The following is a 220,175-nucleotide window of genomic DNA, read 5'->3' on the forward strand; positions in this document are numbered from 1 at the left end:
TATGAGTAGAAAGACAGAGAGAGAGAGCATGTAGATATGTAGAATAATCGGCCGATATCCCTATACACGGTATTAGTTAGTGTGGCCCAGGCAGTGGAGACAATAGAGGGGAGCGTGTGTGCGTTCGTCGCACCGGTAGGTATTGTCGTCGATCGGCGGACTTGGACCCACGGGACAAAGTCGCTATCGCACGCACACGGAAACATTATCTATGTATATATAATATTATAGCCTAGTTTATATTGATGGTCAACTGGTCACTCATCTTTTGATCGTCACATCGGAACAGTTTATGTTTTAATAATTGAATTGCATTATGTTCGGATTACCCGACGAGACCAAGTACCTGGTTCTCGTGAAAAAGTACATAGTGCAGAAGAATGAAGTGTGAAATACGATAAACGTACAAATAATAACCTAAAAGTAATGTGAGCAAAAAATATTTTAGTGCGAAATAGTGTCACGAAAATGTAATTTCAGTTTTAGTATTAGAAAATCAAATTTCGTCAACAAAAAATCGACAGAATACATATTGTTTTTATCAACGACTTATTTCATATGTCAGAACGGTCATTCCGGATGACTGCTATAGAATTACTGCGAAAAATTATGTTTGCATTACTTAGTATGTTACATTTACTAGTTTTCGAATTTTTAAAATGTGTAATATAGACGCTCAGTGCAATAATTTATCGTACTCCAATATTTAAGTATTCGAGTAAATTGCAGATAAAAGTAATAATTAAAGAGACATTTCAACTTGTTTTATTATAGGCACTTACAAATACTCACGAAATATTTTACTCAACAACTCAACTCAGTAAGTATTTTTATATGCATATTGTATAAAATATTAAAACCTGGCTTAAGTAAAATATCAGTATACATTCTCGTGAAATATTTAACGATAAAATTATGTATGAGTTTCGAAATTATTTATTTTAGCACTATGTTATAATTTAACTTGTGTATAAGTCGAATTGTATTCAATTATTTATAACATACTGAAAGAACTTATCGAATTATATTTTTCATAAATAAATGTATAATTTATACGGTCATATATGGGAGAATGTGGTAGAACGGGAAATATTATATTAAAACCCAATTGTACAGCATCTTATTTAGATAGGATACTCAAATTTTTGAAAAGTTCAAATCTGTCGTATCGACTTCTTATTACTGCAGGTATATCTACGATTTTTGAGAAATATTAACAAGTTACATAAATTGTTGTGAACTTACATTAACATTTACAAATCAAATAAAAATTTGAGTTACTCTAGTTTATAATTGTATTCAAACGATTGAAAGTTTTCTGTTTAGTTCTTAGTAGTTTTGTAATTTGTTACAAATTTGAATTATACGATTCAACAACTAAACATGTGTGGATGGATAGGTACTAATTAGATACTTGGTATGCATTATATTATATGCGATACTATAATTATATATTTTGTAAAATGTCGTGTTTAATTATATTGAATTTATATAGTAGATATTATTTCATTTGACATTTATATTAAGCTTTTAAGGTATAATGTTGTCACTAATTTTGAAATTTAGTGACTCAGTGACTTATTAAATTTAGAAAAGTTTCTATACGTCGATACTCGATACTACACTGTGTCACTGCATAGTATTAATTATAATAAGTAATGAAAAAACTAGACGGATAAAGTAAACTCTTTGTATGCAGCATAACCGTTGTTGTTCGCCAATAAGAAATGTTTAATTTCCATCCAAAAAAAAAAAATTGTAATCTCTAATGTATATTCCGTCCACATTGTCAGTTGTCATTAAATTTATTAAATAAAGTTATTGCGTCCCGGGTAAGGCATCGCGAGTTTCGGCGTATTTGGCACTCGCTCGACCGGCGACACACGACGCTTCGAAAACCACAAATAAGAAAATACTCGAGGGGTATCGTGGAGAGGGGTGCTCCTCTCTTGGCTTGCAAACAGCCACGCCGGTGTAAAGGTCATTTATTTTATTTACTTTTCAATGACTGAAGTGTGCGTATACACTATACATACTGTATAGTTATTGCAAGAGGAGTTTCGTGCTCACGTATTACCATTGATTTTAAATTTACTAATTTTCAGCAGTTGAGCAGTACTTAACGATCTATCGAAGTAAATAAAAAGCAATTATGAATTCTCAAATTAAAATCGAAATTAGTAGCTATAGTTGAAAACCATATAGTATGTTATATGTGTACACTGTGTACAGACAAAAAAACTGACGAATGTAATACATTTTTCTGCAGGTAATCAATAAAAAAAATAATTTTTTTTATAATTTATAAACACTTGCCTTATATTTATAAGATACCTTTTTTTTTAATTTCTGTTTCTTGAAACTGAAAATTAAAATTTGGCTAAAATTTTGTTGGAAAATTCAGAGTCCTCCATTTTGTAAATCTGATTATAAGAACAATTTGATGGTAAAAAAATGTATCTTAGCCAAGCAGCTTATTTTTTAGAATATTTAAAATATCATAGTTAAAATAGGTATATAGCTTTTTGGAATAAATTCATTTAAAACGTAATAACTTTTTCTAAATATTATTGTTGAGGATTTCCTGGCATGAGTATATACTTTTTTAAATTATTTATTATACAAATAATTTTCACAATTTTTGTCACAAGTTTGACTATCAATTTATTTTTGTCAGATATTTTTTAGACCCTGTATATTTGATACGTCAAATTTGTATATTATATAATACTTATGGTAAATTTATGGAATTTTATACTTTTTTTAAAAAATCATTTTTATTTTTACAGAATAAATATTTATAATTATAATTGCTTAATATATTCATTTTTTTTCTTTTACATTACTCATTTGAACTAAAATAATTTAAGTTATTTATTCAATAATTAATTATATAATGAATTTAAAAAAAAAACGTTATTATCATCACACCTACATCACCTACTTCGAAAATTGCATACTACTATTATAATAGATATAATGACGATATATTAATGTACGCTTAAGGTCCTATACCTATTATTGATCATTTTATTAATGCTCATCACACATCACGACAGGGATAGGATTTTGGTTACACTTTTCACTTTCCTCATCTTCTAACAGGATAGTGGTGTGTTGCAGTTTAATAATTGAAATTAATACACTCATATAGAAACAATATTGAGAAAATTGAATAGTTACTTATTCAATGAACAATAACAAATTTCAATTTGTAATATTTAAGGGTGCTAAATGAAACACTTTTAGCTACAATAATCCAAATTCTCGAAAAATTGTTTACGGTATGTTATATATAGGGCATAGGCAGTAATTTGAAAACAATAACTCATCATTGCAAAATTAATTTATACTTTGGTAAACTCATAATCCAAAAAAATAGAAATTATTATTCCTTAAATTTATTTTGCTATTCTTATAACCCAAATACTCCGAACAATATGCTTATTATTTTTATACTTAATAATATTGTAGCTGTCGTTTAGTGGTGATTTAAATTCATAAAATCATGCAACTTTTTAATTAAATAATTATGCCTGAGTTTAACTTGAAGAAAAAAATACTTAAAAATAGTTTATAAAAAGAATTTCCGACCAAAACTTTCAAACACATTTCAAAAAAAAAGTTTATACCGAGGATACATAGCTTGTCTTGTTGTTAAAAATGGTAATACTTGTATATATTTTTAAACGAAAGGCATAGTGGATTCACTAGCCGGATGTGATGAAGTAAGAAGTTTTGGTATTTGCCTCAAGACTAGTACGTGACGAGTATAAAGCTGCACTACAACCACCAAGCGCGTACCGTTCCTATCTACAGAATATATTTTAAGCAATGTGAAACTATCGATTATGAACCTTTTTCTCCGAAACGGCAAGAATGAACAATTTTTTTCCCATGAATTTCTTACAAAATGTAAAATTTATTTTATATTAATAAATTATTATATACAAATACACTAAATATGTTAAATTGTATAATGCAATTGTTCTAGTATGATCGAAGTGAAAATTGAAGGCGATACAATATTAAGAAGTACAAAGTTTCATTTCATTATAATATATTAGATTGTAAATAGTGTACGTTTCGTCATTCTATAAAAATTACATACTGTTTTTAACAGAACTGACAAACATAATATGATCATTAGGTACTATATCTTTCGTTCAATATTACTCAATATTTCTAACATAATATTATCAGGTACCTAGATACATTGTATATTAACATGTATTTAAAAAAACAATTTACTAACAATTTTAGAATAAATGTGGTAAGCTGATGATTTTTTGAGCATAGTTTTTTACACTGTGACTAGAAAATGGTCCTTCGTTAGATATACTTATATTTACCTAATAATAAAAAAAAGATAATTTATCCTTTATTTAACATACTATTGGTTAACCGTCAATGACAACATACTGTAAGTTTTGGATAACATACTATAAGTTTTGGTAAAAAAAAAAAATGATAAATTACTAGTTTTCATTTCTACCAACATAGCAGGGTATATTATGGTAATTATTATTTACATCATTTATATTTGTTTCAAAAATAATTTTTTTAAATAACAACTACATGCATAATACTAATTGTTAAATTTTACTTTTAGCTATGTTTTTCAATATTAAAGTTTATAAATTATACAATTATGAAATATATTATTCCAAATTTAACAAAAATAAATCAGTGTACTTTCTTTTTAATAATATTAAATCAAGTTGTAATTGCTTCATTATAATGTGTTAATATTTATTTAATTTTTGATAAAAAATATTGGTATATTAGTATAATATTAGTCTAATAAATCATCAAAATGTTTTTGGGTATTAATTATCTTTTAACGCCTAATTATTAAATATTTTGAACGTATCTTACATCTCATTTTTCAATAGCCTAATTATTTCTTAACAAAAACTATACGATTTTTCAAATTACAAGTTTTATTATGTTTGTTTATTTTAATTATAATTTAGACGTGACCAATAATTAAATATTTAAGATATTATCTTACATCTCGTTTTTCAATAGCTCATTCTTTAATAATAGCTCTAAAACTTTTCGGATTACAACTTTTTCAAATACCTACTCACAGAAAAATAATATACAAGCTGTATCAAAATCTTTCACAAGACACTAGGGTATTATTGATTTTTTAGCATAGTCGCTCTTTAAATAATTACTAACGAAATCAAAAATATTTGTTTTATACGATTTTAAATGTTATGTAGTTGATAGACGATATAATATCTCTAAAAAAGTCTTTTCTCGTTTAGATATTTTTAAAGTTTTAGTTGTTCTATATTAATAATGATTTAGTCTATGGCTGTAGCATTTGATGTTTTTTTTCATAATATACACAAAATAATAATTATTGTTGGTGATAATTATGCTCACTAAAAGTATTTAAAAAAAATCATAATTATTCGCAATTGTCAAATGTAAACTTTTTTAAAACTATTTAAATTATTTAATTAATACTTGCGTGGCTGGATTTTATGGCGATTAAACTATTTTTATAGCCACGTTGTACTTGTTAAATGTTATTAGATTTGCAAGAATCCCTTGTACTTGGAAGCATAAGTTTAAATCTTTTTTCCCGGTTAGTCACAGCGATTATGTTAGTTTAACATTACTGCTAAACTCCTTAACATATACGTTTTAAATGCTAAAAAGAACTCGTTAAAAGTATATGAAATGAACACTCCTAAGTTGTAGCTCTACATAACACATAACATATATTAATTTAAAATTATCGTACTCCTAACAAGAAATAAAAATAATACAATATGTTTGACTGCACATATTTTTTTTTTATACTTCCAATATTACAATAATTGTTTTTCTGATAAATTGTCGCATTTCTGTTAGGTACCAGTTAAATATTTGTTTCTCTATTTCGTTTTAAATAAATACTATTAAATATTTTGACCAAAATACAAAGAATTTAATTTGAAACTTTTTTAAGCGTTTATTTTTATACAGTACCTATACAATTTATTTTCTTTATCACGCAATTACATTTTAATAACTTTAGAAAATTGCAAATTCTCAAAATGTATGTAAATACGTTTTTAATATTATTTTCACACTTCCAAGATATGTGTATATTTTTATACTTACGGAAAAAAGTAAAAAATGCATTGGTTTTTACACATCAAGTTTTTTTATAGACTTTTTCAGAGAAAAAATTTCAAAAGTTTCATGAAGTCAACTCAGCAGATTGGAAATCGTGTGTAGAGTTTTATATTTATATAAGTGGTAATTTGTCGATTATCTTACTGCAGTCTTCCAGTTTTCCTGAAATCGCAATCCACCATCACAAGAAAAATAATATTTTAAAACAGTATGTTTTCAATGGAGTAGCATAGAAATATGTTGCTATGAGTAATAAATTCTAAATATAATCCTGTTAGTTACAACTTTTCTTCATTTTATTTTACCGTACAACTCCAATTTTAAGTTGGGACAAATTGAAACTGTTCATTGTTCTTAATTGTATCACAATTTACTGCCAGCAACAATACCTGGTCCACATGATTGTTTTCAATTTTAAAATTCCACTTATTATTTATCATTTAAATGGTAATCTAACGTAAAGTAAAAAATCCTATAATCTTGGATTAATGTTGAGCCTTTTTATATAATACGATTATAGGTGCCTAAAAAGAGTGGCAAACGGTTCACTGCTCTCGGTATTTGTATCGATTAGTTTCTTACTCCGATTTATATAAGTAGGTACGCGTTTGTTCGGAAAACGAAAATCTCTCCAATAACCTTATAATAATTACAACATTGTTTTTGTTTTACTGTATTGATAGAATTGTAATATATTACAAAATCGTTCATAGGTACATGCCACAGCATGATTGTAAAATATTATAATGATTCGACATTTACGTATACGAGCTATAATAAGTGATATAAATCATCGCACATAATATACGAGTAAAATTTGTTGTTTTTGTTCTTCTTCACGGGGCACGGTTAAAAATTCAAATTCAAACTTTGTGCTCCGTGTGAGTTATTGTGATTCAACTCGAGTGCAACAGTATGCTAGTGATGTATTACATTGCGAAAGCACATCAGTGGTCCCGGAAATATTGCTCTTTAGCAGTAGATCCGGTGAATTGTATGCATTGTTNAAAAAAAAAAATTGTAATCTCTAATGTATATTCCGTCCACATTGTCAGTTGTCATTAAATTTATTAAATAAAGTTATTGCGTCCCGGGTAAGGCATCGCGAGTTTCGGCGTATTTGGCACTCGCTCGACCGGCGACACACGACGCTTCGAAAACCACAAATAAGAAAATACTCGAGGGGTATCGTGGAGAGGGGTGCTCCTCTCTTGGCTTGCAAACAGCCACGCCGGTGTAAAGGTCATTTATTTTATTTAATTTTCAATGACTGAAGTGTGCGTATACACTATACATACTGTATAGTTATTGCAAGAGGAGTTTCGTGCTCACGTATTACCATTGATTTTAAATTTACTAATTTTCAGCAGTTGAGCAGTACTTAACGATCTATCGAAGTAAATAAAAAGCAATTATGAATTCTCAAATTAAAATCGAAATTAGTAGCTATAGTTGAAAACCATATAGTATGTTATATGTGTACACTGTGTACAGACAAAAAAACTGACGAATGAAATACATTTTTCTGCAGGTAATCAATAAAAAAAATAATTTTTTTTATAATTTATAAACACTTGCCTTATATTTATAAGATACCTTTTTTTTTAATTTCTGTTTCTTGAAACTGAAAATTAAAATTTGGCTAAAATTTTGTTGGAAAATTCAGAGTCCTCCATTTTGTAAATCTGATTATAAGAACAATTTGATGGTAAAAAAATGTATCTTAGCCAAGCAGCTTATTTTTTAGAATATTTAAAATATCATAGTTAAAATAGGTATATAGCTTTTTGGAATAAATTCATTTAAAACGTAATAACTTTTTCTAAATATTATTGTTGAGGATTTCCTGGCATGAGTATATACTTTTTTAAATTATTTATTATACAAATAATTTTCACAATTTTTGTCACAAGTTTGACTATCAATTTATTTTTGTCAGATATTTTTTAGACCCTGTATATTTGATACGTCAAATTTGTATATTATATAATACTTATGGTAAATTTATGGAATTTTATACTTTTTTTAAAAAATCATTTTTATTTTTACAGAATAAATATTTATAATTATAATTGCTTAATATATTCATTTTTTTTCTTTTACATTACTCATTTGAACTAAAATAATTTAAGTTATTTATTCAATAATTAATTATATAATGAATTTAAAAAAAAAACGTTATTATCATCACACCTACATCACCTACTTCGAAAATTGCATAATACTATTATAATAGATATAATGACGATATATTAATGTACGCTTAAGGTCCTATACCTATTGTGAATCAACTCGAGTGCAACAGTATGCTAGTGATGTATTACATTGCGAAAGCACATCAGTGGTCCCGGAAATATTGCTCTTTAGCAGTAGATCCGGTGAATTGTATGCATTGTTATCTAGAAAATAATGCATCGGTTTCGGGTCATATATTACAATGTAGTGTAATGTGATTTCGATATCAAATGGAATTAATCTTGCCGAAATTTCGTGCACGTGTTACGTGCGGTCACGAGCGTTTTCGTATTGACCATATATATAATATTATAATAATATAGGTAATATGCAGTATTGCCCATATAGTAATAAACATCACATGGAATAAAAAATTATAGTTATTATTCATAGCCTATAATAGGTAAGTACATCATAAATAATTACACTATGTTTAAACAATCGCCGTCAATCACACAAATGTGAAGAAAAATTATATATTTTTAGAGTAACGAAATCAAACTATATTATATATACGGAGTGACTCAACAGTCACGAACAGGCCACACTATATTATATACTGTACTATGCTGTCGCGTCTACATTTCAAAATTACCCATCTACGTTTAAAGCAAAAACATCGATGTTAAAATCATTTTATTTCGTGATGAGGTAAACCAAAAAGTAAGTAGGGACCTCTACTATAAATCATGTTATAATGTTGTATCATTGTAATGCAGTAAACTGTATTTACTAAAACTGTTTTAGTATAATAGTATAATAGTAAATTTAAGTTTATTTAAAAAATGTAATGACCAATTAATAATCGGCAACAATACAATGTTTAAATTATATTTATATGTGCTATCTTCATATTATTATAATAAAGTTGTGTCCTTCTAATACTGTTTTGGTAAAATAGTTTTCAGATAGCAAAATAATTGACGGCTACAAAGACGGCGAGACATTATTATATCGCTGCTCCAGGTCGGTCGATGAGAATTTTGATTAAACCGAATTCCGAAATCAATGTCGTGTCGCTGCGGCAACGGTGACGTGCCGTTCGTATTTTTTTTTCCCCGTCAGCCGTCCTTAGGTAGGTACTCAATACTCCCACGAAACGGACAATACTGTCGGTCGACGTGGGTGTGAGGGGGGTGGTGGGTTGGTTGGGAGTGATACGAGCTCGCGGGAACTCTGAACCTTGACGGCTATTGTTGTCGCACTACCACCGACTATAAATATTATAATATTATTATTACAATAATACTATGGAAACACACGGCGGCCAAATGTCCGAAAATTAGAACGGATTTGAAGTCAAAAGGACATCGTGACGGACAATATTATTTGACATACGCCGTTATCATCGCCGTTCGCCGTGATCAGTACGCTAATATTCAGCATAATACACATTACAGACGTTCCATATTTTATACGATGTGCAATCAGTTCACTATATTATGTCCCTTAAAAAATATATACACAATATATTGTGCTACGTCGGGGGTGATACTTCCGGTTAGGTTGAAAAATCGTGCAGAATCCGCTAATAATGTGAACAATAATCGAATCTCGAGACGATGAGAAAATAATGGCTAAGTGCGAACAGTACGTAACCGATTTGGAGGACACGATGTGTATCAACAACAATATATTTTTTCGAAGGTTAATAAATTGTCGACAACGTGTACACAATATTACCAATATCTAAAATATCATATGCACCCTGCTTATTGCTTAACCGTTTTCATAAATTGTTGTTTTGTTTTAGATATGTTAAATTATCAACTATGTACCGAATGCTCGTAGGTAGTGTCCTATACACATAAAGATAATGTAACTTTTGTACGATGAAAGGAGGAGGTCAATAGAAAAATACCTAACCTACGAACAATAAATAGAAATATCAAATTAATTATATAATATTATAGTATTTATATGCAGTCAGAAATAAAAATTAGATGCAAATAATTTTAAATGAATCCGACGCCGATGCTGAAATTCAAAGGTCTGGATACGTCTGTTTATTCAGATTAACGTTATATTATAATACTACGATGATATTAGTTGTCACGTTTACTACTACCATATTTAAAATTATAATATCATCGCGTGGACCCGGATTAACAATTAATTCTGAGAAATGAGATTGGTGATTCAATCTGTTGTCTATATCTATATGGTGTATCTTGACAATCTTGTGACTTGTGTTGTATACTATACTGTTTAATTATATCATAGTTGTACTATATATCGAATTCGTATATCGTCACTACATCTTCGTATGTGTTATAAGTAGAATAATCACATACAGTTCTTTGAATGCAAACAACAATATTGTATTTGAAGCTTTTTAAAAAAAATTGAGGTTTAAAAAAATATTTTTAAAAAAAACCACTGTAGAATAGACATCCCACATTTACTCGTCTCGTTTAAGCCTGAGTAATAAGTGAAACTAGAAAACGAGAACGAATTGCGACGGGCGAGAATCAATTTTCAAACACCTTTAAACAATAATAATTATTCAGTCGTGCTGACAAGTTACGGTGGGCAATACAATTAATAACAATATATATACACGCCCTCACGCTGCTTCCATTCGAAAGAAACAGCGCAAAAGTTTTCCAATTTCAGTGGCCAATGACGGAGTGGCAAGGGTATCGTTTCGCTCTATTTTACACACAAAGAAAATATAACGTAGGAATTCCCGAAAACTTTTTACATTCTGTAAGCGCGGATCAGTGTGGACTGCACAATGGCTATAATGACGCTGTGTGTTTTTGTCTTACGAACTGCATGGTTTGGTCAATGTGTACACAATTTGTTTACTAACCAAACGACAGAAAAACAAGATATAGGTACCATACGATGGTATTATAATATACCAGTAAGACTTCGTGTGCTTTATCATTTCGATCGACTTTCTGCTGCAAGGTATGACCATATAACAACAAATAATATTGATTTTTGGAGCATTGGGAACTAAATGCCCCTATTACCGTGGTTTGGGCGGTTGGTTTTGAGCAACATGTTTGAACGTATGTGGGACGAGAATTCGTCGCTAAAAACTCAGGTGGTCACCCATCCGGGAGTGAACAACGCCAGACGATGATTGACCAAAACACACATGAGTACATTAGCGAACATCGACTGACCACCACTTCACACCAGGCCCCAGTATTATATACAGGGTGATATTTTAAGCATGATGGTCACACTATTTTTATGATTACATTTCATATGTACTACAATTCTGGTTTTTGAAATTTTTAAATACACTTGAATAGAATATTTTTGAATCCGTGAGGTTTTTTGTACCACTTAAGGATAATCCTCTGACAATACAAACTAGTAACTACTTTATTTCAAATAGGACCCTACCCTTCTTAGATTTTAATTTTTAGGTACACCTAATAAGCAGTTTTTTTGAGAATTTGTATGTATCTAAATTAAACATTGAGGGAGTAGTTTTTGCGTTATATAACTTTGTGTAATAAGTATTATATGTCTACTTCAAAGGATTGATAGTAGATATGGGACTTGACAACTTGACATTATGACAATTTGAAAAAATATTCTGTGATTACTATTGATCTATCAATAAAAATAATTTGTAAAAACGATACAAGTATAATAAATACATGGTATATAATGTAATATTTCATACAGTTTATATTTTATAAAGCCATTTTTAAGGATTATTATCCTTAGTATAACAATTTTAATAACCCAAAATCTACTCATTAGAATTTTGATTTAGACATCATCCCAAAGTTCACTCCTTAAGTAGAACAAAAAAACATCAGAAATTTGAAAATATGGTATTTATGTATAAGTACTTAACAATTCTAAAATCAAAGTCTGAATAAAATGTAAGGGAAAAATGGGAGTGACCATTATTCCTTAAAAATCAACCTGTATATAACAATAAATACTCTATACTTACGTATGTTATTCGAATATTATTATGGTTTAACAGACATTTTACACAAAGCTCTACTGTATTATAATAATAGGTTCACATATTTGGCGAAATTCCATTTGTTGAGTGTATATTATGATACAAAATTATAACATAGGTTATAGCATTAAAAGTTCTTACGCCTGTATACTTATTATTCTTACGATATCAATCCAGGTCACTTCGGTCTTCAACTAAATACGTAAGTACGACGAAAAATATAGCGTCATTTTACTATTAATGTTTTTTTGCAGTGTAATGACGTAGGTATGAACGTTGAAAACCATTATTTATTAACACTAATTTTCTGGTCACCGTGCTTTGACCTTTTTTTTTGTCGGTTGTTTAAATACGATCGTATTTATTCGTTCTCCCACACATTGAATCATGTATAATTCGATATGCATTACTGAACTGTCGGTGTTAATTAAATACCAATGATTTTAATAACAACACATTAAATCATAATATCGTTTAATATTGCATTGCCATAGTCCATTGCATACTTATACATATTATGTATAATGATCCAATATATTATTATTTTACGTAATTTGTTATTATTGTAATATATTATAATAATTAATAATATTATATAGACTTGTTTTTTTTTTTTTTTTGAATACACAAATATGAATATAATAATATACCTACTGTTTGACATTTATAGATAGGTACGAATATTTTGAACATCAAAGAAATTAAAATACAGAAGCATTACCGAAAATTACAGTGTTGAAGTGGAGGAAAATAATAAAATATTATTATTAATATTGAATTGCATATGATTTTATTGATAAATATTATTTGAGGAATAAATAATTTAAAAAACAAAAATTATGAGTTGCAATAATAATACATATGACGTGATATGTAACAAATCAGTTGTTTAAACAACGTAGTCGTGGTTTATCGGCAACACTGTGACAGACATTAATATTTCTACGTAATTATAATTTGTATATTATGCATGTCTATATTATATAATGTAAGGTAGGTGTGTGTAGGTCTGTGTACTGAATAGAAGTTTCGTGTTTAAGACCTTAAGTGCACAGAAAACAAGACGAATGCTGAATTGATAAAATCTTTAGTCTGTCACGTGCACTGTGGGAGGCATGAATATAAAATATGTCTGACCGAGGTGCCAAAACTGTTTACTCATATTATATATATATATATATGTATCTAAATAATTACTATACTTCCGTAAGTTGTATTTTCGGTAAAATCGATTATTCACCAACAATTTATACTTGGGTATTAATAAATTAATGTACGAACCGCTTCAGCAGTCCTATAATATAAAACTTTTAATTTCGATAAATATAAGACGAATACAGTGTGCAACTATGCACCCTCCATACCATACAATCTTGTCGTATCATAACGAATAAATCACTTCATAAAATATAAACAATTATTATTGTTATATTACTTGAAATTAACTACACAATCTACTCGTAGATCTCAGCAGGACTGGGTCACGTCATATCGAATCTTTAACTTAGCAGAAGGTCGCAAAAGCGTCTAATGCCAAGTAATCTCATTTGTTGGTCTCCATTTTGGGTCCAATAATCACACTTAATTACAAATCCGGTTATATTAAAAATGGAAAAAACATATTATCAGCTGTATAACTAAATTGGGTTTTCTTTCTATTGACAAACAGTTATAATATATTGTTGTTAATTACTGGATGTCAGACATGGACATTTATCAATATCTGTATTCGTATACACTTTTGTTCATTTATTCTAAATAAAGGCTTCAACAACTGCAAAGTCATTAGCTTACGTTTACAACAATTAAAAACATGACTAGTTAATTATGGTAGTGTTACAGTTTATTGGTATACATTAATTTTCTATAGTTAATTACGTAATATATCTTAATATTATAGATGCATTGGTATCAATATCGATAGTTTTTAAATAGTTTATGATATTTTAAACGGTATTCATATCTGAAAAAATTACACATTTTTTTTTAATTCTGAGCAAAGAGGATAATGTATTGGTTTTAAAGGGTAAAAGTGATGCTATTTCTAGTAGAAAATTGGATACACACAATTAGTTACCTTTAGATTGTAAAACGTAGACAATTTCAATTAAAATCAAAAGTAAAAATGTAGTTTTCCTCACTACTTATGTGAGTAAATTAATAATAATTAATAATTATAATATCGAATAGTTATGTAGCATAATATCATTAATATAAATAAATTAAAGGTTTAATGTTATTTTTATCCATTTTCTGTATTAAGTAGGTACTATAATATAAGCGCATACACAGTTATTTTAAATAAATATAAATATCCTGATATATGATACTATCATAAATTACAGAGTAAATCTCACAATTCCATTAAATGCATTTTTTTTTTATAAAAGAATGATTTTTAAATTTAAATTTAATTTAAACGATAAATTACATTAAGCTAAAATATTTTTTATTATTATAATTATTGAATTATTATGTGATGCGCTTAATAATATAAAAATATATTATATTTTAAGACAACAGAAACAATTAATTTTAACATTATCCTCAATAAGACAATATACATACCTATACGTGAGAAAAGCGCCAAAAGGGTTTGATAATGGCATAGTGCTGCTGAATAAGTAACTATTTAATCTTATATTCTAAATTAATAATAGAATATGTAATCTTTTGTTATCAATAAGTAATTAAGTTTATTATTTATAATAATAAGTCTACCCCTGCCATGGTGTTAAATAGTATATTCTTTATTATTATCATTAACACCCTGTTATAAATTAAAGAAATCTCCACAAGCGTGGATCACTGTATCCTGTCTAGATTTTAATTTTGTAATTTGTATTGGATACAATTAACATAGCTTATTCATAGTTAGTTAACTATATTCGTATTTATTAATGGAATATTATGCTTACAATATTATTTCATAATCTATATAAATACAAATGTTGTCATTTCATTTGTTAATGTTCAATAATTTATAAAAATGGTTATTCCTTCATTGCAGAGTAATTTTTGGAATAATATAGTATCTACGTATTATTAATACCTATACAGTATGTATTCAAATCCCATTCTCTTCTCATTGTCAATCAAATTGACTAAATTTGGTTAATATGTAATTCATCTTTAGCTGTGTTCTGCAGGTTGGTCGTGTACTCGCAGGTCATGTACTCACGTAAGATGGTAAGAGGCTTACTTATTATTATCATCGAGCAATCGTGGTGTTAAAAACTTATTTTCGTGAGGCTAATTCTTAAACTATTTCATATATTTTAAGGTAAATAGTAATTTTAATTGCACTAAGTTGTTGATGAAATATTATACAAATATAGAAAATGTTTATGAAAAATTAAGCGAGCTGGGAAATATTAGATTATTTGGTGAAGTAATAGATTGTAACATTAACATCTTGTTATAAACAAACACGTATTGAACAGAATGCGATTGGAGTGTTTGTAAAGTCGTTAATACCTATGACCTAATAGGCCGAATGCCACCGTAAGTTGATGTCTGAATAGAGCAGAATCAAAGACCACGAAGTAATTTTATCTAATAACATGCTGGCAGGCCAGGATACAGCGTTGGGCAGTAATACGAATACCATCATTGGTTGACCGAGCGTTTCATATAACTGCAGTAAGTTATTGGAGGTCGTTATACAGCATGTTAGAAATGTCCAAAGGTGTATACAAGATATTATGGTAGTAGTGGTATTAAACGTGATCTGTATTCGATTTAACGTAGGTACCTACAGTTATTCCTTATTCATCATAATATAAAAACGTAAGAAGTTGATCCAATGGATTTAGTAATTAGTGTTAAAGGAGTATAATAATTGTTTGTAGGCAATGCTGAGAGTTTAATGCAATTAAAATGTTATTATGATAAGAAAAAATATTATAACACAACATTCAGCAGCACTTAATGACGAAAAGAAAGGTTGTAATTTAACCGTGAAAAAATATCATGTTTTATAATATATTAAAGGCAACAAACAAAAGGTGGATTTGTGGGTACATCTCTGCTATACTATACATTAGGTGTCTAGAGAGTAGAAAATCATTGGAGAGGATGCGTTAAATTTGTATTCAATAACCATTGTATACAAAAAAACGATTTTGAGCGAAGACGGTCCATCAGCCTATTATATTACTAAGTAAATGACGTTATGAAATTGTTGTGACTGAAGTAATTTATTTTACTAATACCTCATAATGTATATGATATTATAATAATGTACCTACTCGAAAAGCCTCAAGTATCAACAATCAATATTTTTAAATTACACAAAAACAACTAAAGTGTACTGTTATACTAGGTTTTAATAAATAATTTCGTCATAATTTGAACTTAAATTTGTGTAAAAAATAACTTACTGTGTTTAGATACATTTTAGATTTTTTGGTTGTATGGTGCAAACAATTTATGAGAATTCTAGTTTTAAATTTTAAATTCTTAGCTAGAATTAAACATTTTATAATTCCTTAACTACTAAATAATTTGAAAGTTATCGAGATTCAATAAAATATGGATCTTTCATATTTATTTACTACTAATAAAATAACTTACAAAGAACCTTATATTAAATTTTGAAGGTTTCTGACCCAATGAATAAAATTTTGTCAAAATTTACAAAATACAAAACTAAAAGATTTTAAAATTTAAAATATCTTTAAATAACTTAATACAAATCAAAATATTTTGGAAATTTTATCATGTATAGAAAATGATGAAATAATCACTTGATGCAAATTTCAAGTAGGTACCCACTGAGAATAGTTTTCTAAAAATCCAAGATAACAAGGAAATCGTTGTATGCAAATTTGTTAATTAACAGGTTAATATCAAATGTCCTCTGACTTCAAATGCTCGTAAAAAAATAATTTTTACATTCCAGTAAATGTTTTTTTTCTTAATACACATAGAAAACATATAAGGAATTTTGTAAAGAAATCTCAAACATTTTTTTTTCTAATTGATGGACAAATGTTTATGAATTTCGAACTCATAATAATTAATTAAAAAAATTGTATGGTGCATAAAAATTGCATGTCATACGGTCATTTTTTTAGAGTGGCACAAAAATACAAAATACATTTTTTCGAAAACCAGTTTTGATTGAAAATCTCAGTTTTTTCTTTGTTTTTCCTGATACTTTTCCAAACAATAGAGATTCTTAACACGAAAGTTTTTGAAGAAAATAGAAACATTTTCACTGTCCAAAAAGGTGATGACAGACATAACAAAAACACACATCATTGTAAAATCAATACATTTATCGTTCTCCTCAGAATCTAAAAGTAACTATATATTATATTTTTCATTAAATGCTATCTGGCATCATTGTTTTGTAGTTATTGTAAACACACCAAAACTAACAAATAACAAAGATTCGTTATTTATAAACATTATTTTCAATAATAGTTCGATATTAAATTATTGTAGTTATTTTTATTGTCTTCAAAAACTGTCCCACCTATAATTTAAAAATATATTCCAGTATACTAAACATTTAAAATATTTATTTGTACGCTTTTTTTATTACCTATTTAAATAGCCTGACACTCTAAATCAGATTTCAAATAAGTCAAAATAAATTTTTACAAAACATTAGGAATTAAATTACGGACATTTTTTTTGTCGACATTATTGACATTTAAATGATGCTTTTTATATTTTATAATTTTTACACGACCTATTTATGAAAATTTTAAATCCTAGTAGAACATTATTTCATTTTATTCAAATAATTATTTGTATTTATGTAAATGTAACTTTAGATTTAATATAAATTAATAAGTGAACACATTTTTAATTTTATATTTAAACTTTTTATTTACAACTGTGTGTTCGTCATTTTGTCGTATTTATGAAAAAAATAAAATTATTGAAGAGCAAAATTGTCTTGCTGATGGTATTATTGCTGCAATATCAAGACTACAATGGCTGTATAAGGCCAATACCAAAACTTAACCCACACTACAGGAGTTTTGTAACCTTGCAAATTTGATTGTATTTTTTTTTTTTAAACATTTTCTCGGAAAAACACATTTATGGTATGTTAAATGAAATTATTTATTAGGAATCTAATAAATATGTTAATGTTAAAATATGTAATTTTGAAAAAATAACGAATTATTGAGAGCAAGATAAGCAATAATTGGATATATTTACTTTAAAGTGGTTTTGTAACAAATAGCAATTACAGAAACGTAATGGAAATATTTTAAGCTGCAGAATATGACACAAATTTTAATGTGTGAGCTCAAAAACATTATATTATAATAATAACATCAGTCACCGATACGGGCGGTACGGTATATTAATAAACCGAAATATTTATTTAGGGCCGTAAATACATCTCTCGATTGAATATAATACTATAGTAACATAGTTTAATTATAGTTGGTACTTGGGGTATTATTATATTGTACGTATTTATTTCGTGTGTTATTCACGTAATTGTGTATTGTGTACACTAATATCGATTGACATATTATTTGAAACGGTGACGTTTAAACGTAGAAACTTACAAAATCAATTTATAAAAAGTTTATTCATATTATTATATTAATAATTGAAAAAAAAATGCAGGGTTAAATAATTGCTTATGTTTGAATCATATTCATAAATTCTCTATCCCTCTACATGACGTATGTACCTAGTATAGTTTTATCTTAGATAGAGATAATATACGATTTTCTGAGGGTCGCTAGAAATGTATCAGCAGCACAGACCCTTGATCATGTACATTTCAAACTAAAATATGACTTAAAAAAACTATTGGGTATACCCCCTTAACTATTGTGCCTAGGAAATGCCTAATGTGATTAATTAATGTATCAATAAACATAGACTGTTTTAAATATTACAGAAACCTATAATATTTAAAAGCACTGGATCAACTAATTAAATAAAACAATTCATAAATTCCAAAAATTACATCAAATATCATTATTTAATGTTTAAACTATCTGACTGTTCGTATTTTACCAATAAGCGTATAGTAAAGTATCGTGTATTTTATAATTATGCTTAGGTATACGTTTTGTAAAAACCTCACCACTTATAAGTTCTTTTATCAACAAAAACCGGTTTCTTAGATATGCAATATTAAACACCACTATACAAGTACAATATTAAAGTATTCTAATGTTCTAATGTTGGTAATTAAAATAACTGAGGTAGGTAGAGAGAGGTATAGTTTTAGACCATGGGGTATATATTTTTAATAATATTTATTAAACATTTATATTTAACACTATGCTAAAAAAGAAAATGTAGAGTATAATTTATTAATTTATTTATTGAAAATAAATTTAAATAACGATGTTACATTTTTAGAATATTATAATGTTAATTATGTATCTATGTACTTTTATACTATTTGAGTCTGAAATAATATAAGCATATGGTGGGATCTAGAGATGGAGAATGTTCTATAAGACAGTGTGTTTATATGACACATGAATGATTTCTCTGAAATTCCTGCCCCATCCATATCTCAATATCGGGCCCTTTTTATAAACTTTAAAGCATATTTTTGTTTTAGCTCACCCATTTTTTCAATTAAGTATCCACCTCAGAATACAGCCAATCCAATTATTAAATGTTATTATTTTTATCACTCTTCCGTTAATTGGGTTAGACAAATATGTTACCTAAGTACACAATAGACACTGAATTCCTCGAAAGTGGTCGTCAAATTCAAGTATGTAAATTTAATATTTTTCTATGCATAATCTAAGAGCGATTTGCATTAACTGTGATTAAAAATAAATTTGTGATTAACATGATCAAATATTAAAATGATGAAATACCAATATTTTTATTTTGTCAATACGACCTATATTTTGCAAAAAAAATCTTGATTAATACATCTACATTAAACTAAAATTATTAAAATAATCATGTTTCCACGATTGAATGAATGATATTTTCGTCCCATCGTAGTATCCCCCACCGGTAACATCACTCTCAGTGAAAAGCAATATCCTAACTACGATAGGAAATAATATGATTTATTAAGTAATGACGCAATTATATTGTGATCACATTCTGATGAAACAATTTTAAGTTGAAACTTTGCCATGTAAAACCGTTGTTAAAAGAAATGCAACTATTGATTTCATTTTTAAGATCGTCAAAATGATTAATTTTTGAACCCCGTGTACATTTTAATACAACATTTTAGTATATTACAAAAAAGTACTTTTTAAGTAGGTACCTATTTGTATTTGTTATACTTTTGAAATACAGTATTTGAATCTGTATTTCAAATAAAAATGATACAAAGTATTTAAATACGTATTCTGAATACATTTTTAAATTATTCTCAACAACACTGCCTGTTTAATTAAACCTAACTGAGAGAAACATAATGACGTGTCATTAACTGGTAAATTGTTACAATTTAATATTGTACCTATGGTATTTAAACAGAAATTTACTATAATTGTTAATCGTTATATTTGGGTCACCACAAAACATCCTGGTCAAAACTATCTTGGGTAGTAATAACTAATAGCGTTTGGAAGTATTAACAGAAAAAAAACCAATAATCCAATTTCTTTCGCAATCACCTATAATATTTTTTGTATTTTTAGTTTGACATTTATGATTTATAAAGTTAATAAAGCTCTTTATACATTTAGAGTCTAAAATAATACTGTCACTATCAATTGTATCATGGCACGGTTTTTGACTGAATTTTGCTGTTCTTTGACATAGTATTAAGATGGCAGTTAAGATTGGTTTTTTTAATAATAGCGTATTTGGAAAAATGTATTGCTATTTTCTCTTAAACAGATATCGTATGAATTCCAAAGAAAAGGATTTTGTTCCAAGATAAAATTCGAAGATTTCTACTACTAAATTTATATTTTAATTGAAATTCTATATGTTAATTAAGTTCATATTTTTATTATTTACATAAAATAATTATTTTTATTAAATTTCAGGTTGCTTATTCAAATTATACGTTGTACGTATATAGTATAATATAATATATCAGTACAATATATCATAATATCCAGACTTGGTAAAAATAAAACTAGTTGTACAGTTATGCATGTCTTATGCAATAGTTACCACCTATTGTCTAAAAAACATTATTTTCAAACATGCATATTATATTAGGCTATTAGCTTATTTTTAGTTAAAAATAATCACTTTGTTTGCGTACCTAATATATCTTCGCAGCCCATATTTCAACAAAAGGCCGTCTTTCTAAAAGAATATTATTTATTTCAAGCTATTTGTGTACAACGAAGAGATAGTCCACACGCATTCTACTTACATATATTTGTTCTATATTTATATTTTTTGTTAGGTCGATTCGTTATTTTAATGATAAACTTAAAATGCCAATTTCCTATTTGCAGTCTACGAATCGCATTGTAAGAATCACTTCCTTCCTTAAAATATCAATATTGCTTGACCTCTTGGTTTTGGTTATTTATATATTTTTTTGGTATAACGACGTTAATATTTATTTCCATTTAATTTAATTTTAGTTTTAATATATTATCTAGGAAAAAAACGATTAAAACCTACTTTTGTCGGTAATAACTAATATTAGTATTAAAAAATCAACATCAAATATTTCATTACACTTTTGCTGCTTAAAAGTTACCAGCTATATTATTATAGACATAAGACTATAGATATGGTATCCATATTTTAATAATATTATTATAAGCAAGTACCTAGGACAAGTGTATAATATTTGTTGTCTATTTTATTTACTTACACTATTATGTGCTTACATTTGTATTTGTCTTGAAGTAACCGTTGGAGTTTTTACTAAACGATATTCACAAATATTATGAAGTACAAACTGTGCAGTATTTACTACAAGTAAAGTTATCTATAAACTATAACGAAACTCTGATTTAGCCTTTAGCGCATACAATACCATTTGTAACTCTGTGGCCTATGGGTATTGGGTGCACAGTTTTATCAACAATGCTGATAAAATAACGCAAACTCACCAAATTTAATATTAATTTCAACTTAAATTTGTTTTTTGTTTTTCTTGGAGACAAATACATAATACTAAGTTATTACAAGAATAACAATTATTTTCAGTACTTCATTGACACAACAGATTAGAAGTCAGTAGCTAGGTATGATTATTACCTTATTTACACAATTCTGGGGAATTCGGTATTACGCACCAGACTGCAATATGTACTTATCTACTACTATTCTTTTAAATTTTAGAGACATTGCATCCAACAAGGTTGTAATATATTTTCTTGGGTAGAAAGTACAAGATTGTAGTAGAATAATCATTTATTATAAATCTACTCTCTTATTTTAATAGACTTTCGGTATATAATGGTCTATGGATAATATAAACATAATTATAGTAATTAAAATACTTTATATAGGTATTATGTTTATCTAAAAATGTTGAAAACCAAAAGTATGACACTTGCATTAATTAATTATTTAGAACAATGTACATTATTTATATCATTATAAATACAACAATTTTTAATACATTTACAAAAATAAAAATTACAATATATAAGACACTATTAAATATATTTTCCACGTGAAAATAAATTTAATTCATATACAAAAATCTACTTTTTGTGTTTAAGTTTAATGATTACACTATTTCATCTCAAACTGAATTCCTTATTTTAGAACAATTTCAATAATACATTATCATTAATGTTTATGTTACTGGATTGAAAGCTAACCGAAATAAGTGCAATCAGACAAGAGCCATCTCTAATAAGTAATTTTGGGCGCTGTGATTGTAGTTTAAAACAAATAGCAGTAGTTGACTCAGCGGTTTGAGTTTAATTGGTCTGTCATGGAATCAAATAGTATAATTACTTTTATTAAACAGCCCTTACGCTGTATTATAACGCTTGGAGAAATGTAAATGAACGTTTTGACGATCGATTTCAATCATCAGGATAATATTTCCCTCCATAAGGTTCAACAAGAATAAGTCTTATGCTATAATTGTATACTATATCAAACAATGCAAACATATACACACATACAAAGTTATGTTTGGAAATCGTTTGTTTGGAGAGGTACCTACTAAACAAAGTGAAGTACAATTTATAGATGATTTATTATTCATCGGCAGTCCTTTATTAGAAGAGTATAAATATGTCATCCAAATGCATTGTGAAATGTGTTGAAAATTAGTTATGTGTATAATAAATTGTGGTATCAGATTAAAAATAAACGAGTTTTTAAATTGGAATAAGACTTCTCCAATACTTTGGTTACTCTTATGATTATAAAAATATGTTTTTTTACTTCCAACGTTATAATTTATCCGAAGAATTCAATTAAAGACTTTGTTTATTTTTTGTATTAAAATAGGTATGTTTGATTAATTAATTTTTGTATATAAAATATTATGCTTGGAGTAATTAATTTAAAAAACTCGTTTGATCATACACATTTAAACTCAAATCATAGCTGTGAGGAATGTTCAATTGGTTCAACTAGAAGAATGACCTCTAGTTTGTTCAGCTTTGTTATTCTAGTAAAAATATGACAATGTATGAATCATCATGACACTAAGAATAGGTACAAAATAGAAATATTATAATCACTATAAATATTTTTACTTAGAGGACTTATGGTTTTTATACTATTGCATTCACAGTGAGACTATTTTTATGAAAACATGTTGAACATTCAGACAAAAACCTATTTCCGTTGAAAAGATACGACTTATTACCGAAAAAGTTTAATTAAAAATTGTATAATAATAGTGACCACGATGTAACCATAGATTATATTCAATTTGCCAAATATTTCTCCAGAGCTACAATATATATTGTTGTATACATTTATTTGCATGAAATGTATTATTTAGAGAAATTAGTATTCTGGAATTCAGTATTTTGCATTTTGCCAGTTTCCACACATTCTGGACAATCCATGCAACTATGCATATTGAATCAAATCATCGTAATATAATTTCAATGTATGAGTAATTTTACTATACTACTATAATTATTGTTATTGGTGTTTATAGAGTCAATTTTATTTGAATACAAATATGTATCACGAATAATATACATTTTAAAAGCATGAAATCTTAAGCCAAATATAATATATAGAACATAATCCGGAACAAAATTGTCACAGCTCAAAATTCATCAATTATAAACAAAGATATAGTATGGGACATTTCTTAAATACATGGTATCTAAAAATTAAGAATTAGTGGAGTTGGTTCTTAGAAGTTAGGACTATATAAGTATTCCAAAAATCAAAATTTGAATAAATGTGTTATAAAAAAACATGGGAAAGTACATGTTTGATGAATCACAGTGTATAAAAACAGTAACATAACATAATTATATTATAAAATATATTAATGATTTTATTTCAAAAGTATAATCTATATCGTACCCGCGTGTGTTGTCTCTATCTTACACTCGTACGACATGATACATTTTCGTTCACCGGTTTCAATAGTGTGCTGTTTGTTTTGTAGTAGAATGAATTGATCTATTGTAAAATATAAAGGTAAGTTTATTATCTTTGTTATTGATATAATTCTTTTTCAACAAGTTATGATCATTTAAAAATGCACAGTTTCAAAAAAGTCTTACTAAATAACTTATTTGAAAATAATAATATCAATAAAAACCTTACGCGGGGCCTAACTATACTATCATTCTATGGCTGTAAATTTAAGCCAATAATAGTGTAGTTTTAAGGTCACTTGTGTGCAGTTTCTTCGTATGTGGAAGAGTTTCATACTCGGGTGTACCAAGAAGAAGCGAAAATTAGACTAATGACTACATTGAAGCAAAAACAACTACGATATTATAACCACTGACCGGATTAAAATATTATCTACACCACAGACAATAAGGATCTTTATTCAAAAATCGAATTTATATTTGATATGTAGTGTACTAAATTAATAGCTTAAAATTAGATATATATCGTTTATTATAATAACTATTTCTAATATATTATGCTCAATGAATGATACCTGCAATTTCTTCAACATCAATAATTTTCTGGGTCATAAAAAATTTAAATCAGCTCGTTAGTTTAATATTTCAGAAGCTACAGATCTTAGACAACGACGAGGCATCGAAATCATCACTAATTTATCTATTACAAAATTGGTTGAAAATACAATTTTTTGAATACGGTTCCTAAAGAATTTTTCATAATGTATATGACGTCCACTGTTTAATTATGTCGACCATTTTTATGAATCAACTATGAGTCTAGATTAATGATTGTTGTGTATGCAGTATTATGTGAATTATTGCTTGATGGCAATCGAAATATCTCATAAAATAAATACAATATCAAAGTTTCTATAATTTGACAAAACTTAATTTATATTTTGACTGATTCTCTGTGTCTTGTAATATTTAATTTACATTGGTGTTATGTCGTGCCTTTAATAAAAGGTTATAAAATACTGTTGTTTAAATAATATTTTTATTAAAATTTGTATTGACGCGATAACTAAACACACTAGAAGCATAATACAAGGAAAAAAACGTACTAATATATTAAATGATTATTTATTGTGTCTGAAAATCTCCTTTATATTGTAATAATATGTTTCCCCGAGTACACAAAAACGAGAAATAATAATACATGCTGGTATTATATACTGATAGCTGACACAATATAGTGGTTTTACTTTCCAAAGTACGACACAAAATGTAACTGAAATCTCACACATTTTAGGTTTTAAAAAAAAAATACCGTACCTTAATCGAGGGCACCGAATTTCTTAAGAAAAATAATAATAATAATAATAAAATATTGTTCAAGGAAAACTGCATCGTATAAAATCAAATATTTTCGTATCTACATGACTACATCTTTGTAATATGCAAAATATCGATCCAAGGTCGTGTGAATTCGCTAAAAACCGTCTAGCGAAAAACATTCCGTATCCGGAAAACTCGCAGCCGTCTACCGACCACAAGTCTCTGTAGTATTTCTGTTTGTTTATTGGTCTGTATAATAAATACGGCAACAATAACAATTATGATTGTGTGTTTAAGAAAAAAAAAACTTATAAAGAATATTATCTTTCAGTAGAAGGGCAAAAAAAATTACAATGATATATTATAAATATTATTATAATATTAAAATAAGAGGAAAAATCCTAGTTATCCGATCCATGAAGTTCTCCCTAGCAGAATAAAACGTCGAAGCTGTACGGAAGAAATCAAAAAACTTTATGATATTGTACTTTATTCGACCACGCAGTGACGAAACTTTGCAAAACATTCGCTTTGACCAAAAAATAAAAAAATAATAAAATAAAATAAAACGATTTCCGCCTACATTAATAATATTATTGTTATACGACGACGTAGCGGCATCAGTCGTACAGATTTTTCGTCGAACAGAATAAGCTCGTTTATTTTTTTATTTCCTTGCTTAAGTATTGGAAATCGCTCGTGCGTGGACGTGGCGGTATATGCACGCTGATATTTTTATGTCGTGCCCGTCGTAACATGGTCTTGTTTCGATCGTCTGAAGACGTAGTCGTTCGACAATCGGTATTCGGCAAACGCACTTATAGACCCGGCGAGGACGGACGAAAAACTCGTGTGGACTCACGTGCGTAATGGACGCACGTCGTACCCGTAAAAACCATCGGACGTGTAATATTATGTTAGAAATAAAAATAACAACAACAGCGTTTGTAAAAAAACGAATACCTATACAGCAGTACACAAACGGTACAGTCGTTGCGATACGGCTCGATGTCTCATTGTGCAGTTATGTGTATGAAAAGCGCGTATGGTGACGGCCGCGGAGACGATGACGACGACAGCGTGTTACAGACGAGAAATATATATATATATGTATGTATGAACAATAATGGGGTGTATAATGGATGTTGCTGAGTGTAGCGATTTGTCGACAAAAGTGTGACGATAATATTCTATTCCAAGACGGTGGAACATACAGGGTGTAACAGGAAGACAGGACAAAAAAAAACTGATGCTTATAACTATAGTTAAGCTCGTGTGTCGAAAATTGCAAACAATTATATTGATAGTAAATAATTTACGAAATATACTCATGTCAGGAAATTCTCAAAAATAATATTTTGAATACGGTTTTAAATCAATTTACTACAAAAAATAATATTGACATTAAAAAAAAACTCTACAAATCAAACTACTTGACTTAGATAAATGTTTTTCTCAAATTTTTCTTAAAATCACATTTACAGATAAGCTTTTTGGAATTTTAAATAATAATTTGAATCAATTTTTATTTTAAATTTCAAGAAAATGGAATGAAAAAATGTGTACATAAATGTATGCATTAAGCCGTGCAAGTGTTATTCATAAATGATATGAAAAAATAATTTTTAATATTGATTATAAGAAAAGTTATAACGTTAGTCAGTTCTTTCTGTTACACTCTGTATTATATATTGAAACGAAAAAGAGAGAGTGAGAGGGGAGGGGGATAAATTGAACTAAGGCATAACTATGACACTACTCTTTTTTCTTCTTTTTTTTTTTTAAACATAGAGACGGGAAGAAACTGTGTGTCACAATACTGCCACCCGGATCCATATAGTTTATTCACCGATTATATTTATATACATCAATATCGACAGAGAAAGAAATACATGCAAAGAGGCTTCTAAGCATCCTGTAAAATGGAATATATAATACCTATATAATAATATATCGTGTACTTATCTATTTGTAGGTGCACGTTTACTTGTTATTGACGAAAATATTTTTTTTAAATGGAGTTTTCTGTCTTGTTGCTGTTGGCAATATAATTTAGCAAGCATGTAATATTAATTTATTTTGGTTATTGACTATTTACTAATTACTATGTAACTTCTGTGTACAACTATCGTCGACGATAAACATATCAGTTCACTACTTCAGTTGCATAATATTTTTGCTATGTTTCATACAATTATTAATGGTTAGGTTATAATTCCCTGTATACTTTATATTGTATACCTACTATACTATTACATGGTATACATTTTAATAAATCGCCTTTGTTGTTCACAATGTTGTTACGAGTTTTTAAATTTAAATTATGTTTTTTCCATGAAAAATTGTACCTGCAAAATATTGTTTTATTCTCATTTACCTAAAAATGCATCCTGTCGTTAAATAAAATTTACTATTATCATTATATAATTACATAATTAATATAGGTACTATAATATTCTATGATTCGTCTCGAATCTTACTCATTTATATTGCGCACATCGAATGATATTTGTATAAAATATCATTTTTTTAACACACTTCAAAAATGAACGCTAGTGTAGCTAAATTGCCTATTTGAAGAGCCGTGCAACTATAATTTTTACTATTCAAATTAATAAATTCAAAAAATGTCATAATAATAACAATTATTATTATATTTGAGACAAGACATAAGGTTGGCAAATTGGAAAAGTCGTGTTAATAACTCGAATTGAATAAACCTAAGTAAATTATAAAGTACCTAAGCGTTTTGTTACATTTGAACTTCAAGATCATATAATAAGTACTATGTATTATTAAATTTGTACACTAATCATATTATAAAGAGAGTGGTTGTATAAAATATGTACGACTCAATTAAAAAACATACATGTACATGAAATGTATTTAACTTGTTGAAAGAGTGAATGTATCAAATAACCTAAGTTGAAATACTCTTACGCAATATTGTATGTAACAATGCGTTTAATTTATAACAATTTGTCCGTTCATGTACCTACATACTATTATATATATATATATATGATTATTTAATTTTGAATAAAAGATAAAGTTGATTTAAACAATCTTTTTGAGTATTAATTATGTTTTTTTTTTCTTAAATTAAGATAATATAATAATGTAAAGCTAATTAAAAATTAAATTCCCGAACATCTAGTTCGTGAATGCTTTAATAGAACAAAGAACAATAATTGTTCTATCCACAGATGGTAAACATTTTAATTAAAAAAAAAAATTGGTTGTTCATTAATGGAGTATAAAATGAATCCTGAAAATATTTTAATTTTCAAAAGTCAACTGACCCCCTCCATAGTTTTTTGTTTCAAAGAATTATTCATAGTGGGACTGACTAGATTATTATTATTTTTTTTTTTTTCCATAATTGTACGCTTAAACGTAATAATGAATATTGCTGACTTTTTTTTTTACTCTATAACAGGATACGCCCCATTTATTACACTACAAGATTATATACCTATCCGTTTACAGAGTTTTCAACATCTAAGGGACTAGAAATTATATTATTGGATTTCAATTCCCAATAATGTGGTTTTAAAATGTATTTCAGTGGGTATAATATATATAGGTACAAATACGATACATTGTGTCCTAGCATTATATGCAATTTCAGAATATGAAAATTATAATAACGTCGAAAATTAATAAAATGATATATTTAGTATTTTTTTGTGCGCATTTATTATTTGAAGAAAAAAAATTAGATACCTTCGTATTTTTATTCATCTCCTAATAATGCTATAGTATTATATCATATATATATATTTTATAAAATCCAAATGAATAATATTACTTTTCATTTCAGGAATATGGAAGGTCACTAACCTATGCGTATACATGTTGGATACAACATTTATATGTACGAATGAAACGAAAACTCTTAACTGATATAATACAATGAATATAAAAAACTTTTGCAACACTTCTAACTCCCTGAAATGTATATACATAATATATAAAACACACATGACATTATCGTAAAAAAAATTGTTTTCTTTCCCCATACAGAAAACAAAGATCGTTTTTACCCGGTTCTTTTAATATTAAGGTTAAAGCAATAACAGTTATAATTAATCAGCAAATTTATAACATCATAAAGAGCTGAAAAAAATGTATTGTCTAAAATAAATGTTCTAATAACCTATATAGGGGAGACCAAATATGGTTGATTGTTATCACACTGGGCGGTAAGTCACAATGTTAATAACTCTGAAACTAGATTTGCGGTTTATTGTTTAAATACAAACTGTACATATTTTTACAATGAAAATAATCATTTCTTTGAGATGATTGTAGTCTCATATGAAGAATTATAATAATAATAATTTATATGAGAAAAGTGAACTTTAAATCTCAGAGTGATTTGTTTCTGTAAATACATTTAATATTTGCTATTTTATATACATTCTTTAACGTTGTAATAGTAAACTTGACACATAACTAGTGCATTAACGTTTATTTTGGTCTGTAATTTCCGTCTGTATTGATAAGTAATAAAACTGATAAAGTTAATTTGTTATCAAATAATAGATTGGGGTTTATTGTCACGTGGTATTAAAAGGTTCATACTTAATATGTTTAAGCATTAATTTGTTAAATTGTATTAACTTGTTGTTCTTAGATTCTGAGCAGAACGATGGATAACCAGTTGATTTTACAATAATGGGAGTTTATTTTTTTTTTGTCTGCCATCACCTTTTTCAACAGTAAAATAGCTTCGATGTTCTACTTTAGCTTTTTTTCTGGCACGAGAGTCAATCTAGTTGATATTTGGGAATGATCAAAAATTAAAATTCCCAGTAGCTTACAAAAGTTTATTTCGTGTTTCAAGAAATAAAACGACCCAGTGTTCGACAAAATTACAATTAGTAATTCAAAAACTATAATAACCACGGAAACTTTAAATTTTGACCAGAGATTTGTACGACCATTTTCCATATACGATAAAATGTATTTATTATTAATTCTCATTAAGGTATTTATAGGCTTGGCCTATGAGACATTTTCGAAAATGTTTGTTTTAAATTATTGCCTTATGGCATTGAATCAAATATTATAAAAATAATAATTAATTATGATACAAGTATATTCGTTTTTGATAGTAAATAATATAATACTATAATAAATGCAATGTTTTCTTTAGAAATTAAATCAACCTACCACAATACTAATTGTAAAATAAATTATTTTAATAGCAATATCCAAAAACAAATCACGAATTACTATACTTGAAATAGGATGAAAACCGAAAGACGAGAATCGTTTTTCGTATACAATGATATTTCATTGAGTTCAAATTTTACGCATTTCAGTGAACCACTCGACAGCTACTGTTTGACACCCTTTTTATTTATGGATTTAATTTGTTTTAATTTAATTAATTCTAAATTGAAAATAAAAAATTTCAATTTGATGTGATTTCTCATTTGAGTTACCTGGGACAAATAACCCCGTGCTGATGAGACAGCCAACCCAGAACGGTTGCAAATTTTTCTTTCTTTTTTTAATTTTAAAAATGTATTATGACTTAATATCAGTTTTTGATTAAAATAGTACTTTGAATAGTAACAGTACTTTAAAAAAATAAATATTTTTAAAAAAAAAATTTAAGATATTAAAAACTGTCAAAACGGTCTACAACACTAAGACGAATACAAAATGATTATTTATGTAGGTACCTACATAACATTATTACATTGCTCAAATATGTTATGTACTATTTTAATCGATAAATTCATAGGGGTTATAATATGAGCAGATAGAATATATAAAGGTACTTTATACATATCTAACTTTAATAATTTAAATTATTCAATATAATAACTTTTGTATATTAATACAACATTCTGTTGCATTTAGAATTGCATACAAATAACATACGTTTATATAAATATTATTTATCAGACTAATAAATCAATTAAAAAAAAAAAAAAATGTTTGAACAATCAATTATATTAAACCAAGAACACAATTTTGAATGTCAGAAACTTTGCGATTCGAGTATCTTGAATCTGACCTTTAGCTGCTTAACTTATTGTATTCAACTAATGTTATACAACAGACCAAAAACTTAGAGTTACAATAGTTCTTCATTATTAAATATATTCCATTGTTTATTTATTTTAAATTTCAAAACTCTGTGTTTGATACCTGCTATATTTAACATAAATATAATTAGATCTCAATTTAATTGTATGAATTCTAAATGTATTTCTTTGAACATGCCTATTTATAATAATACAAAAGTAGACATAGTTATTAACTATGCAAATATACAGGCAATGAAATAATGTTAAATAATATAATCATACATAAACAAAATAAACAAACCTTTTGAGTATTTTCTAGGTCATAAAGGTATGAGTACTACTCAACTGATATGTACTCAAATTTATTTATAAATATCATATTTAGTGGTTTTAATTTTATTTCGATGTGTTTTTTCGTTATTGGGTTGATTTTTCCATTTCGTTGTTTATTTTTAATTTTTAGTATGACGTAGGTATATATAATTCATCAAATACTTATTCAAAAAAATATAAAAGTTAATTAGGTCTGCAAAATATTTTCAAAAAATTTTACGCCACGGTCAAGTAAAATTATTATTTATCATATTATTAAATGATTGCTTAAAAAGTTAATGAAATATTTGTACCTACTTCCATATGTCAAATGGTTTACCGGGTACAAAAGTAAGGTGTATTTATTAACTTAGGTAAATTATCTATAATATTTGTAGTTCTATTTGGATTTCATAATGTTACCATGTACATTTCTCTCGGTAAAACGATTTTAAGAAATATTTATCAAAGAATGTAAAGCCTATGCAGGAGTATCAAAAACTTAAAATATAAGTAAATGGCTGAGGTTTGATGTTGTATATTCCCATTCAAATAATATCTATAGATTGTGTATGTGTTAAATTTAATTCAAACTCGAAAATACGAACTTAATGTAAAAAGTTGGTATTTTCTAAAAAATATTTTAGTACTCGCCCGTGTAATTAACACAACTCTGAAAACCACTTTGAAAAAAAAATAGTTAAACTTTTACATTATATTATGATGATACGCTTGTGACTAAACAAAAAATGTATCCAATTCAAGTCACTAAATATTAACATTAGAAAAACTAAAAAAAAAAAAAATGTATTACACTGTTAAGCTGATTAAATTAATTTTTTTTACTTGTAAACATGGTATAAAATCATAAGTTTCGCAAAAAAAAAAAATGTAAATCTTCGTAGGAATTAATTAAATATTTTTTCAAGAATACATTTATTATTTTGAATATTCAAAATGAAGGGAAATCGGCAATTCATTATAATAATAACGTCATTGAGTATAAAATTGTACAATGTGAATTCCTTGGTTATATCTTGTATATATTTTGTAACTTATAATGCTTTTTAATTAACGAAAACCTTAAATAAAGATGCAAGATAAAAGCAATTTAGAACCATCGTAATTCTCTAGAATTATAAGGGACGCGACTTCATGTAGTTGAAAACATATCAATGCAATTCGATCTTTAGATTTTCATTTAAGTCATTTTACTATAATTCTTTTACGGAATAAATATATTACATAACATGAACCATTATTTATATAAACTATACAATAGTAAGCATTAAACATTTATGTTTTAAAGGTTTATAGTACATACATATTTTAATTTAGATCCAAATGTAAATATTCTTATATACCTATCCTACGACCAATATAAATATTTTATTTTAAGATATTATATTTAAAATGAAATTATATAAATTGGTAGATAAAGCTATAAATGTACATTTTTCAATTAATAATAAAGTAAATTTCATTGAATAAATAGGTAGTTAAAAAGATATACAGCTCAACTATTTTATATCAAATAAGTTTTCATGTAAAAAATCCATCGCCTTTCAGATAAATAATTAATAAATAACAACTCTTCTGCTAATAGCTTAAAATGTATACGAAAAATAAATATAATAATAAAAATAAATATTATAAAATTAATATTTTATAGGTACCTAGTATTTACATAAAATTAATTTAGCGATGTATTAAAATTGAATAATTGACGCTTGATTAGTTTTTATTTTATGTTTAAAGAACAAAACACATAATACAATAAATATAAAAAAATAATATGTATAATAAATAATATAATTGTATAGTAAATACAATAAGACTTAACCAGTTGTGAAGTCTAGATGAATTGTCCAAAAATTAAAATATAAACATCTATATTATTTTCATACATTTTATGAAATAATATTACACAAAATAGTATTACGTGTAAAATATAAATCATACAATTTTTAATACTGGCAATTCATTATAATACTATATAGAATGGCTATGAATCGTAAATTAATCAACGTTGTTGTGAGAAAGCCATAATCAATTAAAATTTTCAAAACATCATAATGCTCCTTTAAATTGGACCTTAAGCCTATTGATTCGTTAGAGAAAACTCCTAAACAGAGAATGATTTTTTCAAGTAGGGACTTCTAAAATGTATATATATTATGCATATTATGTAGGTCATTTTTACTAGGATGTGTGGGGAAAATATTGAAAGTTTTGCAATTTAATAAAATAATGAATTGAAATAAATATATTTTTGAAAGGATTTGACATATTTTACCATAATATATTGACAAATTAGACAGTGATATATAATAAAAAATAATAATAAATAATATACTTTTTTAAATTGTATGTATAATTAAAGGAGTACAGTAATACTTCTATAAGACGGTAACGACGGTAACACGGGAAATTTCTTCGGGCCCGATTCAAATATATTATGGCAGAGCTTATAATAACTATTTAAGAGTATAACGTGAAACCATCCAAAAAAACGATTGAAATTGATAAACGATCGATAACGAATAACAAAACAGAAACCATAAAAGTATGAATGGAGATGTAGAATATTAAAGAATATTGTAAAATGATACTAGTGTGTGATTTCTTCATGCGACTGGTCTAAGGTATCTGCTGAATAAACCTTTTTTAACCAGTCGACCAGTTCGTATGCTGGGACGAGCACACGTAGCAGTCAGTCTTTGAGTAGTGCAACAGTCCCTTACAGACTCTTCCTGTATAAAAACACATTTATAATTAAATTAAGAGTACAATTTTGACGAAAGTAATTTCGTCTCGTTAATATTTTATTTGCTCATAGTTGCTAAGTGCGCATCCATAACAATTATCAAGGGAAACATGTTTAGTTAAAAACTGATGATCGAGATAAACTATTTGAAAACTGCAACTACGAAAAACCCCTACTGTCCTTTCTGTAGGAAGCCGGATGAATTGCCCATGAATTCAACCCATCAGTAAACAAGTCACACGAATCAGGAAACTTGGACGAATTAAATGAATATAAAGATTATGAACTGTCTAGGAAGAGAGATTGCGAAGAGCAGTGACCAAGATAAATAAAGAGTTATAACTTTAGGGTTAACCATCACATATCCATGTTGCTTAAAGTGTGGTGAGAACCCAAATCTCTTAATTAACATACTTAGATGTTCTTTCATCACTTTTCCAATTTTTTTTTCCGTTACACATTTTTAATTTACTTTAAAAACATTTTAAAAGAATAAAAATTTAATTTAATTAAAAATTTAATACAAAATAGTATCTAACTTTTATATATAAATGTTGTGCATATGAAATATAACTACATCGTAAAGTTTTTCTTAGGTTTAATAGTAATAATCAACGTGTTAAAAACGTGTTTAATCGCTTCAATAATATTTCTGATAAATTGTATTAAAAACTAAGAATATTAGTTTGTGTCAAAAGCGACATAATAGTATCATAATCTTCAATAAAACAGGAGCTCAGAAATAATTAATAATTCAATTTAATTAAATAAAATAAAATGGTATCTACAACTATATAAACTAATCTTGTTTATATTACAAATTGAATACTTTGATTTAATTATAATTTTAGTAATAAAGGCAATAAAGTATTTTGTTTTATGTATCAAAGATGTGTAAACAAATAAATACGAATAAAACGTAGTTGACATTTTTGTATTAAAATGCTATTTCAAACTCATTGTTTTCTATTTCCAATTATAGACTATACTATGCTCTTATTACGACTATATACAAGAAAGAAATTAGTTTTTGGAAAGCATAACAGCATATAGGGCGCTTTTTGGTTACTCGATTACTAGTACGAACGGTAGTATGGGGTAGCAGGGTACGATACATAGATTATTGTATTTTTTCTTAAATATAGCCTACATTACCGCTCGCAATAGGTGCACAAGTGCTGATATAGTAGTATAAGGCCTATGTAACAAATACACATATTTAGTTTTTGTAAAATGAGATTTAAGCAAAACGAATTTATAAATATTTTATTATTCTTGTTATATAGAATACAATTCAAACATACTATTATGTAGGTAATAAAATAAGTAAACTTTATGAAGGAAAAAAATGACATGGGGTTCACGTGATCAGAGAAAATCCATTGATGTAACTCTATAAATATAAATACATTGTAATAATAACATCGTAGAAAGTTATTTAGGTATCCGAGTGCAAAAGTATTGCTTTTTAATAAAATAGAGTATGAATATAATAAGGTTAAAAGGTCTTTGGATCAATTTCTTTTCAGTTGGCGGTTTGTGTTGGCTAGGTCTAGAGAGGAAAATTTGATTTGAGAGGATTTGAACTATACTGTAGTTTTTTATGAAATCGTTTGTAGATTTTAGATGCTTGATCAAGGATGGTCATTATGGAGGGTTTGGTTACCAATGTACAATGGAGTATTGGTTACTCTTCTGACTTTCTGAGAGGTTATATCTAATTTTTAATTTATGATGAATTACTAAAAATGTGAAAATTAAATATTGTTTAATATATAAAATATAAATACATGATATATATGATTGGCAAATTGTAGCAGATAAACTTAATATAGATCAAGAGTTTACATTTCAATCATTTGCCACAATCGATGATAATGTTGTTGTCAGTGGAATGTTAACTGATAACGAAATCGTGGGTATAAATATATCAAATAGTGATTCCAAAAATAATGAAAATGATGAGCCTGAAACAACTTTAAATATGATTACGGCGAACCAAGCAATGTCATCATTACAAACTGTTAGACAATTTGTTGAATCTGTTGAAGGCGTGGATACTTCTATTTTCGAAGCCATAGGCAAATAAGAAGATTTTGTCAATAAACAGCCAAAAAACCAAAAATTAATAACAAATTATTTGTCTACTGTATCTCATAAATAATACATATTATGCACATACTTATAATTTCATTGTATATATTTTTTTAATTTTATTTAATTTTTGTATAGCATTTATGTATATTGTATAAACATAAAATGTATTATATTTGTCATGACGTTTTTATCGTACAATTTTAAAATTATATATCATTACGTAGGTAACTCGAAGTTTTGATTTTTATTTTGATAAATTCCAGTTAGGTATCTCGAATAATACATATCTCGAGGTGAATTTTTATCCCCCTTCAACTTCGAGTTATCGCGACTCGACTGTTGAATGAATAGTTTTTTTTTTAAATAAAATTATGAAAACATTAAAATATTCTGGATTTAAATAAGAACAAAAATGATTCATATGAGTATTTGCGATTAATGATTTCGATTAGGTATAACGTTTGACAGTTATCATTGTAATATTTTTTGATAATTATACTTGGAATTTTTTGATGCTGATTAGTAATTACGAATGAAAGTAACAAATTGACATTTTATAACACAATACTGGTCACCAATAAAAATCAATGATGATGGATATTCATAATTTTTTACTCATTCAAAATAATTTGATCAAATGCAGTGAAACATTCATATTATTACAAAGTCTCGCAGGCAACAAATTCTTACTTTAGAGAAACTCGTTAAATAAAACTAAATACATTTCGTTCTTTTTTGGTTTGGTTCAAAAAAAAAAAATCGCTTAACAGAAAATTTTTCACTGTAGTAACCTAACCTAACGATTATAATAGGCATTTGCTGAAATCCAAGTTAAAATGATTTTCAAATTCATCACACGTGGCTGTTTTGGCTGAATCATTCAATTGTGTCGGTGATTAAAACAATATTATAAACTATGGCCGGTGCATTAGGAGTTTCCATTAACGCAGTTGTATAGTCTATAAAAGTCAAAGTCGATTTTCTCAACATGCATTATTGATCGACTACGACCCATATATTATTATAGATTACCTTTTAGTTACTGTTTATAGTAGTACACAACTTGCCTAAAGTGTTGTACCTAGGTTGTATACTTGTATCTATATAGTACCAGCGTCGACATTCAGTTCCGCATTAAAATATGAAAAATGTACCACAGAAATAATAACACACTATTTTGATTTGACAATAGTGAATCAATTGTAGATCAATGGTGACCATCAATTGGCACAAACTAATTTTTATTGTTATGAATTATTATTAAAAAGTAGTGTTTGACACATGTAGTTACTATATTTGTAAGCACTGATCATGATTAGATTGACTTTATTGTTGATTTGACAAAACTCGGATGAATACCAATGGGAAATTTGAATAAATTAAAGCCGAACATTTGAATTCTATGATTTAAATTATAGTGTAAATAATTAAATAAAATAATTATAGTGTACCTAACCTAACCTAACTAACATATTATAACTCTTAAGACTCAAACATAGTTAAAGGACAAAAATACAAATATACTAAAAAATTACCGATTTACATGGTAAACAAACGTTGCTACTGCTAACCAAAATCGTATTTTATCATAATTATTATAATATTATTTTAATATTATTTGAATACTATAACAATAATTGTTGCTCAGCGTTGGTTGTGATTTAAATCCATGCTCAAAAGTTACCACTTATATTTTATATTTTATATATTAATACTAGTATTGTTAAAACTATAACACCAAAATGTTGTACCCCTCACTATGTCGTTTAATATGTTATTAAGTTTATTCGTGTCAATGAAACGAAGCGTTCTCCGATTTCGGTATATTCACCGGTATTACCCACTTGTTAACTCGACAACTAGCACTAATATATTCTATAATGACAAATAATTGGGTAAGAGAATGTTTCTTGTTAAGCATAAAAGTGACTAATTACTGGCTCCTATTAAATTCTACGAGGCACTATTAACGTTTCAAAGCAAAGTGTTTCGTAAAATATTATGTTAGTACGCTTACTACCCTTTACAAATAAATCCGAATATCTAGGTTATCGCCTACACTCAATCATTTCACTTAGGGACGTAGGTACCTACGCCACCTCATTTAACTAACAGGATTATTATTTTCCTTTAGTTGATTTTCAAAACGCCTATTGTGTTAGTCTCTCCTTGATTAAATTTCGAAAATAATTCATTTTCCCCATTTGTATAGTCTCTACAACCACACACACCGTTTCATGAAAATGAATAGTCCACATAATAGTCAAAAGTAATAACCATAAAATATGATCAATTTTTTTTTATTCATTTATTATGTTTTTACCTTACAAAGTTACAACAATACATAACCCGTCCGAGTTTCTCGTGAATTCTCGTCACGATTTCCCTAAAACTAATTACTGTGGGCCATGTGAACTTAGATATAAATAATGCCACAATGCTTGCATTGTATTTTAATCTCAGTCGTAGATGATCTGTTTGAGTAGTTCTCAAAATGTGGTACGCGTACCACTGGCGGTCTGTAGGAAGCTGCATGTTGGTATGTGGAAGACGGTATGGTGGTAGTGTATGGTCAACTAATAAATTAATTATTAATGTTTTACTAATTTTTTTAACGGATCAAATCTTACTTTATATTTTGTGTACTAAATATTGTAATTGTTAAAAACTTAGTCATTTTGAAAAGTTCTATTTTTAGTAATAAGTGGTATACAAGACCGATCCATAACACACATACGTGGTACGTGAGAAAAAAAGTTTGAAAATCTCTGAGATATTGTAAAATGAATAGTTTTTAATATGTATAGTGGTATACAACTTATTATGTAGAATACTTTTTTTAGTTTCTTATCATAATATAACAGCAATATAATATGAATTCCGTAGATAATTCGATTAGAGTATTTTATAGTGTTAATGTATTTCAGACAAAGTATGTAATAATGATGAAAATAAATAGTTTATTGAACAAGGCACAGTAACAAACAATTCTGTAATTTGTAGTCGGAAATACAATTGACTTTTTTTTAAGTTATATCAAAGTACATACCTTAATATTATATGACATTTATTTTTAGCAAACATTTTCAGTGCAGAACCAAAATATAAACGAATGATAGGTATGTATTTTGACATATTGAATTTAAAACCAATGCCTCAAGTAATGTGGTGAAGTGATCACTACGGGAATATATATACCTATATATATATAGGTATATAAGGTATATAATATTATATAATTGGTATATTTTCAAGAAAAAAAATAAACCTGACAACTTAGTGAAATAAAAACCACTTAATGTCACTTTATTATAAGATTCCATTACTGTTTTGGAGGGTGAGGCAAAAAAATACAGTGACACCAGTTGAAACTTCGACTTGCAAGTTGAGACTGACAAGTTCGTGGAACGAAACCATCAAACTCCACCGGCCATACAAAATACATTTGATAAAAAATAATACGTTACAAAACTATTTTCTTCTGTGATGTATTCCTCAGATCTAAAATGTCATTGTATACGGTGTATATATATATTATACTATTCATATTTCATATACATAAATATAATGATTTAAAATAAATAATAATTATTAATAAAAAAATTAATAATTATATTATAATACTTTGTAATACGTATGTAATTATTAATTATTTATTATTATAAAAGCAATATGTATATTTTATTAATCCATATATAATTGGATACATAGCTAATATTTAATGCGTCATAACTTATAATATATAAAACCAACCAAAAGAAGACATACAAATTAGAAAAAAATCAATATATTTTATATATTTTCTAATATGTACCTACCTAATTATTTATTATGTGAAAGGTAAGGTTTTTTCACTAAAAAACGTTAACAAAATAATAACTGAAGTTTTGTTTAATAATACATTTGAATAACCATAATTGGTGAGAAAAATATTGTTGGAATTAAGTAAAATAAAGTATAGTGAGACTCAAATGTGCCTCATTAAAATATGTTTGTCAATATAGAATACAATAATATTTTAGGTAAATCATTGAATATGAAACGATTTTGAGTGGGGGCGGTGTGTCTGTCTTTATTTCAAAGATTTCTAAGAATATTTTATGGATTATTTAAAAACTATTATTTTTAAACTCGTATAGTATATCACTATTGGTAATTTATTTTTATTTTAGTAATTTGGTTAGTAAAATAAGAACTTCGAATATCTATAAAAAAAATTGTCAATATGTATTTACTTTAATATATAATACCTACCTATAAACGTGTGCTATGAGGATGTCAGCACACTATTTGCTTTCTCTTTTTTACTTAAGATCAACATAGAAAATTCGCTTCCAGTAGAACAAATCTTAAATTGTTAGATTTAAAATCAAAAAGAATTTACCAAATAATATAGGTAGGTCACATTCAATTTAAGAGTATTTTTTTTTTATTGATCTTAAAATACATCGGCTACAAAGGCCATTAGTTACAGTTTTTTTATTTTTATTTTACATATTGTGTACATTTAGATAAATACAGATAAACTTAAGAATAATGCATTGTTTATGGTTGTACCGTGTGGAGGTGTGTTGTGATACCGTTTTCCTCTAGAGTTGGTTGAGCAGGTCTGTAATTCTTAAGAATTTAAGAGTATTATCTACGTTTGAACGTTGGTTATTTAAAATATTCCAATTTTTCTGCAATATATGAGCATTTATGAACTGTTATATTTTACATGGTATGATATCAAAATTTAAATGTCGTACAAGAGACAAAATCCTTAACTTTTTAATATTTACAAACCTTACTCATAATAATACAATATATAAATACGATGGATAATGAACAGTAGTCAATATTCTTAACATGTCTTCAAGAGAGAGGAAAACTTATCAGTAGAGTATCTGAGAATAAAATTTTTTTTTTGAGAAGTTTTATTATATTATACTTGGTAAAACGTTGCCCAAGTTATTTTTAGTCTTTTACAGTGTTTTTTACAATATAGTGTGCTAATTTTGGGGTTAAGATGATTTTTGTGATTAGTTTAAGCTGATTTTGAAATCTATTATAATATTGGTATTTGGTGGACTATATTTTTGAGCTGGTGGATGATATATACGTTGTTGTGTAAATGTAGGTTAGTGATATTATATGGGAACCCAATTATTAATCGTTATTAACTTACTAATCGCCTGAAAATAGTTTTAGTGGGCGAATGTTGGATAGTTTAGCTTTGTTGAAAGACGTGTTCGAGATTTTGACTAAATAAGAACTATATTAGTTTCACAGATAAACATTTTGTTTTTGCGTTTAAGTTTGGACTCAAGGGTTGTGGAGAGAAAGTGAAGACGTGAATACACTGTTTTCTTTTAATTTTTGTATGATCTTTCCAGGTGATTCTTTTGTTTTATATTGTTATTTCAAGGTATTGCATTAAGTTTGAGTTTGACAAGGGGTCCTTAACTTTAAATTTGATAACAGTATATTAAATTGAATATGAAGGTAATACCACAAGATTGGTAGTTCTATTGAACGAAAATTAAATATGTTGCAGATGAGGAAAAATAGAAAAAGAAAACAAATGTTGAGCTGATATCCTCTTCAATTTTCAAGCGTAATTTCTGAAAATGTTATAAATTTTCAATTTCAAAATTATTTGCAATATACATATATACATCAGGAATCACGATTTTGACGTACTTCGTTCACATTACAGATACACTTAAGTATTTATTATAAGAATAATTATAATATAATATAAATTATAATAATGGAACAAACATATCATTATAAAATAAATTATATACTCAAATTCTAAAAATCCAAAATGTTAAAATATTTTTACTTCTGAATTTATCATAACCCAACTAAGCTCCGTACAAAATACATTTCTTTACTTTATAACAAAATGTTGGTTTGTATTGCGCCTTTTATACACATTTCCTGATTTTCAACAAAATAAAAATAAACACAGTATTGAACAATTCCTAATTTCTAACACTTAAAACACTAATCATACATACATGCTATAATATATTATAATCGAAAACTGCATGGAATTTTAATTTTAAATGTTTGGACCATAACTTGAAACTATCAATTTAAATATAAAATCAACATTTTCCAAACAAACATATTTCCAAAATGTCATAAAAGGATAATTTCTACAATAGTTAAGTTTTATAATATTATTAAAACAAAATTTAAGTTTGTTAATACACTTGCATTCTCCATTATTTTGAACTTTATTTATCAATTACAAAATTATCACGTTTTTATTTATTATTTATTTTAAAAACTTATTTTACATCCGTTTAATAATTAAAAGTTATGAAAATAAGTAGGACGGGGAAATAGCATAACTATATAAGTACCTACTATATTTAGATATTGCCGTATGGGTATAAACAAGGCTGTATTGTACTAATAATACTATTCTAAGAATTTAAAATGAATTCTATGCTTTATTTTAGATAATTGTAAATATATTATTATGTTTTATAAATGGAATGAAGGAAATTATTAAAGTTTTATACATTTTAATAAATTATGCTTAATTTAAACAAACCAAAAACACAGTGATAGTATAAATACAAAAACATAAAATTATTTGAAAGTTGTGACATTGTTGTAGAATTGTTTACAAATAAAATGGAATTAAAATCAAAGAAATATTTATGGAAAAAAACATTCAGTTTAAAACTAGTATGGCAATGAATTATGAGGCAGGGCATTTATTTAATTAATAAATAATAATTAACTAAAGATGTTGTAATGTATTTTATTAGTAAAATTGAAAATAGGAAAAACTGAAAAGTATCATTTTTAAAAAACCAAAATTATAAAAAAAAAACTGACGCCCATCTACTAGACACTTAGTAAGTTAATGGTATTTATAAATTTAATAGTTCAATTAAGACGCTGAAATTTTTTTAAAAAATATACATGACCAGAAAATAAAGTAAACTCCATTACATTTAAAATAAATAATCAATAATCCAGAGTGAAACTTTAAAAATTTTCATTACGTTTTACTATGTTTGTTTTACACTTAACATGAACTACGAATTGATGCGTTGAGTACAAGATGTATGCATAACAATAACAAAACAGCACACTACGATTTTCAAGTGATCACACTGTATAATATAAATGCTGTGACTGTGTATATATGTGAAAATGCCAAAATAGATTATGACATGACGACCCAAACTAGCATAAAATGAATTACTATTGATTTTCTGAGCGTGATAATGCGCAGATAATATATTATACTGTCGTCGCACTTTCAACTTCTGGCACCTAATGAACTAGTTAAAAACATTCAAGCACCAGTATGAATCTTCCTCGAACTGAAATCGAGAAAAGCTAACTCACAAAGAAAATAACAAAAGAAGCCATCTGAACAGATAATATAAGCACTTCAGTGGCCATTTCGGAATTACGCCGCTCACGAAATAGAAAATTATAAATTGTTTAGAATGAAAAGGTTCTACAATATCAGACCTTTTCATATTAAAATAGAAAAAAAAATTTAATTAGAACTTTTTCATTCTTATTTATTATTTTTATTATTGTTAAATGAATTCTTTTCAGAATAATGATTTTCCATTGCTACCAACCTTCTAACACCAAACAATGCACCTAATAATTATGAATCATCGAAATCTGTATCTCAATAGTAAAATATCATTATTGTATATCAGATATCACCACGCAGTTTAGTTATAACACAGAACAATAGTGATAACGTTGATAACATATTTATTTTACTGTCGTTACCGATCGTCGGTCGCTCCGTGTTGTACCCGGGATATGTCAAGTAAAACAGACTATAATTTAATCATTTATTGTGTACCATAATATTACCGTACAATAGTTATTACTTTACAATTGGTAGTGATTAATTTAATTAGAATCGTTTCATACTAACATGTTGTTAATAATTTGGTTCCATTAACCGAGCGTTTTCAATTTAACTTAATTGTGTTTATAATTTAATTATTGGAGATTTAGAACCTTTTATTTTTAAAAAAATCATCATAATGATAGTATAATCTTGAATATTAGCTTAAAATATGCGAATTTGCATTCTAGAACCATTTATGTTAAAAAGTGATGTTTGAAAAAAATACGATTCATGAAGTTTGGTCCAGTATCCAGTTTCGGAGGCCTTAGCAATACAAAAAATACATTAAACTGAGGGATAGAAAGGTCTTTGTTCCTCCCAACTAAGCCTAAAAGATAAATAAAGTTTCACAAAAATATAAAATATATTTAACAATAAATCTAATGTTGACTTTTCAAATCAAAAATAAGTCTTGGTATAGTACAACAAAGTTAAATAACTCAAAAACAAGAAATTTTTTAATTAAGAATTATATACGTAAACATATTCAGAAGGATTAAAGGCTAAATAATTTAACAGTAAAAAATGGACTTCTTACTTGAAAAAATATAAGTTTGTATCTCCACAGGATACGCTGGATAAGAATTTCATAAGTACATTGTCGAAGAAAAAAGGGAATGAGCATGATGTCTAGTAAATCACCCTGTAACTGTTTATTTAAATTAATTTATTGTTCAAGAATTATAAACTTAACATTTTGAATTTTTAAATAACATTTTCTAGTTATGCTATTAGTAAATAGCATCATTTTTGCTGAAGTATCGTACTATTATTATTTATCATTTGGATTATTTATGACCAATCCTTTGATTTTGGACAAAATCGAACGGATGATAAGGAATCATGTATTTCATTTTGATGCAATTGAAAATAATACCGTGAAAATATTGAAATCTTATGCATCTTCTCTGCAGTTCTTGGCATTAGCAAATACAAAAACAATAAAAGCCATCATATAGTTTATATAATTTCATATTTTTAATAAATATATTGTGTAGAATATAATACTTGCAATTTCCAATAAGCTAACAAAATAATAATAATATTATCTAAAAAATGTTTTTTTAGTAATAAATATAGATACTATTGATATACGATGCACAATTTTAACAGGAAATAAATTATAAAGTTAAAATTGTTTTTATATTTATATTGACTGAGTGGTATTAGTTATATCATTTCAAACAAGAATAACAATTATCTACAATGCCAGGTCTACTTATGTACAGATGGGTAATTTTATTGTTTTTCGGCTAACATCGAAATACCTAAGTCATTGTCATTAGTTATATAAAATAATTAATAATATCTCAGTATCTCATACATTTTAATGTAACCCCATTAATGGTATTTAATTGACCAATTTCATAATACACTTTAAAAAAAAAGATAGTGTTTATTGCGAAGAATTGTCTTTAATATGTATGCATTGTGCATACATATGTTTTATTATAGACTATGGAGCGGTTATAAAATGAAATGTACAAATATATTAATTACTAAATTGTAATGCTAACCTTAGTATTAATTTGAGTTGGTGGTTTTTTATTTTATAAGCAAAAACACAATATTATAGTTACGTAGGTATATAATATAAGTATATTATCACACGGAATAGTAAGATCTCTCATTATGACATGAATTGATGATTTCTAGTTTTGGAATAAAAATAAATAACAATATAAATATATTTACACTATTCATTTTGAATTAATATTCTTCAAAAAATAATTTGCATAAGTATTTTAAGAAAGAAATTATTCATTTTTTTTTACAAACCTTTTTCACTGTTAATGACATATTTGCATTTTATAAAATATATAGGTACTTATATCAGTCATTAAAATTGCATTGTTTATAAGGTTTTATGCTTTTAAAAAATTATTTTATAATGATAAATCATATTATAACGAGAAGTCAAAATCGTTTACGCGCTTATTGTTCCAAAATATTTTGTATCAAAATAAATAAAAACGTACTCCTTCAATGATTTTAAGTCATTGTGAAATGTATTAGGTGCCCACGTATAATAAGCCGAAAGCGAAACGTTTTGTTTAGCAAATATGTATAGGTAGGTTTCATTCACTTTGAGGACATTTAAATTAAAAATTAACACGCAGATAGCTATACAGATAGCTATATAGTAGGGAACCAGAAATATTATATTTATAATAATGATAACAATTATTTTACCAGTGTACAAACATTTAAATTCTGCTCAGCTGCGGCATGAATGGCTATTTTACAGCGTTCTGCTACCCCGTTTAGTACCCAGGCGCGGGCACAGGGTTGTCGTGAATAGGAGTTGTGTAGGGAGTGGGACAAACAAATGTGACCTTGCGCCGTAGGAAAAACCGACGGAACTCTCAAAGCCCGCGACCAGTCGCGACACGTGCTGAACCCAGTGAGAACGATCGAGTTCTCGAACACGCTTATCATCCCCGACGACGAAACACTAACTTTATGGATACGTTTCCGTATGCGTTTTCCGGTTTTTTGTTGTTTGTTTTATTTTAAAGGTAAGACGAATTGATATTATAAGAGAGTAATATCCATCCAACATCATTTTAAGAGACATCCAAAATATATTTTAAAGTACCTAGGTAGGTGGTAATCAATAACTACATAAAATACATAATTGTTTAATATTTAACCATCATATTATACATGGGTTAGTGTAACAAAATATATTATAACCGCTTTCTTAGTTTATCTAGTGTTTTAATTTTAGGTATTTTTGAGTTTTTAAACCCTTTAGATTAATCATAGAAAAAAATTCGTAGGAACTGAGTTCAATGTTTAGGCTCATTTAACTGGTAGTTCAACGGCACTAATAGTGTGAACATTTTGCCATGAATCTGATAATTTAAAATAATTTTCCATTAATAGGATATAAATATAAATACTATTATATTATATTCATAAAAAGATATTAAGTTATTAATAAACATGGTATTTTGTTTTATACAATACAGTATTATACCCTCATTATATCGTACAGTACCCTGCAGTACCTAAATAATCGGAAATTGTAGACAGGTTATAACATTGTATATCATGACCAATTTTAAAATGGCTTAATAATTTCAGAAAACATTTTAAAAACAACATTTTTGTTGATAATTAATATTTAAGAGTAAATCAATATTTAAAGTTATGCTACGAATTCTTAGATACCTATAGTGACTCGAAATTATTTTTATTTAAATTAATCTGGATCCAATTCATAGAAATTATATTCTTAAATATCAAATTAATTTTCTAATAATATGAGATAATTTTTTTACAATTTTTTTTACAATCAGTATAAAATAATTGTACATTATGTGTATAATAACATTTTATACCACTGTATAATGAAGTTTCTCATCTCTATTTATAATTATAACACATAGTGTACCATCGAGTTAAATTCATGGTTAATATATAAAATTAAAATTCAATAGATCTAGGTCATTTAATAAATATAAATATGTATAAACATATAATGCATTAGTTGTATTTTCGAAATGTTTAATGAATGCAAATATATACTTAATAATAAACTAAAATTCCTATAATTTTAAATAAAATTTAACTAATTTAAAAAAAAAAGATTAAAATTTGTATTAAGTATAATTTTTATATAGATTTAGTCGTAAGTCTACTTGTTTAAATACTTAGTTTGCTTTAAAAATACATGATAATCATTTATTTATAATTTCTTCTGAAGCACATTACATAGGTTATTAAAAATTATAAAAAGCAAAGTAAAGGAATGCAAGTAGATATAAAATACAAATAATAACTATATTTAAAAAGTGATTCTAAGCAAAATTTGATTCACTCAAAAGATGACGGGAACTTTGTTTTAAGATATTATGTTTATATTTTCTAAAAGTTAACTTTGTATTAAATACATATTGTTTATTAAATTATCAATCCACAGAGCATGGGACTCAGCTACTTTACATTAAAAATAGTTATATATATGTTATACTCATAATTTTATTACTGCCAGCTCGCTTTATTATCCATTTAACTAAATATTTTGAACAGAAATTTATTTGAAAATAATAATCATAATGACATAATGATAGCATTCGTAAATTATTTCAAAATGCATAATAATGTTAATTCAAATAATAATTGTTTTAATAATGTTTCATAAATAATGACGTTCATATTTTATTTGGATCATAAATTTAATTTTGAATGATCCATTAGGTATTGAAATCAAAATTTATGATGGCTATTATTGTCTAATTCATATAGAAGACGATTAAAAAAAAATGTATGAATACAATAATATGAATTAATCTTTTGCAATTTGTTGAATAAAAGGAGACACATCAACATATCGTTTATGTTTTTAATAATGTTTACATGATCAGTATCAGTATGAATATATAATAATAAAAAATGATGTATAAATTATAATATTTAAAAAAATAAATAAAAATCTAGAATAATTAAATCATAAAGCATAATTGGGTAGTTGGTTTTTTAGTTTAAGTAAAATCACTTACCTAAAAAAATTTTTTGCACAATGATTATTCTAAAACTTGTAGCATTGTAAATAGGTACATATTTTTTAATATATTATACAAAATTGTATATCACACAATTATTAGATATTTTTAGAAGATATTTTTGCTCGTCTTAGTACTGTATTTCAAATACTTTAAATCCTGCTCGTTTGAAATCATTTTTGTATTTTTAGTGTCTACTTATATTGATATATTTTAGGTTATCTGTTCAGTCCATAAGGCTACTTAAATCCTGTACTTATAAGGATAATCATTCATAAAACGAAGACAGTAATAATGTAAGGCTTACATTTGCTATTCAAACTACTTTATTACGATTCAAATTCTTAAGATTATTATTTCAGTCATTCCATTTGATTGATAGGTTATTTATATTATTGTAAAACAATGAAATTTAAAAAAAACTGATTTCCCTATCAGATTGTGTCTGTTATAATCGGGGTTTTCGGCTCTTAACACTTAATAGTGTACCCATAAATATGCGTCAGGTTTGTTTTATTAAAAAATATAAGTATCGTAAAATATATTGATACTTAAAATAACAAAGTGTCTACATGAAGCATTAAACTGACGAATAGAGAGAGTAATGTGACGAGTGACAAAGTTGGATGGTCTGCAATAATACTGAGAATTTCTTGAAAAAGAACAGTAGGTGCCTACCTGTTATAAGTTATTTGTTGACAAGGGAAAAAAAAGTGTTAAAGAATAAAGTAAATAAGAAATAACCTCTCTAAAAAAATTGATATAATTTTGTTGTTATTACTTATTATTTAAAAAGAATAATACAAACTTTTTTCTAGTAACACTTGATTGCTAAAGTGGAAAATAAAATTATTTATTTATTGTTAAAAGACAAAATACAAAATACAAAGTAGTTAGTTCAAAACTATCTGCACAAATATTTTAATAAAAAACTATGCGAAATTATGTGAAATAAAAAATATATATCCCTTATTCATAGTATGAACCCATCTTTAGCTTATTTTGCTATACTTCTTGGCACTTTATAAAAATATAGAAGTGGTATTAAAAATCGATTTCTTGCTTGGACGTCATATAACACCAATTACCATAATATTTGCATCAAGTTCTGGTGTCAAAATATTGATGAATGCTTGTATCCTTCTATTAGGTAACAATTATTGTCATACCAAGTTTAGAACCTTATTCAACCTATAATTAATCGTTAATTCGTAACTCAACATGAATTTACAATTCAACAGTTGTAACGCTACAATCAGACGAATTTAGATTATAATTTATAAAGGTTAATTAATAATTAATAGTAATTAACTAATATTAACAAATTAACAAGCCATTTGGAAAATGTAGGTACATGAATTATTCAAAGTTAGATAAACGGTTTTAAATTTAAATTTTCGATTTTTCAGATTAACTGATCATTATTTTATAGATTTACATAACATAAACCCACTAATTAACTGATACAATTTGAATGATTTTTTCATTGAAATTATGTCTTTGATGAAGTTGAAGAAAAAAGACATTTTCTAGAAATTGATCAATTATTTTCTAATCAAAATTATATTTCTTCATCAAATAAAACATATACAAGTCTTCTCTACTCTCCACTCTGAAAATCTGTACCAAAAATATAATATTTTTTTCTCTATAAGATTTTTATGGTTGAATTATCTTTTACTCTTATATACATTTTTGGTTAAAAAAAAACCATAACAGCGATATTCAGTTTCACAAGGAATTATTGTTTTGTACTCAAATTTTAATTTTTCTGATTGTAATAACAAAAAAACAATATGTATGTATTTTTGATTAAACCATTAAATTAATTTTTAAAAAATCTACAATTCTTAGAATTTCTACGCTTTTATATTTATATTTCTTTAATATTAGTTTTAAAAATATTCTTTTCATCCTGACTATAAAAACGTTGATAAATCGCAACCAACATTTGACAGTCAACGTAATAATAATAATATTAATTTGGCGTTCGGGGCATAACGCATCTAAAATCATCGAAGTAAGTGCTTAAAATAATTCAAAAACTTTATCGTAAGTAGGTACTTTAAAACATTAAATAAGCAAAAAAATCAATCTAAAAAATTGTACGCCCTCAAACTAAAAAAATATAAAATAGACTCTCACCTCAAAATCAAATGTTATTTTACATTATAAAATTTCTCAACTCATCGACAAATTGAACAAAATAATTCTGATAAGTACCTTTTTAAAATTATTGTATTAGTGGATAACGCTTAAAATTTCTCGTTATATACTTGTAAATTAAATTCAGTAACAAACTTCGTTGAAACAATACAACGAACAATCGAGAAATTGAGAATCGACTAATCATACTTTATCGTGTCGATCACACTGATAGTATTGTTCGAAGTCATCGGTATATCGGGAATAAGTTATTTATGTAGTTTGTTTCCCCTGAAACATTATTATCAGAACGTTGGAATATTTATTTTATATTGCTATGGTCATGGGCCACCTACAGCCGATGCAATGGACACTTGAAATGAACAAAGATGTGTTGGTTATAACTACTAGGAATTTGGTAATAAAAGGAACAAATATAGAAAAATTAGGTTTTTGTCAGTGGCTACCATCTGACTCATCACTTTAGTAGAAATTAAAGTAAAAAAAAATTAGAAAATAGCATAAAAAAATAACCACTGAAATACAAAAAAGGCAATTTCAAACTGCATATTAATTGATATTTTAGAAAAGATATAAAATTTAAAATTGTAAAATACCAAAAAAAATGTACGTACATTTGTAAATTATGATATTTTTGTTATGTAACCATAGGTACACCCCCAGGGTCTCTCTACCTTTTTTTCATTACGTTATAATTATGGTAACGCTTTTTTTTTTATTATTTACTGGATAGTATGGTATTCATAATATTAAAAATGTATAACTATGTAAGTGCCTAATAGTGTATTATTGACTTTTGCATGTTATATTTTAAATTATTATTTTCTATGAATATAATTACCGAACATTTACCTATACAATAAATTGTAAATTAATCAAATAAAATTTATTAAACACCTATGTGACAACAACAAGAATCTGTGATACTATCATAGACCATTGTTATAGTTCATTGACCGATGAAATAAAACCTATTAAGAGCGGTGGTAATTAAAAGTGATAATAATAAATTGATAGTATGGTTATGGTATTGAATATTGATAGTTATGGGCGTGTTGAGCGTTTGGTATCAAATATTCGATTCTATTGATATTTTATGAATATTCACCTCGTTAAGACGTTTATTTCGAGTCATTCATATTATTTTTTTCTGTAAAAATATTTCTCTGTAAAAAAATTATTAATAAAATGTTGAATTAAAAATTTACCGAGCTCACATTTATATATTTTAGTAACGTGATTTAAATTTCTAAAGCGTTAGGCTTCATTTTAAGTAAAGCAAAAAAAAACCAAATACCGAAACCAGGATATTATCATTAAAACCCGTATAATTACTAACCACGTACAGTCGAGGTAACATCTCAATTATAATTATTACAATTATAAAATAATACAATATATTATTAAAGCTTTACCACCAATTTGAAATATAAGTTTGTTAGACTGCGTGGACTACGAGTACAATAATAATTATTACCTTAGTAGTCTTATGATATCGATGTGAGTATTGTATTACTTAAATCTAACTTATTCATTAAAATATACCGTTATACACTATTTTATAATGTTGTAAAATGCGCATGGTATTTTCGTTCTTCATTAAAAACTACGAGATAGAAGTCAGTGAGTTCTTACCACAGTGAGTAGAATCGGAAACCTATTTTGTTTTTTTTTTCCGAATGCAGGAATTTTAATGGTGCTTGAGTACATTACGGTAAACTTTAAATAATCAAGTGTCAAGTCCTTAAGTTATTAATCTAATGAAAAATAGACTATCTTAAGAACCTCAGAGAGTTACGTCTGTCATCAGAAAATTTCGAAAATAATTTGAAGCATCAAATTAATCAGTGTACAGGGGGACGAAAATTCTCCATGATGTATTAATTATTATGTATTAACAATTTATTACACGATGATGTCGCATTGTCTAAAAACATTTCTCATACACAAAACGCAAAATACGTTTTCGATTCCAGTCTCCACCATGATATCGTTCAAAACGTTTGCGTTCAACACCCGGAAACACTCTGTATAGTGTGTGTGTGTATACATTATGTAGAGACTAGAGAGTGGAAATATCAGTGGGTACGTCCAAATAATAATACTATTATGTATTGCCTGAGACATAATATACGTATGATAACAAACGTTTAATACTGTTATTTAAAATTTTCCGCATTCTGTGACGGTATTCGTTTTACCGTTGATACAATTTCATTATGCAGTAATGAAGCTCACATTAAGTTCGTTGGCTATTATTTATCACGTCCTAGTGTAAACCAATCTCTGCACGGTTTGTAATATGTTTCAGCAATTTAATTATAAGTACGTTTCGAGCCTCCCTGATTAAAAGTAATGATATTTTATACTGTTTACCCACATGTGCATATTAATATTACATGCATACACATTTCAGTTATCTACTTTTCAATGACATTTACATAATATTCTATATACAAAATAACTGTAGGACTTATACTATTGATTGTGAATTTACTGGCTGTCAGTATAACAAAGTAATATCCAATCATTAATTAATATATAATTTATAAAATATTCCTGCAATTTTCTAGCTACTCCTCTAATAATGATTTTGTTCTTGTGTGGTTTTTCTTAACATTTTAGATGATTAAATTAAGATATAAAATTAACCGCACATAACTTATAAATAACAAACAGCATTTTTAGCACCATAAAACATTAAAAAAAAAAAAAATAATTTTGTTCGCACAAACGATTTATTTTCTTAAGAGCATTTAAAAAAAACATAATGTTATAAATTTGTATAAAAATAGTAAATACTTTAACTAATTCAGCAAAAAGTTAGATATGGTTATAAAAGTTTAAGCGAAATGATTTTTTTTATTCTTTATACTTGTTCTTATTTAAATAGCACATATTTTAACTCTCAGGTTATGAGAAACGAAAAATGTGTCACTATATAATATTATTAACAATTGCTAATAATTTTACCAAATGCAAAGAAAGCAAAAATAAGGTTCATTGTATATAAATAGTTAGTGCCCGTTCACAATATTATTAAATGTAATCGATAAAATAAACATATTGTCATATTGTCCATTGGCACTTATTATGATAACATACAAATCACACAAATACTTATCCCTTAATAATATCTTTTAACAGTTTCAACTAACTAAGATCACGTATAACTTCATTTTACTCTTCGTAAATTTCAATATATAAAAAATTTTTCAAACAACAGTGAACACATAAAACATAAAATAATTTGTTAGGATTTCAGCATTTTAGTTATTACTTGTTAGCTTCTTAACTTATATTTTTTTGTTTTTAATATTTATTTATGTTATTTGTAGTTTTGTGTAATTTACAACATTTTAATTTTTACTATTAACAGATAGTAACCCAGACGACTGACGTAAACCTCCCCAAAGATCTATGATCTTTATTAATTTTATTATTTGGCTGGAACTTATATTTTCTTATTTAGTCAGTGATCATTAGATTGCATAAAATATGTAAAGATTTCGTGAAAAATATTACTGAATACATATTAGTTGATTCGTCTTTTAATTACCACATTTTTCAATAATTATTTTATCATGTATTCTTTTATTTATTTATTATTAAGTCAAAATGTCAGATTATCTGCTGGTCTATAAATGTTTTTATTTTATTAATCCCAGTTTTAATATTTTTTTCACTGTATAGTTTAGGAACTTATCATTTTTCAAACCATATTTAAATTAAATGTGGCATTTATCACATTATCCTTGTTGGATTTTCACATATTTTATACGGAAAACGAATTTCTTTTTTTGTAACTCTCTATTTGGATATTTTTTCGCGGACATCAGAATTCATACCTCAGTCATCTCATGGCATCTCTAATATTATATAGCATTGTACCTAACCTATCCACAATAGGAGTTTCTTAATTTAATTTGTATCTTTTACTATAAATATTAAATAGAAAATTCATATTTTTTGTTAAACATTTACATTAAGGGTTGTCCTGTAATATTCAAAATAAACTATAATATATAAATGCTATACAATATAAAAAAAGTATGGATACATTTAATAATTTGATTAGTATAAATATTAAAATATAAATATATTTAGTTACACACAAACATGTATAGACTTTATTATTAGACCTGTCGTGAAACTATTTACAAGTGGAAATAAAAAATACAATTTAATATTGCTTTTGTTATTATAGAAAAAGTTTTAGTGTCCCTGTTCGTTTAATTAAAATAATATGTATTGTAAATAGGCAGGTAACCTTTGCAACTCATGTATACAATTAATAATACTGACATATTAAATCATTTTAGTAATTATAATAGATCTATGTATTGAAATTGTAACTTATTTTTGTGACTTTAAAAATGTCAGCCCACCATAATTGGGAATTTGAACCCATTAGGTATTCCAAATCCACACACTATTATTTGAGACCTCGGTATCGCTAAAATTATTCCACGTTTGAAAACTAAAATGAAATAAGTACAAACCTTTTGTTCAAAAATACGTATGCCATGCATAAAATAATCTAACCTAAACTAACCTAACCTATTATACCCCAAATGGGAATTATATATAAAACTCGTACTAAAATAGGTAACCTGTTATTAACCTATTTTTTTTTTTTTTAATTTTTAAGATTTCCTGACTTAGTCATCTTAATTTATCAATACTCTTAATAATATAAAACAAATACAAATATTTCAAGTATACTGTAATAATAGTCCTTTATTTTCTGTATCATTTCCAAAATGTTTGAGTAAATTATTTTCTGACTATTTTACTGTACCACAATAAACCTATCATAAATAATAATGGGCATGCAATAATTTAAGAGTATGGATATTTAAAAGATTCATCTATTTGTCATCTATTGCAATATGAGAGCTTTTTTTCAAATGAAACTTGTATCTATTACTATAAATTATTCAGCGGATACAATATTAATCCATCAACATTAATAATTTGTTAAAATGATCTAAGTACAATATAAACACTAGACTGCATATTTTTTATATTATTGTATATCTATTTTTAAGGACAATTTTCCTTAGTATAAACATTAAAATTTTCAAAAATATATCGACTATATAATTTACAGTAAAATAACGGAGATTCTTATATGAAAATAGAAACTTCAAGTTTGTATAGCTACAGCTGATACTTAAGCTACTTAAGTAGTACAATTTCAAAATATGATCTTAAAGTATATTACAGAATTTTAAAATCAATTATATCGATCATTATTAAATGAAAAAATAAAGGTGTAACATCCTGTATAAGAATTGATTTTAATGTTTAAAAACAATAAACTAAACGCATATTATATATATATAATGATAATTATTAAAAACTCAAAAATTGAACTTAATTAAGTTATTATAGAAAAAAAACCCTTTACCAATCAGTAAAATGGATTTTTGTTTTGTATTTAACCGACAACAATGTCCTTAATTAAAAAGTTAAACGTTTTCAATATGTTTTCAATATGAAATATTGAACGCTTTAAGATATTTTTTGAATGAATTGAAAAGAAGTATTACGTTTCAGTTTCTATTCAAATATTGGAAAAATAATGTTCTTAAACCACTCGATGATGACTTGTATTTGAACCAGAACATCGATAATAATGGTGGGGGAGGGGGAGTCAGGTAGTAAATTGTCAAGTATTTTTATTAGTTGTGAATTTATATACTAAGAACCAGCGATACAATTAATGATATATTATTTCCCATTATAACGCACAAATCAAATAGTGTCCAGTCAACTCCACGTTAGTCATCTGTTAATAAACTAGCCATTGTATATATTTAGCTATATGATAGAATTATTTGATGTGGAAAATTTAAATGGTTATCGTTCGTTATTTCTTCATAACAGACCTAATATTTATTTTCATTTTTAACCTAAACATAATTTGCTACTCTCGTCCCTAGAAAGTTAAAAAGGTAACATTCCAGGGACCTACTAATAGTATACTAATATTAACTTAAATTTGTCAGGTGCCACCGCTGGAAGGCGGCGGTCATTCTATTCTATTCTTAAATGTCATCGTCTAATTTGTCATTAGACTTACTTATTATTCCTACCATTCTTTTACAGATTGTTACTTTATTGTTTTGACAATAAAAAAAAGATCTAAACATAAAATATTCACTTTATTTTAATTCAATACAAATCCACAATATTGTATTAAACGTCTATGAGATATATTATATTTAGATTTAATTATTTTTTATTTCTTCCAAGCAATAATTAGCTTAATAGTCTTATTAAGACTAGACACCAAAAGTAGGTACAGAGTGTAACAAAAGGATCTGACAAGAAAAAAATTGATACTAGTTAAATGTATGACAAAAATTGTGAAAATGATATATATAATAAATAATTTAAGAAATATACACATGTTAGGAAATTCAAAAAAATAATATTTTGAAAAAAATGTATTACGTTTTAAATGAATTTACTTACAAACAATTGACTTACAAAAAAATATTGATATTTTAAAAAATTCTAAAAAATAAACAACTTGACTATTAGATAAATGTTTTTACCATCAAAATTGTTCTTATAATCAGATTCACAAATTGGCTATATGACATTTTACTTTTAAATTCAAGAAAAAATAAAATGATTACTATAATAGAGTGCTAGTTTTATAAATTTTATACATAAAAAAATAATTTAGAAATATTGATTATAACAAAAGTCAGTTATTTCTGTTACATCCTGTATTATAAACCCAAGCATTGTAATCATTCTCGACTTATGTTTTAAATTTAAACCTCTGTACGATTTTCTCAAAATATTTTTTTTAAGTTCATTAATCATTTCTTACAATTATTTATATCGTTAGTAAAATAGTTTTTTTGTCAGGACTTCCTAATTTAAAATGTATTTCATTATGATTCATTGAAAATGCACATTATATTTCGTAAGACATTCATAATAACTAACTAATATTCACCATAATATAAAACGAGTGCAACTCAGTTTCAGGATATTAAATAAACAATCAATATTAATAATTAATCTATGATCTCAATCTGAGGAAATCTTCTGTCATATCTCATTTATTGAACCATAAATATGAGTGGTTTATGCTCATAATAATAATATAATAGATTCCTTTCTGAAATTAATATTTTTATAATGTAATGATTTATATGTAATGATTCTCATACATGTGCATACATATGCATATAAGCCTCTGTGTGTTTCAAAAGCCACAATGGAAATTGCTATCTTCTACTTATCTGTCTGTATTCAAACCATAATTATGTATTTATATTTAATTTATTATACCTACCTGTCCAACCTAAATAAATAACTATTCAAATGAAACCCTTAGAGAACTGCCTATTCAACAAAAATTTGAATATAGTTAGTATTCAATGTTTAATTACATAAGGACAAAAAAGTTATATTTATATATAATACTAAAAAGCAGTTAATTTACAATTTTGTGTTAACTTTGTACGAATGATTCACGGTCACAAAACTTGGACTGGGTCGTATGAACTTAGCCAACCGACTTAACGTGTTTACTCTTGCGGGCAGCTGCCAGTGACCATTTATCTTAATCGGATTTCGTATTTACAACTTTTTGGAGAGAAAAAACTTAAAACCTTATACATATATAGGTATAACTATTTAAAGAAATATAATATTATAATATATAAGACACATTTTTTAATATTTTAAATGAAAGAATATAATTTCGCATGTATTTTTTTCTGAGATGAGTGATAAATGTGTACGATTTTATAATGATTTGGGTGTTGTTTTTTTTTAACTGTAATTATTTGTGCATGAAAATATTAGAAAAAATGCTCCAATTTTCAACTTTGGTATCTGATAGAAATTTGGATATAGTTGATACTTTTAAACAGGTCAAAATTAAAAATTTCCAGTACCTACTTTTTTTAATAATAATTGGGAAAAACAAAAAAAATGAAGTAAAAAAGGGAATTTATACCTCATAACCAGTTTTTGACAAAATTGATTTTGTTTTTTTGGTGTTACTCAAAAATAATAAAGAATCGAAGAAACTTGAAATATTCACCAAATATTTATAATTATAATTTTTTGTCCACACACGTATTTCTTATAGCAATGAATTAAAAATTTAAATAAAAACAAAGAAAAATCAAAATATATTATCACTTAAATTATATGTATGTAATCTTAATATTTTGAAGAAATTTGTCAAAATCTGCAAACTATTTTGTAGCTAATTATTCATTTAATTCGTATACATAAGGTTTAAGAATTCAGTTCAAAGTTTCTCATAAGTTTTAATCCCAATGATTTAAAAAAAAAAGTTTAGTCTAAAGCCACATTAATGATTTATGAAAGTTTGAAATTCAAATTTCGACGAAATTCATCAAAATTGCAAATATTTTTATATTCTGCGATATTGATTAACAAAGTTACAACAGCTTGTTATATGATATGAAATAATATTATTGAAATTATTATATAATATTTGTGATTAGTTTTTGGAAAAATTAGTGAAACGTCCTTATAACAGTTATAACTAATAAAAAAAAAATCAACTGTTTATAGCTATTTAAATATTCAACAAAATATCCTTAGAAATATAAGCTAATGCATATCACGTCATAATATACAACGGTTTATTTGATTCAAATTTGCAGTGAACCACTCAACGATGAGTTACACATGACAACACTATGATACAGTACATTGACTTTCCCAGGTCTTTTTTTTTTAATGAGTCTACAAATTTTAAATTAATAAACGTAAAAGATGAACACTTATGTATGTAGGTAGTACACGTATGTAGAACATAGGTACAAACAATCAAATAAATTAAGATTAACTTTATACTATTATTGCTTATAAGTTATAAGTATTATGAGTTCTTGTTATCACAGCAATTGAAAACATAATGATACCCAAACATATTTTATTTTAATGTTCAATACAAACAAAAAAAAGTTTACGAATTTTAAATCTATATAATAATATAATATAAAGAAAAAAAAACCTAACAATTACTAAATCAATGTAAAGTGTAGCCGCTGGGTTGCTTCTTTTATCTCGCGATTCATATCATACTTAATTCTAGCTCATATTCTTATTGTAAAAAATTAATTTACAGATTGTATATATACTAATTAAAATATATATATATATAATATAATATAAGACAAACCATTTATGTAATATTATTATTATTATACCTATTTGATTGAAGAAGTCAAAAATAATATATCTTCTTTCTAGTATACATTTTAAATAACAGAATTTAAGTACAATATTAAATCTATATTAATTATGCAATGTGGTGAGATATTTATAACATTTTACATATCAACTGAAAAACATTATAAAATATAAGTTTTATTACTCAATATCATAAAAATTATAACCAACATAATATAAAATAATAATCAGTAGGACCTTACTAATAGGTTCCCAGTACAATAAATTATTTTCATCAAAATTCATTGCTCAAATGAAAATTAAATGCCAAGTTTAATATTTGTAAGTACTGAACTCTCTCTTTTTATTCATTTCTTCCGGTCTTGTCTATCCACTCTCGATTATTTCTATCGTTCTCGATATAAAATTAACCCTTAGCCATCGTTCCATTATTATACCTTAATTTACACAATATATGTCTTTACTATCAACGTTTTCATCACTTCAAATGGTATAAGGTTAATACAAAAAGGTTTATGTATAATATACAATATACATATTTATACATGTAGATGTATTATATGGTTTTAAAATATATTATAATCTATACAAGCCTGTTATATTATAGGTAATTGCTTGCTCTTGTAGAATTTTCATTAGAATATAAAATCTTAAAGCACTAATAATTATTATTTTGAAAATAATTCAATTCTAGAACTGTGTATATCACAGTAGATCGAGGATGTGTTACCTATTATTTTGTATTGATGCATTCAATTTGAAATTTTAGTGTTTGACAAACGATTCTGAGTGGTTTTATTTGAATATACGATTACTAAAGAAATCGTAAGAGTTAGATTTACCAATTAAAATAGATTCACATTAAAGAACTACTTGAATATTTCGTAAAACTGCTTTTTAATAAATTTCATAGAAAATATTTAAAAAAAAAATAACAGTTAGGAATAAAAAAATAACATTGTTTTTTTGATCCGGACTTTAAACAATGCTTATAAAATAATATGAAAAGTATGATAGACATTTATATTAATTAATACAAAAAACATGTAATTATAATTGAACCAAGTTATAACATATTATTACGTTTAGTGAACTAATCATTTTGTGTGTTATAGAAGAGCAAAACACAAAAAAATATTAATTTTGACTGTATGGAATTCAAGAAATATCTTTATAGTTTTAATGCTTTTGGTTATGGAAATATTATGGGTGTTAACAGAATTTGGAATGGTATCAACCACATTTGTGAGGCATTGACGCATAATGAAAATAATTTACTATACAAATAACTTAATCTTGATATTATGTGTTTCTCCTTTGGCAAAGCGCCGTTGTTGTGAACATTAAAATCTTAGATAATATTAGAAAACTTATTATTTTATATTTTTTTTTGTTGCACAGTTGTTTGTTATCACTATAATAAGTAACAAAGCTGTCATTAAAAATTAAATTGTAATCCAAAAAAGATTTGAATTACCGTTTAAATAGGTAAAAATATAATAACCCTTATTATTGCTAAATAACCTAAACTACGAGAATTCGAATATTTTAAAACTATGGTAAAATGCATAAACAATAAAATATACTATAATATATTATATAATAAATAATAATATAATTAACTGTTTAGATGTAATGGTTATAAACTATAATCACATGATAATAATATATTGTATTATAGTACCTATATTAATAATTATAATTAATTTGTATGTAACGTTTAAAAATTACACAGCAATTAAAATTCCTGTGACCTAAGCAATAAACAACACTGAATAACTTATAATATCTAATATAATGGCTTTACTTACTTAGAGCACGTTCGAATTTCATGAATCCATGTATCTAGTATAATAATATCTAAATGAATAGAAATACAATTTAGTTAAATCATCGTCGAAATTAGTTTTATATTACCTGGTTAATTTTATGGAACTGTAAATGTATTGTTGCTTTTAGGTATCACTTATACTCACATCCTCACTGGTTTTACTTAAAAGTAATTTTTACCTATTAGTCTGATCAATACGGCTAAGTTCAACAACTTTTGAAACTGTACTTTGTTTGTTTATTAATGTGATGTAAACTATATTTAGTTAGTTACAAAAGATTGTGAAGACAATGATACGTTACAATATTGATGAACGTTATACAATTTTATCCAATTACGTTGTAAGTTTAAATTTGTTGAAAACAATACAGCTAACGCACCATAAATAAAATATAAAAAAATATGTACAAGATACAGGAAATGGGGTGCTTTAAAGCTTGTTTTGATTATTCATTTGGGTGCAACGATTTTTAGTATATTTTTTAAAGCAAACATAAAATATAGCATAAACGGATTTTGAACAAACCTAAATTTACAATATGTCTATTTATCATTTTATGATATTCTTATAAGTGATAATGATTTTATGTTTATAAGGATTATCTAAATTTATATTTATCGCTGTGATAAATATAACACGACTTGATACAACTACGTGTTAAAAATGTATGTCTCGTTAGCTAAAACTAATGTTAAGCTATTTTAAATTATAATTATCACTTATCAATAATGATTTAAAGGTAATAAACGTCTTTTTATCAAATCGTATACATTATTTAGAGATCGTATGAAATTATTTTTAACTTTACTATAGTTAAGTAGTACTACACTTAACTATTTACTATGGATTATTTACATTCAACTATACAAATAATTTTCTTTGGATTATAAATTATTAATAACTTATACATTGAATTCATTTAAATTCAATATCATGAATATTTCACATATATGTGTATATTTGGTCTGAATGGTGTTGTAAAACAATAATATCGAACATTAATGTTATGCTGTATTTATCACTTGACATTTTTGTATCTCAGAGGAATAATACTTTATAATACTAAAAGTCAACATCAGCCTACATAAAATGATTTATACGTCTCATGTATTATTTTTACCTGACATTTTTGTTTACTCTCTTTTTCATTGAAAATTTACAACAAAAAATTTAATATTTTTCATTGTCATGTCAAAATTTGTACATCTATATGATGTTTAGTACAGGCTTAGTTTCTGAAAAAAATATATCAAATAATACAAAAAAAAAAAATAATGTGTAATATTTTATAACTCAAATCTACCATACAGATAACGAGTTTACGGGTAGTATAAGCTGTATTAAATATAATAATATAATACACACAAATATATAAATGGAATATATTATATTAGGTACCTATAGGTATATACCTTATTTCCAAGATGTTTATACTTTATTCAATTACGCATCAGTAAACGCAACTAGTAAGATACTAAGTAAGGATGTCATTTAAATGCAGGTATTAAAAACGGAGTTTATAATACTTGTCATGAGTACGACAGATTTTTTGCCACGATTATGCTACATTTCCCTGGAAATTGTCTTAAAATAATATATTTTACCTGGATCCTATTATTATTCTTTAAGCATTTTTTCTCTTCACACAATTATGTACTCGTTGAAGTTGTTTAATGTATACTGTTTTTGATTACCAAAATAATCGAATTCTAGCTAGAGACAAATCGACGAATCCAAATAGTATGTAAGAATTAAATTATGTTAAGTTTTTTGATTTCAAATATAATATGATATAATTCTTATAATAATAACTGTATGATAAAAAATATTTTTGATGTTACTTCTACTTTGATTTTACCAAACAAATTTAAGTTTATATTATATACGTTCGGCAGCTCACCCACTCGAAAAAAAAGTTTTTACCTACATTCCTGGGCGATGAACATAAGTATTGAAAGATACGGGACGCAACGGCATCGAAAAAAAAGTTTTTACCAAATCGACCGCGAAATGAATTTCTTTAATAATGCGATGTTTTCACAATGTTTTCGGTAAAGGATTATATATGACCAAATATGCACGGAAAAACGTGCATATTATTAATTTTGATAGGTACTTTACATTGATTTATAATAGTCTTAGATCATTAATCATCCAACTAAATTGAATTATCTTGTACTTCGTAAACAAAATATTTAGGTATGTAAATGTTAGTTGGTAATATTATATAAAAGCAGTAAATTAGACTGGTGTGTAATATTTAACAATTTTATTATTTCTTGTATTCTTCTCCACTTTTAATTTTTATGAGATACTTTTACTTGATAAATATTAAATAGGCATATATTAAAACAAATTGTCAGAATAGTTTTAATTATAGATGCATCATAAGTATTTACTTATAAATTATAATACATCTATACATTAAATACAGTAGACCATTGTTTTTGTTTATAAATAATCTTATATCCACCTTCACTGGTCCTTCAATATTTTGTTTATAAAAAACTTACTAAATGTGTTTCGACTTTTGTTTATGTTGGTTTAAAAGGTTTATATAACATATGTATTTAATTAAATATATCATTAATAAATACTACGATCGTGAAAAATAAAATTGTCGACATTTAATTTATGTGTAAATGTTTTAATATAAAAATACAAATAAATAAGCTCAAATTTAGACTTGTTCTTTCAATAATGAATGAATATTTATCAAACAAAAGTAAATGAAATTATTATTTCTCAAATTAAAAGATACATGGGTAATATCGTTCAAAATATTAAAACTAAACTCAAAAAATAACAAATGGTTATTGTATGAATTATTAATAATTTGGCTAAACGTTTTCTAGTTATAATCACGGACTACGATATATCTTTTTTTTTTTTTTTTTTATTATTTCAACGCCTAACGGCAGTTAACATAGACAAATACATAAATATTGATAGGTATTAGATAACAAATTGGTAGTGATAAAAAAACATTATAAGTATAATATAGCTTAAGTACTAATAGAACATAAAAATAAAGATATAGTTAATAGGTATACATATTATTATTATTAAGTAAAAACTTAACGTTGTGTGGTCCGTGCCAAGATTTATTTTACTCTTTATTTTTGACTAAAATTCCAAAAGTCTTGGGTCTGAGTTAATTTTACTCATTATTCTCTGGATAGGGTCATTGCAAAGATAATTAGTTTTACGAGTGCTGATTTCAAACATTATTTTACTACGGGACCCATTTCTAGGTATGTGAAATTTAAACCTTTCGAGTAAACGGCTAGCATCGGTTTTCCCCAAAACTAAATTATTTAAAAATCTTATATCTAACATATTTCTTCTACTTTCAAGGTTAGATAAATTTAAAAATGTTGATATTGATGAGTAGTCATGAGGAAGGTGAGTAATTTTTAAAACATACCCAGCGAACGCAAAAAATCGGTTTTGAACCCTTTCAATCCTTTGGATGTCTTTCTGAGTGTAGGGGGACCATGAAACAGAGCCGTATTCTAAAATTGACCGCACCAATGATGTATATCTTAGTAGAAAGATATTATATTATATCTAATCCATATAGTTATAATAATAGTATACACATTTGAGCACTACTAATTGAATAATATTAATTTTATCGAATTGATTGTAATAATAATAAATAATAATAATATAGAATATAATATCCTAAGGCTGAAACTTCAATTTATTAAAGTCATCTCCTCCTAAGCTAAAGATCCGATGTCAATAAAACTTGAAATATATTACAATCACGATAGTCTAAAGAGTGCACGGATTCATTTTGCCCCCGACTCGATGTTGTTGTTAATTAATTACAAGAAATTATTTATTTAAGCCCTTGACATGCATGCATATTGTCCAATAGACAACTGTAAGTTGAGGTGACATCTGTGTCAGTAACAGACATTTGACATGCTACCATCTTGAAAATCCAACGGGTGGAATTAGAGCGTTCCAAAACTAAACTTTTACAGCATACACCCACTTCTTTGTTTTTCCGTTTGAGCTTAATATTACGTAATATGTGAGTAAACATACGGATGCATTTCTTCAAATTTGATCGGTTTTCATTAAACTGTGTCCACACTGCTCAAAACGGATGGATACGTAAAGTATAATAAAGTTATTTACACACATGTATTAGAGTTGTTATTTTTAAAATAATATAAATTATTATCAGGAATTATCGAGAAAAAACGTATATTTATAGGTACTCATTCTTATTATTCATAATAACATAATATTATTATAAGACGCTACCATATATTATTATATTACAAGCAAACTTATTCGATTAATGTTGTTGTCATATTAACGTCGTCATTAAATAAATACCGAAATTCTTCTACTCAAAAATTAGTTCCAATAAACGCTTGCATATGCAGTTGGCATTATCATCGGCCATAAGAAATAACTTTACGAATACCTAATTATTTGTGATGCTGAGTTCCAAATTGGGTTAACATACTTACGTGACTTTTTCACGTATAAATACGTTAGCCAAGTTTTTGCAGAAGCCGTCATTTAATTTTGATCGACTGTTACAAATTAACAGTAGAGTGCTACGCACGAACTGCAACGCTTGTGAATTCGTATAAAGGAAATTAACATAGAATATTTTTGTAAACTGAAACAACCAAACATATTACTAACAATTCAATATTTATGCATAATTGATAATATAGAAATGTATTAATACCTGTTATGATCATTGATCACGTAATATTGAAATAAAGTTGTGATGATAATTAATAATTATCAAAAATATATCTGAGATATTTAGTTATATTTCAATGATATATTGATTTCCAGAAAGTTAAAAATAGTTAAAATGTATCGCGTGCAGAATATTGTATTAATAACGTATACTATTACAACTTACATGTTACAGGCTAAAAATTGTATTTGCTCTATAATTATATTCATTAAAGTGAATAGTAATACATAGTAGTATACAGATTGATTGTTTCCTAGAATTTCATGTATGTACTCATGTGAACAGCAATTTTAAAAACGACGGCACGTTAGTTTATAATGAAAATTTAGATCGTTCATCAATGACAACCTATTTCACCACCATGTTCAACGTTAAACGCATAATTATACATATAAATTACAATATGTTATAATTTTAAAATGTATGTATTTAATATAATTCAACATTTAAATATTATCACGACTTTGTTTACTATACGTTATTCCGCTGGTGAGTGTCAATCTAAATGAAAGAGGTAGTTCTACGATAACTTATATATGTATACATTTTTAAAAATATAATATCCTAAATTTTATTTATAATTGTAAAAAAAAACTGTTAAACTTTTTTTAAATTTCTGCATTCTATAAGGTAACTTAAAATACATACTGCATACTACGTAGATGTACATAGTACATACATTATCGTATTATATAATATCAAACAAATAAAACTTAATAATTGTATTTTAAAAGAAAAGTAGATTTCAAAAGCTCACAGTTAATATTATTCCGATGTCGCTATGAGACTTTAAAGACACTCGTATTTTATTGGTTCTACCATTAAGAGTTTTAATAAAATGTTAAAGATTTTTCAATGGATCAGCAATAATAATGAAATTTCTCGATAGAAACTAGGGACGACACGTTTTATTGCAGGATAAGATGACAAATAACCTTGATAACATTGAAGATTATAGCAGATTTGCACTCCTTCGGAGTTAAAAACATTCTTTATACATCCTGAATTTTCTTCCTAGAAAAAATGTATACATTGGCTGGAACAAAATGCCTTTGTTAAGTAACAATAGAAATTGTTATCCGATAAATATATTATTATATTATTAATTGTACAGTTATTATAGAAATTACTTAATTAATACTGTTATTGATGAAAGACAAAAATGATTTTATCGTCAAAATGATCAGTATAATAATTATACAACGCATTCTGCATCGTATATAGTATGGAATTATTAAAAAAAAAACTGGGAATTAATTACAATGGTTTTAATAATTTAAAAAAGTGTACCTATCAGTTTCATTTCAAAGTTTTCTTTGTGAATAGTACATTATGAAGGTATTGGCTGATGGCTAATAAATTCGTAGTATGATAATAATATATATTATACGTAAATCATAATAAAGTACCTTATACCTATTGTTTTTTTCTTAAGTTATTAAAATTAATTACTATTCTATAAATATATTTATTTATGTAATAAGCTCTTACAAAATAATATCAAATCATATGCAATAAATATCACCAATATCGTTCATAAAAAAAAAAAAATAATTTCCTTAGCACAACTTGATTAACCAAACATTGTCCACCTTCTCCTTCATTATTACATCATTATTGCATTTAATAATACATTCGTTCAAATTCTGATATAATGACCTTATTTTCAAATACTTAAATTCAGTATACCGCCTAATGTCGAAAAATGCGAGTGTCTTGTAGCTACAATAACTTCTTTTTTTCTTTTGTAATTTCGTTAGTATAATATATAATATGTGTGAACATTAGTTGAAAATATATTACTTATATAATCAAAACTATAGTATGAAAAGGTATACCATCAAAATTCTACAACATCTTAATTCATAAGATGAGGAAATGAGTGATATAGGTTGTAGTCTTGTAGATATTATATTATGTGAAAATCAAAATCATAAGTGTGTACTTACCGATGTTAAGCCACATGTAACAAAAAAAAAATAATATTTGTGTAAATAATTATCTAGAAATAATAAAATAAAGGTGAACATTTAAATTTTTTTCTAGATAGAGATAAATTACTTTAAACACAGACAATATGATAGATATTTGTATGTTTTTTTTGTTTATAAATACATAATAAAATAAAATAAATATTTCATAGTTACTTATTGTGTTTTTTTTTTATTATTTTATTAGATAACTTATGAAACATACGGTTTTAATGAATATTACTATCATTACTCGATAAAAAAAAATATTAATTTTAACCACAACTTAAAATTTTGTCTGGTACGTAATAATAATATTGTCAATACAGATAACAATAACATAATCATAATTATTAGTTCTGTGATTATCTAAGACTAACTTATTTTAATAAAAATCATCTGCAATATCTAGTTAAATATTTAAAAATATATATTTTGTTATTAATTTATCTAGATAAGATAAAGATAAATTAATAAATGTTTACCTAAATACTACTTATTATTGGTAACTAAATATAGCAGTACAAGTTTTAAGAGCCCTAAAAATATTACGTCAAAATTTGCGAACTTCAAACTACGTATCCTGATATTGATATCTGTCAGTGACTAGTAAGTCAGTCTAGAGTCATATGCTATACTCGACAAGTCTTAATTCATTGACGGAGTCTTATAAGCTATAGCCAACTAAAATATGTGGATTATTTTGCTATTTAGCTTGAGGTTTAATATTGGAAAATTTGCATTAACTGTCACATAAATTATTAAAACGAGCCAGTAGTATTATCGAGCAGTTTGAATATTATGTACCTACGTGTAATGAATATTGAAATCAGTAATAAAAACAAATTAATCTGTAATTTCGAGACCACTAAGTACAACATTACGAACCTGCTTGCGTGCATCCCATACAGATGTACCTTACCTAACCTATACAATTAATTTATAATATCATAAATAGTAGACCAATCGCATGCGGGTGATGTAAAACTATAAGTTTACAATATAAATACCAAGTTGCACACTATGTTTGAGTAACAAATAGCAATGCAACATAACTAATCTATGTCCATACGTTATACACATAAATTGTGTACACTAACACATTGCGAATTTGGTTAACATAGCTTGACTACTACTACCATAAAAACTACTGACGTCAGAATAAATTAATATATTTCAGTGGAGAATGGTACAAAAGTAATAACACAGAACCACCTCTCTGGTAAAGTATTAGTTTGTAGAACACAGTGACACTACAGTTTTAATTTTAAACGCCCTGTTTTATTCATTTCAGGAAATGTAAAGATATGGACAAACATAATATGGTTTTTTAACATTTTCGTTTAACATATTCATATAGCTTTTTAAGCTATATAAATAAAATAATTGATTATTTGTTTATTTGTATTGTGGAACAATGTTGTGTTAATGTTCCAACTGTTTGATAAAAATAAAAATATTTCATAAAAATAAGATTTAAAGTGAATTTTTGGGTGTTCTGATCCCAATTTTATTATATAAACATTAAAAAATTATATAGTGACAATTCGTATTTGCCCTACATAAAAACCCCCCCAAATTTTCAAACTGTATTAATTACAGTAAAAGTGTTAGCGAACACCTTTCTTCACTGATAAACTAGTAAGGTTGCGGAAAAAGATAGGCATGACCAGAAAATTTTCTATAACTCACACCTGTCTATAACGGGCACTTTTGATGGTCCCGTGAGTGTCCCTTTTATGTAAGCATGTTTAACTGTAATATAATAATACAATATTAACTTTCATAACATGATAGTAAATAAATATTGTAAAATTACATAATGACTAAATCGTTAAATCAAAATAAAACCAAGAAACTCGTTTCTTCTATAAGTAAGTTTTGAGTGTAATTAGTCATCGTAAGACATGTTTACAATATATATTGCAGTATCTACTATCTTTGTTCGTAATGTAAAAAACTTTAAAACATCGTGTTTTGACATTTTGGTATAATAAATTCAAAAGAATCTCAAAATAAAAATGGTTTAAACTATAAATTACCTATCAAATTCCTATATTAATTTATTATAGAGTTGAACTCTTTAGAAGTTATACCTTGATGATTATAAAAAAACATGGTTTAAAATTAAAACACTACACTATAACTAATTATTATATTATATAAGTTATTAAATACATCATCATTTGCATATAAAATTTGTATTGATTTGTATCACTAGTTATTATACACGCCGGATTATGAGTGGGCGCTCAACAAATGAATTTCAGCAAATTTGATTTACTTTACATTTAATGATCGACATATATTTCAATGTTCAATAAAATATGCTTTTTTATTCTTATCGATCATATATATATAATATACATATCTATTTAAATCCAATAATACGAAGTTGAAATTTTTGAACTATCAAACAGCCAAACTAATCTTGATCTTGAACATAGGGTTAAATGCTAAGGTTTTAAACTATCGGCTGAAATATGTATATAAATTCAAAACAAATCAATTGCTCGAGTAATATAGAGGATAAAAGTAAACTTGAAGAAAGTTTAAAATTGTATGTAAAAAAAAAAAAACGTATTACTAATAAAAGATTCCGATAATGTGATCTGTACGAAGTCACGTATGGTTAGAAGTATCATTTGAAATGGGTCACGTTTAGTTTGAAAATAAATTATGCATTTAAGATTTCTTTTTATATACTTTCCGGTCCATACATTACTTTTGGTACCACACTTTTGGAAATAAATGTGAAAACGACAACTAAATGCACTTTTTCGAGCACTCCACTAATATAAGCACGACCGGTTTATGTAATTTATGGCTAACGTTAAGGTCTGTCCTAAATTAAATAAGACAAAGGATTACTTAACGTATCGTTTACAACGGTCAGCTGACACAATACACCTACCTATGTTGATTAAATAAAGTATTAAAAGATGATGAATAAGCATGTGTGACTTTGAAAATATCTAAAAAAAAAGTTTAATACAAAATTATTTAATAGTGTACGAGTAACATTGTAACATTTATTTTATTTTATAATTATTAATCAATAGATATCTACTAAAAAAAAATGATCAAATTCTAATTTTTTTGATGTTTTATAATGATTGGATAAGGTTTGTAGTTTTGCACACAACTTTTCCAGTTGTACGAGTAAACATATAGATGAGTTGAAATATGCTTCTGATAAGAAATGTCCAATAATTAATACAACCAATTATACTTTTTAAATTGACTAAGCTAAGGAATACTTATCAATTACCATAATTACACATCAGACGTTTCGATAAAAATTCACACACTAATCACAATATCATCTGAATATAAACTAGAAACCATAAAATAAAGAATGTTATAACTAGATATTAATTTTTTTTGTGATTAAAAAAGATAATAATTATTTATTGTTGAATTTAATAACAAACAATTACATTTCACAGATGTTTAAAAGTTTTTGCACAGCTTGAACAGCTCAATAAAGAAACTAACTTTTTTTAAATTGGAACCTCATGTTTTGTGTTAAATTGTTATCCAACTCACTTGGCTGTCAAAAGTCAGACAATTTAAGGGTATGCGAATCAAAATATATAAGAAAATATTTTCACGCTTTCAATTATATTGTATGGGTATTTGTCCGAAAGTATAACGCAATTAAAATTCATCAAAACAAAGTTAACATTCAAAATCTTTAAATATTTTAGCCTTTAGGTATTATTATTGAATTATAAAAAGTCTAAAAAAAATTGTTGCCAAAAAAAGATTTTAAATAATTATTTTATAAATCCTGCACATAGGTAGCTAATTAAAACTAGCTTGTTAAAATGTAGATTTGGGATGCTGATTGTTGGTGCACTAAAATGTTAAAAAAAATACTAAATAATTCACTGTCATTTGAAAAATAAATGCCAAAACATGAACTTAGTTACTATTATTTAATTTGATACTGAATATGTAAATAATCTATGAGTATGATAGTTACGATATGTATTAATTTCATTAATTGCCATTACTTGTCTAATGTAAATTAATAATTATTATTTTGCTTTCAACCGTCATAGTTAAGTCCACTCACTTTTATCTGTAAAAACATTTCTTTCACTCGATATTATTTCAAAACTGGAAAAGTCTATATTTTATAAACAAACAAGACTCACCCATGCATTTAAATTCTATTTATAACATTTAGTTGTCTTAATTTATAAGAATCAAGATAATATGCAAGGTGGTAAGAATTTATACACTTAAAAGGGTATACCTACATCGTTAATTAATTTTTCCCACTGTATTAAAATATGTAATAATTTAAGATAGAAAAATAATGATTATTAATTTATTTCACACAAAATGCACAATTATATGCAATTAATAAGTATATCGTTAATTTTCTTCAATTTAACATATTATTGTAAAATTATATTTTATCATTACAATATTGTAACTTAATCATGAAGTTTTATACTGTTAATGCATAGTAATATTTTATAAAAATAATGATAATAATTACTTAAGTAGAATTATATTTATAGCAAGTGTAAATGCGTATAATATGTTGTATTATTGCGGACAGGTACCTATGTATTATGGAAACATTTTATTTTTATTTAGCTTATTGTATTAAAATGCAGCTACATTTTAAAATAATTTAAATACTTAAAAATTACATAGATTTATGAAGATATCAAGTTAAATAAAAAAATAAAAATGTAGGTTATTCACACTGATAATATTTGAATTTACATTTTGAATTTGCTCTCTAGTTATTATGTATAAACTTATATCTTACTAACAATGTTGAGTTTTTTCTTCAGGTTTGTGAGTTATAGCTAATCTAAAAATCTGAATATAATTATACAGATTATATATATTTAATTAATTAATTAATTAAAAGTTTGAATGGGTTCTACGATTAGAAACTGCAGCTTAGCGGGATATTCACATAGGTACATAAGGTGATTCATTCAACGTAAGACACTCACTATTTCAAAAACTACTTACAGTAATGTTTTTGAAAGTATATTTTTACTATTTTTAATGACAACATGCATTTTTAATTCCTCAATTCAACGCAGATTTTTTTTGTACTTCAATTTATAAAAAAACGATTTTCGAAAGTTTATGAGTTAAATAAGTATTTAAAGTTTTGATGATAGGAATAATAGTGATACATGAACGGCTACCCTTGGAAAATAACGGTCTTCTAGGTTAGGTTAGGCAACTACTTTCTAATTTATAATTATTTTTAATTCGATCGGACATAGAAGAAGGAGCGTGTAACTTCATGCATATTTTGTGATTACTTAAAATTCTGTAAGAGTATATTTTCAAAAATGTGAATGTTTCCTAAAATAATGATTGTATTACGTTAATAGGCTCACCCCGTACATTAAAGTGATATAGTGATGATTATTATACTATTGAACTATTTTGAATTTAATTATCCATATATATGCGCACCTCGAGTATATTATTATAAATAAGTACAAAGGGATGCAAAGGTTGACATTAATACATTATGTATATGTTTTATCATAAATTATTACTTTAATCTAATCTGAATATACCGTAACATTTGTGTTCGATTTGAGTCTACCAAAGTACGTTGGGCAACAGATGAACATGATATGGAGTTGTATTATTTGAATCTAAACATTGATACAAACACATTTTACTTTCATCATTTGTATAGAAATAATTATAATAATAACATAATATACAGTTTGACTTTAATTCAATGCTTATGCTTTATTCAACATAATTCAATATCCTAAATAAAATATTAAAATTGCACTTATTTTTATTTATTAGTAGGTACTTACATTTTCTAAATGTTCGATACTACAGTAATGTTATTAGACTTACCATAAATTACAAAATAATAAATAAGTGACAAAAACAAAAATGCTAATTATATGTCTGAATTCTATTTTTATTGGTTAAATAACTGTATATAAAATGGGTTGTGAAATTAGTTTTCCATAAGTCTTATGTAATAAAACAGTAAGCAGTTGCGACTAAAACAGTAAATAATAGAGCCCGACATTAAACATTTTTTTTACTTCTAAGGTACATAAAAACTTTACCAATGAATAAAATCGCATTTCAAATATAAATTTATTGGTTTTAAACAATAGTTTAAAGTTTTTTAGATTTGGAATTGATTGTAACCAAGCTATTGGTTTTTACAATAATATGTTTTTTTGTGGAAGACTGGATGGATAATTGTTTGGAGTAGTTAGAACAATCCAAAAGTTTTATTTACATACAATATGCATTCCTGAAAATTGGACATACATTATACAACAGTAAATCAACAATATTAAATGGTATTTATTTCGCAAGGGAATCGTCGAAAATCTTCGTTTCAAATATGATGTGAATATGATTTCCTATAGACATTAATATGTAAAAAATTTAAAAAAAAAAACACTAACGCAACATAATTTAAGTAGGTACATAATATATAGTAATTCAAATATCCTTAAAGTTTAAAGTCAGTTTTGTTCACAAAAAAAAGTTATGGATTTTCTAATATGGATACAGTATACGTAAACACTGTTAACATAAAATGCCAATTCATTTTAAATTTGCATGCTTAAAATAAATAAATATATTTTATATTGGCAATGTAAAGTCTAAAAAGTTTTAAATCCTAATTTGAAGCGGAGTTCACATAAAGTACCTTTTAAATAATATTATGCACCAATAAAGATACACTGTATGTTTATGAATTTGTACATTGCATAAAATATGACATCATTGTCAAAATAAATAATTATTGAACATCATAATAGTGAATAATTATTACATAGAATATACATTATTTTGTTAAAGTTGATTTACCGTAGAAGGATAATTTACAAGCATTATAATATTATTCAGCTCATCTCATTTCATATAGGAGTTACGTTCAATTTATAAAATAATATCATACGTCTTGGTATAAACTATTATTCCTGAGGTCAGAGACTCAATATTTCAATATACATATACACACGTATTTTGTACGTGTTTTTTCTGTCGTAGTTCCCCAGATGTAAGCAAAAACTTGAATTGGTGATAAAACTCGCAGAGAACTGCACATAATATAATATAATAATATGCCCTAAAGAAGTTCTGAACTTATACGAATTATTCAGAAAATAAATGTAAACATTAATATTATATACGTTTATGCAATTTATATAGCATAATTATTAAAATACTGCAGTCGCGGCGCATATGTACATTCTGCTTTAGATGTCATGATATCATTGTGTGATGTCATTCAAAAAATTTAAAAACTTTTAAAATATGATGACGAGATATAAATAGAGGAGAAGAATCAATATGTATAATTTAATAGTTATTGTACTTGTAAAAGGACTTAGTTGTAAATAGAAAATATAATTTTTATTTCTGAACTTTTTACTTTAATGTACATTCATTAATTCATTGTACCTCAACCTTTCCATTACTCATGAGACGATTCTCCATATACGCCACTGGTTGACTACATAATTAATGCACCACTTGGAGCATAGCTAAATGTTATAATAACTCAACATACCACGAGCGTGGGTATGGTTATAGCGCCCTGCAAGAAAGCTCATTTCTCGTGTCAAAGTAGAGAGTGCGTGATCTACCATTGTTATCTACCTTCGTCCTGAACATTAATAATTACCTACTTTTTCATAAAAAGCAACATTTTTTCATTTTTTTGAAATACCATGGTTAGTCTACTTAGTATTATCAAGCCTACCTACTGAAAGTTAATATCTTCTTGTTCATTACAAATACACCTTAATATTACAGAGTTTATTGACTAGAATTATATAATTTTAGAATAATACTCTTGACGTGAAGCATAAAAATTATTCTTATTTCTACATTATAGATTTTCTGAAAATGAATGTATAAACAATAAATTATTATTTAATTATATATTTATTTGCAAATTGTATGTTCCAGGATTCATCTCAAAAATTCCAAAAGATAAATCTACGTAACAATTAAATAGCATTATATTTAGCAATATTCATCTTTGACGAAAACCTCAGTTGGTAATTATTTATTTTTATTAGCATATTACTATATTTTTTTAATGGATTATTATAGTCAATAGATAACCAATGAAATTAAGCAAACTAGCAATTTATTTATAACTCATCTATGGAATATGGATGTATGTTTCATAAAATATAATTATTAGTAATCAATATCACAACAATTACCTATATTGTTGAGTACACGATTGACTTAATTTTATATTATTAGATATAATAAACTTGATAATGCTCGAAATATTGTGTGTTATATTATCGCTGTAAAGGTTTGTGTGTGTGTGTGTATGTTGTGTTAACTGTACTCGTATACTGATTAGTGATTATACATTATATGTTATTCATCTTAAGTATATAAAAATCTTCCCTATTGACGTTTATAAGTTTAGTCTGTTAGGTACCTTTTTATTTCTTGACGATCGCTTTCATTTTTTCACTATTTCTTCCTCTGTCTCTGCTGTACTTTCATTCTCTTGCTCTTTAATTATGGTTCAGCTAAATAATAGGCTCTTATTGATGCTAAAAATATTGAGCTTCTTCTCCAATATTTGAATTATTTTCTTTTATCGCTAACTCTGTTTAAACTTTTACTTCTATTTTAAAATGGTATACATCCGTTTTTCTTTAACTGCTAGAAAACCTATTTTTTCTTTCCATGAGTACAAGATTTTTTTAGCACTCAAACTCTTTTGTCAAGCTTCCGTCACTCGTTGTTGTCTGTATCGTTTTTTAAGGATTATTCTTAATAAGAATTATCCGTGTATTTATAAGCTTATTTTTAGTAAGATTTATGGCAGACTACAACGTAGGCGTGTTCATTATTTTATGATTTGGCATTAAAAAATACTACAGTTAAGTGTATAGATAACCTTGTTCGAAGCTTCTATTTTACCGTCTGAACACATCTTTCTGCTCGATTGTTAGTAGTTGGATGCGTTGAGGTTGAAAATGTACCTTTCAATCATTCTATAAAATGTTTATTTTTTGTTGTAATTCCGGTATATAATATCTTAGTATATCAAATTATAATTACTATATTGTTTGGTGTAATATGTTTTATCTTTCAGAACATTAAAGCCTACACAAGAATTTAGTTCATATTCATGATATTCGTGTGAAATTTTTCTTAACTAAATTGTCTAAAAACCATATTTTTTTTTACTTGATTAACGTATAAATAAGTATTTTATTGATTCGTTAACAGCAGAACAAATTATAATTAATCCTCTAATCTAGTACCCAAGTATACATCTGAAACGACTGAAACTCTCTTGGCAATAGTCCGTTTATAATCTTAATGGATGCCAAATCAAAGAAGTAAAATTATACAGCTTAATTGAATTAATCCATACTCGGGGTACGATAATAATAAAATCTGTTGATCTGTCTTAGTTAAACAAATGCTATTTCAAAATATACTCATATAAATATCATGTTATTTGTATTTAGTAATAGCAAATGTATGGGTTTAAGTTCAAATTACGAATATTGTACAAAAGTAAAATTATGTATATTAATTAAGATCCATAAAGTAAATGTATTTTCATTATTATACTAAATTAATAAATTGTTGATCAAATGCCAGGTTTAAAATAATTTACAATTTCTTATAATCATTAATTTTATACGTAGATAAATAGGTACTATAATTAAAAAATAATAAGCATCATTAAAAAATACCTATGTTAAAAACAATAATCCCAAATGTAAAATAACATGCAGTAGTATTAACAACAACAACGAAAAAGGGTGGGCAAGTAGGTACCACTTTTCTGTATAGTAGCTAGGTGTCGAGAGCCACTAACGAAAGTGTTAAATTTGAACTGAATGATATATAATTGTAGAAGAAAAACAATTCTGAGCGATGACGGTCTTTCAACCTAAATCAAGTATATTTCATTACCTATTTCATAAAATCTTTTTTATGTTGCTATTAAATTAATTTATTATACTCGTACTTGCTATTATTCAATTTTTAGTGAAACGTATTTAACTATTATATAAGTGTACATTTATATCATAATAATATAATATAAAATATTATTGTTATCCACTTTTGAGTCAATAGAGTCAATATACCACCTTACCATAGAAAGATCTGAATAAGATTATGTTATAAATGAAGAATAATTGAAGGTATTTTGTTTTTTGTAAATTAATTGTATGATTAACGAAACTACCCTCAGAAATAATTTTGTCGCTCAGAGTCTAAAGCCATTTTACCGTCACAATATAATAATGAGTTTGTATTTGCTTATCAAATTGTCGAAAGTTAAATCATTGACAATCAAATCGTATAAAATAATTATCTATATTCAATAAACATAAAGTAATATATATATGAATTAGTTAGATATAAACCAAATTAAATTAACATACATTTTGATAATTGCGCTATGAGTTAGCGCATAAAGAACACCTGTCATTATATTTACATAAGCCACATAAGAAAACTGGTACCTACCTAATAATATTTGTATGATATGAATATATAATATCATCCATATTGATCTTCAGGTCCACGTTCTAAATGTTCGAATATTTTCCAATAGAATTTAACCACACTACACTAGAGATGCATCTAACTCTTATATACGATATACAAGTATGGAAAAAAATTCCTCTACAGGTGTGTTGTGACAAAAACAACAGAGTACGAAACCGTAATGCATCTAATATTGCTATTGCAGCCAAAAAAGCAGAAATGATATACACAGAAAAACGATATAGTTATTACTTATTATATACAATACAAGTGTGTGTATGGTTAAAATTAATTTAAAAATTTTTATTTACACAGTCATGATTAGTTATTTAGATAAGAAGCAATTTCTTAGGTTACAGCATACCCCGGAAGCACCTATCTTACGGAAACAGTATTTAATATTTTACCAGTTGTTAATTTGTTATATCAAGGGCTCATACAATTACTACAAATATTCCTCTGAAATTCGTAATAGAAATAACCCATTGATTGGCATCAAGTTGGTAAATGGTAATTCGAACATGTTGACAACGATAAATCTCGAAACAATTATTTTTAATCCTTTACTGTACTCTATATAACCATACATCATAATATATTACAAGATATGCACATGTCTTGTAACGTTGAGAACATTTTATATCAATTACTTTCGGATGATGAAAAATTATAATAATGTCTCATTGAAGAAATAAATGTTTTTATTTTTAAAATGCATTATAATTATAATTTATTGAAGCAAAAATTTGTACTACAACAATTTTGGATATTTGTTATTCAAATAATTAAAACATATTTGATAGTAAGAATAACGCCCGAACCACAACATTCTTAAGGTATATTATTTTCTTATAATGTCTGACTGAAATTAAACAGGTGTAATAATCAAAATAAAATAGTTTATAAAAATAATATTTCACGCTTGGTAAAGTAATGAGAAGTAATAAACAAAGTTTTTGATTTTTATGACATGATGAAGAAAAAACAATATCCATAATCCTTTATCACAGAAAATATTTTGCCCTTCTGAATTGAGTTTTTATTCTGAATAACAGACTTATTAAACCCTCAGTTCTTACAAAGTACAGCTTATTTGTAGTAAAGGAGAGGACATACGGTTCCAGATGTTTGCCGTTTACGATTTAGCATCGTTAGTTATGGTTTAACTTTAGTGTAAAACATTTCATTAGGAAATTAAACCAGCTAAGTTGACTTGATAAGACTTCCTAGCTGTGGAATACCATTATTGATGGATTAATGTACCTGCCATCATCAATATACATATTAAACATATAATTTTGATTGTCAGGAACGTTGGTAGTTTGAAATTAAATTATAAAACAATTTTTTTTTTAACAAAGAAGCTATAAAACTATAAATATTGTAGAGGATTGAAGGACATTTTTACGTTTAAGAAAATTTAAAATGCTCTTATATCTTTTCTATTAAGTACACTTGTACATCATGAAATTACCAATGGGCAACGTTGATTTATTTTGTTATATTTTACTACATAACGTATAGGTAAATATAAGACACAAGTAAATTATACTGTTTAGCTAGGATTGCAGCTCATCATCATAATTCATATTAGATATACCGTGTGTCCGTGTAAACAAGGCATACTATACAATTAAATTACCCATATTACTCTCAGTGTACCCTATATTTTTGAATTCTGTTTGCAGGACATGAAATTAGATTATTAGATCATCAATCTCCCGTAGACAGAATTCTAAAATATATATGCAGTACACGTGATATATTATATACATAGTACAATTGTGGTACATAGACAGGTATTTGGTACTTTTACTTGTTAAATAACAAAATATCTATTATATAATTAATAATTACCAATATAATAAAAAACATAGATTTCACTAATTATATTTAGAAATTAACCAAAATTTTGTTTTTATTTTTGTTATTTGCTGTCAATTATACGAACTCAAACACGAAAAACGTACATACACTATGTATACTATTTGTTTATTATTAATATACCAGTAGGTAATGTTTGTTTACCATTGCTACAATTTTATTGTTCTGTACAAGATTTACAGTAAAACACGATTGCACATCCTGCACATTAAAACTCCCGCATTTAAAATATTACAACGATGTCTTGAAAGCAATAAAGTGGTCGTATTAATATTAATAAGAATACGGTTTTAAATTAAAACTATAGTAAAATTTATTTACTTCATGGCATATTTTTAGTTTTAAATAAATAATTGTATAAACCAAAATCAAAAAATATCATTAATAAAAACATTAAAACAATAATTGTTCGAACTGTAGGTAATTATAACACCAAATTTTAAAAACAAACGTTCATATTTTTTACTCGATCGATCTAAAAAACAAAAAAAAACATAACATTATAGTAGTTCACTTAGTAAAAGTTTTAGAATATATCAATATATTTTGTAATTTAAATGAAAAGAATCTTATGTAAGTACTAATGTTGAGTTGCTGTCAAATAAATTTTAGTTTTTTAAGTATATAAAAATTGTTTAATATAGTATATTTATTATTACGTTTAAATAAATTTTATGACGATTGTTTTGATTCATACTAACATTTACAAATATTATTCGTATTCTAAGGAGATTTATGATACTTTTTATTCTTCAGCATTATTAAATAATTCTGTGACGTGTTTGGGGAGAATGATTTAGAGGAAAAAAATTTGGACTATGATGTTTGCACCTGGTGTTCATAGGGTATGAGAACAAACAAAAAAATGTGATGATTAAGTATGGTTCAAATAATGTAATATGTACTGGAAACAAGATAAATATAATATATATTTTCTCTAACAAAAAAAAATCCTAACATTGTTATTAGAAAGATCTGAAAAAAATTCAATTCTAAAAAATATTAGTACGAAAGTTTTCTTTTACGATCTAATTAAAGTTACCATCTCCATCTTATTTTTGTATCACAGTGCATTTCTGACATATTCATATATTTATTATTTATATATTATAATATAATCTACTTAGTGTTCTAATTCAGTAGGCAAGTTGTATTTTTTAAGTATATTATATTATACACTAACACTACAGACAATTATTATCATTAGGTTGTACCTACTGTTACAGTATATAATATATTAATATTATTCGAAGCCCAACGAAGGAGTGAAATCAAAGTATTAAATTGTTTAAAAATGACAGAAATATACAACTTAATTTAATTTAGTAAAATACCAAAAAAATATTGTTTGAAAAAAAAAATGTAGGTAATTAAATAACTGTACGCTAATAATCATTGTTGAAGCGTTTTGTTCAATAAAAAAAAAAAAACATATTAATGTACTTTATTAAAAACAATCTAACCACCTATTTGTTAGAACACTGAGATTATAAACATTATAAACATTTATATTAAATTTAAATCCATTCTATTAATTATTCTTTTTTTATAATTTAATTACTTGTTTGTATCATAATACATAAAATACTACATATATAGGTATATATTGTTGTGACACATGTGGCAGAAATAAGGTGCATGTAAATTTGTAATCAGATTAGGTACCTATAATTTAATTCCGAGAAAAAATAGATTAAATAATAAACTGAGACCCCTAGATCGTGTACACTGGTTTTTCGAAGAATAAAATTAGAATATATTATATTCTATTGTTTTTAGATCCCGAGCAGAAGTTTTGGGTTATTAGTTATTACTTATTAGTGATAATATTACGAGTTTTAGTCTAGATTCTGATTTATAAATTATACAACAGTATGATTATCTGAGCACAGAAAACTAAAATGTGCCAAAATAGCACATATTAATTACTTAAAAACTATGTAGATTTATACCTTATTTTTAAGTTATAATATGATATTCTATAGAATATTGTTTCAACTCATAAAATATAACCGATACACCAAAGCACTGAATGCATGGATGAAAATATGAGAATAAATATATAAATATACAACTGATGACGAGAAATGTTTAAAAAATATTACATTTTTACAGTGAAATTATTCCTTTCAATAGTATTGAAAAAATTATTTAGGTTATATGGATTTCGAATTTGATTTTTAAGCAGTTGTATGGGTGTTACGGGTTACGGTTAATTTGAAGTTTGTATATGTTTGTTTCAATCTATCTTATAATATTAATGTCGAGGATACTTAATATTTAGTCAGAATTTAACTTATCTTGTTATAACAAAATGATTAATTTTGATGTGAATGCTTTATTAGATTCTTTATATGACAGTTTGATTTCATTAATTCTTCAACATTTGTGTGTATGCAAATAGTTCAATATGTTTATAAGTTTCAGAATTGAATAATTTGGCTTTAAAATAAGTTTGTGTTCACAAACGAGAGGGACTTAATAGATTTCTCAAATATAATCACTATTATTAATAATTATTATTATGTTTGATTAAATTACACTGGTATATTTAGTAGTACAATAATCTCTATTCTGATTTATGAAAATGAAAAGATAACAAAACATATTCAACAATATTAATTTTATATTCAAAAATAAATTATTACATTAAAGAAGAGTTTGTAAAAATAATAATATGCAAGTAATTTAATGAGTGATACAATTGGTATTTATATGAACATTTTTAATCTCTATAAATGTGTAAATATAATATTAATGTTTTTTTTTTTATAAAAAATATATTTATCATGAATAAATAAAAATACTAATTTATGAAAAACTAAAATGATGTGAAGAAAATGTCGAAAGCTATAAAAACATTTAAATATATGAAATATTTAATGATATAAAATCAATTTCAATACTATTATAATGATATCAACTGTTATATAAATTGATAAAAATAATACTTTAAATAAATGTTTATATACCTACTATAATAGTATAGTGCATTACATAAATATAATATATAAATATTATCTATGTTTTGACAATTTACAGTGAAAGAAGAGGTGGTTAGGAGTTATATATACAAAAAAAGTTTTGTAAATATTAAGTATTTTTAAAATATTAGAATATGCATTTATAATTTGACTAAATACCATAAATTACCTATATATTTAGTGTGGTTTGAATGCAGGTAGATCCAATTTAAGGATTTTATGATTTAGTTAGGGGGTGCATTACAAAATTGTCGTTACAATTATTTTAGATACAGAGCGGAGAATTAATTTATTGATGTTAAACTGACATGTACTTTTTTTGTGTCTATCATCAACTTTCGAAGAAGTTAAAATTCACCAATTTTCAACTTAAATACTTTTTCTGATAAGAAATGGAGACTAGTTGGTACTTCTGGGTGTTAAAAGTAAATAATTCCCGGAAATTTTCTTAATAATAGGGACCAAAAAAAAAAGCAAAATAGATTTTGTTATTCTTTTGTAATTTAAAAACTAATAACCTTAATACTAGGTATTGTATATTATTATTATGGTTGTAGACAAGTATTTCGTTATTTACAATAAGAGCAAAGTAAGTTATTAATATATCACAGGTTACAGTGAAACGATTGTGTTGAGACCACGTTATTACCATTGAGAATTAAAATAAAACACAGTCAAGGCAGGAATGTCTATTGACTAGCATTGCGCCACGGGGTTTTGGTGTGAGCATTTTTAAAGTTTATTTTCAATCTTGTGTTTGTGTGTGTGTGTGTGTATGTGTTTTCACTCCTTCTCCTGAAGAAGTAAAATAGAAATAAACCTGTTTAGCCATCTACACGGTTTTTACCAAGACTTTTTGAATTCTTTTTTAACTTCTCACTTAGCCGTGTTAAAAGTAGTTTGACACACAAGTTCATTTTTTTATCATAAATACGTTTTTGGGCTGGCTACACATTTTTTTTGTTTTTGGCTAAGTTTTCGTTAGGTTTTCGTTTTTATGGTTACTTAATAACAAACATATATTTATGATTCATAAAGAGTTGGGTGTTATAGTTTTTTTTTTCAATGCAGAAATGCACAATATTTATTATTTGACATTAAAATATAATATAATATGTTATTAGATTAAACTTTATATATAGTTTACACAATTTAACGTGTTGCAGATTAATAGCACTTGGGTAATTTTAGATAACATTCTTGCAAAATTTGCTGACATTTATAGAAATTCTAATACGTAAACATAAATAAATAAATATAATATATATTCTTGAAATATTTCTATTATAAAAACACTTTTCAAGTCACTCAATACACCAGCATATTAAAATTTAACAATTCACATAAATAATAATATGTAGTTAAATTTTATTATTTTCAATCACACCTATACTGGGAAAAATGTAATAAGTGGAGCTAAAAACTATATTCAAAAATTATGCTCTTTCATCAATGTGTGTATAACCGTATAATGTACCTACATAGATCTACTTGTATAGTGTGAATATTCAAAATTGAGTTAGAAGATATGCATTTTAACCTTAGCACTAAGGTTTTCCTGTGCAAACGGAATTTTAAATTAAATTATTTATCTACTCGCACATAACAATATTTTTTTACCTCGTATGAATCAACTGGCATATTTATATAATCATTCAAATTTATTTTTAGCGTAAATCGCATTTTTGGCCTTTTATATTTTAAATTAAATTATTTAAACGTCGACGTATGGTAGATATATGAGTCATTTATTCATGAACTTCACAAAATGGGAAACTGTCAATTTAACATGATCTAGAGGTTTTCTTTAAAAAAACTCGTCGTCATCATTCGTAGAACATGCAAAACATGTCTAACCTTTACTGACACTTCTTCAGGTAATATCATTCAAAATTCAGTCATTTCCGAATAAATTCAAAAAATACAATAACATTTTTATCAGAATATTTTGTTTACGTTTGTTTATAGATTATATATTATAAAATCTGCAATGGGTATGTACACTACGGATATGTGTAATTAAAATATGTGACATGTCATATGTGAATAAAATCAGTCAACCGCAGTCGACATTTATATCAATATTTAGTTTAATTTGTCATGTGATATAACATTAACAATAACAAAACAAAAACCAATTTAAAATAATACAATTCAATAATAATTTAAAAGCACAACTGAGGTAATTTATCTAAAACTAATAATTTAATGACTGTATCTAAAGCATGATTGTGTGGGTTTTTATTGCTATCTATCATTATTGGAATTATAGTTCCTACAATGATATTTAACTCAGGTTTACGAAATCGTAATATTTCATAATAAAACAATGGCAAACCAAACTTTTATAAACAAAACAAAATAAAATAATACCTACTAATATGCCAAAAGTGTATGTCAAAATGTATTTATCATTAATGTTCAATGTATACAAGTTAAATAATTGCAAATAAAAATATGAACGTGTATTTTCAATGTTCATTAAATGGCTGAATTTATTGTGTGGACATATTTTGTTTCTTAAAGTGAATTAAAATTATTAGAGAATTAATAAATAATAAATAACATAAAGTTATATCTATTATCTGAATTTAATTTTGTTTTTAAATGTTTACAATAATTTACTTAAGAAAGTATCAAGTTATTTGGAGTCCCAACTTTATACAAATACATTTGTCACCGTCGTTTTCTTCATAAAATATATAAATCATTTATAACCATTAAAAGTAATCTAACATTTAACATCAAAATACTTTAAAATATAAGACACAATATTTTTAGCTCAACGAGGTACTTAAAACATGATATTTCATATAAGATCAACATTCTTATTATTAGTTACATAAAATAAAAATGTTGGTCAGGAAATTCTTCATATTACTCTTACACCTAGTCAATTTCATCTTACATTTTTGACGAATGACAGCTTAGAATAATTAAATACTTGGTACTATAGTATAATACATTATATTACATTATAAAATTGAGCTTATACTCATGAATAGTATTACTTTTGAAGGCACGATTAGATAAATAGTTACATAGCCATAAGTATATTAGACATAGATTCATTCAATTTTTTATGAAATAGATTGATACAAGATTCCAGGAAGTATGTTTGACAAATAACAATTTCGATAATATTATTAGAAGTTAAGTACCCACCCAGTTATGAACAAGCAATACAATGGTTTAATATTTTTTGTGATATTATTGTATCAATAGTAAAAATAAAATTATCTTGGTACTCATTTTAGATTACCGGTGATTTGATAACAAAACAAAAATATATTGAACCAACCTCTTCAATTGCATTACTCTTAAATATAGTTCACTACATAGTATATCTATATATAGATTAAACCATTATTGTTTCATAGCATCTTATAGTAATTTGAAATTATTATTATTACTATTAGATTACAACAAAAATCAAAGAACAAACAGTTTTTAAAAAAATTTAATGTCTCCAGAGTCTAAAAATAAAATCTTATTGGTTCTTGAAAAATATCACATTAAAGATATACCAAAATATTGTTTTCTATCGGATTGAATTAAAACACAATTATAATACTTTAATTTGTAGCTACGAATTCCTAAAATATTCCAACACCGACAAATAGGCAACTGTGGTATAGCAAATTTTTTGGACTTAGAACTCTGAATCACGTAGTGACAAGATTATCGATCAAGAAATGGATACACAACTTTTGTACATAAAACCAAAATCCAACCAATAAGAACAATCAACATTTTCTTAATTTATTACTAATAAGATATTTATACATCTAGTCATTTACCCTTTATTTGTATTCAATATACTGTTGATTAGCTGACTACTGAGATTTCCAACATAGTTTTAATGACCTTTACATGATTTGAATTTAAGTTTTCAGATAAAAATGAATTTATACGGTCTTTTTGGGTAGAAGTATTAATCAAAATATTTGAAATTGACCCCAGGTGGTATAATATATAACAAAGCTAATTTTCAGAATTCCATATGGATATAAGACCATAAATTCAGTACATGGATATGTATTCAAAACCCTAATATATAAATTCATTTTAGTAGTACTTGAAATTTTAAAGACATATTATGCTATAAACACTATAGTAAACTGAGCTCCACTCAGTGTTATTTTTCAAATAGGATATTCTTTTATCGTTCATTTAATATCTATATACCTATAGTATTAATAATATTTTACAACCTTCTGCTAGATTGGTGAACGAAAATAAGTGAGTACCTAACAACTGCCCAGCAACCAGTTCAGATTATTGTTATTGCAACTCAGCTAACACAGCCTTATACTTAGGTATATGTCATTAAAATATATAAATACTTTAATATTCAACAATTTAATGACAATAAAAAACAAATACTTTATTTACATTCATACATTTTTGAACGGGTTTGTTTTATTATTTAATTATGACAAATATGTATCTTATAATTATAATATTTTTCTATCATAATTTTTTTTATGTATGCCATTTTCCGTGTTTCATATATTTAATTGAAAAATTAATTATATAATCACAGATACCTATAATAAATAAATATTTTTCACTTCTACTTCTAAACTCATGACCCAACTGCATCTAAATACACGTTCCCAATAAGAATGAATATTGTTTTCAAATAACTTTTAATTGTAGGTATACATGTATACCTATTTTGTTTGAAATAAAAACAGAAAGAAAACATACACTGTAAATCATAAATACTTTTACTTCAAATTTATTGAAATTACATGTAGATTCGATTTATATAATTTTTTGTAAAATAAGTAGTCTGATTAAAAACAAATTAATATGAATCATAATATGGATAGGTAACCGAATTTCAAAACAATAAGTGTTGATAAAAGAAAAAAAAATGTTAAGGATAAAATGAAACAAAATATTATTGTTTAACGGAGATGAACCGTTTGTTTTTGGCCCATTATAGCTTCTGTGAATAAGTCAAAACCGTTTACTAATGTGTATTAAAACAGATTTTTATGTATCACGAATAAAAAAAAAACCAGTGTTTTTTATCAATACAACATATCAGTAGTTTATTCTGCTGAAACTACAATAAAGAAAATACATTTTACTTAAAATGTGTAAAAAATATATAAATTATATCAAATAAACTGAATATTATTTACGGTAATAGCCACGAGGTATAATAAAAAGCCACTCCAAATAACCTAAATTAAAGTTACAACAATCGCTTTTGTATTTTTTTTTTTAAGTATTTATATTCTATCATCTTAGTATAATACTAGTATATATTATTTAACCTATACGATACCTATTCAAATTAAAACTATTAAGAGTTGTATCCAGTTAAGTATTTAATTAATAATTGAGTGCATGATCGCCACGAGTGGCACATTTTTATATTATTACATAGATAGATTAGCTTTCATGACTATTATTATATGGGTAATGTAATATTGTAATATGATATAATAGCCCAAACTTATTTTCTAATCATAAATTAAGAGAATTAATTTTTGACGGACACGGTCACTTTTTTCCTAGGCTTTTATATATTTATACTACGAAACAATCATTCATAATTTATTGATAACGAGTCATTATTAATGTATAATTTTATATTCTGTTTGAATTAATTTTATTCGCATATTTTTTAATAATCATTATTCAAACTCTTTTACAAACAGAAGATCGTCTATCCAAATATCTTGCGACTCTTAAGTCATACCTCAACTGAACAGTGTTAGTTTGTCAGATGCAAGTAGGCTGGTATTTGCATGTACATTTAAGTGAAGTACAATTCATGAATCTTGTGATAATGTGACGAACATAGTATCCGGAAGGCACAACATGTGGCTCCTAACACACTTTTAAATTTGCATACAAATCGAAAATACCAGTTAAAATAGCTGGACAAATTCGTGTTTATGTATAATATTATAATACCTATTCTTATCAATAAATAGTCGTAACCAGGCTCTTATACTGTAAAATTAGTAAATTTCAAATATCAAGAATAAGCCTGATTGACAAATTCCGAATATACTATTGATTCTAACATAAAAATACTTAAGTCCCGAAAAATACAGTCAAAAATTTAATTTGTTTGATATTATAAAAAAGTACCACTACATTTTTATATTTGATTAATGAATATTTTATATTTAAAATACTCTAAAACACACTTATAATATAACAAACCAATTAGTAGCCATTCAGCAAACGCGCATGCTCGAAAAAACCCACTGCATCTCCTGTACCTATAAACGTTGTATAAGTCTAAGGTCTAACTATACAATATAGAGAGACAGCAAACTCGGGACATATCGTGGTTCTATCGGTCAAACAGTTTTGAGTGATAGTTACTAAAATGGGAAATTGTATTTATGTATGTATTCATCCTAACTAAAATATATCTAAGTAGGTATAAAATAACACAGAAGAAAATAATTGGATTTATATAGTTGTTGTAACCAATGTAAAGGTATTTCTTCCATGAAATAGTATTCATGGATAAGTCAATGTCAGAAGTATTGTGACGCTAGCAGCGTTTCAAAAATTGTTCGCTTCTACCCTTTGTAAAAAAGTTTCACTTCAATAATATCATGATTGCTGAAGCGCATGAATAACTGTGCACCTCTACAGACTACAATAGACCCTACATAGTATGAATAATATAATATGTGACATCTTACCTTGACGCTCTAGCCTCGCGCAATGGGTTGAGATCGTGTTATCGGAAACTATGACGTTAGCAATTTGAATAGGTAGGTACCATATTATTTATTTTAAATACTATATTTATCGATGCGATAATACATAAAAATCACGTTCACTGGAATTTCGTCGCACTATAAACCACTATTAATAATAGGCACTCACAAGTTACAACTGCCGGACAACGGTCAACGATGCGAAACCGATTTGATCGACAATCATTGAAAATAAGACGACATAATAGACGTGGTGGAAGAAATAGATTGGCTTCCAATATTTTTAAATAAGACTAACCAATCAATGAAAATATTGTGGTTCTTGTATTTTAACCGTGGTTAAGGTGACAGACTCAATACCGCGGTCGATACAACAAACTTTCTACCACAACCGGCACCTCCTATATAGTAAAGTTGACATTATTCGTGAACAAAATAAGACGGTGTTGTTTTACGCTGGTCAGTGGTCAGTCTGCATGGAAAATGGTGGGCATAATCTGTGCCTGCCACGCCGTGTCATCCAATTTTCAACGCAAATCGTTTTCTTTTCATCGTTCCGGAGTTCTTAGAATATTGTGTAGCGCAATGGCTTTCCAGCGAAATGACTAATTAGTCTAGTCTATTACACGACTGTACTTATTTATTTGCGAGCCTTTATCACTTGATCACTTTATCCGTTGGCCGTATATCAAAGTATTAAGGTAAGTGACACCTTCGTGGTAGTATAGGTATTAAGAATATTAAGAAGGGGGAGGACGAAAAAACATTCTTTTCTTTCATTTTAACATTATTTTTATTCAGATCAGTCTTATCTTATAGTTAATACCATTTTAGGAGTTATTAATTTTATTGTGTGTTATATATTACTATTGGAGAAATAATATTTAAGTTTATACATGGTCTGAAAAATCAAATAGTTAGCGGATATACTTTACTCTTAAGAATTGATATAATAAAACCCATTGTTTTGGTGGGTTATATGGGTTAGACAAGTTGTGATATTAAATTTTGGACTAACTGTTGTCGCATTCAAGGACTTTCCCTTAAATCATCCATTATTTGGTTTTAATAACCTAAAATGTATTATATAGCACTTATATCATCTATATGGAATGTGTGGTTTGTAAGTGAACTAATTACAAGTTGTAAACCACAAAACATGTCAGACAATACATTTATAATTTATCGTTTGGTTTTTAATATGTGATATACCACATTTATTTGTTCATAATCAATGTTATTCATAAAACGTCATACTAATATTATGAACAATACTTAATAAAAAACAGTTATCTACATAAACTATTTGTCACTATAAGTTCTACAAGTAAGTTTCAAAATATATTGGTGGTTCTTGTGCTATTTATACTTATTATATAGAAGGTATGGACATTTCTATTTCATTAGTTATTTTTTTGATCTATAAATGATGACATTTTTGTTTAAGCTTAAAATATAATATAAGATTTCCTCTAAGTTTATGGTTCGGCACGTCATGATTCCGAGTTTCACGGTATCGTCGTTACGACACACACCGCAAGGCCGTTCCGTCATCCCCGGAGAGGGAACCGTTATCGGTGTGTCGCCGACGGCCTTTTTCCTCGCCGGAAGCTTGTCCGTTGTTGTTGTTGTTGTTGTTTTCGACGTCGCTCGCACATACCGTTCTCGCAATGTTTGCACACGCCGCTCTTGTTCGGTGGGATTCACCATTGGTGTTTTGTTCCGCACCGCGATTCCGAACCAAAGTCGGCCACGCCGTACGTATGGCTTCGCACCAACCGCCCGATCGCCGTTCGTAGGTCGCCGCTCAATGTTTATCAATGCCGGTTACGGCAACTCTCGCCGTTAACGCACGCCGACGTCGATGTCGTTTTTTTTGTATCGTCGTCGTCAATGACGCCATTTTGGCTTCCGTGTCGTGCACTCGTGCCCTTTGTTGCACACACAAAACCGTGTTACGTCTGTGACCGCCCGTGCCAGAACCACGGTTAAACAGTTCGGTGATCGTCCGCCCGTAGTGTGCGCAGCGCGATTCACCATATTCGACACGTGTTCTCGTGCTTCGCCGTATTTCGGCTGTTATTCGCTCTGATTGTTGTTGTGGGAATCGTCGCAACCCGGTCAACCTCCACCAGGTGCCGAACATCGTCGGGCCGGGACAACGGTATCACCAGCTATCAACTAGTCTCGCCTTTATCAGGTCGTACGCCGCCGTATCTTGTTTTGTATTTTTGAATTATTTATTTATTGTTTCTTGGCCGATCGGTTTGTGATCGAGCTCTATTAAAATTACTAACATTAGTTTTAAGTCATTTATTGCAGAACACGAAATTTATACTGTTCTGTACATTTCTGTTACCACGAAACATTTGTAATCGCATCTATTTTTTCCTATTATCTTTTCCGCCATACAGTCCACTACCACAGAACAAACAGAACGGAATCTTATTTCATTTAACATGGGCTCTTATGGGAGATGATAAAACTACGTCCGACATTTCTAGATTTTAAACGTGCTGCCACGTACCGGGAATTTCCCTTTTTTTCTTTATATCGCACAACACTGTTCGTTCAAATTTTTAATATATTATTATTTTCAAATAATCAAACCACGATTATAGATAGTACTATCTATAATCGTGAATAAAACCGATTTATAATCTATGTTATCTATGATTGGCCATGTGTTGTTGTTGTTAGGAGTGGAATTGCCGACTAACAGTGTAGCCACAAACCACAGAAAACTTTAAAAAAAGAGAATTTCTCGGTATATGGCAGCACGTTTAAAATTCAGAAATGTCGGACGGTTTTTCGATGAGCCTTAAGATTCCCTTCTGTTTGTTCTGTGCCACTACTATCGCATACGAGTACCCCTACGCCAGCATAATTTCGAGCTCGGGCAATATATGACGGCAACATCGACGCCGTCGAATTGTACGGTTGCCATAATCAGGTTCCCTCTTCAACACATTCATCTCACAGCAATTAAAAATATGAAAATACATACTAAAAATAAAAAGTTTTACGTTAAGCCAACGTTAATACATTTTTTGTAAGCGTTTGAAGTTCAATATTTTTTTTTATGAAATTTCAATATACCTAGCATTTTCATTGGGCGTATTAAAAACATTTAAAAATTGAATATTCTGTTCCATTATTAGAATAAAAGTATAATGCAAATATGAAATATAATTTTAACTAGTACACAAATGTAAAAATCTACTGATTACTGAGTACTGGTCAACTTCTTTTATATACCTACCAGCTACCATAATCGAATGGTAATTGAATATTGCAACAGAGCATCATCAACCACAATTCAGTGTATAAGAAAAATACATATGCTTTCAGTGATTAGCATATTATTTTCAGAATATAATAAACAATATACCTAGTCACATTGTATATCAATAAAAAATGTATGTTAGTTACGTAAACATAATATGATATTAGTTTTACGGTGAGGTAGTAACTATAGTAGTCAATATAGAATATAGATGTATAGTAAAATGTAAGGTAATGACAGAATACAGTTGTTTTTTTCAATAATATTATTTGTATAATTGTATATTTAAACAATGGATGATATATATAGAATGGAAATCTAACCTGCTATTGTTTGGATATACCCAAACGACAATAAAACTGTTACTCCATTGTATATTGTACATTGTTATCTATTAACTTGTTCAATGCTTACTGTTTGAATCATGGAATTTATACGATAAGCCTATAATAATACTAATGCCGTGTGATTCTCATCAAGAATATAGTATATAATGATAATGATCAAAATGATCATTGATTATAATATACATATTTACATATATATATATATAATATGTATATGTAATGAGTTATATTTAATTCATTGTAGGTTTTTCCCAATATATTAAAGTAGCGATTGGACGTTAGAACATGTTTTCTTAACCAACGTCGACAATTTAATTTTTATTTATTTTAGTTTTTTCGTTAAAAAAAAAAAATATATGATTAGATTTATGTATTTTATAAATAACAAAGAATGTACCTATGTAAAGTGATGGACACATCACAATTTCAATATCGTAGTATAATACCGTTTTGAGGCATTTTTGGGAGCTGTTTTTATAATATTACTTTTATTTGAACGGAAATTGTTTTTACATTGTTCCTATATATTATATATTCGAGTTGTTTCATTTTTTTCAGTTTGAAAAATAATAAATTGGTTTTACAATGTTTTTAGATTCTGAACTGAGCGATGAATGTTGGTTTTACAGTGATGTGTGTGTGTGTGTGTGTGTTGTTTTTTCGTCTTCAGACACTTTTTATTGTAGAACTTTAACTTTGAGGGTGGTTACTCGTAGAAAATTGGAACTAGTTAGTAATTTTGGGGAGGGGGGGACAAAAGCAGTAAAAATAAATTTCACGTATTTTTTAATATTCATTTGTTTAGTTTCTATTGATTCGGAAACGTAATATTTAAAATGTAAACAACTTTAAAAATAACAAGATAATATAGATTTTTATTACGAGCATGTAGTGTGCCTGAATAAATAACAAATAATTACTACTATCGGAGCATATTTTACAGATTATTTTTAATACTCTAATCGAAAAGATATAGATTTATTATCGGTCAAAATTTAAAATTAATATTTATAGGTATGAATTTCTTTTCAATATTTGTGTACTTTAAATTTGAATGCAAAAATAATACTAAATATTTTAAGTCCTAAAGTTCAGTTCTAATTGATGTAGGAAGTAATTATTAACACTTGTCAAGTATTGAATTATGAATAACAATTTACAAACTATCTTATATTATTTTAAAATAAACTAGTACTTTAATGAACATAAATGAATAAATTAAAAATATCTTGATGAATAGTCAATTAACATAAACAATGTCTATATATTATATTAGGTACCTATGTGATTTTAAATTATTGGACAATAATAACTTATTTGATGAGGCACATTTTAAATCATTTTTCTGATATCAGAATCAAGAACTTTTTTATTATTTTTAAAGTTAAATACATTTACTGTTTTATTCAAAAACTTAAAAAATAAACATTGAGTATTCTTTATTGGAACATCGGGATTTTATTTTATTATAAAACTAATTAGGTAGTTTTTTAAATTTATTTTATGTTGATAAATAATTGCCCAAGGTCCTTAAATACAATGAACCTAAGTAAAGTCAAAGAATAAGTAAATTTTTTACCTATGTTAATATTTATCATTTTAATTAAAATATGGTATTGTATAAATATAATTATATTTTTCAATTATTCACTTAATAAGTATAGGGGCTACACCTAACAATCTTAAATTTTACAAATTTCTGAGTTGCAAATATCGCATAGATTATTTAACAAATACGTTTGGTAAACTTACCGAGTTTATAATGGTGTCTGCAAGAATTTTATCCTTGAGAGTATATGATGATGACCTTGTAGTTGATTCAACCGGAATTCTTTCGCAACTGGCCATTTCACCAAGCACGTAATGCAACGAAAGTAATAATATTATATTATAAAGTTTACCGAACCCGTGGACACAGGTTCAAGGTTGGTCACATTGTCCTTCTCCACTTTCAGTATGTAAATAGTTCCTTGCAACAAAAGGATACACCAATCTTGTTATGCTTTAGTGCAAGATTAACATTATCTATTATAACATTATGAGTAGTATAACTAGAATAAGCTATAAAGTTATATACGAATATAAGTCGTATTAAAACAACTGCAGAGTCTCGATGATACGATTGAGTAGGTATGCAATAAAATACAATAGTACTGAACTGTTCAAATGATATTAAAAAATGTATAAATAATTTTGTTTGGTATAATGAAAATACATTTTGGTATAATGTATTATATTACAAAAATAAATTTCTTTGTAAATAAATTAACACCCAGCACGTTTTTGTGTATATTTTATTCATTAATATACTTCCGAGTATATTTCAAATGTATTTTAAGTGAATTAATTAACTACAAATGATGTTGACACTTTTCTACTTCACTATTGTTGTCTACATTGTAGATAACCACTAAGTTTTGATTACGTAAATAACAGTACAGTAATATAATAAAATACATTTAATATTATAGCAAGTATGTTACAAATCTTCGATATTTGATATTTAGTATTTGTTACTTATTAGTTATTACTATTTGATAACTATCTAAACTTATAATAATACGTTAACAAAAATGTAGAAGTATTATTTTAGTTATTGTTTATTATTTTCAATATTAGTAACTACTATAACAGGAAAAATTTAAAAATACTCAATACTGCTATTAAATTATAAAAATTACAAACATTAACACCATGACTAAGCTCATATAACAAAATATAGAAAATAATAGAGACCCTGTTGGTAAGTGATGTATCACTGATAAAGTTATAACTATTTACAACACAGGTACATAGAATAAACTAGATTGCTAACTGTGATAATACGTGAAGCTACCATCCGCCATTTAGAAAGAGGCCAATGGGGTCTTATCACACCTATTTAATGTTGATAATAAACATAGATAATTTTTACAAATACAAAATATTTAATGTTATCGTATAATCAAACATTGGCCTCTATTAAAATGGCAGCCAGTAAATTTCAACCAATTACACAGGTGTTGTATCGCAGTTAGAGATCTAGTTTATTCTATATGTCTGTGATTTACAATGGCAATCTTCAATTCTTGAACTACGGCTATCAACGCATATTGATCATTCATTATCAGTGTTTACTATAAGTAATCACTAATCAATACTTATCAATTTTATCAGTAAATATCTATATAATTATTATAATAAATAACATTTTGATAACTACATTGCAATATTTCAAGAAGAGTATAATTCTAATTTTGAAATATTTAAAATTCAGAATCACAGAATTTACTAATCATACACTTTGACTTACTACTAGTACTATATAATGTAATTAATTTCTTTTAATAATATAGTACTTTTAGTTTTTACAAACATAATACATTATTATTATTTCGACAATAAAATACGAAATATATCCACCTACACAAGAATGTACCAATTTTGACTATACTTTACGCCGTATTTAACAAGTTAAAACTTTAGAATTTAAAATACAAGACTTTGATAAACTATTTCATAACTTAGAACTCAATCATTAAAAAAGTTAGTTGTTGTAACTGTTCAATCGTTAAAATAACATGTTATTATTATTTTATGAATAATAGTTTTGAATTTTAATAAATTAATTAATTAAAATTCATAAATATAATATCAACAAACTCCTCATATTATAATCTCATACATTCAATTTCCGTTTATAAGAATATTTCTCCAATTATATTTGTAAAATTTAATGCAAACCTAAAAAAACAGAAAGTCCCTCTCTTGTATGTAGGTGTTGAGTATACTTTGCGGTTGAACAGGTTGCTGTAATAGATGTATTAAATATTTTTAATTCAACGAAAAATCATTACATAAAAAAACACAGTTCAGCTGCGGTCTGGCATCATATTATATAAATAAATGCATTTTATTATAGTATACTAGATGTATTTCGTCCTGGAAAAAAATAGAAACAAACATAAGAAAATATGGTGTTCTTCGGTTTTAGTGTAAGTATATACCTACCTCGGTTCATGGAAAAATCGGCATTGATATACCTCGCTTTGCGAACTAATTCATCTGAGGTGGGGCTTTCCTGCGGCGGATTGGTTATAGTTCTTGGTAAAATTTTTGAACATGGTTCAAATACTACTATCCAAACTATTCTGATATCTATAAGAACAATCTCTAAAACTTTCGTCAAAATTAGTGAATTAGTTTTCGAGTCTATAAACTTCAAACAAAAGGACACTGCTTCATGCAGTGCATTTGAACAACAAACTATCAATTAAATATTATTTTATTTTATTTAAAGAAAATCTCTAATGAGTCTGAGAGTCCATCCTAATTTATCAAACATTTTTTTTGTAGTATATCTTATGACAGCCCTAAATATTTACAAAATAATTATTCAATTTTCATGAACCAAAAAGAAATAAATGTATGGCTCTTCGTATAGCAACTTATAGGATTTGAAAAACAAAGCAAAAAACACTCCTAAAGTCTTAATGGAATATGTGTGCCAATTGGTTTAGTAGTTTCAAAGTTTATATAATCCCTATACAAACCTGCATTAATTTCTATGTATATATATACCTACAAGATTTATATAGCCATAGTAAATTATGTTCGTTATACGGTTCGTTAATCTAATTTTGGAATGTGAAAGGTTGCATATATTTTCTAGTATCTATTTTGACAATAATAATTATTATAATATTAAAATATTAATAATTATTTTATTATGACATATTTACAATATTACAAGCTGTTATGTTTTCTCCTTCTTTTCTTCTTTTTTTTCTTTCCTTTTTCCAGCTTTTATAGTCCATTTAGGACCTTCGCTGCCTCAACCATTCCTCTCCACCTATCTCTGTCTTCGCTGTCTTTAAGTCTTGCTTCTACTGAGATTTCTGTGAGATCCGTCTTCATCCTATCCATCCACCTTTGTCTCGGTCGCCATCTGGACCTTTTTTTGTTCAGTCTTCCAGTTAACAACTTTTTTCCATACCTTCCGACCTCCAAATATGATCCGCCCATTCTAACCTATTGCTTTTTATATATGTACTACTTATATGCTGTTATCAATAATTATAAATTATAAATCGATGCCAATGAACTGGCCGTAAAATGATGAGAATAAATTTGAGGTACAGATAGCTTAAAATTATGAATAATCTAAATATTTTGAAAATATTTTCTAAATGTAAATAAATTATTTTATAATTATACAAGACATATATTTTTGATTTACATACGTTTATTTAACCACAATCGTATTTGTCGTTTAAATATTAAGTTTGGCAAAATTTTAAATTCAAACTCTTATAAAAAAAAACTATAGGTACTCATGTATTTTCGATATTTTAAAATTATACCATGATAAACTTATAAAATATCTTGTATTTCATTTTCAAGCATTTTGATTGAGCATAGTACATTTTATCGACATTTACGTAAAAAAAAAAAAATAAACCTAAAAATTTGAACTCAATAAGTATCAACATTCTTAAAATAGGACTAAATATTTTGAAATTTTAATTTAAAAGTAGATTTAATCAAATTTATAATAATACATTTTTTTAGTCTATAACAAAATAACAACAATTTACTGTCTGAGAATAAATTATTATTCTATACTTTAAAATATCATACCTAGTCGTCAAAATTTTATCTCCCGAAAAATTTAGTTATATGTCTTACGTTTTTTTTAAATTCCAGTTTAAAAATTTTTGAAAATCTTGTGATTAATTTTCAAATGTAATTTGACGACGCTACAAAATATACACTTTTTATAATTTCGTGATTTTGAAAAATTACATTGTACCTAAATTGCTGTCAAGAATAATGTTTTTCTAATATCTTTCGAAGTTAACATTATTATTATTTACATATCTTACATCTTTTTAAAAACTATCCTTGTAATTTAAAAACAAACACAATCAAAAATGAATTAAAAATATTTTTATAAAGTCAACAATCAACAGAAGCCATGCAACTAAATTAAAATTCAGACTTAGTATTAGTTATTTATGAGAAAACACTATACATTAGGTAGGTATGCAATACTACGATATTTTTTTCATTTATTTAAAATACCTGATTCTCAACATTAGTGGATATCGGGAATTGGGATGGACTTACGATTTACATTTGTTACTAATAATACTAAAAAGCATTTAGATATTTTTATTTTATCGTATTTCCTATCTAGTTTACTATTTAAGTTATTATTTCTTAAAATATTAAGCTAATAAAAATATAAATAAAATTCAGACGTTTCAGACGGCTTAATTGGACTTTATTGTTCTGTTTAGTATTTAAATTTGAATATATTGGATAATAATTATTTTGAAAATGTACACTCAACCATGTTTTTATAACAATAAATATAAAATAATAAAACTTTTAAGATTCTATGAATTATGTTAGCATTTATTTTAATGGTCTTCTTAATGAGCCATTTTTAAGGATATTATATAATGTAAATATGTAATGCATGTGTAGGTACTAAATAATATATTCAAAGAAGTTTCACCAAAAAGATGTTTTTTTGTGATAAATATAATAGTATACTAATAGGGTAATACTATTGAATTTTATTCAAGATAAACAAGAACTTTCTCTGTGTAATACAATAATAATTTTGTGGAATCTTTTACTGTAATAATACATAACTTATATTTGGAAACAAACATTTGTGTCTTATTTTTTTATTACTTTGAGGTTTTGCCATGAGACCTCTTGTAAAATAATATTATGGCCGTTTCTTGGATGGTTTTTATTTGGAGGATGTCGTGGAGAAGTTTGTTTCTTTTCAAACTTACAAATCAAGAAGCTTAAAAGCCACCATGTTATCGGTGGGTAGTATTAAAGTTGTAGTGTGACTGAAAGTAATACCTACATAAGTACTTAAATTCGTTGACTTTGATTCTCCATTTTTTGAACTAAAATATGATAATGTTCAGATTTTTTTGTTAAGTTTAATCATAGGAGTGGCGTTCACTTTGACTTACGTCATGACGTAAATGTGATGTACATTTATAAATACTTGGCTCCTTTTATTCTAATTTTGGACTTTTTAGTTTTTTCCTATTTATGTACTCGTGATTCCTGGTCAAAATTGTTTTTGTGTGCAATTATTTATCATAAAAATTAAATTTGACGTATCCATACGGATACAATACTGTATGTGACCTACAACCTACTATATGACGATAAACATTCTAAACAACAAAACCTACCATATCTACGACTTCACCGATTGTTTTTAATTTAAATAGCTTTCAAATAGCTCTAATATCTTATCATTAATACTAATTAACAAATTTAGTACGTATATATTATGAATACGTTCAAAATTGATAAAAGATGTTTTTTTTACAAATTGTATATACAAACATTGTAAAGTATAATATGGTATATTTAATATATTTAACTCGAAACTTTTTATATTATTGTGGTATTGCTATTCACTTTCATAATTTATGGTGTGAAACTTTCACATGATAAATTAATAAATACTCATTCGTTCTGTTTAAATTTATGTTTTCCGGAATTTCCAGTTTTCTGAAAATGTACACCCCCTGGTTTATTTTACTAAGAAACAAAACCATAGAAAATCGTACCAGAATATTTTCTAAGGATTTCGTATTATATAAATATGGAAAATACACGTATAATAAATACCACTATATGCTGGAATCTTATTTCCGTCTGTATCTTGAATATTCGACATTATGTTAGTCTGTGCTATAAATGTCAAGGTACTCATGTGTAAGACCAACGCAGACCGATTCTTAGTAAGTTTATTATTGTTCCTGTTTTTCAAGATGTCTTAAATCGTTGTCAGGGATAGAGAGATAGTAGTCCCCAGTACTTATAATAATAGATAAAAATAAACTTTTTATTGTTAACTAATAATGTTTTCTTTTTACCAAATACAGGGAAACATTAGTAATTAATATATGATTTATTATAATTTATAATTAATGTACTTAGGATACCTATTATACGGCATACCTATTATATAGTTTAAATTACAAATTTTTATTTATGCTTATTAAATATATGTGTGCTTTATTGTATAAAAAATAAAGTTATACAATCGCTTTAATCTACTGGTATATTTATTTAAATGTACCTATCAAAAATTATCATTTTATAGCATTCTGACACTTGAGTTGTTTTCTTTACACATATTGGTAATTTATTGGTATCTGTATTTTTTCTAGAATTTGTGTTAACGTGAATAACAGATGAGTTTTTCTATTTAGATATTTTCTATTTAATATTCCTATATATTTCAAATGTCTTTCAAGATAAAGACATCATAATGTATCATTATAAAAATGAAATATCGAATAATAAATATTACGAAGGGTCTTACTTTTTTAAGTAAATACAAACACACGTGTATACGAAATTTATGAGCATGTGAATTTATCTAAATAAAACAAGTATTATCGTAAACAAGTGAATTAATAAATGCTAAAACACATAAACACTTGTCAGAATCATAACAAATTCACGTGAACAATTTTAATTGGTATCAACTGAAAATGTATCTCATTTATATTAAAAATAGCACGATGTCGAAAGTCGAAGACTATCGAGGCTATGTAGTATACCTACATAGTTATTTATTTTATTTTTTTATTAGAAATAAACCTCAACAGCGATGGCCATTGGCTGAAAATTGACATTTTTTTTACATACTATTAATTTTTACAATGATAATTTGTTTTTTACATACCTTTTAACTTTCTATATTAAATTTTCTATTTCTATTTATTTTATGAAGCTTAGCGTGTGTTTGATTGTTGACACGTTCGGTCTAGAGATTGATACAGAAACTCAGGAATTTTGTGTTTAGTTCTGGCAGCCTCCGTCTATCTGCATTCGACGAATATATGTTTGATTGTCAGCTCAACTCCACATGTTACGCATTTGATTTGCTCTTCATTGCTCATCATATAACCGTGTATGTAGCGAGTATGTCCTATCCTTAGACGTGTTATTAATACATATTTTCTGTTAAGATTTGCTATGTTTTTCCAGAACATAGTTATTAATTTTACAAGGATAAAATAATTGTCAACTAATAATATTCCTATATAGATACAATGGTCAGATATTGCATCAGAAAAACCTGTTTTAAGTATACTATTTTTATTCTGTCATATTTTATATTTTTGATATGAGCAAAATCATCTTTAACCTACGAATAAAAAAAAGAGAACTAAATAAGTGAAAAGTGAATACACAAATTCACTGGTACATGTGAATTTAATAATTCACGGGTATACGTGTGTATAATAATTTACGAATACATGTGAATAATATTTTTAATATACAGACACTTAGAAGTGTTAAGCAATGGGTTTTATAAATCGAACCTTAATTCCACGTGAATCAACATGAAAGCGTGTAGAAGTGAAATTAGATCATCAGATAATTTTCATATTGAAAAGCATTTATGAAGCTACACTTTCTTTCATATATGATATTATTAATACTTAAATACTACTGAAATTAACATAAGAATATTAAACTATTTTAGGTATCTATAAAATACAGTATAATAGTTCAATAGGTACCTACCATATGACTTATACTTTATACAGTTTGATTTTTCAATGTAAATAACAAAATGTAGGTAACTGCCACTGTAATTTTTAAAACTGTGAGGAACATGTCATAAATAAAACACCTTCTATTTTCTTGGTTATTTTAGTAAGGATGGAAGGAAGTTAGTCAAGTTTAACGATCTTTACAATATTACACTATTTTGTACCCTCGTTCTATACTCACATGCAGTTCGACAATCATAGTGTTCAATGTTTTTTTGTTTTATTATTTAATAAAATGATGCGTGTGTTCGAAGGATAATGCATCATATTTATATTTGATTTTTTTTTTCAAATAACATACAAATATTGAAGTATGTATATTTTATGTATTTTGAGTTGATAAATATTCTCTAATTTAATAATATAATATATATATTTTTTTTTTGTGATCGGTGTAAGTATAGTAAGTACTTTATATCGTCAGTCGTCAATAAACTGCTACTTTTTGAGATGTTGCATCTTGTTAATGAATTATCAAACTTGTAAAAAGTAATTAAATTAAATTTTATTTTTTTAAAAATTAAAAAAAAATACATTCAATTTGGATAATATTATTGTTTCATTATGAAATTTCAAATTACCTTTTATCAAATCAAATAATAATAAATAAACGACAATTCCAGATTACAGCGTAGTGATCCTATACGTAGTCCACAAAACTAAAATATCCAAATTAAAATCTTAAATGTATGATAGAATTCAACTTTATTGATTGACTTAAATCAAAATATGCATCTAAAAAGAATACATATTTTTATTTATATTATAAGATAACAGCTTAGACACAGACGATAGGTAACAGCATCAGTTAAATGGTTAAGTTATGCCTGTCGGTCGAATATACGTTCCAAACATGCATATTCGAAATTATACCCAAATTGCAAAGTTTTCATGTACGTTTTTCAAACCAACAGTGACAATAATAATTAAGATATTTTCGGCTACTAATTTAATATGTCCTTATTTTGTGTGCCGAGGGTGCTGTTTATACAACAAAATTCGTGCTCATCACGTGTCAGGAGCAACGGTCGCACAAAGACTTACACGTGCCACATTAGAAATGATTAATTTGACTAGGCTTCTGCAGGTCTATCCAATGTCCCAACACCATAAGTTGTATACGAACACAAGAACTTGCTTGTAATTGAACTCTGTGTAATGACCAACATATGCATGACTGTTGATTCGTAAATTGTATTATTATTATTATTATTATTAGTATTATATTACATATTTATTGGATGAAAAATTACAATTTATCATTATAGTAACGTATTATAATTAAAGATGTATGTAATTTATTTGTTTTCTGATGGTACACCAATATAATTCCTTATATTCCTTCAATGAAAAAAATTACTTACTAATTTCTTGAAAGTTGGATCGTTGCTAAATAAAATAAAAAATACAACTCATGCTAGGGTAGTTGTATCTCTTTCTTGAAATAATGTTATAAAATATTTGATCATAACATCAAGGGTAGGATCATAAAATAGGATGAGGAATTCTAAAATTATTCAAACGTTTTTATTTTGTTTATGTGTAATGTATTTAATTTGGAAATAATAAACAAGTTTATTAGGGTAGTACCTAGTATCTACCTACTTGTTTGATCTCAACAATAAACAATAAAATAAATTCATTATAGTTCATGGCACTATGTTTTGGTTTTGGTTATGGTTTGTGATATAATACAAATAATTTAAAATTAAAAAATTAATTAAAAGCCGAAGAACGAAAAATGTTTGATAACTGAACTAGCAGAATTCCCCTACAACTATAATAGTTATCCATTCCTCGAGTGTTGAACATATTAAACAAATTAATTTTATTAGGCAACTCTCCGATTGCCGGTCGTACGATAAATATTATGGGTTTAAACTCAACACATCGGATACCTATTCTCAACGGTATAATCTATAATATATGACAAAGCGCCATTTGGGATAAATATAATATATATATATATAATAACAACTACCACGGTAGCTGGCAGATTCATTCTGTTCGCTCTATATAACAATATGTATTTACTGCTAACAGCTTAACAGTGCAGTGGTATGATAATTACCATATAGACTGGTTATTTATCGTTGTTAACATTATAAGGACGAACATATCGCCACATGAGCCTGTACACAAGTATAATATAGTAAACATTTTGTGAAAAATTGTGTACATTGCGAGGTGTCAATCGAATATGTCTATTCAGTGAGTGGCTACTATAACATAAACTATTACTTATTAGTGACAAGGCACGGTAGTGTGATAATTAGAGATCGGATTTATATTCTCTTAAAATCCTTAAAATATGATGTTTTTATGTCACATAAAATAGGCAATATATTTTCTTAATATTCCTTTGAAATACCAGATATATGATGTTTTACGTCCTTAAATATACAAAATATTCTGTTTTAAGTATATTTAATTGAATTAATTTTACAATAACAATTAATAACTATATATTGTTCTATGGATAGTCGTGCCAGCTAACGAAATAACCGATGTGCTGTCGCAATCGATAAAGAATACCTGGAGATTAATTTTTATTTAAACGAGAAATATGTTCATTATATGCAAGATATTACAAAAATATTCTCAAACATTCTCTAACGTGTTAAATATTCTCTAACCACTAAAATATGCTTTTTTATGTAAAATACATTTTTTCCTGTGAATTCTGTGTTTCACGATTTGTAAAGATTTCTCACTCCCACTTAACTGCATGGATTAGAAACAAATATGTAAAATCATAAAAATCCGACCTCTAGTGATAATAATCCGTAATAATATGAGTAGTAAACTAAGAATCGTTCATAAGCCTAAACTACGATAATATTCTTAGCACAATATTTTGACAATTTATGATGTATGCAAAACCTGTGTTTCTACTAGTTATTTTAAACAGTAGGTATCTATAATGAATGATATAATGATAATATTTTTATCGTAACAATAATCTAATGAAGTATGAAATTAATTGAGTTTTCGGCCGAAATTTCCATTTTTACTTTCCAACGATTTAGTCAATTTATTTTTAAAATACATGTTTAACCATAAGATACCTATACAAAATTAAGATATGAATAGATAGATGCGTTTTATAGAATAATAAGCATACGCCTACGTTATTACAGTATATGATGTAAAAAAATATTCTTTCATAGATGTAATGTATGAGATGAATGTATGATGTGCTTAAATTTATGGCCCTGTACAAAAACACATAAATAAATTTGATGCCTAAATTGACAACTTGCTGTCAAAGTTTTAATGGTGTTACACTTTTTTGTTTTTATTATTCGCTATTCTTCGCCATTTACATGATAAATTCTTTTCCCAGAGTAGCGAGAGTACACTTATTATATTATACAATATACTAGCTGAATTACCCGGCTTCACCCGTGTGTAGTTTTGTTGTTTTCATATTTACAATATATCCCTATAACTTCTTGGAACAATTATTCTTATCTACACGACGGACAAAAAGGATAGGTTGCAGGTAGCTGGAGTGGTTTTTGAGTTACAGCGATCAGTGACTAAGTGGTATTTGGATTTTATATGTATAGATCGTGAAGAGGTAGGTGAAACAATTACCACGGACATCATTCTTCAGGGTTGTGCAATTTATTGGACGATGCTTCAATAAATATATGTTAATTAATTTATGCACCATCACAACAAGTACCTTTTTGTGTAAGAAACATCAGGTAACATACAATTTAGAGTTCTTATTAAATAGTTGTGGTACAACTTGATATTTATTATTATTGCAAAATACAGAAACTAAATTTAGTAGAATTTTGTAATGATCCTATTAAAATACTATGTATTAATTATTAGATAATCTGGTTTTTTTTTTTTTTATTAATTTAAACCGCAACAACTAGGGTTATTGGCATGTTGTACAATGTAAAGATAAACTTATGTGCTAGAGGGAATTATACATATTAAATACAATGATAGTTATTTACATAGGTTAAACGTTGAAGTATGTGGATGTAACATATAAAATACAAATATTAGATGAGGTTATACAGTCTAGTAATTTTAAAAAACTTTATGACTTTGATATTACTTTCGTGATCGGGTCCAAGTGCTTCATATAGATGCTCAGGAATACCTAAGGCTGTTCTTGTGTCTGCGTAGTTTCGACAGTATAGGAGGATATGTTTAACCGTTAGAGCTTCCCCACAGGTTGTATATGGGTCTGGATCTTCACGTCTCACGAGGTGACGATGTGTAGGCCATAATCTGGTTTATTTTACATAATATGATAAAATGTATTACTCATTTTCCAATTACAGAAACCAATATCGCTAAAATGAGTAGGTATACCCACCATTAAAAAAAGGAACAAACACACCGACTATCTTTATTATGTCAAATAATAGTTTAATTTGGCAAGCATTTTAGAACTCACATGATCACAACCTGATGTTAAATGTGTTTATTTCTATCTCATCTCGTCACCGAAGACAAAAAAAGAAACATGCCACCGAACTGCTGAAGAAAGAATAATTTAGTCCTCGAAATCTCGAATTCCCTTGATAACGCTGCCTGGTACCCATTTTCAGTGAAACAATGTAATCACATTCTTTTTCCAGTGTGAATGGACCTACTTAGATTGTGAGTAGTCGTGTCGAAGAACACTACAGAGAGCGAACTCCTGTGTAGCACTAGTGTACTAGCGCATGTGCACTTTCCTGGCTTCCGAGTTGTCCAGTCTTTTGTGCAGTGAACGGATTTAGAATTATACTTAGAATCATCTATTGTATTTAAATTATACTTTTATACACATCGAATATTTTTGTTCTGCATTTATCTTATCACACCAAGGCATCCCTATAAACCTAGTTATGCGTCGATCACTTATAGAACAACAAAGACGACATTTGTACAGACATTCTATAGTATACGGTGTTCTTGGTCAGTTTCAGAACACGTGCCTTCCGAACATCTAAAGCAAAGTTTAAACGTTAACTTCAATCATAAATTAATATTCATTGAAAGTGGACTTTAGTTCGTAATATTTACTTTATTGCAATAGTACAACCATAATTGTTGATACTTAAGAAAAAAACTTAAATTCGCTTGCTATAAAAATGGTTAAATTATATAATTACACATATACGTATAAACGGAAATAAACATAAATAAAATATAATTATGACTTATGAGCTAATTATTTTCTTATCTGGAAAGGTGTATAATTACGTAGGTAACAATATTAAATCAAATTAAAAAATTATTAAAACGCTACAGCGTTATGAATATTATTCACTATTATTTGTTAATTTATACTCCGGGAAACAATGTATATACTTGTTATTTTTATCCTAGTTATGAACGAAATTACAGTAAATTAAATACAATCTAACATTACAGTATTCTTGAACAATTTATGAAATATGATGTATATGCTTATTATAAATTGTTATTAAGTTACAATGAACATAACAATTTTACCTATATTGGATTATATCATTATAGAGTATTAAGTATGCATTTAAATTTGTTACAGAAGCATTCCAAAATGGAAGACCATATTGATGATAATATTTTGCGCAATTGTACAGCAATGGTGTTATCTTTAGAATTCGATCAGTCTCCAAAAGAACTAGAACATTACAATTCCACCACGCTTTTGGCAGTATTGGGAAATATGTTAAAAGCAGTTGATTTGACAATGTCCAAACGCACAATCGCCAAAGACCGATTACATGATTGTGTTTATCCTCTACCAGAGCCATCACATAACATTTCCATGTGGCACAAATTGATCTGGTCCACTGTTTTTATTGCTATGTTAATCGTCGCCATCGTCGGAAACTCGATTGTCATATGGATAGTGGCAGGTATGTGTGGTAAAATATGAGATCTAAGTTAGTAAGTTAGGTATTTTTTTAAAGAATAATAATATAATGACCTTTACGCAAACAGGATGTGCTGATTTATATTTATATGCTATATTTTTATGGTAAATATAATGCATACTGGTATAGGTATAATCAAATAAATAATATAAATATTATTTAGTGAGAAAAAAAAATGTTATGGTAAAAATGTAATACTTCTTGCAGTTATACTTGCAGTAATGTATTGGTTATTTTTATTAATTCTAATATCTATAATAGTTATCACATATTATTTTGATTCATAGATATTTGGTAAGTAAATCGATTAAAATTTATATAAATTAAATCACAAAAACGTTTTGAATGCTATTTTTATAATTCATTCGTATTATAAATATGTATAAAACAGTTATTTTAAATAAATATAAATACTCAAATATATGATATTATCATAATAAACCGTAAAGTAAACCGTACAACTCCATTTTATACAGTTATTATTCAAGTAAAATGAATCAAATCGAAATTAAATGATACATTCAAATAAGAAATGTTTTTTTTTATAATCATAAATTATATTAAATAGATATTTTGTGTTGTGTATAAAATGAATTTTTTGATATAACTGAAAAAATTCAATTTTATATTATTCTCAATATAACAATATAGGTACCTACTTAATGTGAGAAAAGCAGCAAAAGTTTTTGACAGTGCTACTGAATAAACAATTATTTAATCTTATATTCAAAAGTAATAATAGAATAAGAAGTGATCTTTTGAACATTTAATACTGTAGTTTTCAACGAAAATTTAATTACAATTATTATATTTTATAACCTTAGAGTACCTTTTAGAGCACTCAGAAAAAATATAGTTTTAATTTCTATGATTGCAATCCTTTGATTTACCTATTTTTATTGTATTGATTCCTTAAATCTAATGACCAATTTATTTAGTTCAAAGATAACAAATTAAATTTAAAATATTTTCTTTGATTTAACAATAAAAAGCTGGTAAGTAGGTGATGATCTGCTGAACAGTAGGTTTCAAAATAAGTCACTACAATGAATGGTGTTAAATTTGAATTAAATTATATAATACGAAAAAGCTTCAGAAGGTCTGTCAGTCTAGGATATTTTATATTATATTTATTTTGTTATTATAACTACTAGTAAGTTGAATTAATATTATTTGCATATTATCATATTTGTATATTATAATATATTTTTAAAGTTTCAAGTAACCACGAACACATTTTTAAATTACATCAATATAACTAAAACCGTTATTCTTGGCTATATGATATATAATTTTGTCCAAATTTGAACTTGAAATGATTTAACAAAAAACTGTGTTTATATATTATCTTTAAGTTTTTTCGTTACAGTATAATCTCTTTACATGGAATCTTGTTTTAAATTGTAAATCCTTGGCTATAAAAGTTGAATTCTTCATAACTTTTTAGCTACAAAATAATTTGTAAGTCCTAATTTTAATAAATATTGTCATTATTTGACCATCGAAATTATAAAAATGAATTGTGGCATTGTATTTATAATATTTTCAACTGCTATTATAACAATATATCAGGAACCTTGTGTTCAAATTTAAAGTTTTTTGACCCAGAAAATAAGATTTTATACACATTAACAGAAGAAGAACTAAAAAATTGAAAACTGAACACGTCAGTTAAACAGCTCAAGACAAGTCAATTTTCTTTTTAGTATTACTTTTTAGTAGATAATTGTTTTTTTGAAAAGGTAGATTTACATATGAAAAATCTTGTAATAAATTTTCAAGTTCATTGATTGAAAACATTTTTTTTATCAACATAAATTTTAAAAAAACTAATATTAATAAAACATTTCATATGTCTCTTAATAGCTCAATGAGTCAAAATATTTTGAAAATAATATGATGTTTACCAAATGCTAATATATACATTCAGTGAAGAAAGTTTATTGTATCTGCAGTAATTTGTTTTAGAGTTACACCAAAAACCAAAATCGATTATGTCGAAAACCGTTGATAATCAAAACATTTTTTTGACTACTTATTGTGTATAAAGACTCAAATTAAAAAAAAAAACATACACCATTATAAAATGAATTCATCCTCCCCCCCGCTCAGAACATAAAATGTATCATGAATTTTAAACAAATCCATTGAATCCTAAACCAAAGAAAAATAATAATTAAGTTTCTGTCCAATTATTTCATAGTTTTTAAGGCAATTGCCTTAAAAACTATAAAAAATATCTTATTTTGTGCGCATTATATTCTAACCTTAAGTTCATGAAAATTAGTATTTAAATTGTCAACAAAATATCTATGACCAACACCATATTACATTACACATTGCAACCAATTTTTAAATCAATGATACTTTTCCTTTAATCATGTGTTAATGGAAAAAAGCTAAAATAGCATACATTTGAGGAAAACGTTTTAGTAGTTAATGTTAACGAAATATTATACAAGGTGATCTAACAATTATGCTCACCCCTTTTTTCTTTAATAATGAAGTTTTTCAAAATCTGATTTTTTAATCTTTAAATATACTCAAAGACCATGATTTCTTATTCTTGATATTTTTTGTACCACTTAACGAGTGTCATGTGACAATACAAACTTTTGTTTTTCAAATGGTAACCCCACTTTTTACTGTAAATTATCAAGCAGATAATTTTTTTGAGAATTTTGATATATTGAAATCAAAATTCGAACGAGTAGTTTTTTAGTAATTACATATTTTGTGCTAAGGATAATATAGTTTATAATAGGGAGGAGGATATGCTTACACAGTATACGTTTTTATCTATAGTTTGTACACACAATATAAAATAATGCGTCATTTTATATTTATTTAGTCAAACACTTAGGTAAATAGCAAGTAAAAACCTTCTTGATTTATTTAGTTATTTTTCTTATTCCGTGTGTAAAACTGTATAAGTATATCCCTATTATGAACTATTATCCTCAGTACAAATTGTCCAATAACTAGGAAACCACTCGTTCGAATTTTGATTTCGATACATCAAAATTATCAAAAAATTTATCCACTAAATAATTTAAAGGAAAAAAGTGGGGTTCTCATTTGAAAAACAAAGGTTCGTATTGCCACAAGACACTTCTTTGGTGGCACTAAAAATCTCAAGAATATGAAAATATGATCTTAGAGTATATTATTTAAAGATTCAAAAAATCAGATTTTGAAAAACTTTATTATCACAAAGAAAAAAAGGGGGTGAGCATACTTGTTAGATCACCCTGTATATTAGGTTTCATAATTTCTCATTTAAACAACTGTAAAATAGTATTAAATTAATAGCAGATGTGATTCTGTGGTCGAAAATGTATTTTAGAGTCTAAGTGGTATTTTCAATGGAATTTTCGATTACTTTTTATTAAAATATTAGTAAAAGGTACATCTACTACTACTATTAAAATGTTTTTAATGCTGTATCCTCTTGCATAGAGTTTCCATCAAATATTATTTTCAATTTTTAGATTAGACAATTATATGACATCGGTAGAAACCAGAATTCAAATTTAATTCATATTCTCTACAAGTCGGTAAGAATGTAAGAGTTCGATACATAAAAAGATATACTTTAAGCCTAAGAAATAAATGCTATCTAATAAAAAGCTTATTTTGACTATTTTATTATTATTATACCTATACCTATAATATAGCATAATCTACCCTAAATGTTTGTTATGCTGGTTGTAAGAATAATGTATTAGGTATCTATGTAGTTTAATTGATGTATTTATCCCTCCACTAATAAAATCTTTATATAATAGTGTTGGTCAAAATCTGAAAAGTATGAGGTGAACGTAAATATAATGTTTTAAAAAACAACAAATAAATATTATAGTACCTACGTATTTATATTCAACTAAAAATGAATTTTAATTTATTTTATATGGCGAATAATTTGAAATTATATGTTTTCAACGATTGAATAGAAAGCAATTTATCTTCAATGTTCTTAATATTTAGACGCTGTGTAATATTAATATAATATTACCATTGACATTTTTTCAATAAACAATATTTAATATTGTATTATAGAACATATAATAAACCTACTTGTATTTCAAGGAAAATTGTACGTAAATACAATTATAACTTATAACAATTCAAATAAATAAACAGTGTAATGCAATAAAACAGGAAAAAAACAAATTTAACAATTGAAAATGAAGATGAAATTAAAATTATAGTTTTTTTAAAATTACTTATTGATACTTACTTTATATTAAGCAATTTAAAGTATCATTGCAATACTATAACCAAAAAAGGTTTAATATTTTATTATTATAAAAAAGAAAAAGAGTATAAATTGAACTTTTAAAATTGAACAGTGTTTTTTCTTACGAAATTATATTATTAAGTTACAACAAAAGTGCATTAATTACACTTAGGTATAGCCAATCATTTTTTAACGTTTATTACCAGAAGCATATTTCATTTGAGTAATTAAAAAGTATTTTTTCTCACAGCCTCCTCCTTTAAATTACAACAATTCTTTTTTCCGTAAACAGTTTAATATTTAAATTGATATGACACAGGCATAACAAACTATAATATAAAATATACATAGACGAATGAATAGACAAATATTACGTTGCATAATGTATCTATATAAAGTAGATTGAAAACCACTACATATAAGTAAATGGAAAAAAAACACCCTAGACAATATTTACTATTCAGCTGAAAATACCTACGTCGTCATATATCAAAGCCAACAGATATCTTCTGTCAGTCATGTCGACGAGTTTCACTATAACCTATTTTTTTTTTCATCAAGACTTTAAACATTGATCCTTACACAATTGTTACTCGATCAAGGGCCAAAAGTATAAAAATGTTTTAAAATGAAAACATTTTCTCGGTTTCACCATTAAATAAACATTATACACGTGGACAATAAATAACTACAAAACAATCCTTGAGCATATATTTCAATGTATTCCTATTATTAACATGTATACGTAAATACTAATTTTAGTGGTATTAGATTATTAATTAATGACACATATCTACTTGTATTGACAAGCTTACAAAAATTAAGATGTTGACTCATGATGAAAAAATTAAACAATGACGTTCAAATAACATTAAAAAAAAATACTTAATATTTTGATTGATGGCATGCACATTAAAAAATAAAATCAAATGTTATAGCGTCACCTTCCTTTTAAATTGTATTTTATTAATTAATTTGTATATTAAAACAGTTTCGGTACCTATTGACTTTTAGTGCCCGCCATTATATATAGATACGTTAAAGAAAACATTTAAAGTATAGGAACTTATTAATCATATTTTATTCAAATGTGTAAATATTATCAATGTTTTTTTGAGTTCAGTCATCGGACAAATAATGAATAAAACACATTGTTCAAAAATTCAGATTATTTCTAAAAAATTGACTTTTCACGATCTTAAAATATATACCGAGCCATGTGTAAACATAATAAAAGAACAATTATGTGACTATAATTTTTAATTTTCAAACGTAATAAACTACAGTTTCATCCTCATTATTATTATATATATTCAACCTCTAATTACAAACAGTCTTAATAAGTTATAGAATAAGTCATATACTTTTAAGTAAAACACTTAATTTAATGAAAGACTTCACCGTCTTCGTAAGAAAAAAGGTTGATCTTCCTTGATATTAACCAAAATTAAGATAAAATAGTATACAAGTTAAGGTCAGACAAAATCTATTATAATATTGGCTAAATAACTGAACTGTAAATATAGAGTGCGAGACTAGTAAATTATATCTGTATTATTAGAGCGATTACTGATTATTGATTCCTACATCAAAATAAAGTTGAATTAGAAACACAAAAAAATCATTGTAGTAAACAAGATTATTATTATGATAATAACATAATTTGTATAGGTTTGATACATTTAGAAGGCTAGATTATTGTTCTTAATAATATCTAGCTGATAAATATTACATTTTTATATAAAATAAAAGTTATAAAAATAAATCAATTTTATTATTGTTATAAGTTTTTAAATTGTATTTTATCAAGTTTGTATGATTGCTAATTACAATAATAAAGTAAACTATTATTATTAGATCACTATTACAACTCAATCACTTAAATATAAAATGTCTATACGTCAATATAACATGAGAAAATTATATTAACTTACTTCGTAAAAAATATTGAAGTTTATTCAAGCTTTGAAACAATGAAAAAATACATTCATAAAATTTCAAAATATTATGATTTTTTTTATTTACATAAATAAAATTGTTAAAAGTTGTTAGTCATTTGTAACATTTAAATTGATTTCTTATTTGTAACACAAGTCATTGGGTGACAATGGTTGTCAAAAATATTATAAAGTTTTAAAACAGTTCATCACTTGGGTTTAAGTGCTTAGTATAATATTTTAACAGAAATCAAAATTCAAAATCAGAAAATTAACGAGAAGTACAAGAAATATTTTAAAAAAATGTAGAACGATAACAATTTGAAACATTCGAAAACTATACGATTTAAAAGTATCAATAATCCCAATGGCCTATGCTGTTAAGGGTTAATAGTAATAATAGAACAATTATATATTGTATTGAAAAAATACAATAGATAAAAACAAATAATCACTTTATTTATAAATAAGTATGACTATTAACAATTTAAATTTAAACATTTTGAAATTAATCAGAATAATCGTTTATAATCAACGGGCTATCAGATAACAATTGATTCATATTCTAACTAGATTTTAAATGTCTCGTAGTTAAACATCATCACTATATGTGGACCACTCTAAGTAGTTGCATTTTAAATGCATTTTATCCGCAATAAAGATTTATTGTTTTCAATACTGCAAGGCGTAGACTAGTTATTAATTTAAAGGACAATTTATTGTAACCATTATTTATTTCGATTTATACAGGACAACTCTTGCAAATAACTGATTCTATGTATTATTATAAAATGTATTTTGTTTTAATTATTTATGTAGGTACATATTTCATACTAAATATGTGATACTAAATACCATCAAATCTTATTTAAACTTTCAAAGTAATTATTACAGATATTTAATCAAATTGTAAATCTATAAACTTCACATACACAATATACGTAATAATAAACTGTATGTAGTCCATCATTATTTGCATAAGTTTCTCATTGACTACACCTTGTAACTATTAACTATTTAGTGTAATCCATGGTGATGATCGTTGTTTTGATCATCAATTCAAGACTAATAGATGTCTTGAACAAAATGTATGATCTTATTCATAGTTTCTGGAGTCATAAAAATATGATTGTTTCTTAGATATGAATATTATATTAATTAAGCCTTTTGCACTATTATGTTATACATCTGATTATAAGGATTATTATACACACTGTAAGCCAAACCAACCCATATTATTATTTTACTATTATCTTAAACTTATTACATAAGTATCTATTATAATTTTGTCAAGACTCAAGGCACCTCCGCTTAATTTTTAATTGTTTTGTTGAAATGCTTAGAATTATTACATTTTATTGTCAATAAAGTTGACTTCAAACATTGAGTTATTTAATATACATCACTTCACTTCATATTGCTGCTGATACAAATATATAAATTATTCAAATGATTAATACAATTATTTTAAATACAAACATATTTACCACATTAATAATTAACTTTTTTATTTTATTTTACTGTTAACATCAAACAGTAATTTGTATAGAATAGGACAAGTGTGATATAAAGCAGGTACCTGCATGCATTTAATTTTTAATTTTTAGAAGAAAATATACAATCTATATTATAGACATAATGAGTATAATATGTGTGTTGAGAAACAAAGAATAGAACTTAAATTACATAATTTGGGGAAAGAAGATATCCACTGGTGACACTTTTAGTTTGATTTAGGTTTTGTGTATTATTTATTTATTTTATGAGTTTTTTTTTATTTCAATGTAATAAATCTTTGTATCATTTACTTTTAAACCCTTATGAATAAAATTAAAACACGTAACAAGGTGTAATATATAGATATAACCATAAAAGTATTTTTAACTAATAAAATCATTTTGGTCACTATTTAATAGTAATATATATATATATATATATATATAAAGTAATAATTGTATACTTAAAAATCAAGAGTAGGAACCATATAATATAAGCTCCCTATTTTCATAATAAGCATATTGTTTTTTGTTGTTTTCTTTATTTGTCATATCTTAATTTAATACAATTCTAAGGTTTAGTTATTAATAAATATCGTAGATACACCAATATTTTGTTATAAAATATTTAAGGATTGAATCATCTTCAAAAAACTCATGCAAATTATGAAAAAGAATATTTTCTCGTAAATTGGTGAAAACAGATGGGTGCGTTTACAACTCTTAATTAAAGCCTTATCTTTCAGTAACCCGATCGAGAGAACACCTCCTTTCGATGTAAAAATATAATAATAATTTTAACCTAACTCCTTTTTTTGATTATAATAAACTAGATGTTTAACGTTATTTTCAGTATCTTGAATATGAAACCGAAAAATTCGTTTGAGCTTTCTAATCTACTTTCGTTGTTTTTCACTGATATTTTACTCTCCCACCAAAGGTAATCTTTAAGACTTCGCTAACCTATTCATTTAAACAATAGTTTCTTACTTTCTTGTTCAGAAATAGGTACGGCTAATTAAGATGCTTGCACATAAACAAAGCGATCATAACAACGTAATGATGTGTGGAAATGGTTTCAGCCGACCAGGAAAACGGTAAATCATACCTAGGACATAGGAACCGTTAAATTTGCTGTTTATTGTCATTCCGTTCTCGTTTTAATATCTGGATTGGAATGTTGTATTTTATATCATACAGAAATCCGAAGTATAAAGTGCATAGAATATCGCTCGAATTGTGGTATAATAATTGTAATTTGTAAATAGTAAATACTGACAATGTTGTTTTCCAATCGTAAAAGAAAATACATTTTTCCAGTAATTCATACTCGAATATTTATTGTTTTTAAAATGACACATGGGTATTAATAGGGTATTAATGTTTAGGTAACAAATCATTAATTTTATAATTAAAAGCAATACATTTAAAACTGACAATATTGTTAAAATTATTGTATATTAATTACCTACTGAAATATCATATGATTTTTTTCTCTTCTAATGTGTTTATTCTTTATTTTTTCTAACGCAATTTTCATGAAACTGCTTCGGTAAATTATTATTACATGATCACTTAAGACTTATTTTATTAATTTTCTATTCGTTAACACAATTTAAATGTATTCTGGATTTAAGCCTATTGCATATTACCTGCTGTGATTAGAAGGTGTTTATTTTAAATGTAAGAAAGTTTAAGCTCATTAATAAAACTTTATAGGTACTAACTATATTATTTATAAAGTAAAACTTGACGATAAGACTGAAAATTATTTAATTTTTCCAAGCTTTTATGAAATGTGTGTTAATATAATTATATGTTAAGCTTATGTTGTCCTTCACATTTTAATATCTTAAATTATTTGATTTCAAAAAAAAACTTTTAATTCTAAATAAAAGTATTGTTAAAACTATCAATTGAACCGATACCACAACAATTTAATTTAAAACAATTCTAACATATGTATTCCAATCCAAAATTGAACACTTTAGTTCTACTTGAAATAAATATCAAAAATAGAAATTCAATTATTCACAAGGTTATTACCGCGAATATAATATTACATTGAAGTCAGTTATAAGACTTTCTTGGATACAGAAATATACATAGTTGAATTGAAAATTTTTAACTTACCATTAATACCATTATAATTATTATTTTTTTAAGACCGGAGAAGTAGCCCATATATATATATAATGTGTTGAATGTATCTATTGTCATTGTGTTAGTCATGTTATTGGTAAGTAAGTGTAAAATTTGAATTTCATAAGAGAGAAAGATTCTGAGCCAAGGCAACATGTCACCTTACATTTCTAAGAATATTTTATTATATTTATTTCTATTAGTGATATTTTATTTGGACTAGTTTCTCAAAAAAACAAACCTCAAAAGTACCTATTATAATATGTGTAATAATATTTCATACAATATTACTATTTATTGGATGTTAATAAGTATATTAACTTATAAATTAATACCTATGCACTGTAGAATGGTATAAAAAAGTTTGTTGTATAAACTATAAACGGCATAATTAAATTAAATATTTATGAAAATTGTATTTTGTATAAAAAATAAAAATAATCATCATAAACAAAATGGCAAAAAGTTTCTAGTTCCTATAAAAAATACTTTTTAATTAAAACGATAAATATCTAAAATCGTAATGTTTGGTTTAAATTCCAATTTCGTCAAAACTTAAAATGTTTAAAAAAAAAATTACAAAAGTATTAAGATCATTCTTAAACTGTTGTAAGTATATCTTATGAGTAATCTTGTACTACACTTCAATTCTTAAAAATATTAAATTTCATAATTATTTAGATACTAAAAATTAACCTACACATTTTCAAGATTTTGATGAATTTCGACGTTATATTTAAACTTTTTGCCTAGGTACTTATTTTTTATATTTTCAAAAAATACACAAAGTTGAACTTTTTAGAACCTTGTTTCAATTTTTAAACTTTTTGATAGAGCATAATTAATTTAATATGTATTTATAAAAAAAAATACTAAAACAGATTTAAAATTTTGGAGGTATATATGATGAACAAAATATAATTTGAGAAAACTAAAATTTAAGTTGTAATGGAATGTTTTAAGTTTCTTTTTTTGATATTTTCAAAATATAACCTAGCTAAAAAAAATCATTTGAGGATAAATCGATTTTATACGTTTGAATATCGTCTAAATTTTAACATAAATTGCTCATGAGAAATAATTATGGATTACGTTTTTTTTTTAGTTCCAGTAAAAAAAAAAAAATCATAAATACATTCTTTTACTATTTTACTCACAAATAATAATTTTATTATGTTCGAATAGACATACAGTTGAAGTACAGATAAACTACTTGGGTCAGACATGCTTACAGTAAAACAAATGTTTAACGATTAAATAAGCAAAATATTATTATGTCTATTTTTTAGTATTTTTTTTACTTTATTATTTTGATTTACTTATTTGTATAAACTAAATAAAAAGTCACTTAAAATATGGTAATAAATTTAAATAACTAGATAAGTTCAACTATTCAAGATAAAAACTTTAAAAAATATAAATCATACCTCTTAAGTATCTATTTTAATTGAATAAGATGTTTTTGCATTACTTAATTAAATTATATTGTAAGTCTATAAAAGTACATACTTCTTACAAATATAACATCTACTAATAAAATTATGTATAAAATGCTTATACTCGATACAAATTGAAACCTATTCAACGATGACTTTTTTATGTAATTAAAAATCGAGCACAAGTTAGTATCTATTCAGTAAATTCTATTACTTTAAAGTTATAAGTGAAAATAAAATGTATAAATATTAAAAATCATTTGAAATAGAGCATTTAATATTTTCATGTAATCTTTCAGCTACCAACTACCATCGCAAGTGTATTTACTTATAAAAGTACTAACATGATCAACTGGATTGTGTGTTGTTTTACAACTTCAATCTGATAAATATTGTATATTTAAAACTAAGTAAAGTATATTTAATATTTCTCAAGGTTTACACATCAAATAGTTTTTGTAGCACAAACATAAATTAATTTATCTCAAATAAATTAATCTAATGGAAATAAATTGAATAATTTTAGGTTTAATATTAAATGCGTTCATATTTTGTATTCTATTATTTGCATTAAATATACAATAATAGTTACTACAATCGAAACCTCTCGATGTCACTACAACGAAGTGTGACGTCAGCTTACCGTAAACCTAAGTATTAATTCAACTATAACCCTCACTGTTAGTTCAATGGCGAGTTGTCAAAATCTACCGTACATAGTACGTGACTTAAACATTAATATTTTCTTACAAAATGGGTGGTCCAAATGGATTATTTTTTCCACTACGAAATAAGTATTTTATTGGACCCAATATAGAAAAAATTGCGAGTGTTATTTTTAACTTTCGTTATTTTTATCAAAATGTTAACTTTAGAATTGAAATATATTCTGATAAAAAAATACGGTATGTACTATTCGTGGTACACGCCAATAAATAATTAAATATATTTTTAATTGTCGATGAAAACTTTGTATTTTATTTTATAATAGATTCAGTAAACATATATTCAAGGTATTTGTGGATGAAATCAAGAAATTAAATTTAAGTTTTTAATTTGTAATATATTTTGTTTTTATTTAATATATATTTCTAAGTAAGATAGTTGAAGCGTTTAAAAATCTAACATTAAGTAGTCTTATAATACACTTTATGTTTAACAAACATTTTAAATATATTAATTATACTTGAAAATAAATAAAAAAATTTATGCATTTTGAAGAGTTATTATGACCATCAATCTTGCTTAAAAATACATTTTAATTGTCTTTTTAATTATCTGTAAAATGTATAACAGTTAATAATAACTTGGCGTGGTTGCTAAAATCAGTCATGCAACCGTCCACTGCCACTAGTTCCAGGGTGGGTGACCACCGGTTTCTTAGTGAAAAGAACTTGGTACACATATAAGAGTTTCCAACAATCGTACCAACCCTAACGTAACTCCTTAAAATAGCTAATAGCACCCAGTGGCCTATGTTAGCAAAGGATAATTAATAAAATAAATATATTTTTTTAAACTGAAAAAATAATATACTGTGTTTTTATAATAATTTAAGTGTCTGCGTTTTTTAGGCGTGTTATAAATGTATTGCATCTTTTTTTTCATAAAAAACCACGAGCAAACAATGAAAACATTTCGTTAAATCAATAAGCTTAATCGGTTGTAGACTCTGATTTTTCATCGATTAAATTATTAATTCCACTCTTAAAGTCTTAACTCAAGAAATCAAGAATCAATATTTTCTACAACTTATATTCGTTTTGCATGCGTATTTTTACTATAAAAGCCGTAATAGTATAGACAAGTAAAAACAAATTGAAGGAGAGTTTTTAAAAATGAGAAAGTAATATTTAATTATTATTGCAAATGATCATGTTTAAAATAGGCTCTTATACTTAAAGTTTTTATCACTATGCTTATATGTGGATAAATTGGTTTATAGTTGTCATTAATTATTTTTAGAATTACTACTAGGTTTCACTCTAATGTAAAACGATTTGGCTTTTACTGGTTTTGTGTATATGTATAGAACATTGAAGTATTATATGGTTGAAAAATATTTATCTGACAGAAAAGGTCTATTCATCTTTACAATAAATAAACGATTGTTTATGCATGTATGAACTATGTATTTGCATTCAATAAAAATATGATAGGCTCGAAGAATAGACGTGTCGTTAAATTGTAAAATGATTTAATACTGTTGTGGTGCTGATAATAATTTCTCGCTCTACCTCATACATAATATGTATGTTTATCATAAAATATATAAATATTAATATTAGTTCCTACCGAGACCAATTTCAGATGAGTTATAACAATACTATCACAATAATTCAAGACTTAAAATGTTAAAATATTATAATATAGGAATAATATTATATTATCATGATTTAATTTATACAATGATGTGTAGGCACAAGAATGGACCGGTGTGCAATTGAACTGTATGTATTAGTATATTACTAACTGCGTTACCCGACTTTGCCCTGGAAAAATAAACAATTATAAAATACGGCAGTTGGTGTATTTTGGTTACCTAAATTAACGGAAATGTGAAACGTTGGTATTAGTGTACCTAGCTTTGTGTATAAATCCGAGCGAGGGGGGGGCAATCAGCTTGCGGTGGATTGGATACAACTCTACAATCATAGTAATCATACAATATTTGGTGTATTTCGGTTTAAGTATATAATAACTTCATGAGCTAATCGGTTTAGGTGTACCTTCACCAGTGAAAATGAAAAATTTAGAAGCACGGAAGTTGTTAATATGCCACTTTATCTGATACGTATAGTTAACAAAAATATTTAAAAAAGTCTGTTCATCGCTACCTGTCCTATCGCACGTTGTTCATACTACTCTATAAATTTCGGCGGTATCTCTAAAAAAAATCTCGAAATGTTTGTTAAAGTCGGTCGAGTAGTTTTTAAGTAATGAACCACACACATTACCTTTTATACCAGTATAATACACAAGATTTGAGTTTGTTTAAAAAGATTTAACTAGGTTTTAGAGTTTTTGGTTTTTTTCTTCATTGCAATAATTTATTATTGATAATAAAATTATGTAATATTAATTATTTTAACAGTCAATGACGCCTACATCACAAAATAAGTTAGCGAAGCTCTTTCTGAAAGCTTGCTGAATTCCCGGTTTCCAAATCTATTTTAATATACACAACAAATTATAATTTCTAATACAATTACTATTGGTTGCTCCGATATTTTGGTACTAAAACAAATTTGGGTGTATATTTTTGTTAGTATAAATCTATATTAAAAACGTATACAATAAGTTATTATTTTAACATCAACAATCGTAATCAAATATTGTTTTAATATAACGGTTATCTACTGAAACACCGAGTAAATACATTGAAGGCGATGAAGTTATGGAAGATTTATTTAAGCCCCTAGGTTGCTTGGAAAATATAATTGAGAACAATAATGTATTAAATAAACAAAATCAATGAACCTTCCATCAATTCTTTATACATTATAAGATGCACTAAATAGGCGAATAATTGAAAATTTGGATTTTTTAATTTTGATAACTTTACATTTTTAGTAGGTTGAATTTTTCCCCTTGAATTTCGGGTTCCCGAGAGTCGACTGTATAAATGTGTATGTATAAATTATTGTGCAATAAACAGAATATCCATTCAATTATGCTGAAAAATATCCAACGTGTTCTAACTTTTTTTTTAAAATAAATTTAGAAATGCTATACTGCAAATATAAATAATTATAGTCATTAGATAATACATTATTCACTATTATTTAAGGTGGATTTTATAAGTGTTATATAAAAAATATTAGGGTAGGCAGCAATTTATTTTTAATATTTAAGAATAATTACCTATACTGATGTATACCAATACAATATTCGTTAAACATGATAAAAAAAATTGAAGCTCAGGATCTAAAATGTCGTATGTTATTAACATTTAATATTAACAATTCGAATAATTAAGCTGGATGTAAAACGAGTAAAAACAATTCTATCGTCTAGAATAAGTTTTCGTTGTGTAATTTGGCCATTTAGGTACCGGCAGATATTATATTTTACATACTTTGGTTTCATAATGTACTTATTAATATACCTATATCTCCTATACCTCCATACTGTATACAATATTGAATAATACTCATAAATTAATAATTATTAATATTTGTACACAGAACAAAAATGATTTTAATTTGTAATAGTATCACTTTATTGATATTATACATCCCACTAATATGGTTATCATAATACAACTACAATATTCATCGCTCATCTAAAAATCAAAAACTATGTATGTGCCTATATAAATGCTTAAATATATATGTTGTATATACGTTTAATAGAAATACCAAATAACAATCCAAAGATGAAGTCCACCCAAAAACCTTATCTTTCTTTTTTTTGTTTTATCACTTATTGCAATATTCAGTTTGTATAAATTATTGTTTTTGCTGTACAAACAGAGAGATATTTGGTATCGCATCGTTAATTTGTTATCAGTTATAAGTTATAAGTTATAACAATGCATAATATCTTTATCGTTTTAAGTTCAGAATTGATTTATACTACTTTCAGTTGTATTTACTAATATTTTACTATTTTATGTGTATATTATACATACAATGTACATACTCCAACATTTGTGTAGGTACGTATTATATTATTATATAATTCATAAGCATATGAGTAAAATAATTTACTTATTTTTGAATGCCAAAACTCATAAGTAAACGTAGTCCTATTTTTAATGATTATTTTAAATTAGGTATTTTTAATATACTAAATACTAATATGGTAATGAGATATTATACCATATTAAAAAGACATCTTTTTAATTATTTGTTATTTCTACAAACATAGATACGATACGTGAGATATGTACATTTCAATGAGATAATTAACTTTAATATAATGTTATTTAACCTATAAAATACATTTAAAACCTTCTTAAAATATTGAATTCATAAATTGTATGATAATAAAATAATAGTTACATTTATAGAACTCCCAAACATAAATGAAATAAAATAAAATAGATTCTCGAATTAATCAATTTTGTTGGTATACGACTTTTTATTAATAAAAAAAGGTTATACAACTATACAAGTCCTTTTTGAGATAATGTAGTCAATAGGTAGGTGTATAATAAAGCATACGATCAACTGATGCAACTTTCTGGTCTTATAAATAAAAATGAAGACACAAACACTAACATATCAAATGTCTATGTTCAACGAAAAACAGTTAACATTTATTGAATACTGGCTGGTCGTTTAAGGGGTTTTCCGTGACAAATCAAATTATGCCAGTAGATTTGCCTTGTCTTAAACTCAGTTAAATGTAAGCTAAACATAGTTTTTATCATAGTTATTTGGGTCATTTTTTCCGGATATAAATTGCAGGTCTAAAATCATATTCGATAATTAAAATAAGTATTTATTTTAGGTAACCAACAAACAACCGTATGGCCTATACAAACAAAAAAATATTAGTTTTTCATGAGCAGACAAATCCCTGTGTAAGCATCCCTTTAAAATACAAGATAAAAAAAGTGAAAAACGACTTCGGGGTGCACATCCTCGGGTATAAGATTACCTAAATACCAAATTGCAAAACTATGAGAGTGATATACTCGGCTGTAGATCGCTCACACACACACGCTCATTACGCCAGAAATTATAACATTATTATAAAAGCAGTTGAACTACATATTGTTGTTAATAAATGTTACAAATTTTTAAAAAGCACCCTAGATTTGAGAGATTTTAAAATACAATATTGATATTGTGCATGTTTGATAAATTATGCTTGTCATATTGTTGTTTACCTACAACAGTAGCTCAGTGTGAAGAATTTCCTCTTTAAACATTTTTATTGGGTATGTCACTATAATATCTCTACTCATATTCCCTTATAATCTGGTAGTTATAGTAGCAGCTCAGCATTTTGTACATATCAAAATAGTTTATTAGACCAAAACCATGATATGCTATCTAATTTTAATTTATATACAGTGAATTCACCATAATTTAATTATTTAAATTATAAAGGGATGAAAATAAAATTCTAATTATTTAGTATACCTATTTTCGATTTACAGAGCGTTAAAGTAGTATGGAATTTCTAGGGGAATTTGTTTTCATTAGAATTGTCGAGAATTTCAGATCATTTACGTTTGACTTACCAAGAATCTGAAAAGGGGCCGATCCGAAACTGTTACATAACACACATTGACGAACGATATCCATCATACTGTTTCATCCTTAGACTACTTTAAGTCATCACAATATTTGGACGACTCAACATTTATTGGTGACTTCTTAATCAACGGTGACTGTCGACGTATACAATACGGATTACGGACTATATAAATAAAACTTCAAATTTCCTTAATCGCTAATAATTCTCTAAAATGATTAAAAAAGATTTTTCTATTCGTATATTGTATCAATTTTGGTCTCCAATTCATTGACACGGCTCGCTTCGCCAACTACTCCTAGGAGTCGTACCGCACAGTTTGAATACCTCTATAGGTAGGTACTCTATAAAATTAACGTATGTAACACACAGAAAACAAATCTATTGATTTATAAGGCAAAAAATGTCTTTATAAAAAGTTTGAAAGTATCTATAAAAACATTTTTAAAGTATTTGTGATTGTACTCAAATACTTTTTTTACTGAGTTTATATAAATACTTATATTAAATATATTTCAAAGCAAGTATCTGTGTCCCTGACCTAGCTAACTTGGATACTTTTAAAAAGTATCTTTTACAAGAGTGGGTCATTCTATAAGTACTGTCTATAGGAAAGAAAGGTTGACTTTAATGCATAGGTACACTGTTTACAAGAACAGGTGATAACGGAGAATTCTTATAAATGCCTTTTAAGGACGTTCCATTGAGACTCTTTTGATATAATTCAAAATAGTTATTCCCGATATACATTAAATACTTGAAAAATAATAACATCTTAAAATAAGTTTGAAAACTCCGGTACAAAAAAATCGAAATTAAACAAGTCCTTAATTGCTTCTAACTATGTACAACTTTTCTGACCTAATTAATAAAAATTGAAAACTCTTTGAACAGACCTTTTTATTATTTTTATTATGTCTACAATGTATTAATTAGGTAATATCGGTATTTAATATTTTAATTTGAGTATTATTAAAAAAAATATATGTGTAAATTAATTTGAAAAAAAATAGAGTATAATTAATATTTTATTACCACTCTACTAGTCTACTATAAAGTAGGTATGTCGAGAAGGTCACAGTAATTTAAATTTGACTTCAATAATAAATCATTGTATATACGATAAAGAATGATTCTGAGCAAAGTCCACCCAACTTACTTTTTGGTAACCGAATAGTTTTTTAATAATGTTACTATAGTTTTAACAATTTTCTTTTTTTTTATTGTTCTAAAAAGTACTGATAATTTTCAATTTTGATCTCCCGAAAGTACGAACTAGATCCAATTCGCTTCAAAAAACCTTCTTCTAAATTGATGATCACAACCTGTTTTGTACTAAAAAAGTTGAAAAATTTAAGTTCTATGTACATGTTCAAATGTTTCACCTAAACCTTTAAAATTATTAAACTGGACAAAATAAAAATACAATTGAAATACATTTTTTAAGCTCCCCCTCCCATTTGCCCATTAAAAAATCCTTAGTACTTCACTGTGCCCCATAGATTAAGATTTTTAAAAGCATAATAATCCATTCATGAACTTTGCATTGATATCTACATGCATATTGCATACACATTGTATTATTATTACAAGACTCGTGTAACGTAAATACACAAGTCAACAAACTATTTCGAGAAGGTATAGCTATAAAAAAATGCTCATGAAGAAATTTAAAATATGAAATATTCAGTAAAACCATGTACATATTAGTATATCTCTATGATGAAATTCCAAAAACCTTTAAAAAAAAAAAAACACTTGCTTTTATTTCATTTACTAAATTAAGTACATTGCATGCGTAGGAACATGCGTTCGTATTTTAATTCTTTAGACTCGAGTGTTTAGTCCTTTATGAAATGGAAATGTATCCCTCTAAAATAATATATTTCAAGTTTGGTCCAAGTATTTAATTTAAAATTGTTTTGCTCGAGAGCTTACTGTTCATAAATATTTAGATTAACTAGAGAACCAGAAAATGTTGGTACTCTTTAAATGTGATTAATATTTTTATAGTTTCATCTCATGTGTGGTATTTTATTGCTTAAATACTATATAATTCAAAGGCACTTAAGTCTAAAAATGTTAATATTAATGATTATTTTACCCGCGGAAAAAACATTTAAAAGAAGAATAATAGAAATTTAAATAGTTGTAAGAACTAGTGGGTTCTAATGGAAGCATGCCTTCACGAGATTTACAGGTCTGAAAATGTAGATAGCTTAAAGGAGATGTTAAAGATGCCACTGTGCTACAATAGTACTAGTAAATTATAAATTGAAAACACTCGCAGCACATGGTGCGACAAACGGTTACGGAACAACATTTTAGATATTATGGTCTGTGAACATTAAATTATATACCTATCAGTAAACTGAATGGATAGTTAAATTTTAGTTTATATAATATTTACTTTGATACATTTTTACCTAACTATATCATATATAATATTATTAAGAAGTTAAAGAAGCACTTGTCTCATAAATTAGTTTTCTTAAAATGCTACTCACTGCCTATGAAAACAATGTAATTTTGAATTCATCTTCAAAAACTGTTTGATGGTTATTTTTTAATTAATCATACATATGCAATACAAATATTTAAATATATCAATATAAACTATATAAATTAGATACTTATTCAAAGTCTTAAGTATTGTAAAATATATTATATTGTAAATGGATAATTATTAAAAAGTAATATAATTATATGAATGTGTCAACCATCAAAAGCATTTAATAAATCAATAATATTGACAACAGTTACAAACACCTTCTAACTAATAACTTTATATAATTAAGACTGATAATAAATTATAGCTTAAAATAACGAAATAATATTATGTGTTAACTGTTAACTGTTTAGCAACTTATACTTTAACTTAAATTATCATATTAAATACCTACAAAAAAAAAAAAATAAAAAAAAAATGAAAATGAGTAGTTTAAGTTTCACAAAGAAATTTGTAAAAATAAATGTGCAATAAAATAATTTAATAGTATATAATGTACAAAAGAATTATAATTTACTAAATGGTATACTGAAAAATGAATGTGTAATTTCTCAAAGTTTGGTAAAATAATCTAATCATAAATGTATACACACACAATTATTTATCTATGGCATTAACTAACTTTATAAGTTTATAATCCTAAATAAATAATAAGACTTCAACCAGTGAATATAATATCTGACTCAGCTTAAAATGATTTATACCAAATCCGTTACTTGTTTTGTTCTGTGCCCTTTATATAATATTTATTAAGCAAAATCGTTGACAAACCCTTTTGAATGACATATTTCTAATATTTTAATATTACATCAGGAGTGCAATTTCAATGAAAACACTGGGGGTTCAGAAACCTTCTAATTTTTTAGTTTATATAGATTATACAATGAGCAGCTTCATCTGATTTCACCCCCCCCCCCCCCCCCNAACATAAATATATATATATGAGATATATATAATGGTTTTGAACTGTACATTTTAATTTATAAATATAAAATAAGAATTATAATTATTAACGATTAATGGAATAAATTATGATGATTAAGGGTCCTGATTTCAAATCGTGGCATGATAAGCTCACAAAAGCCCATTTCCCACCCCCTCACCAATTTCACCAATTGCACCAATACATAACATAATATTAATGTGATGTATATTTTTAAGAACTTGAGTTATTTAATAATTGTTTCTTTGATTTAAGTAATTTTAATTATTAATGGCACTATTTTTTTGTCACTCGGAAGTCATCAGATATTTAAGAAATATAAAGTCTTAAATAATTTATCATTGTGACGCCGTTATTGAAGTTTTAGAACCAAGACGAATAATAATACTCCCTCAGTAAATTTATTGTTTTATATTATAACTATATTATCCAATCAATAAATTATATATTTAATAACTACTAGTACACTTATATAAAAATTCAAATTTTAATAATTATGTAAAATAAAAATATGTTTTATTTAAAAGACAATTGAATACATTTATTTTATCAAATTCTGTTTTATTATACTTTTACAAAATCTAAAATTAAAAATAAGTAATTCAATATATGTCTATCGACTATTTTTTCAAATCAATAAAAAATATTGGTTTTATTGGTGATTTTATTTTTTAGTGCGCAGATAAAATCAATTTTTACTATAATTTATTTCCTTATTTTACTGATGAATATTCTAGTATTTACTATGAAAGTACATACAAAGTTCAATATAGTATATTAGTAAAATCGTTAAAAAAAACTATAGGATACCCTATAAATCTTTCAGAGGATTTGCATCCATCACAAAAAAAAAATCCATTGTAAAAAGGTTTCAAACGAAACAAACAAATATTAATGTAATGGTTTTGTTTTTGTTAAATTAAGGGAAAAAAGTAAAAACAATTCCGGCATGCCATAAATACTCTTTTAACCATACAAGTTCTCTAAAGTTATTGAGATAAAGTTTATGTACACCAAATCAAAATTATAATAGTAGGTATGTATGACCTAAATTGTGTGACCATTTTATTACAATCAAATATTATACAGTTGCTGATTTTCAGCATTTTCAATAATGGTTGTGTGTACATCAATGTTGTTTTTTTTTTTTTAAATTTGATACTTAAACTTGATATTTGGAAAAAATATGTGAGCCGTGCAGTATAATGAATATTCTTTTAAGTTTAAATAACGTGTGAAACTGAGAAACAGCTTTGTAGTTAAACACTCGACACAAATAAATTAGTTTTTTTTGTCCAATACAACTTATAAATTCATATTTATATATTTTTCTAGGTTATTCTAACTTTATCTCTGTTAATTATGTGTATATATAATATATATTTATAACACGATTCTATTAAATAAGACACGTTGAGCTTTAATCTAATACATTTTAATAATAATGTAACTATAACACTCGAAAATAACATTACTGCATTTAACATATTTTGTATCAAATTCAATAAATTGAATAAACTTTCATTTTAACCAGAAACAAAAAGTGCGTACAGTAATCCAAGAACTTTATACAATACCCCATAGTGTCGGTAAAAACGAGACAAAGTTATCTCGTTAAACCAAGTTTATATTCTCTCATTTCATATGCTTTCGGCAATAATTTTACATATTTACCTACTGACACCATTTGTAGACACATATTTTCCATTTATTTTTACTCCAATCATATGACTATTCTTTAGATCAATAAATTAACGAATGATTTTCTTTTGTTATTTATTTTTTTTGTTTTATAACTAGATATAGATAACGAAATCTGATCTTATTGATCAGTGCTCAAAATACTGCTTTCTATATTATGCGTTAATGTGTTGTAAATGTACTATGTTGACAGTCGACAGATATGAACTGAATTTGTAGCTTGTCACATTTTATTTAATATTTTGTTACTTTAACGAGTATGGTACTAAAATAATAAGTCGTAAGAGTTTTCTGAAACATCATTTCAGATTAAGGTTAAGATAACAAATACATTTAACCAATTCCTTCTTTGTAATTGTTTTTACTTTTTTATTTCACATTTAAGCCAAATAATAAGTAATCTAATACTATCTAACCAAATACTAAACATTGTGTTATCGCCAACTAGACAATAGTACAACTACAATTATTCGTGAACCAAAAACATATTTTAAACTATCAGTTCTGGAACCTCTCCAATAAAACACTCTCAAGTATTAGGAAATTTATTTTTTTTAAATATTTTATGAAGACCATTTTTTATTTCTTTAGTTGTATTTTACTGATTTTGCCGATGTATATTAAACTTTTCATTTTGCCTCATAAGGCATACAAATAAGTTAAACTGATTTTAAGTATATAAAATAATCATTTATAAATTATAAGTACCTACCCATCTACTCATTGATAGACAAAATTTAGAATGCTAAAATTGAAAAACTGGTAGAATTTAATATGAAAATAACAAAAATGTTTAAGCATTGAGTTATAAAATGTACAGAGCATATTCATTATGCGCAATCCATTTGAGGTATTTAATGTTTTAAATTAAAACAATATTTACAGTTGATACAATTCCGTGAACTGTTATTTTTAAATGTGCAATTCTATAATTCTAATTGTAATAATATCTTGATAGAACTATTAGAAAATGGTACATAAATACCTAATCTATTTTTATTTATTTTTTACTTTGGATGCTTAAGGTCTAAAAATTAAAATTAGTTGGTTCATACCTTCTTTAGATGGGTACAGGGCTGGTATCAAATTGGTTCTCAACCCCAAATGTCGAATTTGTTCCCGTTTAATTACGCACATTTTCTTTCTCAATTTTACAGACTTAAGACTATCATTACTAGACTATTGGTAAAAAATGTGAGATTATGTGTGTTAAAAAATAAAATAAACTAATATTTAAAATTTAAAATCATTGACTTGGAAGTCCACCAGCCATCGCTTTGGTAAACAAATTAAAAATAATAAAATATAATGTATACAATTTAAAATTGTTGATTTGCAAATTTGAAGCAAACTTTCTTCAAATATTCAATTCCTGTAAGTTTTTCGTCAATGTACTTAGTCATACAGTTTTCCACGAATTGGTTATCTCATTCCTGTTTGATGGTAAGTTTCCTTACATTTTCACTTCAAAATTTAATATAACACCAATATAACAATTCATTACCATTTTATTATATATACTATAGAGTGTATAGGTACATTTATACTTTATACTATCTAATATGGACATAGTCATATGCGTAGGCACATTTTTTTTTTTGAGGAGGAGGAAGAGTGTGGTTTGGAAAGGTGACGATAAGGATACCCATTTTTTAAATTAGCCCCCTCATCATTTATGCCATCTGTGAATAAACTGAAAAAATATAAGAGGTTTCTGCACCACCAGTTTTTTTTATTAAAATTGCGCCACTGTCCACTGGTACATGTTATTTTCAAATATTACACTTCTTGCCAACTTCGATTTTACACAAATACAACAAATGTTATGAAATATTAAAACATATTATAATGTATTTTTACTTTTATTTAGAGTAGAATATATTCACTGTCAAGTGGCAATACATTAATTTAAATCTGGGGTATAGATCATAATGAATGATAAATATTTATTAACAAATTGAAAAATAAATAAATAATAATGTAACTTTAAACAAATTACTATGGGAATTTATTTTAATAGTACTGAATTTATTATAAAAATATGTTAGAAATATATTAATATTCAAATATTAATTTTTAAGATATGATTCTTTACTATAGTACCTATAGGTACACTATACAGCTATTATATTTTATAGTTTCTAACTGCCATTCAATTTATAGTAGTAGTTTTTAGCTATAATTTATTTAGTTTCCACAATGAATACAAACATTTAAACATCTACACATATCTATACTAAAATTTAATTCTTGATTAAAATTATTAATTAATAAATACATACATTATGTTTTTGAGCTCATCTATCACACATCATAAGAATACATTATTATGTTAATTTTCCTCAGATTAATTAATTGTAATCTAAGTTACCTATTGGTTATTAAATTATAGATTTAAGCGTTCTTTATAATCTCTTTACAGATCTTCATTATTTTACAAAATTGTATTTTGAGTCGTTCGTTATTTCATTACAGAAATTATACATCTATATACATCTTGTGTTCGTGCCCAAAATAAATCTTTTTTCTACAATACCACATGACCCTTTTCCACCAAGTTTTTGGATATTATACATTGTCTTTTAGTTTTCGGGACTTGTAATAACTTTGGTGTTCAATAACATACATTTAAGATACATCTGGCCAATTTTAGATTCACAAAATGAAAGTACATCTAAACTTTGAATACAATAACATTTTATTTCATAGTAATATAATTGTAGCACTAATTTATACAATCAGACGTTTATTATATCACCTACTACATATTTCTATAATAAGCCCACTTCCTCATCCACTAGTTAGGGGGGGGGGGTCGCATTATTGAGTTTGAGTAAGTACTCTAAAAATCGGAGTTTTCATTATTTTATTGATAATTTATTTTTTATGCAAGATGCATTACTATTTTTAAAATACTAATCATGAGATATAATTAAATATTAATGGTGCAATAGTGCAGTTAATATACTTAAGAATTATATAATTACGGTTCTGCCCTACCTTTTCCTACCTTGATCATTTATTATATTGATTATTATTCCATTAATTATTCAATCAAGTAAACACAGTGGTTTCAAAAACTTTATAATTGAAAAATAAATATTTTAACTTAGTGCAGTTAGGTTCATCCTCTTAATTAAGTATTGTTAAAATGTAAATAATTTATACAGTTTTATAATGTTAACTTGTAATTACATAGTTTCACACTATTAATATATTATTAGATACTTATTATAGTCTTAATATAGGTGTAAAATTAATTAGGATAATGACTGTTAATAATTTGGTAAGAATTATATAATATCTATAGTCGGTAATCTGGTATCCCAGCCATGCCAGACATGGTATATATCTATGTGGATATAATCTTTGCACGGCGACGATGATATATCGTTGATTTTCATCAGAGTTGTGACAATTATTACTAGTAGGCATATTTTAATATAACTCATATTCATACTCCCTGTTACAGGGCCCTGGTTATAACTTATTTCATAACCGCTTCATTTGTTATTAACAAAGCCAATATCTTTGGCGTTTAACGCTCACCAAAAATACCCACAAATCATGAAAATACCAACACTAAGCCCGAATATAATAATAGAATAGGTTAGTACCAAGATATACGTAATATTGAAATCTGTATAATAATATGAATAATATGATAGCCTTTGTCTATCTGACCTCTTTGAATAACATAGAATACTAGATTAAATTTAAAAAATATCCAAAAATTTAGTGAAGGAAAATAGTTTTTTTTTTTTTACTCCTACGTCATTGTATGATATAATTTATTATTATCAAATTCGTTTTTTGTTTCAACAATTAATGTATACAGTAAATGCATTAATTATACATAAGAAAAAACTAGAATAATCGTATTTACTGATAACTGAATAATTATCATTATATAAAATACTTTTCCAAGTCATTTAACTGTAGTAATAACAACTGAAAAAATGGAAAGTGAAGACTTCAATTTTAATGTGATTTTGTATAAAATCCACAACAAACAATTAAACAATAAACATAATAATTCGAATAAATTATTGTCGTTATTATTTTATGTATATCATTTCTTACAGTGAACATTGAACGTTCAGCTGTAAAGTATCCGATTTGTTGATATTTGGGAGAATATATTATCCGGTCGTTACATATATAACCCAATACCAAATTGTAAAGTTCTGTTGGAAATTATCCAAATGAAATGTTTCTCCACCAACATACATACCTATTACAACTATTCAATATATTATTACTTTTACCATATAGTACATGTACTAAGGGGATTTGTATCAACTAGCCAATAAATTGTTACCTAGCTGTAATCAACCACATTAATATCTCATTGTTATAATATGACTATTTCACTCTCTTACAAAATATTAATTATCGTACTCATAAGCACCTAAGGTCGGACTACATTGTAAAGGCCTTAAGTCTAAAATGGTACATTTTCCCGAGTAGAAAAAAAACTTTTCAAACATTTCGTCTAACCTAGTTCCCTGGGTTAATCAGTGCGTCATAATTCCCTAATTCAAACAGGTCGTATCTCCATCATTTATTACAATGATAGTATGGACATACAACATTGTCTACGTCTTAAAATCATTACATCGGAGATACGAAGATTTCTAACCATATATTTTATGAAGCATAAAATTATTAAATTGGGGTTGTGACTTTATCATAGGATGCGTTTTTATTTTCATTTTAATCTCAAATAAACCAAAAATCTGCAAAAGTGGATTCTATGACTTGAGGCCGATACTATAAGTTATATAATTTCGTATTTTTAAGCTACACTCTTGTCCATACTGTTAAATATAATACATGCTTTTCATACGTATTACCGTGGAATTTAATTTTGTTAACATATTATCACGGGCTTGTCAATTTCTACTGCAACATCATAAATCTATAACTCACTTAATATAATACGATGAAAGCCAACCACAGTGGGTACCATTATAGTACGTTGATAATTATATTATGGTGTCAAGTTAAAAAAAAATGTGTACATATATATATATATGTATCGATAAGTATGAATCTATGTTGGAAACCGGGTTTAAGACAATAATTCACTGTCACCGGTGAAGATTTGACCCGTATGGTAACTTTTAGACATTTCTAGAGACCATGGATGTATATTATATACGTATATATTCTTCAAGTACGTTTTAGAAACTAAAATAATGTTTTTTGCTTTATACTGGTTCTCACACAAAGAAATTAAAATGAAATAATAGATCAATATAGTTCCTCGTAATTTGTGGTATTCTATGTAGAATGGTTGTATATGTATAACTATGTAACAAAAGATATTTTTCTGGGAGGGCTAAAATTATTGTGTCAATAGCAAAGACCCTGATAATTGATATTTTAAACTAATTTATGATACATAACTAGGGGGCTAAGGATAAAACTGGGAGGGATAAGCCCCCCAACCCTCTCCTCGAAATTTTGCATACGAGTTCATTATATATATTTTTTTTTTTAATCAGCAGTTCTTTAGTACGAAAACCTAACTTCGTACATTTCAGTAATGTTGTCTCAAAATTAAATTCATAGATTTTCTCAAATTGTTATACTCAAATAAATTTAATTGAACTTAATTACCACCACAGGCATATAAATATGACTTAATATTATTTATAACTATTATTATTGAATTAATCAAATCATTACATTTTTTTTAAGACTTGTATCATTGTATGTACAGGTTAAATTTATTCTTAGTATATTTTGGTATTTTTTTACAAAAAGTATAATTTATTTTTTCAGCTCACAGGCGAATGCGAACTGTAACCAACTGTTACATGGTCAGTCTAAGTATCTCCGATTTGTTTATGGCTTCCCTCAATTGTCTACCAAACTTTATTTATATGCTCAACTCTGATTGGGCTTTCGGTCTGGAACTTTGCATGGCATCTAATTTCATTGCTTACTGGACAGTTGCATCATCAGTCTTTACATTGGTCGCAATCACCCTTAATAGGTAAGTTTGTGTATTGTATAGTTTAATTTATAAACCGAATGTAAATACACCGTGAATGAAGATTCATGGTCAAGCGATCATAAACTTAAATAAATATCAATATGTTCTATGCTATAAACACGGTACATGATTATTATTATTTATTAATACCATTAAAACTAAGAAGTTACTCTAATTTTCACCTATTATTATTCTATTCAAATTTCAAAGAATTTTTCCGGATGAATACCGAAGTTATACTACTGTAGGCTCATGACTACTATAAAAGCTATACAGTTACAAAAAACCATCGCATCGTATTTTTCATTGAAACGTCACTCTACCGTCAACATTATACAGGCCGATGCGGTTGACGGGCGATACATTATGGTAGCGTGACAACAATCTCAGTGTCGACAAATCAACAAAAAGTCGTTGTCATATTATAAATTGTACTCCAACCAGAAACCAGAACACAAAGCGAAAAAATCGCCACAGACAGAAATGTTGATGATCGTTGGAAACGTATTTTTGTTTCGTTATTTATAATAGTCCACTATACTGCAGTATACCATATATCCCTCTGAGCGCTGTAAATTGCTCCGGAACGCCGAAACCCCACAATAAATTATAAAATCAAGCAGCGTTGTTCGTCCTTGCCGTTCGAATAATAGGAAAAGGAATTTTTTTCCCATATTACATGTATATGTCGGCGTTGTTTTGCTTTTACTTGGTGAAAATAAAAGGCGATTTATCGTATAGGTGCGCAAGCCAATAGTGCAAGGGTTGTCCGTACCAATGATATGTCAAAACACCGTAAATTGCAGTAGAAACCGTCATAATTTATAAACGACAGTGAACCGTCATAGATCATAATATGACCCATAACCTAATATAGCCTAACCTGTTAGATAATTTTATACCTGCGAGACGTGCACGTCTGGGTGTATGTAATTCGCGCCCAAAACAACCCCCCCCCCCCAAAAAAAAAATAAAAAAAAAATTATATAGATGTGTGAAATTTGAGGCCAAATCTAAAAATTAATTGTGGCAGTTTGTAACACTTTTCGAGGTTGTTGTTTGCACCACATAAAACTAAATAAAAGGGAATTATGTATTCTGCACTATATTGTACCCTGTAATTTGTGCCACTTTAAAATAACTAAACAATTTTTTAGATCAACTTAATATTATTATTATGTATTTTAATCATAGATTGATTAAATTCATTTTCATAGTTATTATTAAAAATGTACATTAAGGAAAATAAATAAATGTATGTTCTATATAAAATACGTACTTTATATATATTCATATATATATTATATAAATAAAAATTCAATTTTACAATTTTATACATGTCATTGTTGAAGTACAACAATTGTATAGTTAAAATCTCAATAAATTTTTAAAAAAACTAATTTTGGTTATTATTAAAACATATAAAAATCAGTTATATTATGATTCAAAATAATTGTGAACTCCAAATTTAATTGAAGTTAAAAGTGTGACGTAAATTACATATTCCATTTCGTTTTTCGTCGTGGTACAAATTACCATCTTTCAATCCTCACTATTATACGCCTGAGTTTAAAGTCAAATATCAAACACATTAATTAATTAAAACAAATAAAATATTACAATATTATAGCTCATCATTGGATAATATTTTACTGATTCCAGTGTTTTTTCTTTTACAAAAAAATATAACTGAAAATATCATAGTTTTGAGAATTCGTTGTTTTCGCTTACAAGTAAATTATTTTTTTTTTCAATTTTGTAGTTTAGCTTAAAATACATTAATACATCACAAACCCTATTATCATAAAATACTATGTTCTATAAAATTCAGTTCATATATAATTTACTTTAAAAGTGAAAAATATATTATCAGCATTATTTATATTGTAACTGACAATAAGCTGATAAGTCGGAATGATAAATGTATTTATACGTAAAAATAAAACTACACGAAGTGAAATTATTATGCAACGAATATTTTTACAAAATATCCTACTTACTTTTAAATTATCAAACTAGAACCGAAAAAATACCCATACGGCATACATGACGTGTATATTACCTAATATTTTAAAAGAGATAAAAGAACACTAAAGACCTGATACATTAGCGATCAAACGTACATGACTTGACTTTTATTTTTCAAAATATTTATTAATGAATAAAGCATAATAATGTTATACACCTAACATTATCTTTGTCTGGCTAAAATACGTAATTACCGCGTAAAATGTTAATGCGCATGCATTAAAAAAAAATACACGTTACTTGTTGGCTTATTAAAAAAATATATTTAATCACACGTCTAAAAGAAACACAAAAACGAGTTATATCGATTAAAAACTTTAACAAACATTCAGACAATTTATATTCACAATATAGCATTAATTTAGCCAATGTCTTATCCAGGCCATGGAGGGGATACAAATATACAATTTTATGAAAGAGAAAACAATTATGTACACCGGTAAATTTAAAAACAAACTGGTATAAGTTATATAGGTATATTTAGGTTATATATAGGTACAGACCTATAACAATAATTTCTTTTATTTTAAAAATAAAAATACAATCTGTAGGTACTTACCCAGGGCACAATAAATTAATAAAAATATGAGCAGTGAATTTCAGCTTGATGGAAGAAACTATTGGCACTTTCTTTTGTGTTTATTTATTGTTGTTTTTATAATATGTTTTAACAGTTTTTCTGGTACTGAATGTACTTCCTTTTATTTAAATGCCAATTGAAGTATTTACTCAAAAGTCAAATTTATCAATTCAAAAATTATAAATTGCTGAATCAATAAAAAATAATATCGTTGAATATTTACTATAATATAATAATTTGTATAATCAATGTTAATATGTAGACATACCTACAGGCCTACAAATGATCTAAATTCGCTCAAAAATTAATATCGTTGATATTATTACACATGGTTTCAACACTTGTCACTCTAACAGCACATACCATAATACCTCTATACCTAATATTATATATAAAAGACATTTAATTATTGAAAAAATATTGGCTAACCGGGTCACAAGATAACGTGAATTTTTAAAGAACAAGGAATTTTTGGTTTCGTGACACATTGAAGTGTATTGAATACGCACATGTATAATTTATTGTTGTTGAAATTCACTTGGACATTCGTGAAATACGAATTTTATTAAACAAATGGGTATTTTTTGTTTGAGATATATTTACAGTATAATATAAAATGGAAAACAATACCATTCGTCAATCGAAAGTATACCTAGGCCTCGGTGGAAGCATGCGAAGGAATTTGAGAGGAAATATAAATTCATTCTCATTATAGATCGGTAAGATGTGTAATAATTCGTGTTCAGATCGATTCTGCCAAAATTAAAAGATCAACGACTCTTGATAATGAGTCTCGGAGACTTTTAACCTGCACTAGGATTCTTACAGACAAATCAATGAATTTTCAAAATAACATTTTCACAAATACATGAATATAATAAAATGCATATAGATATAAAATTATAATATAATAAATTAAATAACAGTTATTTTTAAAACGTTTGGTTAATGCTTTTAAGCATTAGCTACAATTTCTTGGAAAAACAAATTAGTTTTTAAATACGAGCAATTTATTTAGTTAGTCATTAGTAATTTCCAAAAAAATTTCATTTGAAAATGTCACTTTTTCTATACAATATAATAATACATTTCATAACTTTCAAGTACCAGTGAATTATATTTTTAAGTTATAAAAAAATAAAAATCGTTATTCTTCGTTTAAAGTATCTATGAATATTCGTTTTTAAATTACAACGAAGTAAGAACAGTCCAATGAGAATTCGTTCATTTACAGGTTAATACCTATATCGAATGTCAAAAAAATTTGAACTTCAAACGCTCATAAAAAATGTATTTGATTTTCCGATATACTTATTTTTAATTATTAAATGGAGTTTTTGTTTAACTCGTAAAGAATCGTGTATTACGTTTTAATATCTTTTATACATTTTTAATACAAAATAATTTGCAAAATTCTAACTCCGGACGTTCATTAATATTTATTATGGATTTACTCTCTATTTTTTTTTTAAATTTACACTAATAACAACTTATGTAGAACCTAGCTATTGTATTAATTTTTTAAGTTTTATGACAGAGCAAGCTTTTTTTTTAAAAATATTAATATAAACATTCGATGAAAATTTTAAGTCATATTATTTTTGTTTAGTTACACCAAAAATCAAAACCAATTTTGTCAAAAACTTTTTGTAAAAAAATTCCAATTTTTTCTTTCACTTTGTGTTTTATGTTACAAGACACTTTTACAAGCTATTAGCATTTTTAATTTCAACCCCTTAAATACACTAACTAGATCAGGCACGTCGTCGAGGGGAGGTCTTAGGAGGCCTGGCCCCCTAAGAAAAGTCAGTGGCCCCGAACTGGCCCACTTGATTTTTCTTTTTAAATATTATGGTATAATTGTCCCAAACTGGCTAAATCCTGAATGTATATTATATGGCACCACATATAGTTAACGATCGTTTTACAAAAATTAAATTCCGAGATCCTATTTTATAAATATTCGTCACTTCACAATTTGAGATAAGACGATAATACGTCTGTTAATAGATTGAAAACTATGAATTCCAAAAATGGGTAAAATTATTAGATTTAGATGAATTTACCGAAAGATTTGCAGGCTTGCAGTGAACCATAAAAAAAGACGATTTGTCCTTAATCCTTATACAGTTGTTTAAGATGTATATTTTATACCTATATTAATATTTAATAAAAATATAATGCTTAACCAATACAGACAATACATTGTGAAATTTAGTATTATTTTTTATAGATATTGTTTGATAATTAGAGGAGTGGTATTGGGTGCAAAAAACCGAAAAGGGCCAAAAAATGTTGGCCCCTTATAGAAAAATATCTAGTTACGTGCCTCAACTAGATTCACTTTTCACCAGTGAAGATACTGACGTTGAAAATTGATGCATTATTTTGACTACTTACCATGAACACACCCACAAGAAAAAATAAAACACATTCACAACATTTTAAGATCAATAGAATCATAGCTCATCTCAGAATTTAAAAAAAAGTTGGATAATCTTAGTCCTTAAATATTAATAGAAGAATAAATATTTATTCACCTCACAAAAAAAAAAAAACATAACAAGCATCATTAGGATTAATTGTTTCTTTCACTGCACCGTATTGTTGACACATAATATAATGCAATTAATAAACTTGTTTCCTATTATTTTTATTTTTAATAAAATATGATACCTACACAAAACAAACACAATCTCACAAACTCATATACTAAAATATATATAATAATATACCCAAAATATGCAAATAATTTATAGTTAACAATTTCAAAAAAAGACTCACCTACCAAAAAGACTGCCTGCACATGAGAGCCAAAATTAAAATTAGAAACGTTTTAGCTTTAGATTTATTTATTTATCTATATAACAGTGGCTTACACAATTAGTTTGATTGACATAAGCGAAAAATATCTTCAAGGCGTGTCATGAATGAATCCACTCAGTTTTGGCAAAATAGATTATGACACGTCCACATGATAAATACAATACAGTATTATTTATTAAATATTATATAGATTGAACTCTAAAATATGTCGTTTGTATTTAAGTTTTTGATACGTAAGTTTGAAATACATTCTGTTAAAATAAATTAATAATAACAGTTATATTAATGGGTAAGTACCTAGCTTAAAAGATCATCAAAATTATGGATAACAATTTGAATTCATATTTATAATTATTCTAACTATGGCTATAAACTTTGGTCACCATATTTCATTTCAATCAAATTGAATCTTCCACTCCACTAATTCATTATTTGAATTTATGCTCTATGATGGACTATTCTTTTAATTAATATTTATTATGTGTAACACATTTTGAGAATGTTATTCGTTTATACTGTTATTGAAAACCCATTATTATTAAATGTCCACTAATGTTCACGAATAACAGAATGAAAAACCCTACTCAATATTGTTATTTAAAGCCGAACAACCGATGTTTCATTAATTTCAAATATTATTTCAGTTATTTTAAAACTGATGCAACTTTAGCAGATCTTCTCTGGTAGTGAATCGACATTATTTATAGGCTTACCCGTATCAGTGCAAGCCAGAGGCATCACTTTACACTGGCACTATTGGAATGTAACATTTTTTTTTTTTGAGAAAGGAAAAAGAGAGAAAACTAATTAATGATACTTGATGTTTTGAATTGTTTACTTTGAATTAATAAAATTCCAGACATGAAAAAAATGTAAATTCTAACAAGTCTGAAGGCAGCCATTAAAATTGTGTTTGGAAATTTTTAGTTCCCATATACTTCCCTGTTATACAATAAATATACAATATGACTACTAATATGAATTTTTATTTAAATTTTGAACTAAAATTAGAGTATAGAAATATTTCGACTCTTTTTGAGCTATTTGTAATTTATATACATATTGTTTTTAGTTTATTTTCTATAAATATCGATAAAAACAATTTAACTGCGTCAAAAAGTTATTTATATAAGCATTTAAAGTTCAAACTCTGACAACATTTTTCAAAATTTCGTCAGCGCTCAGAATAAATATGTTTTTGTTTGTGATATTATGTATTTATTAATTATTGTATACCCGTCTAAAGAACTTAGTTTTTGAAGTTGTACTTAAAATGAATTCTACAAATATAGAAATCGAACATCAAAAGCGTCTAATTTATATACGGGTATATTATAATAAGATTATAAAATTTAAATTTTGAAAATTCTTTTTTTTCGTCATTACGAATACTAGTAACTTTAGGAAAAATAATTTCAAAGATTTGTCCAGGGGTAATTCGAGGAATGTATAAGCCATTACAAGAAGAATTAAATACATTATTGACTCGTTACAAAAAAAAAAAAAACGCAACAATTCGCTACTAATGACGGTATATTATTGCTCAGTAGATTGCGGTCTAACTACTTGACAAATATCTAATATCAAAGTACCAACCATGCATAAAATGTACTGTATATTACCATAAGCAATTACGCAGAGTTAAAGAACCTTGAAAAGGTATCTTTAAATAGAACTATACTGTATTTTATACTTTGATTACTACAAAAACAATATTAATATAGATATAATAACAAATTTAAATTATTATTCAATTTCTTGTTACATTCATTATATAAAGGTTTTAATAATGATTGATAATTTTAGCTTCTAGCTTGTTACCGTATTAATACTAACTGATCCTTGATCCTTGCACGAGGTCGCCAGTGACAAATTAATGTGCACTTCTTAAGCTCCATCAATGTGAGTTGCACATACTTTTAAGTAATTCGGGTTATTTTTAATCAAATATAAAATTGCTGGTATAAAATTATATCCAACCATAATAGCTATTTTGTTTAAGAGGTAATAAAATAACTACGAAAACCCCGCCTGGTTTTGAAGCCTTTCCCAGACAAAGACAAATAATCAAATTTTTAATTTTGCAAAAAAGTAGATTTTCCAAAGCTGTGGGGTAACCCTTGAATAACGACGTAAAATCCCCCTTTAGACAATCGAGGTTTGTCCATATAACTCCCCCAAACTTCATAATTTAAGCATATATTGTCACATGAAACCGGCTGGTTACTTCTTCAAGGGCCATATTGTACATACAACATAATATGTATTTATTTATATTGATATTTTAGTTATGCGAGAAAAATGTATTTTAATTGTTTAATTGTATAAACTATTTAATGCGTTTGTACTCCAAATTGTGGACCCATAGCCGCACAAACAAACGTTAAGTACTTCAGTGAAACCCATTATTTTCTTGAAGAATAAATTTAAAAAAGTATAGTGGCCATTTGAGATGCATATTGAGATCAATACAATTTCTAAACTCTATTTATAGTTTAATATTATCAAACAATGTAAGATAAAATGAAATGTCTATTCAAATTTAAAATATTTTATGAACATAAAATAGTAATAAAATTCAAAACGAAGAGCAACGAAAAATTGCGAAACAAATTGTTTTCATTGTATTTTATTTTACGCAACTTTTCAGAGGAATAGAGAATACAATAATAAACATTTTAAAACTGTCATGGATACCCATGATGTTAATAAAACTAATATATTTTTTTTTTTTTTTTATACAAATTTAATGTTTAAAAAACTCTTTGTACCAAACTTAACATTATTACATCAGAAAATTATAAAGCTCGTAATTTGAAAACAATAACATCTAGTTGTAAAAATTAAATTCAAATAAACGCACATATTTTGTTTAGCTTAATATAAGAACCATGGCCTATGAAACTAATGCTTCATAAAATATATTTACATTTGTTCCATTTGAGTTTATTAAATGTAATGATTTCAAACTATTTTTGAAAATATGAGTACAATAAATAGGTATTCAATTTGAATAAATAATATATATTATCAAATGTGGATAAAAAAAACTAAACATTAGATTTCAAATTTTTTTACAAATTATCCATTGAACAATTAATTTTTTTATTATTCCATTATTGCGTATGAGTGCAATACCAGTAGGTATCGTAAGAAATAATTTGAGTCCTGGTGTGGCTCAGTGGTTGGCCTCGGTCACTTAAGTGTTCTGGGGTCAAGCATTGGCTGGCATTGTTAATTCCCGGATGGGTGACCACTCGGGGTTTTAGTAACTAATCCTTGCCCCACATACACTTGTTCCTCAACCAACCATAATACCCTAACAAAAAATGCTAATGGCGATAGTAGCCGATGATTCTTGAGATCAATAAAATATTTATATAATTCAATTATGTATAGGTACCTAAATAAATAAATAAATCTGAACAACTATTATAACAAAAAATGAGCCAAAAAACTCTTAAAACCTATTCATTGGTATGATGCTTTAAATTGACACAGATTCAAGCCGTCAATTATACGACAAATTATATTTTATTAAACAAACATATATGGTGGTATAACATTTAAAAGAAAAACACGTTTGACAGTTTGACATTTTGATTTGGACATAGGTATTACGACTATTACCCTCCATATACTAAACAAAGGAAGAATAAAATAAATGATGTTTTATTTTATTTTTAGAGCAGCATCAATGATATCAGAATAAAATAGCGTTACACGTATTAAAATGTCTTTAAAACAGAAAAAAATACCTAATAAATAAGTATTTTATTTTGTGTATGAATGGATGAACAACTCTCTAAAAATATATTTTTTAAATTTAGCTTGATAAATAACATTTTCGCGCAGTTACCATTTATTATTAGGTCCCGCACCAATAATAAATGATAATTTCCCAAAAATGTTATTTGTCCAGCTTTATTTTAACAATATATTTTATAAAGTCATCCAGTGATGTACAAACTAATTTATTATGTTATTTTTTGGTACATGACTTTTTTGGATATGACTTTAAATAAATACATTTACTTATTTATGTAGCGTATGGTCAGTAAATAAATTAAAATGTCTTAAAATTGATATAGATATACAATAATATTAACTTATTGGTACTTTTTATTACGTAGTTTCAATATTATTTTAAAACTATTAATGTTCTGCAATGTAAAATCTACATCATAATTACGGTACCATAGACATTTATATTATATTTTTAATTTATTTTTGATGATCAAAAATTACAAAAGTAATACTTACTATAACATTATATGTTTGTATATTTATTATAATTTACAGTTCAGTATGATTTTGAACTGATATCGTTATTGTGTATATTCTATTCTTGCACGTTAATTATATTATTTTCTCAATGCCCTACTAATAAATAAAAATACTTAACATTGTTCAAATAATCCGTGGCGTAAGTACAATCACTAATCTGCAGCGTATTCATGTTATACATTGTACCATATTTTCTTTTCGTGATCAATATGACGTATCTAAAAAACCACACACAATTCCCATTTTACATTTCCATATTTCATCCGATTTACGTTTGACACGATGTGTCCTTATAAGTCAAGTCATGACTAAACAGTCTTCATCTGAATCATGTTATAGTTATTCTGTTATAGTATAATTTTTTTTTTGACGAAGTCCCTAATACTCTTGAGTACATCAAATGGTCCCTGTAAGTATACCACTACATCTTTACTTGGCTAATAACATGTTTTGAAATTTGAACGTACATTTTATTATTATTATTGTTAAAAAAATAGGTACTAGCTAGTGTACATATTACATTTTATAGTAATGCGGTGTAAGTGTAAAGAGAATTTGTTCGAAAATAAGATTTTCGTGCTGTAAATGTCTCCAACAAACCTTAGAATATGTAATTCAATGGCTTTTTTTATTTTTACAGTGTGGATATAATATAATGTTATTGTGAACAAAGTTATTTTAGGATTAAAGTTACAGCTGAACATTTTAACAATATGCCATTACCTTGATTCACTATTGTTACTCTACTGTATATATTATAACTATTGTTCACAATGCTCATGCTATACTGTATACATGGCGATTAGCACATAAGATTGAAATTCTATATTATATAAATCTATTTAAATAGCTAATAAAAATGTCAAATTTGCACATAAAATAAAATAAATAAAATATCCATTGGTTCTAAAATAAGTATTACGTTTTTTTATGTTCAAATATTATTGTTGCTCAGCTTGATATTTGTCAACATAATATCGTTGAAGGTACCTATCTGGACGTGTTCACGAGGAAGGTTGCCTTTACCCCAACCCCCCTCCTCTTTGGCCTATTTTCATATTTAAATATATGATAAAGCAATAAATGTATAATATATAACGTGTTCTTAGAACAGTCAAAAATTCATATCCCCCCTTTCTAAAAATCTAAGCACGACACTGCTGTATTATAATGCTATGTGTTTGTCTATATTATTTTCATATTTAATTACATTATCTTACTTAAACTAAATATCGAAATTCATTGTGGTAAATAATCACTAAAGAATATTTTGGTATCCTTGAAACTACTTTTAATAACTTATCAGTCATCTTAAGTATTTCGATGTATAATTTCATAACAACATTTTCATAAATCTCAAGAGAAGTTCCATAAAATATACTAGTATTAATATTTGAATGAAGATTTTACTTACGGTTCTATGAACATGCAATCCCCCAGTAATATTTTAGACTGAATAGTAGTCAGCGTTGTTGTCACAAGTACTTTTCCAATATAATTATAAGTTCCAACTCAATGCATTCCTTTAAACAGTTAGTGGATTAAAAATGATTAAGTTTATACAAGTGTTTGATAAAATAGTTATTATGTATTTATTTTATATTAATGGAATACCAACAAATTATATTTATTTATTTAATTATGATATAAGTTAGGATTTGTGAATTATTAAGTGTCTTTAAGCATTTAAGAAAATGTAATTATGTGAATGTTCTTATACTTATGATTAAAACCAATCTTAGTCACTCGCTGTTATGAAACAATGAAGTAAAAAGTCTAAAGTTAACTATAGAAATTAATATGGTTTCAACCAATCAACCAAAACCACATCAAATTCGTTTCGCACATAGTACCAATAATAATAATATATCGAATCAAATTCGTTGTTCAGTTGAATAAGTACACATTTAAAAAGAAGTTACCTATACAATTATTTGTACATAGTTGATCATAATGCATTTTATATACAATTTAGGAATATGTACTTGCATATTATGTTCATTCAGTGTTTTGGTTTGAACACAGTAAAATATTATAATATTATAATTTAAAAATATAAATATTATAATCAAAATGGGTATTTATACACAATGAAATATTCAGATTTCGCTTAATATATTCAAACATGATAAAGTTAAAAAAAAAGTAATAACAATAATAATAAAATATTCCGATCGTATAATAATAAAATAAAAAAATCCCACTTGATATTTTATATTATACAGTATCGTAACATCAGTTATCAAAAAAAAAAAAAAAAAATGTATTCATCAAAAAATATTCTTTGATGTAAGATATAACTACACTTTAAAGTTGTAGGTGGATTATAAAATCGTTTACTGAATTATATTAAGCAAAACTTATACAGTTTATAATAATATATTATTTATCTGATCTTCATAAGAAAACACAATATAGTAATTATTATAATTCTATACAGCATAGTTAAATAATGGGAACACTGTTGAAAGCGAAATCACAATGTCAATTCATGCAAAATAGGTATGTTCATTGTCAACTGATAAATTAAAAAATACTAGTTTTGAAATATAATCCGTTGATATTGAATACACAACAAATTATAAAAACCAAATGTTTAAAGCCTATTGATTTGTGCAGAAAAACAATTTCTAAGTACTAAAAAATTAAAAATCAAATGATCTAAAAATAACATAAGTTATTGATGGATGGAAGTACAAACGTTGGTACTTTGGTCGCATATTCGACTAAAATAAGACTAATTTTGGATCGCATGAGACTTTTAAATAATAAAGTACCAAATTAAAAATAATAAAACTAATATTAAAATAAAAATAAATGATTAACAGTATTCTAAAAATTATGCTCGTAATAGGTAGAATACGTAAATAATTTCATGCAACACATAAATGTACAACTTTTGCCTAAACACTACGCCGTGTGAGACAATTATTATAGAAAAAAACATATCAATCTTTTGTCTATCATACTTATCGACCTAGTAATACGAAAATAATTTTCAGACCTGATATGAATTTCTTATTATGTCTACTTGAGATCGGTCAGTCTGCTTTTCCCAATTTCACCCCCGACGACAATAAATTTAGTTTGAATACTTTGAATTTTTGAAATTTTCAAAAAGTTGTTTATTCGGAATTTAATTTAAAAATCTTAAAATATGGACTGACCAATCTCAAGTAAACATTATAATGAATGCAGATCAGTCTGCTAAAATATTAGGGCATTATTAGGTCGATCAGTAAGGATTGTGGTAATGATCATAAATTGTTTACCGTTCACTAGTGCAACGCCAAGTAGATGACTTTGTTCATGCGCGTGCGGGAATGCTAGGCTGCTATTTCTTTTATACACAGTCACACACACTAATCATCACGTCTTAATACTCACACCTTTACAAGACCCACATATAAGAAATTTGAAAATTGCCTGTTTCGGACTCCTTCAAAATGGTCCACCACCGATCCCCTTAACTCAGTATAATATATTTAATGATATAAAAATTTGAAAATCGGGTAAATGACAAACTTAACACATTAATATTTTCATTTATGTATCTCTTTTTTTTTTTTATTCCAAAATGTTTATTTTTTTTCTCGAATAGACATTATTATAAAATGATCCTATTAACAAAAAAAAAAAATCTCGTTATAAATAATTTGCACTTGTTAACTAAATTTGTTCTCAGAGATTTCAATATTCTTTTTGATAACTAAAATAAAAATAAATGTCCTCGTGTCTTTGTATATTATTATTATTTTCATTGAAAAAATTTTAGATCTCAGACGTTAAGATTTAATTACAGACACAAGTTTTCACCAAATATGTATTAATGAGTTATAAAAAATCACTTTATAAATGATCAAATGAAAATAAATAATTTAATAATAAGTTTTAATAATGAAAATTACTATCTAAAATTAAAAAAGTGACATAACACATTAGCAGAAAAAATAGCTATAAAAGTAGTTTAGTTAAATTGCTCTCATTCATATTGAATACACTATAAAATAGTTTCTAAATTAATAGTTAGAATTTATTTTAAGTTGATCTACAGCTATAATTTGAACTACCAAATCAATAAAAATGTATTGATTAAAACTGCTGAAAAAAAACTATTTTGAATTTCAATTAGTTAATATAAAACTGCCAATTTACTTTCATTGTTATCTTCACCATCTCAAAGTTTCGAATAGGAAAGTTTTTCTGGATCTTATTATCATTAAAATATTCTACTTGGTAGCCAAAAATGTTCTAAATAACTTTCCAACCAATCCAAAATCTTCTTGTTCGGTAAGCAAATGAAATGTTCTCACAGGAACAATTTCCTTTGGGGACGTTGTATTTTATAAAGTTGAAAAATAATATTAATTAGCTTAATATATCCTTATATTAATATTATTTAATAGTATTAATATTAATTTTATGGTTATTGCTTGATGGTGTAAACTTTTTAATCTACAGTTTATTTATTTTTTTTATCCACCATACAATACACAAGGGTAATCATTTAAGAAAATGTATTTCGTGATACTATAATTATAGTTTTAGTGGTAATCTATTAATATGTTTTTTGTATTCTCAGTGGTGTTAGTATTTTTATGCCACAGAGTAGTATTCAAAATAATATATGATTCAGAATTTAAAATGGATAAAAATACCTTTTGATAAAAAAAATACCAAATGTAACATGCTACTAAATATTTTTCTAGAAAATTTTTCAATTAAAAATATGATTTTGGGTTTAGTGCAGTGGAAAAATATTTAGTGAAGTGCGCCATTTGTTAGGAATTGATTGAAATATTAATTTTAGATGGATTTTTAAATATATATATTTATTTATTTATATTAAAAATCTAGATTGCTTTTCTGTGGAGATAGAATAAGTGTTAAACAAAAAAGTCGGTTTGAAAAAATAAAATCTATCCAACACATATTATTATCCATGTCAAAAGCAATCAAAAAACTTTTCATTTGTTCCTAACTGAAATATAATATCTACCCCTGTTTGATAAAAATTTAAAAATTGTGTGTGTTATAATTATACCAATCATAAAATAAATAAAATGTTTCATGAAAACCCATTGTTTAAATGAATTCTATAAGGCGAGTAACTGATGATGGAAACGGCATGTATGATGTGAAATTTAAAACACGATTAAATAAAAAAAATAATTGGTAACATCGATCATTATGAACACACTCATAACTTATTAAGTCTATTTTTCGATTACTATTTCGTAATCAATAATAATACTTATTACCGTTTACATACTTTAAAACAATAAGTATTTGTTTATAATATGTAGTAAACTAGTAGTAAGTTATTAACTCATTTATTAATTATTTCGTTCAAATATAATGGTATGTATTTACTATATGTATATTTAGACTAAAAGTAATGATAAAAAATTCTAATTTCACACTATGATATAGTAGGAAAGTAATTTCGGTCTAGTATTGTTCGTTATGAATAAGAATAAAAAGATTTCAGAAACTGCATATCAAGTATAATATTGAAGTAGCTAGTGATTTCGGATACTGGTAACCCCTATAGTCTTACTATAGTAAAATGTATTTGACTTCAAAAAACGTTTTCTTACAGTTATATTTTGTATTTGTTAAAATGTATAAATACGTCTTCTCTTAAATATTTGTACAAAATAATAAAATCCTAAAACTTACAAACAAAAAAAAACCTTTGTTAAAACCAACACATTCTAAAAAACTGTTAATGTCATATAATAATAGTTAGAATATTTGTCCAGACTACTAATTCCTAAACTCCATACGAATGTCACCAAATATAACACTTTGTTAAGAAGTATTAAGAGACTAACATTTGGGAGAAGTCTGACAAACAATTCAGACAGAGGACAACTGTTTAGTATAATTGTATAAATAACTGTACTATAAACTTATATAGAAGACTGTACTTCTTGTTAAGAAGCTTGATATAAGGAAACAAAGAAAATCGAAGATCGAAAACGTGAAAATCTCACATAAAGAGACCGTTCAAATGATTATAAAACCCTTTAATAGATTCTTAGCTTATCTTCGATCTATTGATTTAAATTTTGCTACTTGAATGCGTATTGTGTGAACGGTTCGCTATCTTATCCTTCTAACGAACTTTGACTTTTAAGTAAGTGTGTGACAGCTGTGTGTGGCGTTTTATTGGTTTTCTGTTATGACAGTATTATCTGCCTCGTCTCATTCACAACTTATTGGATATTATATATTTATATATTACATCGTATAATGACTATATTTAATTAATGTTTTAAAAATAACATCTATTTTATCGAATGTATTTTCGTATAAAAATAATTCTTAATATTATTATTAAAGCACCAAATAGGCATTCTATAGTTATTACCCTGTATTGCAGTATCTTATAAATTATAACTTAAATAAATAGTATCGATGCACAATATCTATAATTAAGCGGTGTATAAGTATTTTGATGTATCATCAAATCTCCGACGAACGAATATTACAAATCGATTTCATAAATAATATGTAAAAAAGTTACAATATATTATGATTTCGTAAGCAGACTAAAATATTTCTGCTGTCTTATAAACCACTAAATCGAATCGTCTTATAGTGTTTTATGATAATCACCCAACTGATTATTAAATTAATAAATATTAAAATGTCATAGGTACCTACTAGGTACATAAATATGGCAAAAATAGAACCCAACATATATCGGTTACACTTGAGTCAGTACTTAAGTTAAGTTATTGGTATAAAATAATGTAAATTGTTCTGAATATATTACAATTGTGTAAATAATTGTAGAAAACATATTCACGTACCTGTTAAGGACCAAGTCATAACTTATAACCTATCGGCTAACAACGACCAAAATCCGCGTTGTAGGTGATATTGCGGTTATGATATTTTATATGCGTGAGCCATATTTATTTCACCTCTGAGAATCTTATTACCATTTTATGATACTCCATAACTTTAAACTTTATGATTATGCTTATTCGACAACGCACGCTAGATCATCAATTGAACAAGTGACGTCAGGCTATTGAACTCTGTATTTGCCACCGAACTATATACCTTCCCGAGTGGAAAAATCCTTTCACACAATGTTTTTCATCGGAACTCTATTGAATTTTCTACCCGATTTGCTTTTTGGAAATAAATTAATAATAATAATAAATTTGAACCAATCATTTATCCACAAGGTTTCAAGAGTGTTTGTAAACAACAGTAAATATTCGGGAATAAATGGTAATGGTGGTTGGCTTCAATAGAAACCAGTGCTCAGAATTCGACAAATATTTACCTTTTAACCACCAATATGAGATAAATAATAAATTATTGTTTCCGGCTTTACTTACTGTGTTTAGAAAACACAAATAATATTGTGTTGATGTTGGGTAGGAAAATAGTTTATGACGATCGATACATCATGAATATCCAATATAATATCAATCATAGGATTTTCCATAATCGTTTGCTTTTTTGATAGAGTTATCGAATTTCTACAATAATTAATTGGACAAGCCACGTAGTATAATTATAGCTGTTATTTCGATTCACGTACGCAATAATGACAGGTACTCAAAAACATATACATGTATAGGTATAACCGAACTTCGCTTATTTCAAAACTGTGAATCGCCCATAGTACAGACATATTGAAAAAAATACTAATAAAATGTAACTATAAGTTATAACATTAATTGTGAAGCACAATAATTTTATAGATACATTGTTTTAAGTCCGTATTTAGGTCGTTGCATATTATTTCAATATATGCCGTTATTAATGTTAATAATTTGTGCAGAATATTATCTACTTACTGCTTTTAATTTTATAGAAGGTGAATATTTTTAAGCAGTGATTTTATCTTCAAAATATTCGAATTGATCAAATTTCAAACTTTCAACAATTGTTTTTCATTTATTATTGTTTGTTAAACAATACATTTCTGCAGTGATTAAACACGTAAAAACGTTAAGTGTATTAAACAAAATAAAGAGTTTGTTAAATTTTGTAAAGTTCAGTTAATGAACAAATGCTAGCGAATTTCGACTTCAATTTACAACCTGTCATAAAAGCCACTAATTACTCAAGTGTTTTACCGTCATAAGACGTTGCTTCTCGCAGTAATGTTTGGACAGTATTTTAAAATATTGGATTTAAAAAGTTTTAAAATTAAGACATTTTGGATGAATAGAAATTATTAAAAGAAACTTTATTGGCTATGGTAATCCTTGCTACATTATTTTGTGAAAAATAATGAATTGAATATTTTTGATTAGGTATGTTACACTCATGGAATATACTCATTTATCTGTCAAAATATTTTTTTATAAATCATCCATGCATATTATTAGTATTTTATAACTAAGATTTAGGGCCATTAAGTAATAAAATTGATGTAATGTTTTTATTGTTATAGTTGCGCTCTTATCATTTTACACAATGATAATGATTTTTTTTTTAATAATAAACAACTAATTTATTTTCACGTAATTTGTTTTTTTGATACTAAAATTAAAATAAACTTTTATCAGGTACATGGCCATCGTGCATCCACTTCGACATAGGAGGTCAAAGACGAGAACTCAAACTGTGCTTGTTCTCATTTGGCTAATCAGTGTGTTTCTGGCGATGCCGTGCATTTTATATTCTGACCTTAAAACAAAAAGGTTTGAATTTAGTTTTAATATATTTAACATATTCAAAACTTATTTTATGTATCCATATATTTTTAGTTTGTATAATATGCTTGTCATAATATAATATACCGATAGTTAAAAATTGTTCTTAAAAGTGTATGATGTATTGATGTACCTCTATGATAACTATTTTTGAATCTAGAAACTTAACCAAAGTGTACTTACTGCTTATATATCTTGAGTATCAACACGTATTTAATATTGTTCAGTGCATATTCAAATTTATAAGCACTTAATGTATATATAAATATATATACAAACCATACACTCAGAGTGTAAATACTGAGGTTCCAGTAAATAACAATTATTATTTTATTTTTGGAACTGTCTTTGGCTTAATAATATTAGTATATTACCGACATTTTTATCATAATTATAGTTGTTCATATACAGCATACAAACAATTACTAATATCATATCAATATTAATTATTGTTTAATATTTTATTGCATTTCAGAAAATACTCCTATTTTGATTATTATATCATGTATTTCACAAGAAATATCCCACGCGTCCGTATTATATTTTAAAATGAACATTTTTCATTTAATGTTTTTTTATAATACCTGTGTTTTTGTGACCTGTTTTAGGTACATGAATGGAGAACTAAGAAGGGCGTGTTACATGCTCTGGCCAGATGGAAGGTACCCGAATTCTAAAACCGAATACATGTTAGTACATTCAAATAAATCACATTATATATATATATATATATAGGTATATAGGTATATAATACACATTCATCTGTCCTATCGATAAAATTCGGATTCATTTAAAATGATTTACTGCGATTGCTAAATATCGATACAATTCAGGAAATTGCAACGCTATAATCAGCAATTCCGTTCATTTCAAAATAAATCTTTTTTTTAAATTATACCCGCAGTAACAAAACAGAATGTTGTTAATTAATATTTAAACATCAACACCCGTCATAAACAACAAAATATCATTAATGTATTGTATCAGATATTTTAAATCAAAACAAACACAGCAATATTATTATCATTCATTTTTTTTTTAAATCGAACATTGATAATTAAAAATGTCTTCAATTTATGTTAAATAAATAAACTATAAATAAATAATTATTAATATTTAAATCTCCGAATAAAGTTGAAAAATTATCAATGCGTACAAAGGAAAAGTAAATATTTTTATAAATAATTTATACATGTTGCATAATTTATACATTTATTGTGTAGTACTTACACGAACACATTTTTAAGTTTAATGTTCAAATTATTGTAACTTTGGGCCTATTTCTAAATAACATAGAAAACTATAATAATTATTGATAATTAAAAGAATTTTTACCAATAATTATATTTCGGTGGTTTGAAAAATTATTCATTTTTCAAGGGCTGCAAACAGACCACTCAACAGCAGAAGCTATTTTTTTCAATACTAGGTAAATGTATTTCTCTGAAACTTCAGTTATATTTTGTGTATATTGCTTTGTTGTTTTAATTAATTTTTGAAACGTGAGAAATTTTGCCCAAAATACAAACAATGCGGTATAACACGGTTAAAGTACTAAAAAAAAAAATCCTCTGTCAGTAGGTAGGTACCTACAATGCGTCAGCGAACCATTAAAATAAAATATCGTAGTGACCATTAATATATATAGGTATACATATTGTATATTATGTAAACGGCTGTGGTGCACGTCAGTCCGTCGTGAAACCATAAAAAAGCATATTTATTTCGAGTGCCAATTGAATCACCTATGACAAAGTGAAGAGGGTGAAGGGAACAAATGTTTCGGGGGGGGGGGGGGGAGCGGTGATGGGTGTTGACGACATAGACAAACGACCACCGACTGGTCGGAGGACGGCGGCATCTTTTTAATACGTCTCTCGTCGTAGTGTTTTTGAGTAAATAACCACCCAAACACCTTGTTCTAAGTTACCGGTGGATTCGCGTGATATTAATGAGATTTTAACGAATGCGTGGGCAAAAGAGACTTGACACGAACGACGAGAACGGTCGTCGTCGTTTATCAGGTACGGGGGAACGGGTAAAAGAACACGCTAGAGAAGAAAACATTATCCGGCCGGAATTAAATGGAAAAGAATGGGTATAGTTTAGAAAAAAAAAATACTACTACGCCGTTTCTCCGGCAAAACTGACTTTTGGGCATTCGATTTATTATCACAACGTTTCCGGGGTTTTTTTTTTAAACAAAAACGACAATGTCGTGGTTTCGAATGCGATTTTGAGCTATTTGTGCGACCTCTGCAGCCATTACTACAACAGTGTCCTAGCACGATCTGTTCTATGTAGCTTAGATAAAGTGTGCATAGAATTCATTATGATATTCAGTGATTTTTTTAGTGGACATGTTCTATGACATTGGTTTTGTCATAAATTAGAAAATTATATCAAAAAACTGAAATCAAGATTATTGCAAGAGAGCGGGTACCTATTAAGTACTATTGAAGTAAGTTTAGTAAAATCCAAGTCGAGGTGATGAGGGAAATCTAAAACCATTTGGCGTGAGTAAAAATTCATAATAACTGCTTGTTGTTGAGTGCAGAAAAACATTCGAATCAAACAAAATACGGGTAAGAATGTTTGTAAAGTCACTATTATGACTTTCGACCTAGTCGTAATAATGGTGGAGAGAACACAGTAAGCTGACGGCTTAGTAGTGCCATATCACAAAACCAAAGGCTGAAAAGTAATTTGTAGGTAATACTATGGTCGTTTGCCAGGACGCAAAGTTCGGCAGTAACGCGAATACCATTATTGGTTGGCCAAGCGTTTCATTTGAGTAGATGACTGCAGTATAAGTAACAGGAGATTGTAGTAGTATAATAAAGGATTTTAGAAATGTAAAACTGTAAAAGGGTAATAAATCATAATATCATAGGTGTGATATATGTGGTCCGTATTCGATTAACTGCAATAATTGTTTACTCATAGAAACACTTACGATGTTTATCCAATGGATTAAATATTTAATACCTACGTAATACTTAAGGACACGCGGGGCTATGACAGGGGTTAGTCTGTTGGAGTGATTGTTTTGAGGCGACGTCGAGAGTTTGATGCAATTAAAATGTTTTGACGATAAAAAAAAAATTCTGTACAACATTAGATGTTATACCACAACATTTAGAAGGTAAATGGTGACAAGAAATGTGTAAATTAGTTATCAGTGAAAAAAAAAACAAGTTTGATAATACAAGTGAACAAGTCATAAACGATGCGAAGCACTTAAATGTCCGATTTTCAAAGTTCAATAATAAAATAAAAAAACAAATTAAAATAAATTATTAATACATTTTTGGAATAAAGTACATTATATTCAATTTATTGATTTAAAATTATTTCCTCAAGTGACCTTCACATATCGTTAAATGTTCCAAGTGTATTTTCAAATTATGGTGTCACTTTAAAAGGTGTTTTTAACTATATTTTCTTTTCGAATTTTCTTTTTTAGTTATTTTATCGCAAAAACACGTTGTTCACCAACCCATTATTCCATATTGACAAAACTATGCTGTATTGTTTTGAAACTAATTAATATTTAGTGAGCAATCTTATTTTAAAGTATTATCGAAAAACCGTATTTTTAAAATCGACCGTTCACTGCTCTAATAATAATGTTATGAAAGGCAAAAAAAATTTTTTTCAATAAGTATGTGTTTTCGAGTATTAATTATTATTGTTTATGAGCTATTGTAAGCACATCAGAATAAACACATAACATCAACTTAGTTAATTATAACTTTCAAATTATTTATTTATAACTTTATAAGTAATTATTACATTATCACAGTCTTTGTGTTGTAACTACACAAACTGTCTTTACAATTTAAAAACTTTTACCAAGTTTAATACCTAGACATTTAAAATATTTTTTGTTAACTTTTTTACAACTTCAATTACAACTCCAAATCAGATTTCAAAATCAGTTACAATAAATATTACAAAATTAGAAATCGATATAAGTTCACAAATGTTTTCATACATTTTACAGATACGATTTTATATATTATATGTTACATACTTACACAGAGTATATGGCATATACTATAATATGATATTTTCACTTATTTTTATTTTCTGTATAATATAAATATAGGTATTATACATATTGTAATATAATAAACTATTCTTGTTGTATATTTTTAAAAGGATAAAACCTATATTCGACAGGACCAATATATGGGTGACTTTGATTTTTGAATATATTGACACAAACAAATGTTCGTTTCGAGGACTGGACAATACTGAAAAGGGATGACACGTTAATTTGGAAATTCTATCTTTTCAAATGTCCAAAAGCAAATTATGTTTTAAGATTCAAAACCAAATTGGTCGATGTACAAAAACAACTGTGACCCTTTTTTTTCTAAGCAGAACAACAGTAAGCGACTTTGATAAATGGATTATTCAACGCAGTTTTCTTATTGTAATGAAACACATGACTTACAATACAAATGTTCATAGAATACATTCAAATAGAACCAAATATGTATATTACTTATAGTTTAAATGTCTTAGATTGAAGGTTAGGTGCCGCCATTTTTTGTTGCTTTAAATGTGATGTATTTTTCAGCTACAGTGCGGACAATTTTACTAACTAACATCTAAAAATTAAACATATTTATAAATGTAAACAAATATTAGTTTGAAATACTTAATGTGGAATTCCGTTGTAAAAGTATACCGTCTGCAAAATATGTTTTTAAAATAATTTTAAAAAATTACTATTTTGTCTAGCACCTCTTCCTTTACGAGTATACATAACAAGTTGAACATTTTAGTCTTAAATCAGTCCTACTAATACTAAAATCATATTTAGAACATCATTTTATTTTATTTGAAGCGTTTAATTTTAACTGTCATTTTTTTTTATGTATTGATGTATATTTACTATGAATTAATGAATGAACACATACGTATCAATTCAATTTGGACAAAGGTACATTTTATGTTGGAAGTCCTCTGAAATGTACGAAAAACAAAACTGAAAAGTAAAACGTTTTCGATGCCTTTTTTCTCATTAATTGTTTTGTTTAAAAATTAGTCAGACTACAAATAGTATCTACTTATAATATTAATATGATTCATTATTTTTTTTTATTACTTATAATCTATTTAAACATTACAAAGAGCTGAAATAGTTCTAGACACTGAATTAAGTGGTCTAAAATTTAAAAAAAAAAACCGGGGTTTTACATAATAATTAAATAGGTACAACTTAGGTATGGAAAAATTATAATAATATATTCCAAATGGGTTTAATAACCATTTCTTCCTTCAGCACAGTGCTCAGTTCAGACTCGTGTTTAAGATCCTCAGTTTTATAAATTCTGCACACACATTAAATATTATAATGTAATATTTTAAATTTTTTTAAAAGTTAACAACTTTTCTAAAACTATTCGTGTTATAAAACTTACACATAGTAGGGATCCGTTCATAAAGTATTTATCCTTACGTTTTGAGAAATCTTAAAACCTTATTAAGCTCTTAGGCCAACCAAAAACATTTACTAAATGTACATATGACACAATGGGTAGGTATATTTAATTCAGTATAACAAATATTCAACTTACATTCTATAGAATGTACAATTAATATACACATGCTTTACATTGGTGCATTAATATCAATTAACAGAGAAAATTACTTTTAAGACCACAATATAACATTATAATACGTCATATACACTACTGTACAAAAGCACAATATTATAGTACTAAAGTCAATACGACATAAAGCAGACTATATTTCAGTGTACTTTATAAAAACAAAACATGTATAACTTAATAATTTAAATCAATCAAAAGATGTATTTTTAAATTAATTTTCAAATAAATATTCTAATACATTTTTTAAAGATATAATTGTATAATACATACATACACAATTATTGTTAGTTATGAATAACTAGTAACTCGATGATAATATGTAAATCAATCGGTGATATCACATATATGACATAATAAGACATGAATATTTTAGTTAATTTAAAGTTATTTTTGAAAACAAACTATTATAAGTACTGTTTTAAAATCAAGCATGGTTAATTTGGAACATTTAAAAATATTTATCAGAAATGTATTGGTTAAAGTCAATTATGGTTGGTGGTCTTTATTGCTATGTCGATTTTTCATATAAAATAGTATAATACTTTTAAGCCTTTACTGGAATTTTAATAAAATCATTCTATTGAAAAAACACTTTTTTCATAATATTTTATCTACTATCCATTTAAACGCTGATAAAGCATCTTTTGAATAAAAATAATATTGTACTTACAGGCTTATAGGAATAAAATTGTTTTCTTCTGTAATATTCGATATTCTTGACTTAATTTTTATTCTATAAAATGTTATTATTTTATTACTTCAAACTTAACAAAATAAAAACTTGCTAAATATTATGATAATAACTTTATTATTTGAATTTTATATCTTAACTCTCTATCGTCCAAACAAACTTGCTTAAAGGAGATAGGTAAATTTTTTGAAATTTAAATAAGTTCTTTAAATAGTATCAATAAATTGTCTAAACGTGTAAATTTTAAAACCTTCTATAAAAGGATACTGAACATATAAATATAGTAAACTCTTTGTTATAATAAAATAAGTTTATTGATTATAACAAAATTATTTAAGCTATGACACTTAAACTGCCAGTTGACATCGGAAGAATATGATAACATGATAGAATGATAGTGTGCCTACTCAAAATTAGTTATACTTCCATTTTTAATGTAGAAATTTAAGTATCATATATTCTACATATCATCAAGTCTGTACCTACTTCAGTGTTGCTTATATATTATATCTAATCAAAAAAACCAATATATTTTTAATGTTTATACTTTATAGTACATGCTGAGACCTTTGTGTTTACACAAAGCCTAATGGTGTATTCCACATGAATAAAACAATGAAATACCTAACTATATTGATTCGCTATTACTTACAATAGATTAAATGTTTGAATAATTCATAGATGTTTTTTATTATTTCTATTTTATACAATATACAAGCTCAACTATTGTGTTTCCTAAAAATAATTTGATATTTAAAACAGAATAAAGCTCATAAAGTTCAATCGATTAACATTTGCATTGACCGTTTATTAATTTGATTAGAGAAATAGGTTAGGTTAGTACCTAGTAGATTAAAGATACCCAAAATAATATATTATAAATCTATATTATAGTCACATACTCAGGTTGTATAATTTAAATCATATAAGCACGCAATGCATAGGTACATAAGCAACTTTATTAAATAAAATATCATGAAGCTGACTGCCCTCGGCGTGAGTAGTTGCCTATTATGGGATACAATTTACTATTTAGTACAATGTATTAAGTTATTTTCAGGAGAATATAATGACATTAAATGTTAACAAATAAAAATAAAATAAGAATAAAATATTAGAGATAAATACACTCTATGTACATTAAAGGGGTGAACTTACATGTTATAGACTTATTAATAACACAGTACAAAATTAAGAGCATACATGATAAGAATATTATATGGAATATTTTAAGATTAAGAAGTAATGTTTGTCTCACTTTTTCTATTAAATGTATAAAATATTATATTTTAATATATTCCATATAACTCGAATTTATCACTGCCTAATGATACCGCATATTTTCACATTACAGATATAACATATTGTTTCTATGCGTCACTTATATAATACCATTGGCCGTAATGGCTGTATGTTATTCAATTATGGGTAGAGAACTATGGGGAAGTAAAACTATCGGACAGATGACCCAGAGACATGTGGAGTCAATCAAATCGAAGAGAAAAGTGAGTACCCACAACCTTTTTAATGATGCATCGTAATATTGCTTTGAAAACACGTTCTATTTTAACCAATTTATACGTGTCATAGCTAAGTGATAAAAAATATATTGTAAATATAGTCACAATCAACATATTTTATTGGATTCGTGAGAGGAAACAAATTATTTAGGAATTCGCATAATGGCGACGGAAACAAAACAACTAGGTCAAACCTTGTAAATGAGCAGTTTCTTTATCACTTCTGTGTTATATTATGTAAATCGATTCTATGTTAAGACAGTTTCAAACATTTTTTTATACATTTAGTTTTAATGACATAATGGTCCGCAGTTATCAGGAAACATTAACACTTTTTTCTCAAAGAAAAAATCCTAAATTAAAAATATTTAATGTATAAGGTCGATTTACATTTTTATTGCATAATCTCGTTATTTGCAAACATATGTTTACAACCATTTTATATCCATTTTCGCCGTTTTTTTTTTTTAAGTGGTGAAAATGTAAAATTTTAAAAACTATTTACCAAGTAGATTCTTTGTAAGATCCATGTTGAGTAAATACAATTTTAAATCGTAAATGGAGCAATGACCCCAAACATAAAACAATTTTAAGCTTTTCCTCTACATGTTTTTGAGACCCTATACAAAACTTCAATCATAAAATTATACCCATTACAAGCGAATAGGTCCCGAACACCATTGTTTCTAGGTAATCAATTTTTAACCCACAGCTTAGAACCACTGTTTTCCTAAAAAGCGTACTTTATACAATATTGGTAATTGAACAGTTTTAAAATGTGCCCTAATGAGATAGACATTTTTTATATAAAAATACGCCTCAACTTGCTACCAGGGTTATTGGTGTTTCTGAAGAAACACATTACATTATGTAATTTCTAAAAAACATTGCTACTAAAGTTGTATACAAAATATCTGAAAATGATATACTAAGGTTTAAGTTATTGAAATTACGTGTGATTAATTAATTTTGTGACTTTTTGTTTTCAAAACTTGATGTTTCAATATTCAAATACTCAAAAAATGTATTTTTTATTATATTATCTTGTTAATTTCAAAAGGCTTACCCATTTTCTTTGTGACTCATTTAAACAAAAAAAGTAAAAACTGCACATTTCATAAACACTATAATATAACTTTTATTCCATAACAAAAATATTTATATTAATTTGACAGAAGTTTCTTTCAAATTCCGTATGTTAAATGTCAATTCACCCAGTGCTATATCCAACACGTATGACGGGCGTACCGTATAGATAAAAGTGGTAACTACACGAAATATGACGTGTTGGTGGACATAACTTACATACTCAATTTTTTCTTTTTGTAATTTCAAGAAAATTACTCGTCGTTTTGAAAACTATATTTACTGTACCAAACGTCAGTTATATAAAAATAGTAGAAACAAAGATGAACATAATCATCAACCAAATAAATAATATCAAATATGCCATTTTTACAATATAGTATTCTAAAGATTAAAAAAAAAGTCACGAAATTCGAAATATTTTTAAATTTTACGAATTTACTACTTATAAAAAAGGACTATATTAAACTCGACAAATTTTCTTCCGTTATCATTCTGCATTATTATGAAAAAATATGGACAATTATAATAATAATATAGTACTTTTATTATAGACTATATTATTTGACCATGTTTTATGTTATTACGTTTTGAAAATATTTATATTAGATATATTATATTATGCAAGAATTTTAAACCGTTATAATATTACCCTTTTAGTTTGTTTGTTAGTCCTTAAATAATAATGAATTTATAATTTATCGTTCCAATAAAATGTACATAATATAAATTTGTATGGTAACAACCAGACCATTATTGAATTTTTTTCCCTAATTTCCATCGATTTGTGTGAATAAAGAAATTCTTTCTTCTACCTTGGCTCAAGTTTTTACAGTCATCGTAAAAGTGTAGTCCTCATTCAACTACCAATTATTCTAAACCCAAAAACATAAATCACCCCTTTGCCATAATGTTAGTGTAAATCTGTATAGTGATGTAAATGTAACACTCTAAACTCTAAAGAATAAATAAAACTTTTATTTTGGCGTCTACAACTCTAATACGTATGTTATTTTAAAGCTTAAAATATTTTAACGATTCCAAATAAATATAAAGCTTCAAAAACTCATACTAAAAGGATCCGTTCATGAAAACATATGAGAAGAAATATATGTACAACTGTTTTAAGAAAATTAGAATTAGAATTATTTAAAGCAGAAAGTCATAATACTGACAAATTATTTTAAATAATTAAATATAAGAGATTTACTAATCCAAGTCATGTTGAGGTTAAAATCAAACGTTATTGAATTACTTAGCAACTTACTTATTAAATTAATTTTTACAAGAATAATACATTGTATTATTATAATATTTTAAATCTGGAAAACAGTTTTTGTATAAATACTTTATGCTGTAAAGTATAATAGTTTATAGTGCTTTTCATTGATAACAATTTCTTCGCCTCCATACTCCAGTTACTACTTACTTTTATTTATTATCCTAAAATTTGGATAAAGGATGCCTTCACACAATTACGTTGTTTTTGTAAGGATCAACATTTCAGATTCAGCTACTAAATCACTTTTTTGTTTTTGGTATTCTGCCATGTTTTTATTACAAATCCATTAATATCTGTTAAGATACTTTCACGTTAATACAAATATACTTACATTACTTAACACTCCACTTTTATATTTCTGGTATTACTATTATTTTGTATTATTATCATTTTAATTTTTGGGGATAGAAAAACAAAAAAAATTGTTAATAATTTACAAATATTAGATATTTTTGCAGGAAATTTAACCTGTAAAACTATTTTAATTTCGCGATTGATATAAACTCACGAAATCTCTTGGATAATCACAACAATAAATGTACTAAATAATTCATATTGGAATATTTTTTACCATAAATATTTTTCACCACTTTTTCTACTTTAAATTTTGCGTTAACTGTGATTAAAAGTACTCCGACAATGTTTGTTATAGTATGATATGTTTTTAATGTGGAAACATACGACCCGACTCTCGAAAATCCTGTACTTGGACCACCCTACTATATTGAACTAAGACGTTGAATTTGAATCGGCTCATGTTACTAATATACGGTTGAAGGTGGCTTATATTCTATAGTTCATATCGTCAATTCTATAAAAACAACCTAGTATACCCTGGTAACTTCACTCCCGGTGCAATACGTTAACCACGGTCGTAAATATGATTTAAAAATCAATGACGCAAGTATATATTATGACGCACTTGATTCCGGTCGAAGGCACTGGGGCGTTTTCAGGACGAACGGTTCAGTTGTTTTATGATATGGTCGAAATGTAATCCATGCTTTTCTGTGGTCAATAATTTCTGTATTCTGGAATAAAAAAAACTTTATGAGCTCAACAGGATCCCCACTCGCTGACGAATCCACATATGTGCATTGTACCTAATATAGTTAAAATAATAGAAGTAATAACTTTGCAATGTAAAACCGTTGTTAAAAAAACAATACTAATGATTCAGATTTTTTGTACTTAAAAATTTTTCGAAATTGGTTTATCCGTCATCCCATAAGCTAAGTTATGAAAATAAATTTAATTTAAATTCGATCCACGAAGTTATAGACCAGGTATAAATATTAAAATATGTGTTATTATAACATAATTACATTAGTAATAACGCTTGTTAATTTCAATTTAAGGAAAAAATGTCACCTAAATACAATAATACAACCAATGTTTTATTTGATTTTCTAGGTCGTCAGAATGTTTGCTGTAGTGGTGGCAATTTTTTTGATTTGTTGGTTGCCTTATCACTCTTATTTCGTATACGCGTACCACAACAAAGGCATCGTAGTCAAAACGTATGTGCAAGATCTGTTCCTGAGTTTCTACTGGTTAGCAATGTCAAATTCGATGGTGAATCCGATAATTTATTATTGGATGAATCCTAGGTATGTGGTAATTATCTAATCGTCGCCATATTGTTGAATAACTGATACATTTTTAAAAACAGATTCAGAGCATATTTCAAGTTAATCATATGCTATTGTGGAGGCTTAAGAAACCATGACAAAGCTTCTATTGATCTTAACGTAATTCGAATGAACGGTGAATCTCACTATTACTTGACCCGGTCAAAATCAGGTAACATTTTTAAAATACGTGCAAAAATAATAGAAAAGATTAGTATACTGTAGAATTCAGCCATTACTCATTAAATATGAAAGCATAAAAATAAGTAGTGTGGCAGGTAGAAAAAAAATTGTAATATAATAAAAAAAACCTCTAGGTTGCATGGTGATTTGATGTTAAATGATTATTTTACAACAGAATATAAAATATTAATCAGTTTGGGAATGCATGGGGATACACCTACAATTTCATGAATATAAAATAAAAGAAAGAAAGGGAAAAAGTTTGACTGTAGGCACTAATTTAACAGTTTTTAAAAATAAACAACATTATTATTATTTTCAAAAACAACGAAAACAAATAAGTTATTCACTATAAAATATAAATTAATGATGTATTATAATTAGAACCTATATTGATTAATTTTATTTAAGATTATCATTATTAAAAACATATTCATTGCAGAACACAATAACCTTATTTGCATACATTTTTAACTTACCTAGGTATTTATATGTCATTAATCAAAGAAATTTGTGATTTATTTAATTTACGTAAATGTATTTTTAATTACTCTTCGTTTTTTGCCATTGGCGTCCTACATCATAGACACGACCATTTTGTAGTTAAGTAGCTTTTGAAATTCTATAGTGGAACGATTAACCAGGTCCAGTATCGTTGGGAGTCCAACACTTACGGCGCCCACCAGAAACCCAAGTATTATGTCTACCCAGAGGCTTCAGCGAAGTAGTACGACACCCACCAAACACACGAAATAATCAAGAAACAAGTGTCATTCAAAGGTAAAACACAAAGTCATATTATTACCAATTAATTCCAAAACATAATAACAATGTATTATTATAATTATATTTAATGCCAGACGGATCACAATAAAAATAAATTTATATAATTTAAATAACAAATGTTTTCTTGGTTCTAACTATCTCTTTGTAATAATATGCTAGACATTGTATAACACTGGCCATATCATTTCTGATTAATGATCAATTAATATTTTATTATTTTTGATGATACCAACTATTTAGGTTAAGACAACATTATATTCAATAAAAGTGAATAGGTATACAACATTAACTAACGAATTAACTTGTATATTCATTAAGTGTACATAGCATAATCATTAAATTATGTACACAAATGCAAGCCCGAACACTTTATGTGTGGTATAAAAAGTGTAAAATTAAGCCAATTTATTGTAACCATTTTTTATACTTTTAATTAAATTCAGTTTGCAAAATATTACACCAATATTTTCAAAATACTTGTGTTCGTGAATTTTATTTTATTAACACGCTACATACATGCTATATTACAAATCAACTAAAAATTGATCATTGGAATTGATGTTTGAACTGCAACAACTTTGAAACGAATGAAACGAAATAGTATCCTCATCCTGTTTTATCTTTTATAAATAATATATTATTATTTATTACATTATAAAAAACTAGTTTTTCCAGATATTTTAGAACATATTATGCATAAGTGCATTTACTGTAGAAATATTTTAAAAAAATGATACAAAGTGCCTCAAAACTAATGTATTCTGCAATATATATTTTTAGTTATATATATATATATATATACCCAAAAACGTATATAAATATTACATAGAATATTTTTATTAATTGAGCAACTAAGTTGAATATACTTGAATATTTTGTAAGCTAATCTAATTTTTTTAAAAAAACTAAAAACTAAAACTTTATACCTTGATATCAAATTAGGTTGTAAGGCTTAAGGGGCCTGGTATCGATTTTTCAAATTTTCCACAATTTCATACAATTTGAAAATTATATTTTATATTTTAGTTGAAACCTTCATTATAATATTTGTCCATTAATCTACTGCCCGATACAATATTTAGATGAGAGGAGGGGGGAGTTAATACTGTGTATTATATCGAAAAAATTGACTTCACAGGCCTTGTTGATTCGTCGAATTTTGGACTATTGAAATTCGATGTTTTATTTTATTTCAGATGAAGATATAATATAATTTGTAAAAAAAGCTTAAAATTCTATTATTTTTGGAGAAAAAAGCGAAATATTACCCTTTATTAGTTTAAAAAACATTAATCAAATTTGGCTTATTCAACAGAACAGGATCATTATCCTCGCAGAGAATAGTTTTATGAACAAAAAACATTGGCACCGGGCGCCTTAAGTTGTAGTTAACTTTACACTTAGTGCTTATGTCATTCCCAACATTTTACGAACACAAGTTTTTTGTCACCGACCATATACCTCATAATACAGGTATTACATTTCTTACCATATTTTTAAATAATTATGATGTTATCAATAATTAAGATAACTCGGGGCCAGTACCATTCAAATAAATAGTTATCATTCATTAATACCAAATGATTTGTTTTTCTAATATATAGAACTACTTATTCCATACGCATTTTAGTGTGTATTTAATTATGTTTCAAATATTCATAAATTATTAATAACAAGATTTTTTTTACTATTTTTATTTCAATTCAAATATAAATAAATTAATACATATTTTGCTATTAGTTCTAGGCTTCAAAAACTACAGAAGACTAGAAAACTTTCTACACAGAAGCTTATCTATAATCAATGACGTTGATGATGAATATCGTACGAAGATCCAATATTTGAAAATTCAAGACCTATTGTAAATAAAACGACGACAGCCATTTCTGGAAAATGTCCATGTCACTGGGTCCCGTGTAAATACCTATAAAATATTTATAAATAACTGTTAAATAATAATGTTATGTTGTTAAAAAAAAATTGTTTTTATTTATTTATTGTACGCTTAACAATACTTTCATGAAGATATCTTGAAAGATATTTCTAACCAGATGATCGTATATTGAAATAGGTAACGGTAACCGTATTATTAACTGCCTATATAATATGTGTATATTAACTGAAATCGTATGATTATAAACACAAGTTTCAATTGACCCCTGGTAAGCTCCATCATCGGGACATTTTAAAAATATTATTTTTTATTTGTACTAGTAGCTCGATCTGTTATTCCAAATACCCAATTATTTTGTAAGCGGCATAATGTCTAATTTTTTATTTTTTTCAGAAAAAATCCATTGTAAGTACTCGCTTATATTTCAGATTTTGTGTGGACCGATGAATTTACTGATTTTATAGTGATGTGTTTTTATTGTGTATCTATCATCATCTTTCGGAGCAGTAAAACTGCTAGATTTTCTACTTAAATATCTTTTCTGGTAATAAAGTAAACCTAGTTAGTTGGTACATAATGGGGGATCAAAAGTAAAAGTTCCTTGTACTTTTCTTAATCATTGAGAAAAAGAAATTCAGAGAAAATAAAAATTTTAAATCAAAATGTCCAACGAAATGTATATTATCATTTTCTATACATAATATAATTTTTGTTCAGTCAAAAAGCTTGAAAAATAAATTGAATGTTTCTACTAAAGCTATTTAAGTATATTTAAAATGCATGCAAACGATTTTTTTATAAGCGATCTACGTACAAATTTCTTTAAAATTTATCAAAAACACAACAATTTGCAAATTTTTTTTAGTTAAAAAATGTTTAAAGCTAAGATTCGTGTTTATTCCGTAACAAAAAATCTATATAATCACAATTTCTTAAAAGCTTAAAATATGACGAAATTAAATATTTTAATAAGGAATAACAATTTTAATTATTTTGTTGTAATTCGAATATATTAGTAGGGACTTGAAGCTTTTACGTATAATATTACTATATTTTATTTACACAATGACATTTATAATACATTTATAATATTTATAAGCAATTGCCTATTTATAAGTTAAAACAAGAACCTTTTTACGCTGTTCTGCGGTAAGGTGGTATTAACCCATACGTTTTTTGGCAAAATTTAAATAAATCTAAAGTGATGCCATTGGTAAAATAAATTACTTTAATATAATTAATATCAAAAATCATAATATTATGAAATACACTTTTTATTATAAGCTGATTGCGGCCAGAATGTCTTCGATCAGAGTCGTTTTTCATTTACAATTTATTATTTACCATTGAATTCAAATTTAACAAATAAATTAAAGAGACTTACTCAATGCCTAGGTGCACTTGACGCCTATTGTACAGCAGAGTGGTTACATATTTCCCCCATTTTATCTTATAGTTTAAACCTATACTTACCATAAGCAGTAGAAGTCGAATCGTCTCTTTTCCCACTCGATTTTACAGGTATATATGATCCTTTTTGAACTCTACTACCCGCATCTGAAATTGATATTTATGTTTAATATTAATACAATTTAACCAATAATTGTAAAGACGTTTACCTTTGGAAGTGTCCTTGCCCAGCATGAAATCTACAATAACATAAATAATTAAAGCAATATAATTGATCAACATATGTTGTCAATATATAACCTAGCGAAAACACTCACTTTTAAATTGATTTCCTCTTTTTGCGATAATATTGGTGGCTGCTCTTGCTCTAGCCTTTGCAGACTGAGGTACTGTATCACAAGATATAATACATTTTTTTAAAATTTTTGACTCTCGAAATGTTTATATCGTAATTTAGGGTAATTGTAAAGGCTAGGAGTAATAAACTCATTAAAAATCAAAATTAAAGAAGAAAACTATTGTTTAAAAGACGTATTATAATTCAAAATAAAGACTTAAGGTATAAAATTTAACACTATTGATTAATGTCTAAATAATCTTACTGTCTGCAGATAATGTAATTTTACAGGTTCGTTCGACAACACCGTCATCGATGATAAGAGAAGGTCGACAGTTGTAGTAAACTGTAAAAATATATAAATTGATTTTTTATCATCGTTTTTTTTAAATGATATCGGTAAGTAATGATTAAATACACTCACGTGGTAAGTCTTTCAGAAACGGGTCGCCGTATTGTTGAACGTTTTTTTCTTGGACGGATTCTTGGAAAATAAAAATAAAATCATAGCATATAATATATTAGGTAATAATATGTTTTTAAAAGGTTGAACTTTTTATATAATCTAATATACTTAATATTTTACATGCTATGCTTACCTGTTACAATTATAACAGTCAAATAGCAAATGAACAGAAAACACACTCCAAAAGGCTTCATTTTTCAAATGAACGATTTTAGTAGGACCCTTTGCAATTTATAGGAATACTACAAAGAAGGAAAACATAAATATATACGCATAACTCTCAAACACAGGCATAAAGTCTATTATACCCTAGAGAGTTACGTGATCCAAGTTTTTATCTCTTATTGTTTTTTTTTCATATTTACTCATTATTTCTGCTTCGATTGGATTGTCTTTTACATTCGAATGACGTAAGTATAGCTATTATGCCTATATCAATCCCAAAACCCTATCCGTAAAATTAAAAAGTTGAATTCTGTATGACATACAAAATGTGGGTACAATAAAATGTTCACTCAAGTTATTCAAATCGTAACTTTTAATGAATCTCTAAGTAGTAAGCTTCAATTGTATTATTGTAGGACATTATTAATTATATTATTATGTCCATTGTTGATTAATAAAATTGACATCAAACTGTAAACAAGAAGTACCAGCAGTGAGGCAGAGATGTTTAAAATAACAATATAAATTATATGTTTATTTGTATGACAGACCTATATCGGGTATATGTGATATAGGTAGCCTTATCATTAAACTGTTATGTATGACTGAATACCTTTAAAACTTTTAAGTTTTTACTAGCTTAACTTGCACACCACTAAATATATTATATTATTATTATACCAGATACAAAAACATAATAAATATACCAATAGCATACATTTTTGTGAAACAAAGAGAGCTTGTAATAATTGCATACAACAAATTAAAATATGCTATACTTAAAATTATAATTTAATTATTCTTGATGCAAGTAGTTATATACTTTTCAAACCATAAAACAGGATCATTTTCGTAGTTAATTGGAAATTATATTCATAATTATTTAACCTTGCAAACATTAAGCGCATTCAGCAAATTACTACAGCATTAGCATTATAGGTAGGTACCTATCATTTTCTAAAATCACACTTAAATTACTTAGTTATCTTAATTTATCAGAAAAAATAATTAATTTAATTTTCTCTTCAATAAACTCATTAACACATGTATTGACATATAAATATATACCATGTATATTACAAATCGTGTTGACATATTTTTTATTGTAAAATAATATCGGATATTTTATGTCCTTAAACCCTGCTACAATTTGTTTACTTGCAAAATGGAAGTATTCTTATATTATGAGTATATAAGTATAACACTACATTATCATTATTATTATTATTATTATTAAGGCAAACAAACTATTTCGGAATTTAGGTAAAAACCTTTGTGTACGTGCTCCAAAGCAGAAACATTTTACAAATGATATGATCAATGTTTGTTTGTTTACTCTAGCTAACCAGAATAATTCAGCATTCAGTTATATCCTTTTTACAATGCACACATTTAAATATTTTTAGTACATTTTTTATCAAGTATTAGATTGAGAATACATTTACAAATATAAATTAATAGACATTTTATACCTTTATGCCATAATTGTACTATTTATATTAAATAATACAATTAATACAATCTCAATAAATATTATTTTTGTATGAATATACTCTCAGCAACTAATAATATAACTCCTTGTATTAATCCAAACTAATTAATACTAAGAGGATACCAGCTTTTTATTTGTTTTTTCTCTGACAGTCATAAATAAGATGGACAAAAACATGTGCTTGGGTCAGAGACAGAAAAATATAGAGCACTGATATCTTATTTAGTAATATTAAAATAATAGAACATATATTATACGATATCATTGAAATTTTATAATAATTCTACAGATTTGTTTTTGACTCGTTTGTCTGAACTAGAATATATACATTTCATGCATTTATTTTTCAAGTGGCTATCTATACAGTCAATAATGATTGATTATATAATTAGTAAATTAATCGATATTTACTCACTGAATATTGAGTGCTCGTCATAATAAATTATAATGACTCAATATTTAAAAAGAGTGGTGAATAAATGAGTAACATCATATTATTTTAGCACAATAGTTTTAAAACCAAAAAATGTGTGATTACCTAAGAAATAAACATTAACATACAAATCGTCATAACTCATAACTCTTTAAAATAATATAATTAGAGAAGAACTTCAATCACTTTTTAAAAACAATTTATATTTAAATAAGATTCTGTTGGAAAGCATTCATTTATATTAAATTGTATTTTATATTGATGCTATTAGTGTACTGAATTATTTGAATTCTAAATATAATAGACAATATTCTTCGTATAAAAACAACATTCACATTTTAAATTCTGTTAATTCTGCTCGTGACAGGAGTTGGTAGGTAATGAAAAAAATAATAAGAAAATGTTTACGTAACAAGTTTCATGAATTTGAACATTTTACTAAACCTCCTGAATAAACTAGCCGTCAATCAAAACATAAAAATATGAAGTCAGTTTTATCTGACATTAAATAACTAAAATATGTTTTGCCTGAAATTCAACCTTAAATTGATCTACCGGCTACCACCCACCCACCCACCAACAATTTATAATAAACACAAGTACTATTAGCATTACTTTTAGAATTTTCCTTCTATAAATATTATTTAGTAATTGTTTTTCACTTTCATATTGAGCACCCATCCTAAAATATTTTTAAATAAACGAGAAGCAACTGCTTCTCAAAGACCATGTTTGTTTTGGCGCTGCAAATTACTATTATTTAACTATTCGTTTGAATTATTATAAGGTAGGTATAATATATGTATTAGTTTACTGTTTACTACATGCCAGTAGAAAGGATGCATTAAGGAACGCTACACAGACCTTTGTTATCAACATCTTTCAAGTGCGTCATACCAAAGTTATGCTCAGCACATCAAGTTCAGCTTTATTTTTTTCAAAATTAGAGTGAATCGGCCTATTATACAAATTGACGTTAAATACAATATCTGTGTTTGAATGTAAGTGTTTTACGATGATTCAGTTTTTAAGTAAGTTATGAGCTTTTTCCATTTATTCTGTATTATTGTAAAGGTACTCAACATTTGCTAAAAATTGAATCCATTGTATAAACCCCGCAAACAAACACAAATAATTTTATTAGTATCAATTTTCATTCGATTCTCTCTAACTAATGAAGCTAAAAGTGATGTGCTGAGCATAACTTTTACATGTTGCACACTTGTAAGAAGGAGACAACAGATAACCGTGTAGTTACTCTGTAGTTACTTGCTGTAAGTAACTCTAAATGGTTCACTTATTGATACTAAAATAAATTAAAAATCAAAATATATATTTAAATTATTGTGATTATAAATAAATCTCAATTACATCTAATCGATATGATGTCAATTACATTTTTTTTTTAAACAAAAAATATTTAAAAATGTTATATAGTATGTAAGCCAATCATAAGCCAGAGATAAGTAGGTACTTTAATAATCAATACTGATATAATATCTTTAACAATCCACGCGGTTATAATAATTAATACTTACACAAATCATACTACAGAAATTTAACTTAAACAAATCGGTGAAAAACCAATTAATATTTTATTATTTATCGAATTAATTATAGGGTAGATTACCATCATTATAAATTAAGGTGACTATTCATAACAATAAACAACACTAAAATCTCAAAGAGTTGGCCTTGGATGTAAAAGATCAGCTGGGATCCTAAAAAGCACATATTGATATCAGATGAACTACGTCGGTTCCATAATTGTAATCGTTAAGTACTCACATGACCATCACATACATAAATTTCTGTCAAACCGCGAAAAGTAATTAAAAAGCTGCTACGTGTGTAACCATTAGACTCATTTTAGCTTCGGTGGTAAACGTAAACGTTGAAGTGGGTATTTAAGGGACGCGTGATCTATGACTTTGGTAGGTACAATAAGTCACCGAATACAAAATCCGAAAATAGTGGACTTATACTTAGGAAGTGGTTGGGAAAAGCGAATTAATTGTCGCGACGATACTTTATATTTTGTTGCAATTAACGTAGTGTTGCTACAATATATTTAATGTAGCGATTCAATTTGGTGCACTAGAAATTTTCAGTTCGCGTACCGAAAATGACATTTATTTTGTCGCTACATTCGACTTATTTGATGATAGCTAAACCAGTATGACAACTATAAATTATAATTATTTATTTTTATTAAAATAATGATACATTCTTCGGATTTAATCCACGATTAACTCCAGTAGTTAATCCCATCCAGTGACCAAATGTTAAATCAGTATACAAACTACAAACTTGGTGCCAATTTTCATTAAGAACATTTAAAAAAAATGTAACTTAAAAGAAGCGGCTTACAACAATAGCGTTAGAAACAGCGCACTTCATTTAAAAAACTAAATATAGAGATATAAGTTTTTTTTAGCAGGGAGTAGTTGTAGTGTTAACCTAACCCACGAAAAACAATCGTCCAGAGTTATCTATATATTGTTGTCGAACAGTGCGGCCTGGCCACAGGCACATTACTTGGTCAGCTAACTAAAAAGAGACCCCTCCATTTAGGTACAATTGAAAGACATGGGGCCTTGCCATCTTGGCCATATTTTTTCAATAAATATGAAGATTGCCACAATTGTCAAATATCGTAAATATATTAAACATATACTAATATGTATAATACTAAAATGTTTATATCAACGAAATGTTATATATTGAACATATATATTATGTAGAGTGTAGCGGAAAGACCTGACAAATTAAATAACTAATTCTAATTAATATTTTTTCTGATAAATCATTATTGTAGACTCTTGAGCATTATTAAACATTTATTGTATTATTTTTTTATACTGATAGTAAAAAAAAAAATCAAAATACCCATTAATTATGTAATTCTGGTTGTAAGAAGAATTTTTATTGTAAAAACCTTAATTAAAGTTAAGTCGTTTATTTTTATGATTTTATAAAATGTACAAACTTTTTAAAGTAAGACAAACATTTGAAAAATAATAAATTGAAAAAAAATGAAGTAGATTGTAACAAGTACTTATTCAAAAATACTCTTAGAATATTTTAAAAAAGTGTAAACTTTTTGAATTTAAAAAGTTCTTACGACTATATCGACATTACATAAAGATATTAAAATATCAAAGATATTAACTTCAAAATATTGTAAAAATTAACAACATGACTTAAATAAATATTTTTCTGGTTGTCGTCAGAGGGTCCAGCCAACATACAAGTTTTCCAAAGCTGTTATAAACCGATTCTCCTTTGGTCGGATCAATAAGGATTAAAAGTGCAAGCTCCATTACGTCACAGTCACCAAGTGGCCCGACCTCCGGATCCCGAGTGGAATCGATTGTCTCGAATTTCGGAGTCGATGCGTCGCCACTTGACGACGTTACTACACTGGCCATCAATGAACTGCATCCACCTCCACCTGCAAAAACGCTCTCGTCATCTATCGGTGGCTCTTCGATCGGTTTGCCTTCGACGTTATCGTTGTCATCCATGTACGATAGGATATATGTATCAATCTGACCGTCGATCCCATTCACGTAAGACGACACTAGAGAGCCTTAATAATAAGAGAGTGGCCAATTGTGTAGATAGAGGCCATTTTTCATCTAATATATTGTCGCCTTTTTTGTTTAAAATTTAATTATTATAAAATGATTTTATTTTAGTTCATAATTTGGTTTCATTTGGTTCAATTTTTTAACTTTTGTTATCTACTAATTTTGTTTATATTTATTTGTCCATTACTACTGTGGTTATCATTTCTCCTTCTAAGAGATCATTTTCACTAGAGTCAAAAACAACCATTCGCACAACAAGCCTGCATGCTCACACAGTTCAATTAAATAGTATTAGAAATAAATAAATAATATTTTAACGAGTTTACTATGTTATATACAATATACTATACGTGATACGCCTACACTCGATTTTGAATAAACTAGAATATTACCTATGTTTGGACGAAAAATGGGGGCCATGATCAGTGATAACAGCCAACCAATAGAAAACGTTCAGCCGGTTCACCACTCTCTTATTATTTAGGCTCTCTAGACGACACTAAACGATAAGCCACGGACTCAAGTCAGAGTTGTCGTACTCGCCGTTCAAATATGCCGTTAAAATGTTTTACAGGGTTTCGAGAAGTATGTCATTAATTTCCATCAGATCAGCAGAGCGTCGATCTCATCTGCAGAGTCATTGTTGTAATTATTAAAAAAATTTCAAATTTCAAATGCCTATCAATAACTCAAAACGAGTCAAAACATTTTGAAAATTGTATCATGTAAAGAAAATGATAAAATAAACATTTTATGAACATTTCAATTATCTACGAATATTATGTTTTGAATGACAACGAAACAAGAAAATCGTTGTGCTAGAATTTGTTTATTTATGTGTGAAAATCCAATGTCTAAGTTTAATCGCTCGTAAAAAATGAATTTGACTTTCCGGTAAACTTCATTTTTTTTTAATGTAAGAAAACTTGTTGAATCTTGAATTCAATTTCAAATATATGACATAAAAAGAAAATTTTTTATGAGTTTCTAACTCAAAGTAATTTGAAAATGTTTGTGATATTTTATTTACTAAAAAACAGCATCAATTTTTTTAGTTTTCCCTAAAAATTTCAGTTTTTCCCTAATTTTTTGTTTGTTTTTCCTGCTGTTTTTAAAAACTATTAAATTGTTTTCCCTTTTGGCCCCTCAAAGTATCAGCTAGATTTATTTTCATACCAGAGAAGCTGTTGTTGTTTCGAAAAATTTTTACTGTCAAAAATGTTGATGACAGACACAAGAATAACACACATCATTGTACAATCAATATATTTTGTCAATCCGCTCAGAATCTAAAATGTTATTTAAGACGTGTAGCACAAGAGTCAATAAATTAAAGACATACAGTAAATAAAAATATTGATCAGAACAATAATCAATTCCACAGCCCTTATATCTATGTGCTTATGTGCGGTGACAATAATATGGAATATTTTATATTATGAAAATGTGTTTGTTTTGAGTGTATCTATTATATTATTCATGCATACAAATAGTTAATATTGTCTATTTCTATTGCGTTATTTATTGAAATGCACATGAATAATACATTGGATATTTTATATATGTATGAATATTTTTGCTTACAATATATTAAACATAATATATAATATGTAGTTACGAATAATTGGAAAGAAAGTGGCTGTTATGTGCACGTTTAAAATAAATAGAGTATATTTTGCGTTTCAATTATTGTTCTACGTAGGTACTAGGTACACAATGTTTATAATATAGGTAGTTTTTATAACTAAATTACATGTCTGCTTCAAGAAAAAACAAAAAAATCGTCGTTATTTATATATATATTGAAGTGGTCGAAACATATTCTCATAAGCTCCCTCTCCCCTAGCCCTTCCCCATGAAAAACCCCCAACACATTACTCAATCGATCACAACGCAGCTGCTAAACTCTTACAGGTGCAGGTAACTACATATCTATTAAGTTCACCTGGCGCACATATTGCCGAGACTTGCCAGGCGGGTTACATAGCCAGTATCAAATTTGAGGGGGTGATTTATCCCCTTGCTTGTACTTTTTTTTTAATTGTTACTTGAACTAAACCGGAATATGCAAGAATTAGATTAAATGTTACTATCAACTAAGTATTTTTATCTTGTTAGTATCTGGGAAATGCAGATTTTTAAATTTAAATAGTATTATTCTGTTTACACAATTTACAGCAAACTATAATGATGATGATATTCGGTGTTGAATAATATAATATTACGATGTAATACATTCTTTTCTTGTCTTTTTAAAACTTTCTGTTAAGAAATTCAGCTTCAGATCCACCACTGAGGGCAGACACCAGTTATATGTCGATATAGATATATGTTTAAACTATAATATAATACCTGCCGTGTTTCAACGAAGTGTGATAACATAATTTGATATTGAAACTAAGGATTACAATTTGTCGTCATTCAAAAATATTATTCATAACTTGAAACTTTTAACGTAAGTATATTTTATACGCACAATGGTGTTTTAAAATTCAACGTCTAAGGCTAAAATTAATTCAATACTAATAGTAAAATAAACTATACTTCAATAGAAGTATTCATAAAATACGTTTAATTATATTAGCCATATAAAAAATATATAGTATTCCCTCTTCGATCAGAATCGTTTTTCGTACAAAAGCAATTATTTATAATTTAATTCAGATTGAATATTATACGCATTGACGATAGGTAAGCTGGAAACCTTCAAATGTACAGTAATAACGTGATACCCGCACCCCCTCATTTTTGTTTGCTCGAAAACGGTGAACGGATTTTGCGTCAGACGAATATCGGACGAATGGCTGATATGGGTCGGACAAGTTGTTCCGGGACTACGTACAACAATATCCCATATGTGGCTGTGAGTACATCAGTATTACTGTCGAGCACGTAAAAAAGTAGTAAACGAATTGCGACGAATGCGTTGTATAATAGGTGCGGAAGGGATTACCGGAAAACTAGTAATGCTGACGGATCTCGAGCTGACTACCTGCGTCGCCAGTCACGTCCGTCCGGACCTCGCTTTTGCGAGAACCTACCTATATACAAGTGGGTATAGTCATATCGGAAACAACTGCAGGCGACTGATGCAATAACTTTTGTTATAAATTATAGTTAATATTTGAAAAAAAAACATTTTTTTTTATACCTACAGTTTATTTAAACACTAGCGCTATATTTTTTGTATACATTTTTTTTATTATTTCTTGAAACTGAAAAAAAATTTTAAAATTTGATTAAATTTTTTTTGGAAAATTAAAAAAACAGACAAATTGTTTTATAAGAAAAATTGTTAGGGTAAAAAAATGTATCTAAGGCATGTAGTTTGTTTCATACAATTTTTTTAAATATCAATATTTTTTTGGAGTAAATTAATTTAAATCATCATAACTTTTTACACAACATTATTTTCAGGAATTTCTTGACATGAGTGAGTTTCTTAAATTATTTGTTAATCTTTCACAATTTTAGTCAAACATTTAACCAGCATACACTTTTTTTTGTCAGATATTTCTGTTACATCCCGTATATTTATAGGTAAATAAGTTTCATTATATTATTTAAGTGACGACAATCGGCTGCAGTCACGGTGTATAAGTGTCGTATACAGCAACCTTCGAAGATCATTCGAATACTACAACACAGAGTAAATACCACGTACCATTACAAAAAATGTCGACACGTGGTAGCTGGAAATCACTGGGGCTTGCCTCGACCTTTTGACATTTTGTCGTGTTTTAATGTACAATGCGATATTGCGATAACACTTTTTGTCTTGAAATTTCAGGGTTGCTCGCCAAGTCGTATTAAACATTTGTACATATTACTTATTAGCTCTTCCAGTCACGAAATGTATAATGGAATTTCGATTTCCGCTTATATGCATCGCGGTCTAAATATATAATAAATCCATGGTAATAAGCCAAACCGACGTGTGCCCGCGCAACGATAATCGCTAATGTTTCCGTCGTAAAGATTTTGACTTGATGAAATACTTACGGTGGCGTGTTAAATCAACCGTATTTTAGTTTTTATTACTATACCTTCTTGTAATACGAAAATATAAAATCATAATTATGTCGTAATAGACAGTCAAAATGGTTACGCGTTTAAAATAGGTAATTATTTTGTTATTGCTTAAAAATAATGTATTCATTATACTTGTCAGTGAATAATTATCAATTAAGGTCACGCGTAAACCATAGTATACAATATATATGACCGTGATCAATCTAAATGTACACTATATCCATGTGTTACTCCGTTGAGTATAATATTTAAATTAGATTGTTAATAAAACGAACCATTTGGTATATAAATAGTATATTTTATAGGCATAATAATACATAGTTTACTATAGTCAAAAAACACTATGCCATAACTATAACTATTATAAGTTTATTGAAATCATATATGGTTATCTAAATGATATATATAATATGTATGAATATTTTAAAGTGTAAAAATAATTTGAATAATAGTGTTACCATACTGTTTATACTGCATGTCATATAATTCCAAGATAGTTTTTAAGCTTGCAATAATATCAAGAGTAAAAATGTAGGTGTCTATGAAATAATCTCATTTACAATAAACTAGGGATATTAAAAATAATTTTACAGGAAAATTGAATGATACAAATGGAAACTACAGAAACAGAAATACAGTGGCGTTACATCGCCTACTAAGTGCAGAGTGCAAAATGCTATTCCCAGTACATTTTTAATAGTAGATTATACGGAAATAAATTTAATAAGTTGAGAAAATAATAGATAAAGAGCTATATCAAAATAGATTTAGAAAAGTATAAGTCTATAACAGATGATCTGATTTTCGGCTTCCATCAAATTATGGAAAAGTAGAAAACACGAATACGCAAAAAAAAAATCGAGTATTTTTGTATTTAAAGACAATTGTAGAAAATATAAGTTTGATATATTATTTTATTATTTTATATTATTCTTGTTTACAAAATATAATATAGTAAGTTACAAATTCCTCTAAATTTAGGTGTTTAGTTAGAAATTAAATAATAGTTGTTCACAACAATCAAATTTTTATTTTATTTTTTTGTCCCAGGGCGCAAAACACCAAAATAGTCAGCAAAATTACTGCACAATTTAGGAAAAGCTGGGATAGAAGCTCATTAGTTATTCCTATAAATCTCATATGAGTGGCTGTGGCTTTGCACTTTCAGAACGTGCACTCGATAATCGAGTCAATAAACGGTATATCCACGTTATTTGCAATACGCGGAGGACTAGTGTAGGAACAAACGATTTCAGTGTTGTTATTCAATTTAGCAACTGCAGACGTCCTTGTTAGAAGAGTCTAGGAGGGTACCATAGGTGAGAACAACAAAGTCCTCAACAGAGTGAGTGTATATTATATATTATGAATTCGTATATGCAGATGAATTAATAATCAACAGAACTACTAGAAGAAAGGCATGGCACTACTGAATATAATGGCAGAGGTAATGATAAGGGTGGGAGACAATATCGGCCTAAATATTACAAAGGAAGTCATTGGGCTCCGTGGTGTTGACGAGCAAGAATTGAGAGAATCCTTCAACTTATCGGGTCGAAAACTACATATTTAAGCTGGTACTTCAAGTGCCTATAATATAACCTTGCAGGATAATCAGAATAATACATGCACCTGTAAATCAACAAATTTGTTTTGTGCAATATTATAATCTTAGGTCCAATATATTATTAAGGCATTTTCAAATCCAATCGATCGTGAAATTAATCAACTAAAAAGTATAATGTATAATGTTTAGTGTAAGACCAATCCAATAGACAATATTTTATCATGAATGGATCAGATTTTATACGTTTTAGAAACAATTTAAATAGAGCTAGAATGACTAATCGAAAATCATTTTCAAATAATCTGGTTTTAGTGGCATTTATTTTTATTTTTTAAATACAAATTAAAAAAAAAATTACAAATGAGTTAGATCCGGAGATCCTCCATAAAATTGTATAGCTTAATCCTTAATTGAGTTAATTGACTATAATATACTTAACTGCCATGTATAAACATGGATAAATCAAAATGAAGGATCTATATGAAAGGGTATTTACCCGTTTCGTCTTTGCATATTAGTGCAAACATATTAAAAAAAATTTGATTCCATTTTCCGAAAATTTACTTACTATTTAATCAAAATATTGTAAAATAATTAGAAAAGAAATACAATTTTTTTCCCTTTATTTAATTTTGACACCAGTTTAATAAAATCTTTCGAGATCAAATATATTATATTATATAACATTATAATTTACATTTTTTGATACCTACGACCTTTTATTAGTTATTATTTTGTTTATATACGCTTTGTTGAACAGAAATTATATTATGTATTAAGTACCTGATATAAGTGCCTTTTTAATTTGAGTTATTGTTTATTATTAGATTATTTATAATATTAAATATTTTCATATAGACAACTTAAAGTTATTTCAAGTTAAAACTCTATAATTTACCATTTTAATATACCTTAATAATTATGAAATTTTTTTTAGTACAATGTTCAACATATGTAAATTCTAAATCTGGTTTATATTACATACGTCGTATATATTATAAGTACATGAGAATGCAAAATATCATGTAGATATTATATTATCAGAATAATAATTTTATCAAAGCAGGTATGTTTTTGAAAACAGGAATCAAACTCTTTTTTAATTTCCAGAAAAGCCAGGATAATTGAGAAAATAGTACATGCTCTATGAAGACAAACCTAAAAAAATATATAAAACGTTTTCCAAATGATAACTAACTAGGCATACAAGTATACCTAACTAATCGTTCTATGTAACCAGCGTCGGGTAACCTATCTTACAGGCAGAGTAAGCAGGTGATTGGAACTGCAAATTTAAGGTACTTAAAAATATATATATTATATTATGTTATATTGTAAGTATTAGCTGTTAGGTTACTAACTCACTGAAATAGTCACATACAAATCAAATGTTTGTTATTAGAGAAACTAAGTTTCTTCCTAGAAACCTGGAAACAGCTTTTTTATATAAAATTATAGCTATATATTACGACGATAAGACGTTATACTTTATTTTTGTGGTTCTATTGCTTACAAAGAATGTTATAAATTGTATTGTAACATTATTGTATTCAATTTAAAATAATAAAGAATTACTTAATCAACAATATATTTTTTATATGCATTTCGTTAAAAAAAAAAAACTTTTGAAAATGAAAGGAAGGTAAAAATATCCTGCTTGTAGATGTAAAATATCTGCCTTTGTATATAACTATATATTATAACACCCGAACACAAAAATAAAAATTTAATTTAATTTAAACTAAGTACCTAGTATGTATTCGTAAATTAAAGATATTTACGGGATCAAAATATGAAATCTTTAACTTTTAAATAAATTATGAATGTGCCACAAGTGCTGATGGTATGGTTAAGAGGGATTAACTTCAATTGGACAACTACCTATAAGAAATGATACATTACCAGACCCCTGGTGTTTGAATGAGGCTCTCGTAAAATAGTTACGTATTTTTAAAGTTAACGAAATTAGACTGTAACCCGTCAAAATGTTAATGTCATCATATCTGTAAAACGTTCACGAGACATATTTCTGTTTTAAATTTGTTTAAAACTTAATCTTGACAACGTCGTATGTATTAATATATAATATGTCCGAATTTTCCTTTTAGAAGTTTACATGACGTGTACGTGTATGTTTTTAGACTGTCTACCTTTTTCAACTTAAAAGATAAAATATTTATTATATTCAACAACAATTGGTTTATAGAAAATATTCACAACCGAATTCGATAAGCCCTTTCTTACAAAGTATACGAATTCCTCCGTTATTTCTTATTCCCAAGTAAAATTTGCATTGTCAACTATAGGTACACGAATGAAACGAATGTTTTGTGAAAGTCTCATAAAAAAACCATCAATTTTCAGTACTCTTCAAAGCAAATACAATATTGATTGTTAAGAACATTTTGTTCAAAAAAACACAAATATTTCTATAGCGAATGAAAATTACTAATGAGTCTTAGAAAAAAATCAAGAATTACTTTTTTCTGTTTATCCTGAGTTAATGTAAATACTTTTTTTTCAGAAATATATTATTAATTATAATATGTTAATACGTTATGTACGTGATAGGTATAAGGGCACAAGGCATGTGGAAACAAGAGGAGGGAAACCATCTGTTGACGGAGTTCCTAAAGTTAGTTTACATAATTATTAATTACACAAGTTACATTTATGAATATAAGAAGACTCTTCTGCACCAACTTATTTCCAGGCAGCGAGGTGGACTACCAGTGGGGATATTCTATGCCATTATGCAAAGTCCATTTATTGGTTATAGTTTTGTATAATTTTGAGTAAAATTTCTAAATCTTTGTGAATGTATCTACAATTAATCTCGAATATTTTATTTAATGATATCATTATTCATTATCAAGTATTGTAAAATATATACAACAAAAACATCATATCCTATATTATAATACACAGAGAGTTATGAACAATTAGTTTAAATAACATACAATTAAACAATTCAGAATTATAAATAATAGTAGAAAATATCGAGTGAAGAACAAAGGGAAAAACATAACATACCAGAGAACCTATATGAAATAATCAAACCCTACTGCCACCAAAAAAACGTAGTATCATTAATTTTGAGCATCGAAATGAAGAAATATGTTTGGCAATTAGCAGAAAGATAAACAAATAGTTATAAGTTCCCCTCTGTATTATTGTTATCGAATATAAGTTATCAAAAATAAGTGAAATGTAATGTATACAGCTAATGGCCCCTGCTGTTGAAGATAAAGATTCATTAAAAAAAAAAAATTAAATTAATGAATATTTATTATCCACCTAAATGTATTAACGTTTGCTATAAACGTAGCATTTGTTGTTTAAATAATAACATGTTATTTGAGTGTATTATAAAAATATAATACTTTATTCTTTGGTTTTTATATACCTACACATTTTGTCATTTTCTCTATACACACTTGAATCATAACAAACACTTCAATAGTCTATAAATACCTGTAATATATATACGGCTATAGTACATCTATATTGACCACTTATATATTGTAAACATAGTATTGACTTTAAAATAAATATACTTCTATACTTTTGTGAACATGTCAGTAATTATTGTATCAACCATACCTAGTTAAAAAAAAAAGAAATAAACGGACTTTGAAATGTATCAACTTCAAACAAAGTAATTATAAACATACATATAGGCTCTAAGTAGACTGATCGAGCACCCATTGTTTGAAAAGTTGGGTAATCCATAAGAATTCAAATTTGGATCAAACATTTTTAATAACTAACTATTTTCTTTAAAAAAAATATATTATTTTAATTATTTTAAAAGAGTATTTTATTTAATAAATCGATTTATGAAACAACAGACAATCCATCATGCGTATAGAGCAAGTATCATTATTTTTTTGTGTATGGTCGATGATAATTTAGATGTAAGTATCTGAACAGTTTTTAGGATTTTTTGGTACAATATATTAACCTGTTAACCCCTTATATTGTTATTCCAACTCAATTATTTAAATGATCAATAGCAAACTGTCGTTTTAATTGCTATGGTAGTAATGCAAATATAAGAGACCATATTTCACTATTATTAATAATGGATGGTTAAAACCTTTACATACTATTTTTATTGATAGAGAGAAGGGGGGGGGGTCACACAGAGCACCCAATGATTTTTCTGAATTTCAGGAACCCATGATTATTAATATTTTATCTCTACCTACAAAAGTTCTCTCAAATACAATTGTATTGTTTAAATACGACAATGTACTAATTTTTCTTACGGAAGAGTTATATTATAGTTACTACTAATATAAATCCATGAGTAAATATATAAATTATCAAAAACATAGTTGAATATAATGTTTTTATTTATGTAAAAGTGTATAACAATGTACATATATTATATACATTCAGGCGGTGACTACAGTGCAAGCATACGTTGGAAATTATACTATAACCATGATTGCCATAAGAGTCACAGTCAAAATTTCAAAGACAATAATCAAATTACAACTAAGCATTTATTAGATAACCTACGTTACGAATTGTATTTTGTACAAGAAGGTCGTGATATGTGACACATTGAGTATAAGTAAAATGCAAATTACTTTTTGGCTTACAATTCTAAACATTTACAGCTGTCGAAAACATTTTTCACGTATTCGATTATTCTTTGTGCCTCTGACTCCGAGACCAGATACCTCCAACACCTTTCCCGTCATCGGATACTCATTGAATTTTTCTGGTGTCACTCCACGACTTATTGTCGTTACGTATAGTTTGTCCAACTGTGGTCCGCCAAAAGTGACAGATGAAACCTTTTCGGCGGGAATCTTTAACTTGCCCAACAATTTTCCACTGGTTCCACTCACGTGCAGCACCTAACCAATTTATTTAGAACTGTGTAGTAAAAACACATTTTAAACACCAAACAAATCGAACATTTACCTGAGCGCCATTGTAATTAGCGATCCAGAGATCACCGTTGGCGTCGATCGTCATGCCGTCCGGGACACCCGGAATGTTGTCCGTCTTGAAATCGTAGAATGTTTTGCGGTTGGCTGTTGGGAAATTAAAATCGTTTTGTCAGCCATTGTTTTATATAGAAGTATGAATGCAAACTAAACCATTACAAATAGATGCCGTAACAGGATTGTAGTTGAAAACCGCTATTTGCTTGGTCGGTGAATCTATATAATACATCTTTGTACTTCCGTCGTTCCACGCAAGCCCGTTGGAAACGGAAACACCCGGTAAGACGGGTTCAAGACTTTTAAAACAACTTGTGTCGTTTAGCTTGTACAAAGTTCCACGTCCCGGTGGGATATTGCCAGCGGCGTCCTCGAATCCCATGGTGCCTGACACAGTTTTTGTTTCACATTATTTCTCATTTAGAAAATGACAACGTAGGTACATAATAATTCCGTGGGGTTAGGATTGTTTTTAGGCATTAGGAATTTAGGTTATTTGGAAATAAAAATGCCAAATGGAATATTTAATTTAAAACATTAAACTAATCTTTGTTTGGTACATTTGAAATGTATCTTTGTTTATATAGGTACAATAATATACTGCAGATTATAAATATTGTATTTACTTACCAGCCCACAAGTACCCGTTGGGGTCTGCTTTTGCGTCATTCCATCGGTTGCCCGGTTTATTATTGTCGACGGTGGTCAGTTTAACGACTTTATTAGTGTTCTCGTTGAGATTCCACCGGAGACTAGCCAACGTTGTACCCAGCCCGATGACAAACAGACCTTGTTGTCCGCGGACAGGGATCACAAAACCCACATCAGCGTCTAATAGGATTGAAATATATAATAAATCAAGTATACGATACAATAAAATGAACAAACTTTATATTATAGACACTTACCTAATTGCACATGTTCCAATCGGTTTTCAAAAAATCTGTAAACTCGTTGCTGAGAAATATCGACGAAATACAAGACGTTGTTCTCAGAATCCCAAAATGGCCCTTCTCCGTGAACCATCACGTCGTCGGCCACTTCCCTGATCGACGCTCCATTATAATTAACAGCGCCACACGTCAAGGCCATCAAACTGAAATAATTAAAAAAATATAAACTGGCCGGTTAGTACAGACGACGAGCGAAGGTTCCCTACCTTAGGAGCACAACATTACACTTGAGAAGCGACATCGTGACTGAGCCACAAGCACAAGTGTACAACTAAAATATTATAATTTTATAGACTACTATAATATGGTGGCATACTTCAGTCAGCATTGGAATAATAAATATTAATTACCTTGTGGTTTGCTAATGGTTTAACGGTCTGTTGGAGAGTATTTAAATAAAATGGTGACGCTAATGCGCGCATCTTATGTGTTTCCACAAGGAACGAATTCCAACAAATTGTATTCATATATATAATAACGTTGCGGGTTTAAATTGAACATTTTTATCGACACGTATACCGTAGTTACCTTGTCAACTATAATCTATAATATTATGTTGAATAAAGTGTGAAAGAAATATAATTGTAATAGGAATAGGAAACGTAGTTTATAAATCTTAAACAGTTTAATTAGTTATAAATTTATGGCCATGAAGATTTCTAAAAGCGTTACTGTAGACTGAACAAATTTTTATACCGTTAATTTCAATTCCTTACCTAGACATAATAACACAGATAATATTATTAAATGGTTATAAATAATGCTTCCTAAATTAGACTATTTATAAATAATCGATATTACGCATCGAAAAATAAAATACCAGTTGTACCTACTTTATGTGAGAAATTGGACTTTTTTTGTACATAATTATTAGCTATAGATTATAATTTTGTGAAACTTAAAGTAAATCATGCAAAATTGCATGCTTTTTGTATTTTGAATTCTGTATCTGCCTGTTTATTTAAACATTTTAGATCAATAGCAAAAATTATCATAACTTTCTAATAGTTCAAAATGAGTCTTCATCTATAAATTTTATTCATATAACGTAAAAATAAATGCAGGTAGTTCCATAATTTAATTTTGATCTCTTGGGCTCATTTACTATTTTATACGTCTTTATTGTTATTGTTTTTCCTTTTTAGAACTTTAATCAATTTCAGTGAACTAATTGATCAAAATAATATATTTACAATATAATGAATTGTCTGATTGGTCAGCAAAGATAAATAATTTTAGTAAACTGCTACTATTAATCAATTCATTTTCATAAATTATCCGAATTAGTTTATTCAATTTACACCTTAACTAACTATTAAAAAAAAAAATTACAGTAACATACCCATAATTTTAATAGTAAAAATATTTTTACAGACCGATGTAACTATTCATTTTTTTAAAAGATTATTAAAACTTTATTGCCGTACTTTATTGCTTTTTCTGTAGTTTTTGTAATGCTTCAAAATTCGTACTCTAATTACAACAATCTGCCAGTAACCATTGATCAGCAAAATATACATTTTATTGGAATCATTCGACAAACTACTCACAATAATAATTAGTTAAACATTTTACAGTCTACCAATAATATTTTTTTTTGAAAAATAAATAATATAAATTGTATTATCGTTTACTAGTTTTGCCAAAAGTATTATAATTTTTAGTATTTGAGTGTTTTATATTTTCTGAAATATTTCAACCAAATAACTATTTACAAGAAATATTGTAAAGTATTGAATTATTTACATCGTACATAATGCCATTGTTTGTATGCCCTATACAGAAGTTTCCCCAATGTAAATAGAAAAACTAAAAGCGTTCCAACCATTGAAAATATAGTATTACCTAACAATATACAAGTACCAATGTGAAATAAACAAACTTTACAGAAGACATTCCATTTAATCTTCTTACTGTGGCGGAAAATAGTAACCTAACCTGTAATCCGTTTCACCACATACAATGCAAAAAGAAAAAATAAGTACCTACTTTGAAATCATTTGATAAAAATTGAGCCAAGGACGATCGTATCCATAAAAAAAAAAATACATATAAAAAAATATAAAAGATATTTGTATTGTAAACAACCACACATTATTGAGTATAGCTACTGAAGTATTTGGAATTACAGTGCAACTCAATCCGTTATAGGTACCTAACTTTTTTTATTTGTATTAACAAAAAAGTAGCATCACTGTGAGTACAACAGCGACAAAAATAAATATTACCTACATTACTAAGACAACGGCATCTCTTCTAACACTAAGACTGTAGTAGAATAAAAAGATGGCGGAAAGGGGGGTATAGCGGCAGGTGTATTTGTTCGAGATCTTATAATGGGAAAGCTACTGTAAAATTCGTATTGTAATGTGACAACACCGCATATGTGATAGGTTGATGACCTTTACGAATATCGTCGCCGAGAGTGGCTGCGCTTGTCCTTCCAAAAAAAAGGAGGTCCAGTGTCCCCTACTGCTCTTAGGCTGCGTATCTCAATAGAACACTACGTGTTTCTGTAATACGATACGAGGGACAGTGGCTATGACTGTGAATACATGTGTTAACCTTACCGTACGTTATTTTGACACGATTATTGTTTCGATAATATATTTAAAGCGGATATATGATTATTCTACTACTTATATTTTGTTTAGAATAGAATATGTGTATTCACTTACCTATTTCGCAGCGTGTTCTGTAATGTTTGTAGCGCGTGTAAACTATTTATCGTTCTCTGAGGGTGGTTTTCGACACTCGATATCACTGTGACAATATATGTATTTTGATTTATCTTTAAAGTTAACTACTTAACGCTCCTTCTTGGAGTCTCAAGAAACCGTTTGGACTTTACTTTCATAACCTTTATCGGCTATGACTGTGACTATTATCGTGTACTCTTAAAAATCCCTACATTCGTAGTTGTCGTAGAAAGACTCGACTACCAACCGAATGTAATTTAAGTTGCTGAGTTGTCTTAAATTATACTTATATTCTAAACAAGTGATAATTAAATAATATATTTAAGTTTAATACTGATGATAGTCTAATGATATACGTGCCAAAGTTATAATATTGTTATTTTATGCTACGATTATAGTCACAGGATTATATAGTATTAATGAGTATGATAGGGAGATGAGGTAGATTTAAAGAATAAAAAAACGATTTGAATTAGTAATATGAAACAATTAATCAAATTGGTATACCGAATGCCGAGATATCTCAATATACATATATGCCAACACAGCTATACGCACAATGATAGAGACACCTTTGAACAGCAAAAAAAGTGTATTGTGACGTAGACAGGCGTGGACGTTGTGCATCGGCTCCTCTTGTGAAAAATGCTGTTGTCGGGCCGATCACGTGTCATCGTATAATTTGATCTGGTGTAATCCCTTCCTAATTGGTGTGTATCGATTGAACGAAACGTTAAGATACGTCTATCCAGAGGTGTTTATGTGTTCCATGTGCCCTGTGGGCTGTGAGTGAAGGGAGTGTATGTATCTCGTGCGTATGTATAATGTTTACTGTGGTGTCCCGTACGTGGTAGGGACCAGTATGACCAATTATATTCATTTTTATTGAATAAGAATAATTGAATATTTGATATTACAAGACCATCCAGAAAACTACATAACTGTGAACTGGTAACACTGGTTATGATATACGTTATAATAGATACTAAAATACCATGTCAAAAGGTTGTATACAAATTTATCAGTGATGAGAAAAAATGTACAGTGAGCTTCATAAATATTTTAACGATTTTATACGTATGAGCATAACAAGTTACCATGATATAAATGTACTCACGTAGAGTAAAAAAAATTAAAATATTAAGCTCTGCAATTGAATTATTTTCATTAACACAAAATACTCAAATCTAAATTTGTAGTATTTCATATCAATATTAATTTTAATAAATAATAATGAAAGTATATAAATAATCATAAACAGCAAATTAATGAATCTACGTAGCGTCTAGTAAAAAAAATAAACTATTGTAATAACGCAAAAATAGAATAAACAAAAATTATAAAAGAATAAAATAAAAGAGAATTATCGTAAATATTAACTGCCGATACTAATGCAGTGGAACCTCGATAACTCGAACCTCTATAAGTCGAATTTTCGATATCTCGAAGGAATGCCTTGGCCCCTGGCTTCCGACATATGATATATGTGATAAATTTTCTCTATAATTCGAATTTCGCTAACTCGAATTTCCCGATAAGTCGAAGTAATTTTAGTTGAATTTTAGCTTATAACTCGAAATTATATGATAAAATATAACACGTACAATGAACATACCTCGATAACTCGAAGGTCAAATAACCAAGTACATATGTATGTATGTATTATTATAATTTATAAATAATGATAATCGTAATCGAAAACTGATTAATATTATCGATCTTATCATTACCTATACTACTTAAGAGATACAGTTATAAATTCAACGATATATGTAATATATCTATAATCTATATCTCCGATAAGTTACGTTTATCTACCTTATTAGTATTTATTACTGGTAAAATTATACGTCAATTGAAATACGAAAAGTATACGCCAACCTCCAAAATATACAACAGAGGATTATTTATAGAGACAGATGATGGTGACAGCTGCGTCCCTTGGCTATTTTTTAATAATTTTTGTTTTGCATCTACATGCACAGAAATAAAAATACATCATTATAGTTACTACGCTGAAACTGGCACGTTTTCCTTCTTATAATTTTTTACAGCAAATAACGTTTATGGCTACAGTTTACATTAAGTGATTTTTTTACCTTTTTACTTTATATCTGAATGGCTTCTTATCAAAATCATATCACGTGGTAAAAGATAATTGTTATTTGTTATAATATAAGCATATTTGATTGTATATTAAGTATGAACTATATTTCTATTAGCTTACAATGCTTACATGATTGGTTGTTGTTATTAATAAGTGTTAAATAATGAAATCCAGCGGCTTACTTGCTCCTTAAGTTTATGTAAGTGCTATTTGAAAATCAATGATTGCAACTCAGTTCTTGATAGTTTTCAAGATCGTAAACACAATAAAGCAGATGAAAAAACTTTGATCCGACAAAAAATTACCAATGGTCTTAAACGCAAAGCTGTCGCAGATATTTCAAGTACGCCATTTAAACTTTTACGCTCCGAATTTAGGGAGACAACGTAAATACATTCACTACGTCAGATACGGCTCTTATAAAAAGAAATATAGGTACGAAATATACGATGAACTTGCCACCCTAATTTACTAAAAACTGTTATTGAAACAGATGAAGTTATTAATAAAATAATAATTAAAACGTATACAGACGAAATTTTCTAATTTTTAATGATCACAACAGGAATATAATCGGATTTTCAACAAAGTCAGACTTAACGCTTCTATGTTAAACAAATACGATGTATATTGATTATTGAGGTACTTCTAAAAGTTGTGCCAAACATTTTTTAGTCCGAACCATATTTACGATTATTTTATTAAAGATTATACGCCCAAGCTTCCTGCAAACGAAAATATAAAATTATTCACAGATTATATTTAAAAAACATACATCGCATTAGATTCTATATTCTCGTATAATATTTGCATGGAATTTTCGATGATATCTAATTGTACAACAAATAATTGTGAATCATTTCACTCGAAGCTGAATAGTTTATTTTATTCTTCCCATTTAAATATGAATATTTTTAGTGATACACTCATAAAAAACCAATCTATAATACTGTCCGAACCCGGAACGGTATTGCCGCCAACGAGCTATGCTAGTTTGCAAATATCGATTTTTTTTTGTTTTGATATGCCACAAACCTACTTTAAAGTTTGTGTGAAGATTTTTGACTAAGTGTATATTTGTTGTTTTATTTTATAACAAATTTACAAAAATGTGCTTTAAATATTGTACACCTATTAAAGTAATATACCATATTTTATTATAGATTTCAGTGTTCCAAAATTCAAATTCGTACACACAATAAAAATTAAATTCATTGCATACGAGAAATTCGTGGTAGCTCAATATCTGTAATGCGTGTATGGTATGTTCAATATACACTGAACAAACATACAGTGTATTTGTTTTTTATACTTTATTTTTGTTTTAGTCATTGCCAACTGTTAAAATCCTTTATATTTCGTGAGTATTGGCATATATATTAAATGTAGGTTGCAATAATAGTAAAATACATTATACTCACGTTTCTTAAAATTTAGTTCAAACTACAAAAGAAAATATACTAAAAATAATTTGTTGTACACAACATGTGCCATAATCAGCCATTAAACGATAACTCCATATTTGTCAAAATTGAGTTTTTCGAGTCTAACGATAGATATTTTAAACCACTATCGATTCCCATGATAAAAATTACGAGTTTTCCTCATTAGACATTCATATAAATTGATATGAAAATAACAAAAAAAGGCATTATGTTCAAATTGTACTAAAAATAGAACCAGTAAGAATTGGGAGTCACTTACGTTTTTGTTAGTCATTATTATATTTACAAAGAGGTATGTCCGAAAATTTTTTTGTTGACATTAGTTTAAAAAAACAATAATAAATAATTGAATATTTTATACGTCTATAAAAAATTCAACACGTCAAGATATTTCGAAAATGTTATAGCGTATAGAAAATGCTTACACAAATATTCAGTGGAAATAGAAGTTTTTTTAAAATATTTTATTTGTTTTACCTATTGCTCTTGAAAACTATTATGAATTTCTAATTATGACCTTCCGAATGCAGCACCTAGATTCACTTAATAACCAGAAAAAAATGCTGTTAAATAAAATTGAAGAACTTGTACCGCAAGTAACCGTGATAACAGGCACAAAAAAATAAATAAATAAATATAAAAACACACATCAGTGTAAAATCAATACAATCATTGGCTTCGATCAGAATCTAAAATTACAAATATTTTTTCCCCGATTATTATGAAAGAAACGGGTTAATGTTTACATTTAATCTATGGAAGCATCAACCAGATCCAGATCTGTACTTGAAATCAATTCTAAAATTTTTTCTATTACAAAATGTGGCTTCAGTTTTTTAATTTAACATGCATTTACTATCACGGGTCAGGTGAATACTTTCTGTGAATAGATATCTAATTATCAGGGCTCGAGACTCAAAGCATTTGTTTCATTTTATAGATTGACTTATAATGTAACAGAGTGCTATGGAAGTGTATGTCATGTTACAACGCGTTCAATTATGAAATTTGAAAGTGTCTTTTTTTCCTTTTTTCAACAATTTTTCAAAAAGATGCTTATTCCTAGTTTTTCAGATTATTTTTGCTTCTTCGACGAGTTTAATGTTGGTTTGTTGTATCTTAAAACAAATAGAAAGACAATAAAAAATTATGCTTTACAGTCTGTAATATAATATTTTCTAATTTGAATTCAACTTGTATCATTCTAAATGATTCTGACTGGTCGGTCAGTCTGTATTAAGAATATTTAAATTTGAAAAATGCTGAATAAAAACACTTACATTTCACGATATGATTTATGATATAACTATTTAAGTAACTAATTTTACCATCACCATAAAACGTTTATTTAATCTGATTACTCACCATTATCAAAATTACAATAATTTGTGTGATTGTGAATAGTTTCAAATTTTAATAATACTAAAAATGTTGATTATTTTTTTATCATTGTATTAATAAATTGAAAACAACTGTGTTCAAGTACTTTTATTGCTGTTCCTGCTGTATTTTGTATTTAAGTTTTTTTGATTACTATTTGAATACTCTGTATTCACTGTGTTATTTACCACTGTGTCGTTACCTAATGATCACTGTTATAATACTCAATGTTACAGTGAATTTATCTACTATAAAATGTAAAGTCAAAAATATTGTCGAGGACACTCCGAGATGAACTCATATTATTGACATTGATTCACTCACTTTTATATTCAAAAAAACAATGTAGATCGAATTCTTCTTGCAGCACAACTATCGAAGCTTTAAGTCAGTATATGTATAAGAAGTATCACTACAAATCAGAGGAAATATATGCGAGTAACATATCATATGCTCTCTTAACCTTACATTTAATTAATTTGCAAGGTGGTTCATAATTTAAGTTGATCGTTGGTAACATTTACGCAGCAACAGCATAAATGTTTTAACTTATACTATAACTTATAAGCCATAAAATTATAAATCACTCATAAAATCTAACCATATCGCTCTGCTTTACATTAGGTGTCTATTAGGTCGCTGTGATGGATGGTATTAATAATTTGAAGACGTTGCGACGGTATGTCAATCAAAGATATTTTAAATTATTATTACTTACTATTAATATGGTACCCGGTAAGTTGAATTAATATCATTCTTTAATATTATCAGTGATACTAAAAAAATATTAAATATACGTATGTACAATTTCGATGTTTTGGAATCGAATTACAAGGAAATGATAAACGTTATTCTTAATGTTAATATGCAATTTTGTTCAAATTTGAATTTAAAAGGTCTGTAAAAAATGGAAACAAATAAAAATTGAAAATGTCCGTCAGCAGTTTAAGACGAGTCAAAATATGTCGAAAAAAATATCAAGTGTATGAATTGATAAAATAAATATACAGTGAAATTTCAAGTGTCCACAGTAATTTGTTGCAAATTACAGCAAAATAAGAATATCGTTACAAGAGAAATCGAGTGAATATCCAATGTTGTACAAATTTCAACTTCAAATTTTTTTTTTTTTGGTAGAGGTAGGCAAGCCTATAGGAAGCCTTGCTTAAAAGTTTTTAGTTCTTAAATATAAAAAGAAAAATTGTTATCAAAATTCTTTTGACGGAGCGAAAAATGTTTTATGGGTATTCCTTTAAAAAAAACCCAAACAATAATCGAACATTTCATATGCCTATATGCTAATACTTAACGCCATGTAATACGTAAATCCCGTGAATGTGGAGAAACAAAAAGTGTAATATAAGACAATTAATACAATTCACAACTACACGTCTTTCCACTATAACGCCTTAAAATTAGATAATCTTTGGTTTAGCTACCACTACGATAATTTATCGTCGATAATGATCTTGATGACGGAAAACAAAATAGTAATGAACGGAGAGACCATATTATACGATGTAAAATATTATATACTTATATGTTAATATTTTAAACCAATATTAAATATAGTTCAGCAGTTAAGTGCCGGGGACGCAATGTCCATCGAAAAAGAAAATCAGTCCATAAATGCCTGCATATTTTGTACATTTTTAGTGCATATAATTCCGGGCCCTACAGTTATATCAGAAACAAATCACTAAATGTATGTATTTTTATTTATAATTTTTTTAAATATCTTTAATATGGGCTGACTGACCTTTCAGAATCATGTAAAATGCTACAAATTGAATTCAAATTGAACAAAATTGCATATTAACATTAAGAATAACGTTTATCATTTCCTTGTAATTCGATTCCAAAACATCGAAATTGTACATACGTATATTTAATATTTTTTTAGTATCACTGATAATATTAAAGAAAGATATTAATTCAACTTACCGGGTACCATATTAATAGTAAGTAATAATAATTTAAAATATCCATAATAATATACCATAATCTGTTACTCACATTGAATCTCTTTAATTATACTATGATGCAGATTGGTATCCGTTTGCCCTTCATTGTCTAATAGTGTTTTTTTTTGTTTTGATATACAACAAACCAACTTGAAAGTTTGTGTGAGGATCTTTGATTAAGTGAATATTTTTTGTTTTATTTTTTGTGACAAATCGAAAAAAGTATGCTTTAAATATTGAGCACCTAGTAAAGTAATATACTATATTTTATTATGGACTTCCGTGTTCTAAAATTCTTCTCCGTACACACAAAACAAATTAAATTCATTGCATACAGGAGATTAGTGGTAGTTCGATAAGTATAATGCGCATATAGTATGTACAATACACACTTAACAAACTTACATTATATTTGTTTTTTATAACTAAATTTCGGTTATGCTAGTACCAACTGTTAAAATCGAATGTGATTTATCACATTAAACGCGTGGGTTATGAAATATATATTAAATGTAGGTTGCAATAATAGAAACATACACCATACACACCTACTACTTTAAAGGTTTAAACTATTACTACATAAAATCAATTTTAAAACTCATTGTTGTACAACGAAAACTTCATCGCTCCGATCAGAACCAGTTCTAATTGTTTGTTTTTTTTTCGTTACCTATGTAACATGCATTTACTATGACACGTCAGGTGACTTTCTCTAAACATGAATATAAAAGAAATGCAATTTTATAAAACGCTTTACCAAAATATATTTTCTTAACCACCGTGGTCTTTGCTAACAAATTCGTGGCATATGATAACGGTGATTGCAGCTCATCGCAGTATTCACTCATGCCATAAAATAAAACACAGATATTGTTTTTACTTATTGTACCCAAAGTGAATTTGAACCTAAAAATGTTGACAAACTAACTAGATTCAGCTATTGTACAGTTATTTAATGAGTTTCTATCTCAAAACAAACATAACGTAAGACAAAATGCACCTTTCCACATCTATAAATATATATATATATATATATATATCAGAGTTAGAATTGGTCATCGACGTACAGTGGCAATCCACAGTGATCCACTGATATTTTGGTTAAAAATGTTAACCACACAAGAATATGAGCTTCGGTAATCTGTAATGGTTTTCATTGTCGTTGTATCGAAATCGACATATTATTATTATTATTATTTTTTTTTTTTGTAAGCTAGGAGCACTCGTTTCCAAGATTTTTGCAGCACGAAGACCTTAAAAAGTCAATTTAAAAAGTTAAAATAAACTTAACTCTTTAACTCGTTTATGCCCAGGCAAGAATATTTGTAGTATTTTAACTTTTAAGATGTAAAAATAATTTATAATTTTAAGATACTCATAACTTGCTTTACAAATTCAAATGTAATAAACACCTAAAAGGTTCCTTAGATAATGATCTTATCTTTAATTCTCATCAGAGGTCAATTTACTCTAGTTTTTAAACTGACAGAGATGAACGTGATTTTCTGATAGTACAATTTGCTATGTTACACACTTGTAAGACGGAGACAACAGTAATCGGTTAAAAAATCCAAAGTTCAAAATATCCAAATTTTCAAATGTAGACAAACGTTTTTATAAATAAAAACAAACATTTAAAAAAACAATAAAATAAAATGTTAAATTATGAAATGATTTAAATTCGAAGATAACACTTAACTTTTTAATAAAATTAGCCCAAATATTGGATTTTAAAATTAACCCTTAAAATTAATTAAATCTAGGTACGCTTTATTACTTATAGTAAAATAATTTAAGATAATCACAATCATATCATAACTGCATCATGCGTGTGTGATCGGTGTACAAAGCGCGTCAATCCATGAGCTGAGTTTGGAAAGATTTGATGAAAATGTTGTTTTTTTTACTATAATTATAGCTTTCAACAAAAACTAAAAGTTCAACCCAATGGTGGATTGGGGGAAAGTATAGAAATATATTGAAACCGGTGAAATTCCTAGATAATTTTCTTTGGCCATGGTTTTTTAATTTGCTTAAACTGCGAGCTAGTATAGGATTCTACTGCAGTCGGTTAACACATTGTCTCAGTTAAACTGTTTTTGGAACTCGATAGCGTTTTAAAATATCTATTGATAGATACCAAAACCTCGTTTTTGACAAAAATGGAGTTACTGCTTATTAATTTGTGCACATTTAATACATTATTCACAACAACATGTGGTTTTTTACATTTATCTTTTGTAGGTTGAACCCAATTTTAAAACATGTGTGTAGGTATGATATTATTTTTTAGAATAGTTTACTCAATTGTTAATGGATACACATGCTGTGTTTTGTATTTGCTGAATAACACCATAAATATCAAAACTAGAAAACATTTTATTCTTTTCATACATGATTCTTAGATATATGCTATAAATGTTATTCATTTATTGAATCTACAAACATGGTCAAAAATATAAATTACATGTTATCTATATTTGTTATGTTAAATTGTATTGGCCATATATATGCTGGACGTGAGTACCAATATATTTGTTTTACTTTACATATTACAAAACTTTTTGAAAATTAAATTAAACAGCTATGAATATTTAAAAATATAATACAAGTGTGCAAATGGCCCTAAAAATACTATTATGTTTAAATTATATACAATTTCAATTTAGCATTTCAATTTAATATTAAAATTTATGCCACAAAAATATTTTTGCTGAACACAAATTTAAGAATATTAGTACAATAGTACCAAATTAATATATTTTAAAACAAGTTGGTCGTCCCCTTCTAAATCAACCTTATTACGACCTCATCATCTTTGTAATACAGCATATTTTTTACTTACTATTAATTATTTTGACTCAAGCTAATCAAAGTAATACTCGGGGAACGTGTTTTGGTAAGTATAATTATATTTTACTTTACAATATACCAACACACAATTGTTCATTTATGTATATAGTATATCCCTAAAGTGAGTTCTGCTTTAACTATGCCGTGATCACTTTTCTACTTTACAATTATTATTTATATGTATAAAAGTAAGTTGCATATTTAATCTAAATTGTATGAAAAATGCAAGTATGATAAATAGATTATGTATCACTAATTTTAAAATTTAAATTTAATGATTTTGCACCTTTTGCTTGTATCTTTCCATTCTGAGATATCATATTATTTTGAACTGTAATAAAAATTACAAACTTTTCTTCAAACATAAATATATAGATTGTAAATAATAATAATAATTTTTTTAAAAAAATGTGAAAAAAACTTTTACACTCATTTAATCTGATAGTTGAATCGATAATAAAAATTAAATAAGTAATAAAAGTATTACATAAAGAAGAGTGGTATTTTCGATTAAACACGAAATCTTTAAAATTACTTGACCTGTGGAGATGATATTTGGTAAGTAGACGTATTTAGGAGTATGTATGAGATATCAGCTAAAAACGGATTTAATAGACATTTGACAAATAACGGGAAACTTATGGGATTATACTATTGTATACAATAATAGTGTCATCTTTCCGTGATGCCCAGGGATAAGTTGGAATAAGGTTTTTACGGTCGTTCATAGATACGCTGTTGGGGTCTCTATATTTGTTAGGTGAGACTTGGTTTTTCCAGGTCAAATTCTATAATATATTGTTGATTATAGACCAGGGTTGATTTGTTGTAATACAATCCATGGTAATAGAATGTAAGGTAGATTGAAAAATAATGTGGATTACTGCAGAGGAGGACTAGGATTGTAAAAGTCAATTGATCTCCAATTACAGAAATTCATACATTCAGGAATAATCTGAGGAGCAATGAGTACTTTTATCATAAAAAAACATATTTCTAACTGTAATTACACCAATAACCAATAGTTAAATTATCAAAGAGTATCGATTTATAGTATTCTATAAGTAAAAATTATTATTATCATGTTCAGAAACTGCAATTGGAGATAATAATAATGTATTTGTTTGTAGGATTTTCAAATAGTTCTGATGTAGATGAAGATACTTATGAATTAACTGGTAACTATTATGTTAAAATTGCTAGCTGTAGAAATTTAACTATTAAAAATTGATTATACTGAATATCATACTCAATGTTAAAAGTTATAGAGCATTCATGTTAAATTATGAGTTGACTGAGCTGGGACCATGTTGTGTGTAGAACGGAAATTTAGATATTTTAATGACTGTTACACACAAAATGCTCATAACTTACATTAATATATGAAAATTTATAAAAAAAAGTGTAAATGGACCAAATTAAAATTATAATTTTTAAATTAGATAAGATTGGGCATTTCAATTTAGTATTAAAATTAATATTACAAAATTGATTTTGCTCAACATAAATTTAAGAAGGTGAGTAACTAAAACGTTTGAAAATAACTTTCTTGACCCGTTCTATGTCAACCATATTACAACCTCATCATCTTTGTAATACAGTTTATTTTATAATTACCATAAACTATTTTGAATCAAGCTGAACAAAAAGAGGACCAAAAAAATTGTTTTAGTGAGTACAATTATATTTGAAATTATAACATACCTACAAAGTATTTTTTCGATAGCCTTAATAATTAATAATTATTATTAAGGCTCTCTAGTATTGGCTACTTATACATAAATATATATATATATATATACAGTTACTTCTAAATTAACAATAATGTGATCACTTTTTTACTGTATAATTATTATTTATATGTACCTATAAAAGGTGGTTGGTTATTTACTTTAAATTATATGCAAAATGCAAATATGATAAATATATTATCTATCATTATAATTTTGAAATTTAAATTGAATGGTTTTGCACTTTTTACTGGTGTATAAACATATAAGAAGTGTTATCTCTTAGCAGGTAGCCTGGTAATTTTCTTATGTGGATTTTAAAAATGTTATAAACATTCGTTGTTCTTTAAAAACTCATATTATCATTATTCATTACAGTTGATTTGTGGAATAATAAATTGATAAATGGACGTGCCGAAGGAGGCAAGTATTTGAATTCGATCTTTGTGTACAAAAACTATTTTTGATAGAATATTAGGTATACATTGTTTATACTTACTACTCTTATATTATACTACATATCATAAGCAGCAAAATATGAAAAAATTGTATAATAATATATTAGTTATAAATCAACGATTTCAGCAGAATCCGAGGATCACATCTTGAATTTATCTGTTACTTTTACTGTCCCAATTTAAAGTAACAGGCCCACTACATTGGATGAGTGATTTATATTTATGTCAATGTTTTGACTATACTTCAATTCCCCTCAAATTGGCCAACACATGATGTATTCCTTGCATTGGGGTGAAATCAGGAATTGTAAAATAACTGAACTATTATAATTTAGATTTATTCAATACAAAGGACTGGGAAGAAAGATATATGAGATTCAGTAAGTATATATTAATTATTTATATTATTGAATATGAATATTTAATACGATAGCTAGGTACCCTTTATGAACAATATGATAAAATATTTTATATACTAAATAAGTAATCGGTTTCATTGAGTAAAAACAACTGCAAAAAAATTTTGAAATTAAACTACTCCGATATCTTAAAACTCAGTTAACTACAAAGAGAGTCTTATCCCTCCTACACTCTTTTCGTTTAAAATTATATTTTATTTTATTTTAATATTTTATGACTCATTGAAATAATGTCAATATAATATTATACATATAGTTACTTTTTGTGCCACTCGAATTATTTTCTGGTAACGTTATCACAATTGTCACAGAATTAATATAGTAATCAGTTGAAAATTCATGTTATGAGGTTGTTGGAAAACATACGTTGCATAATAGCATACAATTTCGGAATGCAGTCGGTTGCCACTCTCACTGGTCGATAGTCGTGAAATAAAACTGCAACAGTTATAATAACGTTCACTATAGTCATAAACTTGCTCAATCAAACTATTCCTGATCACCCGCGTACATTCTATGATAAAGAATAAGTATCAATGTGTACCAGTAATTACCACAAAAGCTCAGGGTGAGCAAGGGTGACAAGGATATATTATGGTCTACATATTATACAAAGTATAATATGACGCAATCATTCAATGGAAAATTAATTGACAAAGAATAAGGAATACGTCCCGCCGACGAATAAGTCTCAGCGATATCCAAAAGGGGAAGAGCAACCGATACCGATAGCAACGAACGATGCCAGGTGACTCTATCACACAACCAGCGATCAGATGTCTATCGGCGTGACTAAACGAAAACAACACCGACACTAGAAAACAACAACCGTTTTCAACTATAATAGTGACCAGCGGCGCACGAGCAGGCCGACGACAACCAGCGTTTAAGCCGCGAAAAGGCCGCGGTGCCACCAAGTCACTCCAACCTCGACTAAACACGGACCTGCGACGACGGATCCATTCATGGATTAACAGACCCTCGCCGATATCAGACCTTGGCGGGCAGGAAGTCCGCGAGCAATAACCAATCACAGCGACTCAGTGCGCGGACCATTATGCCTAAAATGAGAGTGTGGAGCACAAAATCGCTCAGTTGTCTATCTGACCTTAACGTAGCAAGTTCCGACTAGGACAGACTTACGCGGTTAATAAACAAATACACTCCGTTGCTAACGTCCAAACCAAACTAAGCAGAAGGATTCAGATGGTTCACTGAATTTCATTTCTTTTGGGAACAGTTAGCTAACAGTCGAGGTGCACAGGGTTTGGTTCCAGTTAGTGAGGCCAAACTAGATGGTTAGGTAAAGGGCCGGACTGTGTCTACAGGGAAAATAAAAATAATCAGCCAACTTCAGCATTTCTTCTTTTGTAAATTAAACATATGTTTAGACTCCTGAATAAACATTTATACACATGAAATAATTTTTTATATTTCTAAATTAGAATTGTAAGAGCTTTCTTTTAGTTCTAACAGCTGTTACTTCTTAAAGTAATGTTTTATGGTTCAGATCTCAAGTTAGTTATGCTATTGTCTTGATTTACTATATGCCCAACTTATTTTGTAAATGCTTCTTTTGGAATTTTTCTATTGAATCTCCAAGGTTGTAAAAAAGCACAATCGGTTAGAAATTCACTGCCACTTAAACTTCTTATTTCCATACTATTGATTAGTTTATCAAATATAACATTATACACATCGACAACAAACTTTCGATAAGCAGTAGGTTGTATGTATTCTTCAATAGAATCTCCATCCATAATAATTTTTATTGTTAATTTTAATTTTCCGGAAAATTATCTTGAACAGTTATTTCAATATTTTCATGCTCGAAATAATTATTGGCCCAATTGGAAAAATGTTTTCACTTTTTCTGCTTCAACAACTAAACGGGGACTTTTCTAAAGTAATTTCTACCATTTTACGTGCTTGAAGAACATCCGTATTCTGAGTTAAATATGTTAGCAAGTGCAGTGGTGTGCTCAAAATTATTTTTTGGGGTGGTTCACGTGCTTCTGTGCACCATACCACGAGCCCTTAACAGATAAACCCTAAAAAGAAACGTCCCTATGAGTACAGGCGTGACGAATAACCGGTAGTGTATACTTTGCCGATGCCAGAGCCGAGGCTTACCTCAGTGCGAGGCAAAGTGCTAGACGGGAAGCACTGAATATTCAATATTGTGGTCTCTATGTTTGTTCGGTGAGAACTTGTTTTTCTAGGTCATATTTCATGGTATCTTGTTGGCCAGTTCATTGGTTGGTCGTTGAAAATGTTTGATTTGTTGTTATACAATCTTTTTTAATAAAAGGTAAGAACGTAAGGTTGATAGAAAAATAGTGTATATTTTAATACAATGTAAATATTCGTTATAATTTCAAACATTTTATTATCATTATTCATTACAGGTGAAATGGATGATGCAAAATTAAAAGAGAAGTTCGATGGCGGTAAATATTTAGTTTCGATCTTAGTTTATTAAATCTATTTTTGATAGTATATCATTCATTGGTTATACTTACTACTCTTATATTCTACTACATATCTGGATCAGTAAAATATAAAAACTATACATAATATAATATGTGCCACAGTCAAATGTTCATCGGGGCTACATTAGTTCACACAGAGAATACTACCGACGCTGATTTGCCCGTGGACAAGATACACTAAAACTATGAACACCAAGATGACTAGATAGTACTATAGGTATTTTATATCTTATTATTGATAAATTACACTTTTACAGCTACAAATTATGTTAGTTTAACCGAAGTTTATTGACCCAAACCTACTTTATCGTTTTCGTAGTAAAAGTTATATCAATACATTCCTTTTGACTTAGAGAGTATTTATATCTTACTTTTTTAACCCCTATATGTAGCTTAAGGTTAGCTCGAACATGACCTAACTTTGATAATCATTGTTTAAAATAATAATGTTTTTTAATGAAATAAATATTTAAATTGTAAAGCGTTTACAATTCATGTTTATTTATTACTGTATACATTTAAAGCAAATGTTTTGCTTATAAAATAATAAAAAATACCCACCCGAATTCAATGCATATTATTTCAGGTTATATGTACCAGTATATTGTGAGCTGTAATAAGAAAATCGAAGAAGGTATTAATTATTAGACTAGTTATAATACACAAATCTGATTAAATATAAAATTAAAATACTTTTTTTTAAATTTATAGGTGCAGTTAAAATTGAGCCTGTAGAGTTTTGTTTAACATTGCATGAGAATAGTTAAATAATACACTTATCATAATAAAGTTATCTAAATTTATTTCTGGTAATTAAATGTGAGTGAATTCTTACTTTATTAGAAAAGATGTTTTCATGTAGTTATACTTAATCAATATTTAATATAATGCGTATTTATTATAGATTTATCTATAATAATATTTCTAATTAAATGTACTAATAACATCGTTTTATTCGATAGAGCATGATTTTTCCATATTGTGTTATGTAGTTAGTAACGCCACACTATCATTGAACTTCTTCATTTTTTTAATACGTGCACATGTTATTATTACTTTAAATTTCACAATTAGTAGATTAATAAAACTAAATGTTATATGGTCGAGTTTTACTCCTGGGTAGTTACTCTTCTCAAGTGTGCAACTCCAATATATCTTTATGTGCATATTATGCTTACTGTAAAAATATTATCGACCGTAAAATATTTACTCAGGTAAATTAATAATATTTATAATCATTTGTACGTATTGTGTAAATTAATGCTTAATAAAGTCATATCTACTAAATGTAATACTTTTGCATTTTGTCATTTAGTCTGTTAATATATTCTCCTTTTCTATATTGTGTTCTGATTTTTCCTTAGCTCTTCAATTCTGCTTTAAATATATTTATTTGTTAACGTTGTTACTGCAGATTCTGCAATTATTGTGATTGTCGGCAACGACTAGCGAATTGTATTGAGTACGAGAGCTGGAGGGATTACCCAAACAAATGAATACATTTAAATTTCATTAGAATACAATTTTTTCAGCGCCAAGCCCATAATATATATATATGAATTGCACAGCTAAGACTTGAGACGATGTTAAGCCTCGTGATCTCTCGAAGTATTGCATCGGTACATAAGAGCAGCGAACGAACACAACACTTGAGAAAAGACAGTTCGAAACCTGTATGCCAACGGGATGGCTAGTAACCTTCGATATCCGCAAAACCGTTCCGGATTCGGACAGTATTATAGATTGGATTTCCATGAGTGCATCAATAAAAATATTTATACGTTTTAATTATTATTTTATTAATAACTTCATTCGTTTCAATAACAGTTTTTAGTAATTTAGGGTGGACATAGTTGATAGAATATTTCATAAGAGCCGTATCTGACATAGAGCATTTATTTACGTTTTCTCCCTGAATTCGGAATGTAAAAGTTTAGAATCGTATGTAATAATATGAAGATGGTACAACGTCGTTTATTCCTTTACACCTGGGGCCTAGTTCTGCAGAGGGTATAACTGTTAACAGAAGGGTTATATATATGTTTTTTTTTAACAGACAAAATTGATTGTTTAACCCTTTCAAATTTATTAAAAAATCCTTTGCAATCTTTGAACTTAAAAATTGAAAACATTAGAGGACAATTCTACGATGGATCTGCCACAATGCGTAGTTTTTATTCTGGTACAGCAAACGAATACAAGATGAAGCTTTGTATATCCATTCTTATTCACTTATATATAATTTGTGAGTAGTTGATGTTTGTGGAAAAGTATTATGATATAAGTAATTATCATTATATTTTCATCCCTTTTCCTAGGGTGCTCATTGCTCTTACCAGCTTGACAAGCCTTTTTTTGTTTGTGTTTATTTCTCCATGCATCGTATATTCTGCGAGTTCTTCGTTGTGGTAAGGCTAGGTGGTCGTTGTGTTCGGGTTGTAATTATTTTTTTGTTTTTATATCCATCCCCGGCGCTACTCGTGTAGAATGCAATCCGCCATGAAATGTATCACATTTAAGTTGTGTTTTGTAAATTTTTTGGCCGATGAGCCTAAAAACCTACTTAATTACTGTAAAGATTCTTAATACTTAAAACATTTATGTAATTGTAAATCTATAATGTTTTAGTATCAATATTTTAATCATAATACAAATTAAAGAAAATAGATAGGCCACATTATGTTGAATATTCTCTAGGCCGTGAAGGCAGTTCTAGCAACGTATATAAGGCTGAACGTGATCTATCAATTCTATTTTTAAATTAATACCTAACTTAACACGCAACACGCCCTATGGTGGAGAGGGAGACACTCAGCGGTGGAGCACATTCGTCGGTGGAAAAATATATAGGTGAGCAATAAATATCGTTAAAAAAATGTGCGTGGGTTGGTTGGAATGTCTTAGAAAAGGACGTCATAATATTTTATAGAATCAAGTACGTGTTGAATCTAATGATATCAATTTCGACGACGTAAATGAATGGAAATCAAAAATAGGTGAGCTGATAATAGATTTTAATAGTGATTGTATTAATAACTGTGATGAAACATGTTTATTTTTCGTGCTATTTCTTAAAAAAACATTAAAATTTAAAGGGGACCAGTATAAAGGTGGTAAATTTTCAAAAGAAACAATAACAGCTCTTCTTTGTGGAAACATGGAAGGTAAAATGGAAAAACCTTAAGTAATAGGAAAAGTAGCTAAGCCTCTATGTATCAAAAATATTAACGTAGAAAAAGCACCAGTCTCGTGCTACTCTATCAATAAATCTGGGATCACTGGAAGTATTGTGAATGATTGGTTACTAAAACTAAACATTAAAATGTTAAAAAAGAATTTACATATGATCATGTTTTGGATAATGCTGCAGGTCATCAAAAACTCGATTTGTAAAACAAAACATTTTCTTGGGTTCCTCATAACACAACTTATACATAACATAACACAGCCTATGGATGGATTATTTATTGTATGAAATTGTATAAATGCCGGTTACTAATACCTACTAGATTTTTAAAATAACTAACGATGGACACCAAAACCTCGTTTTTGACAAAAATGGAGTTACTGCTTATTAATTTGTGCACATTTAATACATTATTCACAACAACATGTGGTTTTTTACATTTATCGTTTGTAGGTTGAACCTTATTTTAAAACGTGTGAATGATATTATTTTTTAGAATAGTTTATTCAATTGTTAAAGGATACACATGTTGTGTTTTATATTTGCTGAATAACACTATAAATATCAAAACTAGAAAACATTTTTTACTTTTCATACATTATTCTTACATGCCGTAAATATTATTCATTTATTGTACCTACAAACATGGTCAAAAATATAAATTACATGTTGGCTATATTTGTTACGTTAAATTGTTTTGGCTATAATATATATGCTGGACGTGAGTACCAATATATTTTTTTTACATTACGTATTACAAAATTATTTGGAAATTATTGCCCCTGAGGTCGAATTATTATCTAGGTATCACAAAAATGTAATGTTTAATTTCTTTCATAAACATTGTAAAATATATTATGATACATAAAATGATCATAATTCACATTATTATATTTTAAAAGTCAATAAAAGCGTATAAATTGACCTACATATAATTATCATGTTTAAATTAGATAAAATATCAATTGAACATTAAAATTAATGTCACAAAATTATTTTTGCTAAACACACATTTAAGAATGTTAGTAAAATAGTACCTATAATTAATATATTTTAAAAGAAGTTGATCATCGTTTTCTAAATCAACCATATTACAACCTCATTATCATTCTAATACAGCATATTTTATACTTACTAGTTACTATTAATTATTTTGACTCAAGCTAATCAGAGTAATACTCGAGGATCGAGTTTTAGTAAGTATATTAATATATTATTTTACTTCACAACATACCCATACACTAATATATATTCATGAACATAATCACAATGAATTCTGCTTTAACTATAATGTGAACATTTTTCTACCACACAATTATTTTTTATATCTATAAAAATAAGTTGGATGAATAAGTTACTCTAAATTGTATGCAAAATGCAAATATGGTAAATAGATTATGTATCACTAATTTTAAAATTTAAATTGAAAGATTATGCACCTTTTACTAGAATCTTCATACTCTGTGATTTCATATTATTTTAAACTGTAATAAAAAATTACCTGTGATACAAACATAAATGTAAAACAATATTAGGAGGTCTCTTGAACAAGGTTGTGGTCTCTCTATTTTTTTGGTGAGATTCGGTTTTTCCAGGTCACCCTCCATAATACATCGTTGGCTGGTTCGTTGGTTGATTGTAGCCCAGGATTGATTTGTTGCTGTACAATATTTGGAAATAAAAGTTAAGGTACACGGACAAATAATGTGGATTAGCAGAGGAGGACTGGGATTGTAAAAGTCAATTGGTCTCCAATTATAGAAATTCTTACATTCGGTAATACTCTGAGGAGCAATGAATACTTTTACCATAAAAAAACATATTTCTAACTGTAATTACACCAGTGACCAATAGTTAAATTATCAAAGAGTATCGATTTATAGTATTCTATAAGTAAAAATTATTAATATCATGTTCAGAAACTGTGATTGGAGTAATAAAAATTATTTTTTTTTTAGAAACTTCAAATAATTCTGCTAGAAATATAGTTGTTGAGGCTCCAATAGAATCTGATTTAAACGGTAACTATGATGTTAATTTATAAATTAACAAATAAACTTTATTGACTGTTATACAACAATTACCCATAACTCACACTGATATTTAAAAATCCATAAAAAATTGTAAATTGACCCAAATGAAATTATAATTTTTAAATTTGATAATATTGGGTATTTCAATTTAATATTAAAATAAACATTACAAAATTGATTTTGCTGAACACAAATTCAAGTATGTTTGTACATATCACGTTTAAAAACAACTTTTTTGACCCCTTCTAAGTCAACCATATTACGACCTCATCACCTTTGTAATACAGTTTATTTTATACTTACCATAAATTATTTTGGATCAAGCTCATCATAAATATAACCGAAAATGGTGTTTTAGTAAGTATAATTATATTTACCTTATAAATTATAACATACCTACAAAATATTTTCTCGGCAGCCTTAATAATTAATAATTATTATTAAGGCTCTCTAGTATTGTCTATTCATCTATACATATATTATATCTAGAGTTACATCTAAATTAACAATAATGTGATCAATTTTCTACTGTACAATTATTATTTATATGTATAAAAGTAAGTTGAATATTTACTTTACATTATATGCAAAACCCAAGTATTTTAAATAGATTATGAATCACAATAATATTAAAATTTTAATTGAATGGTTTTGCAACTTTTACTGGTGTATAAACATGTAAGAAATGTTATCTCTTAGCAGGTATCCTGGTATTCTTCTTATGTGGATTTTAAAAATGTTATAAACATTCGTTGTTCTTTAAAAACTTATATTATCATTATTCATTACAGTTGAATTGTGGAAAAATAATTTGATAGATGGACATTCCAAAGGAAGCAAGTATTTGAATTCGATCTTTGTGTACAAAAACTATTTTCGATAGAATATTATTCATTGTTTATACTTACTACTCTTATATTATACTACATATCATAAGCAGCAAAATATGAAAAAATTGTATAATAATATATTAGTTATAAATCTACGATTTCAGCAGAATTCGAGGATCACATCTTGAATTTATTTGCTAATAACTTTCATTGTCGAAATTTCATGTAACTGGCCTACGACAATGAATTTATATTTATGTCATTTTTTTGCGTCTTCTATGGTTGAATTTTTTTTTTCTAACATAGTTTACCTACTAAGGTAAATAGTAATTTACGCACCTAGACCAATAATATAAGGTGTCATACATCAATTCCCTTCAAATTTGACAACACATGTATGCCTTGCATTGTGCTGCAATCAGGAATTGTAAAATAACTGAAGTATTATAATTTAGATTTATTCAATGCAAAGGACTGGGAAGAAATATATACGAAATACAGTTAGTATATATTAATTATTTATGGTATTGTATATGAATACTTAATACAATAGGTACACTTTATGAACTATATGATAAAAAAATTTTATATACTAAATAAGTAATCAGTTTCATCGAGTAAAAACAACTGCAAAAATATGCTGAAATTAAACTACCCAATCTCTTAAATCTCATTAACCATATGGAGAGACTTATCCCTCATACACTCTTTTCGTTTAAAACTATATTATATTTTACGACTCGTTGATATGATGTCAATATATTATACATAGAGTTACTTTTTGCGCCACTCGAATTATTTTCTGGTAACGTTATCACAATTTCCATAGAAGTAATGTATCAATCAGTTGATATATCATCTGTATTATTAATATGGGGTCGTTGGAAAACATACGTTGCATAATAGCATAACATTTTGGAATGCAGTTGGTTGCCACTCTAACTGGTCGATCGTCGCGAAATAAAACAGCAACAATAGCAATAAGGTACACAATAGTTACAAATTTGCTCAATTAAACTATTCTTGGGGGGACGAGGTGACTGAGTGGTCTGACTCTTCCGCTGCGACTCAGCCGGTCGCGGTTCGATCCTCGGCCACCGGGCGGCATTTTTCTCCGGACAAGTCGCGGTGACCGGAGAGCAAGTGCTGCCATCCCCCACCCCCGGGGCATGGCAGAAACCTACGGGTGCCCCATTCGAAATTCTGCCAAAACAAACACACACGTGTTCCCCCCCACCGTACCAAAAACATACAAACCATCAATACAAAAACCTACAGTACCTACTAATAGCTAATGGCCACAGTTGCCGGGCTCAGGATCAAGTAAAAAAAAAAAAAAACTATTCTTGATGACTTGTGTATATTCCATGTTAAAGAATACGTATTAATGTTTATATATTATATATATTGTCATTATTTATTACAGGCAAAATGAACAGTGCGCAATTAAGAGAGCAGTTCGGTGTTGGTAAATATTTAGTTTCGATCTTTGTTTATTAAAACTATTTTTGATGGTATATCATTCATTGTTTATACTTACTACTCTTATATTCTACTACATATTTGGTGCAGTAAAATATAAAAACAATGCATAATATATTTGTGCCACAGTCAAATGTTCATCGGGGCTACATTAGTTGACACAGAGAATACTACCGACGCTGATTTGCCCGCGGACTAAGTACTAAGATACACTAAAACTATGAACACCAAGATGACTAGATAGTATTATCGGTATTTTATATCTTATCATTGGTGAGTCTTCGTTTACACTTTACAGCTAAAAAGTATGTTAGTTCAACCGAAGTTTACAGACTCGAAACCTACTTTACCGTTTTCATAGTAAAAGTTATATCAATAGATTCCTTTTGACTTTTGAATGTATTTATATTTTTTTTTTCAACCCATATATATACCTTAAAGTTAGCTCAAACATGACTGTTGTTTAGCTCATGAAAACACATTATGATAATTGATAATAATCATTGTTTAAAATATTATTGGTTTTTATTGTAATAAATATTTAAATTGTAAAGCATTTACAATTCAAGTTAATTTATTGCTGTATACATTTAAAGCGAATGGTTTGCTTATAAAATAATAATAAATACTCATTCGAATCTAATGCATGTTATTTCAGGTTATATGTACCAGTTTATTGTGAGCTGTAATAAGAAAACCAAAGAAGGTATTAATTATTAAAATAGTTATAATATACACATATACAATTAAAATACTTACAATAAGTAACAATTATTGGTTCTATGATTATATTCAATTGAAAAAAAATGTATTTAATTCTAATTTTTTGTATTTTACAGGTGCAGATAAAATTGAGCCTTTAGAGTTTTGAGCAACGTTGCATGAAATCAGTTAAATAATACACTTGTCATAATAAAGTTTCCTAAATTTATTTCTGATAGTTAAATGTGAGTGAATTCGTACTTTACTAGATAAGATCTTTTCATGTTGTTATACATTATCAATATTTAATATAATGAATATTTATTATAGATTTATCTTTGTGCTTTTACTGTTATAGTGTAAAATATATACAGACGTCACTTATCTATGTACACAGAGCAATAATGTAACGTTTATAAAATTAAATTATAAAAATGATAATTATATACTTTTCTTGGAGAAATGTTATATTATACAATTACATACATTTCGTAAAAAAATATATTACATCGGCGATATAAAATTGCACTATCGTATAGTTATAGTTATCGAGCGACTCTTGAAACAGACCACTGCAGCGTTGGTTTTTGTAAACCAAATACGTTTAGTATTATAAGTGTCTATACGTCATGACGTGAGTACGTATCTATTTATTTAAAAGATTCACGATTATGCATTTAATACAATATATTGTGAGAGCCAAGATGACCAAAATTATTATAGGTCTTAGATATACCTACAGATTATATGATTTCTACAAATTTTGACTACTTTTATCAAAAAAAAAAAAATTGTCTACCTTAAAGTTAAATTAAATATTTATGAGTTAAGATTTTAACAATATTGGATATTCACTTAATTTATCATGGAGGGATTTTCTAATATATTCATAGTTATAATTTTAAAACTAATGACAGCAGAATCTTGACATTTTGCAATATATGTTTATTTTTTGATTTTCTATGGTTTGCCTATACTTCTCAAAATATTTTGACTCGTTTTGATCTGTTTACGGACATTTTTTTTATTAATCAATTTTCTTCAACAAAGGTTATGATAGCTTAATGCTTAATGCTTAATGCTTAAGGCTGTCAATGGACAACGGGTACAGATTTGATCGTCTCTCGTCAGTTTCTAGTAGCTTTACTCTAAGTACCTACACTTTTATGAAAACAGTATACCTACGTGGTGTTGATTCAAAAAGACACAAAAATTAGTTATTAGTATTATTACTTATATTATTAGTATTATTATATAAGATTCTGAATCAAGCGATTAATGTATTGATTTTCGTGTCTGGTATCATGTTTTGAGGCAGAATAAATCTCACTACACCGATAAACTTACTTTCATGTGGCCAAGACATTCGATATATTTTATTGCTATTTGGTACGTAATGTAACAATATTGTTGGTTAATATTTTTTAAAGTCCATTATTCTGCCGACACAAATAAAATCGTACTCTTTAATACGAACAATAATAAACAACGTTTTACTGTGTAAACAAATTTCTTTATTATTGAACAATTTACAATAATTGTATGTTTAAATAACATTATATGAGAGTAAAGCACTCTACGGAAGTAAATTAAAATTTTGATTGATTGTAAGCCGAACATTGAAAAAAAAAACACAGTTTAGGTGCAAAGCAAGAAATTGCAAAATTTTGAATGGTTGTATGCCAAAAATAGAAAAAAACACAGTTTAGGGGTAAAGCAAAAAAATGCAAAAAACAATATAAATAATATAACTTTAAACAAAAAAAAGGCATCAGTCAAGACAAAGAGAAGTGGGGGGGTACGTGATGGCGAGCGGGTGGTGCAATGATGTCGGCCCGTAAATGGCCACTGGTCACCAATACACTGTTCTCCAGGCCGGTCCTGCGGGGCGGACGAGGGTCGCGGGCGCGTTTGCTCGGGACGCAGACGACCATGGCAGCGGACGAAGCCCGGCCACGACGGCCGCGAGATAGACGACGAGGATGACGGTTGGAGACGAGCGGCTAGTGCGCGATGTTATGCGCTTGACGGTCCTGCAGGTGCTGAAGACGTCGACTGTCGTGCCGGCGAAAGCAGTGACCTAAGCTCGGAGGGAGCTCTGTGGTCCTCGCCGTTGCCGGCACTAGTCGTCTTCGTGCAGCACTTCAGTCGTCATTGGTACCACGGGGCGGCGTCGATGCCCTCTCTGGTACAGATAGCCGCCGTCGCCGTTGACGTCATGTCATCGTCTTCACTCGCGACCGAAGCAGCCGGACGTCCGCCGCGCCGCCAGAGGGTCTCGCGTGTCGTTGTCCTCGAGCTCGCGACGACTGCTAACCCGTCGCAACACCGCCGGTGGCCGGAGAACGTGTATGGCGACTTACCGCCCATCACCCTAGAAGTGCACTTTCACGTACCTTTACTCGACCCCACTTCTCTTTGCCTTGTCTGCTGCCCTCGGCGAGGGGGGG

At 26.9% G+C, this 220,175-nt stretch overlaps 3 protein-coding genes and 1 long non-coding RNA gene across 12 annotated transcripts; 2 read left to right on the forward strand and 2 right to left on the reverse strand.

The window, feature by feature from the left end:
- The first annotated feature begins 47,565 nt into the window (after nucleotides 1–47,565).
- On the forward strand, nucleotides 47,566–172,521 carry LOC111034913 (tachykinin-like peptides receptor 86C). 6 transcript variants are annotated; one of them, XM_022316344.1, is made up of 11 exons: nucleotides 47,566–47,775; nucleotides 77,550–77,641; nucleotides 110,455–110,788; nucleotides 139,211–139,424; nucleotides 157,689–157,823; nucleotides 158,444–158,524; nucleotides 165,508–165,658; nucleotides 169,455–169,651; nucleotides 169,714–169,844; nucleotides 170,500–170,635; nucleotides 172,382–172,521. In XM_022316344.1, exons 3-11 carry the CDS (start codon nucleotides 110,467–110,469, stop codon nucleotides 172,446–172,448), a joined length of 1,434 nt encoding a protein of 477 aa, XP_022172036.1. In that variant the 5' UTR covers nucleotides 47,566–47,775; nucleotides 77,550–77,641; nucleotides 110,455–110,466; the 3' UTR covers nucleotides 172,449–172,521. The 6 variants fall into 6 exon arrangements, with proteins under 6 accessions (XP_022172036.1, XP_022172034.1, XP_022172037.1 ...); XM_022316342.1 differs by having other exon boundaries at nucleotides 47,566–47,691; XM_022316345.1 differs by having other exon boundaries at nucleotides 47,566–47,691; nucleotides 110,458–110,788.
- On the reverse strand, nucleotides 172,320–175,002 carry LOC111034914. The gene is made up of 7 exons (XM_022316349.1): nucleotides 174,882–175,002; nucleotides 174,707–174,766; nucleotides 174,548–174,628; nucleotides 174,263–174,334; nucleotides 174,155–174,184; nucleotides 174,009–174,092; nucleotides 172,320–172,565 (listed from the first exon to the last, which is right to left on the reverse strand). Exons 1-7 carry the CDS (start codon nucleotides 174,940–174,942, stop codon nucleotides 172,498–172,500), a joined length of 456 nt encoding a protein of 151 aa, XP_022172041.1. The 5' UTR covers nucleotides 174,943–175,002; the 3' UTR covers nucleotides 172,320–172,497.
- Nucleotides 175,003–190,369: 15,367 nt separating this feature from the next.
- Nucleotides 190,370–195,475, reverse strand: LOC111034911 (regucalcin-like). 4 transcript variants are annotated; one of them, XM_022316341.1, is made up of 7 exons: nucleotides 195,202–195,313; nucleotides 194,623–194,707; nucleotides 191,900–192,087; nucleotides 191,622–191,822; nucleotides 191,148–191,378; nucleotides 190,969–191,081; nucleotides 190,370–190,901 (listed from the first exon to the last, which is right to left on the reverse strand). In XM_022316341.1, exons 3-7 carry the CDS (start codon nucleotides 192,081–192,083, stop codon nucleotides 190,653–190,655), a joined length of 978 nt encoding a protein of 325 aa, XP_022172033.1. In that variant the 5' UTR covers nucleotides 192,084–192,087; nucleotides 194,623–194,707; nucleotides 195,202–195,313; the 3' UTR covers nucleotides 190,370–190,652. The 4 variants fall into 4 exon arrangements, with proteins under 4 accessions (XP_022172033.1, XP_022172030.1, XP_022172032.1 ...); XM_022316338.1 differs by lacking the exons at nucleotides 194,623–194,707; nucleotides 195,202–195,313 and adding exons at nucleotides 192,151–192,215; nucleotides 192,295–192,381; XM_022316340.1 differs by having other exon boundaries at nucleotides 190,522–190,901; nucleotides 195,151–195,475.
- Nucleotides 195,476–206,306: 10,831 nt separating this feature from the next.
- Nucleotides 206,307–212,014, forward strand: LOC111034915. Its single transcript, XR_002604594.1, has 3 exons — nucleotides 206,307–209,708; nucleotides 210,078–210,125; nucleotides 210,203–212,014. It is a non-coding gene; the product is annotated as an uncharacterized LOC111034915 (long non-coding RNA).
- The last annotated feature ends 8,161 nt before the right edge of the window (nucleotides 212,015–220,175 follow it).

Source organism: Myzus persicae, unplaced genomic scaffold, assembly GCF_001856785.1.
Source record: "Myzus persicae strain clone G006 unplaced genomic scaffold, MPER_G0061.0, whole genome shotgun sequence".
NCBI classification, from domain to species: domain Eukaryota; kingdom Metazoa; phylum Arthropoda; class Insecta; order Hemiptera; family Aphididae; genus Myzus; species Myzus persicae.

Bases quoted from the DNA above. Each gene is read 5' to 3' on its own strand.
- LOC111034911 (XM_022316338.1), bottom strand. From the start codon at position 192,366: ATGCGCGCATTAGCGTCACCATTTTATTTAAATACTCTCCAACAGACC. The intron at 192,216-192,294 runs GTAATTAATATT...ATAATATTTTAG, and splicing joins AACCATTAGCAAACCACAAG to TTGTACACTTGTGCTTGTGG. The intron at 192,088-192,150 runs GTAGGGAACCTT...TAATTATTTCAG, and splicing joins TGTAATGTTGTGCTCCTAAG to TTTGATGGCCTTGACGTGTG.
- LOC111034914 (XM_022316349.1), bottom strand. From the start codon at position 174,942: ATGAAGCCTTTTGGAGTGTGTTTTCTGTTCATTTGCTATTTGACTGTT. The intron at 174,185-174,262 runs GTGAGTGTTTTC...ATGTTATTGTAG, and splicing joins AAGAGGAAATCAATTTAAAA to ATTTCATGCTGGGCAAGGAC. The intron at 172,566-174,008 runs GTAAGTATAGGT...AATATTTTATAG, and splicing joins TTCGACTTCTACTGCTTATG to GTATTTACACGGGACCCAGT.
- LOC111034913 (XM_022316344.1), top strand. From the start codon at position 110,467: ATGGAAGACCATATTGATGATAATATTTTGCGCAATTGTACAGCAATG. The intron at 165,659-169,454 runs GTGAGTACCCAC...TTGATTTTCTAG, and splicing joins CAATCAAATCGAAGAGAAAA to GTCGTCAGAATGTTTGCTGT. The intron at 169,845-170,499 runs GTAACATTTTTA...ACGATTAACCAG, and splicing joins CTTGACCCGGTCAAAATCAG to GTCCAGTATCGTTGGGAGTC.